This window comes from Eucyclogobius newberryi, unplaced genomic scaffold (assembly GCF_026437365.1).
Source record: "Eucyclogobius newberryi isolate DKJ021-1_F unplaced genomic scaffold, fEucNew1.0.hap1 SCAF_4, whole genome shotgun sequence".
In the NCBI taxonomy this organism is placed as follows: domain Eukaryota; kingdom Metazoa; phylum Chordata; class Actinopteri; order Gobiiformes; family Gobiidae; genus Eucyclogobius; species Eucyclogobius newberryi.
Genome location: NW_027316056.1, coordinates 41455634 through 41715633, shown reverse-complemented (window position 1 = coordinate 41715633; position 260000 = coordinate 41455634). Strand labels below are relative to the sequence as shown.

The 260000-nt window shown below is 42.7% G+C and overlaps 6 protein-coding genes and 1 long non-coding RNA gene across 10 annotated transcripts in view; all 7 read left to right on the top strand.

The window, feature by feature from the left end:
* LOC140377900 (tau-tubulin kinase 1-like) overlaps window positions 1-22199 on the top strand; it is a 45205-nt gene extending 23006 nt beyond the window's left edge. The window contains exons 12-20 of the mRNA XM_072463513.1: window positions 505-650; window positions 794-1134; window positions 1448-1626; window positions 15743-16072; window positions 17132-17629; window positions 18264-18591; window positions 19574-19754; window positions 20464-20634; window positions 21855-22199. Coding sequence (XP_072319614.1) covers window positions 505-650; window positions 794-1134; window positions 1448-1626; window positions 15743-16072; window positions 17132-17629; window positions 18264-18591; window positions 19574-19754; window positions 20464-20634; window positions 21855-22044 — 2364 coding nt within the window. The 3' untranslated portion in view covers window positions 22045-22199. The remainder of the gene's footprint in view (window positions 1-504; window positions 651-793; window positions 1135-1447; window positions 1627-15742; window positions 16073-17131; window positions 17630-18263; window positions 18592-19573; window positions 19755-20463; window positions 20635-21854) is intronic.
* A 5297-nt stretch (window positions 22200-27496) lies between these two features.
* On the top strand, window positions 27497-27882 carry LOC140377905 (uncharacterized). The gene is made up of 2 exons (XR_011930139.1): window positions 27497-27535; window positions 27729-27882. It is a non-coding gene; the product is annotated as an uncharacterized lncRNA (long non-coding RNA).
* A 41177-nt stretch (window positions 27883-69059) lies between these two features.
* Window positions 69060-88506, top strand: LOC140377876 (protein NLRC3-like). 2 transcript variants are annotated; one of them, XM_072463483.1, is made up of 12 exons: window positions 69060-69200; window positions 70058-70188; window positions 70322-70420; window positions 71895-71967; window positions 72069-72273; window positions 72360-74145; window positions 74216-74389; window positions 76327-76500; window positions 78099-78236; window positions 78344-78517; window positions 87218-87261; window positions 87829-88506. In XM_072463483.1, exons 2-12 carry the CDS (start codon window positions 70073-70075, stop codon window positions 88374-88376), a joined length of 3531 nt encoding a protein of 1176 aa, XP_072319584.1. In that variant the 5' UTR covers window positions 69060-69200; window positions 70058-70072; the 3' UTR covers window positions 88377-88506. The 2 variants fall into 2 exon arrangements, with proteins under 2 accessions (XP_072319584.1, XP_072319583.1); XM_072463482.1 differs by lacking the exons at window positions 69060-69200; window positions 70058-70188; window positions 70322-70420; window positions 71895-71967; window positions 78099-78236 and having other exon boundaries at window positions 72102-72273; window positions 87829-88501.
* A 4781-nt stretch (window positions 88507-93287) lies between these two features.
* Window positions 93288-205149, top strand: LOC140377870 (protein NLRC3-like). 3 transcript variants are annotated; one of them, XM_072463477.1, is made up of 14 exons: window positions 93288-93439; window positions 94279-94409; window positions 94543-94641; window positions 169160-169258; window positions 171529-171627; window positions 171704-171773; window positions 171875-172079; window positions 172167-173952; window positions 174023-174196; window positions 177058-177231; window positions 184461-184598; window positions 184741-184932; window positions 203834-203877; window positions 204445-205149. In XM_072463477.1, exons 2-14 carry the CDS (start codon window positions 94294-94296, stop codon window positions 204990-204992), a joined length of 3744 nt encoding a protein of 1247 aa, XP_072319578.1. In that variant the 5' UTR covers window positions 93288-93439; window positions 94279-94293; the 3' UTR covers window positions 204993-205149. The 3 variants fall into 3 exon arrangements, with proteins under 3 accessions (XP_072319578.1, XP_072319576.1, XP_072319577.1); XM_072463475.1 differs by lacking the exons at window positions 93288-93439; window positions 94279-94409; window positions 94543-94641; window positions 171529-171627; window positions 184461-184598 and adding exons at window positions 167874-168037; window positions 168896-169026 and having other exon boundaries at window positions 184759-184932; XM_072463476.1 differs by lacking the exons at window positions 93288-93439; window positions 94279-94409; window positions 94543-94641; ... (1 more) ...; window positions 174023-174196; window positions 184461-184598 and adding exons at window positions 167880-168037; window positions 168896-169026 and having other exon boundaries at window positions 184759-184932.
* On the top strand, window positions 95443-96871 carry LOC140377279 (uncharacterized). The gene is made up of 4 exons (XM_072462624.1): window positions 95443-95600; window positions 96117-96174; window positions 96276-96480; window positions 96567-96871. Exons 1-4 carry the CDS (start codon window positions 95443-95445, stop codon window positions 96869-96871), a joined length of 726 nt encoding a protein of 241 aa, XP_072318725.1.
* LOC140377896 (stonustoxin subunit beta-like) lies at window positions 105506-106941 on the top strand. The gene is made up of 2 exons (XM_072463508.1): window positions 105506-105664; window positions 106232-106941. The coding sequence occupies exons 1-2, from the start codon at window positions 105646-105648 to the stop codon at window positions 106777-106779; spliced, it is 567 nt and encodes a 188-aa protein (XP_072319609.1). The 5' UTR covers window positions 105506-105645; the 3' UTR covers window positions 106780-106941.
* A 9386-nt stretch (window positions 205150-214535) lies between the features above and the next one.
* LOC140378049 (uncharacterized) lies at window positions 214536-231463 on the top strand. Its single transcript, XM_072463680.1, has 7 exons — window positions 214536-214820; window positions 220631-220960; window positions 222020-222517; window positions 223407-223734; window positions 224724-224904; window positions 229740-229910; window positions 231131-231463. The coding sequence occupies exons 1-7, from the start codon at window positions 214536-214538 to the stop codon at window positions 231318-231320; spliced, it is 1983 nt and encodes a 660-aa protein (XP_072319781.1). The 3' UTR covers window positions 231321-231463.
* The last annotated feature ends 28537 nt before the right edge of the window (window positions 231464-260000 follow it).

The following is a 260000-nucleotide window of genomic DNA, read 5'->3' as shown; positions in this document are numbered from 1 at the left end:
AGCCAGTATTCTAATATATCCTTTATTTTCTTTTTCATGAGCCACACATAGCCACACCACAACATCTAGAGTTCTGAGTAGTGTGAACATATAGAAAAGGCTGGATAAGCATAACTTATCCCGTTGTATGTAAACATTATTGTACTCTACTATTCCTTTGTGTGCATTTCAGGGTACTAGCCAGCTACAATATAGCTGCAGTACAGTATATACTTATATCTCCACAAGAGGGAGCCACATTACAGGTTTTAGTTTCATGTCAGCCTTTAAAATGTTTATTACATTCTATAATATTCAGCATTTTCATACAGTGTGAATTTCAATGTTTTTCTTTTGACATAATATGTTCAGATATACAGTTATAGTATATTCTGGATTTCAGATTAATTTAATTTCAGATAAAATTCTCATCTATTATCCCATTAGTTCTGAACTTTTTTAGTTTAAACCTTATACTTTGAAGGCCTGACCCGTAAGTTGAACCCTGGTTGCTCTGGTCCACAGGGAGGACCGGACGAGGACCCAGGAGCTGTCCGAGCCCCCGAGTCTCCGAGTGGTCAGTGCAGGTCTCTGCGCTACCGACGAGTCAACAGCCCAGAGTCTGACCGGCTTTCTGCGGCCGAGGGGCGAGGCGACGGATACGGCCAGAGGTCAGAATAAAGATCTGGTTCAGACCGGGTTCAGACCGGGTCCTGACCGGGTCCAGACCGGGGCCAGACCGGGTTCAGATCTAGTTTCCACCTGGTTAGGACCTTGTACTCGTTTCAGACTTGGGTTTTACATCTGTCTGCAGGTCTCGCATGGACATGTTAGGTTCTCCGTCGCGGCACGTTTACTCGTCGCAGCCGGCGCAGATGCTCTCCATCGATCCCGGTTGCCGCGGGGACCGTCAGGCGAGCGGCCGCCAGGAGGTGTCCGCGGCGTCGGCGGACCAGGAGGCCCATAGTAACGCCTTTATCCGCTCGGTGCCGCTGGCCGAGGAGGAGGACTTTGACAGTAAAGAGTGGGTGATCATCGACAAAGAGACGGAGCTCAGAGACTTTCAGCCCACGACGTCCGGCACCACCGACGACGAGCCTGAAGAACTGCGCCCCCTGGAGGAGACGGAGGAGCGACGCCGGCTCCGGGCCGCAGGTACCAGGGGCCAATGGGGGAGTGAGAGTCGTACATTCATACATAACCAATAAAATAAACCTTTTCGTGTTGGTCTTTGAGGTGTAACGATTCAGAAATATAACCGTTCTGTTCGATGCACGACGTGTGACCTACGATTCAATTTATTACAATTCTATCACAATACGTAAAATAAAACAAATATTAATGTCAAAACAAACTCAGATTGGTTGACTAGACCTTAAAACTGTTAAGTTTTTGCGGTTGTACTTTCATATTTCTTGTGCTAAACCATGAGACGACGCTATAACGGCGCGTCGGTGTTTGTGCCCAGGCGAGCTGGTGGTGCGGCCCAAAACCCACGCCAGGGACGGCAGTCGCGGCATGCTAACGCTAACGGAGGAGGAAGCGTCGCGGAGGAGCGCAGGAAGTCCCGCCCAGTCGCCCTGCCACTCGCTGCCGTCGGGCCGGCCGCGGCGGAGAGAGTCCGAGCCCATTGGACCACAGCGACCGGTAAGGGACGCAGACAGCCAATCAGAGCGCAGCTTGTTGGTTTGACCCTCCTCCTGCGCAGACGGTCAAGCTAACGCGCGCAAAGGGACACATCCAGCTCTTTCCAAACCGTGATGGTAATTAAACTAAAGTAATTAAGTCATTAAATCTGTTAACGACTATGGAAGCCCTAGAGGGACATGCTGCGCTCAGGTGTAGAAAAGTCCTATAATTTAACCATTTAGTGTCTTTTCTGATGTTAAATCCTGTATCTTTTAAGATGAGGCTTGTTATAAGTATCAAAAATCTGATACTAAAAATAATATTAACACCAGATACTCATTTGAAAAAGGGATGATTATTTTTAGAAGGATTTTGATCTTTGTCAGAACTGGTAAAAGACCACATGGCAACAGAAATAAAATATATTGTAATTGTATTATAATTAGTATCACGTATCAAGCCTATTCCTAAGTGTCAAAATATAGTCTAACATTTTAGTATCTTGACAAAACTAGATCAGAGTAAAAGATTTGTCGGTGAAAGTGTCTCCCAGGACCTTAAACCTGATGTTGGTGAAGAGGCTGATGCTTCTTTGTGTCCATCTAAAACAATGACCCGTTTCAGTTTTTATGTGAATGGAGCTGGATTTGTCCTTTTGAGATGATGTCACTGGCAGCACGGCCCTGCAGCTAAGCCCCGCCCACTCCGAATATAATCACTTCCTGTAGCGCCAAAGAAGCAAGATGGCATCTGAAACACGGTCCAGGGTCAGGTCTGAAACACGGTCCAGGGTCAGGTCTGAAACACGGTCCAGGGTCAGGTCTGAAACACGGTCCAGGGTCAGGTCTGAAACACGTTCCAGGGTCAGACCTGAAAAACGGTCCAGGGTCAGGTCTGAAACACGGTCCAGGGTCAGGTCTGAAACATGGTCCAGGGTCAGGTCTGAAACATGGTCCAGGGTCAGGTCTGAAACACGGTCCAGGGTCAGGTCTGAAACACGGTCCAGGGTCAGGTCTGAAACACGGTCCAGGGTCAGGTCTGAAACACGGTCCAGGGTCAGGTCTGAAACACGGTCCAGGGTCAGGTCTGAAACACGGTCCAGGGTCAGGTCTGAAACATGAAGCAGGGTCAGGTCTGAAACACGGTCCAGGGTCAGGTCTGAAACATGGTCCAGGGTCAGGTCTGAAACACGGTCCAGGGTCAGGTCTGAAACATGGTCCAGGGTCAGGTCTGAAACATGGTCCAGGGTCAGGTCTGAAACACGGTCCAGGGTCAGGTCTGAAACACGGTCCAGGGTCAGGTCTGAAACACGGTCCAGGGTCAGGTCTGAAACACGGTCCAGGGTCAGGTCTGAAACACGGTCCAGGGTCAGGTCTGAAACACGGTCCAGGGTCAGGTCTGAAACACGGTCCAGGGTCAGGTCTGAAACACGGTCCAGGGTCAGGTCTGAAACACGGTCCAGGGTCAGGTCTGAAACACGGTCCAGGGTCAGGTCTGAAACACGGTCCAGGGTCAGGTCTGAAACATGAAGCAGGGTCAGGTCTGAAACACGGTCCAGGGTCATGTCTGAAACACGGTCCAGGGTCAGGTCTGAAACATGGTCCAGGGTCAGGTCTGAAACACGGTCCAGGGTCAGGTCTGAAACACGGTCCAGGGTCAGGTCTGAAACACGGTCCAGGGTCATGTCTGAAACACGGTCCAGGGTCAGGTCTGAAACACGGTCCAGGGTCAGGTCTGAAACACGGTCCAGGGTCAGGTCTGAAACACGGTCCAGGGTCAGGTCTGAAACACGTTCCAGGGTCAGACCTGAAAAACGGTCCAGGGTCAGGTCTGAAACACGGTCCAGGGTTAGGTCTGAAACATGGTCCAGGGTCAGGTCTGAAACATGGTCCAGGGTCAGGTCTGAAACACGGTCCAGGGTCAGGTCTGAAACACGGTCCAGGGTCAGGTCTGAAACATGGTCCAGGGTCAGGTCTGAAACACGGTCCAGGGTCAGGTCTGAAACACGGTCCAGGGTCAGGTCTGAAACACGGTCCAGGGTCAGGTCTGAAACATGAAGCAGGGTCAGGTCTGAAACACGGTCCAGGGTCAGGTCTGAAACATGGTCCAGGGTCAGGTCTGAAACACGGTCCAGGGTCAGGTCTGAAACACGGTCCAGGGTCAGGTCTGAAACATGGTCCAGGGTCAGGTCTGAAACATGGTCCAGGGTCAGGTCTGAAACATGAAGCAGGGTCAGGTCTGAAACACGGTCCAGGGTCAGGTCTGAAACATGGTCCAGGGTCAGGTCTGAAACACGGTCCAGGGTCAGGTCTGAAACATGGTCCAGGGTCAGGTCTGAAACACTGTCCGGGGTCAGGTCTGAAACACGGTCCAGGGTCAGGTCTGAAACATGGTCCAGGGTCAGGTCTGAAACACGGTCCAGGGTCAGGTCTGAAACACGGTCCAGGGTCAGGTCTGAAACATGGTCCAGGGTCAGGTCTGAAACATGGTCCAGGGTCAGGTCTGAAACACGGTCCAGGGTCAGGTCTGAAACACGGTCCAGGGTCAGGTCTGAAACACGGTCCAGGGTCAGGTCTGAAACACGGTCCAGGGTCAGGTCTGAAACACGGTCCAGGGTCAGGTCTGAAACACGGTCCAGGGTCAGGTCTGAAACACGGTCCAGGGTCAGGTCTGAAACACGGTCCAGGGTCAGGTTTGAAACACGTTCCAGGGTCTGGTCTGAAACATGGTCCAGGGTCAGGTCTGAAACATAAAGCAGGGTCAGGTCTGAAACACGGTCCAGGGTCAGGTCTGAAACAATCAATGTTTCAGTTTCAGTCTCAGGCCTTGGTGTTTCGTCAATGTTTCAGTTTCAGGCCTGCGTGTTTCAGTTTCAGGCCTGGGTGTTTCAGTTTTAGGCCTGGGTGTTTCAGTTTCAGGCCTGGGCGTTTCAGTTTCAGGCTGGGTGTTTCAGTTTCAGGCCTGGGTGTTTGTGTTTCAGGCCTGGGCCATTCAGTTTCAGGCCTGGGTATTTCAGTTTCAGGCCTGGGCGTTTCAGTTTCAGGCTGGCTATCTCAGTTTCAGGCCTGGGCGTTTCAGTTTCAGGCTGGGTATCTCAGTTTCTGGCCTGGGCGTTTCAGTTTCAGGCTGGGTGTTTCAGTTTCAGGCCTGGGCGTTTCAGTTTCAGGCTGGGTATCTCAGTTTCTGGCCTGGGCGTTTCAGTTTCAGGCTGGGTGTTTCAGTTTCAGGCCTGGGTGTTTGTGTTTCAGGCCTGGGTGTTTCAGTTTCAGGTCTGGGCGTTTCAGTTTCAGGTCTGGGTGTTTCCTCAGTGTTTCAGTTTCAGGCCTGCATGTTTCAGTTTCAGGCCTGGGTGTTTCCTCAGTGTTTCAGTTTCAGGCCTGCGTGTTTCAGTTTCAGGCCTGCGTGTTTCAGTTTCAGGCGTGCGTGTTTCAGTTTCAGGCCTGCGTGTTTCAGTTTCAGGCTTGCGTGTTTCAGTTTCAGGCCTGGGCCGTGCTGCCGGAGCTCCACATTCAGCTTCATTCCGTTTCTTCCATTGTTTGAGGATGACTGAGACTGTTTGAATCTGTCCTGATGTTTCACTGCAGCTTCGGACTAAACCACCTCACATTTGTTTATTTGATTTTTTTCAATCAATTAATTGTTTTGTTTTATTGTCCATTTTTTTGTTGGTATTATTTTAACCCCATTGCACGTTTTTACATTTTGAGTCCTAATTTTTTTATTTGAATAATTGTGATATCTTAAGTGTACAGCCAATGCTAATATGTGTTTTTATTGGCAATTAATCACATTTATGTAATATTTCGACAAACTAGCACTCGACTGATGCAATTTGAATAATTTTAAATATTTCTTGTATGAAACTTAACAGTTTAAACTCTGGGTGAGTGGAACAAACGGACATATGTCCAGAACGTTTTCCAGGGGACAATCATGACAAACTTATGTTACACGTGTTAATGTCGCGTATGAATTTAGACCATTTTAGTTGGGGACAGTATCTTTGCTGAATCGTGTTTGTCATTCTGTTTTCTCTGCTGTATTTCTCCTGCACTTATCGTGTGTTCTGCCGTTTCCCGACACGACTGTCCCGCTGTGACAATCAAGTTTAATCGATTAAAGATATAAATACGGTACATTTAGCAAAATTTGGGGTTTTGAAAATGTACATCTTGAACCTTGTGGCATTCGCTCCAGTTCAGTCAAACTAATGACGTCATCAGGATGTGATTGGTTCAATGAGACAATGTGACACAAACACAGGAAATAAGAACGGCCATATTTGGTCAGAGCAGATGTGTCCGTCAAAAGAATCCAGTGGGTGGAGACTTGGAGGCATTTAATTAAAAGTTTGGCTTTTGATGAAACCTCTGGAGCTACAACATTCAGCTCCTACATTAGAACAAGGTCAAATGATTTCAGGGGTTTCACGTGTTTTAAGGCTCTCAGACAGAAGCAAAACCACACAGTGCAGCGCCTCCTTCTGGTGGACAGAACCTGGCACTGCAGATGTGCACTAGAACTCACAAATAATTAGGGCACTAGACTGTTTGACCTCTGACCTCAGTAGTTATCTCTAAACTCAGCATTGACCTCTAAACTCAGCATTGACCTCTAAACTCAGCAGTGACCTCTAAACTCAGCATTGACCTCTAAACTCAGCATTGACTTCTAAACTCAGCAGTGACCTCTAAACTCAGCAGTGACCTGTAAACTCAGCAGTGACCTCTAAACTCAGCAGTGACCTCTGACCTCAGTAATGACCTCTGACCTGAGCAGTGACCTCTAAACTCAGCAGTGACCTCTGGCCTGAGCAGTGAGCTCTAAACTCAGCATTGACCTCTAACCTCTGCAGTGAGTTCTGACCTGAGCAGTGACCTCTGCAGTGACCTCTGACCTCTGGCTGTTTAGCGGGTTTCATCTGCTCTTTTTGTTCCTCATGTTTTGCTTCAGTTTCTTTCACTCATGACTTTTCTCGCTTGCTCAGGTTTGGTCCTCCATATTTGGTGGCTTCTTCCTCTCAAACAAAGCCTCGTTTCCTCCGAGCGTTTCACAGCTCTTTGCTCCATAAACTGAAGGTGAAGGTTAAAGGGCGCCAGGCTCAGTTTAAGAATTGACTGGACACTAAATTCAGAATCAGAATCAGAAAAGGTTTATTGCCATTATCAATGAACAGAATTCACAAACAGAGGAACTTGTCTTGGTGATTCAGTGCAACATAAAACAATGAACACTGAATAAGTCAAAAGAGAAATTGTATATTTATCTATATATAATAAATACTCTGGACTGATGCTCTTTCGAGTCCTCAGTCGGTCTCTGGTGCAGTAAAGCCGTAGCTGCCCCGGGGCTGACTGACGAAGCAAGGCTGCCATCCTGCGCCCACAGTCTCTCCGCGTTCACACCGACGCATCCGCACAGAGGCAACGACGCTTTTACGTGGACTCCAGGCCATCTAAACCACACCGTTCACTCAGAAGAACCCAGCTGGAACTCACCGCACCGTCAATAATCCGTAATTAGCTTGAGTCACAGCATTAGCGTTAGCCGCGGTGGAGAGTTTGGAGGAAACAAGGCTGGTTCTGATCCGCAGCGTGCACCTCCTGGATAAAGCCTGTGTAGCGGCGTTCCGAGTATTCTGTATTTTCATTTTTGTCACCGCCGCCAACCATCGAGGACTGTTCCCACCCCTTCCTCCACATACGGCGAAGCCCCTCCTCTCGTTTAAACGTACTATGTCGAGCTTGCCTCAGGAGGACCAGCGCTGCAGAAGAGAAAAGTGATGCTCGGGGTAAGCACAGTTTAGGCCTCGTCCTGTGTCCTCACTCACGCTGTCTTCTGTTCCTTTGGGCCATCTTGGTTCCCCTCCTTGTTTCTCCTGCGTTGTGTGTGTTGTGTGCTTGACATCTCGTTTGTGTTGGTCCTTTTCGCTTTAAGCATCTCTAACGCTCATTCCTCCTCAGCTCAGACTCTGCTGGTTCTGTCCGTGTCCGTGCGGCGAAGGTCCAGGCCCAGTTCTGCAGCTCCGGCCTCAGTTCCGGGACTCTAGACTCTTGGCTCTTGTCCACAGTCTGATCCTCTCAAAGAATGTCAATAATTGCACACGATCACGAGGAATAACTGGCCCAAACTTTCAAACTACTTCTGATTCTCCCTGGAAACAAACGACCTTCTTTCCTTTACCCTGACCTCCTCGATGAAGCAGGAATCCTCCTCCTCTGAACTCTCTTAAATGAGTGAATGTGGCCGTGTGCTGCGTGAACTGGGATGGGCCTTCGCTTCAGACAGTTTTGCATCCAATGTTAGCCGGTGCTAATGTGAGCCGCTAACGTCGCTAGTCTTTCAGTGACACGATGACCTGTGTCCAGTCAGAGTCTGCTTCCAACAGTCGGACCAGGACTTTGAGATGTTAGGATAGTGATAACGGCTCTTACGATACACAACGCAAAGAAGCTAATATTTAAATGATTGCGATGCTATGCTAAAGCTAACCCTCTGTAGCCAGGACAGACATGTGCACAGTGATGAAACTTAACTGTGAGTGTATAAAAGGAACTGGAGCCGGATTTAAGTGAAAAAGGCAATCAAATTGTGTAAATAAAATTAAATACGTAATCTCACAGAATATTAGTTAAATATAATATAATTTTTTCATTTTACGGGAAAGCTGCTGTTTCAGATTCTATGAAACCGTTTGGAAAGGGGCTCCAGTTCTGCTATTACACCCCTGATGCTGTTGATTGAATGGTTGGCATCACCACACACTTCTGGGCATTAGTCAAGGAAACTCTCCCACAACAAATCTTTCACATTCATCGAGCATTCAGGCTGTAGCACCCGTTTAGTGACGCCGTTTTGTAAGTTGATGACCAGGACGGCCTGTTGCGAGAGGCAAGTCGACGGGTCTACGTTGAGACAAAGCAAGAGTGTGCGAGCGTAAACGGGGCCACTCTGTGCTGCTGGAACCAACGAGGAACCTTTTAGGCCTTAAAGGACACATACTACGCAACCTTTCCTTTTTTTTTAAACATACCTGCAGTTGTCATTTAGCTTCTTTTTGCTTGCTTCATCCTGATCCTGTTTATGAGTTCTTTATGACGCCATGGAGAGATCTGGAGGTCTTTTTTAACTCCATTAATCATCACAGACTCGCTCGGAGCATTTCTGACTCAAATCACCTTCATTTGAGCATGTCATACGCTAGCTTTTTTTTTTTTTTCCATGGTAATTCCCTCTGCTGCCGGTAGATGGAGAAAATGTGTTGTTTTCAATACATGCATTATTCAAAGTTCTAACAGATGCCAGAGAGAAGGTACTGAAAGCAAGTTTAAAGGTCAAAAACAAATACAAATAATGACTCATATGTGTCCTTTAAGAAAGGTTTAATTAAATTTTTATTTTTTTTATTTTTTTTACAGTTTAGCGCGTCACTGGACAGAAAGCCAAAAAGTGTAATCAAGTAATGGCTTGAAACATTTTCAGTGTGAGATTTCCCATTAGCTGCTTGTGGATCTTAAGCTGGACAGTGTGTGGTGATGGCTTTTGAAACAATTGTTCATGCTGTATTCATGGACATTAACCCCGCCTCTTCTCCCCTGTGATTGGTCTGTTGGCAGCTGGATGAGGAGCGACACGCAGGGCGGCCCAACCAGCTTCGGCGGCTGGCTTCCTACGTGTTTTCCTCGTCCACCCTGGAGACGGAGCAGTATCCTCACGGCGCCAGCGGCTTCATCCAGAGGAGCCGGTCCGCCGAGAGCAGCCCCGCCCACCTGGCCTCCGCCGCCTCGTCCCGCCGCCGCCACGCTGGAACGCTCCCGCCGCCCGGCAGCCCGCGCCACAGACACTCCGTGCTCAACGCCTCGCGCTCGCAGCTGCAGCAGATGTTTGCCAAACTCATGAACAAGAACAACAGCTAATGCAGGAACGGCGGACTGTGGAAGGGTCCCGGACTGTGGAAGGGTCCCGGACTGACTGTGGAAGGGTCCCGGACTGTGGAAGGGTCCCGGACTCTGGAAGGGTCCCGGACTGACTGTGGAAGGGTCCCGGACTGTGGAAGGGTCCCCGACTGTGGAAGGGTCCCAGACTGTGGAAGGGTCCCGGACTATGGAAGGGTCCCGGACTGTGGAAGGGTCCCGGGACGCAGCGGCAAACAAGCAAAGCCAAAACGCGCACAGCAAATATTCAACACGCAACTGCACCGACGTCACCCAGAGTCGTCAGCCGGCTCGTTACGACAGGAAGAGAGTTAGAGCCATAAATCTGGCTTTATGGAAATATTATATCTTATCTTCATTGCCGGTTTAAGTAACAAATGCCTCATATGGTTGTTAGTGGACATTATCTTAATACGTTAATAAGTCCTTTATAAAAGACCTAATACCGTAATTAATCATTTGCATACCAATTACCACTTGGTTAGCAATTAAAATTCGGTCCTTAAATTAAAGAGTTACCAAAGTATTTATATATCTGGCATATTTGTCAGTTTGAATTATTATCTATGTTGAAACAAAACAAACGTTGGGTTTTGAAACAATCTGGTTAAATTACATAGTTCCAATGAACAGAAAAAAATGTTGAATATTTTTTTGAATATAATATAATGTCATATAATATTCTATTTTATTTTATGTTTCAACTGTCTGTGTTTAAATCCAGTCACCTCAAAGTAAAACCTGAGATTCTTGGTCCTCAGACATTGAGCTGAATCCACAGAGATGATGGAGTTTGTTGGGACAAACCTGTTCAGTCCGGTCGGGACGAGACTCAAACCAATGATCTTCTGTAAAACTACAACACAGATTAAGTACAACGACTCAAATATAACATAATTAATAAAACTGGACTGACTTCTCCTGTCGTAATGTTCTGGCTGATGCTTTAAAGACCTGAGAGAGAGTCCGGCTCTAGTGAGGATATATTTCATCGTTTACATGTCCGTGACTGTCGACCCTGTGACGTATTCAGAGTTTCGGGGTTCAAGCACCGTCCCTACTCTTTAGCATTTTATAATTCACAAAACAACACGCACAATAATTCTATTTATTTAAAGACGTTTCCTTTTATGTCGCGATAGACGGATATATCGGGCCAATATTTACACTTTTTGGCCTTAAATATTCAGCAGAGGAATGACGTAAAGCTTCATTTTGACACTTTATTGCTTTATTGTTTTTGACCGGTTGTAAAACAGGGTTGTGAATGTACAAAAAAAATATATTGATATAATTTTTCGTTATTATGATCTGTTTTATGTAGATCAGTGCACGGCAGAGGCAGTTATTGAACTTTTAGTCATTTAAATCTCCCATTATAAAAATCTGCTTCGGTCATTGACGATCTGGACTTTTTTTTTAAGGAAATCACTTTATTTCTGACCCCACAATGTTGCATTCATGCCACAAAACCCACTAGCGTCTTGAAATTAGCTTTGCTGCGTTTTCTTTTACTCCATGCAGCTCCGTTGCCAGCAGGGGGCGCTCGTCTCCTTCTATTGTGGCCGAGTTGAAGAACAGAAATGTACATTAGACCCCGAGTTGTCCAAAGCCGCTCTGCGTCTGCGTCCCAGGACTGACCACGAGCCGAGCGTCCATCACCGCCGCTCAGTACCAAACGCCGAGGAGGAAAGTCCCCAAAAAACGAGGAACTCTTTCATGCAATAAACTCCTGAAACGGCCGCCGCGCGAAGCTTGAAGTTGCACACGCCGTAAAGTCGACGGGAGGTGAAAACGCGAGAGCGAAAACGAACTGCGACGAAGGAGGAGCGGACTTCTGCCAGACTGTTACACAAATATATAGCCTTTTTTTTTTTTTTCGTCAGATGTGAAAACGTGTCTCGAGGAATGCAGGTCGTCCTCGAAAAACTGTTTGAAGTCTGTGTTCCAACGCGAAAATCACTTGAGCAATATGTGTTTTTTTTTTTTTTTTTTTACGTCACTCGAATGCATCGCTTCTTTGACACGAGCTCGAAACACACACAAAGCGAATGTGAAAAGGGAAGTACGGTGGCCCGAAGGAGCACACACGGGGAAAAGCAAAAACAAAAAACCTGTTCTTTTGACTTTCAAACTGAACAAAACCATATTTAACGTCTGATACGAACATTTTATTGCTAAATATATGACGTAGTGTAGAGACATGTATCTAAAGTGGTGGCCGTAGTTCAGATGGTAGAATTGTTGGAGAAGGCGTGGCACACTGTTGTTGTGTCCTTGGGCGGGGCGCTTCACTTTGCTGATGAATGGCTGAATGAGCAGGTGATCGTTGGAGGTCAAAAACGATGCAATTCTCCGTCAGTCTGCCCCAGGACAGCTGTGACTGTAACGAACGAGTGAATGAATTACACACTTTTTTATTACATTTAACATTTACATTTAAATATGGACAAAATATTATATACACAAATGTTTAATGGGATAAATATTAATGGATGGTGCTAAGAAAATAACAAAAATCACCTGTTATTTATGAGTTCAGAGGTGAATTCTACAGCCATATTGGTTTTCAGGCTTATATTTTGGAATCCGTAGTGAAACAATTCAACTTTTATGATTTGTCGACAGATATTTAGCTGTGTCCGTTTTTCTAGAGGTCAAAAAGGGAAACAAAAACTGAAACACTAGAATGGAATACAAAAGAGTTAACTGTGAATCCAAAATGCGTTCTCATATTATAGAGCCATTTGCCGGTTTTATGAATAGAATCTAAACTATGGCGTATACATATTGTAAATTGTAAAAAAAGAAAAGAATCGTCTTCCAAAATATTGAGTTGTTTTGGCAAAAGTCCACGCTTTTTTTTGCACTTTATCACTTTATTTGTAAGTCGCAGGTTGCAACGTCTGTAAAACACATCCGTAGTTGGATATTTGCACAAGAAAATGATAATGTAAAACAAACTCGTTATGACGCATTATAATGTATTCTTTTTATTATTAGATTAGGGACAATATAAGGGAGTAAATGAGAAATATTGATATCATTTTTAATATATATTTTTTAATTTTAAATGTTTTTATTATTTTTATTTAATCTCCTTTTTGTCATTAATGTTATTTCTTTCATCATATAATTCATCTTCTTTTATTTTCTTTTATTCTATTTATGGATTGTTTGAAATATTTTAGATGTATTTTTCATTTGTTTGGAATGAATTTTTCAACACAAGCAGTTTTGATCTTTGTTTCTAAACGTTAAAGTCACTGAAAGTCTTTAGCTCTTGAGTAGAAAAGGACCGTGAACCGGAGACTGAGAAGCGCTTAAACTTATCTCTTTATTTTTTGAATCAAGGGCTTTTGTCTTAGACGTGAATGAAACGTTTTGTTCGTGTCCAGAACATTGGGATCAGAAAGTAATGAGTAATCCAGGCCCAAAGAACTAGTGGACTTCAGTCAAATGTGCTGTTCTTCACATGTTTTGACTCTCAAATCGCCGTTAATATTCATTATATTCATTGTATTCATACACTAAAAAGTGGAAGACAATGCAACACTAGATGCTAATTTCAATGAAAATTCACTTAAGACAAGTTACTACTGCGTGAAATATATTCCTTGTTGCTTCGGTTGTTCCTTGTTGTGGCCCGTGAACGTCAGGCTGTTAGCCCGTTAGCTTCTATCCATTAGCTGCTAGCCGTTAGCCGCCAGCTGTTAGCCGTTAGCTCAGGCGGGTGTTTGGAGCTCCTCACTGTTACTTTTTCTCAAAGGGCTACATTCAAATATGCACCGCTCGCCGCTCGTTTTGAGTCCGTCCCCATCCAACCGTCCATCCGATGCTGCTTCTGACCGAGTTCAAACCACCGCGCGAATGTACCGCGAGCTGCTAACGTTTACTTTGCACGCTTTGTTTACACGCCACGCGCTGAGGTTCAGATTGGATGGTGGAGCGTTTTCATTCAGCAGGCCGTGTCCATGATCCACAGGGGCTTTACAAGACTCTCCGGGTTCACCACAAACGGTCAAACCAGAGGATTCCCCGTCACCGCCTTTGTGTGTGTTACCAAAATAAAATGGTAAAACTGAAGTGCACGAATGAGAGATCCGTTTCTATTGGTGGAAAGGGAGAAACCAGTGACTCTTGTTTCCATACAAAACCAAATAATACTCGGATTCTATTTGGTGTTAATGATTTTGGAGTAGATTTAATCTTCTCCTCACCATTCATTGGAGGGTATTAAGATAAGATATGCCTTTATTTGTCCACACATGGGGGAATTTCAGTGTTGCAACGCAAGTAGATACAGAAGAAAAGAACTGAAAACACTCTTAATAGAGAAAAAAAACTCTTATAAACAAAACTCCTATGGACAGAACCTCTCATATTCTTAATAGGGAATAGAGAGAAAATTTAAATTTAAATTGAAAAACAAAAAGATAAATAAAATAAAAAGACAAAAATAAGCTAACATAAGACAAAAATAATACTAATCATAGACATACACTTGGTCTAACAAACATATGCACCGAAACAAAAATATTAATTCTGGAAAATTGACTTTTGAATTGAATTTTAACTGAGGATTGATTTCAATGCCTTGTCACTATTGCAAATATCAAAACGTTGGTATTGATTGTCTGTCACAACCATGAATGGACTTAGACATGTCAAAAACTAAATCATGCTACAATTTCCTTCATTATTTGTAATCATTGAGATTAAGAACCTCCTAATTAAAAGAACAGATGAAGAGTGAACATCAGGAGAGTTTGTAGCTCTCTGTAGTGTCTCAGAGCTGAGGTTCTGGACACGGCCCGTTTGACCACGATTTAAACAAAAACGCCGCGTCCGACTGGAAACGTCTGTGATTCCTTTGTAAATATTTCAAGACATATTTTTATTGTATTTGTTTTAATTATTCGAGGCAGTGTAAAGTCAGAAGACGATTGAATTTTCCTGTTCTGGAAAGTTTGTATGAATCGCCCGCTGCCCTTGACAAGGGAATGACATTGTTCCCATAATGTTATCGCCTCATTACTGACAGATTACACAATATTCCAATATTCCAACAGATTACACAATATTCCAACAGAAATCCTGGTTGCATCCGCGTGGTTCCTTCCTCTAAATGGTTCCTCTAGCGGTGATTCTGCAGCCCATAGTTCCCCTCCCCGCGCACCACGTGATTGTTCTGACCAATCAGTGCAGTGGGCTCGAGTGGACCAAAACAAAAGGATTAAAAACTGTTGGATTTCGAATTGAGAAAAGGTTGATGTAAATAGACAACAATTTCCACAAAATCCAACCTTTCAGAAAGCTGTAGGTCCCTGTCAACCTTTGCGCTATGGATTTTAATTTTTATTTCTTTGCTGTAGTACCACCACCTGGCCTATAGTCCAACTCGCGACAGGGGGTCGGAGACATACTTTTGCAATCATCTTTCTCCACTTTATATGATAATTTTTTTGCCACTTTCAGCACATTTGCGGATTCCATTCACATTTGCTGAGCTACCCACACTGCATTGTACATTATTCTTCTGTATATGAACGCCCCGTGTAAATTCAAGGCAATAAGAGCAAGGTTGGGTGTCACTTTTCACTTGTAAAATACATGTAAGCATTTCTTTTCTACCACATGTATCACTGTACAGTAACTGCTTGTATAATTTCAGGCTTAAAAAAACGCATGTATTTGAAACATTTTTGTAAACCCGGCGATAAAGCGTGTACAGAGCTGTAGAAAGCCATGTCCGGAGTGGCAGTAAGCGCTGAATCGCATGTTTGTACAGGCCGTTTGTGAATATCTCCGGAGGGAAACACTTGAACACATCGACTGCGTGCTGTCAAGAAGAAACTGCAATGCATTTTTTGTGCCTTTTATATCAATGTATGTAATCTAGACAATCTTTACGAGCTTGTGTACAACCAAACTACGATGAAATAAACAGATTTGGGGCAAATACAATGTTTGTTCATCGGTTTGTTTTATGTTGGCAGCGTGGTTCTTCTGTTTCCTGCCTCTCAGTGTGGTTTAAACTCTTGATCCTTCCAAAACCCTCATGTCTCTCTCTGTGCCATGGTGAAGGAATGTGTTGTGTGGGTGTATGAATGTATGTCAAGCTTTTGTGCGAATCCAATGTTGTTCAAAGTTCTTCACATTTCGTCCTCAGTTGTCTAATACTTCTCTCCATCACCCAGGCGGCGGTGGCGGTGTCTCCCACAGAGAAGACACCCTCTCCCACGTCGCCAGACTATCGCACCAAAGGCCTGGACGACGAGAAGCAGCACTTCCACATCCTGCCTCAGCTCCAGGCTAAACGCGCCGACTTCCTCACCGTGGTGCTCACCGGGACGTTACCGGCGCGCCGCAGCTTTGCCGCTCCGGAAAACGTCCCAGAAGCTCCGGGTCCACGCGACGACGACGTGACGAAGAGCGAGTCCAACAGCGAGGCCAGCCAGAAGAGCACGGAGAGGAGCCAGGAGGCGGCCCACTCCACGCTCATGGCAGAGGACCAGAAGGGGCCCAAGGTTTGTAAGAGGCATCTTCTGCATTTAGACAGGTATTGTGCTGTTGCGACTGAACAGTTGCCTCCGAGTTTCAGTCAAAGATCTCTGTCCAGGTTAATAGGGGGATTCTTCAGCAGGGTCAGTATATCGTGTGTCAGGGAAATGAACCTTAACCCCAATGCTTGAATTTATCAGTTCACTTTATTTTGTGAAGCGCATTGTCATAAATTCTCGCACACCTTTGATTTGAACTAAGACAGACTCCGATGCCATGCCGAGGTTGTGTTCTTCCCAAGATATGTTTTGGGCCAGTCTTGGGTGTCATTTGTTTCTTTGTCTCCTTCTTGTCCTCTTGCCATCAATTTATCCTTCCAGAACATAGGTACAGAGGTTTTGGGCCCTGGTAATATGGCCAAAGTACTGTAGTTTCCTTTTCCTTACGGTTGATATTAGCTGCTGCTCTGCCTCCATTTCCTCCAAGACTATCTCATTTGTTCTGTGAGCAGTCCATATGATCCTGTGATCCTCAGCACTGTCAGTCTATAGCATGAAGTTAGGAATGCTGCCAGTCTCTGGATGTAGTCAGCATGTTGTAGGCCGTATTGATCTCGCTGCCCTCAGTCAGGCTCTGATCTCATGAGCTCCATCTGCCGTTTGTTCAATAATCGCACACATGTATTTAAATGTTCCACTTCCTCGAGTACCACATCTTGTCATTTGAGGATATGCTGCTCTGGATCTCTGGTAGCTACGTGATTTTTGTTTTCTCTGTGCGGATTTTGAGCTGGAATTTCCTTCCCTGCCCATACCTGCCTGTCAATACCTGATCCTGGCAGATCTCAGAAGCTAAGCACATCAGGGCCTGGTTAGTGCTTGGATTGATTAAATCAATCCAACCTTTTTTAGCAAGTTCTGGAGTCCTCCTGGTGATGTCGGCAGCTCATGTGAAAACTCAAGCATGTAGACAAACAAATAAGGAAAATCTGCAAGGCCCCGTTCTCGCTCAATCAGTGAATGGAACTGTGACTGTTGGAAAACATATCGAATAGTGCTGAATCTAAATGAGGATGTTTCATTTAGGTTTCAGGTGCAGAGAACGACCAGGATTTGGAGGATGCTTCCAAAACGCTAGTGTTGTTCTCTCCGGGCGACACGCGTAAGTCTCCATCGGGCGGAGACACAGGTCTGGAGCCGGAGCTGGCCACGGCCTGTGCTCTCACGCCCCGAAACGAGCGCATGTTGGTGGGTGAGGCGCTGCTGCTCGAACCCCCTGAAACCGGACGTCTCTCCCCGGCTCTGAGGTCCGATCTGCGGCCCTCCACGCCCATCGCCCCGGCCTCTCCGCCCTTCACCAAAGTGGAGCGAACGTTCATCCACATTGCGGAGACGTCGCACCTCAACGTCATGTCTTCCAACGGACACTCGGCCAAAGACACGGAGGTCATGGCCATTCTGAACCACACGGGAGACGAGGAACAGCCCAAGCTCGACACGAGTCCAGAGCCCATTCCTGCAGAGAATGGACCAGCGTTAGAAGTCCAGTCTGTGACCTTTGTGCTGGACCCAACACAGACACAGGTAAGGAACGGATACTATGCTATGATAAACTGTAGAAGTAAGATGGACAGAAAGGCACATGTATATTGAATTAAAGCGTCCATCCACATGAAGAGATCTCAGTTATTATATTTTTTTGCGATCTGTTCCAAGCGTACTTACAGCCACTGCAAAATTTTGACAGTTTATGTTGCAAAGGCCACGAAATGACCACGAAAGGGCGCTGAAAGTCAGTATGAGAGTTGACCAGAACAGAGGAAATATACCATCTAGAAAACATACATGGAAGCACCCAAGGCAGTTTTTAGAGTTTTTAGATCACAGTCTTTTGAAATGATGTTTATTTGTTTTGCTGCTTGTTCTAGTCACTTTTTGAAATGTTGTTTGATATGGACTACATTTTTGATTATGATCTAAAAGAGACATTATGCTATTACTATATAATTGACAATTTAATTAATGCAAGAATATTTAATGGCGGTACGTATAAAATTTTTACTAATTGTTTAGGGGTATTTAAGTCATAGTTCTGCTTCCTGTCATTATTAGTGCGTTTAGCTTCTGCAGAACATCCACAGTCAGTAGATTTGGAATAATATCCCAATTTTCAACGTTTCATATTGCCCCAAACGCAAATGACAGTATTCTTTTACAGGAGTCTACAAAGTTAGAAGAGGCAGTGAGTCGCCCTTCAGAGGAGCCGAGCGCGGTGAAACAGGCGGCAGAGGACAGACCTAAACCTCGGAGCAGGATCCCGGTGCTGGTCTCGGAGGAGGACTCCGGCTCGGAGCGTTCCTCTTCGGTGTCGGCTCGGGCGCGTCTCCAGCAGAGGGCCAGGCAGATGGGGCTGGCCAGGATGGTGGTGGAGAAGCAGCAGGGCCGATGGATGGGCCGCAGGAGGGGGCTCTCGGGGACCTCGTCTTCACTTTCCTCTGGGGACGAAGAAAAGCGCAACAACGCTTCAGAGGACGACCACAGCAGAGGTAGGAGAGGCATCTTTACGGAATACAAGCTTTGGCAAAAAAAGAGTCCCTTTTTACAGCCAAAGTGGACGCAGAATTAGCCCGGGTAATTTTGGCACTCCCTGGGCATTTGTTTTTACACCAGAAACTCTTCCAACAGAGGTCAAATGCAGAGGACAAATCTGTCTACGGGGACAATAAAGTTCACCTTAGATGGACCGCTCTGTGCCCTTGTGTAGAGAGCTGAAGGTCACTATGTCCTGTGCTCACCAAACATTTACAGCTTGTCCGTCACTCGAGTTCGAACTGATTGGGGGAAGCCAGCCTGTTATGCTGCTCCCACAGCTTGGAACTCCAGTCTGAAGTGAAGTTGTGTGAGCTGGTGTCACGGAGGGGTTTTCACACCATTTGAAAAACATAGAAAGCAAATCTAATGAAAATAGACAGCGCTTGTAAATGTAGTTCTCCTTTTCAATCTTTTATACTGTTTAGTGTAGATGTGTAATGTCTTTTTTACTTCTCAACGGGTTCTTTCCCTGTTCAATAAAGGTTAATAAATAAAGCAGTTAACAATATTCTAATGTTGTTCCATCATCCACAACAACTCTAGTCCAAATGATATCTTTGTTTTATTTGTGACCTCTCAATATTTATGAGGGACCTTACAACACGTTAAGATGCTTTATTTATTTGTCAATGGACTTTTAGAAGATTTTGGTCCCTCTTCAAAAACATATCAAACCCATACTTGGAGTTGTGTTTACAGGCTGCAGTTGGCCTTTCTTATTCTACACAAACTCATGAAAACACATTAAATCAAGTGGAGTTCTTCTGCATTTCTTGCATTATCTGGTTTTGGCATGAATGAGCGCAGTGTTTAGAGTCAGTGTCTGAATGACCGCTCGGCCCATACCGTCGTCGTGTCCTTGGGCCAGACACGTCACGCACCTTACCTAAGTGTGACTGTGATGTGAGCTCATGTCTGTCTATGGCCCGCCTCCAGACTTCACCTCAGACGAGTCCAAGAGGAGCTCCAGGCTGAGGACCACCGAGGAGTCCAGGGAAGGCCGGAGCAGGATCCCACGGCCGCTCACCCCAGTCAGGAGGCCCGCGTCTGGACTGACCACTGCGGCCAACCCTCCTCAGACGCCAACGGGGGCGAATGCAACCAAAGCTACGAGCGGGTACGTGTGGATGTCGGCGTGGTCTCAGTCGTCCAGGTCGTTCCAAAAGCGAAAGACAATGGAATTCTGTCAACGGGACAAATCCTCAGGTCTAAACTCTGCAGGATGATGACCCGTGAAGGATTCTGCTCAATATGAGTCAGGTGACAGTTCACTTGAGTAGTTCAATAGACTTAACTAAGAACAAACAATCCTGACGGTAACAGCAAGTTTGTGTTAGTTCCGGTGTAGTTATGGGCGTTATCATAGTTACCAAGTCTGCTTCTTCATAGCAACTATGGATTGCAAATTTTGAGAGTTGCGGGCTGCAGTTTTTGGGCGTCATTGTGTTAAAAAAAAATTACAATTTTTTGTCTTTTTCAATTCAAATTTTCAATTAGTTCATATGTTCAAAAGAATATTTTTTTTTGTTCTCACTTTTACATGTCTTCAATTGCTTATTTTTTCTTTTCTATCTCTTGGTCTATTCCTCATTTTTTCTTGGTTTAAAATGATTCATCATTTGTGTGTTTAATCTGTTTTTATTTGACATATGACAGTTAAACTCTTGATTTGACTAGTTGTATTGTCTTAAACAAGGACCACTAGAGACATGTTTTATACCTATTTTGCCCTGTAGTTGAGAGCTGTACAGTGCAGCTCCGTTTTTGCTTCTGAAATGTTCCGGATGAATAAAGTGGACTGGATTTGAACCTGTTGATATTCCCAGGTCGCAGAGAGCGCTCATGACCACGCTCAGCTCGCAACGTAAAGCTGTTAAAGGTGCTCCCGCTCGCTCCTCGTCCGCCTCCGTCCCTCGCTGCAGCGCCGCTTTGTCCGGCAGCGCCCGGACGCCTCTGCGCCTCCTCAGCTCCGCCCACAGCCGCTTCGACAGCCCAAGGTGGAGTAGGAATTACGCGTAGTTGATAATGACACCATAATGACCTTTATTGTGTTTCATTTTTACAATTTAAGTATTATATTTTATATTTTTGGTTTTGTTTTCATATTCATGTGATTGTCTCGGTACTGAATATCCATTGGTTATTTGTTTTTTAAATGGTTAGCTCACTATTGACATCAGTACTTCCTGTCTAATTCATGTCTCTGGGTTTTCTCTAAGTCTAAAATGAATGAATTGTGATCAGGCAGTGGACAGTGAGTGGTGCTGGAAGTCTCTGACAACATGTTAAAGACTAAACAGGAGAATACTTCACCAAAGGACCAAAGTGTGTTTATAAAGGGACGTGTTTATGTCTCAATGCTAACGCTAATGCTACTCTTGAGGCATAAAGCATTTGAAAATAAACAGCCAATTGCTACTCTGCACATAGAGACATTTTGTTTTTCTATTTGTCTGTATTTTTTGTTATAGCTTAGTCTATTTGGCCAATTATGTTTAATATTTTTTTGATTGATGATGAAGAGAAAGAATTTGACTAGCTTGTTTTCATAATGCTATTAGATAAAGAACTTTGTAAATGACTAAAGTTGGATGTGAAAAATACAGTCAGAAAAAAGGTGTTTATTTAATAATGTCATTAATTTATTAATTTGATTGATAGTGCAAATTCATGTATTAATTTATCAATGTATTAATTTTATTGATAGTGCAACATTTCTGTAACTATGCCAGAATTAGCCAGCAGGTTATTTTTCCACCTGTAGTTCCAGTCCCAGCTTTAAAGTAAGTAATATACCACATTGGTCAGAAGAACTAAAGAACTTTAGACATTTGGGTTGGAGATCAAAGGCATTCTTCAGGTTCAACCTTTTTTTGAAACTAGGGTTGTCACAAAGAATGATACCCAGATATTTATTGATGCCAAAACTAGTAACTAAACTACTCAATTTTACTTTTCCTGAATAGTTTTTGTAAGTTCTACTACTATTATTTCATGACTTTGTCTTTGTTTTTTGCTTTTAATTATTGTGGTATTAACATTTGTATTGAGTCTGGAACCTTTTCCTTAGTATTGAAATTTCAATATTGTGACAACATAAAATGAAACTGACACTTTTAGGATTTAGTCAGTAAAATTAAGTACAAAAAAATAAAAAAATAATTCAAGTATTTTTTTCATAATTTTGTCATTTTTCCTCTGACCCGTCTGTCCACAGCCCTTCGCCTCACCGACCCTCCAGGCAGCCCACGATGCCCATAATCCTACCTAGAAAGCAGGCACTCAACCTGTGCATGAGACGCAGCGTTTCCCAGGACGCCTCCGCATCCCACCCACGGCCCAAAGCAGCGCCCGTCGTCCCCAAAGCCAAACCGCAGCCCAGGGAGAGGTCCACGCCTGCCAGATAATACCCACACCTGTCAGGGTTTGCACGCAGCCCGGAAAACCCGGAAGATAAACCGGGAAAAGCTACGGAAGAGCTGATGTTTAACCAAAGTTATTTATGTGTTTTATAATTGGGATGTAACGGTGCAAAAATAGCTCAACAATGTCTTTAATCACCACTAAATACTTTTTTATTATTGAAGTGTTTGTACGTGCTGGGGCTTGTCATGTCACTTACATTTGCCTCTACAGCAAAACTACCATATTATAATGTCATCATCCAATACAATACATTCTTCAAAATTATTAGCTTTTTAATGAATTGTTCGTTTTGTTTTCATTGTTTTACAGCTTTTCTGTGTTTTTAAAGTCTATACCAGGAATTTCATGGTCATAAGCATTTAAATGGCTCGTAAACAACTTTCAACTTAGCAGCGGTTGTTTTTGGCCCCATTTGAACTGACTTCCTTTCCCTTTGCACTGTTTTCCATATCTTCTGATAAGGTAAGTAATGAGTCCAAAATTTTCAAAAAGCCAAAATATTACAAGATAAAGGACCTATAAGACCACAGACCACTATATTTGTTCTGTTAACGTTACATCCCTGTATTTTTACTTTTGCATTTCGTATGAATATCTACTGTGAGAAACTCGTGAGGACCCGCTCCAAAGCTGCAGGATCGGGCCTTTGACTCTTCTGGACGGTGAATAATCAGTCTGGGGACAGAAACACTCAGACCTCTTTGTTTTTCATGGCGGCCATGTTCCCTCTTCAGTCACTAAAGGACCGCTCAGTCTGCGTCCACACAACACGTTTGCACTCAACGGCATCGCACGACGGAAACAATCTGATCATAAATGTCACTGAAAGCTGCAGATGCTTAACTGCTTTACTTTCTGTCCTTGTAGAGAGAAAAGGTCCCTCAGAACTGTAAGTGCCTCATTAGCGTTTGATTTGTGCCGGGGTTTGATGAGGCTGTTGTAGACTGAGGGGAGGTTGTATCTCAGACCGTTCCTGTTTAAAGAAGGGTTTTCTTTCTTGACCAAATGGCCTACATCACTCCTTTTGCAAACCGTCCCCGCTCCTGCTTATGTGTAATGATTATATTACAGATTATCAATGCCGCTGCTCAAACCATCTCATCAGATTGAAAATGACCTTCAGATTGAAGTCGCAATGTTTGATGACAACCTTTGAAACCTTTTCTCCCACTGACCACTGCTGCTTGTTTCCAAGAATGTTACAACCCGGCTGTGCTAGGCTAGGCCTAAGGAGAAAGGAGACAGGAAAGTAGGGATGGGCTTATCTGGATTCTTTTTTTTGACCAATACTGATCCATATCCTTTTCGCTTATGAATAAATAATAACTAATATAATAAGAAAATGTATTTATCTGCCATACAAAATAATGTTTTTCATGAATGTGTAAACATATGGCCATATGTTCTATGTCCCATTTTTACCTATTAGTCTTTAAAAAACAATGACTGAATTTGAGTTTTTTTCAAGTTTCTGGCACCTTTTGTCTTCATGGAGATGACATTGCTTTGCCTGGAATGTTCCACAGTATGCCATCAGACTTATAATTCTCAATGGAGACAAGAAAGTGAAATCACCAAATAAAGTTATAGGTCATATCTGTGGTAAGGCGACCTGCACACAGTAAAAATGTCAGCGTAAAAAATAATGTTCCAGAAATACTATTCAACATTTTTCAAAAAGGCAAGTGGGAAGAACATGTAAACTTCCCACCCCTTTCTCCAAGTTTACATTTTCTCTAAGGTTTCCACGTGTCCTGGAAAACCTGGAATTACATACTTACACATTTAATCCTTGAAAATATATTGACCCTTTTCCTCGCTTTATTTTTGAAAATTACTAGAAACTGCTCCTGCAATCGTCACAGTGACAAGAGCAGTTGAGTTTTTTGGGGAGAAGAACTCTAAAACCCACCAGAATGCAAGAAATGGCACTTCTTTAGTACAAAATGTCTTGAGGGAGGACCCCCAGACCCCCCTTCACCTCTTTACCTCTTTCTCTCATCTGCTAGACATGACCATCACATTTATACGTCCCTTATTTTCCAGTGTTAAAAGTGTAACATAGGAAGAATATGTATCAAAACTACAATAAAAAATAGTCAATATGTTTGGGTTCACAAGTGTTTTCCATCTAATTTGAGCGAACAGTGATGTTTGCCGTGTGAACTTCAGGTGATGCCTTAGACTACATATTTATGATCAAAACTATAATAACCTGGTAATTTCTTTGTAAATGCCGTAATGACAAAACTAAAAATGTCCTGGAAAGTGTGAGGGAACCTGTAATATCATCCAGCTTCCTTCAAATGTTTTGGGATGAGACAAATGTTCAAGGTCATTTCAAGCCATAAAAATCACATATTGTGGAAAAATCCTGGCAGAATGATGACGAGTGCATGGAGGAGCAGTTTTCCGTGCCCTTTTATGGTTTCTTATGCGTCCAGATAGTTCCTCGTACAATGCTGTTTCCAGTGTAAACGTGCTGCTGTGGCGTGACCTTTCCCACGGACAGTGCACTTCTCTGTGGGCTTCCTGTGCTGCGCTCTTTGCCCTGGTGCTAGCTGCTGCCTCCGACCCTGCTCAAACCAACTCTGGAAACAACAATCCAAATTCTGTTTACGGCGTCCGAGCAAAAACTGAACCGAGCGATGGACAAAGGGACGACGCTGCAAAAAAACCTGTGACGCCAAAATATAAAAACTGTAAACAACAGGGTCAAGCCGGCGCTGTCTAGCTTTCTCTCAGCTGCAGACGGGACGTACTTTTTATCTCATAGTGGTACTTTATATATGTTTTCTGCCATCTGCTGGACTCTGGGGGTCACTACACACAGTATGTTTACATCTCATGAGGGACAAAAGTCTAAACGTTTCATTCTATTTTATTCAAATGCGACTGGTTCCAAAGGTTAGGTGTGTGCTGAGGTGTGCATGTGATGAAAACTGTTCAGCTTAAAGCCGGGGTACAGGATTCTCAAACTCTGAAATGAGTATCTAATCAATTACCCACTAATCTAACTAGTTCCCAGTTCTCATGCATGGATTTTCACACGCGTGCCCAGCCTCGGAACAGCAAACCCACTCTCATCCCAAAACACAGCATAGCGACACATCGGGCAAAATGTTTCATAATTAGATGCAAACAGAGCACAGCGGACTGATTCAGTCACCAAGTGCTGCTATTACAATTTACTAGGTGAGGGCAGAAACAACATATTCACATTTTCAAAAGAAGGTCAGGTACCCCAGCTTTAACATCCGTCTAAATTAACTATCCCACCAAAAACTGAAAAAAGACACATTCAACCCATCTTTAGGAGTTGCTATTGGTGTAACCTGGGCAGGATTTTGGTCAAAATAGTCAACCTAAATGGAGAATTAACCTATTATACATGGTAATATTATTTGTGCTGACAATCTAACGTTCCTTGAGTAATGTCAAACTTGTACACCTATTTCATAAAATTATTTGAGCTTCATTTAAAAAACATAATACTCTTCTAGAGTGGAGTACTAACCTTGTACATGTTTTAAAGGACACACATTTTGCATTAGATTCATTCTTTTAAACTTGCTCTTGTTCTTTTGCTTTGGCATGTCATGTTTTGGAAGGATAAAATAATGTACTGTTCGCATGCATTACTTTATATCTGCAATGTGACCCCTCTTCAGGATTTATGTTATAGCTCCAGCTTCGGGCAGCAGAGCAAATTACCATGGGAAAATAAACCAAAGCTAGCTTGCCCTGAAATTTTTGATGAAGGAACAAAGTTTGAACAAGGTTAAATGCTCGATAGCACCATATGTGTCCTCACTTAAAGCATGTACAAACACAGGGAAAAGAGACATGTCTTTGTCTGCTTTAGTCTATTTTTGGGGTAGAAAGTTACGTACTGTGCCTTTAAAAAAGTGGTGATAACATTTTTGCCATTTTCGAATAAGGACAATACAGACAGTCAAGCTAGCAACTAGCATGGTTGACGCACATCGGGCAAATGACACGCTCCATTGTATGAAGATAATCCTTGGATTTTGTTTTGTATAATTTTGGTTATAAGGATCTTGTTTGGTTTTAAAAGGTGCCAGTGAGGAGAGCGCCCCCTACTTGAGCCTCCTGCCTGGCCCATGTGCATGAAGAAGAGTCCCACATGTTGTTTATCTCCAGAGCTACAGCTGTGCAAAGGCTGTGCGGCTGCTGCGATGCCCCCTAGTGGACACAGCGGATCTATGCCTGAACATAAATATTCTACTGTGCTTCTGATGGAAACCTCTCCTCATAGTGACTCTGGGCATGCGGTAACCATGGTAACTGTGTTTAAATTGTATATACTGTACACATTTATCTTAAGGACCTGTGTGAATGAAAGACTCTGAGCTGTGGAATAAAGTCATTGTAATGTCCATCGATCTGTTTACGCACTTGTTTATTCACTTCCTATCACGATGAGAGAAAACGATCACTTACAATGCAGAGGTTAAAACGATCAAACTGAGCCATGATTATTAGGATTTGTTATATTTTGTCAGGACAATGGATATTATGAAATGGCCTAAATTGCATCTGTTGTCCCACATTCACTCATTCATACACCTGCATACATGGAAACTGGAGGAAAGGTGGATGAAGTGTCTTGCCCAAGGACACAATGACCACCCCCCTGTGGCACCACGTGTTACAGCAGTCTCCCATTCAAGTACTGACCCATACCTGTTTGACCGAAGATCGGACGAGATCGGGCATTGACACGGAATGGCCAAATGGCTGTGATACAAGATAAGATTAAAAGTCAGAAAGAATTTAGAATGACAGAATATATGAAAAGAACATTGGTTTTAGTCCAATAGAGCAGTGGTTCCAACCATTTTCTTCTTCCCGATTTGATCCAAGGTTACGCTGGCTCCTACCCGAGAAGCTATGGTCATATAAGTAAAATAAATACAAAATATTCCGGTCCCTGTATGACCGGAGCAGGAGCTGTGTTCACATTGCTGGCAGTAAGTCAGACCTGTTCCCAGTGCATGTTGGACTCTGCCAGGGCTACCCTTTGTCACCAGGGTGTCCGGCTTGGGGACCACAGGATCTCATCTCTGCTGTTTGTAGACGATGTTGTCCTGATGGCTCCATCAGGACATCACTCGGTTGTGTGAAGCGGCTGGAATGAGAATCAGCACCTCCAAATCCCAGGTTATGGTTCTCAATCGGAAAAAAGTTGCTTGCCCTCTCCGGGTGGGTGAGGAGTCCTTGACCCAAGTGGAGGAGTTCAAGTATCTCGGGGTCTTGTTCAAGATTGAGTGAAGGATGGAACGGGAGATTGACAGTTGGATCGGTGCACCGCAGCCGCTGCATCGACTGTTGTGGTAAAGAAGGAGCTGAGTCCAAAGACAAAGCTCTCAATTTACCAGTCAATCTACGCTCCTACCCTCGCCATGAGCTTTGGGTAATGACCGAAAGGACAAGATTGCAGATACAAGAGTTTCCTCCGCCGGGTGGCTGGGCGCTCCCTTAGAGATGGGGTGAGGAGCTCATTCACACAAGAGGATCTCGGAGCATAGCCGCTGCTCCTCCACCTCGAGAGGAGCCAGCTGAGGTGGCTCGGGCATCTGTTCCGGATGCCTCCTGGGCGCCTCCCTCGGGAGGTGTTTCAGACATGTCCCACCGGGAAGAGACCCCGGGGAAGACCCAGGACACGCTGGAGAGACTATGTCTCTCGGCTGGCCTGGGAACGCCTCGGGATCCCCCCGGAGGAGTTGGAGGAAGTGTCTGGGGAGAGGAAGTCTGGGAGTCCCTGCTCAGACTGCTGCCCCCGCGACCCGGCCCCGGATAAAACGGCAGAAAATTGATGGATGAATGGAGCTGACTGAACATCATGGCAGATGTTTATTCAATTTTAACACTTAAGACGATATTTGTGATCTTGTGAAACACTTTAGATGTAACAAATCGCAATAATATGTTTATTGCTCATAACGCTGTTGGCTTTGATAACCACTTACTGTTGGAATATCTCACCACACAGAGTTAAATTCCTCTGCTTACAGTTAAAGGTAGTATTGTTGTAAATGTATGACAAAAAATCAAACAATGCTGGTCTGATTCCTTCAGTCTTCAGAGTTAATGACCTCAAATAAGGACTTTTCCACCAATTATACTTTAACACTGACTTACGACTGGTATTATATTAGACAGAATAAATGTTTCTTGAATTAATCAATGAAGTTGTTGGATTATGTAGCATATTCTGAAAACCATGTCATTCAACATGCACTCTGGGGCGGTGAGCATCAACTTGGAAAATGGCTTTGATTTATCATCAAACACTTATGAGTTTATGGGTTGTTTCCATCATGAAGATGTGTCTCGAAAAAAAAGTCTTATGTAAGCTTTACCACAAGTTTATCTTTAAGATACATGAGCTGACTGAACAGGAATGATAAATGCTGTCGGACAGAATTGGTACACCAAAGGTTTTACAATTTATGCCCAAAAGTTTTGTCAATCTTGTGCTATTTGTCTAACTAATAATCCAGGATGATCAAAACAAATCCCACAGGCGGCACACCCACCACCTGACAGGCCTTTTGGTCATCTTCAGATGGACTTCATTGAGCTGAATCCATGTGAAGGAAAGAAATACTGTCTGGTGTTTGTTGACGTATGGTCGCGTCATCTCGAGGCATTTCCATGCAAACATGCCTCCAGCAATGCAGTGGTTAAAGCTCTGATCACAGAGATCGTACCACGCTGGGGCATTCCTGAAAAAAATTCAAGTGACAATGGCAGCCACTTTGTAGCCAAGGTGGTAGAGGAGGTGGGTCAATTTCTGGGTATAGATCTCCGTAAACATACTTCCTACCATCCGGAATCGTCCGGGGTGGTCGAGAGATGTAACGGGACGATTTAAACAAAACTGACCAAAATATGTGAGCAAACTGGACTCTCCTGGATTAAGGCCCTGCCACTGATGTACATGAGAATGCGGGTACAGGTAAGATGTAACATGAGTCCATTTGAAATCTTGTTTGCTCGCCCGCCTAACATAGGCCTAGACCCACCTCCTCCACGAGATCTGCCCGATTCCTCTCTGTGCGACGACTCAATGTTAGCTTATTGTAAAGAATTGGATAACCTGTTGTCCTCCATTTCTGTGCAGGTGAAAACGGCTCTCCCAAAGGCAGCTGAAGCTGTCCTCCACAACTTCAAACCAGGTGACTGGATCCTGGTCCGAGAGCCGAGGCGCAAGCATTGGAGATCTAAGCGTTGGATTGGGCCTCTACAAGTTCTTCTCATCACCGACACTGCAGTGAAAGTTGCAGAACGGGGCACCTGGATTCACGCATCACACTGCAGAGCCATCTTCAGCTCACCTGTGGAGATCAACGACAACGCGGCTGTCTGTCCACCTGTGGGTCAGACACACGGGCCGACCACTGAGGACATCGTGGGACCTTTGAATTGCAACAATCTCAAGTGCGAGAGAGCGGGGGGCAGAGCAGGTCGTAAGGCTCGACCCGCACAACCAGAGCGGTCTGATCGGGTGCTCCGTGCACGTGGCACTTTGCCAAACCACAGCGCAGTTTAAAGCTCCACTTTCCTCTGCAGCGTTTGGTAATCACATCTACACAGACACTCTCCACTTTCCCACTTTCCTCATGGCTCCTGAGCCACACCTGGAGCCCAAGAGCTCCAACAAGATCGACAGGAGCACTGGCAGGTCTTTGATCTGTAGAATCATGTTTCTTGTCCCGTTGTTGTTGTTGTTGTTTGCAGCTTTAACATGGTTGATACTTCATATTGCTCTGCTTAATTTGATATGTCCAAAAGAACAAAGTTTAGACCGTAACACTCGCACTCTGCAGAATCATGACTCACCTAAAGCCAAGACACACCTTACATACACTAGCAATCATTCCACTGTCTACACACTAAATTTCTGGTATCGATATGCTAAATATATAGCCGAGAGCCACAAACGTAAAGATTGCTATGTGTGTACACACATGCCCATAGCAACCACGTCCCCACATGTGCTGCCTCTTCCTGTGCCTGACCTAGCCAACAGATTACCGGCCACTCTGATGTCTCTAGATTATGCTAAACTTCTGAGTAAGATAGTTTGGTCTGTGTGGAGAGCGATAACCCCTCCTATATCACGCAAGACTAAAGTTCGACCTAGAATCAAACCTCCTGAAAACTTAGCATTGGGACCACTCTTCGGACCAGTCCACATTAAACCTGGCTCTAAATTCACATGCTTTGCACAGAACATTACATCCGTAGACCTAGTATTTGAACTTCAACCAACACGCGTGGGAAAAATCCCTAATATATACTGTTTTATAGTATATGTCCCGTGCACTTATCTAGAGGACGGCACACACCTGAACACATCCCAGTCGAGTCCTGGAACCACATGTGCCCCATACTTCACTGTACCAGACATTTTAGGGACCATTCCAATAGAGGATTACATGTTTCTTTGTGGATATTACATGTATGAATGTCTTCCGGCGGGATGGGTGGGCCGATGCGCCGCTGTGGTCCCTTCAGATCATTCATACATAATATCCAGCACACCACATGTCACACACAGGGCACAAAGGGATCTGCTGCCTCATGACTCTGGTTGGAGTTCTGATGTGCCAGACGACCACAAAATTTGGACAACAGGGGAAAAAGTATTATTGGCATTGTTCCCAAATCTAGGTGTGGGTAAACTGATGTTGCGTGTAGAGACTCTTAGCTATAGATTTACTTCCTTTATCAACACAACACTGGCTACTATTGAATTACAGTGCAGTGGCACTTCAGAGTCGCATCGTCCTCGATCTGATAACAGCCTCAAAGGGTGGAGTCTGCATTTTACTGCGCCAAGCTTGTTGTACATACATTCCCTCTAACGATGAGGATGGAGGAGCAATCCAACAGGGACTCGCAAATTTGACTAAGTTCCGTGATCTCATGGAGTCAGAGACTCTGTCCCACACTCACTCTTCGTCGGTGTTCGACTGGTCTCTGTCCTCCTGGCATAACAGACTTATAAATTTTGCTATAATTATGGTAGTGATCTTAATCCTATTCTCCTGTGTGATCCCATGCTTACACAGGATGATTAGTAAGACGGTTTCTGCCCAATTTGTGTCCATTCAAATGACAGGACCTGACACAATCACTCCACCTGGTGATCCTGATTATGTGAGTGACTCAGATGATGACTCCTTGTAGATTAGTTTCAGATATAACCAAAAAAAATTAGATTGGAACCACTTGGTTTTATTTTTTTTATCTATTCTTAATCATATACTTAACCTAATCACCGGAGATGAACTAATCATTGTTTGCGTTTTAAATACATGTGCTCATTTTGCGGTAATGTGAGGATTGAGACACTGGTTTAAAGTCCCAGGACAAAAGGTTTTACTCTGAACATGTGTTAAGTGTTTCTCCTTTGACAGTTTTGCTTCTGCTAAATTTTGATGACGTGCTTAACATTCTTTTGATTTTAAGGTTGTTGATTTACTTATATTGATTGATACATTGTTGACATTTTTTTGCTAATGATTAATAATAAACCAGGGGTTTGATTCTAATCATAAGGGGGGAATTGTGGTGTAAAAATGTAATGTCTTTGCCTGATGCCATAGAACTTAGGTCAGCATATGTTTAACATCTGGGTCACACTTATTATGACTCTGTATGCAGACATCCCTGGGTAAACAGACTGACGAGCTGCGGATCCAAGGATGTCTCGCATGCGGTAGAACATTGAGTGTGTTTTTCTGCAATATGTTTAGACTGGTTTTGTGCATACGTGGCACCTGTTGTGCCTTAATAAGCTGAACTCAATGTTTGCTCTGGTCAGATCAGGGAGGGACAGAACGGCAAATGTCAGGGAGAGCTTTTTTGGCTGTGCACGGCTAAAATAAAGAACCACTTTTGAACAAGACAACTTGGTTATATTTTGCCTCATTTTCTCTGTCATTTGTTATAGAATAGTTTCCGCAACAACGTCATGGCAGATGTTTATTCAATTTTAACACTTAAGACGATATTTGTGATCTTATGAAACACTTTAGACGCAACAAATCGCGGTTATATGGTTATTGCTCATAACGCTGCTGGCTTTGGTAACCACTTACTGTTGGAATATCTCACCACACAGAGTTAAATTCCTCTGCTTACAGTTAAAGGTAGTATTGTTGTACACGTATGACAAAAAATCAAGCAATGCTGGTCTGATTCTTTCAGTCTTCAGAGGTAATGACCTCAAAAAAGGACTTTTCCACCAATTATTCTTTAGCACTGACTTAAGACTGGTATTATATTAGACTGAATAAATGTTTCTTGAATTAATAAATTAAGTTGTTGGATTATGTAGCATATTCTGAAAACCATGTCATTCAACATGCACTCTGGGGCGGTGAGCATCAACTTGGAAATTGGCTTTTATTCATCATCAAACACTTGATATGAGTTTATGGGCTGTATCCTTCATGGACATGCATTATCCCACCACAAAGGTCAAAAAATGTTGTCTGGAAAAAGTCTTATGTTAGCTTTTCCACAAGTATATGGTTAGGATCCATGAGCTCAACAATCATCATGGATTTATGTATTAAATTTTAACACTGAAGAATGAATTTGTGATCTTGTGAAAAGCTTAATACGTAATGGCGAATATAAGTTTAGTGCTCATAACGCCGCTTGATTTGATAACTACTTTCTATCGGAATATCTCTCCAGAGATTTTAATCCCTCCGCTTACAGTTAAAGGTAATAGGGTTGTACATGTATGACAAAAAAATCAAACAATGCTGGTCTGATTCCTTCAGTCTTCAGAGGTAATGACCTCAAAAAAGGACTTTTCCACCAACTATACTTTAGCACTGACTTATGACTGGTATTATATGTGACTCGCCACGAGAATTGTCGGACCATGTCGGCCTCGGTGAAACTGAGAAAAACAGCATTTTACTTTTTTTTCCCCAAATTTGTGATTTTCGTTTTTTTGCAGAATGTGCTAGTTGAAGTTATAAATAAACCCCTGTGTGCTTCAGATAACACTATTGGTTGTCTTAAACGTATACATTAAGCTGTTAAAAATGTGGAGTTTTCGGGTCTTTTTCCTGCTCTCCTGGGGGGCGTCACCTTTTTCTAGCCAACGTGTTGTTTACATTTTCCACCAATCAGCTGTGATCCGCATGGCTACAGCTGCGTGCTCTGCGTGCTCCGTGTTTTTTTTCTCATTACTCCAGACCGTCTGCACTACATTGGACTACATTGCAACGGAACTGTTTACTCAGGTACACTTTTACTTTACTACTAAATTATTGCTTTAACGCTGTGTTTTAAGGCGGTCTCGTGATCACTTTAGAATCTTACTTGTCTGCTCCGGTGGAGCTAATGCTAAGCTAACATGTTGCTTCAGTGCACTCTGCAATACGGGCTTAATGTGACTACTTGCTGTTATCACCATGTTATCGGGGTTGGCCCGCGGGTTGTGTGGGTCGTGCTTTGTGTCTATTTTATGGTGCTAAACCGGCTGTTACCCCCGCAGCCCGGAGCTAAACGCAGCTATTCGGAGCTAAGTTGTAAGCTAAACTTTGCTATGTTATCGGGTTATTTTTCGGCGTTTTGTCTGTACAAATTATATACTTATGTAGTATTTCTTGACCCGTGGGTCGTGCTTTGTGTCTGTTTCGGCGTGGGAAGAGAAAAAAACTACAACTCCCGATACCACTTCTGGTCACGTGGCTTACGTACGTTGCACGTCACGCACGCACTGCGTCACTCGAACCAATCACGCGCTTGCCTGGCCATTATCAGCTTCCTGTGTGTCTCTCTGCACGGTGTTGGAAGAGACAACAGGATGGCTGAACCAGGTAAGCTTTGCGACTAAAACACCCGCTTTTAATCACTTTAATGTGCGCCGGTTTTAAACTTGAGTGTATGTTTATGTTTTGGTGTGCTGTTCTGCAAGTGTTTTGCTTTTACGAGCAGTGTTATCTCAAGTGAGCTAGCTAGCATCGCTAGCCGAGGGCAGATGTCCCAATATCTCCGCGTTTTGCATCTAAAATACACCGTTAACGTCACAATGTGAACTGTTATCTGTGAAGCGTGTTATTCCCATATTACTGTTAACCCTAATCCTTTTTTTCCCCTTTTCAGAATTGGCAAAGACACCCTGACTGACATGACCTGTCTCTACGTGAAGTCTGCTAAGGAGCGTGGTAAGTGTAAAACATTATTTTGGTGATTTTCGTGTTTTAATGATTAGAGTATAATTAACCATAAGCAACATCTGTTTTTCAGGTGAGCCTGCAGTTTGTACATCAAGCTTCAGATCACTGTGGAAACAGCTTCTCCCACACATCAGAAGCTGCAGGCCACGCACAGATCTCTACAACAGAATCTAATGTGCTGTCTTTCGGACCCTCACCGCCAGCAAGCAAAGACATCAGTATGCATTACAGCTTTGACTTTGCACAGCAGGTACTAATGATAGTGCAAATGCAGAATAGCAATTATAGAGACATATACGTCTTAATCAAATGTCATATGTATTAATCTTATCTCCTTTCTCTCTCTGTCTACTACAGATACACTTTCCGTCCAACCCTCTGCAGCCGGGGCCAAGCTTCACCACACAATGGACATCCACTTCCTCATTGCTGGCCACACCAAATTCTCCCCTGATTGCGGCTTTGGACTTATCAAGCGAGCATACATGAAGACCAGGGTTGACACTTTGGAAGACATCGCTGAGGTTAGTTTATATTATTTGACTACTGTAATGTGTAAACATTAGCCTGGCAAAACTTCAGTGCTGCTCTCTGCTTAAGATATGTTTCTTCTGTTCTCATTTTTTTACAGTGTCGCCCTTGTCATCAGGTAGTGGAAAACGGCTCTCCTGAGTCTCACCTCAATATCCCACTTCTTCAGACGGCTTCCAAAGATCAAGAGTTATCAGCACTTCAGGTATTTATATTGAAACTCTCACGTTGTGTTAAAAAAAATAGTTAATGAGTGTTTTATGTGAAATAGTTAGCCATTTCTTAAATGTCCTGTTATTTGTTTACAGCTTTGATGCCAAGAGCCGAGAGTCACAGCACAGAAGAGTGCACAGACGAAGAAGAGGATGAGGATGTGATCTCTGATGTAATTGGACTCTGGTGGTGTACATATCATATCTATTATCTCATATCTCATATATTCAAAGCCATGGACCCGTTGTAGTTCGTATACCTGGCCCTGGCATCTGTTTATAAGAGTTCTTCTATTAAGAGTGTTTTTTAAACTTCCTATAAGTTACTGTCCTTTCCCCCTGTATCTACTGCGTTGTAACATTAAAGGCTATTTTATTTTATCTTATCTTTTTGTTGTTTGTGTTGAATCATTCAGTGCACCATTGATGGTGCACTGAATCACCTGTGAATTATGTTTATCGACAAATGCAATGAACCCTATTCTCATTCTGATTCTTTGATTCTATTCAGGGCCTTTTGTAATCCAAGTATTTCCATTTTAATATAGTAACTTCTAATTCTGATTCAAGTCCAGTTACCATCAATAACAACACTCCTCTTGAGTCTTGAGTGACAGCTGTAGGGGGAAGGTGGTGTCAGTGTGACAGGGGGGAGGGCTTATCTCAATGAGATGCAAATGAGCCCCCCTGTGACTCTGGGCTCACTCCGGTGAGAAACTTTGGAAGCCGTTTTCTCAGTGAAAGGTTTTGAGAGTTGTATACATTCAAATGACCACAACTTACTCAAATATTATCAGATCTACATGAGTGAGACATCATTGGAAAGCTTTGAATTCACACTTTCAGAATCTGTGAATAACTCAAAATGTCTCCGGGTAGACATGTAACTGGGTTTCATATGGCCGGTCACATATTTGACTGAATAAATGTTTCTTGAATTAATCAATGAGGTTGTTGGATCATGTAGCATATTCTGAAAACCATGTCATTCAACATGCACTCTGGGGCGGTGAGCATCAACTTGGAAAATGGCTTTGATTTATCATCATCAAACACTTATGAGTTTATGGGTTGTTTCCATCATGAATATGCATTATCCCACCACATAGGTGAAAAAAATTGAGTCTCAAAAAAAAAATCTTTTGTAAGCTTTACCACAAGTTTATCTTCAAGATACATGAGCTGACTGAACGTCATGGCAGATGTTTATTCAATTTTAACACTTAAGACGATATTTGTGATCTTGTGAAACACTTTAGACGTAACAAATCGCGATTATCTGTTTATTGCTCATAACGCTGCTGGCTTTGATAACCACTTACTGTTGGAATATCTCACCACACAGAGTTAAATTCCTCTGCTTACTGTTAAAGGTAGTATTGTTGTACACGTATGACAAAATATCTAAATATGCTGGTCTGATTCCTTCAGTCTTCAGAGTTAATGACCTCAAAAAAGGACTTTTCCACCAATTATACTTTAGCACTGACTTACGACTGGTATTATAATAGACAGAATAAATGTTTCTTGAATTAATTAATGAAGTTGTTGGATTATGTAGCATATTCTGAAAACCATGTCATTCAACATGCACTCTGGGGCGGTGAGCATCAACTTGGAAAATGGCTTTGATTTATCATCAAACACTTATGAGTTTATGGGTTGTTTCCATCATGAATATGCAATATCCCACCACAAAGGTGAAAAAAATTGTGTCTCGAAAAAAAGTCTTATGTAAGCTTTACCACAAGTTTATCTTTAATATACATGAGCTGACTGAACGTCATGGCAGATGTTTATTCAATTTTAACACTTAAGACGATATTTGTGATCTTGTGAAACACTTCAGATGTAACAAATCGCGGTTATTTGTTTGTTGCTCATAACACCGCTGGATTTGATAACCATTTACTTTTGGAATTACTCACCACACAGAGTTAAATTCCTCTGCTTACAGTTAAAGGTAGTATTGTTGTACAAGTATGACAAAAAATCAAACAATGCTGGTCTGATTCCTTCAGTCTTCAGAGTTAATGACCTGAAAAAAGGACTTTTCCACCGATTATACTTTAGCACTGACTTATGACTGGTATTATATTAGACTGAATAAATGTTTCTTGAATTAATCAATGAAGTTGTTGGATTATGTAGTATTCTGAAAACCATGTCATTCAACATGCACTCTGGGGCGGTGAGCATCAACTTGGAAAATGGCTTTGATTTATCATCATCAAACACTTATGAGTTTATGGGTTGTTTCCATCATTAATATGCTTTATCCCACCACAAAGGGTAAAAAAATTGTGTCTCGAAAAAAAGTCTTATGTAAGCTTCACCACTAGTTTATCTTTAAGATACATGAGCTGACTGAACGTCATGGCATTTGTTTATTCAATTTTTAACATTTAAGACAATATTTGTGATCTTGTGAAACACTTTAGATGTAACAAATCGCGTTTGTTTGTTGCTCATAACGCCGCTGGCTTTGATAACCACTTACTTATGGAATATCTTACCATACAGAGTTAAATTCCTCTGCTTACAGTTAAAGGTAGTATTGTTGTACACGTATGACAAAAAATCAAACAATGCTGGTCTGATTCCTTCAGTCTTCAGAGTTAATTACCTGAAAAAAGGACTTTTCCACCAATTATACTTTAGCACTGACTTATGACTGGTATTATATTAGACTGAATAAATGTTTCTTGAATCAATCAATAAAAATCTTGGATTATGTAGCATATTCTTAAAACCAGGTCATTCAACATGCACTCTGGGGCCGTGAGCATCAACTTGGAAAATGGCTTTTATTCATCATCAAACACTTGATATGAGTTTATGGGCTGTATCCTTCATGGACATGCATTATCCCACCACAAAGGTCAAAAAATGTTGCCTGGAAAAAGTCTTATGTTAGCTTTTCCACAAGTATATGGTTAGGATCCATGAGCTCAACAATCATCATGGATTTATGTATTCAATTTTAACACTGAAGACTGAATTTGTGATCCTGTGAAAAGCTTAATACGTAATGGCGAATATAAGTTTAGTGCTCATAACGCTGCTAGATTTGATAACTACTTTCTATCGGAATATCTCTCCAGTGATTTTAATCCCTCCGCTTACAGTTAAAGGTAATAGGGTTGTACATGTATGACAAAAAAAATCAAACAATGCTGGTCTGATTCCTTCAGTCTTCAGAGTTAATGACCTCAAAAAAGGACTTTTCCACCAATTATACTTTAGCACTGACTTATGACTGGTATTATATTAGACTGAATAAATGTTTCTTGAATTAATCAATAAAGTTGTTGGATTATGTAGCATATTCTTAAAACCATGTCATTCAACATGCACTCTGGGGCGGTGAGCATCAACTTGGAAAATGGCTTTGATTTATCATCAAACACTTTTGAGTTTATGGGTTGTTTCCATCATGAATATGTGTCTTGAAAAAAAAGTCTTATGTAAGCTTTACCACAAGTTTATCTTTAAGATACATGAGCTGACTGAACGTCATGGCAGATGTTTATTCAATTTTAACACTTAAGACTATATTTGTGATCTTGTGAAACACTTTAGATGTAACAAATCGCGATTATATGTTTATTGCTCATAACGCCGCTGGCTTTGGTAACCACTTACTGTTGGAATATCTCACCACACAGAGTTAAATTCCTCTGCTTACAGTTAAAGGTAGTATTGTTGTACAAGTATGACAAAAAATCAAACAATGCTGGTCTGATTCCTTCAGTCTTCAGAGGTAATCACCTCAAAAAAGGACTTTTCCACCAATTATTCTTTAGCACTGACTTACGACTGGTATTATATTAGACAGAATATATGTTTCTTGAATGAATCAATGAAGTTGTTGGATTATGTAGCATATTCTGAAAACCATGTCATTCAACATGCACTCTGGGGCGGTGAGCATCAACTTGGAAAATGGCTTTGATTTATCATCATCAAACACTTTTGAGTTTATGGGTTGTTTCCATCATGAATATGTGTCTCGAAAAAAAAGTCTTATGTAAGCTTTACCACATGTTTATCTTTAAGATACATGAGCTGACTGAACGTCATGGCATTTGTTTATTCAATTTTAACACTTAAGACAATATTTGTGATCTTGTGAAACACTTTAGATGTAACAAATCGCGGTTATTTGTTTGTTGCTCTTAACGCTGCTGGCTTTAATAACCACTTACTGTTGGAATATCTCACCACACAGAGTTAAATTCCTCTGCTTACAGTTAAAAGTAGTATTGTTGTACACGTATGACAAAAAATCAAACAATGCTGGTCTGATTCCTTCAGTCTTCAGAGTTAATTACCTGAAAAAAGGACTTTTCCACCAATTATACTTTAGCACTGACTTATGACTGGTATTATATTAGACTGAATAAATGTTTCTTGAATCAATCAATAAAAATCTTGGATTATGTAGCATATTCTTAAAACCAGGTCATTCAACATGCACTCTGGGGCCGTGAGCATCAACTTGGAAAATGGCTTTTATTCATCATCAAACACTTGATATGAGTTTATGGGCTGTATCCTTCATGGACATGCATTATCCCACCACAAAGGTCAAAAAATGTTGCCTGGAAAAAGTCTTATGTTAGCTTTTCCACAAGTATATGGTTAGGATCCATGAGCTCAACAATCATCATGGATTTATGTATTCAATTTTAACACTGAAGACTGAATTTGTGATCCTGTGAAAAGCTTAATACGTAATGGCGAATATAAGTTTAGTGCTCATAACGCTGCTAGATTTGATAACTACTTTCTATCGGAATATCTCTCCAGTGATTTTAATCCCTCCGCTTACAGTTAAAGGTAATAGGGTTGTACATGTATGACAAAAAAAATCAAACAATGCTGGTCTGATTCCTTCAGTCTTCAGAGTTAATGACCTCAAAAAAGGACTTTTCCACCAATTATACTTTAGCACTGACTTATGACTGGTATTATATTAGACTGAATAAATGTTTCTTGAATTAATCAATAAAGTTGTTGGATTATGTAGCATATTCTTAAAACCATGTCATTCAACATGCACTCTGGGGCGGTGAGCATCAACTTGGAAAATGGCTTTGATTTATCATCAAACACTTTTGAGTTTATGGGTTGTTTCCATCATGAATATGTGTCTTGAAAAAAAAGTCTTATGTAAGCTTTACCACAAGTTTATCTTTAAGATACATGAGCTGACTGAACGTCATGGCAGATGTTTATTCAATTTTAACACTTAAGACTATATTTGTGATCTTGTGAAACACTTTAGATGTAACAAATCGCGATTATATGTTTATTGCTCATAACGCCGCTGGCTTTGGTAACCACTTACTGTTGGAATATCTCACCACACAGAGTTAAATTCCTCTGCTTACAGTTAAAGGTAGTATTGTTGTACAAGTATGACAAAAAATCAAACAATGCTGGTCTGATTCCTTCAGTCTTCAGAGGTAATCACCTCAAAAAAGGACTTTTCCACCAATTATTCTTTAGCACTGACTTACGACTGGTATTATATTAGACAGAATATATGTTTCTTGAATGAATCAATGAAGTTGTTGGATTATGTAGCATATTCTGAAAACCATGTCATTCAACATGCACTCTGGGGCGGTGAGCATCAACTTGGAAAATGGCTTTGATTTATCATCATCAAACACTTTTGAGTTTATGGGTTGTTTCCATCATGAATATGTGTCTCGAAAAAAAAGTCTTATGTAAGCTTTACCACATGTTTATCTTTAAGATACATGAGCTGACTGAACGTCATGGCATTTGTTTATTCAATTTTAACACTTAAGACAATATTTGTGATCTTGTGAAACACTTTAGATGTAACAAATCGCGGTTATTTGTTTGTTGCTCTTAACGCTGCTGGCTTTAATAACCACTTACTGTTGGAATATCTCACCACACAGAGTTAAATTCCTCTGCTTACAGTTAAAAGTAGTATTGTTCAGGAATCCACTCGACCGTCCAAGAGAAGGCACGGAAATTGGGATCAAGCCTCTTACCCGGCGCCAAGCCGAAGCTGGGACTCCAGCACCGCACTATACATATACACATACACACATACATACCTACGCACCTACACCTCTACACCCTTACACCCTTACACACCCCCTAAAAAGAGAGGAGAGGAGAAAGGGGGGGAAAAAAATATATATATAATAATAATTAAAAATAATAATAAAAATAATAAAATACAATCATAATCATCATAATAATAAATAATAAATAAATACAAATAATAATAGTAAGTACTCTATTTTACATCTATAAGAGGTTTTGGAGCTGCACCAATTATGTTATTTACCTTGAGTTCCATATCTACAGTAATATCTGCTCACCATGATCCCTTCAATTTACCAAGTTATAGCATATCTACTTTAATGATTAATAAGTTGATCCCGTAAATTTAGTGATCGTTTTTGTTAATCTGAAAAGCCCATGGTAATCACCTTATTCCATTCCTCTCCAAAAAAGGAGGCTAGTGGGGACCAGTTTTTAACAAAGGGTCCTACAGAGCCTTTCAGGACGTGTGAGAGCCTCTCCAGTGGCATTAAGGACATGATCTTCTCCCTCCACATACGAAGATCTGGAGGTTCATCGTCTAGCCATCTTTGAAGGATTGTTAGGCGGGCTGCAAATAATAAAATTCTCAAAACATATTTTTGTTTCTTCTCGGAATATGTGTCTAGTCCTAAAACAAAACAATAAGGATCTGCTGGAATATTTATGAGTAGGAGGCGTTTAATTTCTGTTCGGACACTGTTCTGTTTGAACTTGGGGACAAAACCATATTAGATGAGAGTATGTGCCCAAACTGGCTTTACATTTTCGACACTGTGGAGAGCTTGTAGAATCATATTTACTGTGAATAACTGGTGTCACATGAAGCCTATGGATTATTTTGTATTGGGTTTCATAAGATCTATTAGAACATGTAATTTTCTTTGCATTTAATAATACTTGTTTCCATTTTGACTGGTCCAAATGGGTCATCGGTCCAAAGATTTTTACTTTTTATCAAAATGGGTTTGACAAACATACGTTTATACAAATAGCCCAAGCTTTTCTTTTTTAATTGAGCTGCCTGTTACCACCCACCTGTCCGCCGGCGAACATTTTCTATACCTCAAATATTCTCTTACATCATCACTTTTATTTCCGTGGTCAATACCAGCAAGTTATACATCATTTTAAAGCTTATTTTCTCAACAAAACGAATATGTCATTGATTTACATTGAAAAATATGCCCCAAGAAGCAACTGCCAATAGTTTGTGAGAAAGTTTCAACTTTTACAAACGCATGTCCTACCTGTTTGCTGTTTATGATGGACGAAACGGCTTTAATTCTGTACATCCTTGTACTCAGTCTGTCCGTAAGGAATCATTGAAAAACAATATCCACTTGTATTTTTCCTCAAGTTATCCGATTTCGAGATATTGTCAAGTAAACAAACTTTTCTTCGTTTCTCACCGGACGAGAATGCGCTTGTCCGCCGCATTTCTCCGTCCATAACAAATTACCTGTTTGATTTATAAGATAGTGTTTGACATCGATCTCATCCTTAGACTGTTACCTACAGAATGAGACCATCCACGATTTTTTCTATCACCGGGTTTGTTTGCTACAGCCTCCGGAGGAAAAAAATTCTGCGCTTCCGAAGCGCGCGTCCATCTTTGTTTTTAGCCCTTAGCTTCTGCTAACAGGCACGCAGGAGGCTTTGAGTGACATATTATTCTAGCCAATGAGAATAGCTTTCTCCTGGTAGGCGGGACAAAGGCCTTATTGACACAGAATTCTCCCTGTTCTCGTGCGTAAGGCTGTCAGAGCCTAGATTTTTCTGCATTTTGCGACTAGATTTTACGCATCACGTTTTCTGATTTTATTAGCCTTTGGGACGCGTATTTTGTTAGATATATGTATTATTATATCAATACAAAAATAAAATAAAAATGTTATAATTTTTTTTTTTTTTTTCATCTTTATATGGGAAATTCATGGGTAAACTCATAAATACACATTTTCACATACATTGTTTTTAGCAGTTGTAATATGTATTAGTGGCCTACAAAACATCAAAATGTATGTTTTATGATCATAGAGGAGCTAAAATTGTAATAAAGCAGTTTGGCACAGTTGGCACATATTTGGATCACTTGTTCCGAATATACTTTTTGATACAAAAAGGTCAACAGCACCAAAAAGCCTGTTCCTAGAGATCTGAAACTTTACACAGTTGTTGTCAACAAGATAAACATCATGTACAGTGAACAGCATATGCACACAATGAAGTATGTCATGCTCAGGACCATTACAAATTGACAATATTCAGGCGAGACTAAAAAAGGATGTTTTGTTTATGTTTGGGCTTCTGTAGTGTAGGTTCTGAAGCCCTGACAGTGTGACATCTGCACATCTGCAGAAACTAGAAGGCCTAAGCTTTCTAATGATGCATCACACTTGCATGTGGAACATAAGATCCTCTTTTAATAAGCAATGCCATTTGGGTATGTCCAACAATTGTGCACAGGGCGAAAATAGGTGGGTGGTAACAGGTTAAGTAGAATAGTTTCAAGTTCATTATTATAAGGGCCATTTTTATAGAATGGAATCGAAAAGATATAGCTTCTTATCTGTAAATATCGATAGAAATGTGTCTGTGGGAGATTATATTCTAACTTAAGTTGAGAAAAAGATTTTAGGTTTCCACCAGAGAAGAGGTCTTGGATCTTATATATACCGGCGTCTCTCCACATTTTAAAGCCTGCATCTGTGTATGATCCTGGAAAATCGGGATTATCATAAATGGGTGCTAAAAATGAATATTGCTCCACTATTCTGAAGTGTCTGCGCACATTTTGCCAAGTTTTGAGGGCATTTTTCACAACAACATTATCATTTAGCCCTTTTATCAAGGAATTATTATTAATAAATGGTACGGCTGAGAGTGCTGTATTTAGTCCCAGCGCTTCAAGATCCAAATATGAAGAGTCAGTATCATTTCTAATCCATTCTAGTATATATTTAATTTGGGCAGCCCAGAAGTAGGCAAGGCAAGGCAAGGCAAGTTTATTTGTAGAGCACATTTCATACACAAGGCAATTCAAAGTGCTTCACAGCAGGAAAAATGCATTCAAATCACAAAGAAATTACAGAAACAGAAATACAATAAAATTAACTAAATTAAAAATTATCAATCCAACTGATTTTCTAAACTAATAAAATCACAAACAAAAGAGAAGAGTGCAAAGAAAAAATCCTTTCAGTCATATGCGCAGCTAAACAAAACTGTTTTTAGCTTAGATTTGAACATTGTCAGAGTAGAAGCCTGTCTCACATCTTCAGGAAGACTGTTCCAGATTTTAGCTGCATAAAACTGAAACGCAGATTCCCCATGTTTTGTCCTGACTCTGGGCACCAGCAAGAGGCCGGTCCCTGAGGTCCTCAGAGTCCGAGATGGTTCATATGGCACTAACATATCCAAGATGTACTTTGGTGCTAGGCCATGGAGAGACTTGTACACAAGCAGAGCTGCTTTAAAGTCTATTCTCTGAGCCACAGGAGCCAGTGCAGAGACCTGAGAACAGGACTAATGTGATCATACTTCCTGGTTCTAGTCAGGACCCGAGCAGCAGCGTTCTGGATGTACTGCAGCTGTTTTACAACTCGTTTGGAGAGGCCAGTGAGCAGGCCGTTACAGTCTAATCTACTGGAGACAAACGCATGGATAAGTCTCTCTAAATCTGGTTTTGACACTATATTTTTGATTTTGGCAATGTTTTTTAGATGGTAAAAAGCTGCTGATGTTATTGATTTGACGTGGCTATTAAAGTTCAAGTCTGAGTCCATTACTACCCCCAGATTTCTAATTTGGTTTGTAGGTTTTAGAGCGAGACTCTGGAGGTGACCGCTAACACTTTCTCTTTGTTTCTGTGGGCCAAAAACGATTATTTCAGTCTTGTCTGAGTTCAGCTGGAGAAAGTTGTTTTGCATCCACAAACTGATCTGTTGGATGCAGTGACAGAGTGAATCCACTGGTCCATAGTCACCTGCCGATAGTGAAACATAGATCTGAGTGTCGTCTGCATAATTGTGATAGGACACATTTTCACTGCGTATCAACTGACCTAACGGCAGCATGTAGAGGTTGAACAGAAGGGGACCCAGGACTGACCCTTGGGGCACTCCACAGGTCAGGGTCATGTGGTCTGAGACACAGCTACCAATTTCAACAAAGTACTTCCTGTCTTCCAGATAGGACCTTAACCAGTTTAGGGCAGTGCCAGTGATGCCCACCCAGTCCTCTAGTTGCTGTAAGAGGATCCCATGATCGACAGTGTCAAAAGCAGCACTCAGATCTAACAGAATTAAGACTGAGGCTTTGCCCGTGTCAGTGTTCAGGCGGATGTCATTTGTCACCTTGACAAGAGCAGTCTCAGTGCTGTGATGAGGTCTAAAACCTGACTGAAAAACATCAAATGAGTTGTTTATTAAGAGGAAATCTGTGAGCTGTTGGTAAACAACCTTTTCAAGGACTTTGCCCAAAAATGGCAGATTAGAGATGGGCCGGTAATGACTCAGTACTGCGGCATCAAGACTGCTCTTCTTTAGGAGAGGCTTTATGACCGCAGTTTTCAAAGACATTGGGAATGTTCCAGATTGAAGCGACATGTTAACTATGTGAGTGAATGGTGCTAACAAACTGTTCAGCACAGACTTTAGAAATCTGGTGGGTAACACATCAAGGCAGCATGTAGATGAACTCAGATTGGTGATGATCTCATGGACAGTTTTGTCAGTTACTGGTGCAAAGTGAGTTAGCTCTTGGTGGTTTTAGGGTAATTTTTTGCATTGTGGGATTTATAGCATTTTTAATGCCCTGAACTTTGTCATTAAAGAATAATGCAAACTCATTACACTTGGATGTGGAAATGAGTTCTAACGGTAGCTGAGCTGGAGGGTTTGTTAATCTGTTTACTGTGGCAAACAGGACACGCGAGTTGTTACTGCAGCTTCCAATTATTTCAGAAAAATATCTTTCCCTAGTTCTACATAAGATTAGGTTGTACATGTTCAGCTTTTCTTTGTAAATCTCTTTTTGAACCTGGAGCTTTGACTTGCGCCATTTCCGTTCGGCCCTTCGGCACTCCCTTTTCTGTGCCCTGACCGAATCATCATTTCTCCATGGCGCCTTCTGCTTATTTTTAACCATTTTAGCCTTTATAGGGGCGATGGTGTCCAGAACATTCAAAACACTAGATGTAACAGAGTTCAACAAATCATTTACATTAGAACATGAGACATTTTCAAAGTTTATCATTTCCATAAACAGTGCACCTGTGCCATCACTTATGTGTCTCCTCTGAACAACTGCAGGACCAACCGGAGGTTGGGGAGAAACAGACAGGTCAAAGAAGACACAGAAATGATCAGACAGAGCAACATCGATCACATTAACATTTGAAATATTTACTCCCTTTGTAATTATGAGATCTAGAGTGTGTCCTTTGCTGTGGGTGGGGCCTCTCACATGCTGAGTAAGACTGAAGGTTTCAAGGACAGCATCAAGCTTTTTAGCGTTTCTGTCACAAATATTATCAACATGCACGTTGAAATCACCTGTAATGACCAAACCATCAAAGTCTGTGCATATGACTGAAAGCATCTCAGTAAAATCATCAATAAAACTTTGGCAGTGCTGGGGAGGCTTGTATAAAACAATGAAGAGAATGGATGGAGACCGTTTTAGCTCCATTTTAAAGGATATATACTCAAATGATGAAAACACCCCAAAAGACAACCTGCGGGTAATTATTTCATCTCTAAAGACAGCACAGACTCCACCCCCTTTTTTGTTTTCTCGTGTTTCAGATTCAAACTTAAAGTCTGGTGGAGCAGATTCTATCAGAACTACATTTCCTGTGTTTTTGTCAAGCCATGTTTCAGTTAAAAACATAAAATCAAGATTATAAGAAGAAATAAAATTATTAATTAAGAGAGATTTGTTACATAAGGATCTGACATTTAGCACAGCAAGTTTCAGACTAGTTTCAGTGGGACTGGGCTTTATCTTTTCACAGGGAATATGAATCACATTTCTCAGATTGGGCCTGACTCGCATTTTGTTTTTCCATCTGTGTGATGATGTGACTACAGAAATAGCACTAGGGGGGGCTCTTTTTACATAGGGCCCCGGGTTGGTTTGATTTTTTTTTTTTTTTGTAGTAAGTAGTATTTTATATTTGGTAATGCTAAGCCTCCTTTGTCAACTGGTAATTGTAGTTTTTCTAATTTCAGTCTCGGGCGTTTCCCTTTCCAAAGAAATTTCCTGATTAGTTGGTGAATTGACTTAAAAAATATTTCAGGAACATGATTAGGTAAAAGCTGCATTGGATATAGCAATCTTGGCAAGATGTTCATTTTAATGACGGCAACTCTCCCGGTCAATGATAATGGAAGAGGAGTCCATCTTTGTAAGTCTTTCTTAATTTTAGTCATGGCTTGATTTAGATTTAACTCTGCTATATCATTGATTTTGGGGGAGATATTTAGACCAAGATATTTAAAGCCTTCAGATGATAATTTAAAGGGTAAATATTTAGTTAGTTCGGAATAATTATACTTTCCCAAGGGTAGTGCAGTAGATTTCTCGTAGTTAACCTTATAGCCTGATAACTCTCCAAATGTGTTTATAATGTTGATTAGTGGAGGAACAGAGCCTATAGGATCATTTAAGAATAAAAGGACATCATCTGCATAGAGCGAGATCTTGTGTGTTTTGACTTCAGTTTGAATTCCTTTCACGAATGAGGAGATTCTTATAATTTCGGCCAAAGGTTCCACTGCTAAGACGAAAAGTAATGGTGACAGAGGGCAGCCTTGTTTACTGCCTTTACTTATTGAAAATGGAGATGATGTCACTCCGTTAATACATATTGAGGCTTGAGGTTTGGAGGAGGTGTGGAGGAGGTGTGGAGGAGGAGGAGGTGTGGAGGACAGAAGTCTCACCCAATCAGTAAACACTTCTCCAAATGAGAATTCTTTTAAAGTGTAAAATAAATAAGGCCATTCAATATTGTCAAATGCCTTTTCCACGTCCAATGTTACTATCATAGCATCTGATTGTTTCATCTTAATATATTGTAATATGTTAATTAGGCGCCTTATGTTGGTATATGAATTCCTATTTGCCACAAATCCTGTCTGGTCATTATTAATAATTTTAGGTACTATATTGTTAATTCTGGCTGCAAGCAGTTAGGCCAATATTTTACAGTCTATATTTTGAATGCTAATGGGTCGATACGAGGCAGGGTTGTTGGGGTCTTTATTTTCCTTTAAAATCACTTTTATAGTCGCCTGTTGCAGAGAAGGAGGAAGTGTTTTAATCAAAAAGGAGTGAATATACATTTTAGTTAATAAAGGGGCAGAAATATCTTTAAATATTTTATAAATTTCAGATGGTAGGCCATCTGGCCCACATGCCTTCCCTGATGGAAGGTTGTCTATCATCTTCTCAACTTCCTCACAAGTTATGTCCTTCTCACTCTGTTTGTCCACCTCTGAGATTTTAGTTAACTTTATTTGTTGAAAAAAATTGTGCATTTTTAATTGTGTGCCTGAAAATTTAGATGAATACAGTATAGAATAATATTCACTAAATACTTTTGCAATTTCCATATTTGCATAACAGATCTTTGGATCTTTAATTTGGGTAATTGCTTTGTTGAGAACAGTGTTATTAATGAGATTAGAAAGATACTCTCCAGATCTATTAGCTTGTTCATATACTTTATGTTTTTTGTTTAAATAAGGCTTTTTCTGCATTTTGAGTTATTAGGACATTCAAAGCTGTCCTTATTCTTCATAATTTAGCCCAATTTGCTTCGTTAACATTGTGTTTATGGTCAAGCTCTGCTTGTTTTAGTTCCTCTTCGAGGCGAGTTTGTTCATTCAGTTTCTTTTTCTTTTTAGCTGAGCAATAAGCAATTATTAATCCTCTTAAATAGGCCTTAGTTGTTTCCCACAAGTTTGAAGGGTTTGTATATTCATTGTCATTCTCTTGTATAAAAAAATGTACTTCTTTACGAATCATAGAGCAAAACTCAGAGTCCGATAGAATGGATTGATTACAATTCCATGTACATCGACCTGAAAAGTTGTGGGACATATTCATATACAAAAAAATGGGAGCATGGTCTGAGATGTGAATAGAACCGATAGTACATTTGTCAATCTTTTCAATTAGGTTTTGTGGAACTAGAAAATAGTCAATACGTGAATAGGTCTTATGAGGGCTTGAATAAAATGTGAAATTCTTATCAAGTGGGTTTTGTCTACGCCAGATATCAATTATGCCCGTTTCCTGAAGCATTTGACGCATAGATTTCTGTCTGGGGTTTAAAGGGGTTTTACAGCTGGAGAGTTTATCTACTTTACCATCTAAGAAACAATTCCAATCACCCCCTATAATAGTATTTGTAGTTCCAAATTCCACAATCAATGATGTCAATGTAGAAAAAATATTCAATTCAATTTTTGGAGCTGCATAGACATTCAGGATGGTCACAGTTTGGCCTCATAATGAACCGTGTACTAAAACAAAACATCCCCCTGGATCTGATTCAATGTGTTCAACTTTAAGTGGAAGATTTTTGTGGATCAAAATTGCAACTCCTCTGCTTTTGCTATTATAAGAGGAAAAATATATTTGGCCTACCCAGTCTCTTTTCAGTTTGAAATGCTCCGATTTTGTCAAATGTCTCTCTTGTAGCAGTCTAATGGCTTCCCTTTCCTTTTTCATAAATGTTAATATTTTATTCCTTTTTGTCAAGTTATTGCACCCTTTAATATTCCAAGAACATGTTATGACTGTTTTGACATTTACCATGAAGTTATTCTAAAACATGTGAGCTTGTTCCATCTTTTCAGAAGCCACAAATTGCTCAGTAGATCATTGGATGCCGCTTTACAAATAAAGGTCAAAATAATCCAAATATATTTAAAAAAAAGAGTAAACACAAAATTTGAAAAAAATAAATAAAATGAAAAGTGAACACCTACACCAACCCATCCCGTTCCCTCCCTCCCTTCCCCCCAAGCACCAAATACAGCACAAACTGACTCCATGCTGTTGTGCTAAACTATTCCCTAACATTTAGAAGAGGCTCTTGTCGACCTTTTATATTTTAAGAGTATTAGTCCAAGAACGTTTCCATTTGTTTTATTAGTATAGGCATAAGTATAAGGCCTGGATGGTCAATAAGCCTACGGTAGTTGGTATTTAATATCCTTTAGGTTTGTTCAGTGTCAGTGGAGAACGAAAATCCCAGCCCCGACCTCGACACACAGGAAGAGGCCCGATGTCCGGGACCAGCACTTCCCTGGACAGCAGAGTGAAACCCTCGACACTAAACAGCAGAAGCCCCACTCACACCGCTCTGAGGTATATAGAAGCTCCAACAAGTATCAGGAAAACCCCAAAGCCACCAGTAAAGATCAGATCCTGTCCAACCCATGCGCCACCCCTGGCACCAATACCCATCCAGGTGAGCACTCAGTCATGACACCTGTCTCCAAGCTCGAAGTCTGGGACGCAATATCCCAGCAACTCATTCTATGTATACATCGTGACACACCGCCTTTTCTGTTGTGCACAGATATATTTTACAATATGTTATAAGTTCACATGAGGAAAAGGCTGGTCGTCCATGGTCCAATACAAACAGGAGTTGAGGGATAGGACCAAGTTGACGTTGTAGATAGTTTTTTTTAATGTTTATATATTATCGTAGGTGTGATTGTTCCATAGGTGATGGTTCACTAACCTGGGTCTGAAGGCCGATACACTGTTCTGCCTCTGCAGGTGAATGAAATCGTTGATACTTGCCCCTGTATGTAAAGGACAATATGTAAAGGACAATATAGCTGGAAAATGCATAGTGTATCTTATGCCCAGTGTTTTGAGTTTCTTTTTCACCGGGAGAAAAGCTTTGCGTTTTCCTTGAACCGCTTCACTGAAATCTGGGAATACGTGGATCCGCTTGTGTTGGAACATTAAATCCCCTTTGGTGCGTGCCAGGTGAAGGATCTTCACTTTGTCCTGATGGCTGAGAAGCTTCATAATGAGCGGGTGGGGATGTTTTGTAGCCTCGGCTCGTTCACGGTCCCCGACACGGTGGCACAGCTCCACGCGCAGCGTCTCCGAGAAGTTTTCTTTTCCGAATAAATCCGGAATAAAGCGCTGAACAAAAGCGGTGCAGTCCGTTCCCTCAGATCTTTCTGGGAGTCCCACCATTAGCACATTAGACATCCTGCTTTTGTTCTCCAAATAGTCCATATTTGACTGTAGTAAGGTTACAGTATTCTCCAGGACTTTGACGTGTTTTTGCGTGTCATAGATGTCATCCTCCGTTTTGCTCACGCGTTGCTGGATTTCCGTAAACTGCTCGGCCAAACTACTCATTGAATTGTCCAGATGGTTCACAGATTGTTCAATGGTTCGTAGTCGACCAAGAACCTCTTGTTTGCTGTCCTGTATCGCCTGGAACAGAGACTCCAAAGTGCGTTCACCTGCCATTGATTGCGAGGACGCCACCGCAAACACGCAGTGTAATGTTTCACCAATCAGACTGCAATAGGCTATAATATGAGGAGAATATAGTGTTGTCCATTCAATGCCTCATACTTAGCTTGTAGTCTTGTTCAAACGTTCATTTGATACAACATTTTAGGCGAGCCAAGGTGCGGAGCTCAGTCACGCACGTCCTTCACCTCCGCCATTTTAGTTAATCCGAGTGGATTCCTGGACACGGGATGAAGGCGGCCTTGTGAGCTCCGCATTTTGGATCAGTACTGGCTCCGGCATGGGTCGGGGCCACCCTGAAGTTAATTGGGGGGGGTCCGGTGTTGGCTTGCCCGTGCGTTTGCCCTCGACACTGGTTCCAGTTGGGGTGGGCCTCAGTCTGGGATGCTAGGTTCCTCGGTCAAGTGGTGGGTACCAATGTTACAGCACCTGATGTGTATATACATGTACATGTACCGGTATATGTGTATATAGATAAGTATAAGTTTATGTAACTTATGATTATACTTACTTTGATGTTTTGAGTGCACTATGGGGTGTCTTTTAAATGCAAAATCAATAAAAAAAATAAAATAAAAAAGTAATATTGTTGTACACGTATGACAAAAAAATCAAACAATGCTGGTCTGATTCCTTCAGTTTTCAGAGTTAATGACCTCAAAAAAGGAATTTTCCACCAATTATACTTTAGCACTGACTTATGACTGGTATTATATTAGACTGAATAAATGTTTCTTGAATTAATCAATGAAGTTGTTGGATTATGTAGCATATTCTGAAAACCACGTCATTCAACATGCACTCTGGGGCGGTGAGCATCAACTTGGAAAATGGCTTTTATTCATCATCAAACCACTTGATATGAGTTTATGGGTTGTTTCCTTCATGGACATGCATTATCCCACCACAAAGCTAAAAAAATATTGTCTGGAAAAAGTCTTATGTTAGCTTTACCACAAATATATGGTTAGGATCCATGAGCTCAACAATCATCAATCATGGATTTATGTATTAAATTTTAACACTGAAGACTGAATTTGAGATCTTGTGAAAAGCTTTATACGTTATGGCGGTTATAAGTTTATTGCTCATAACGCTGCTGGATTTTATAACTACTTACTATTGGAATATCTCGCCACAGAGATTTTAATCCCTCCGCTTACAGTTCTCTGAGGCAGTTCCAAAGTTCATGTTATCCTTTATTTATTACGATATTCTCAAAATCAATCCAAACAGTGCATCACTTCATATCAAAGATAAAATCCATAGTCACAATATCGCATATCACATATCACAGTTCGCCGTAGGCGGTCGACAAACTCTGCTTGCCCGTCTAGCAACTCCCACCCAGCACCAAAGTTCCTACTTAAATACACATTTCGCTTCTAACCGACAGCTACACCCTGTGGCCTCTCCCAACGCTGCACCATTATCAGAGATTTTGGCTCCTACTCATCGTTCCCATAATTGTTCACAGCTTTGAACAATTCTCCAAACTATCATTCAGAGGAGCCACAATTCAAATAGAATCAATAAGCACACAGAGCTTTGTGATTGGTCTCTCAATGGCTAAACATACCGATCGCACCAGCACATCTTTATCAAGAAAGACATCCAACACTCATCCCAATGTCTCCTGCTTTGAGATTCTGCTTCCTATCATTCCAGCGTTGCCTGCAAGGGCAAAACTTACACAACTTTGAGATGACTTCTTTCTGGGATGATATACGGCATGGTGGAGAATGTACCATATTTTGTCCTCCCTTTCATCCTCCTGTAGTTATCTGCTCAGCATAGCCTTCACTAATCATTTAATTAAGCTTGGCCTTATAGTAGGTGTAGAACTGCGCGTTTCTAAGAAACCCTTTTCTTGAGGCTAATTAGTCTTTGTCTCGCCACCATCACCTTATTTAGCAGAGAGATAAACTCCTCTTTAAAAGGCAGTTTTAAGCTGTAATGGCCCCCATCAAGAACTGCAGACTTCTCCGTGAATCTTACATCTTTTCTTGATGGCCCCCTTTCCTTTGTGGTTCTTTCATTAAAGTCATGATCATACCGTTTCTGCAACAACTCTTCTAGCTTGTACACAGAGATTTGGTTGACCACTGCTGCAGGAATCTCATTCCCTAGACCATGACCACCTTGGAGAGGGCCATTAAATACCCAGCCCAAAACAGTCTTTATTACATAAGGCCCATTTTCTTGACTGTTTATTATTTCCCATGGTTCCAATACCTTCAGAGCGTTGCTGCCAATCTATAGGTCCACATTCGCTTGTATGCTTGGAATTTGAATTTTTGAGCGGTATGTCCATTTTTCCAAATCCTTTTCTGACACAATACAGTCATTGTTCACAGGCATTCTCTTCTGTATCAGGACGTCTGGCAGCTGGAAAAAAATGACTGCTATCCAATCCTGACACTTCTAATCCCTTTAATGAGAAAGCAGGAACAACTCGTTCCTGCCCCATGGTCTGTAATAAGAACTGTGTTTTCATCTCAGTGATCTTGAGCTTGTGCATGAGTTCTTCTGAACAAAAACTTGCAGTACTGCCAGGGTCCAACAGATCATAAGTGTTTATTAAGAGTATAAGATTGTAAAGCTTTCACGTCTTCTGATTTAACCTGTTACCATCCACCTATTTTCGCCCTGTGCACAATGGTCCAAATGGCATTGCTTATTAAAAGAGGATCTTACAGCCCACATGTGAGTGTAATGCATCATTAGAAAGCTTAAGCCTTCTTGTTTCTGCAGATGTTCATATGACACTGTCAGGGCTTCAGAACTCACACTACAGAGGCCCAAACATACAAAATGCATCCTTTTTTTAGTCTCGCCTGAATATTGTCTGTTTGTAAAGGTCCTGAGTAAGACATACTTAATTGTGTGCTTATGCTGTTCACTGTACATGATGTTTATCTTGTTGACAACAACTGTGTAAAGTTTCAGATCTCTGGGAACAGGCATTTTGGTGCTGTTGACCTTTTTGTATCAAAAAGTATATTCGGAAGAAGTGATCCAAATATGTGCCAACTGTTTTATTACAATTTTAGCTCCTCTATGATCATAAAACATACATTTTGATGTTTTTTAGGCCACTAATACCTATTATAACTGCTAAAAACAATGTATGTGAAAATGTGTAAATTTGAGTTTACCCTTGAATTTCCCATACAGAGGTGAAAAAAAAATATATGTTATATATATATATATATATATATATATATATATATATATATATATATATATATATATATATTATTGGTATAATAATACATATATCTAACAAAATGCGCGTCCAAAAGGCTAACAAAATCAGAAAACGTGATGCGTAAAATCTAGTTGCCTCCTGCCAAAAAATCTGGCTCATTACTGCCTTTACGCATGTGAATAGAGACAATTCTGTGTCAGGAATCCCTAAGTCCCACCCATCTTTCGAAAGCTATGCTATTTAGCTAAAATAATATGTCAATCGAAGTGGTCTACGTCATCTTAAGCACGCGCAATGTCGATGTCAACAAAGAAGACCGCGTGCGTTGGAAGCGGCACATTTTTTTTTGCTGAGGCTGTAAAAACAAACCCGTGGACAAAAAACTTCGTGGATGGTCTCAAAAGATTGATGCCAAACACCATCTTATAAGTCAAACAGGTCATTTGTAAAGGACGGAGAAATGCGCCGGACGAGCGTTCGTCGTGAATATTTTCACCAAAGAAAACATTGTTTATTTGACAATATCTCGAAATTGGAACATTTCAGGAAAAATACAAGTGGATATTGTTTTTCTGTGGATTATTACAGACAGAACGAGTCCACTTACTGAAGGATTGAATGTTGATGAGGCCGTCATAATTTGCAAAGCAGGTAAGAAATTTTGATGAAAAGTTGAGACTTTATGACAAATTATTGGTAATTGCTTCTTGGGGCGTATTATTCAATGCAAATCAATGACATATTCGTTTTCTAGAGAAAATTATCTTTAAAATGATGTATAACTTGCTGGTATTGACCACGAAAATAAAAGTGATGATGTAATAGAACTTTTGAAATACGGTAATTGCCCGCAGGCGAGCGGGTGGATGTGAACAGGTTAAAGTATACAAACTGGTACCTGTTGTCGAGATAACTTTATAACCAAGAATAAGCAGCTCCTCTAAAGCCAGACTTCTTTTTTTATTAAGTAGTAGAAAAAGCTTCAGTTGTAGTCATCTGGACTCAGTTTGAAAAAAATAGACGTTTCGACTCTCATCCAAGAGTCATTGTCAATAAAAGAATTTAGATCGAGAACTCCGATATTAATACTGTTCTGTGGTAAGACCCGCCCATTGGCGAAAACGTCTATTTTTTTCAAACTGAGTCCAGATGACTACAACTGAAGCTTTTTCTACTATGGAACACGCCTGGACGAATGAGGGATTACACCGACATATTTTTTATTAAGTAATATTTTATGATCAATTGTGTCAAAAGCTTTTTTTTTAAGTCAATAAATACACACACTGTGTATTTATTTTATCTACTGCATATGTAATATTATCTGTTCATTGCATTTGTGCCATTTATATTGTTGCTCATGTAAGAATTTCTATTTTTCTAAATGATCCATGATGAGTGGCTGCAGTGCCGCGGCGCGCGGCCGAAGCTGCCATGTTATTTTTGTGCTGGCCGCGCGCCGCGGCTCCTGAAACTGCATCGCTATTTGACCGCGTTTTAGCGCCGTTTTAAACCGCGCCGGGTTAAGGTTAGGGTTAGGGTTAGGGTTAAGGTTAAGGTTAGGGTTAGGGTTACGGTTAGGGTTAAGGTTAGGGTTACGGTTAGGGTTAAGGTTAAGGTTAAGGTTAAGGTTAGGGTTAGGGTTAGGGTTAAGGTTAAGGTTAAGGTTAGGGTTAGGGTTAGGGTTAGGGTTAGGGTTAGGGTTAAGGTTAAGTTTAGGGTTAGGGTTAGGGTTAGGGTTAGGGTTAGGGTTAAGGTTAAGGTTAAGGTTAAGGTTAAGGTTAAGGTTAGGGTTAGGGTTAGGGTTAAGGTTAAGGTTAGGGTTAGGGTTAGGGTTAGGGTTAGGGTTAAGGTTAAGTTTAGGGTTAGGGTTAGGGTTAGGGTTAGGGTTAGGGTTAAGGTTAGGGTTGAGGTTAGGGTTAAGTTTAGGGTTAGGGTTAAGGTTAAGGTTAGGGTTAAGGTTAAGGTTAAGGTTAAGGTTAAGTTTAGGGTTAGGGTTAGGGTTAGGGTTAGGGTTAAGGTTAAGGTTAGGGTTAAGGTTAGGGTTAGGGTTAGGGTTAAGGTTAAGGTTAAGGTTAGGGTTAGGGTTAGGGTTAGGGTTAAGGTTAAGTTTAGGGTTAGGGTTAGGGTTAGGGTTAAGGTTAGGGTTGAGGTTAAGGTTAGGGTTAAGGTTAGGGTTAGGGTTAAGGTTAAGGTTAGTGTTAAGGTTAAGGTTAAGGTTAAGGTTAAGGTTAAGTTTAGGGTTAGGGTTAGGGTTAGGGTTAAGGTTAAGGTTAGGGTTAAGTAGGGTTAGGGTTAAGGTTAAGGTTAGGGTTAAGGTTAAGGTTAAGGTTAAGTTTAGGGTTAGGGTTAAGGTTAAGGTTAGGGTTAGGGTTAGGGTTAAGGTTAAGGTTAGGGTTAGGGTTAGGGTAAGGGTTAGGGTTAAGGTTAAGGTTAGGGTTAGGGTTAGGGTTAGGGTTAGGGTTAAGGTTAAGTTTAGGGTTAGGGTTAGGGTTAGGGTTAGGGTTAAGGTTAAGGTTAAGGTTAAGGTTAGGGTTAGGGTTAGGGTTAAGGTTAAGGTTAGGGTTAGGGTTAGGGTTAGGGTTAGGGTTAAGGTTAAGTTTAGGGTTAGGGTTAGGGTTAGGGTTAGGGTTAGGGTTAGGGTTAAGGTTAAGGTTAGGGTTGAGGTTAGGGTTAGGGTTAAGTTTAGGGTTAGGGTTAAGGTTAAGGTTAAGGTTAGGGTTAAGGTTAGGGTTAGGGTTAAGGTTAAGGTTAGGGTTAAGGTTAAGGTTAAGGTTAAGGTTAAGGTTAAGGTTAAGGTTAAGGTTAAGTTTAGGGTTAGGGTTAGGGTTAGGGTTAGGGTTAAGGTTAAGGTTAGGGTTAAGGTTAGGGTTAGGGTTAAGGTTAAGGTTAGGGTTAAGGTTAAGGTTAAGGTTAAGTTTAGGGTTAGGGTTAAGGTTAAGGTTAGGGTTAGGGTTAGGGTTAGGGTTAGGGTTAAGGTTAAGGTTAGGGTTAGGGTTAGGGTTAGGGTTAGGGTAAGGGTTAAGGTTAAGGTTAAGGTTAAGGTTAAGGTTAAGGTTAGGGTTAGGGTTAAGGTTAGGGTTAAGGTTAGGGTTAAGGTTAGGGTTAAGGTTAGGGTTAGGGTTAGGGTTAGGGTTAGGGTTAGGGTTAAGGTTAGGGTTAGGGTTAAGGTTAGGGTTAGGGTTAAGGTTAAGGTTAGGGTTAAGGTTAAGGTTAAGGTTAAGGTTAAGTTTAGGGTTAGGGTTAGGGTTAGGGTTAAGGTTAAGGTTAAGGTTAGGGTTAAGGTTAGGGTTAGGGTTAGGGTTAAGGTTAAGGTTAGGGTTAGGGTTAGGGTTAAGGTTAAGGTTAGGGTTAAGGTTAGGGTTAGGGTTAAGGTTAAGGTTAGGGTTAAGGTTAAGGTTAAGGTTAAGTTTAGGGTTAAGGTTAAGGTTAGGGTTAGGGTTAGGGTTAGGGTTAAGGTTAAGGTTAGGGTTAAGGTTAAGGTTAAGGTTAAGGTTAAGGTTAAGTTTAGGGTTAGGGTTAGGGTTAGGGTTAAGGTTAAGGTTAGGGTTAAGGTTAGGGTTAGGGTTAAGGTTAAGGTTAGGGTTAAGGTTAAGGTTAAGGTTAAGTTTAGGGTTAGGGTTAAGGTTAAGGTTAGGGTTAGGGTTAGGGTTAAGGTTAAGGTTAGGGTTAGGGTTAGGGTAAGGGTTAGGGTTAAGGTTAAGGTTAGGGTTAGGGTTAGGGTTAGGGTTAGGGTTAGGGTTAGGGTTAAGGTTAAGTTTAGGGTTAGGGTTAGGGTTAGGGTTAGGGTTAAGGTTAAGGTTAAGGTTAAGGTTAAGGTTAGGGTTAGGGTTAGGGTTAAGGTTAAGGTTAGGGTTAGGGTTAGGGTTAGGGTTAGGGTTAGGGTTAAGGTTAAGTTTAGGGTTAGGGTTAGGGTTAGGGTTAGGGTTAGGGTTAGGGTTAAGGTTAAGGTTAGGGTTGAGGTTAGGGTTAAGTTTAGGGTTAGGGTTAAGGTTAAGGTTAGGGTTAAGGTTAGGGTTAGGGTTAGGGTTAAGGTTAAGGTTAGGGTTAAGGTTAAGGTTAAGGTTAAGGTTAAGGTTAAGGTTAAGTTTAGGGTTAGGGTTAGGGTTAGGGTTAGGGTTAAGGTTAAGGTTAGGGTTAAGGTTAGGGTTAGGGTTAAGGTTAAGGTTAGGGTTAAGGTTAAGGTTAAGGTTAAGTTTAGGGTTAGGGTTAAGGTTAAGGTTAGGGTTAGGGTTAGGGTTAGGGTTAGGGTTAAGGTTAAGGTTAGGGTTAGGGTTAGGGTTAGGGTTAGGGTAAGGGTTAAGGTTAAGGTTAAGGTTAAGGTTAAGGTTAAGGTTAAGGTTAAGGTTAGGGTTAGGGTTAGCCATGGGTTAGGGTTAAGGTTAGGGTTAAGGTTAGGGTTAAGGTTAGGGTTAAGGTTAGGGTTAGGGTTAGGGTTAGGGTTAGGGTTAGGGTTAAGGTTAGGGTTAGGGTTAGGGTTAGCCATGACGCTATAAGAGAAGTCCCGCGGTTCCTGAAACTGCGCGGCCATTTGACCTTTGTTAAAATGAACAAATTCTAATAAAAAATTTAAAATTTAAAATTGGGATAACAATGACTTTGGTCTAAACTTAAAAGGAGATCTCCTCTCTTGAAAATTGGTATAATTTTTACCATTTTCATATTATTTGGGAAAACACCCATTTTAAATAAATAAGTTAATATTTCAGCAGTAAACTCAGTTGAATTTTTAACCAATAACATGTCAATATCCGTCCAATCTTTAGAGTTTTTGTTCTAAAACCTCTTTCACAATGTCCTGTATTTATTTTTTGTTCATATCTGATACAAACATTGAAAAAACATTTGTATTGATCCTATTACTCATGTTGAATTTTTATTACCCACATTTGCTGTATCTTTTGAGTTTCTGATCAGTATGAGATCAATGAAAAAAAAACTTTGACAATCTTGTTTGTTTGATGTTTTTATTAAATGATTTATCACTTTCCATGTCTTTTCCATATTGTGTCTCTGTTGTTCAAGTCACTTATGATAATATTCATTCTCACTGTTTCTAATTATACTTATTAGTTTAGTTTTGTCTTTTTTACATCTATTTTCTGCCTCTTTTGTTCTCTGCGTTACAAGTTCTTTATATAGTACTTTTTCTTCTTTTTACATGTGTTTTCTATTGCTTTGGTTTTCCATGGCTTTGTTTTATAAATCTCCTTTATCTTGATTTGTTGCAGGACAGTTGTTATGATGCAGCTCAATAAATCTGTGCAGGAAAGCATCATGTGCCACATCCACGTCTGTAGTTGAGTCACTTTCACTCCATCTTTGAGCACAAAGATCCTTCTGGAATGTTTCCATGTTTTCTGCCTTCTAAGTTTAGAGTGAGTCTGTGTCTGATTTCTCTTCCTAAAGACATTTTGAAACACTGTAAATACGGGCAGGTGGTCACTTCTATCACAAATGAACAGAGCCCTCCAAATGTTTCCTTCTGTTCTGTCAGTAAAAGTATGATCTATCAGTGTTGGCGTTTGCCTTGTTATCGGGCTTCTCTTATTGACATGGAATTGATCAAATCTGAGCTTGTTTTCAGTTGAAGTGGATTTACCAAGTCTAGATTAAAGTCTCCACCTGCTATTTGGACTTTGTCTGTGCCCGTCTTGTTCAACATTTCTTCCATTTTCTCTTTAAAGGTGGTCACATTTGTTCCCGGTGGTCGACACACACAACTAAGCATTACATGTTTTAAACTTCACTTTCCACCGTGACACTTTCCAAAACATGATCAATAATGTGTGACGTCTGTTTTGCAGTCGTACTTCTTAATGTTTGATCCGTACACGAGGCCACTATTGTTCCTATTTGTTGTCTAAAAGTCAGAACTTGGAGATTGACTTGTGCCACTTTGTGCTTCTGAAGCCACGTCTGTGATACGGCGTCACATTCAGTTTGTTCAAAGACTTCAGAACATGTTTTATAGAGGAGAGTTTTTCCAGAGGCTTCTGCTGTTAAAGTGTGTGATTGACAAAGGCCCTTGAGGATCGACTCTGGTGTTCAATGGTTCCTCCCAGTAATATTCACATTTCATTTACAGATTGTTCTAGCAGTTTGTTTCAGGCTCAATGTCATTCTCAGTATCAGACGTCCTGTGTTCAGTCTGTGAAGAGACATGGACATTAGTCCCATTTATCATTTGATGCATGTTGTTTTCTTCTGTCTTTAGTCCATTGTCCTCTGTGTCTCTGTCCTCTGTGTCTCTGTCCTCAGTGTCTCTGTCCTCTGTGTCTCTGTCCTCTGTGTCTCTTTCCTCTGTATCTCTGTCCTCAGTGTCTCTGTCCTCAGTGTCTCTGTCCTCAGTGTCTTTGTCCTCAGTGTCTCTGTCCTCTGTGTCTCTGTCCTCAGTGTCTCTGTCCTCTGTGTCTCTGTCCTCAGTGTCTCTGTCCTCAGTGTCTCTGTCCTCAGTGTCTTTGTCCTCAGTGTCTCTGTCCTCTGTGTCTCTGTCCTCAGTGTCTCTGTCCTCTGTGTCTTTGCCCTCAGTGTCTCTGTCCTCAGTGTCTTTGTCCTCAGTGTCTCTGTCCTCTGTGTCTCTGTCCTCATTGTCTCTGTCCTCTGTATCTCTGTCTTCAGTGTCTCTGTCCTCTGTGTCTCTGTTCTCAGTGTCTCTGTCCTCTGTGCCTCTGTCCTCAGTGTCTCTGTCCTCAGTGTCTCCGTCCTCAGTGTCTTTGTCCTCAGTGTCTCTGTCCTCAGTATCTATGTCCTCAGTGTTTCTGCCCTCTGTGTCTCTGTCCTCAGTGTCTCTGTCCTCAGTGTCTCTGTCCTCTGTGTCTCTGTCCTCAGTGTCTCTGTCCTCAGTGTCTCTGTCCTCTGTGTCTCTGTCCTCAGTGTCTCTGTCCTCAGTGTCTCTGTCCTCCATCAGGCTTATTGTTTTTTTCTACAGAAATATAAAACATTGATTGATGTAAAGAGTCAAATTCATGTAGCCGTGTTTCAGACAGAGCCAGCAACGACAAATCATGATCTCAAGTCAATAAGTGCAGTATTAACAAATCACAATTATTTGCTAAACTACATACATTTAAGTGAAAGTGGAAAACACATTTTTTTCCTTGATTTGTTGGCATTTTAAACAAGGCATTAAAGTCGGCTTCATTCTCCTATTTATATGTCCCTTTTGATATTCAATTTCGGCCATTTGTGTGTGAATGGATCATGAAGTAAGGTCTAAATCACTTACTGAGGGAATATGTGAGAGTGACATCAACAGTTCTAAACTAAATGGAAGAGTAGAATCGCTGAAACTTGCAAAGGCATTTGAATTGGATGGTGGAGGGAGCACAAGCAGTTTCCTCACTCTTCTCTCACTTTTGAGAGGAGTTCTTTGTGTTTCATGTGAACCTCGTCAGAGAAATCTTCATTTATAAAGATGTTTGTGCCTTTGAGGGACATTGCTCTCTTCAGTATTTCTTGTTTGTCCTTGAACTGAAGAAGTTCAATCAAAATAGATCTTGGTCGTCCAGTGGCTTTAGGTTTCCCGATCCCATGTCCTCAAATTCACTTAGCTTTGGATCTATTTTCAGATCTTCGACAGAAAGTTTCCTCACTTTGACTCTGTTTCAGTCCATATCTCAGACTATGTATCTGGAACTCCATCGATGATAATCTTCTCTTTTCTTGAGATGTTATCCATATAATCCAGTTTAGCTGTCAAGTTGTTTCAATACTCTTGGTAATCTCTAAGACTTCCAGAGATGACTTGATCTAGATCAGCTGGAGAAAACTGGAGGCTTGTTTTTAACTCCTGAATGTCTTTGGTCAGACTTGGGAGCAAACATGGAGTCCACAATCACTTGAACACATGAGCTAAAGCTTTTTCTCTTGTTGATAAAGAAGTTCTTTGAGTTGTTCCAGCAGCTCCTGAACCATAGGCAACGTAACAGAGTCGTCCTAAGTCTTTTGAGGAAAATCCAGCTCAGATATCAAAAAGCTGGAGTAGGCCTGATTCTCAATCTGCCTAATATAGCATTCATCACTGGCCATCCACTCTTCTTTTATCCAAGGTCCAGAAATATAAAGGATAAAGTCTGTACAAGTGTCAAAGTTGATGTTCAAAAGTGACTGAAATCATACAATTAATACATAAATAATAAAATGCATGTTCAGAATCTTGTTTTTTTCCAAACGAGGTCAAGGTGGAAAAAAAATCCAACTCATTTTCTAAAAAACAGTTTGAATTTTGGGTTTTAGTGCTGTTGTTTTTCTGAGCTCATTCATTGGTCACTGCAGCTCAGAAGCCTCAGTCCTGCTCTCAGGGACCAAAACTCTCACTGAGAAGATGAGCTCTGGAGAGGTGCTGATGGGGCGGAGGAGGGCTGCACCAGCTGAGAGCAAACTGGAGAGTCAGAGCGTCCAAACGTTAGGATCAACTCTCATCTGAAAATGTGTCTTAATAACTGACGTACGAGGAGGAGGAGAGACAGAGGAGGAAACCACAACTATGGAGACTTTTGCTCTTTCTTCAACCTTTCTTCAGTTTGGAGAAGCTTTCGGAGCAACACCAAAGAAACTAAACCATGAACTAACGTGAAAATGTTCTAAAATATGAGTCTTAACGTGTTTTCAACCAAAAGTGAAAACAAATACTCTGGAGTGGTTAAGGCGGCAGCACATATGCCACAGTGTTGTGAGTTTGAATCCCGGCTACGACAATTTGCTGCATGTCCTCCCTCCTCTCTCGTCCCCATTTCACCTGTCTAATAAAGCCTACAGGTCCTGTCATATTTGTGTCCTCAGCAGCAGCGTCCTGTCACTCACCTGTGTGAAGCCCCGCCCACCTGGACCACAGCCAATAGAGGAGCGGCTCTGAGTCACTCCAGGAAGAACACACAAACAGGTTTCTTCCTTCAGCCGCACACTTTTCTCTGGGACACTTTGGACTCTTTGGATCCGCTCAGGTTTGACTAGTTTGATTAGATTCAACACTGGCTTTAGTCCTGGTTTAGTCCTGGTTTAGTCCTGGTTTAGTCCTGGTTTAGTCCTGGTTTAGTCCTGGTTTAGTCCTGGTTTAGTCCTGGTTTAGTCCTGGTTTAGTCCTGGTTTAGTCCTGGTTTAATCCTGTGTTTCGTCCAGATTTTAGACGTAGTTTAGTCCTGATTTGGTACAGATTTAGTTTAGGCCTTGGTTTATTTCCTGGTTATAGGCCTTGTTATGTCATGAGTTTAATCATAATTTAAGATTGATTTTTACTAACAATTAATACATGTATTCTGAATTATTTATTCTTTCACATTTGTTAGTCGTAGTTCTGTTTAGATTATTGACCTTTTTGTAGATTTTGCCTCACTCATAATTGTCTGATTTCAGTTGTTGTTGTTTATCATTTCCCTGTAGAACTTGACTTGTGTCTGTAGGGGGCAGTGTAGGACTGATGATGTCACTTCCTCTAAACCCAAATAAATGCAGCTCAAATAAATGTTCCTGTTTTGGTCCTTTTGGTTCCCACTGAATTTGTGACTGGTTTTAGTTCAGTTTGAATCTCATATATTACAGTTTGATGTGAATGTGTTTTCTTGAGGCTCCATGAGATGAAACACTTGACTAAAGTGCAGACTGCACAGAACAGGCTGATGGATCAAACTGTCCTGCACAAAACACTGACCTTTGTCATAATGGCACGTCTTTTACTGAAGTGCGTCTTCTTCTGTGTCTCAGGATCAAACATCTTCGGTCTGAACCTGGTCCCAGCTGTGAGTCCCTCAGGAGTCACTGGTCTATGGGAGAACGAGGACACTTCAGGAGAAAGCTGTGAGTGATCTGTGTGTAATGGGAAAGTGTCATTACATTGTCGAAGTGGAACTACTGCAGGATCTTACAAGGATCTGAACGTGAGCAGAACTTACCACATATTGACCTCCCATGAATATGAGGAGTATTTCACTTGTTTCTCTAGAGTAAATCATCTCAAACTATTTGCAAAATGTCATGTTTAGAGAAAGGTAAGACAAGTTTATTTGTCGAGCACATTTCCTACACAAGGCAATTCAAAGTGCTTCACAAAACAGGAAAAAATCAAGCATTAAAATCACAAAAACTTGACAGAAATCACAAAACAGTGTAAGACGAGTGCAAAGAAAATCCTTTCAGTCTGAATAAAACTGAAACACAGATTCCCCATGTTTAGTCCTGACTCTGGCACCAGCAGGAGGCCGGTCCATGTTTAGTCCTGACTCTGGCACCAGCAGGAGGCCGGTCCATGTTTAGTCCTGACTCTGGCACCAGCAGGAGGCCGGTCCATGTTTAGTCCTGACTCTGGCACCAGCAGGAGGCCGGTCCATGTTTAGTCCTGACTCTGGCACCAGCAGGAGGCCGGTCCATGTTTAGTCCTGACTCTGGCACCAGCAGGAGGCCGGTCCATGTTTAGTCCTGACTCTGGCACCAGCAGGAGGCCGGTCCATGTTTAGTCCGACTCTGGCACCAGCAGGAGGCCGGTCCATGTTTAGTCCTGACACTGGCACCAGCAGGAGGCCGGTCCATGTTTAGACCTGACTCTGGCACCAGCAGGAGGCCGGTCCATGTTTAGTCCTGACTCTGGCACCAGCAGGAGGCCGGTCCATGTTTAGTCCTGACACTGGCACCAGCAGGAGGCCGGTCCGTGTTTAGTCCTGACTCTGGCACCAGCAGGAGGCCAGTCCATGTTTAGTCATGACACTGGCACCAGCAGGAGGCCGGTCCATGTTTAGTCCTGACTCTGGCACCAGCAGGAGGCCGGTCCATGTTTAGTCCTGACTCTGGCACCAGCAGGAGGCCGGTCCATGTTTAGTCCTGACTCTGGCACCAGCAGGAGGCCGGTCCATGTTTAGTCCTGACTCTGGCACCAGCAGGAGTTCAGTCCATGTTTAGTCCTGACTCTGGCACCAGCAGGAGGCCGGTCCATGTTTAGTCCTGACACTGGCACCAGCAGGAGGCCGGTCCATGTTTAGTCCTGACTCTGGCACCAGCAGGAGGCCGGTCCATGTTTAGTCCTGACTCTGGCACCAGCAGGAGGCCGGTCCATGTTTAGTCCTGACTCTGGCACCAGCAGGAGGCCGGTCCATGTTTAGTCCTGACTCTGGCACCAGCAGGAGGCCGGTCCATGTTTAGTCCTGACTCTGGCACCAGCAGGAGGCCGGTCCATGTTTAGTCCTGACTCTGGCACCAGCAGGAGGCCGGTCCATGTTTAGTCCTGACTCTGGCACCAGCAGGAGGCCGGTCCCTGAGGTCCTCAGAGTCCGAGATGGTTCATATGGCACTAACATGTCCGTGATGTACTTTGGTGCTAGGCCATGGAGACTTGTAAGGACTGGGCCTTATCTTTTCACAGGGAATATGAATCAAATTTCTCATATTGGGCCTGACTCGCATTTTGTTATCCCATCTGTGTGATGTGACTACAGAAATAGCACTAGGGGGGGCTCTTTTTACACATGGTTTGGTATGATTTTTAATGACTATAAGTCCTGGCAACGCTGAGACCCATTGAATCCTATCTATGGGAGATACTAGGTGAAAGGGGAGGGGGGAGGGGTGGTGGGGCTTTTGTTGGTGTAGTCGGCTTGTGCGGGGAAGAGTTGTTTGGGGCAGCAGTAGCTCAGTGAGTGGATCAGAAGAGTGCTTGTCTTCTGATCCAAAGGTTGGCGGTTTGACTCCCCGCTCGGTCAGAGCGGTCAGATCCACTGGCCCGCAGGTTGGCGGTGCGATCGCAGCTGCCTCATGTGAATACTGCCGTTGTGTCCTTGGGCAAGACACTTAACCCAACTCGCCCCCCAGTGTCTGCGTACATCTGGGGTGTGAATGGGTGACTGGTTCCTTGATGTGAAGCGCTTTGAGTACCTTGACGGTAGAAAAGCGCTATATAAATGTGACCATTTATAAGTGCTGAAATAACTCTTGGTCTTGCCATATTGGGTGTGAGTGGAGCCATCTTATGGCCTGATTTGTTCACACATTCAAGATGGTTGGGAAGGCCCCTGGGTGAGGGTGGAGATGGGAAGGAGAGTGAGGAAGTGGGAGTAGGTGTTTCAGGGGGGACCCAAGGATGCTGTCGGGCCCTTCAGAGATGGGTCCACGGCCTTTGATGAGGACCCTATGGGGAATAATTTGAATGACTCCTGTGCTGGCCGTGGTGAAGATTGTTGTCCTTCACTGGAGGCGTTGGAGGTGATTGTGGAGCAGCTGGAGCTGAATCCTTTGCTGGTGGTGGTGGAGCGGCTGAATGAGATCTCTGAAGTGTTTCCAGCTGTGAGTCCTTCAGGAGTGACCGGTCGATGGGTCATACACTTGATTTTGAAACAGAGCTGTGAGTTTCCATAAGTGTTGGATAAAAGTTGAATCAGTGTCTTTGACAGAGTGGAGCAGCCGGGTCCAGAGGTCTCCAGTGGTCAGCACCATCAGAAGTGGTCAGCACCATCAGAAGTGGTCAGCACCATCAGAAGTGATCAGCACCATCAGACACAGCTGGACTCCATATTTAAGGTCTGTCAATCACTAAAGTTTGGAAATGTTCAGAAGGAGAACTTGTTTCACACAGATCTGACTCTGACTAAACCAGGACTAAACCAAGACTAAACAAGGGCAAAACCAGGACTAAACCAGGATTAAACCAGGATTAAACTGGATCTAAACTGGATCTAAACTGTGTCTAAACCAGGACTAAACCGGGGATAAGGGTCTGGACTTCATCAGGTCTAAACCAGGAACGAGGTCTAAACCAGGAACGAGATCTAAACCAGGTCTAAACCGGGACCAAACCCCAGGACTAAACCAGGACTAGACCCCAGGATTAAACCAGGTCCAAACCAGGTCTAAACCAGGTCTAAACCAGGTCTAAAGCAAATCTAAACCAGGACTAAACCCCAAAACTAAACCAGGACTAAACCAGATCTAAACCAGCTCTAAACCAGGACTAAACCAGCTCTAAACCAGGACTAAACCAGGACTAAATCAGGACTAAACCAGGACTAAAGCCAGTGTTGAATCTAATCAAACTAGTCAAACCTGAAGAGTCACAAGTCCCAGAGAAAAGGGTGCGGCTGAAGGAAGAGGCTTTTTGTCTTTGACTTTTATTTTGCGTCACTTTGACAAACTTCTCCTTTCCAGATTGACATCAGCAAAAATGATCCCACAAAATCCTAAACACGGTTTCACTTTTTTTAAAAAGAACTCAACAATATGTCATTTTACAAAACTCATCAGAATCAGAATCATGAAGAGTCCGATTAGGTTCATTAGATCTTCTGATATAATTACATAACAGTTTTTGATGAACAAAGTCAATGTGGGAAAAAAAGTCAAAAGTCATTTTCTAAAAAACAGTTTGAACTTTGAGTTTTAGTGCTGTTGTTTTTCTGAGCTCATTCATTGGTCACTGCAGCTCAGAAGCCTCAGTCCTGCTCTCAGGGACCAAAACTCTCACTGGTTTAGTTCACTTTGTGTTTGGTTCACACTTTACACTAAAGAATCTGGGACTGAAGAGCTGTGGATGTTCTAAAACCACTCTATATATTTAAACGTGACGACGTCTTCAACATGTCAGAAAAGCAAATCCATCAACACGTTTGTGGACTGTCCTGCTGGCTCTCTGTCTGTCAATCAAATCTGTTGTTTGCAGAATAATAAACAGGCCACAATCTGCAGTAGCTCTAGACACTGGTGAAGGAAGAGAAGGTCCAAATATGAGAAGATGAGCTCTGGAGAGGTGCTGATGGGGCGGAGGAGGGCTGCACCAGCTGAGAGCAAACTGGAGAGTCAGAGCGTCCAAACGTTAGGATCAACTCTCATCTGAAAATGTGTCTTAATAACTGACGTACGAGGAGGAGGAGAGACAGAGGAGGAAACCACAACTATGGAGACTTTTGCTCTTTCTTCAACCTTTCTTCAGTTTGGAGAAGCTTTCGGAGCAACACCAAAGAAACTAAACCATGAACTGATGTGAAAATGTTCTAAAATATGAGTCTTAACATGTTTTCAGCCAAAAGTGAAAACAAATACTCTGGAGTGGGTTAGGCGGCAGCACATATGCCACAGTGTTGTGAGTTTGAATCCCGGCTACGACAATTTGCTGCATGTCCTCCCTCCTCTCTCGTCCCCATTTCACCTGTCTAATAAAGCCTACAGGTCCTGTCATATTTGTGTCCTCAGCAGCAGCCTCCTGTCACTCACCTGTGTGAAGCCCCGCCCACCTGGACCACAGCCAATAGAGGAGCGGCTCTGACTCACTCCAGGAAGAACACACAAACAGGTTTCTTCCTTCAGCCGCACACTTTTCTCTGGGACACTTTGGACTCTTTGGATCCGCTCAGGTTTGACTAGTTTGATTAGATTCAACACTGGCTTTAGTCCTGGTTTAGTCCTGGTTTAGTCCTGGTTTAGTCCTGGTTTAGTCCTGGTTTAGTCCTGGTTTAGTCCTGGTTTAGACCTGGTTTAGTCCTGGTTTAGACCTGGTTTAGTCCTGGTTTAATCCTGTGTTTCGTCCATATTTTAGACGTAGTTTAGTTCTGATTTGGGACAGATTTAGTTTAGGTCTTGGTTTATTTCCTGGTTATTGGCCTTGTTATGTCATGAGTTTAATTATAACTTAAGATTGATTTTTACTAACAATTAATACATGTATTCTGAATTATTTATTCTTTCACATTTGTTAGTCATAGTTCTGTTTAGATTATTGACCTTTTTGTAGATTTTTCCTCCCTCATAATTGTCTGATTTCAGTTGTTTATCATTTCTCTGTAGAACTTGACTTGTGTCTGTAGGGGGGAGTGTAGGACTGATGATGTCACTTCCTCTAAACCCAAATAAATGCAGCTCAAATAAATGTTCCTGTTTTGGTCCTTTTGGTTCCCACTGAATTTCTGACTGGTTTTAGTTCAGTTTGAATCTCATATGTTACAGTTTGATGTGAATGTGTTTTCTTGAGGCTCCATGAGATGAAACACTTGACTAAAGTGCAGACTGCACAGAACAGGCTGATGGCTCATGTAGTGTGTGTTTATTTCAATATAAGGACAAGTAAACAACCTGTTCATTTGTTTGTCCTTTAGTTTGATGTGACAGATCAGCACACATGTACAACCAGAACAACAGAAATGTACACACTTATTTTAGACTTTAAACCATGTGATTAGTGGGCGGGGTTAAGCAGTGTGATGTCATTCTGTAGGACTCTGGACTGAGCATGGATCAGAGAGAGCACAGAGAGGACGCAGTACCTCCCACCACCAGCAGGGGAGAAGGGACAAGTGAAACCTCCATTGGACGAGATATGAACTTATTAAAGAAACATGATCCACAGTAAGTCAGACAAAATCATTAGATCTGATTATTGATGTGTGTTTATAGGACTGTTTTAGGAGTAACTGGAGTTAAGTCAAAGTCAAATGCTTTTAATCTTTTACATTTGATCTGTAATGTTTGTTTTTACCAGGATCCACCAGAAACATCCTCGGTCTGAACCTGGTCCCAGCTGTGAGTCCCTCAGGAGTCACATGTCTAAGAATGCACCAATGACCTTCAGGACAGAGCCGTGAGTCACATCTGTGTGTTATGGGATATAATAATGACATTATAGGTATTAAAGCACTGCTTGATATTATAAGATCTGGAAGTGAGCTGCAACTACCACATAATCACCTCCGAGACACTAAACATCTTTAGTAAATGTGAGTTAAGAGACGCTGCAGGTGAAGAGGACAGAAAAGAAGACTTTACACATCTCAGTTTGAAACTTCTTTTGTAGTTTACTTCCATAAATGTAAAAAAATTTAAATGTTTTTTATAAGGCATTTATGATTAAAAAGTGTCACATTTGAAACATTTTGATCTGGAAAAATGGTCAGAACCAAATTATTTGCTTCATTTTGTTTTTGTAAACATACAGAGGGAATTTTGGATTTCTGATTTACTGGATCTGTCTTAAAATGTGGTGTAAAAATTCAAATTTACTTAAATTCCTGGAGTCAAAACTTCAAAAAAAAAATCAAGCTTGGAATTAGATATCAACAAATCCTTGTGTACGATTCGTCAAAATCATGTTAAGTCCAAGTTTGTAAAGTTTGGTGTGTGTAGGTGCTACTTTAGGCTGATCTTTGTGTCTCTGTGGGAGAAAACATTTACAGAAAAGGTCTTTGAAGTTACAATGTTCCAGAGAAATCTATGAACTTGATTTAATGAAATAATAAAACATCTTTAGGTGCAGAGTGGGCAATGTTGTTATTGATCTTCTGTTGAGAGAGAAAAATGACCAAAAAAAACAATTTAAAGTCTGTAGTGAATTTTTTTGTAGTGTTTGGTTGAATATTTCAGAATATTTCAAGGACATAGAGTCAGACAAGTGGAGTTCCATGGTTATTGTGTTGGTGGGTGTGGTCAATGTCCAGAGAGGGGAGGAGCCACTGTGCAGCAGCCTCACAGCAGGAGGATACAGGCTGTTGCTCAGTCTGGTGCTTCTGGTCTGTTTGGACCTGTACCTTCTCCCTGAGGGCAGCAGGTGGAGCAGGTGTGGAGCTGGTGGTGTGGCTCATGCAGGAGGTTGTGCTCTCTCTTTAGACAGCGGCTGGTGTAGATGGGACTGATCTCTGGGAGAGAAGTCCAAGCTGTTTTTACCACACGTTGGAAAACCAAACTAAAAATCCATAGGTCAGATCAGAACTGATGGCACAGTTGTAAAAGTTCACCATCAGCGTTCTGGGGATGTTGGCGATCCTCAGTTTCTCTGGCTGTTCTAGTGTTTACTTCAACTATTTCAGTTTAGAGAGTAAATGTGTGATTCATCTAAATTGTCTTCTAAATCAGTGTTTTTAGTCAATAATTATTTTTCCACTGTTTATTAAATCCACCAGACTCGAGCACAAACCAGAATCTTCTGCAGAATTCCCCAGCTGTGAGTCCTTCAGGAGTGACCGGTCTATGGAACTTCCAATTGTTTTTGGATCAGAGATGTGAGTTTGTGGTGGTGGAAAAACAAATTAGATTGAAAAAAAATATAAATGTTAAATTAGTCTCTTTGACTCCAGAGGTCCAGAGGTCTCCAGTGGTCAGCACCATCAGACACAGTTGGACTCCATATTTAAGGTCTGTCATTCACTAAAGTTTGTAAATGTTCAGATGAATGATAACTTGTTTCACACAGATCTGACTCTGACTGCATTTGTGTTTATAATGTGTCTGTTCAGTTTCTGGAGAAGGACATCTTCACTTTTGTCCAGAAGGAGCTGAAGAAGCTCCATAAGGTTCTAAGTACGGATTACCCAGAATGCTTAGAGCCTCTGAAGGATGAGGATGAAGAGCAGAGGAGCAGCAGTGAGGCTGTTCTGAAGATCACACTGAACTTCCTGAGGAGGATGAAGCAGAAGGAGCTGGCTGAGTGTCTGTGGAGCAGTAGGACCATTTAACACATTTAACAAGGTGTTCACCTCATTTTATATTCTCTGAGACTCAGGGCTGTGTCTTTTGTCTTCATTCAGGGACTTATTCTGGAGTTTGTGGGCGTAAACTGAAGTGTAACCTGCAGCAGAAGTTTGAGTGTGTGTTTGAGGGCATCGCTAAAGCAGGAAACCCCACCCTTCTGAAGCAGATCTACACAGAGCTCTACATCACAGAGGGAGGGTCTTCAGAGGTCAACCAGGAACATGAGGTCAGACACATGGAAACAGCCTCCAGGAAACCAGGCCCAGCAGAGACAGCCATCACATGTGAAGACATCTTTAAAGGCCCAGCTGACACAGATGGACCAATCAGAACAGTGCTGACAAAGGGCGTGGCTGGCATCGGGAAAACAGTGCTCACTCAGAAGTTCAGTCTGGACTGGGCTGAAGGCAAAGCCAACCAGGACATACAGCTGCTGTTCCCGTTCACTTTCAGAGCACTCAATGTGCTGAAGGAGAGAAGCTTCAGCTTGGTGACACTTGTTCATCACTTCTTTAGTCAAACACAAGCAGAACTCTGCAGCTTTGAAGACCTCCAGGTGCTCTTCATCTTTGATGGTCTGGACGAGTGCAGACTTCCTCTGGACTTCACCAAAACCAAGGCCCTGACTGACCCCTCAGAGTCTGTCTCAGTGGACGTGCTGCTGGTAAACCTCATCAGGGGGAGCCTGCTTCCCTCCGCTCGCCTCTGGATAACCACACGACCCGCGGCAGCCAATCAGATCCCTGCTGAGTGTGTCTCCATGGTAACAGAGGTCAGAGGGTTCACTGACCCACAGAAGGAGCTGTACTTCAGGAAGAGGTTCAGCGACCAGGCCGACACAATCATCTCCCACATCAAGACGTCCAGAAGCCTCCACATCATGTGCCACATGCCAGTCTTCTGCTGGATCACTGCCACAGTCCTGGAGCATGTGTTGAAAAGCAGAGAGAGAGAAGAGCTGCCCAAGACCCTGACTCAGATGTATGTCCACTTCCTGGTGGTTCAGGCCAAAGTCAAGAACATCAAGTATGAAGGAGGATCAGAGACAGACCCACACTGGACTCCAGAGACCAGGAAGATGGTGGAGTCTCTGGGAAAACTGGCCTTTGAGCAGCTGCAGAAAGGAAACCTGATCTTCTACGAGAGTGACCTGAGCGAGTGTGGGCTGGACACTGCAGCGGCCTCAGTGTACTCTGGAGTGTTCACACAGGTCTTCAGAGAGGAGCCAGGCCTGTACCAGGACAAGGTCTACTGCTTCATCCATCTGAGTGTGCAGGAGTTTCTGGCTGCTCTTCACGTCCATCTGACCTTCATCAAAACTGGGATCAACCTGTTCTCAGAGAAAACACAGAAGTCCACAATATTCATTGTGAAAAGAAAACTAAAGCATCTTCACCAGACGGCTGTGGACCAGGCCTTACAGAGTCCAAATGGACACCTGGACTTGCTCCTTCGCTTCCTATTGGGTCTTTCACTGTCGACCAATCAGGGCCTTCTACAAGGTCTAGTGGCACAGACAGGAAGTAGCTCCCAGACCAATCAGAATACAGCTGAGTACATCAAGACGAAGCTGAGTGAGGATGTGTCTGCAGAGAGGAGCATCAACCTGCTCCACTGTCTGAATGAACTGAATGAGCGTTCTCTGGTGGAGCAGATCCAACAGTACCTGAGTTCAGGACGTCTTTCTGAAGGTGGACTGTCTCCTGCTCAGTGGTCAGCTCTGGCCTTCATCTTATTATCATCTGAAGAAGATCTGGACCAGTTTGAGCTGAAGAAATACTCTGCTTCAGAGGAGGCTCTCATGAGGCTGCTGCCAGTGGTCAAAGCCTCCAACAAAGCTCTGTGAGTAACCTTTGTTTAACAGAGAATGCTTTGATTCAACTTGAACATGAATAATGTTTTTTCTCTCCAGACTGAGCAGCTGTAACCTGTCAGAGAGAAGCTGTGAAGCTCTGTCCTCAGTCCTCAGCTCCCAGTCCTCTAGTCTGAGAGTCCTGGACCTCAGTCACAATAACTTGAAGGACTCAGGGCTGAAGATGTTGTCTGCTGGACTGAAGAGCCCTCACTGTAAACTGGAACAGCTCAGGTCAGAAACAAATACACTGGTTTTGGTTTTACTATGTATTTATATTATTGTAATATTATTTACTCTGTAGTAATATAATCTGGATTACTGTTTCATTTTTGAACCCAAAATAACCATTGATATCGACACACAAAATTTAAAGGAATAATATAGGATTTTTTGCCGATTTGAGAACTCAAGCGACTTTTAGTCCCTTTTTGAAAAGGAACACAACAGCCTCACTGCTACATGTGCGTTTGTTTATTAGTGCAACGGATCGCATCATCTCTCGTCTCAGCAGATTTGCGTCTCTTCTGAACTCGAACACAGTCTTCCTCTGCCGTCCTTCAGCCTGTACTCTGAAGGATCTCACTAAACACACACCGGCATATCAACCACACATGCACAGCCAGGGAAACATGCTGCTATGCTGGGAAGAGGCTGCAGGTGTGCGTTAGGATGAAAGGGATGATTGATATGTGGAAGGACTAATCGACCGTCCTCGCCACGAGCAAATGAGACTCAGATTTGGGGCCAAAAAAGCCTCCATAATTCCTTTAAGTAATGATAAATAGCCTTTTTTTATATTTAATGTTAATGTTATGGACATTTGCAAGAATGAATACATTTTGTAGGTTAACACAGGAATCTACATTTACAACTGTATTTGAAGATTTTCAAATCTTGTTTAAGACTAATGCATGAATTAAAAATATTTCCTTTTTCTCTGCATCATCTCGATTCTCCTGAAATCATTCCTCTTTTCTCTCAAGCTGCAGGTTTAGTACGACTGTGATCTTTACAACATTGACAAACAGATTTATCTTAAAATATAACACGCTTTCACAAACCTCTCTTCCACGTAACATGCAGAAGCTATTTTTAAATGGAGATGTTCATCACAAATTCACTCTAAGAGGAACTCATAAACTATATGAACCACAGTAAGAAACACTTTAAAATCCATGTGTGTTTCAGTCTCGGGGGGTTTACTTTGTGGAATGGGTTAACTGAGGAAATTAAAAAAGGTTTAAATTGAATACTGCTTAATGGACTTTTTCAAGAAGAGGCAATAAAAAAAGTACTGGGAGGAGAGCGAGTGATGCCTTCTACAGTGAGTGTGTAGATGAGGAGAGGAGGAGAGGAGGAGGTAAGAGGAGGGGAGGAGGAGGAGAGGTTATTGAGAGTTCAGGCCTGTCCTTGTCTTGTGTCATTGTATGTTGTTGTATGTTGTTGTAAATTGTAGGTATTGTACAATACTATTGCTGTAATAATCTGTGAGTGGATTTGTGAGAGTTGGACTTCTAAAAAGTGAAAGCTTCCACCATCCCCCTTTTCAAACCAGACAGTTTCTCTGTATGTGTAAGTGCTGGAAGAATGTGTTGTAAACTATGTCATATGCAGGTTTGAAATAACTCAAACTAACTAAAGGCCAACGCACACCAGGACGCTCTGCTGTGTGGCAAAATGGGCACCTCCATTACTTACCATGAGCGTGCACACACTGGGCACACCCCGTGCTAAGATTGGAAGTTGTTGAATTCCGATGTCTTCAATAAATACAGATAGATCTTTAATCTGAGACTGACTGAAGCAATGCTAATAACGTGGAAGAGAAGGACGAGAGCCACAGCAGCTGCAGAGAGAGCTCCAGCTCCTCTCCTGCTCTCTCCGTGCACAGAAAACTCTCATCTCTCACTAAAGTTATAACTAACCTGCTCAATCCACCGTCTTCCTCAACTTCTTTTTCATTGTACATTAAACTCATATTCAATGAGCCCCAGAGTTGTTTAAAGTCTTTTTAAGAGCTGTGACGCGGGCGAACTGTGTGTGTTGACATGTGTGCTTTAATGCACCAGACATGGGTGTGCGGTGGCCTTAAGAGATTGTACTCTCAATGGGACTTTCCTCGTTAAATAAAAGTTAAATCAATAAAGTGAACATGTGTCCTCTTCCAGACTGAGCAGCTGTGACCTGTCAGAGAGAAGCTGTGAAGCTCTGTCTTCAGTCCTCAGCTCCCAGTCCTCTAGTCTGATAGTCCTGGACCTCAGTGACAATGACTTGAAGGACTCAGGCCTGAAGATGTTGTCTTCTGGACTGAAGAGTCCTCACTGTAAACTGGAACAGCTCAGGTCAGAAACACATACACTGGTTTGTACAATGTACTTATATTATTTTAATACTATTTACTATGTACTAATATATTCTGGATTACTGTTTCTAGACATTTTTCAACCCAAAATAACAAAAAATGGGTTAGGGTTGGTAATAATTATATATATATTTTTTAATGTTTAATGTTTCATTTGCGAGAATGAATACATATTGTATCTACATTTACAACTGTATTTGAAGATTTTAAAATCTTCTTTAAAACTAATGCATGAATTCTAAATATTTTCTCTGCATCATCTCGATTCTCTCTGAAATCATTCCTCTTTTCTTTCGAGCTGCAGGTTTAGAATCGTGTAGAAAAACAAAGTCATGTTTAATCGCAGGGCGTTCCACGCGTGGAATGTTGGACTTTTTATTTATTTATTCTGTTTTGTCCACATTTATAAAAGGGACTCAAGCTGCTTGATATGCTGTTTTTAAAAATAAAGCTGTAATTCACTTATTTTCAGTCAAATCAATCATTCTGAGAAGAATCAGGCTCAGTTTTTACAAAGTAAAAAATTACCTTAAAATTAAATGAAAAATTAATTGGACTTTTATATGGATTCTGCCTGGATATTTTTGCTTTAGTACGAGTCCCTTAAACACATTTTTAGTGAAAGTATCTTCAGCTTTTATAAGAGAGATGCTCATTTTAGAGTGAATCAGCCGATCCTCCAGAAACCAGCTTTACTCATTTATATACAAAGAAAATCTAGGCGGAATTAAAAATTAGAATTCCTCTGTCCAGAGCTTGTTTCTACTTATAATTAGAGTAAAACAGACATCAGTCTAAAACAAGAATGAGCTTTTTCCCGTGAGGGTACGCTGGTGACTGAAGCCTGTCCCAGTGACTTTAAACTCATATTTACACATTTTCACATACATTGTTTTTAGCAGTTATAATAGATATTAGTGGTCTACAAATCATCAAAATGTTTTATGATCATAGAGGAACAAAATTTGTAATAAAACAGTTTGGCACAGTTGGCACATATTTGGATCACTTGTTCTGAATATACTTTTTGATACAAAAAGGTCAACAGCACCAAAATGCCTGAAACTTGACACAAAATGTACAGTGAACAGCATACGCACACATACGTATGTCCTGCTCAGGACCATTACAAATTGACAATATTCAGGAGAGACTAAAACAATGATGTGTTTTGTATGTTTGGGCTTCTGTAGTGTAAGTTCTGAAGTCCTGACCGTGTTTACATGCACTGTATGCACATCTGCAGAAACTAGAAGGCCTAAGCTTTCTAATGATGCATCACACTCACATGTGGGCTGTAAGATCCTCTTTTAATAAGCAATGCCATTTGGGTCCAACCATTGTCCACAGGGAGAAATAGGCGGATGGTAACAGGTCATACTCATATTCAATTTGCCCCAAAGTTTTTTAAAGCCTTTTTAAAAGCTGTGACGCGGGCGAACTGTGTGTGTTGACTCGTGTGCTCTAAAGCACCAGACATGGGTGTGCGGTGGCCTTAAGAGATTGTACTCTCAATGGGACTTTCCTGGTTAAATAAAGGTTACATGAAATAAAAAGTGCCCATGTGTCCTCTTCCAGGCTGAGCAGCTGTAACCTGTCAGAGAGAAGCTGTGAAGCTCTGTCCTCAGTCCTCAGCTCCCAGTCCTCTAGTCTGAGAGTCCTGGACCTCAGTCACAACGACTTGAAGGACTCAGGGCTGAAGATGTTGCAGCTCAGGTGAGTAACAACCTGAAAGTGACATAAAGATAGAGGATTTGTTAAACGTGTCATTTGGGTTTAATGTTACTAATTCATTGACTGATTAGAACAACATGTGTCCTCAGACTGTCAGGTTGTCTGGTCTCAGAGGAAGGCTGTTCTTCTCTGACCTCAGCTCTGAGGTCCAACCCCTCCCATCTGAGGGAACTGGATCTGGGCTACAACCATCCAGGAGACACAGGAGTAAAGCTCCTGTCTGCTCTACAGGAGGACCCCCACTGCACACTGGACACTCTCAGGTATGGACCTGTTCTCACTGAGATTTATAACACCTGAGAGTGCTTTTTACAGGTTGATATCAGGTAAAAGTGTGTTCACTATGGTATCCTAGATAGCAAAAAGACGTTGAATTAACGTTGATGTTACATCAGGGTTTCGGTTGAATCCACGTTGATATCTGACATTGAATCAGCCACATTTTGCTCGTGTTGATCAGCATTGAAATAGCGTAGATATTAACACATATCTGTACATTGAAACAACGTCAGATAAACTATAATTTTCAACGTTCAATCAAAGTTGAATGAACGTTAAAAAAAATTACATAGAATTATTATTTTCTTATCCATCGAATCTAGTGAAATATTTTTCATTCGATGTAAAAAAATATATGTAAAAAACAAATTAAATTTGATGTAAAAATAAATATCTTGTCAAAAATATAATTTAATTTGATGTAAAAAAATAATAATTCAATGTGACATTTTTTAAAATTCGATTTAAAAAAAGGTCCATGCTTGGTTAGGCTGCAGGTTGTCTTCATATGAGGTCCATGCTTGGTTAGGCTGCACGTTGTCATCATATGAGGTCCATGCTTTGTTAGGCTGCATGTTGTCTTCATATGAGGTCCATGCTTGGTTAGGCTGCACGTTGTCTTCATATGAGGTCCATGCTTGGTTAGGCTGCACGTTGTCTTCATATGAGGTCCATGCTTGGTTAGGCTGCACGTTGTCTTCATATGAGGTCCATGCTTGGTTAGGCTGCACGTTGTCATCATATGAGGTCCATGCTTGGTTGGGCTGCACGTTGTCTTCATATGAGGTCCATGCTTGGTTAGGCTGTCCGTTGTCTTCATATGAGGTCCATGCTTGGTTAGGCTGCACGTTGTCTTCATATGAGGTCCATGCTTGGTTAGGCTGCACGTTGTCATCGTATGAGGTCCATGCTTGGTTAGGCTGCACGTTGTCTTCATATGAGGTCAATGCTTGGTTAGGCTGCACGTTGTCTTCATATGAGGTCCATGCTTGGTTAGGCTGCAGGTTGTCATCATATGAGGTCCATGCTTGGTTAGGCTGCATGTTGTCTTCATATGAGGTCCATGCTTGGTTAGGCTGCACGTTGTCTTCAAATGAGGTCCATGCTTGGTTAGGCTGCACGTTGTCTTCATATGAGGTCCATGCTTGGTTAGGCTGCACGTTGTCTTCATATGAGGTCCATGCTTGGTTAGGCTGCACGTTGTCTTCATATGAGGTCCATGCTTGGTTAGCTTGCATGTTGTCTTCATATGAGGTCCATGCTTGGTTAGGCTGCACGTTGTCTTCATATGAGGTCCATGCTTGGTTAGGCTGCATGTTGTCTTCATATGAGGTCCATGCTTGGTTAGGCTGCATGTTGTCTTCATATGAGGTCCATGCTTGGTTAGGCAGCACGTTGTCTTCATATGAGGTCCATGCTTGGTTAGGCTGCACGTTGTCTTCATATGAGGTCCATGCTTGGTTAGGCTGCACGTTGTCATCATATGAGGTCCATGCTTGGTTAGGCTGCACGTTGTCTTCATATGAGGTCCATGCTTGGTTAGGCTGCACGTTGTCATCATATGAGGTCCATGCTTGGTTAGGCTGCACGTTGTCTTCATATGAGGTCCATGCTTGCTTAGGCTGCACGTTGTCTTCATATGAGGTCCATGCTTGGTTAGGCTGCACGTTCTCTTCATATGAGGTCCATGCTTGGTTAGGTTGCAGGTTGTCTTCATATGAGGTCCATGTTAGGTTAGGCTGCATGTTGTCCTCATATGAGGTCCATGCTTGGTTAGGCTGCATGTTGTCTTCATATGAGGTCCATGCTTGGTTAGGCTGCACGTTGTCTTCATATGAGGTCCATGCTTGTTTAGGGTGCACGTTGTCTTCATATGAGGTCCATGCTTGGTTAGGCTGTCCGTTGTCTTCATATGAGGTCCATGCTTGGTTAGGGTGCACGTTGTCTTCATATGAGGTCCATGCTTGGTTAGGCTGCACATTGTCTTCATATGAGGTCCATGCTTGGTTAGGCTGCATGTTGTCTTCATATGAGGTCCATGCTTGGTTAGGCTGCACGTTCTCTTCATATGAGGTCCATGCTTGGTTAGGCTGCACGTTGTCATCATATGAGGTCCATGCTTGGTTAGGCTGCACGTTGTCTTCATATGAGGTCCATGCTTGGTTAGGCTGCACGTTGTCTTCATATGAGGTCCATGCTTGGTTAGGCTGCACGTTGTCTTCATATGAGGTCCATGCTTGGTTAGGCTGCATGTTGTCATCATATGAGGTCCATGCTTGGTTAGGCTGCACGTTGTCTTCATATGAGGTCCATTCTTGGTTAGGCTGCACATTGTCTTCATATGAGGTCCATGCTTGGTTAGGCTGCACGTTCTCTTCATATGAGGTCCATGCTTGGTTAGGCTGCATGTTGTCTTCATATGAGGTCCATGCTTGGTTAGGCTGCACGTTGTCTTCATATGAGGTCCATGCTTGGTTAGGCTGCACGTTCTCTTCATATGAGGTCCATGCTTGGTTAGGCTGCACGTTGTCTTCATATGAGGTCCATGCTTGGTTAGGCTGCACGTTGTCTTCATATGAGGTCCATGCTTGGTTAGGCTGCACGTTGTCTTCATATGAGGTCCATGCTTGGTTAGGCTGCACGTTGTCTTCATATGAGGTCCATGCTTGGTTAGGCTGCACGTTGTCTTCATATGAGGTCCATGCTTGGTTAGGCTGCACGTTGTCTTCATATGAGGTCCATGCCACATCACTGTTTTCTGACCTTACGTCTTTTACTCCAATCGGACATGATAAAGTGGAGGCTGAGGTTGTCATGGTAACTGTACAGTAATTCTTTGATTGTCTTTAGTTTGGTGAATGGTCTTTGTCCAAATCAGTTGTAGCCCGGCCTGAAAGTGGAAGAAAGTTAAATTAGTAATATAACAAAATGTATTTAATTGACCATAAAACATAATTACCCACTAAATAAACTAAAAAAACAGAAGCATCATAAGTTTGGCAGAATAATGAGAAAACATAAAATAAATAATACAAAGCAGAAGTTGAACAGCTGCAGAGCTCAAGAAACAAGCAACACAAAAGTTTGACCTTGTAACTTGCAGGTCGTTTGTTTGCTGTTGTATGAATGGATTTAAGTGAGAACAGCATAAAAGTGAATCATATTGATGAGAAAAATAACATGTTTGTTTTAAAGCCACATTAAGCAATCGTTACATTTCCATTATTTGGTCTTCACTTTAGGCAGTTCATACATTTTCAAAAGGAAACATTTTGCCAAATCAACTAGAGAACTTCCAATAATAACATATAAATGGCAAAATACATCACAGGATTGTTTTTTCTATCTGTTATTCATTTTATTTCATTTCATTTAATTTCACTTCATTTATTTATACAGGGAAACCCAATGAGAAAAGTTGTTAAAACACAACACAAAATACACAACACACATAGAATACTAAAACACAAATAAACCAATCAATACAATTAATCAATAAATGAAAACACATTTAAACATAGAATCTGAGACACAGTTACATAAAACAAGTGCATTGACCCTGAGGATAGTCCTTGACCAGAGCTTTATAAATCATTAAAAGGCATAAAATGATTTAATTAAAAAAGTCTCAGTGTTTTGTTGATGAAAGCCTTTTTTCCTGTCTCTGTGTTGACACGATGTGATTGTGAGATAAACATGTCCTGAACCTTAAACAGTGAAAACTTGAACTAATGTGCAACAAACTGGATAAATAATCAGGCAAAATGCCAAAAAGAGCCTAAAACACAAACAAAAGACAGAACTGTTCTCGTCTGTAATGAACCTCAGAGCTGAACCTTAGAGCTGAACCTCAGAGCTGAACCTCAGAGCTGAACCTCAGAGCTGAACCTCAGAGCTGAACCTCAGAGCTGAACCTCAGAGCTGAACCTTAGAGCTGAACCTCAGAGCTGAACCTCAGAGCTGAACCTCAGAACTGAACCTTAGAGCTGAACCTTAGAGCTGAACCTCAGAGCTGAACCTCAGAGCTGAACCTCAGAGCTGAACCTTAGAGCTGAACTTCAGAGCTGAACCTTAGAGCTGAACCTTAGAGCTGAACCTCAGAGCTGAACCTTAGAGCTGAACCTCAGAGCTGAACCTCAGAGCTGAACCTCAGAGCTGAACCTCAGAGCTGAACCTTAGAGCTGAACTTCAGAGCTGAACCTTAGAGCTGAACCTCAGAGCTGAACCTCAGAGCTGAACCTCAGAGCTGAACCTCAGAGCTGAACCTCAGAGCTGAACCTCAGAGCGGAACCTCAGAGCTGAACCTCAGAGCTGAACCTCAGAGCGGAACCTTAGAGCTGAACCTCAGAGCTGAACCTCAGAGCTGAACCTCAGAGCTGAACCTCAGAGCTGAACCTCAGAGCTGAACCTCAGAGCTGAACCTCAGAGCTGAACCTCAGAGTTGAGAGGTTTTAACACTGCTGCTGTAGAATGCATATATATAATATCACTATAATCTAGAAGTGAAAGAAATGTTTCCTGGATTCACTGTTTTCTACCAGCATCTGGTACTCGTACTTTCAGAAAACAATCAAGTTATGGAAAATCATGAAAACCATATTTGTTTGGAGTATTTGTAGATTGTATGGATCTGGAAAGTACACAGGAGCGCGGTGCTTCACCTGCCACACGCCTCAGGTCCTAAAGGACACGTGATGTTTCAAATAAGATTGTTTTCTGCAGATTGCAGACAAAAAGAGTGAGTTCTGAGTTTACAAGATCCAAGTGTTTTATGTCCCAAAGAGCAAGTTTCCTCTCTGACTGCTGTTCTTCTCGTCCTTCTCCAAGTGTTCATTCGTGCTCGTCGGCCACAGAGCAGAGATCTGTCTATTCTCACGGGAAAAGTGCAAAAAGCCTGTGTTTTCAGCCGCGCCGGATCTGTGCCTCACAGCCTCATGTTCTGGGTCACAGCGGAAGCCGGAGTTTTAAACCAGCTCGAGGCTCGCGCAGTGAAGCGGTTTTCAGTCAAAACACATACATTTGGACGTTTGGAGTGACACTACACGCCTGTCACTCATTATGAAACATCAGAAGGAAGACCAGCTCTGACTTGAATTAACACATTTTTCTATTTCAAAGTCAAAGCGTCAAAGCAGAAACAGTGAAGCTGATTCAGACGTCTGCTTAAGTAAAGGTTCTATGAGCTGTTCTCTGTGCCAGACGTTACCATGGACACCGCTCCCCGTGAGGCCCCTGAGGGTCATCACACCGCTCCCCGTGAGGCCCCTGAGGGTCATTACACTGCTCCTCGTGAGGCAGGTCGGCCCCTGAGGGTCATCACACTGCTCCCCGTGAGGCCCCTGAGGGTCATCACACCGCTCCCCGTGAGGCCCCTGAGGGTCATCACACCGCTCCCCGTGAGGCCCCTGAGGGTCATCACACTGCTCCTCGTGAGGCAGGTCGGCCCCTGAGGGTCATCACACCGCTCCTCATGAGGCAGGTCGGCCCCTGAGGGTCATCACACCGCTCCTCATGAGGCAGGTCGGCCCCTGAGGGTCATCACACCGCTCCCCGTGAGGCCCCTGAGGGTCATCACACCGCTCCCCGTGAGGCCCCTGAGGGTCATCACACTGCTCCCCATGAGGCAGGTCGGCCCCTGAGGGTCATCACACCGCTCCTCATGAGGCAGGTCGGCCCCTGAGGGTAATCACACCGCTCCCCGTGAGGCCCCTGAGGGTCATCACACCGCTCCCCGTGAGGCCCCTGAGGGTCAACACACTGCTCCCCGTGAGGCAGGTCGGCCCCTGAGGGTCATCACACCGCTCCCCGTGAGGCAGGTCGGCCCCTGAGGGTCATCACACCGCTCCTCGTGAGGCAAGTCGGCCCCTGAGGGTCATCACACTGCTCCTCGTGAGGCAGGTCGGCCCCTGAGGGTCACCACACTGCTCCCTGTGAGGCAGGTCGGCCCCTGAGGGTCATCACACTGCTCCCCGTGAGGCAGGTTGGCCCCTGAGGGTCATCACACTGCTCCTCATGAGGCAGGTCGGCCCCTGAGGGTCATCATACAGCTCCCCGTGAGGCAGGTCGGCCCCTGAGGGTCATCACACCGCTCCCCGTGAGGCAGGTCGGCCCCTGAGGGTCATCACACCGCTCCTCGTGAGGCAAGTCGGCCCCTGAGGGTCATCACACTGCTCCTCGTGAGGCAGGTCGGCCCCTGAGGGTCACCACACTGCTCCCTGTGAGGCAGGTCGGCCCCTGAGGGTCATCACACTGCTCCCCGTGAGGCAGGTTGGCCCCTGAGGGTCATCACACTGCTCCTCATGAGGCAGGTCGGCCCCTGAGGGTCATCATACAGCTCCCCGTGAGGCAGGTCGGCCCCTGAGGGTCACCACACTGCTCCCCGTGAGGCAGGTCGGCCCCTGAGGGTCACCACACCTCTCCCCGTGAGGCCCCAGTGCTCCATGATATAATGAGGTGGTCAACACCTCCTTAACTGGAGGCAGGTGTGACGGGGCCAATGCGTGAAAAGTTTAATATGAAATGTGGGGACCAGAGAGGATCTACTTTAAGTAAAGGATGAACCAGACGCTGCTGTGATCTGGCCTTGGTCCGTGGTGAGGATTAAGTTCTGAGAAGAAGTGCCACTTGAAAACCTGTCGCAAGATCCAGGAAGATTACAAAGAGGCTCAGAATAGATTTAGCTTGAACAAGTCAAACGTGTTTGAACTACAACTGTGAACTTGCTTCTTTTAGGGGAAGACTAAGCGTCACTGCGGGCCCCGTGGGTCACTGTGGGCCCCGTGTGTCACTGTGGGCCCCGTGGGTCATTGTGGGCCCCATGGGTCACTCTGGGCCCCGTGAGTCACTGTGGGTCCCGTGGGTCACTGTGGGTCCCGTGGGTCACTGTGGGCCCCGTGGGTCACTGTGGGCCCCGTGGGTCAATGTGGGCCCCGTGGGTCAATGTGGGCCCCGTGGGTCACTGTGGGTCACTAGGTCACTGCGGGCCTTTTGGGTCACTGCGGGCCTTTTGGGTCACTGTGGGCCCCGTGGGTCACTGTGGGCCCCGTGGGTCACTGTGGGCCCCGTGGGTCAATGTGGGCCCCGTGGGTCACTGTGGGTCCCATGGGTCACTGTGGGCCCCGTGGGTCACTGTGGGCCCCGTGGGTCACTGTGGGTCCCGTGGGTCACTGGGTCAGGTGGGCCCCATGGGTCACTGTGGGCCCTGTGGGTCAATATGGGCCCCGTGGCTCACTGGGTCACTGTGGGCCCTGTGGGTCACTGTAGGTCCCGAAGGTCACTATGAGCCCCATGGGTCACTGTGGGCCCCGTAGATAACTGTGGGTCACTAGGTCACTGCGGGCTTTTTGGATCACTGTGGGCCCCGTGGGTCAATCTGGGCCCAGTGTGTCTCTGTGGGCCCAGAAGGGTCACTGTGGGTCAATGTGGGTCATTGCGTCACTTTGGGGCCTCTGGATCACTGTGGGCCCCAAGGGTCTCTTTGGGCTCCTCGGGACACTGTGGGTCTTTGGGTCATATGGGCTCCGCTGGTCACTGTGGGTCCCGTGGGTCACTGGGTAATGTGGGTCTTGTGGGCCCCGTGGGTCAATATGGTCCCCTTGGTTCACTGGGTCACTGCTGGCCCTGTGGGTCTATGCAGGTCCAAAGGGTCACTATGGGCCCCATGGGTCACACTGGGTCACTGTGAGCCCCGTGGGTCAATCTGGGCCCAGTGTGTCTCTGTGGGCCCAGAAGGGTCACTGTGGGTCAATGTGGGTCATTGCGTCACTTTGGGGCCTCTGGGTCACTGTGGGCCCAAAGGGTCTCTCTGGGCTCCTTGGGACACTATGTGTCATTTGGGCTCCGTTGGTCACTGTGGGTCACTGTGGGTCCCGTGGGTCACAGGGTAATGTGGGTCACTGTGGGCCCCGTGGGTCAATATGGTCCCCGTGGTTCACTGGGTCACTGCTGGCCCTGTGGGTCTATGTAGGTCCCAAGGGTCACTATGGGCCCCATGGGTCACTGTGGGTCACTGTGGGCCCCGTGGATAACCGTGGGTCATTGGGTCACTGCAGGCCTTGTGGGTCACTGTGGGCCCCGTTGGTCAACCTGGGCCCAGTGGGTCTCTGTAGGCCCAGAAGGGTCACTGTGGGTCAATGTGGGCCCCGTGGGTCACTCTGGGCCCTCTGGGTCACTGTGGCCCCCGTAAGTCACTGTGGGTCCCGTGTGTCGCTCTGGTCCTTGTGGGTCATCCTGGGTCCCGTGGGTCACTGTGGGCCCCATGGAGCACTGTGGGCCCCATGGTTCACTGCGTCACTCTGGGCCCTCTGGGTCACTCTGGGCCCTGTTGGTCACTCTGGGTCCCGTGGGTCATTGTGGGTCCCGTCGGTCACTGTGTCATGTGGGCCCTGTGGCTCACTCTGGGCCCCATGGGTCACTGTGGGTCACTGTAATAAAAAGAGACTGAATATGTATTTGTTTTTTCCTCTGTTAAAAGTGATTTGCAGATGATTTGCCTCTTTGTTTGAAACAGGACATTTGTCAGACTAAAACATCAAAGTCACACTTACAGATCTAAATGATGTCTCCACATTGAAGGGCGTGTACCACAGGTTGAGAACCTCTGTCAGCTTCTACAGAACAAACCTTTCATCTCACATGAAGTGAAAATCCTCTGTGAAAAACACTGATGTGTGTGTTTCTTTCAGACTGAGGCCCAAAGGAGAACGATGGATGAATCCCATCTGGAGATGTAAGTCTGACTTAAGTCATTTCACACTGGTTAGTTTTAGGATGTTATTTCTGACACAAACAGCACTTTAATACTACACATGATTCTTATGATTGAACAGACTTTACTGTTGTTTTCTCATTGGCTCTCTCTCTTCTGTGGGCGTGGCCTCAGACTGTGTCCATCACTGAACACAGAGTTATTAAGACACTGACACAGACACAGCTGTTTGACTCAGCACAGGACTGTCTACACACAAGCACAAGTGACTGTGGATTCATATAGAGACATTTGAAAGGAGAAAGTGTGTGTCATGAAGCACTGAGGAGTGAAGCAATGTGTGTAGTGACCTCACACTGAGCTTTACTTTGTCCACTGCACCAACAAACTACTGACAATTCAACTCTTACACTCGACATGTCATGAAACACACTGGATTGGTGCAACTAATAAATATAGAAATGAGAATCATAATTAAATCCTGTACATTTGAAGAGTAAATAGAGTCAAATCCTGATAAAGTGTGTGTCCACATGTTGAGACGCACAGGGGACTAACTGCTGCTGTGTTGTGTCTTCTCTCCATCAGATTTCTGTGATCTCACTCTGGATCCAAACACAGCTCACAGAGAACTCAAACTGTCTGACAACAACAAGAAGGTGACACATGTGAGAGAGGAGCAGCTGTATCCACATCATCAGGACAGATTTGATGACTGTCCTCAGCTTCTGTGTGACACTGGTCTGACTGGTCGCTGTTACTGGGAGGTCCAGTGGAGTGGAAGTGTTTCTACATCAGTGTCTTACAGAGGAATCAGAAGGAAAGGAAACAGTTATGACAGTTTGTTTGGATGGAATGATCAGTCCTGGAGTCTGTTCTGTTCTAAAAATGGTTTCTCTGTTCATCATAATAAAGAACTCACCTCCGTCCCTCAGTCCTGGTCCTCCTCTTGTGGGACAGTAGCAGTGTTTGTGGACTGTCCTGCTGGCTCTCTGTCCTTCTACACAGTCTCCTCTGAGCGACTGATCCTCCTCCACACCTTCAACACCACATTCACTCACTCTCTGGTCCCTGGGTTTAGGGTCTGCTCTTGTGACTCCTCAGTGTCTCTGTGCGCTCCGACAGACTCGCTCTAATGTGTGTGAAATAAAACAAATCTGTACAAACTTCAGACATTTATTTGAGAAGAAAACAAACTTCAGACATCGGCCTCACACAAGTGTCTGTTTTGAACAAATCACTGTTTGAATCAAATATGATCTTTACAAAATAATAAAGCACAATATTCTGTGAGTGAAGAGTTTTTTTTGTTCACATCTGATACAAACATTGAAAACACATTTGTATTGATCCTATTATTCATTTCCTCATGTTTGTTTTTAGACTCTTTTATGTCATTTGTTCATTATTACCCACATTAGCAAAGTATTTGTTGAATTCATTTGCTGTGTCTTTTGAGTTTCTGATCACTATGAGATCCTTCTAAAATAACTTTGAATATCTTGTTTGTTGATGTTTATATTAAATGATTTATCACTTTCCATGTCTTTTGCATATTGTGTCTCTGTTGTTCAAGTCACTTATGATAATATTCATTCTCACTGTTTCTAATTATACTTATTAGTTGAGTTTTGTGTTTTTTACATCTATTTTCTGCCTCTTTTGTTCTCTGCGTTACAAGTTCTTTATATAGTACTTTTTCTTCTTTTCACATGTGTTTTCTATTCCTTTGGTTTTCCAGGGCTTTGTTTTATAAATCTCCTTTATCTTGATTTGTTGCAGGACAGTTGTTATGATGCAGCTCAATAAATCTGTGCAGGAAAGCATCATGTGCCACATCCACGTCTGTAGTTGAGTCACTTTCACTCCATCTTTGAGCACAAAGATCCTTCTGGAATGTTTCCATGTTTTCTGCCTTCTAAGTTTAGAGTGAGTCTATGTCTGATTTCTCTTCCTAAAGACATTTTGAAACACTGTAAATACGGGCAGGTGGTCACTTCTATCACAAATGAACAGAGCCCTCCAAATGTTTCCTTCTGTTCTGTCAGTAAAAGTATGATCTATCAGTGTTGGCGTTTGCCTTGTTATCGGGCTTCTCTTATTGACATGGAATTGATCAAATCTGAGCTTGTTTTCAGTTGAAGTGGATTTACCAAGTCTAGATTAAAGTCTCCACCTGCTATTTGGACTTTGTCTGTTCCCGTCTTATTCAACATTTCTTCCATTTTCTCTTTAAAGGTGGTCACATTTGTTCCCGGTGGTCGACACACACAACTAAGCATTACATGTTTTAAACTTCACTTTCCACCGTGACACTTTCCAAAACATGATCAATAATGTGTGACGTCTGTTTTGCAGTCGTACTTCTTAATGTTTGATCCGTACACGAGGCCACTATTGTTCCTATTTGTTGTCTAAAAGTCAGAACTTGGAGATTGACTTGTGCCACTTTGTGCTTCTGAAGCCACGTCTGTGATACGGCGTCACATTCAGTTTGTTCAAAGACTTCAGAACATGTTTTATAGAGGAGAGTTTTTCCAGAGGCTTCTGCTGTTAAAGTGTGTGACTGACAAAGGCCCTTGAGGATCGACTCTGGTGTTCAATGGTTCCTCCCAGTAATATTCACATTTCATTTACAGATTGTTCTAGCAGTTTGTTTCAGGCTCAATGTCATTCTCAGTATCAGACGTCCTGTGTTCAGTCTGTGAAGAGACATGGACATTAGTCCCATTTATCATTTGATGCATGTTGTTTTCTTCTGTCTTTAGTCCATTGTCCTCAGTGTCTCTGTCCTCAGTGTCTCTGTCCTCTGTGTCTCTGTCCTCAGTGTCTGTCCTCTGTGTCTTTGCCCTCAGTGTCTCTGTCCTCAGTGTCTTTGTCCTCAGTGTCTCTGTCCTCTGTGTCTCTGTCCTCATTGTCTCTGTCCTCTGTGTCTCTGTCCTCAGTGTCTCTGTCCTCTGTGTCTCTGTCCTCATTGTCTCTGTCCTCTGTATCTCTGTCTTCAGTGTCTCTGTCCTCAGTGTCTCTGTCCTCTGTGTCTCTGTCCTCTGTGTCTCTGTTCTCAGTGTCTCTGTCCTCTGTGCCTCTGTCCTCAGTGTCTCTGTCCTCAGTGTCTCTGTCCTCTGTGTCTATGTGTCTTTGTTCTCTGTGTCTCTGCCCTCTGTGTCTCTGTCCTCAGTGTCTCTGTCCTCAGTGTCTCTGCCCTCTGTGTCTCTGTCCTCAGTGTCTCTGTCCTCAGTGTCTCTGCCCTCTGTGTCTCTGTCCTCAGTGTCTCTGTCCTCAGTGTCTCTGCCCTCTGTGTCTCTGTCCTCAGTGTCTCTGTCCTCAGTGTCTCTGTCCTCAGTGTCTCTGCCCTCTGTGTCTCTGTCCTCAGTGTCTCTGTCCTCTGTGTCTCTGTCCTCAGTGTCTCTGTCCTCAGTGTCTCTGCCCTCTGTGTCTCTGTCCTCGGTGTCTCTGTTCTCAGTGTCTCTGTCCTCTGTGCCTCTGTCCTCAGTGTCTCTGTCCTCAGTGTCTCTGTCCTCTGTGTCTATGTGTCTTTGTTCTCTGTGTCTCTGTCCTCTGTGTCTCTGTCCTCAGTGTCTCTGTCCTCAGTGTCTCTGCCCTCTGTGTCTCTGTCCTCAGTGTCTCTGTCCTCTGTGTCTCTGCCCTCTGTGTCTCTGTCCTCAGTGTCTCTGTTCTCTGTGTCTCTGTCCTCAGTGTCTCTGTCCTCAGTGTCTCTGTCCTCAGTGTCTCTGTCCTCAGTGTCTCTGTCCTCAGTCTCTCTGTCCTCTGTGTCTCTGTCCTCTGTGTCTCTGTTCTCAGTGTCTCTGTCCTCTGTGCCTCTGTCCTCTGTGTCTCTGTCCTCAGTGTCTCTGTCCTCTGTGTCTCTGCCCTCGGTGTCTCTGTCCTCAGTGTCTCTGTCCTCTGTGTCTCTGTCCTCAGTGTTTCTGTCCTCAGTCTCTCTGTCCTCTGTGTCTCTGTCCTCTGTGTCTCTGTTCTCAGTGTCTCTGTCCTCTGTGCCTCTGTCCTCTGTGTCTCTGTCCTCAGTGTCTCTGTCCTCTGTGTCTCTGCCCTCGGTGTCTCTGTCCTCAGTGTCTCTGTCCTCTGTGTCTCTGTCCTCAGTGTTTCTGTCCTCTGTGTCTCTGTCCTCAGTGTCTCTGTCCTCAGTGTCTCTGTCCTCCATCAGGCTTATTGTTTTTTTCTACAGAAATATAAAACATTGATTGATGTAAAGAGTCAAATTCATGTAGCCGTGTTTCAGACAGAGCCAGCAACGACAAATCATGATCTCAAGTCAATAAGTGCAGTATTAACAAATCACAATTATTTGCTAAACTACATACATTTAAGTGAAAGTGGAAAACACATTTTTTCCATGATTTGTTGGCATTTTAAACAAGGCATTAAAGTCGGCTTCATTCTCCTATTTATATGTCCCTTTTGATATTCAATTTCTGCAATTTGTGTGTGAATGGATCATGAAGTAAGGTCTAAATCACTTACTGAGGGAATATGTGAGAGTGACATCAAAAGTTCTAAACTAAATGGAAGAGTAGAATCGCTGAAACTTGCAAAGGCATTTGAATTGGATGGTGGAGGGAGCACAAGCAGTTTCCTCACTCTTCTCTCACTTTTGAGAGGAGTTCTTTGTGTTTCATGTGAACCTCGTCAGAGAAATCTTCATTTATAAAGATGTTTGTGCCTTTGAGGGACATTGCTCTCTTCAGTATTTCTTGTTTGTCCTTGAACTGAAGAAGTTCAATCAAAATAGATCTTGGTCGTCCAGTGGCTTTAGGTTTCCCGATCCCATGTCCTCAAATTCACTGAGCTTTGGATCTATTTTCAGATCTTCGACAGAAAGTTTCCTCACTTTGACTCTGTTTCAGTCCATATCTCAGACTATGTATCTGGAACTCCATCGATGATAATCTTCTCTTTTCTTGAGATGTTATCCATATAATCCAGTTTAGCTGTCAAGTTGTTTCAATACTCTTGGTAATCTCTAAGACTTCCAGAGATGACTTGATCTAGATCAGCTGGAGAAAACTGGAGGCTTGTTTTTAACTCCTGAATGTCTTTGGTCAGACTTGGGAGCAAACATGGAGTCCACAATCACTTGAACACATGAGCTAAAGCTTTTTCTCTTGTTGATAAAGAAGTTCTTTGAGTTGTTCCAGCAGCTCCTGAACCATAGGCAACGTAACAGAGTCGTCCTAAGTCTTTTGAGGAAAATCCAGCTCAGATATCAAAAAGCTGGAGTAGGCCTGATTCTCAATCTGCCTAATATAGCATTCATCACTGGCCATCCACTCTTCTTTTATCCAAGGTCCAGAAATATAAAGGATAAAGTCTGTACAAGTGTCAAAGTTGATGTTCAAAAGTGACTGAAATCATACAATTAATACATAAATAATAAAATGCATGTTCAGAATCTTGTTTTTTTCTAAACAAGGTCAAGGTGGAAATAAAATCAAACTCATTTTCTAAAAAACAGTTTGAACTTTGGGTTTTAGTGCTGTTGTTTTTCTGAGCTCATTCATTGGTCACTGCAGCTCAGAAGCCTCAGTCCTGCTCTCAGGGACCAAAACTCTCACTGAGAAGATGAGCTCTGGAGAGGTGCTGATGGGGCGGAGGAGGGCTGCACCAGCTGAGAGCAAACTGGAGAGTCAGAGCGTCCAAACGTTAGGATCAACTCTCATCTGAAAATGTGTCTTAATAACTGACGTACGAGGAGGAGGAGAGACAGAGGAGGAAACCACAACTATGGAGACTTTTGCTCTTTCTTCAACCTTTCTTCAGTTTGGAGAAGCTTTCGGAGCAACACCAAAGAAACTAAACCATGAACTGATGTGAAAATGTTCTAAAATATGAGTCTTAACGTGTTTTCAACCAAAAGTGAAAACAAATACTCTCGAGTGGGTTAGGCGGCAGCACATATGCCGCAGTGTTGTGAGTTTGAATCCCGGCTACAACAATTTGCTGTATGTCCTCCCTCCTCTCTCGTCCCCATTTCACCTGTCTAATAAAGCCTACAGGTCCTGTCATATTTGTGTCCTCAGCAGCAGCCTCCTGTCACTCACCTGTGTGAAGCCCCGCCCACCTGGACCACAGCCAATAGAGGAGCGGCTCTGAGTCACTCCAGGAAGAACACACAAACAGGTTTCTTCCTTCAGCCGCACACTTTTCTCTGGGACACTTTGGACTCTTTGGATCCGCTCAGGTTTGACTAGTTTGATTAGATTCAACACTGGCTTTAGTCCTGGTTTAGTCCTGGTTTAGTCCTGGTTTAGTCCTGGTTTAGTCCTGGTTTAGTCCTGGTTTAGTCCTGGTTTAGTCCTGGTTTAGACCTGGTTTAGTCCTGGTTTAGACCTGTGTTTCGTCCATATTTTAGACGTAGTTTAGTTCTGATTTGGGACAGATTTAGTTTAGGTCTTGGTTTATTTCCTGGTTATTGGCCTTGTTATGTCATGAGTTTAATTATAACTTAAGATTGATTTTTACTAACAATTAATACATGTATTCTGAATTATTTATTATTTCACATTTGTTAGTCATAGTTCTGTTTAGATTATTGACCTTTTTGTAGATTTTATCTCAATCATAATTGTCTGATTTCAGTCATTTCCCTGTAGAACTTGACTTGTGTCTGTAGGGGGCAGTGTAGGACTGATGATGTCACTTCCTCTAAACCCAAATAAATGCAGCTCAAATAAATGTTCCTGTTTTGGTCCTTTTGGTTCCCACTGAATTTGTGACTGGTTTTAGTTCAGTTTGAATCTCATATATTACAGTTTGATGTGAATGTGTTTTCTTGAGGCTCCATGAGATGAAACACTTGACTAAAGTGCAGACTGCACAGAACAGGCTGATGGCTCATGTAGTGTGTGTTTATTTCAATATAAGGACAAGTAAACAACCTGTTCATTTGTTTGTCCTTTAGTTTGATGTGACAGATCAGCACACATGTACAACCAGAACAACAGAAATGTACACACTCATTTTAGACTTTAAACCATGTGATGAGTGGGCGGGGTTAAACAGTGTGATGTCATTCTGTAGGACTCTGGACTGAGCATGGATCAGAGAGAGCACAGAGAGGACGCAGTACCTCCCACCACCAGCAGGGGAGAAGCAACAAGTGAAACCTCCATTGGACGAGATATGAACTTTAAAAAGAAACATGATCCACAGTAAGTCAGACACAATAATTAGATCTGATTATTGATGTGTGTTTATAGGACTGTTTTAGGAGTAACTGGAGTTAAGTCAAAGTCAAATGCTTTTAATCTTTTACATTTGATCTGTAATGTTTGTCTTTACCAGGATCCACCAGAAACATCCTCGGTCTGAACCTGGTCCCAGCTGTGAGTCCCTCAGGAGTCACATGTCTAAGGACGCACCAATGAACTTCAGGACAGAGCCGTGAGTCACATCTGTGTGTTATGGGATATAATAATGACATTATAGGTATTAAAGCACTGCTTGATATTATAAGATCTGGAAGTGAGCTGCAACTACCACATAATCACCTCCGAGACACCAAACATCTTTAGTAAATGTGAGTTAAGAGACGCTGCAGGTGAAGAGGACAGAAAAGAAGACTTTACACATCTCAGTTTGAAACTTCTTTTGTAGTTTACTTCCATAAATGTAAAAAAATTTAAATGTTTTTATAAGGCATTTATGATTAAAAAGTGTCACATTTGAAACATTTTGATCTGGAAAAATGGTCAGAACCAAATGATTTGCTTCATTTTGTTTTTGTAAACATACAGAGGGAATTTTGGATTTCTGATTTACTGGATCTGTCTTAAAATGTGGTGTAAAAATTCAAATTTACTTAAATTCCTGGAGTCAAAACTTCAAAAAAAAAATCAAGCTTGGAATTAGATATCAACAAATCCTTGTGTACGATTCGTCAAAATCATGTTAAGTCCAAGTTTTGTAAAGTTTGGTGTGTGTAGGTGCTACTTTAGGCTGATCTTTGTGTCTCTGTGGGAGAAAACATTTACAGAAAAGGTCTTTGAAGTTACAATGTTCCAGAGAAATCTATGAACTTGATTTAATGAAATAATAAAACATCTTTAGGTGCAGATTGGGCAATGTTGTTATTGATTTTCTGTTGAGAGAGAAAAATGACAAGTCTTTAGTGAATTTTTTTGTAGTGTTTGGTTGAATATTTCAGAATATTTCAAGGACATAGAGTCAGACAAGTGGAGTTCCATGATTGTTATTGTGTTGGTGGGTGTGGTCAATGTCCAGAGAGGGGAGGAGCCACTGTGCAGCAGCCTCACAGCAGGAGGATACAGGCTGTTGCTCAGTCTGGTGCTTCTGGTCTGTTTGGACCTGTACCTTCTCCCTGAGGGCAGCAGGTGGAGCAGGTGTGGAGCTGGTGGTGTGGCTCATGCAGGAGGTTGTGCTCTCTCTTCAGACAGCGGCTGGTGTAGATGGGACTGATCTCTGGGAGAGAAGTCCAAGCTGTTTTTACCTCACTTTGGAAAACCAAACTAAAAATCCATAGGTCAGATCAGAACTGATGGCACAGTTGTAGAAGTTCACCATCAGTGTTCTGGGGATGTTGGTGCTCCTCAGTTTCTCTGGCTGTTCTAGTGTTTACTTCAACTATTTCAGTTTAGAGAGTAAATGTGTGATTCATCTAAATTGTCTTCTAAATCAGTGTTTTTAGTCAATAATTATTTTTCCACTGTTTATTAAATCCACCAGACTCGAGCACAAACCAGAATCTTCTGCAGAATTCCCCAGCTGTGAGTCCTTCAGGAGTGACCGGTCTATGGAACTTCCAATTGTTTTTGGATCAGAGATGTGAGTTTGTGGTGGTGGAAAAACAAATTAGATTGAAAAAAATATAAATGTTAAATTAGTCTCTTTGACTCCAGAGGTCCAGAGGTCTCCAGTGGTCAGCACCATCAGACACAGCTGGACTCCATATTTAAGGTCTGTCATTCACTAAAGTTTGTAAATGTTCAGATGAATGATAACTTGTTTCACACAGATCTGACTCTGACTGCATTTGTGTTTATAATGTGTCTGTTCAGTTTCTGGAGAAGGACATCTTCACTTTTGTCCAGAAGGAGCTGAAGAAGCTCCATAAGGTTCTGAGTACGGATTACCCAGAATGCTTAGAGCCTCTGAAGGATGAGGATGAAGAGCAGAGGAGCAGCAGTGAGGCTGTTCTGAAGATCACACTGAACTTCCTGAGGAGGATGAAGCAGAAGGAGCTGGCTGAGTGTCTGTGGAGCAGTAGGACCATTTAACACATTTAACAAGGTGTTCACCTCATTTTATATTCTCTGAGACTCAGGGCTGTGTCTTTTGTCTTCATTCAGGGACTTATTCTGGAGTTTGTGGGCGTAAACTGAAGTGTAACCTGCAGCAGAAGTTTGAGTGTGTGTTTGAGGGCATCGCTAAAGCAGGAAACCCCACCCTTCTGAAGCAGATCTACACAGAGCTCTACATCACAGAGGGAGGGTCTTCAGAGGTCAACCAGGAACATGAGGTCAGACACATGGAAACAGCCTCCAGGAAACCAGGCCCAGCAGAGACAGCCATCACATGTGAAGACATCTTTAAAGGCCCAGCTGACACAGATGGTTGCGAGGCTAGCCTCTCCCGGTTTGTACAACAGGTGTAGGGGGAGGGTCAGTGCTCGGTGGAGCGGCTTGGAAGGTTGGAACTGGCAGTAGACCAGGCATCCCTGTATGTACTCTTGTACATCATTTCTCGTGTGTGGCCAGTAGGCCACTTGTCGCAGAGCTTTGTATGTGGCGTTGACCCCCCGGAGGCCAGCTGTTGGCGCGTCGTGTGCGTGCGTCAGCATAACCCCCCGGAGGCTCTGAGGTACCACAAATGCGGGTGCAGTGAGGATCTCAGAGGCAAACACCAGCAGTCCATGACGCAAGGTGAAGTTCTCTCTTGTGCGCCACAGCGCGGCGAGAGATGCGTCGGCAGCAAATGCATCAGGAGGGATGGCACTTGGCGCAGGAAGGAAACCGATGATGCGGCTTATGGCCCCATCGGCTGCTTGTAGAGACACAAGGTCAGAGGAAGCGAAGGTCGGAGACACTTCAAGAAGGGCGCGATCGGGCTGGGGCCGTCCGGTGACAGCACGGGGCCGTGTGATCGCGGCCACCGAAAGGGTGGGCTGGGTGGGCATCAACTCACTGTCCAGTGAGTCAGCCTGTAAGTTACAGGGAGCCCCTTCAAGGGCTCCTTGTTTTGCCAGGGAGTCGGCTAGGTCGTTGAGGTCTTTGTCTGGCGGCACGTCAACCTTGGGAGGGGCCACGATGGCACAGCACTGAACTGGCGGAGTTGATTGGGGCATGGGCAGAGGTCGACGGACTTGTGCCCAGATTTTGAGTCGTTTAAAATCAACTAGTGGCTCGAAGCGACTGAGCAGCTCTTGACCTAAAAGAAGGGGAATAGAATTCAAAGGTGAAACGTAAACAGGATGCATCAGTTTCATGGGGCCGATCGTTATCTGGATCAGGGCCACCTCGTCAAGGGTGGTGTTGACCTGAGAGTAAGGTCGGATTTCCAAGCAGCAGGGCTGTGACTTCAGTTCTCGTTGAGAGTGCTGGGCCACTTTTTGTAAGGTTCTGAAAAGTTCGCGAGAGATCAAGCTGATGTCGGCGGCTGTATCAAGGAGTGCGTCATGCACGAAGTTGTCCTCCAAGAGGACTGAAAGATAGAGCTTGCGTGCAGCTCCCTTTTCGGAAAGGTTACCAAGAAACTGGGTAAAGGGGGGCTCGCATTGGATGGTCGACGGCTCGTAATCCTGTGGGCTGGAGATAGAACTTACCTGGACCACAAAGACGTCGTTGGCCTCCGGTGGCATTTGATCGTCGCTGTCAAGTTCCTGGTCTTCAGGGGGTTGGTCCCCAGTGACAGGTGTTTCCGACAGAGGGTCCAGGTCCACAGGGCTCCGATAGAAGTTTTCTAACTCGTCTTCCGATTGGCTGAGCGCTGAGTTATCACTTGTTTCAGGTCCGAGGGAGGTTACGGCGAGGACCTCCGCTTTATTTTTCTGGTTCCATTTCATGTCTTGGATCATTTTCAGCACCTTACTCAGCTGTTCTTTACTGAGGTTCGAAGCGTCGAGACTTACCTGCGGAGTCTCCTTGGGTTTCTTCCTTCGTTGAGCCGTTAGGCCGGGAGTCCCTTTTGAACGGTCTGGCATCCCTTCGGTTGTTATACCTACCTGAGGCGTTCTCCCTGTCCCTAAACGGTCTTTGCGGTCCTCGGGTGTCTCCCGAGCGATGGTTTTCCAAGGTGCCCTCTAGCTCGAGAGGTCTTTCGACGCTCAGGACGGAAGAGTGGCCTTGGGTTCTGATTGTTGTTCCTGCCTGTTTGGTGTAGCTCCTTACCGCTAAATCTCGCAGCTGGCGGCTGCTTTGAGTTATTGGGCAGGCTGCCACGCCCAGGTGGTAGCTGGTTGCGGGGTGGAGGTTCTGTAGGAACAAAGATTTGAAATGTTTGTCCTCCTCCATCCCTGCTTCATTTTGTGATCCAAAATACGCTTTCCTCAATCGGTCGTAGTAGGCTTGAGGAGCCTTGTGTCTGTCTTGCTTGAACATCAGGGCAGCAGGCAACCCTATTGAGGTGCCTGTATCTGAGTACTCTTCGAGGAGAGCATGACACAAGAGCTCATAGTCCTTCAGGACGTAAGGAGGTTGGCGTTCCATGAAGCTGCTAACGTCTCGGCTGGACGTTAGTTTGATCAAGAAGATCTTGTCTTTGATTGACGGATCCGACAGGCGTCTAGCATAGAAGTCGATGTCTCTCAGGTACGCGCTGGTGTCGTTAGCGACGCCTGGCTTGGGCTCAAACCGAGAGATATGCCTGGCTATTTTGTCGAAGTCATGGTCGGTCGGGCCTCGATGGCGTCTATCGGGGTCTCTGCCCTCGCGATAGTCTTCACGAGTGTCCCTGAAGTCGTCGGGGTACCTACGAGTGTCCCTGAAGTCGTCGGGGTACCTGCGAGTGTCCCCACGGTCATCTCGTCGCGCGTCCCTGTGGTCATCGTAGTTTCTCACACGGGGCACCAAATATGTAGGGTCTCAAACTACATGTATTCAGTTTATAATTAAGGGAGATTTCTTAGCAGAAACGAGACAAGACGGGGCACCAGGGTTAAACCCAAAGAGCTAAGATACGGTCCTTAATCGCGCTCGTTAAAAAGGTCTGAAGGGTGTTTCACGATTCAGGGACTTACACATAGTCTATTCAAACAAACAATAGTCAATAACTCTTTCGTGTAGTTTATTTATCAAAAGGGTAATCAATAACACCGAAGCAGAAATGCGCACAGGTAAATCACAGGTGATGTTATATCAGATTTAACAGCAAATTTCGTGCAGATAATGTTAAACCAGGGTTTTGCCTTTGATAATCAAACGTGTCTATGCTAATCTATATCAAAAAGAGGGAAAGTGAGAAGCTAAAGGGAGGAGGAACAGCTGAGCTCTACCCAAATCACGCCACAAAAGAAACCGCACTCTGAATTCGGCTTACGGTTCTGTAGAGACTCGGTCCGACTTGTCCTTGTCCGCGGACAAGGTCCGTAGCGAGGCGTCGCGTGGAGCGGTGTGGCGGCGAAGGTTCGTGAAGCGGGCGGCGGCCGTGGAGCTGTGTGCTGGCCTTGGAGCGGTGTGCTGGCCTTGGAGCGGTGTGCTGGCCTTGGAGCGGGGCGTCGCGTGGAGCGGTGGGCTGCGACGTGCTGTGAGGTCCTTGGCGCCGGTGGCAACGGAGGCGATGTCCGGGAGTTCCTTAGCGGTAGAACGCTTTCGCGGCGTGTTAGCTCCTCACGCGGCCTTTACTCAGATGAGGACGTAGCGCTGATCCACGTAAACGGCGTAGATTACTTCAAAAAGAAAAGAAACGAAGTAGCAAAGAAAGTCTCTGTCCGGTTTAGCGCTTAAGCTTAGTTCCAGGTAGTTCCAGGTAGTTCCAGGTGGTTTCAGGTGGTTTCAGAGTCCAGGGCTGGCATGGCCTTGTCGACCACGTGACGGACGGATTTTGTTGAGACAAAGGAAAAGTGAAAAAGCTCGTCCGTGGAGACGGCTTCCAAGAGAGAAGACAAAAGGGATGAGAAGAGCAAGAGCAAGAGAACAAGAGAGCGTTTCTAGCTTGGAGCGTCCTTTTGATACCTGGCCCGCAGGGCATGCTGGGAGCGAAAGGGGCGGGCGCTACTGCGCAGACTTCCCGTTTAACATTTCCTGGTCGAGAAAATAAAGCTAGAGTAACGTAAATAATGGCAAAACATTTAAACCCTGTTTTAACATTTACACGTTAAACACTTTTGGGCAGTTTGTACACATTATTTCTTGAGGTAGATACATTTTACATCTTCTTTCACCTGTGATGTGCACTCGAGTTAAAGCATTGGGAATACAAAACCTTAAACAGTGGAAAAATACGTAACACAAGGTGAAACATGCGGTGTACGGAGTTGATTCGGACAAACATTCATGGCATAATCACATAAAACATAGTTCATCGGGGCGTCCTCCTGTAAGACTGTGGGGAGAAGATCTGTTATCACACAAGTCACAGCGGCTCCCCTGCGGTGGGGGACAGAGGGAGAACGAAAAACCCCCAATGTTCAAAGAGAGATTTTCTGTTATCTGGCCGTGGAATGTCCATCTCCATTCGCCTACAATGTGATTGTGAGATAAACATGTCCTGAACCTTAAACAGTGAAAACTTGAACTAATGTGCAACAAACTGGATAAATAATCAGGCAAAAGCCAAAAAGAGCCTAAAACACAAACAAAAGACAGAACCTTTCTCGTCTGTAATGAACCTCAGAGCTGAACCTCAGAGCTGAACTTCAGAGCTGAACCTCGGAGCTGAACCTCAGAGCTGAACCTCAGACCTTAACCTCAGAGCTGAACCTCAGAGCTGAACCTCAGAGCTGAACCTTAGAGCTGAACCTCAGAACTGAACCTCAGAGTTGAACCTCAGAACTGAACCTTAGAGTTGAACCTCAGAGTTGAACCTTAGAGTTGAGTGATAATCAGAGTTCAGAGGTTTTAACACTGCTGCTGTAGAATGCATATATATAATATCACTATAATCTAGAAGTGAAAGAAATGTTTCCTGGATTCACTGTTTTCTACCAGCATCTGGTACTCGTACTTTCAGAAAACAATCAAGTTATGGAAAATCATGAAAACCATATTTGTTTGGAGTATTTGTAGATTGTATGGATCTGGAAAGTACACAGGAGCGCGGTGCTTCACCTGCCACACGCCTCAGGTCCTAAAGGACACGTGATGTTTCAAATAAGATTGTTTTCTGCAGATTGCAGACAAAAAGAGTGAGTTCTGAGTTTACAAGATCCAAGTGTTTTATGTCCCAAAGAGCAAGTTTCCTCTCTGACTGCTGTTCTTCTCGTCCTTCTCCAAGTGTTCATTCGTGCTCGTCGGCCACAGAGCAGAGATCTGTCTATTCTCACGGGAAAAGTGCAAAAAGCCTGTGTTTTCAGCCGCGCCGGATCTGTGCCTCACAGCCTCATGTTCTGGGTCACAGCGGAAGCCGGAGTTTTAAACCAGCTCGAGGCTCGCGCAGTGAAGCGGTTTTCAGTCAAAACACATACATTTGGACGTTTGGAGTGACACTACACGCCTGTCACTCATTATGAAACATCAGAAGGAAGACCAGCTCTGACTTGAATTAACACATTTTTCTATTTCAAAGTCAAAGCGTCAAAGCAGAAACAGTGAAGCTGATTCAGACGTCTGCTTAAGTAAAGGTTCTATGAGCTGTTCTCTGTGCCAGACTTTACCATGGACACCGCTCCCCGTGAGGCCCCTGAGGGTCATTACACTGCTCCTCGTGAGGCAGGTCGGCCCCTGAGGGTCATCACACTGCTCCCCGTGAGGCAGGTCGGCCCCTGAGGGTCATCACACTCCTCCCCATGAGGCAGGTCGGCCCCTGAGGGTAATCACACTGCTCCCCATGAGGCAGGTCGGCCCCTGAGGGTCATCACACCGCTCCCCATGAGGCAGGTCGGCCCCTGAGGGTCATCACACCGCTCCTCATGAGGCAGGTCGGCCCCTGAGGGTCATCACACTGCTCCTCGTGAAGCAGGTCGGCCCCTGAGGGTCACCACACTGATCCCCGTGAGGCAGGTCGGCCCCTGAGGGTCAACACACTGCTCCTCATGAGGCAGGTCGGCCCCTGAGGGTCATCATACAGCTCCCCGTGAGGCAGGTCGGCCCCTGAGGGTCATCATACAGCTCCTCGTGAGGGAGGTCGCCCCTGAGGGTCATCACACTGCTCCCCGTGAGGCAGGTCGGCCCCTGAATGTCACCACACCGCTCCCCGTGAGGCAGGTCGGCCCCTGAGGGTCATCACACTGCTCCTCGTGAGGCAGGTCGGCCCCTGAGGGTCATCACACTGCTCCTCGTGAGGCAGGTCGGCCCCTGAGGGTCATCACACTGCTCCCCGTGAGGCAGGTCAGCCCCTGAGGGTCACCACACTGCTCCTCGTGAGGCAGGTCGGCCCCCCTGAGGGTCATCACACTGCTCCCCGTGAAGCAGGTCGGACCCTGAGGGTCATCACACCGCTCCTCGTGAGGCAGGTCGGCCCCTGAGGGTCATCACACTGCTCCTCATGAGGCAGGTCGGCCCCTGAGGGTCACCAAACCGCTCCTCATGAAGCAGGTCGGCCCCTGAGGGTCACCACACCTCTCCCCGTGAGGCAGGTCGGCCCCAGAGGGTCATCACACCGCTCCCCGTGAGGCAGGTCGGCCCCTGAGGGTCATCACACCGCTCCTCATGAGGCAGGTCGGCCCCTGAGGGTCATCACATTGCCCCATGTGAGGCAGGTCGGCCCCTGAGGGTCATCACACTGCTCCTCGTGAGGCAGGTCGGCCCCTGAGGGTCATCACACTGCTCCTCGTGAGGCAGGTCGGCCCCTGAGGGTCATCACACTGCTCCCCGTGAGGCAGGTCGGCCCCTGAAGGTCACCACACCGCTCCCCGTGAGGCAGGTCGGCCCCTGAGGGTCATCACACTGCTCCTCGTGAGGCAGGTCGGCCCCTGAGGGTCATCACACTGCTCCTCGTGAGGCAGGTCGGCCCCTGAGGGTCATCACACTGCTCCCCGTGAGGCAGGTCAGCCCCTGAGGGTCACCACACTGCTCCTCGTGAGGCAGGTCGGCCCCCCTGAGGGTCATCACACTGCTCCCCGTGAAGCAGGTCGGACAATGAGGGTCATCACACCGCTCCTCGTGAGGCAGGTCGGCCCCTGAGGGTCATCACACTGCTCCTCATGAGGCAGGTCGGCCCCTGAGGGTCACCAAACCGCTCCTCATGAAGCAGGTCGGCCCCTGAGGGTCACCACACCTCTCCCCGTGAGGCAGGTCGGCCCCAGAGGGTCATCACACCGCTCCCCGTGAGGCAGGTCGGCCCCTGAGGGTCATCACACCGCTCCTCATGAGGCAGGTCGGCCCCTGAGGGTCATCACATTGCCCCATGTGAGGCAGGTCGGCCCCTGAGGGTCATCACACTGCTCCTCGTGAGGCAGGTCGGCCCCTGAGGGTCATCACACTGCTCCTCGTGAGGCAGGTCGGCCCCTGAGGGTCATCACACTGCTCCCCGTGAGGCAGGTCAGCCCCTGAGGGTCACCACACTGCTCCTCGTGAGGCAGGTCGGCCCCCCTGAGGGTCATCACACTGCTCCCCGTGAAGCAGGTCGGACCCTGAGGGTCATCACACCGCTCCTCGTGAGGCAGGTCGGCCCCTGAGGGTCATCACACTGCTCCTCATGAGGCAGGTCGGCCCCTGAGGGTCACCAAACCGCTCCTCATGAAGCAGGTCGGCCCCTGAGGGTCACCACACCTCTCCCCGTGAGGCAGGTCGGCCCCAGAGGGTCATCACACCGCTCCCCGTGAGGCAGGTCGGCCCCTGAGGGTCATCACACCGCTCCTCATGAGGCAGGTCGGCCCCTGAGGGTCATCACATTGCCCCATGTGAGGCAGGTCGGCCCCTGAGGGTCATCACACTGCTCCTCATGAGGCAGGTCGGCCCCTGAGGGTCATCACACTGCTCCTCATGAGGCAGGTCGGCCCCTGAGGGTCATCATACAGCTCCTCGTGAGGCAGGTCGGCCCCTGAGGTTCATCATACAGCTCCTCGTGAGGGAGGTCGGCCCCTGAGGGTCACCATACCTCTCCCCGTGAGGCCCCAGTGCTCCATGATATAATGAGGTGGTCAACACCTCCTTAACTGGAGGCAGGTGTGACGGGGCCAATGCGGGAAAAGTTTAATATGAAATGTGGGGACCAGAGAGGATCTACTTTAAGTAAAGGATGAACCAGACGCTGCTGTGATCTGGCCCACGGGACCCACAATGACCCTGTGGGTCATTGTGGGTCCCGTGGGTCACTATGTCATGTGGGCCCAGTGGGTCACTGTGGGTCATTGTGAGTCACTGGGTCATTTTGGGCCCCGTAGGTTAATGTGGGTCCCTTGGGTCGCTTTGTTTCTAGTGGGTCACTCTAGGCCCTGTGGTTCACTGCGTCACTCTGGGCCCTCTGGGTCACTGTGGGCCTTGTGGGTCACTGTGGGTCCTGTGGGTCCTGTGGGTCCTGTGGGTCCTGTGGGTCCTGTGGGTCACTGTGTCATGTGGGCCCTGTGGGTCACTGTGGATCCCGTGGGTCAATCTGGGAACTTTGGTTCACTGGGTCACTGCGGGTCCCGTGGGTCATGTGGGCCCCATGGGTCATTGTGGGCCCCTTTTGTCACTTTGGGCCCCGTGGGTCAATGTGGGCCACATGGGTAACTTTGGGTCAATGTGGGCCCCATGGGTCACTGTGGGCCCCTTGGGTCACTGTGAGCCCCGTGGGTCACTCTGGGCCCCGTAGTTCACTGCGTCACTGTGGGCCCTGTGGGTCACCGTGGGTGATTGTGGGTCCCGTGGGTCACAGTGGGCAGTGTGGGTCACTGTGGTTCTGGTGGGTCTCTAGGCCCCATGGTTCACTGCGTCACTCTGGGCCCTCTTGGTCACTCTGGGCCCTGTTGGTCACTCTGGGTCCGGTGGGTCATTGTGGGTCCCGTCGGTCACTGTGTCATGTGGGCCCTGTGGCTCACTCTGGGCCCCATGGGTCACTGTGGGTCACTGTAATAAAAAGAGACTAAATATGTATTTGTTTTTTCCTCTGATAAAAGTGAGTTTCAGATGATTTGCCTCTTTGTTTGAAACAGGACATTTGTCAGACTAAAACATCAAAGTCACACTTACAGATCTAAATGATGTCTCCACATTGAAGGGCGTGTACCACAGGTTGAGAACCTCTGTCAGCTTCTACAGAACAAACCTTTCATCTCACATGAAGTGAAAATCCTCTGTGAAAAACACTGATGTGTGTGTTTCTTTCAGACTGAGGCCCAAAGGAGAACGATGGATGAATCCCATCTGGAGATGTAAGTCTGACTTAAGTCATTTCACACTGGTTAGTTTTAGGATGTTATTTCTGACACAAACAGCACTTTAATACTACACATGATTCTTATGATTGAACAGACTTTACTGTTGTTTTCTCATTGGCTCTCTCTCTTCTGTGGGCGTGGCCTCAGACTGTGTCCATCACTGAACACAGAGTTATTAAGACACTGACACAGACACAGCTGTTTGACTCAGCACAGGACTGTCTACACACAAGCACAAGTGACTGTGGATTCATATAGAGACATTTGAAAGGAGAAAGTGTGTGTCATGAAGCACTGAGGAGTGAAGCAATGTGTGTAGTGACGTCACACTGAGCTTTACTTTGTCCACTGCACCAACAAACTACTGACAATTCAACTCTTACACTCGACATGTCATGAAACACACTGGATTGGTGCAACTAAGAAATATAGAAATGAGAACCATAATTAAATCCTGTACATTTGAAGACTAAATAGAGTCAAATCCTGATAAAGTGTGTGTCCACATGTTGAGACGCACAGGGGACTAACTGCTGCTGTGTTGTGTCTTCTCTCCATCAGATTTCTGTGATCTCACTCTGGATCCAAACACAGCTCACAGAAAACTCAAACTGTCTGACAACAACAAGAAGGTGACAATTGTGACAGAGGAGCAGCTGTATCCACATCATCAGGACAGATTTGATGACTGTCCTCAGCTTGTGTGTGACACTGGTCTGACTGGTCGCTGTTACTGGGAGGTCCAGTGGAGTGGAAGTGTTTCTATATCAGTGTCTTACAGAGGAATCAGAAGGAAAGGAAACAGTAATGACAGTTGGTTTGGATGGAATGATCAGTCCTGGAGTCTGTTCTGTTCTAAAGATGGTTTCTCTGTTCTTCATAATAAAGAACACACCTCCGTCCCTCAGTCCTTGTCCTCCTCTTGTGGGACAGTAGCAGTGTTTGTGGACTGTCCTGCTGGCTCTCTGTCCTTCTACACAGTCTCCTCTGAGCGACTGATCCTCCTCCACATCTTCAACACCACATTCACTCACTCTCTGGTCCCTGGGTTTGGGGTCTGCTCTTATGGCTCCTCAGTGTCTCTGTGCGCTCCGACAGACTCGCTCTAATGTGTGTGAAATAAAACAAATCTGTACAAACTTCAGACATTTATTTGAGAAGAAAACAAACTTCAGACATCGGCCTCACACAAGTGTCTGTTTTGAACAAATCACTGTTTGAATCAAATATGATCTTTACAAAATAATAAAGCACAATATTCAGTGAGTGAAGAGTTTTTTTTGTTCACATCTGATACAAACATTGAAAACACATTTGTATTGATCCTATTATTCATTTCCTCATGTTTGTTTTTAGACTCTTTTATGTCATTTGTTCATTATTACCCACATTAGCAAAGTATTTGTTGAATTCATTTGCTGTGTCTTTTGAGTTTCTGATCACTATGAGATCCTTCTAAAATAACTTTGAATATCTTGTTTGTTTGATGTTTTTATTAAATGATTTATCACTTTCCATGTCTTTTGCATATTGTGTCTCTGTTGTTCAAGTCACTTATGATAATATTCCTTCTAACTGTTTCTAATTATACTTATTAGTTTAGTTTTGTGTTTTTTACATCTATTTTCTGCCTCTTTTGTTCTCTGCGTTACAAGTTCTTTATATCGTACTTTTTCTTCTTTTTACATGTGTTTTCTATTGCTTTGGTTTTCCATGGCTTTGTTTTATAAATCTCCTTTATCTTGATTTGTTGCAGGACAGTTGTTATGATCCAGCTCAATAAATCTGTGCAGGAAAGCATCATGTGCCACATCCACGTCTGTAGTTGAGTCACTTTCACTCCATCTTTAAGCACAAAGATCCTTCTGGAATGTTTCCATGTTTTCTGCCTTATACGTTTAGAGTGAGTCTGTGTCTGATTTCTCTTCCTAAAGACATTTTGAAACACTGTAAATACGGGCAGGTGGTCACTTCTATCACAAATGAACAGAGCCCTCCAAATGTTTCCTTCTGTTCTGTCAGTAAAAGTATGATCTATCAGTGTTGGCGTTTGCCTTGTTATCGGGCTTCTCTTATTGACATGGAATTGATCAAATCTGAGCTTGTTTTCAGTTGAAGTGGATTTACCAAGTCTAGATTAAAGTCTCCACCTGCTATTTGGACTTTGTCTGTGCCCGTCTTATTCAACATTTCTTCCATTTTTTCTTTAAAGGTGGTCACATTTGTTCCCGGTGGTCGACACACACAACTAAGCATTACATGTTTTAAACTTCACTTTCCACCGTGACACTTTCCAAAACATGATCAATAATGTGTGACGTCTGTTTTGCAGTCGTACTTCTTAATGTTTGATCCGTACACGAGGCCACTATTGTTCCTATTTGTTGTCTAAAAGTCAGAACTTGGAGATTGACTTGTGCCACTTTGTGCTTCTGAAGCCACGTCTGTGATACGGCGTCACATTCAGTTTGTTCAAAGACTTCAGAACATGTTTTATAGAGGAGAGTTTTTCCAGAGGCTTCTGCTGTTAAAGTGTGTGACTGACAAAGGCCCTTGAGGATCGACTCTGGTGTTCAATGGTTCCTCCCAGTAATATTCACATTTCATTTACAGATTGTTCTAGCAGTTTGTTTCAGGCTCAATGTCATTCTCAGTATCAGACGTCCTGTGTTCAGTCTGTGAAGAGACATGGACATTAGTCCCATTTATCATTTGATGCATGTTGTTTTCTTCTGTCTTTAGTCCATTGTCCTCAGTGTCTCTGTCCTCAGTGTCTCTGTCCTCAGTGTCTATGTCCTCAGTGTCTCTGTCCTCTGTGCTCTGTGTCTCTGTCCTCAGTGTCTCTGTGTCTCTGTCCTCAGTGTCTCTGTTCTGTTGTGTGTTCACAAGTTTCACTTTTATTTTTTGAATGAACTCTACAAATCTAAGATAAGTTTCTGTAATTCCTCAAGAGGAGCTTCACAATGAACTCAACAAAATGCCACTTTACAAAACTCATAAAGAGTCAGATTAGGTTAATTTTATCTTCTGATATATTTATAAACTAGTTTATTATGAACAAGGTCAAGATGGGGAAAAAAAAGTCAAAACTCATTTTCTAAAAAACAGTTTGAACTTTGAGTTTTAATGGTGTTGTTTATCTGAGCTCATTCATTGGTCACTGCAGCTCAGCCTCAGTCCTGCTCTCAGTGACCAAAACTCTCACTGGTTTAGTTCACTTTGTGTTTGGGTCCACAATCTGGGACTGAAGAGCTGTGGATGTTCTAAAACCACTCTATATATTTAAACACGACAACGTCCTCAACATGACAGAAAAGCAAATACATCAACACGTTTGTGGACTGTCCTACTTAGTGTTGGAATATCTCACCACACAGAGTTTAATCGCTCTGCTTACAGTTAAAGGTAATAGGGTTATACATGTATGACAAAAATGCTGGTCTGATTCCTGCAGCTTTCTATCCATGTATCAGTCAAAGACACCTGATGCTCTTAGCTTTAATTACCTCAAAAAATGACTTTTCCACCAATTATACTTTAGCACTGACTTACGACTGGTATTATATTAGACGGAATAAATGTTTCTTGAATTAATCAATGAAGTTGTTGGATTATGTAGCATATTCTGAAAACCATGTCATTCAACATGCACTCTGGGGCGATGGGCATCAACTTCTCTCTTTACCACAAGTTTATCTTTAAGATACATGAGCTGACTGAACGTCATGGCACCTATTTATTCAATTTTAACACTTAAGACTATATTTGTGATCTTGTGAAACACTTTAGATGTAACAAATCGCGATTATAAGTTTATTGCTCATAACGCAGCTGGCTTTGATAACCACTTACTGTTGGAATATTTCACCACACAGAGTTTAATTCCTCTGCTTACAGTTAAAGGTAGTATTGTTGTACATGCAAAACAAAACAAAATTCAAACAATGCTGGTCTGATTGTTATACCTCAGGCTGGCGGCGAGACGAGACCTCTTAGCGAGCACCGCGCACAATATGTCTGAATGAAGGATAATAAGCTTAAGATTTACGCCCGGGAGTGTTAGCTGCAGGTGAGGGCGGTGAGGTGGCGTCTATGCCCCATTTACTAAGAGGCGGACTCCGGACCGGAGACGAGCGCCGTCTCGTCCAGAACCTCTGACATGAGACTTTGGAGTGAACAGTGTGCGGCGTTCAGTCACACAGAACAAGCAGTGCAGCCTCAGTTAGAGATGAGCAGGTTTGAAGCTCTCTCTCCCTCTCCAAACACATGCAGCCCGTGCATCACCATGTATGAGATCAATCGTGACTCGTGATGTCTGTTTTACTTTGACTTCTTAAAGGTGGTATGGACGATTTTTTTCAGCAAATTTTTTATCATATTTCCTCGTGGCGTGGATAAATCATTTGTCCTGCCACGTATCAATCATAGAACGCACCTACCGCTCACCTGCAGCCACGTCAGGCTCGTCCCCACGTTTCCGCGTGCCTAAGCGCATGGATCTATCATAATATAGTTCCCTCAGTGTACGGGGCAAAATGAAGACGGAGAAAGACAGTTCGAGCTGACGCCGAAGTGGACAGAAATCTACGGGAGACGAGCGATGCAATGCGCTCCGTTGCGCTAATAAACAAATGCACGTGTGTGTTGTATCGGTCCGCACGGGGAAGTGCGCATGCGCACTTCCGCCTGCGTTCTCAAATCGCCGAAAAATCGTCCATACCGCCTTTAACGTGCAATGAGAGGAACGTAAAGGTTTATGCATGTAAGGTCCATCAGCCAATCACATCGCAGCATTGTTTCATGCAGGAGTCCAGTGTGTGATGTTCTGTTTGTGACGTCATTTCCGGTGAGTGTGTCGCGTTTTCAGAGCTGTTCGTTCTTAGAGCCTTTTACCGATTAATCCACGAATTATACACACTATTTACGCATCATATACACGAAAGTGAACGTTTGATTTCCCCGCAAACAATCCGGAGCCTCAACCCACTCACTTTTCAGTATTTCGTGGATTAAAAAGCCCTCCTCACTCTCTAGCCCCAGCCTGAACTAGCCTAGCGTAGCCTAGCCGCTAGCGTCATGGCTGGATCTACCTTTACCTGTTTGAGCTGTCATATGTCGAGTCAGAACCCTGGCTCCTTCTCTGACGACAGGTGCGTGAAGTGCAGTGTAGTGGTAGTTTTGGAGGCCAGGGTTACGGAGTTAGAAGCGCGGATCCGCTGTTTAGAGGAGCTTAAGTCCAGTTATAGTTCGGTTTTAGCGTGAGGGCTACCGGACCGCGCTGCAGGGCGTAGCATTAGCATTAGCAGTAGCAGTAAGGCCGAGCTCAGCCCCTCAGCGTCTCCCGTGCAGCCGGGACTAGACCAGGAACAGAATAGGGACCAATTTGTGACAGTTCGGAGGGGACAAGGCGCTAAACGCCGAACCTCAGAGCGCCGTGAGCTTCACGTCTATAATAGGTTTTCTCCCCTCAGCGATCACACGCCCGCTGAACACACTAGAGAAACTCTTGTAATCTGGAGTTCTATTGTTAGAGACGTGAAGCTGCCAGCTGCTAGCGTTAGGTGTTACCCGGGGGCCAGAATGGGTGACATCGAAGGAAACCTTAGGATCTTAAAGCAGAGTTGGACCCGTTTCCGGCGAGTCGTGATTCACGCAGGCGGTAACGACGCCCGTCGGAGACAATCAGAGGTGCTCAAAGTTCAAGTAGCCGCGGTGTGTGACCTAGCGAAGTCGATGTCAGACACTGTAATATTTTCTGGTCCCCTGCCCAATCGGATCAATGCTGAATTGTACAGCCGTCTCTCAGCATTCAACAACTGGTTATCCAGATGGTGCCCTCAAAACAACGTTGTCTTTATTGATAACTGGAGTGCGTTTTGGGGAAAGCCCGGGCTCATACGCAGAGATGGCATCCATCCGACTTCGGAGGGTACATCCCTATTATTTCGGAATTTGACCGATAGTCTTAGTCGTGTTAAGTGACCATCTAGGGATGAGCCCCAGGTGCAGAGCAGCAGTTCAAGACGCTCCTCTGTCGCTGAACTCTCGCCCGTTCTGTTACATGTGAAGTGTTCAGATTCGAGACAGATAGAGACTGTGTGTGTCCCTCGTGTTCCTCATACAAATAATGCCAAAAAGTCACATCTCAGAAAAAATATTTCAGGCGTCAGACCAAATAACTTAAGGAAAATAACAATCACAAATGACACAAATACACAAATGAATAAACACGTAAAATGTGGACTGCTAAACATTAGAGCAATTTCCTCCAAATCGCTCTTAGTTAATGAATTAATTAGTGACTATAACATAGATCTTCAGCTCCAACTGAAACGTGGCTTCAACAAGACGACTACGTCAGACTAAATGAGTCCACCCCACCCACCCATGTTAACCCCACCCACCCATGTTAACTCCACCCACCCATGTTAACCCCACCCACCCATGTTAACCCCACCCACCCATGTTAACTCCACCCACCCATGTTAACCCCACCCACCCATGTTAACTTTCAGACTGCCAGGAGCACAGGCCGAGGTGGTGGTGTGGCAGTGATCTCACACTCAAGCCTACTCATGAGCCCTAAAACTAACAATGCATTTCACTCATTTAAAGCCTTATGCTGTCGATCACATGTCCAAATATGAAAAACCAAAAAGGAGTTTTGTTCATAGTTATCTACCGACCTCCTGGTCCCTATTCAGAGTTTTTAACAGAGTTTTCTGACTTTATATCAAACTTAGTGTTAGCCTGGGATAAAATAGTTATAGTTGGAGACTTTAATATCCACGTGAACATGAGTGATGACGCTCTCAGTGATGCCTTCAGCGCCTTGTTAGACAGCATTGGTTTCACTCAGAATGTAAATAAACCGACTCACACTCACAAGAACACTCTGGATCTTATCCTAACGTATGGAACAGAGATTAGTGACCTCATTGTCCTCCCTCAAAACCCAATATTGTCAGATCATTTCCTGATTACCTTTCAGTTTATTCTTAAAGATCATCCAGTCCCACAAAATAAAGTTATAATGAAAAGGACAATATCTGAAAAATCTATCTCAAAACTCAAAGAAATAATAGAGCCAATATTCAGTGACATGTCATGTGATCATGTCATGTGATCATGTCATGTGATCATGTCATGTGATCACGTCATGTGATCATGTCATGTGATCACGTCATGTGATCCTGCTGAGAACAGCTTTAGTCCCAGTTTAAGTGATCAATTTGTCGACTTGACCATGAATTCTCTGAAGTCTGCTCTTGACGTTGTCGCGCCGTTAAAACAGAAGGTCATTAGGTCAAAGCGCCTCCTCCTGGTACAACCAAGAACTGCGTTCACATAAACAAAGAGTTAGAAAGCTAGAGGGATTATTTCGTCGCTCTCACACCGAAGAATCCCTAAAAGCAGGAAAAGTTGCCTGCTGTCCTATGAGCAGGCTCTGCGTAAGGTCCAAACCAGATATTATTCAAATCTAATAGAAGTCAACAAAAGTAACACTAAATTCCTTTTCTGCACTGTAGCTAGGCTAACAAACTGTCACAGCAGTAGAGCCCTCAATCCCAGCTACACTTAGCTCTGATGATTTCCTCCTATTTTTTAACAATAAAATAAAAACAATCAGAGATAAATTAGATGAAATTACCCCCACTATTAGCCCTGAACTAGCCCAAGCTGTAAATCTAACGTCCCATATAAATCCACCTGTAAACTTAGAAAGGTTCACAGCTGTTGATCAAGCACAGAGAACTTCAGCCATTATGTCCTCTAAAAGCTCAACTTGTGTCCTGGACCCCATTCCAAGCTCCTCAAAGACATTCTCCCCCTAATTATAGACTCTATTCTTAATATAATAAATACTTCACTCCAAAGTGGCTATGTTCCACAGTCCTTCAAACATGCAGTCATTAAACCTCTTCTGAAAAAGCCTAATCTAGATCCCGACCTATTGTTAAACTACAGACCTATTTATAATCTTCCCTTTGTCTCTAAAATCCTTGAAAAAGTTGTAGTAAAACAGCTTTGTCGCCACCTGCAGGACACTAACTTATTTGAAGTTTTTCAGTCAGGGTTCAGAGCCCACCACAGCAGGGTTCAGAGCCCACCACAGCAGGTTCAGAGCCCACCACAGCAGGGTTCAGAGCCCACCACAGCAGGGTTCAGAGCCCACCACAGCACTGAAACTGCACTAGTTAAAGTCACAAATGATTTGTTATTAGCCGCTGACGATGGACTGGTCTCAGTCCTGGTTCTGTTGGACCTCAGCGCAGCGTTTGACACCATCGACCACAACATTCTACTGCAGAGGTTAGAATGTGATGTAGGTGTTGGAGGCTCCGCCCTCAGCTGGTTTAAATCCTATATATCTGATAGGTTCCAATTTGTTAATGTAAACCAGAGCTCCTCACCAAGCTCTAAAGTAATTTACGGTGTGCCACAGGGTTCGGTACTCGGTCCAATTCTGTTTACTCTTTATATGCTGCCGTTAGGCAACATTATCAGGTCACATGACATTAACTTCCACTGCTCTGCAGACGACACTCAGCTGTATTTATCAATGAAACCTGATCAGAGCGATCAAGTAGACAGACTTAGTACTTGTGTGAAGGAGATAAAAACCTAGATGACACTAAACTACCTGCTTCTTAACCCTGAAAAAACCAAGGTCATTGTGCTTGGCCCTAAGCATCTACGAGACGCTCTATCTGAGCAGATAGTCACACTGGACAATGTCAGTGTAGCCTCCAGTTCTACTGTAAGAAACCTCAGAGTCTTATTTGACCAGGAGCTCTCATTTAAAGCTCATATAAATCAAGCTTGTAAAACAGCCTATTTCCATTTGCGCAACAAGAGCCAAAATCAGAAAAATCCGGCCTAAAAGTGATGCCGAAAAACTTATCCATGCATTTGTAACGACTAGATTAGACTACTGTAACTCCTGCTTGCAGCGTGTCCTAAAAGCTCCATAAAAAGCTTTCAACTGGTTCAAAATGCAGCAGCAAGATTACTAACAGGAACAAAAAGAAGAGAGCACATTACGCCAGTGCTGAAGTCTCTTCACTGGCTCCCGTCGAGTCTAGAATCAAATTCAAAATTCTACTCTTGACCTACAAAGCCATAAATGACATGGCCCTGTCCTACCTCAAAGATGCTATAGAACCATATCATCCAAACAGAGCTCTTCGCTCTCAGAATGCCGGCCTTCTGGTGGTGCCAAGAGTCTCTAAAAGTACTGTAGGAGTTAGAGCGTTTAGCTCCCAAGCTCCTGTGTTATGGAATCAGCTCCCGACCCATGTTAAATCTGCTGACACAGTCTCTTCATTTAAGTCCAGGCTTAAAACGTTCCTCTTTAAATCGCTTATGGTCAGACTAGTTAGGAACAGAAACATAAACCCACAGCTTCAGCTACGCTGCCCTAGGAGTAACTGTGCTGGGGGAAGTATGACAGCTTGAGCACTATCCTCTTCTTCTGACTACTTATGCTATCAAACAAGATTTATTTTTTGATTCCACTTGCAAACTGTTCACCGCCTTCTTTTTCTTTCTCTCACTCTCTCACACCTGTGGACCCAGATGTCCCTCTCCTGGTGAAGTGTCCCTGCCCTGTGTGGACGGTCCCTCATCTGCCTGAAGAGTGGGTTCCAGTCTCCCTCGTGTCCGTCTGTCCGTCTGTGAGAGTGGGATCTCTCCTTCACTGGAACTCCTCCAGGTTTCTACGCTTTTTTCCCAAAGAGGTTTTTTTTTTTGTAGTTTTTCCTGGCCGAGAAGGAGAGTCTAAGGACAGAGGACCCTGGGACATCGTCCCTCGCCACCACAGACATTGTCTGACTCCATCGCCACCACAGACATTGTTGATTCATTTCTCCCTGTGGCCCTCAGAGGCAACTGTTGTGATTTTGGGCCTTACAAAAATAAATTGATTTGATTTGATTTGATTTGATCAGAACAAACATTTACATTCTAATTCACTTTTGATAGAGCAATAAAACATTTCAATTTATTTAAAAAGCACCATTAGACTATTTGTTATAAATTATAATAAATTGATTGTAAAAAATAACCAGACATATTATAATTAGGTCTGTTATACAATAATATTATATATTTTTATATCAAAGTGGCAAAGTTGCAGAAACGCAGTCTCTTCACTACAGCTGGGTTTGGATCTTCACTTCGTTCTGTTCATTCTCTGGGAATTACATTTTTGTACTGTGCAGTTTTATGAGTGTTATCAAGCAATGCTTATGCTATTTGTTTAATTTAATATAACTTGTTTTGTCACTTTGGCAAGAAGGAACAGTTGGGAGCAGTAAAAGATAAATTAGTAAGGAAAACTATTACTTATACATTTTCAGTTAAATAGAGAATGTACATTTTAACTTATATCAATTATGTCTAATAAGAACATTAGTTATTAATGTTAATTAGTATTAACAAATACACTGTGGCCCTCCAGTGGTTCATAGTTCTGTATGATATTTAACTTGGTATTCAACAAATAGATGTTCAACAAATGTATGTTTTAGGTACATTTATTTTGCTATGAAAACAATTTGACCCTAATGTTTTTTCATAGCCAGAATTGTATTGAGTATTTAAGTACACTAATGTATTAATAACTGGCTTTAGTCATTTTAGTCATCTGGCACAGTTTCATCTCATCATCATTTTATAGCATCACAACCTCAACATTTTACATTTACATTTTACTTTAGCCGGCTGGACCAGATTAAAATGCACCAGAATACACCAAAAAGGTCTGAAAATCTGACTGTCGACCCTTAAAGCCCACAAATACGCCCAAAAACATATCTGGGAGGTGTGTTATTTGTAGAGGGAGTAGAGATGATGTCAGCGGAATACCAAGTTGCATTGTGGGATTTAAGTTATCAATATTTGAGCTTGTGAGGTGCTGAGAATAAACCTAGATGGCAAACGGATGCCCTGGCGTTTTATTGCACTTTGTTTGCGTTGAAGAAAGTTCCCATATGTGAATTGTTCAGTGACAATGGCAATAAAACTGATTCTGATGACATGGTGAGCGGCCCCCAAAAATGTTTTCGCTTAGGGCCCCCTGAAGACTTGGGCCGGCCCTGCCTCCGCCGCCTCGCCGCCACGCCGGAACGCTCCCGCCGCCCGGCAGCCCGCGCCACAGACACTCCGTGCTCAACGCCTCGCGCTCGCAGCTGCAGCAGATGTTTGCCAAACTCATGAACAAGAACAACAGTGAATGCAGGAACAGCGGACTGTGGAAGGGTCCCGGACTGTGGAAGGGTCCCGGACTGACTGTGGAAGGGTCCCGGACTGTGGAAGGGTCCCGGACTGTGGAAGGGTCCCGGACTGTGGAAGGGTCCCGGACTGTGGAAGGGTCCCGGACTGTGGAAGGGTCCCGGACTGTGGAAGGGTCCCGGACTGTGGAAGGGTCCCAGACTCTGGAAGGGTCCCGGGACGCAGCGGCAAACAAGCAAAGCCAAAACGCGCACAGCAAATATTCAACACGCAACTGCACCGACGTCACCCAGAGTCGTCAGCCGGCTCGTTACGACAGGAAGAGAGTTAGAGCCATAAATCTGGCTTTATGGAAATATTATATTATATCTTATCTTCATTGCCAGTTTAAGTAACAAATGCCTCATATGGTTGTTAGTGGACATTATCTTAATACTTTAGTAAGTGCTTTATAAAAGACCTAATACCGTAATTAATAACTTGCATACCAATTACCACTTGGTTAGCAATTAAAATTTGGTCCTTAAATTAAAGAGTTACCAAAGTATTTATATATCTGGCATATTTTTCGGTTTTAATTATTATCTATGTTGAAACAAAACAAATGTTGGGTTTTGAAACAATCTGGTTAAATTACATAGTTCCAATGAACAGAAAAAAATGTTGAATATTTTTTTGAATATAATATAATGTCATTTAATATTCTATTTTATTTTATGTTTCAACTGTCTGTGTTTAAATCCAGTCACCTCAAAGTAAAACCTGAGATTCTTGGTCCTCAGACATTGAGCTGAATCCACAGAGATGATGGAGTTTGTTGGGACAAACCTGTTCAGTCCGGTCGGGCCGAGACTCAAACCAATGATCTTCTGTAAAACTACAACACAGATTAAGTACAACGACTCAAATATAACATAATTAATAAAACTGGACTGACTTCTCCTGTCGTAATGTTCTGGCTGATGCTTTAAAGACCTGAGAGAGAGTCCGGCTCTAGTGAGGATATATTTCATCGTTTACATGTCCGTGACTGTCGACCCTGTGACGTATTCAGAGTTTCGGGGTTCAAGCACCGTCCCTACTCTTTAGCATTTTATAATTCACAAAACAACACGCACAATAATTCTATTTATTTAAAGACGTTTCCTTTTTCTGTCGCGATAGACGGATATTTCAGGCCAATATTTACACTTTTTGGCCTTAAATATTCAGCAGAGGAATGACGTAAAGCTTCATTTTGACACTTTATTGCTTTATTGTTATTGACCGGTTGTAAAACAGGGTTGTGAATGTACAAAAAAAATTCTATTGATATAATTTTTCGTTATTATAATCTGTTTTATGTAGATCAGTGCACGGCAGAGGCAGTTATTGAGCTTTTAGTCATTTAAATCTCACATCATAAAAATCAGCATCGGCCATTGACGATCTGGACTTTTTTTTTTAAGGGACATCACTTTATTTCTGACCCCACGACGTTGCATTCACGCCACAAAACCCACTAGCGTCTTGAAATTAGCTTTGCTGCGTTTTCTTTTACTCCATGCAGCTCCGTTGCCAGCAGGGGGCGCTTGTCTCCTTCTATTGTGGCCGAGTTGAAGAACAGAAATGTACATTAGACCCCGAGTTGTCCAAAGCCGCTCTGCGTCTGCGTCCCAGGACTGACCACGAGCCGAGCGTCCATCACCGCCGCTCAGTACCAAACGCCGAGGAGGAAAGTCCCAAAAAACGAGGAACTCTTTCATGCAATAAACTCCTGAAACGGCCGCCGCGCGAAGCTTGAAGTTGCACACGCCGTAAAGTCGACGGGAGGTGAAAACGCGAGAGCGAAAACGAACTGCGACGAAGGAGGAGCGGACTTCTGCCAGACTGTTACACAAATATATAGCCTTTTTTTTTTTTTTCGTCAGATGTGAAAACGTGTCTCGAGGAATGCAGGTCGTCCTCGAAAAACTGTTTGAAGTCTGTGTTCCAACGCGAAAATCACTCGAGCAATATGTGTTTTTTTTCTTTTTTTTACGTCACTCGAATGCATCGCTTCTTTGACACGAGCTCGAAACACACACAAAGCGAATGTGAAAAGGGAAGTACGGTGGCCCGAAGGAGCACACACGGGGAAAAGCAAAAACAAAAAACCTGTTCTTTTGACTTTCAAACTGAACAAAACCATATTTAACATCTGATACGAACATTTTATTGCTAAATATATGACGTAGTGTAGAGACATGTATCTAAAGTGGTGGCCGTAGTTCAGATGGTAGAATTGTTGGAGAAGGCGTGGCACACTGTTGTTGTGTCCTTGGGCGGGGCGCTTCACTTTGCTGATGAATGGCTGAATGAGCAGGTGATCGTTGGAGGTCAAAAAAGATGCAATTCTCCGTCAGTCTGCCCCAGGACAGCTGTGACTGTAACGAACGAGTGAATGAATTACACACTTTTTTATTACATTTAACATTTACATTTAAATATGGACAAAATATTATATACACAATGTTAAATGGGATAAATATTAATGAATGGTGCTAAGAAAATAACAAAAATCACCTGTTATTTATGAGTTCAGAGGTGAATTCTACAGCCATATTGGTTTTCAGGCTTATATTTTGGAATCCATAGTGAAACAGTTCAACTTTTATGATTTGTCGACAGATATTTAGCTGTGTCCGTTTTTCTAGAGGTCAAAAAGGGAAACAAAAACTGAAACACTAGAATGGAATACAAAAGAGTTAACTGTGAATCCAAAATGCGTTCTCATATTATAGAGCCATTTGCCGGTTTTATGAATAGAATCTAAACTATGGCGTATACATATTGTAAATTGTAAAAAAAGAAAAGAATCGTCTTCCAAAATATTGAGTTGTTTTGGCAAAAGTCCACGCTTTTTTTTGAACTTTATCACTTTATTTGTAAGTCGCAGGTTGCAACGTCTGTAAAACACATCCGTAGTAGGATATTTGCACAAGAAAATGATAATGTAAAACAAACTCGTTATGACGCATTATAATGTATTATTTTTATTATTAGATTAGGGACAATATAAGGGAGTAAATGAGAAATATTGATATCATTTTTAATATATATTTTTTAATTGTAAATGTTTTTATTATTTTTATTTAATCTCCATTTTTGTCATTAATGTTATTTCTTTCATCATATAATTCATCTTCTTTTATTTTCTTTTATTCTATTTATGGATTGTTTGAAATTTTTTAGGTGTATTTTTCATTTGTTTGGAATATTTTTTTCAACACAAGCAGTTTTGATCTTTGTTTCTAAAAGTTAAAGTCACTGAAAGTCTTTAGCTCTTGAGTAGAAAAGGACCGTGAACCGGAGACTGAGAAGCGCTTAAACTTATTTCTTTATTTTTTGAATCAAGGGCTTTTGTCTTAAACGTGAATGAAACGTTTTGTTCTTGTCCAGAACATTGGGATCAGAAAGTAATGAGTAATCCAGGCCCAAAGAACTAGTGGACTTCAGTCAAATGTGCTGTTCTTCAGATGTTTTTACTCTCAAATCGCCGTTAATATTCATTATATTCATCGTATTCATACACTACATCTAAAAAGTGGAAGACAATGCAACACTAGATGCTAATTTCAATGAAAATTCACTTAAGACAAGTTACTACTGCGTGAAATATATTCCTTGTTGCTTCGGTTGTTCCTTGTTGTGGCCCGTGAACGTCAGGCTGTTAGCCCGTTAGCTTCTAGCCATTAGCTGCTAGCCGTTAGCCGCCAGCTGTTAGCCGTTAGCTCAGGCGGGTGTTTGGAGCTCCTCACTGTTACTTTTTCTCAAAGGGCTACATTCAAATATGCACCGCTCGCCGCTCGCTTTGAGTCCGTCCCCATCCAACCGTCCATCCGATGCTGCTTCTGACCGAGTTCAAACCACCGCGCGAATGTACCGCGAGCTGCTAACGTTTACTTTGCACGCTTTGTTTACACGCCACGCGCTGAGGTTCAGATTGGATGGTGGAGCGTTTTCAGTCAGCAGGCCGTGTCCATGATCCACAGGGGCTTTACAAGACTCTCCGGGTTCACAACAAACGGTCAAACCAGAGGATTCCCCGTCACCGCCTTTGTGTGTGTTACCAAAATAAAATGGTAAAACTGAAGTGCACGAATGAGAGATACGTTTCTATTGGTGGAAAGGGAGAAACCAGTGACTCTTGTTTCCATACAAAACCAAATAATACTCGGATTCTATTTGGTGTTAATGATTTTGGAGTAGATTTAATCTTCTCCTCACCATTCATTGGAGGGTATTAAGATAAGATATGCCTTTATCTGTCCACACATGGGGGAATTTCAGTGTTGCAACGCAAGTAGATACAGAAGAAAAGAACTGAAAACACTCTTAATAGAGAAAAAAAACTCTTATAAACAAAACTCCTATCGACAGAACCTCTCATATTCTTAATAGGGAAAAGAGAGAAAATTTAAATTTAAATTGAAAAACAAAAAGATAAATAAAATAAAAAGACAAAAATAAGTTAACATAAGACAAAAATAATACTAATCATAGACATACACTTGGTCTAACAAACATATGCACCGAAACAAAAATATTAATTCTGGAAAATTGACTTTTGAATTGAATTTTAACTGAGGATTGATTTCAATGTCTTGTCACTATTGCAAATATCAAAACGTTGGTATTGATTGTCTGTCACAACCATGAATGGACTTAGACATGTCAAAAACTAAATCATGCTACAATTTCCTTCATTATTTGTAATCATTGAGATTAAGAACCTCCTAATTAATAGAACAGATGAAGAGTGAACTTCAGGAGAGTTTGTAGCTCTCTGTAGTGTCTCAGATCTGAGGTTCTGGACACGGCCCGTTTGACCACGATTTAAACAAAAACGCCGCGTCCGACTGGAAACGTCTGTGATTCCTTTGTAAATATTTCAAGACATATTTTTATTGTATTTGTTTTAATTATTCGAGGCAGTGTAAAGTCAGAAGACGATTGAATTTTCCTGTTCTGGAAAGTTTGTATGAATCGCCCGCTGCCCTTGACAAGTGAATGACATTGTTCCCATAATGTTATCGCCTCATTACTGACAGATTACACAATATTCCAACAGAAATCCTGGTTGCATCCGCGTGGTTCCTTCCTCTAAATGGTTCCTCTAGCGGTGATTCTGCAGCCCATAGTTCCCCTCCCCGCGCACCACGTGATTGTTCTGACCAATCAGTGCAGTGGGCTTGAGTGGACCAAAACAAAAGGATTAAAAACTGTTGGATTTCGAATTGAGAAAAGGTTGATGTAAATAGACAACAATTTCCACAAAATCCAACCTTTCAGAAAGCTGTAGGTCCCGGTCAACCTTTGCGCTGTGGATTTAAATTTTTATTTCTTTGCTGTAGTACCACCACCTGGCCTATAGTCCAACTCGCGACAGGGGGTTGGAGACATACTTTTGCAATCATCTTTCTCCACTTTATATGATCATTTTTTGCCACTTTCAGCACATTTGCGGATTCCATTCACATTTGCTGAGCTACCCACACTGCATTGTACATTATTCTTCTGTATATGAACGCCCCGTGTAAATTCAAGGCAATAAGAGCAAGGTCACTTTTCACTTGTAAAATACATGTAAGCATTTCTTTTCTACCACATGTATCACTGTACAGTAACTGCTTGTATAATTTCAGGCTTAAAAAAACGCATGTATTTGAAACATTTTTGTAAACCCGGCGATAAAGCGTGTACAGAGCTGTAGAAAGCCATGTCCGGAGTGGCAGTAAGCGCTGAATCGCATGTTTGTACAGGCCGTTTGTGAATATCTCCGGAGGGAAACACTTGAACACATCGACTGCGTGCTGTCAAGAAGAAACTGCAATGCATTTTTTGTGCCTTTTATATCAATGTATGTAATCTAGACAATCTTTACGAGCTTGTGTACAACCAAACTACGATGAAATAAACAGATTTGGGGCAAATACAATGTTTGTGCATCGGTTTGTTTTAACGTTGGCAGCGTGGTTCTTCTGTTTCCTGCCTCTCAGTGTGGTTTAAACTCTTGATCCTTCCAAAACCCTCATGTCTCTCTCTGTGCCATGGTGAAGGAATGTGTTGTGTGGGTGTATGAATGTATGTCAAGCTTTTGTGCAATCCGAATCCAATGTTGTTCAAAGTTCTTCATATTTCGTCCTCAGTTGTCTAATACTTCTCTCTATCACCCAGGCGGCGGTGGCGGTGTCTCCCACAGAGAAGATACCCTCTCCCACGTCGCCAGACTATCGCACCAAAGGCCTGGACGACGAGAAGCAGCACTTCCACATCCTGCCTCAGCTCCAGGCTAAACGCGCCGACTTCCTCACCGTGGTGCTCACCGGGACGTTACCGGCGCGCCGCAGCTTTGCCGCTCCGGAAAACGTCCCAGAAGCTCCGGGTCCACGCGACGACGACGTGACGGAGAGCGAGTCCAACAGCGAGGCCAGCCAGAAGAGCACGGAGAGGAGCCAGGAGGCGGCCCACTCCACGCTCATGGCAGAGGACCAGAAGGGGCCCAAGGTTTGTAAGAGGCATCTTCTGCATTTAGACAGGTATTGTGCTGTTGCGACTGAACAGTTGCCTCCGAGTTTCAGTCAAAGATCTCTGTCCAGGTTAATAGGGGGATTCGTCAGCAGGGTCAGTATATCGTGTGTCAGGGAAATGAACCTTAACCCCAATGCTTGAATTTATCAGTTCACTTTATTTTGTGAAGCGCATTGTCATAAATTCTCGCACACCTTTGATTTGAACTAAGACAGACTCCGATGCCATGCCGAGGTTGTGTTCTTCCCAAGATATGTTTTGGTCCAGTCTTGGGTGTCATTTGTTTCTTTGTCTCCTTCTTGTCCTCTTGCCATCAATTTATCCTTCCAGAACATAGGTACAGAGGTTTTGGGCCCTGGTAATATGGCCAAAGTACTGTAGTTTCCTTTTCCTTACGGTTGATATTAGCTGCTGCTCTGCCCCCATTTCCTCCAAGACTATCTCATTTGTTCTGTGAGCAGTCCATATGATCCTGTGATCCTCAGCACTGTCAGTCTATAGCATGAAGTTAGGAATGCTGCCAGTCTCTGGATGTAGTCAGCATGTTGTAGGCCGTATTGATCTCGCTGCCCTCAGTCAGGCTCTGATCTCATGAGCTCCATCTGCCGTTTGTTCAATAATCGCACACATGTATTTAAATGTTCCACTTCCTCGAGTACCACATCTTGTCATTTGAGGATATGCTGCTCTGGATCTCTGGTAGCTACGTGATTTTTGTTTTCTCTGTGCGGATTTTGAGCTGGAATTTCCTTCCCTGCCCATACCTGCCTGTCAATACCTGATCCTGGCAGATCTCAGAAGCTAAGCACATCAGGGCCTGGTTAGTGCTTGGATTGATTAAATCAATCCAACCTTTTTTAGCAAGTTCTGGAGTCCTCCTGGTGATGTCGGCAGCTCATGTGAAAACTCAAGCATGTAGACAAACAAATAAGGAAAATCTGCAAGGCCCCGTTCTCGCTCAATCAGTGAATGGAACTGTGACTGTTGGAAAACATATCGAATAGTGCTGAATCTAAATGAGGATGTTTCATTTAGGTTTCAGGTGCAGAGAACGACCAGGATTTGGAGGATGCTTCCAAAACGCTAGTGTTGTTCTCTCCGGGCGACACGCGTAAGTCTCCATCGGGCGGAGACACAGGTCTGGAGCCGGAGCTGGCCACGGCCTGTGCTCTCACGCCCCGAAACGAGCGCATGTTGGTGGGTGAGGCGCTGCTGCTCGAACCCCCTGAAACCGGACGTCTCTCCCCGGCTCTGAGGTCCGATCTGCGGCCCTCCACGCCCATCGCCCCGGCCTCTCCGCCCTTCACCAAAGTGGAGCGAACGTTCATCCACATTGCGGAGACGTCGCACCTCAACGTCATGTCTTCCAACGGACACTCGGCCAAAGACACGGAGGTCATGGCCATTCTGAACCACACGGGAGACGAGGAACAGCCCAAGCTCGACACGAGTCCAGAGCCCATTCCTGCAGAGAATGGACCAGCGTTAGAAGTCCAGTCTGTGACCTTTGTGCTGGACCCAACACAGACACAGGTAAGGAACGGATACTATGCTATGATAAACTGTAGAAGTAAGATGGACAGAAAGGCACATGTATATTGAATTAAAGCGTCCATCCACATGAAGAGATCTCAGTTATTATATTTTTTTGCGATCTGTTCCAAGCGTACTTACAGCCACTGCAAAATTTTGACAGTTTATGTTGCAAAGGCCACGAAATGACCACGAAAGGGCGCTGAAAGTCAGTATGAGAGTTGACCAGAACAGAGGAAATATACCATCTAGAAAACATACATGGAAGCACCCAAGGCAGTTTTTAGAGTTTTTAGATCACAGTCTTTTGAAATGATGTTTATTTGTTTTGCTGCTTGTTCTAGTCACTTTTTGAAATGTTGTTTGATATGGACTACATTTTTGATTATGATCTAAAAGAGACATTATGCTATTACTATATAATTGACAATTTAATTAATGCAAGAATATTTAATGGCGGTACGTATAAAATTTTTACTAATTGTTTAGGGGTATTTAAGTCATAGTTCTGCTTCCTGTCATTATTAGTGCGTTTAGCTTCTGCAGAACATCCACAGTCAGTAGATTTGGAATAATATCCCAATTTTCAACGTTTCATATTGCCCCAAACGCAAATGACAGTATTCTTTTACAGGAGTCTACAAAGTTAGAAGAGGCAGTGAGTCGCCCTTCAGAGGAGCCGAGCGCGGTGAAACAGGCGGCAGAGGACAGACCTAAACCTCGGAGCAGGATCCCGGTGCTGGTCTCGGAGGAGGACTCCGGCTCGGAGCGTTCCTCTTCGGTGTCGGCTCGGGCGCGTCTCCAGCAGAGGGCCAGGCAGATGGGGCTGGCCAGGATGGTGGTGGAGAAGCAGCAGGGCCGATGGATGGGCCGCAGGAGGGGGCTCTCGGGGACCTCGTCTTCACTTTCCTCTGGGGACGAAGAAAAGCGCAACAACGCTTCAGAGGACGACCACAGCAGAGGTAGGAGAGGCATCTTTACGGAATACAAGCTTTGGCAAAAAAAGAGTCCCTTTTTACAGCCAAAGTGGACGCAGAATTAGCCCGGGTAATTTTGGCACTCCCTGGGCATTTGTTTTTACACCAGAAACTCTTCCAACAGAGGTCAAATGCAGAGGACAAATCTGTCTACGGGGACAATAAAGTTCACCTTAGATGGACCGCTCTGTGCCCTTGTGTAGAGAGCTGAAGGTCACTATGTCCTGTGCTCACCAAACATTTACAGCTTGTCCGTCACTCGAGTTCGAACTGATTGGGGGAAGCCAGCCTGTTATGCTGCTCCCACAGCTTGGAACTCCAGTCTGAAGTGAAGTTGTGTGAGCTGGTGTCACGGAGGGGTTTTCACACCATTTGAAAAACATAGAAAGCAAATCTAATGAAAATAGACAGCGCTTGTAAATGTAGTTCTCCTTTTCAATCTTTTATACTGTTTAGTGTAGATGTGTAATGTCTTTTTTACTTCTCAACGGGTTCTTTCCCTGTTCAATAAAGGTTAATAAATAAAGCAGTTAACAATATTCTAATGTTGTTCCATCATCCACAACAACTCTAGTCCAAATGATATCTTTGTTTTATTTGTGACCTCTCAATATTTATGAGGGACCTTACAACACGTTAAGATGCTTTATTTATTTGTCAATGGACTTTTAGAAGATTTTGGTCCCTCTTCAGAAACATATCAAACCCATACTTGGAGTTGTGTTTACAGGCTGCAGTTGAACTCATTGTTTTGGCCTTTCTTATTCTACACAAACTCATGAAAACACATTAAATCAAGTGGAGTTCTTCTGCATTTCTTGCATTATCTGGTTTTGGCATGAATGAGCGCAGTGTTTAGAGTCAGTGTCTGAATGACCGCTCGGCCCATACCGTCGTCGTGTCCTTGGGCCAGACACGTCACGCACCTTACCTAAGTGTGACTGTGATGTGAGCTCATGTCTGTCTATGGCCCAGACTTCACCTCAGACGAGTCCAAGAGGAGCTCCAGGCTGAGGACCACCGAGGAGTCCAGGGAAGGTCGGAGCAGGATCCCACGGCCGCTCACCCCAGTCAGGAGGCCCGCGTCTGGACTGACCACTGCGGCCAACCCTCCTCAGACGCCAACGGGGGCGAATGCAACCAAAGCTACGAGCGGGTACGTGTGGATGTCGGCGTGGTCTCAGTCGTCCAGGTCGTTCCAAAAGCGAAAGACAATGGAATTCTGTCAACGGGACAAATCCTCAGGTCTAAACTCTGCAGGATGATGACCCGTGAACGATTCTGCTCAATATGAGTCAGGTGACAGTTCACTTGAGTAGTTCAATAGACTTAACTAAGAACAAACAATCCTGACGGTAACAGCAAGTTTGTGTTAGTTCCGGTGTAGTTATGGGCGTTATCATAGTTACCAAGTCTGCTTCTTCATAGCAACTATGGATTGCAAATTTTGAGAGTTGCGGGCTGCAGTTTTTGGGCGTCATTGTGTTAAAAAAATTTTACAATTTTTTGTCTTTTTCAATTCAAATTTTCAATTAGTTCATATGTTCAAAAGAATATTTTTGTCTTCAATTGCTTATTTTTTCTTTTCTATCTCTTGGTCTATTCCTCATTTTTTCTTGGTTTAAAATGATTCATCATTTGTGTGTTTAATCTGTTTTTATTTGACATATGACAGTTAAACTCTTGATTTGACTAGTTGTATTGTCTTAAACAAGGACCACTAGAGACATGTTTTATACCTATTTTGCCCTGTAGTTGAGAGCTGTACAGTGCAGCTCCGTTTTTGCTTCTGAAATGTTCCGGATGAATAAAGTGGACTGGATTTGAACCTGTTGATATTCCCAGGTCGCAGAGAGCGCTCATGACCACGCTCAGCTCGCAACGTAAAGCTGTTAAAGGTGCTCCCGCTCGCTCCTCGTCCGCCTCCGTCCCTCGCTGCAGCGCCGCTTTGTCCGGCAGCGCCCGGACGCCTCTGCGCCTCCTCAGCTCCGCCCACAGCCGCTTTGACAGCCCAAGGTGGAGTAGGAATTACGCGTAGTTGATCATGACACCATAATGACCTTTATTGTGTTTCATTTTTACAATTTAAGTATTATATTTTATATTTTTGGTTTTGTTTTCATATTCATGTGATTGTCTCGGTACTGAATATCCATTGGTTATTTGTTTTTTAAATGGTTAGCTCACTATTGACATCAGTACTTCCTGTCTAATTCATGTCTCTGGGTTTTCTCTAAGTCTAAAATGAATGAATTGTGATCAGGCAGTGGACAGTGAGTGGTGCTGGAAGTCTCTGACAACATGTTAAAGACTAAACAGGAGAATACTTCACCAAAGGACCAAAGTGTGTTTATAAAGGGACGTGTTTATGTCTCAATGCTAACGCTAATGCTACGCTTGAGGCATAAAGCATTTGAAAATAAACAGCCAATTGCTACTCTGCACATAGAGACATTTTGTTTTTCTATTTGTCTGTATTTTTTGTTATAGCTTAGTCTATTTGGCCAATTATGTTTAATATTTTTTTGATTGATGATGAAGAGAAAGAATTTGACTAGCTTGTTTTCATAATGCTATTAGATAAATAACTTTGTAAATGACTAAAGTTGGATGTGAAAAATACAGTCAGAAAAAAAGGTGTTTATTTAATAATGTCATTAATTTATTAATTTGATTGATAGTGCAAATTCATGTATTAATTTATCAATGTATTAATTTTATTGATAGTGCAACATTTCTGTAACTATGCCAGAATTAGCCAGCAGGTTATTTTTCCACCTGTAGTTCCAGTCCCAGCTTTAAAGTAAGTAATATACCACATTGGTCAGAAGAACTAAAGAACTTTAGACATTTGGGTTGGAGATCAAAGGCATTCTTCAGGTTCAACCTTTTTTTGAAACTAGGGTTGTCACAAAGAATGATACCCAGATATTTATTGATGCCAAAACTAGTAACTAAACTACTCAATTTTACTTTTCCTGAATAGTTTTTGTAAGTTCTACTACTATTATTTCATGACTTTGTCTTTGTTTTTTGCTTTTAATTATTGTGGTATTAACATTTGTATTGAGTCTGGAACCTTTTCCTTAGTATTGAAATTTCAATATTGTGACAACATAAAATGAAACTGACACTTTTAGGATTTAGTCAGTAAAATTAAGTACAAAAAAATAAAAAAATAATTCAAGTATTTTTTTCATCATTTTGTCATTTTTCCTCTGACCCGTCTGTCCACAGCCCTTCGCCTCACCGACCCTCCAGGCAGCCCACGATGCCCATAATCCTACCCAGAAAGCAGGCACTCAACCTGTGCATGAGACGCAGCGTTTCCCAGGACGCCTCCGCATCCCACCCACGGCCCAAAGCAGCGCCCGTCGTCCCCAAAGCCAAACCGCAGCCCAGGGAGAGGTCCACGCCTGCCAGATAATACCCACACCTGTCAGGGTTTGCACGCAGCCCGGAAAACCCGGAAGATAAACCGGGAAAAGCTACGGAAGAGCTGATGTTTAACCAAAGTTATTTATGTGTTTTATAATTGGGATGTAACGGTGCAAAAATAGCTCAACAATGTCTTTAATCACCACTAAATACTTTTTTATTATTTAAGTGTTTGTACGTGCTGGGGCTTGTCATGTCACTTACATTTGCCTCTACAGCAAAACTACCATATTATAATGTCATCATCCAATACAATACATTCTTCAAAATTATTAGCTTTTTAATGAATTGTTCGTTTTGTTTTCATTGTTTTACAGCTTTTCTGTGTTTTTAAAGTCTATACCAGGAATTTCATGGTCATAAGCATTTAAATGGCTCGTAAACAACTTTCAACTTAGCAGCGGTTGTTTTTGGCCCCATTTGAACTGACTTCCTTTCCCTTTGCACTGTTTTCCATATCTTCTGATAAGGTAAGTAATGAGTCCAAAATTTTCAAAAAGCCAAAATATTACAAGATAAAGGACCTATAAGACCACAGACCACTATATTTGTTCTGTTAACGTTACATCCCTGTATTTTTACTTTTGCATTTCGTATGAATATCTACTGTGAGAAACTCGTGAGGACCCGCTCCAAAGCTGCAGGATCGGGCCTTTGACTCTTCTGGACGGTGAATAATCAGTCTGGGGACAGAAACACTCAGACCTCTTTGTTTTTCATGGCGGCCATGTTCCCTCTTCAGTCACTAAAGGACCGCTCAGTCTGCGTCCACACAACACGTTTGCACTCAACGGCATCGCACGACGGAAACAATCTGATCATAAATGTCACTGAAAGCTGCAGATGCTTAACTGCTTTACTTTCTGTCCTTGTAGAGAGAAAAGGTCCCTCAGAACTGTAAGTGCCTCATTAGCGTTTGATTTGTGCCGGGGTTTGATGAGGCTGTTGTAGACTGAGGGGAGGTTGTATCTCAGACCGTTCCTGTTTAAAGAAGGGTTTTCTTTCTTGACCAAATGGCCTACATCACTCCTTTTGCAAACCGTCCCCGCTCCTGCTTATGTGTAATGATTATATTACAGATTATCAATGCCGCTGCTCAAACCATCTCATCAGATTGAAAATGACCTTCAGATTGAAGTCGCAATGTTTGATGACAACCTTTGAAACCTTTTCTCCCACTGACCACTGCTGCTTGTTTCCAAGAATGTTACAACCCGGCTGTGCTAGGCTAGGCCTAAGGAGAAAGGAGACAGGAAAGTAGGGATGGGCTTATCTGGATTCTTTTTTTTGACCAATACTGATCCATATCCTTTTCGCTTATGAATAAATAATAACTAATATAATAAGAAAATGTATTTATCTGCCATACAAAATAATGTTTTTCATGAATGTGTAAACATATGGCCATATGTTCTATGTCCCATTTTTACCTATTAGTCTTTAAAAAACAATGACTGAATTTGATTTTTTTTCAAGTTTTTGGCACCTTTTGTCTTCATGGAGATGACATTGCTTTGCCTGGAATGTTCCACAGTATGCCATCAGACTTATAATTCTCAATGGAGACAAGAAAGTGAAATCACCAAATAAAGTTATAGGTCATATCTGTGGTAAGGCGACCTGCACACAGTAAAAATGTCAGCGTAAAAAGTAATGTTCCAGAAATACTATTCAACATTTTTCAAAAAGGCAAGTGGGAAGAACATGTAAACTTCCCACCCCTTTCTCCAAGTTTACATTTTCTCTAAGGTTTCCACGTGTCCTGGAAAACCTGGAATTACATACTTACACATTTAATCCTTGAAAATATATTGACCCTTTTCCTCGCTTTATTTTTGAAAATTACTAGAAACTGCTCCTGCAATCGTCACAGTGACAAGAGCAGTTGAGTTTTTTGGGGAGAAGAACTCTAAAACCCACCAGAATGCAAGAAATGGCACTTCTTTAGTACAAAATGTCTTGAGGGAGGACCCCCAGACCCCCCTTCACCTCTTTACCTCTTTCTCTCATCTGCTAGACATGACCATCACATTTATACGTCCCTTATTTTCCAGTGTTAAAAGTGTAACATAGGAAGAATATGTATCAAAACTACAATAAAAAATAGTCAATATGTTTGGGTTCACAAGTGTTTTCCATCTAATTTGAGCGAACAGTGATGTTTGCCATGTGAACTTCAGGTGATGCCTTAGACTACATATTTATGATCAAAACTATAATAACCTGGTAATTTCTTTGTAAATGCCGTAATGACAAAACTAAAAATGTCCTGGAAAGTGTGAGGGAACCTGTAATATCATCCAGCTTCCTTCAAATGTTTTGGGATGAGACAAATGTTCAAGGTCATTTCAAGCCATAAAAATCACATATTGTGGAAAAATCCTGGCAGAATGATGACGAGTGCATGGAGGAGCAGTTTTCCGTGCCCTTTTATGGTTTCTTATGCGTCCAGATAGTTCCTCGTACAATGCTGTTTCCAGTGTAAACGTGCTGCTGTGGCGTGACCTTTCCCACGGACAGTGCACTTCTCTGTGGGCTTCCTGTGCTGCGCTCTTTGCCCTGGTGCTAGCTGCTGCCTCCGACCCTGCTCAAACCAACTCTGGAAACAACAATCCAAATTCTGTTTACGGCGTCCGAGCAAAAACTGAACCGAGCGATGGACAAAGGGACGACGCTGCAAAAAAACCTGTGACGCCAAAATATAAAAACTGTAAACAACAGGGTCAAGCCGGCGCTGTCTAGCTTTCTCTCAGCTGCAGACGGGACGTACTTTTTATCTCATAGTGGTACTTTATATATGTTTTCTGCCATCTGCTGGACTCTGGGGGTCACTACACACAGTATGTTTACATCTCATGAGGGACAAAAGTCTAAACGTTTCATTCTATTTTATTCAAATGCGACTGGTTCCAAAGGTTAGGTGTGTGCTGAGGTGTGCATGTGATGAAAACTGTTCAGCTTAAAGCCGGGGTACAGGATTCTCAAACTCTGAAATGAGTATCTAATCAATTACCCACTAATCTAACTAGTTCCCAGTTCTCATGCATGGATTTTCACGCGCGTGCCCAGCCTCGGAACAGCAAACCCACTCTCATCCCAAAACACAGCATAGCGACACATCGGGCAAAATGTTTCATAATTAGATGCAAACAGAGCACAGCGGACTGATTTAGTCACAAAGTGCTGCTATTACAATTTACTAGGTGAGGGCAGAAACAACATATTCACATTTTCAAAAGAAGGTCAGGTACCCCAGCTTTAACATCCGTCTAAATTAACTATCCCACCAAAAACTGAAAAAAGACACATTCAACCCTTAGGAGCTGCTATTGGTGTAACCTGGGCAGGATTTTGGTCAAAATAGTCAACCTAAATGGAGAATTAACCTATTATACATGGTAATATTATTTGTGCTGACAATCTAACGTTCCTTGAGTAATGTCAAACTTGTACACCTATTTCATAAAATTATTTGAGCTTCATTTAAAAAACATAATACTCTTCTAGAGTGGAGTACTAACCTTGTACATGTTTTAAAGGACACACATTTTGCATTAGATTCATTCATTTAAACTTGCTCTTGTTCTTTTGCTTTGGCATGTCATGTTTTGGAAGGATAAAATAATGTACTGTTCGCATGCATTACTTTATATCTGCAATGTGACCCCTCTTCAGGATTTATGTTATAGCTCCAGCTTCGGGCAGCAGAGCAAATTACCATGGGAAAATAAACCAAAGCTAGCTTGCCCTGAAATTTTTGATGAAGGAACAAAGTTTGAACAAGGTTAAATGCTCGATAGCACCATATGTGTCCTCACTTAAAGCATGTACAAACACAGGGAAAAGAGACATGTCTTTGTCTGCTTTAGTCTATTTTTGGGGTAGAAAGTTACGTACTGTGCCTTTAAAAAAGTGGTGATAACATTTTTGCCATTTTCGAATAAGGACAATACAGACAGTCAAGCTAGCAACTAGCATGGTTGACGCACATCGGGCAAATGACACGCTCCATTGTATGAAGATAATCCTTGGATTTTGTTTTGTATAATTTTGGTTATAAGGATCTTGTTTGGTTTTAAAAGGTGCCAGTGAGGAGAGCGCCCCCTACTTGAGCCTCCTGCCTGGCCCATGTGCATGAAGAAGAGTCCCACATGTTGTTTATCTCCAGAGCTACAGCTGTGCAAAGGCTGTGCGGCTGCTGCGATGCCCCCTAGTGGACACAGCGGATCTATGCCTGAACATAAATATTCTACTGTGCTTCTGATGGAAACCTCTCCTCATAGTGACTCTGGGCATGCGGTAACCATGGTAACTGTGTTTAAATTGTATATACTGTACACATTTATCTTAAGGACCTGTGTGAATGAAAGACTCTGAGCTGTGGAATAAAGTCATTGTAATGTCCATCGATCTGTTTACGCACTTGTTTATTCACTTCCTATCACGATGAGAGAAAACGATCACTTACAATGCAGAGGTTAAAACGATCAAACTGAGCCATGATTATTAGGATTTGTTATATTTTGTCAGGACAATGGATATTATGAAATGGCCTAAATTGCATCTGTTGTCCCACATTCACTCATTCATACACCTGCATACATGGAAACTGGAGGAAAGGTGGATGAAGTGTCTTGCCCAAGGACACAATGACCACCCCCCTGTGGCACCACGTGTTACAGCAGTCTCCCATTCAAGTACTGACCCATACCTGTTTGACCGAAGATCGGACGAGATCGGGCATTGACACGGAATGGCCAAATGGCTGTGATACAAGATAAGATTAAAAGTCAGAAAGAATTAAGACTGACAGAATATATGAAAAGAACATTGGTTTTAGTCCAATAGAGCAGTGGTTCCAACAATTTTCTTCTGGGATCCCGATTTTATCCAAGGTTACGCTGGCTCCTACCTGAGAAGCTATGGTCATATAAGTAAAATAAATACAAAATATTCCGGTCCCTGTATGACCGGAGCAGGAGCTGTGTTCGTATTGCTGGCAGTAAGTCAGACCTGTTCCCAGTGCATGTTGGACTCTGCCAGGGCTACCCTTTGTCACCAGGGTGTCCGGCTTGGGGACCACAGGATCTCATCTCTGCTGTTTGTAGACGATGTTGTCCTGATGGCTCCATCAGGACATCACTCGGTTGTGTGAAGCGGCTGGAATGAGAATCAGCACCTCCAAATCCCAGGTTATGGTTCTCAATCGGAAAAAAGTTGCTTGCCCTCTCCGGGTGGGTGAGGAGTCCTTGACCCAAGTGGAGGAGTTCAAGTATCTCGGGGTCTTGTTCAAGATTGAGTGAAGGATGGAACGGGAGATTGACAGTTGGATCGGTGCACCGCAGCCGCTGCATCGACTGTTGTGGTAAAGAAGGAGCTGAGTCCAAAGACAAAGCTCTCAATTTACCAGTCAATCTACGCTCCTACCCTCGCCATGAGCTTTGGGTAATGACCGAAAGGACAAGATTGCAGATACAAGAGTTTCCTCCGCCGGGTGGCTGGGCGCTCCCTTAGAGATGGGGTGAGGAGCTCATTCACACAAGAGGATCTCGGAGCATAGCCGCTGCTCCTCCACCTCGAGAGGAGCCAGCTGAGGTGGCTCGGGCATCTGTTCCGGATGCCTCCTGGGCGCCTCCCTCGGGAGGTGTTTCAGACATGTCCCACCGGGAAGAGACCCCGGGGAAGACCCAGGACACGCTGGAGAGACTATGTCTCTCGGCTGGCCTGGGAACGCCTCGGGATCCCCCCGGAGGAGTTGGAGGAAGTGTCTGGGGAGGGGAAGTCTGGGAGTCCCTGCTCAGACTGCTGCCCCCGCGACCCGGCCCCGGATAAAACGGCAGAAAATTGATGGATGAATGGAGCTGACTGAACATCATGGCAGATGTTTATTCAATTTTAACACTTAAGACGATATTTGTGATCTTGTGAAACACTTTAGATGTAACAAATCGCAATTATATGTTTATTGCTCATAACGCTGTTGGCTTTGATAACCACTTACTGTTGGAATATCTCACCACACAGAGTTAAATTCCTCTGCTTACAGTTAAAGGTAGTATTGTTGTAAATGTATGACAAAAAATCAAACAATGCTGGTCTGATTCCTTCAGTCTTCAGAGTTAATGACCTCAAAAAAGGACTTTTCCACCAATTATACTTTAACACTGACTTACGACTGGTATTATATTAGACAGAATAAATGTTTCTTGAATTAATCAATGAAGTTGTTGGATTATGTAGCATATTCTGAAAACCATGTCATTCAACATGCACTCTGGGGCGGTGAGCATCAACTTGGAAAATGGCTTTGATTTATCATCAAACACTTATGAGTTTATGGGTTGTTTCCATCATGAAGATGTGTCTCGAAAAAAAAGTCTTATGTAAGCTTTACCACAAGTTTATCTTTAAGATACATGAGCTGACTGAACAGGAATGATAAATGCTGTCGGACAGAATTGGTACACCAAAGGTTTTACAATTTATGCCCAAAAGTTTTGTCAATCTTGTGCTATTTGTCTAACTAATAATCCAGGATGATCAAAACAAATCCCACAGGCGGCACACCCACCACCTGACAGGCCTTTTGGTCATCTTCAGATGGACTTCATTGAGCTGAATCCATGTGAAGGAAAGAAATACTGTCTGGTGTTTGTTGACGTATGGTCGCGTCATCTCGAGGCATTTCCATGCAAACATGCCTCCAGCAATGCAGTGGTTAAAGCTCTGATCACAGAGATCGTACCACGCTGGGGCATTCCTGAAAAAAATTCAAGTGACAATGGCAGCCACTTTGTAGCCAAGGTGGTAGAGGAGGTGGGTAAATTTCTGGGTATAGATCTCCGTAAACATACTTCCTACCATCCGGAATCGTCCGGGGTGGTCGAGAGATGTAACGGGACGATTAAAACAAAACTGACCAAAATATGTGAGCAAACTGGACTCTCCTGGATTAAGGCCCTGCCACTGATGTACATGAGAATGCGGGTACAGGTAAGATGTAACATGAGTCCATTTGAAATCCTGTTTGCTCGCCCGCCTAACATAGGCCTAGACCCACCTCCTCCACGAGATCTGCCCGATTCCTCTCTGTGCGACGACTCAATGTTAGCTTATTGTAAAGAATTGGATAACCTGTTGTCCTCCATTTCTGTGCAGGTGAAAACGGCTCTCCCAAAGGCAGCTGAAGCTGTCCTCCACAACTTCAAACCAGGTGACTGGATCCTGGTCCGAGAGCCGAGGCGCAAGCATTGGAGATCTAAGCGTTGGATTGGGCCTCTACAAGTTCTTCTCATCACCGACACTGCAGTGAAAGTTGCAGAACGGGGCACCTGGATTCACGCATCACACTGCAGAGCCATCTTCAGCTCACCTGTGGAGATCAACGACAACGCGGCTGTCTGTCCACCTGTGGGTCAGACACACGGGCCGACCACTGAGGACATCGTGGGACCTTTGAATTGCAACAATCTCAAGTGCGAGAGAGCGGGGGGCAGAGCAGGTCGTAAGGCTCGACCCGCACAACCAGAGCGGTCTGATCGGGTGCTCCGTGCACGTGGCACTTTGCCAAACCACAGCGCAGTTTAAAGCTCCACTTTCCTCTGCAGCGTTTGGTAATCACATCTACACAGACACTCTCCACTTTCCCACTTTCCTCATGGCTCCTGAGCCACACCTGGAGCCCAAGAGCTCCAACAAGATCGACAGGAGCACTGGCAGGTCTTTGATCTGTAGAATCATGTTTCTTGTCCCGTTGTTGTTGTTGTTGTTTGCAGCTTTAACATGGTTGATACTTCATATTGCTCTGCTTAATTTGATATGTCCAAAAGAACAAAGTTTAGACCGTAACACTCGCACTCTGCAGAATCATGACTCACCTAAAGCCAAGACACACCTTACATACACTAGCAATCATTCCACTGTCTACACACTAAATTTCTGGTATCGATATGCTAAATATATAGCCGAGAGCCACAAACGTAAAGATTGCTATGTGTGTACACACATGCCCATAGCAACCACGTCCCCACATGTGCTGCCTCTTCCTGTGCCTGACCTAGCCAACAGATTACCGGCCACTCTGATGTCTCTAGATTATGCTAAACTTCTGAGTAAGATAGTTTGGTCTGTGTGGAGAGCGATAACCCCTCCTATATCACGCAAGACTAAAGTTCGACCTAGAATCAAACCTCCTGAAAACTTAGCATTGGGACCACTCTTCGGACCAGTCCACATTAAACCTGGCTCTAAATTCACATGCTTTGCACAGAACATTACATCCGTAGACCTAGTATTTGAACTTCAACCAACACGCGTGGGAAAAATCCCTAATATATACTGTTCTATAGTATATGTCCCGTGCACTTATCTAGAGGACGGCACACACCTGAACACATCCCAGTCGAGTCCTGGAACCACATGTGCCCCATACTTCACTGTACCAGACATTTTAGGGACCATTCCAATAGAGGATTACATGTTTCTTTGTGGATATTACATGTATGAATGTCTTCCGGCGGGATGGGTGGGCCGATGCGCCGCTGTGGTCCCTTCAGATCATTCATACATAATATCCAGCACACCACATGTCACACACAGGGCACAAAGGGATCTGCTGCCTCATGACTCTGGTTGAAGTTCTGATGTGCCAGACGACCACAAAATTTGGACAACAGGGGAAAAAGTATTATTGGCATTGTTCCCAAATCTAGGTGTGGGTAAACTGATGTTGCGTGTAGAGACTCTTAGCTATAGATTTACTTCCTTTATCAACACAACACTGGCTACTATTGAATTACAGTGCAGTGGCACTTCAGAGTCGCATCGTCCTCGATCTGATAACAGCCTCAAAGGGTGGAGTCTGCATTTTACTGCGCCAAGCTTGTTGTACATACATTCCCTCTAACGATGAGGATGGAGGAGCAATCCAACAGGGACTCGCAAATTTGACTAAGTTCCGTGATCTCATGGAGTCAGAGACTCTGTCCCACACTCACTCTTCGTCGGTGTTCGACTGGTCTCTGTCCTCCTGGCATAACAGACTTATCAATTTTGCTATAATTATGGTAGTGATCTTAATCCTATTCTCCTGTGTGATCCCATGCTTACACAGGATGATTAGTAAGACGGTTTCTGCCCAATTTGTGTCCATTCAAATGACAGGACCTGACACAATCACTCCACCTGGTGATCCTGATTATGTGAGTGACTCAGATGATGACTCCTTGTAGATTAGTTTCAGATATAACCAAAAAAAATTTGATTGGAACCACTTGGTTTTATTTTTTTTATCTATTCTTAATCATATACTTAACCTAATCACCGGAGATGAACTAATCATTGTTTGCGTTTTAAATACATGTGCTCATTTTGCGGTAATGTGAGGATTGAGACACTGGTTTAAAGTCCCAGGACAAAAGGTTTTACTCTGAACATGTGTTAAGTGTTTCTCCTTTGACAGTTTTGCTTCTGCTGAATTTTGATGACGTGCTTAACATTCTTTTGATTTTAAGGTTGTTGATTTACTTATATTGATTGATACATTGTTGACATTTTTTTGCTAATGATTAATAATAAACCAGGGGTTTGATTCTAATCATAAGGGGGGAATTGTGGTGTAAAAATGTAATGTCTTTGCCTGATGCCATAGAACTTAGGTCAGCATATGTTTAACATCTGGGTCACACTTATTATGACTCTGTATGCAGACATCCCTGGGTAAACAGACTGACAGCTGCGGATCCAAGGATGTCTCGCATGCGGTAGAACATTGAGTGTGTTTTTCTGCAATATGTTTAGACTGGTTTTGTGCATACGTGGCACCTGTTGTGCCTTAATAAGCTGAACTCAATGTTTGCTCTGGTCAGATCAGGGAGGGACAGAACGGCAAATGTCAGGGAGAGCTTTTTTGGCTGTGCACGGCTAAAATAAAGAACCACTTTTGAACAAGACAACTTGGTTATATTTTGCCTCATTTTCTCTGTCATTTGTTATAGAATAGTTTCCGCAACAACGTCATGGCAGATGTTTATTCAATTTTAACACTTAAGACGATATTTGTGATCTTATGAAACACTTTAGATGTAACAAATCGCGATTATATGGTTATTGCTCATAACGCTGCTGGCTTTGGTAACCACTTACTGTTGGAATATCTCACCACACAGAGTTAAATTCCTCTGCTTACAGTTAAAGGTAGTATTGTTGTACACGTATGACAAAAAATCAAGCAATGCTGGTCTGATTCTTTCAGTCTTCAGAGGTAATGACCTCAAAAAAGGACTTTTCCACCAATTATTCTTTAGCACTGACTTACGACTGGTATTATATTAGACTGAATAAATGTTTCTTGAATTAATAAATTAAGTTGTTGGATTATGTAGCATATTCTGAAAACCATGTCATTCAACATGCACTCTGGGGCGGTGAGCATCAACTTGGAAATTGGCTTTTATTCATCATCAAACACTTGATATGAGTTTATGGGCTGTATCCTTCATGGACATGCATTATCCCACCACAAAGGTCAAAAAATGTTGTCTGGAAAAAGTCTTATGTTAGCTTTTCCACAAGTATATGGTTAGGATCCATGAGCTCAACAATCATCATGGATTTATGTATTAAATTTTAACACTGAAGACTGAATTTGTGATCTTGTGAAAAGCTTAATACGTAATGGCGAATATAAGTTTAGTGCTCATAACGCCGCTTGATTTGATAACTACTTTCTATCGGAATATCTCTCCAGAGATTTTAATCCCTCCGCTTACAGTTAAAGGTAATAGGGTTGTACATGTATGACAAAAAAATCAAACAATGCTGGTCTGATTCCTTCAGTCTTCAGAGGTAATGACCTCAAAAAAGGACTTTTCCACCAACTATACTTTAGCACTGACTTATGACTGGTATTATATGTGACTCGCCACGAGAATTGTCGGACCATGTCGGCCTCGGTGAAACTGAGAAAAACAGCATTTTACTTTTTTTTCCCCAAATTTGTGATTTTCGTTTTTTTGCAGAATGTGCTAGTTGAAGTTATAAATAAACCCCTGTGTGCTTCAGATAACACTATTGGTTGTCTTAAACGTATACATTAAGCTGTTAAAAATGTGGAGTTTTCGGGTCTTTTTCCTGCTCTCCTGGGGGGCGTCACCTTTTTCTAGCCAACGTGTTGTTTACATTTTCCACCAATCAGCTGTGATCCGCATGGCTACAGCTGCGTGCTCTGCGTGCTCCGTGTTTTTTTTCTCATTACTCCAGACCGTCTGCACTACATTGGACTACATTGCAACGGAACTGTTTACTCAGGTACACTTTTACTTTACTACTAAATTATTGCTTTAACGCTGTGTTTTAAGGCGGTCTCGTGATCACTTTAGAATCTTACTTGTCTGCTCCGGTGGAGCTAATGCTAAGCTAACATGTTGCTTCAGTGCACTCTGCAATACGGGCTTAATGTGACTACTTGCTGTTATCACCATGTTATCGGGTTATTTTTCAGCGTGGGTTGGCCCGCGGGTTGTGTGGGTCGTGCTTTGTGTCTATTTTATGGTGCTAAACCGGCTGTTACCCCCGCAGCCCGGAGCTAAACGCAGCTATTCGGAGCTAAGTTGTAAGCTAAACTTTGCTATGTTATCGGGTTATTTTTCGGCGTTTTGTCTGTACAAATTATATACTTATGTAGTATTTCTTGACCCGTGGGTCGTGCTTTGTGTCTGTTTCGGCGTGGGAAGAGAAAAAAACTACAACTCCCGATACCACTTCTGGTCACGTGGCTTACGTACGTTGCACGTCACGCACGCACTGCGTCACTCGAACCAATCACGCGCTTGCCTGGCCATTATCAGCTTCCTGTGTGTCTCTCTGCACGGTGTTGGAAGAGACAACAGGATGGCTGAACCAGGTAAGCTTTGCGACTAAAACACCCGCTTTTAATCACTTTAATGTGCGCCGGTTTTAAACTTGAGTGTATGTTTATGTTTTGGTGTGCTGTTCTGCAAGTGTTTTGCTTTTACGAGCAGTGTTATCTCAAGTGAGCTAGCTAGCATCGCTAGCCGAGGGCAGATGTCCCAATATCTCCGCGTTTTGCATCTAAAATACACCGTTAACGTCACAATGTGAACTGTTATCTGTGAAGCGTGTTATTCCCATATTACTGTTAACCCTAATCCTTTTTTTCCCCTTTTCAGAATTGGCAAAGACACCCTGACTGACACAATCAAACACTATGATGAAAATGGAGCAACACCACGGTTGAGGAAGAAGCTTGCACAGCCACAGCCACATTCACGCAGGTTCATCAGCCAGGAAGTGATTCACACCGTTGTGGATTTTATCAAAAACTATGCAGAAGTCCATTCCATAATGCTACCTGGTCGACATCCTGGCCATAGGGACTGGCATGTGAAGTTGCTCCCAACCCATGTGACTAAGGTCTCTACGTGAAGTCTGCTAAGGAGCGTGATAAGTGTAAAACATTATTTTGGTGATTTTCGTGTTTTAATGATTAGAGTTTAATTAACCATAAGCAACATCTGTTTTTCAGGTGAGCCTGCAGTTTGTACATCAAGCTTCAGATCACTGTGGAAACAGCTTCTCCCACACATCAGAAGCTGCAGGCCACGCACAGATCTCTACAACAGAATCTAATGTGCTGTCTTTCGGACCCTCACCGCCAGCAAGCAAAGACATCAGGATGCATTACAGCTTTGACTTTGCACAGCAGGTACTAATGATAGTGCAAATGCAGAATAGCAATTATAGAGACATATACGTCTTAATCAAATGTCATATGTATTAATCTAATCTCCTTTTCTCTCTCTGTCTACTACCCTCTGCAGACGGGGCCAAGCTTCACTACACAATGGACATCCACTTCCTCATTGCTGGCCACACCAAATTCTCCCCTGATTGCGGCTTTGGACTTATCAAGCGAGCATACATGAAGACCAGGGTTGACACTTTGGAAGACATCGCTGAGGTTAGTTTATATTATTTGACTACTGTAATGTGTAAACATTAGCCTGGCAAAACTTCAGTGCTGCTCTCTGCTTAAGATATGTTTCTTCTGTTCTCATTTTTTTACAGTGTCGCCCTTGTCATCAGGTAGTGGAAAACGGCTCTCCTGAGTCTCACCTCAATATCCCACTTCTTCAGACTGCTTCCAAAGATCAAGAGTTATCAGCACTTCAGGTATTTATATTGAAACTCTCACGTTGTGTTAAAAAAAATAGTTAATGAGTGTTTTATGTGAAATAGTTAGCCATTTCTTAAATGTCCTGTTATTTGTTTACAGCTTTGATGCCAAGAGCCGAGAGTCACAGCACAGAAGAGTGCACAGACGAAGAAGAGGATGAGGATGTGATCTCTGATGTAATTGGACTCTGGTGGTGTACATATCATATCTATTATCTCATATCTCATATATTCAAAGCCATGGACCCGTTGCAGTTCGTATACCTGGCCCTGGCATCTGTTTATAAGAGTTCTTCTATTAAGAGTGTTTTTTAAACTTCCTATAAGTTACTGTCCTTTCCCCCTGTATCTACTGCGTTGTAACATTAAAGGCTATTTTATTTTATCTTATCTTTTTGTTGTTTGTGTTGAATCATTCAGTGCACCATTGATGGTGCACTGAATCACCTGTGAATTATGTTTATCGACAAATGCAATGAACCCTATTCTCATTCTGATTCTTTGATTCTATTCAGGGCCTTTTGTAATCCAAGTATTTCCATTTTAATATAGTAACTTCTAATTCTGATTCAAGTCCAGTTACCATCAATAACAACACTCCTCTTGAGTCTTGAGTGACAGCTGTAGGGGGAAGGTGGTGTCAGTGTGACAGGGGGGAGGGCTTATCTCAATGAGATGCAAATGAGCCCCCCTGTGACTCTGGGCTCACTCCGGTGAGAAACTTTGGAAGCCGTTTTCTCAGTGAAAGGTTTTGAGAGTTGTATACATTCAAATGACCACAACTTACTCAAATATTATCAGATCTACATGAGTGAGACATCATTGGAAAGCTTTGAATTCACACTTTCAGAATCTGTGAATAACTCAAAATGTCTCCGGGTAGACATGTAACTGGGTTTCATATGGCCGGTCACATATTTGACTGAATAAATGTTTCTTGAATTAATTAATGAAGTTGTTGGATTATGTAGCATATTCTGAAAACCATGTCATTCAACATGCACTCTGGGGCGGTGAGCATCAACTTGGAAAATGGCTTTGATTTATCATCAAACACTTATGAGTTTATGGGTTGTTTCCATCATGAATATGCAATATCCCACCACAAAGGTGAAAAAAATTGTGTCTCGAAAAAAAGTCTTATGTAAGCTTTACCACAAGTTTATCTTTAAGATACATGAGCTGACTGAACGTCATGGCAGATGTTTATTCAATTTTAACACTTAAGACGATATTTGTGATCTTGTGAAACACTTCAGATGTAACAAATCGCGGTTATTTGTTTGTTGCTCATAACACCGCTGGATTTGATAACCATTTACTTTTGGAATTACTCACCACACAGAGTTAAATTCCTCTGCTTACAGTTAAAGGTAGTATTGTTGTACAAGTATGACAAAAAATCAAACAATGCTGGTCTGATTCCTTCAGTCTTCAGAGTTAATGACCTGAAAAAAGGACTTTTCCACCGATTATACTTTAGCACTGATTTATGACTGGTATTATATTAGACTGAATAAATGTTTCTTGAATTAATCAATGAAGTTGTTGTATTATGTAGTATTCTGAAAACCATGTCATTCAACATGCACTCTGGGGCGGTGAGCATCAACTTGGAAAATGGCTTTGATTTATCATCATCAAACACTTATGAGTTTATGCGTTGTTTCCATCATTAATATGCTTTATCCCACCACAAAGGGTAAAAAAATTGTGTCTCGAAAAAAAGTCTTATGTAAGCTTCACCACTAGTTTATCTTTAAGATACATGAGCTGACTGAACGTCATGGCATTTGTTTATTCAATTTTTAACATTTAAGACAATATTTGTGATCTTGTGAAACTAGATGTAACAAATCGCGTTTGTTTGTTGCTCATAACGCCGCTGGCTTTGATAACCACTTACTTATGGAATATCTTACCATACAGAGTTAAATTCCTCTGCTTACATTTAAAGGTAGTATTGTTGTACACGTATGACAAAAAATCAAACAATGCTGGTCTGATTCCTTCAGTCTTCAGAGTTAATTACCTGAAAAAAGGACTTTTCCACCAATTATACTTTAGCACTGACTTATGACTGGTATTATATTAGACTGAATAAATGTTTCTTGAATCAATCAATAAAGTTCTTGGATTATGTAGCATATTCTTAAAACCAGGTCATTCAACATGCACTCTGGGGCCGTGAGCATCAACTTGGAAAATGGCTTTTATTCATCATCAAACACTTGATATGAGTTTATGGGCTGTATCCTTCATGGACATGCATTATCCCACCACAAAGGTCAAAAAATGTTGCCTGGAAAAAGTCTTATGTTAGCTTTTCCACAAGTATATGGTTAGGATCCATGAGCTCAACAATCATCATGGATTTATGTATTCAATTTTAACACTGAAGACTGAATTTGTGATCCTGTGAAAAGCTTAATACGTAATGGCGAATATAAGTTTAGTGCTCATAACGCTGCTAGATTTGATAACTACTTTCTATCGGAATATCTCTCCAGTGATTTTAATCCCTCCGCTTACAGTTAAAGGTAATAGGGTTGTACATGTATGACAAAAAAAAATCAAACAATGCTGGTCTGATTCCTTCAGTCTTCAGAGTTAATGACCTCAAAAAAGGACTTTTCCACCAATTATACTTTAGCACTGACTTATGACTGGTATTATATTAGACTGAATAAATGTTTCTTGAATTAATCAATAAAGTTGTTGGATTATGTAGCATATTCTTAAAACCATGTCATTTAACATGCACTCTGGGGCGGTGAGCATCAACTTGGAAAATGGCTTTGATTTATCATCAAACACTTATGAATTTATGGGTTGTTTCCATCATGAATATGTGTCTTGAAAAAAAAGTCTTATGTAAGCTTTACCACAAGTTTATCTTTAAGATACATGAGCTGACTGAACGTCATGGCAGATGTTTATTCAATTTTAACACTTAAGACTATATTTGTGATCTTGTGAAACACTTTAGATGTAACAAATCGCGATTATATGTTTATTGCTCATAACGCTGCTGGCTTTGGTAACCACTTACTGTTGGAATATCTCACCACACAGAGTTAAATTCCTCTGCTTACAGTTAAAGGTAGTATTGTTGTACAAGTATGACAAAAAATCAAACAATGCTGGTCTGATTCCTTCAGTCTTCAGAGGTAATCACCTCAAAAAAGGACTTTTCCACCAATTATTCTTTAGCACTGACTTACGACTGGTATTATATTAGACAGAATATATGTTTCTTGAATGAATCAATGAAGTTGTTGGATTATGTAGCATATTCTGAAAACCATGTCATTCAACATGCACTCTGGGGCGGTGAGCATCAACTTGGAAAATGGCTTTGATTTATCATCATCAAACACTTTTGAGTTTATGGGTTGTTTCCATCATGAATATGTGTCTCGAAAAAAAAGTCTTATGTAAGCTTTACCACATGTTTATCTTTAAGATACATGAGCTGACTGAACGTCATGGCATTTGTTTATTCAATTTTAACACTTAAGACAATATTTGTGATCTTGTGAAACACTTTAGATGTAACAAATCGCGGTTATTTGTTTGTTGCTCTTAACGCTGCTGGCTTTAATAACCACTTACTGTTGGAATATCTCACCACACAGAGTTAAATTCCTCTGCTTACAGTTAAAAGTAGTATTGTTCAGGAATCCACTCGACCGTCCAAGAGAAGGCACGGAAATTGGGATCAAGCCTCTTACCCGGCGCCAAGCCGAAGCTGGGACTCCAGCACCGCACTATACATATACACATACACACATACATACCTACGCACCTACACCTCTACACCCTTACACCCTTACATACCCCCTAAAAAGAGAGGAGAGGAGAAAGGGGGGAAAAAATATATATATAATAATAATAATAATTAAAAAATATAGCCGCAAGCGGCAATGATCGGCCCTCGCCACGCCGCCGCCACGCCGCCGCCACGCCGCAAGAGGAGCCCCAATTGTCCTTTTATTACGCCTACTGCTGAATCTGTGACGCTGTCACATCTTCTCCCCTTTGTTTTACCATCAAAAAGCTATTTTATTTTGAATTCTTGGCAAAATGTGCGGCTTTGCCGCACAGACACCGTGACTCTTTGAATGAAAATGTGGATAACTTTTGATGGTCTTGAAGATGAGTCTCACCAAATTTCAGGTTAATAGGGCTGACGCCCTGGGAGGAGTTTGTGAAAGTCTAAAGTGTAAACATGAAAGGTTTCGGTCATCGTTACGGCAACGCCATAACAATTATGACATGAGTCATTGACTTTTTTGATGGGGATGCTAAAATTGAGTTGTGTGTCAAATTTCATATAATTTCGCAAAACTAAACATTTAACCTCCATATAAAATCTGTAGGGGGCGCTGTGGCGCCAAATGAATTTATTTCACTTCAAGTAGGTTTAGGGCAAAGAGTTTAACAACTGATTCTAATTTGACGCAATTCGGACTTTATCTGCGCAAACGGCAGAAATTTTAAATATGGGAGATTTCTGAAATTCTAGCTACAGTTTGCGGCTTCGCCGCAGAGAGACCGTGAGAGGTATCAATGTAATTTGGATAACTTTTGATGTCCCACTCCTCAGTAGCATTTTCACCAAATTTCAGCTTTTTAGGGCCAACGCCCTGGGAGGAGTTCGTAAAAGTACGACGTTTGGAAAAACTCCGAAGTCATGTTTAGCCATTTTTGAAGCAATATGGCCGACATTTGGTTGGGCGGACGGCATTGCCGTAATAATATTTTTTACTTCTCTTGTCACCATCTACCTCTGCGCCAAATTTCATGATTCTACGATCAGATTTTTTTTGGGTCATTTCCCATCTCTCAATGCATTTTTGGTACATTTGGTGGCGCTGACGCGCCAATTTTTTTTATTTTAGAAAAGGGAAATAGCCAGAATGTAGAGAGGCACGATTTTTAGAGGTGTGCAAATTTTTGTGACTTTTCGTCAATGTTCACTGGGTGAAAAATAGGGGGGTTGGTCCCGAGAAGAAGAAAGAAAGAAAGAAAGAAAGAATAATATTCCGATGCGAAAACAATGTTTCCCATTTTTCAAATATCATAAACTATACATTTTCGGAAAGCGCTCGCGCTTTCCTACCTCATGGTGTGGGTCCCTGGTCACTGACGGGTACTTTCGATAATTTTGAGTGGGCTCCGCCCACTTTGTGTTTTTGGCCCTCTATACAGTAATAATGTTCAATTTTTGCATTACATGCTTATATGCACGGAACATGCAAGAGATGGGGAACGTATTCGTGAGCTACTTAGCGCAAATGAGTGCTTTATATGGGGATGACGACCGCTTCGCGGTCGTCATCCCAATGTAAAGTGCTCGTTTAGTGCGAACTTTTGCACGGGCTTCGCCCGTTTACAACGGTAATGTTCCATTTACCTACAACTAATTAGTATGCACGGGGCGTGCATGAGTGGAGGAGTGCGTTAGTGAGTGTTTGGAAGTGGGCGAGCGCTTCGCGCTCGATTTCGTGCGCACTACGTGCGCACTTTCGCAGCCGTGCTTCGCACGGCCTTACGAGATTAATAGGCCTCTCGCCAGCTTGTGGCGCTCGGGCCTAATAATAATAAAAATAATAAAATACAATCATAATCATCATAATAATAAATAATAAATAAATACAAATAATAATAGTAAGTACTCTATTTTACATCTATAAGAGGTTTTGGAGCTGCACCAATTATGTTATTTACCTTGAGTTCCATATCTACAGTAATATCTGCTCACCATGATCCCTTCAATTTACCAAGTTATAGCATATCTACTTTAATGATTAATAAGTTGATCCCGTAAATTTAGTGATCGTTTTTGTTAATCTGAAAAGCCCATGGTAATCACCTTATTCCATTCCTCTCCAAAAAAGGAGGCTAGTGGGGACCAGTTTTTAACAAAGGGTCCTACAGAGCCTTTCAGGTGGCATTAAGGACATGATCTTCTCCCTCCACATACGAAGATCTGGAGGTTCATCGTCTAGCCATCTTTGAAGGATTGTTAGGCGGGCTGCAAATAATAAAATTCTCAAAACATATTTTTGTTTCTTCTCGGAAAATGTGTCTAGTCCTAAAACAAAACAATAAGGATCTGCTGGAATATTTATGAGTAGGAGGCGTTTAATTTCTGTTCGGACACTGTTCTGTTTGAACTTGGGGACAAAACCATATTAGATGAGAGTATGTGCCCAAACTGGCTTTACATTTTCGACACTGTGGAGAGCTTGTAGAATCATATTTACTGTGAATAACTGGTGTCACATGAAGCCTATGGATTATTTTGTATTGGGTTTCATAAGATCTATTAGAACATGTAATTTTCTTTGCATTTAATAATACTTGTTTCCATTTTGACTCGTCCAAATGGGCTCCAAAGTCATCGGTCCAAAGATTTTTACTTTTTATCAAAATGGGTTTGACAAACATACGTTTATACAAATAGCCCAAGCTTTTCTTTTTTAATTGAGCTGCCTGTTACCACCCACCTGTCCGCCGGCGAACATTTTCTATACCTCAAATATTCTCTTACATCATCACTTTTATTTCCGTGGTCAATACCAGCAAGTTATACATCATTTTAAAGCTTATTTTCTCAACAAAACGAATATGTCATTGATTTACATTGAAAAATATGCCCCAAGAAGCAACTGCCAATAGTTTGTGAGAAAGTTTCAACCTTTACAAACGCATGTCCTACCTGTTTGCTGTTTATGATGGACGAAACGGCTTTAATTCTGTACATCCTTGTACTCAGTCTGTCCGTAAGGAATCATTGAAAAACAATATCCACTTGTATTTTTCCTCAAGTTATCCGATTTCGAGATATTGTCAAGTAAACAAACTTTTCTTCGTTTCTCACCGGACGAGAATGCGCTTGTCCGCCGCATTTCTCCGTCCATAACAAATTACCTGTTTGATTTATAAGATAGTGTTTGACATCGATCTCATCCTTAGACTGTTACCTACAGAATGAGACCATCCACGATTTTTTCTATCACCGGGTTTGTTTGCTACAGCCTCCGGAGGAAAAAAATTCTGCGCTTCCGAAGCGCGCGTCCATCTTTGTTTTTAGCCCTTAGCTTCTGCTAACAGGCACGCAGGAGGCTTTGAGTGACATATTATTCTAGCCAATGAGAATAGCTTTCTCCTGGTAGGCGGGACAAAGGCCTTATTGACACAGAATTCTCCCTGTTCTCGTGCGTAAGGCTGTCAGAGCCTAGATTTTTCTGCATTTTGCGACTAGATTTTACGCATCACGTTTTCTGATTTTATTAGCCTTTGGGACGCGTATTTTGTTAGATATATGTATTATTATATCAATACAAAAATAAAATAAAAATGTTATAATTTTTTTTTTTTTTTCCTTTCAGTCATATGCGCAGCTAAACAAAACTGTTTTTAGCTTAGATTTGAACATTGTCAGAGTAGAAGCCTGTCTCACATCTTCAGGAAGACTGTTCCAGATTTTAGCTGCATAAAACTGAAACGCAGATTCCCCATGTTTTGTCCTGACTCTGGGCACCAGCAAGAGGCCGGTCCCTGAGGTCCTCAGAGTCCGAGATGGTTCATATGGCACTAACATATCCAAGATGTACTTTGGTGCTAGGCCATGGAGAGACTTGTACACAAGCAGAGCTGCTTTAAAGTCTATTCTCTGAGCCACAGGAGCCAGTGCAGAGACCTGAGAACAGGACTAATGTGATCATACTTCCTGGTTCTAGTCAGGATCCGAGCAGCAGCGTTCTGGATGTACTGCAGCTGTTTTACAACTCGTTTGGAGAGGCCAGTGAGCAGGCCGTTACAGTCTAATCTACTGGAGACAAACGCATGGATAAGTCTCTCTAAATCTGGTTTTGACACTATATTTTTGATTTTGGCAATGTTTTTTAGATGGTAAAAAGCTGCTGATGTTATTGATTTGACGTGGCTATTAAAGTTCAAGTCTGAGTCCATTATTACCCCCAGATTTCTAATTTGGTTTGTAGGTTTTAGAGCGAGACTCTGGAGGTGACCGCTAACACTTTCTCTTTGTTTCTGTGGGCCAAAAACGATTATTTCAGTCTTGTCTGAGTTCAGCTGGAGAAAGTTGTTTTGCATCCACAAACTGATCTGTTGGATGCAGTGACAGAGTGAATCCACTGGTCCATAGTCACCTGCCGATAGTGAAACATAGATCTGAGTGTCGTCTGCATAATTGTGATAGGACACATTTTCACTGCGTATCAACTGACCTAACGGCAGCATGTAGAGGTTGAACAGAAGGGGACCCAGGACTGACCCTTGGGGCACTCCACAGGTCAGGGTCATGTGGTCTGAGACACAGCTACCAATTTCAACAAAGTACTTCCTGTCTTCCAGATAGGACCTTAACCAGTTTAGGGCAGTGCCAGTGATGCCCACCCAGTCCTCTAGTTGCTGTAAGAGGATCCCATGATCGACAGTGTCAAAAGCAGCACTCAGATCTAACAGAATTAAGACTGAGGCTTTGCCCGTGTCAGTGTTCAGGCGGATGTCATTTGTCACCTTGACAAGAGCAGTCTCAGTGCTGTGATGAGGTCTAAAACCTGACTGAAAAACATCAAATGAGTTGTTTATTAAGAGGAAATCTGTGAGCTGTTGGTAAACAACCTTTTCAAGGACTTTGCCCAAAAATGGCAGATTAGAGATGGGCCGGTAATGACTCAGTACTGCGGCATCAAGATTGCTCTTCTTTAGGAGAGGCTTTATGACCGCAGTTTTCAAAGACATTGGGAATGTTCCAGATTGAAGCGACATGTTAACTATGTGAGTGAATGGTGCTAACAAACTGTTCAGCACAGACTTTAGAAATCTGGTGGGTAACACATCAAGGCAGCATGTAGATGAACTCAGACTGGTGATGATCTCATGGACAGTTTTATCAGTTACTGGTGCAAAGTGAGTTAGCTCTTGGTGGTTTTAGGGTAATTTTTTGCATTGTGGGATTTATAGCATTTTTAATGCCCTGAACTTTGTCATTAAAGAATAATGCAAACTCATTACACTTGGATGTGGAAATGAGTTCTAACGGTAGCTGAGCTGGAGGGTTTGTTAATCTGTTTACTGTGGCAAACAGGACACGCGAGTTGTTACTGCAGCTTCCAATTATTTCAGAAAAATATCTTTCCCTAGTTCTACATAAGATTAGGTTGTACATGTTCAGCTTTTCTTTGTAAATCTCTTTTTGAACCTGGAGCTTTGACTTGCGCCATTTCCGTTCGGCCCTTCGGCACTCCCTTTTCTGTGCCCTGACCGAATCATCATTTCTCCACGGCGCCTTCTGCTTATTTTTAACCATTTTAGCCTTTATAGGGGCGATGGTGTCCAGAACATTCAAAACACTAGATGTAACAGAGTTCAACAAATCATTTACATTAGAACATGAGACATTTTCAAAGTTTATCATTTCCATAAACAGTGCACCTGTGCCATCACTTATGTGTCTCCTCTGAACAACTGCAGGACCAACCGGAGGTTGGGGAGAAACAGACAGGTCAAAGAAGACACAGAAATGATCAGACAGAGCAACATCGATCACATTAACATTTGAAATATTTACTCCCTTTGTAATTATGAGATCTAGAGTGTGTCCTTTGCTGTGGGTGGGGCCTCTCACATGCTGAGTAAGACTGAAGGTTTCAAGGACAGCATCAAGCTTTTTAGCGTTTCTGTCACAAATATTATCAACATGCACGTTGAAATCACCTGTAATGACCAAACCATCAAAGTCTGTGCATATGACTGAAAGCATCTCAGTAAAATCATCAATAAAACTTTGGCAGTGCTGGGGAGGCTTGTATAAAACAATGAAGAGAATGGATGGAGACCGTTTTAGCTCCATTTTAAAGGATATATACTCAAATGATGAAAACACCCCAAAAGACAACCTGCGGGTAATTATTTCATCTCTAAAGACAGCACAGACTCCACCCCCTTTTTTGTTTTCTCGTGTTTCAGATTCAAACTTAAAGTCTGGTGGAGCAGATTCTATCAGAACTACATTTCCTGTGTTTTTGTCAAGCCATGTTTCAGTTAAAAACATAAAATCAAGATTATAAGAAGAAATAAAATTATTAATTAAGAGAGATTTGTTACATAAGGATCTGACATTTAGCACAGCAAGTTTCAGACTGGTTTCAGTGGGACTGGGCTTTATCTTTTCACAGGGAATATGAATCACATTTCTCAGATTGGGCCTGACTCGCATTTTGTTTTTCCATCTGTGTGATGATGTGACTACAGAAATAGCACTAGGGGGGGCTCTTTTTACATAGGGCCCCGGGTTGGTTTGATTTTTTTTTTTTTAGTAGTAAGTAGTATTTTATATTTGGTAATGCTAAGCCTCCTTTGACAACTGGTAATTGTAGTTTTTCTAATTTCAGTCTCGGGCGTTTCCCTTTCCAAAGAAATTTCCTGATTAGTTGGTGAATTGACTTAAAAAATATTTCAGGAACATGATTAGGTAAAAGCTGCATTGGATATAGCAATCTTGGCAAGATGTTCATTTTAATGACGGCAACTCTCCCGGTCAATGATAATGGAAGAGGAGTCCATCTTTGTAAGTCTTTCTTAATTTTAGTCATGGCTTGATTTAGATTTAACTCTGCTATATCATTGATTTTGGGGGAGATATTTAGACCAAGATATTTAAAGCCTTCAGATGATAATTTAAAGGGTAAATATTTAGTTAGTTCGGAATAATTATACTTTCCCAAGGGTAGTGCAGTAGATTTCTCATAGTTAACCTTATAGCCTGATAACTCTCCAAATGTGTTTATAATGTTGATTAGTGGAGGAACAGAGCCTATAGGATCATTTAAGAATAAAAGGACATCATCTGCATAGAGCGAGATCTTGTGTGTTTTGACTTCAGTTTGAATTCCTTTCACGAATGAGGAGATTCTTATCATTTCGGCCAAAGGTTCCACTGCTAAGACGAAAAGTAATGGTGACAGAGGGCAGCCTTGTTTACTGCCTTTACTTATTGAAAATGGAGATGATGTCACTCCGTTAATACATATTGAGGCTTGAGGTTTGGAGGAGGTGTGGAGGAGGTGTGGAGGAGGAGGAGGTGTGGAGGACAGAAGTCTCACCCAATCAGTAAACACTTCTCCAAATGAGAATTCTTTTAAAGTGTAAAATAAATAAGGCCATTCAATATTGTCAAATGCCTTTTCCACGTCCAATGTTACTATCATAGCATCTGATTGTTTCATCTTAATATATTGTAATATGTTAATTAGGCGCCTTATCTTGGTATATGAATTCCTATTTGCCACAAATCCTGTCTGGTCATTATTAATAATTTTAGGTACTATATTGTTAATTCTGGCTGCAAGCAGTTAGGCCAATATTTTACAGTCTATATTTTGAATGCTAATGGGTCGATACGAGGCGGGGTTGTTGGGGTCTTTATTTTCCTTTAAAATCACTTTTATAGTCGCCTGTTGCAGAGAAGGAGGAAGTGTTTTAATCAAAAAGGAGTGAATATACATTTTAGTTAATAAAGGGGCAGAAATATCTTTAAATATTTTATAAATTTCAGATGGTAGGCCATCTGGCCCACATGCCTTCCCTGATGGAAGGTTGTCTATCATCTTCTCGTCTTCCTCACAAGTTATGTCCTTCTCACTCTGTTTGTCCACCTCTGAGATTTTAGTTAACTTTATTTGTTGAAAAAAATTGTGCATTTTTAATTGTGTGCCTGAAAATTTAGATGAATACAGTATAGAATAATATTCACTAAATACTTTTGCAATTTCCATATTTGCATAACAGATCTTTGGATCTTTAATTTGGGTAATTGCTTGGTTGAGAACAGTGTTATTAATGAGATTAGAAAGATACTCTCCAGATCTATTAGCTTGTTCATATACTTTATGTTTTTGTTTAAAAAAGGCTTTTTCTGCATTTTGAGTTATTAGGACATTCAAAGCTGTCCTTATTCTTAATAATTTAGCCCAATTTGCTTCGTTAACATTGTGTTTATGGTCAAGCTCTGCTTGTTTTAGTTCCTCTTCGAGGCGAGTTTGTTCATTCAGTTTCTTTTTCTTTTTAGCTGAGCAATAAGCAATTATTAATCCTCTTAAATAGGCCTTAGTTGTTTCCCACAAGTTTGAAGGGCTTGTATATTCATTGTCATTCTCTTGTATAAAAAAATGTACTTCTTTACGAATCATAGAGCAAAACTCAGAGTCCGATAGAATGGATTGATTACAATTCCATGTACATCGACCTGAAAAGTTGTGGGACATATTCATATACAAAAAAATGGGAGCATGGTCTGAGATGTGAATAGAACCGATAGTACATTTGTCAATCTTTTCAATTAGGTTTTGTGGAACTAGAAAATAGTCAATACGTGAATAGGTCTTATGAGGGCTTGAATAAAATGTGAAATTCTTATCAAGTGGGTTTTGTCTACGCCAGATATCAATTATGCCCGTTTCCTGAAGCATTTGACGCATAGATTTCTGTCTGGGGTTTAAAGGGGTTTTACAGCTGGAGAGTTTATCTACTTTACCATCTAAGAAACAATTCCAATCACCCCCTATAATAGTATTTGTAGTTCCAAATTCCACAATCAATGATGTCAATTTAGAAAAAATATTCAATTCAATTTTTGGAGCTGCATAGACATTCAGGATGGTCACAGTTTGGCCTCATAATGAACCGTGTACTAAAACAAAACATCCCCCTGGATCTGATTCAATGTGTTCAACTTTATGTGGAAGATTTTTGTGGATCAAAATTGCAACTCCTCTGCTTTTGCTATTATAAGAGGAAAAATATATTTGGCCGACCCAGTCTCTTTTCAGTTTGAAATGCTCCGATTTTGTCAAATGGGTCTCTTGTAGCAGTCTAATGGCTTCCCTTTCCTTTTTCATAAATGTTAATATTTTATTCCTTTTTGTCAAGTTATTGCACCCTTTAATATTCCAAGAACATGTTATGACTGTTTTGACATTTACCATGAAGTTATTCTAAAACATGTGAGCTTGTTCCATCTTTTCAGAAGCCACAAATTGCTCAGTAGATCATTGGATGCCGCTTTAATAATAAAGGTCAAAATAATCCAAATATATTTAAAAAAAGAGTAAACACAAAATTTGAAAAAAATAAATAAAATGAAAAGTGAACACCTACACCAACCCATCCCGTTCCCTCCCTCCCTTCCCCCCAAGCACCAAATACAGCACAAACTGACTCCATGCTGTTGTGCTAAACTATTCCCTAACATTTAGAAGAGGCTCTTGTCGACCTTTTATATTTTAAGAGTATTAGTCCAAGAACGTTTCCATTTGTTTTATTAGTATAGGCATAAGTATAAGGCCTGGATGGTCAATAAGCCTACGGTAGTTGGTATTTAATATCCTTTAGGTTTGTTCAGTGTCAGTGGAGAACGAAAATCCCAGCCCCGACCTCGACACACAGGAAGAGGCCCGATGTCCGGGACCAGCACTTCCCTGGACAGCAGAGTGAAACCCTCGACACTAAACAGCAGAAGCCCCACTCACACCGCTCTGAGGTATATAGAAGCTCCAACAAGTATCAGGAAAACCCCAAAGCCACCAGTAAAGATCAGATCCTGTCCAACCCATGCGCCACCCCTGGCACCAATACCCATCCAGGTGAGCACTCAGTCATGACACCCGTCTCCAAGCTCGAAGTCTGGGACGCAATATCCCAGCAACTCATTCTATGTATACATCGTGACACACCGCCTTTTCTGTTGTGCACAGATATATTTTACAATATGTTATAAGTTCACATGAGGAAAAGGCTGGTCGTCCATGGTCCAATACAAACAGGAGTTGAGGGATAGGACCAAGTTGACGTTGTAGATAGTTTTTTTTAATGTTTATATATTATCGTAGGTGTGATTGTTCCATAGGTGATGGTTCACTAACCTGGGTCTGAAGGCCGATACACTGTTCTGCCTCCGCAGGTGAATGAAATCGTTGATACTTGCCCCTGTATGTAAAGGACAATATGTAAAGGACAATATAGCTGGAAAATGCATAGTGTATCTTATGCCCAGTGTTTTGAGTTTCTTTTTCACCGGGAGAAAAGCTTTGCGTTTTCCTTGAACCGCTTCACTGAAATCTGGGAATACGTGGATCCGCTTGTGTTGGAACATTAAATCCCCTTTGGTGCGTGCCAGGTGAAGGATCTTCACTTTGTCCTGATGGCTGAGAAGCTTCATAATGAGCGGGTGGGGATGTTTTGTAGCCTCGGCTCGTTCACGGTCCCCGACACGGTGGCACAGCTCCACGCGCAGCGTCTCCGAGAAGTTTTCTTTTCCGAATAAATCCGGAATAAAGCGCTGAACAAAAGCGGTGCAGTCCGTTCCCTCAGATCTTTCTGGGAGTCCCACCATTAGCACATTAGACATCCTGCTTTTGTTCTCCAAATAGTCCATATTTGACTGTAGTAAGGTTACAGTATTCTCCAGGACTTTGACGTGTTTTTGCGTGTCATAGATGTCATCCTCCGTTTTGCTCACGCGTTGCTGGATTTCCGTAAACTGCTCGGCCAAACTACTCATTGAATTGTCCAGATGGTTCACAGATTGTTCAATGGTTCGTAGTCGACCAAGAACCTCTTGTTTGCTGTCCTGTATCGCCTGGAACAGAGACTCCAAAGTGCGTTCACCTGCCATTGATTGCGAGGACGCCACCGCAAACACGCAGTGTAATGTTTCACCAATGAGACTGCAATAGGCTATAATATGAGGAGAATATAGTGTTGTCCATTCAATGCCTCATACTTAGCTTGTAGTCTTGTTCAAACGTTCATTTGATACAACATTTTAGGTGAGCCAAGGTGCGGAGCTCAGTCACGCACGTCCTTCACCTCCGCCATTTTAGTTAATCCGAGTGGATTCCTGGACACGGGATGAAGGCGGCCTTGTGAGCTCCGCATTTTGGATCAGTACTGGCTCCGGCATGGGTCGGGGCCGCCCTGAAGTTAATTGGGGGGGGTCCGGTGTTGGCTTGCCCGTGCGTTTGCCCTCGACACTGGTTCCAGTTGGGGTGGGCCTCAGTCTGGGATGCTAGGTTCCTCGGTCAAGTGGTGGGTACCAATGTTACAGCACCTGATGTGTATATACATGTACATGTACCGGTATATGTGTATATAGATAAGTATAAGTTTATGTAACTTATGATTATACTTACTTTGATGTTTTGAGTGCACTATGGGGTGTCTTTTAAATGCAAAATCAATAAAAAAAATAAAATAAAAAAGTAATATTGTTGTACACGTATGACAAAAAAATCAAACAATGCTGGTCTGATTCCTTCAGTTTTCAGAGTTAATGACCTCAAAAAAGGAATTTTCCACCAATTATACTTTAGCACTGACTTATGACTGGTATTATATTAGACTGAATAAATGTTTCTTGAATTAATCAATGAAGTTGTTGGATTATGTAGCATATTCTGAAAACCACGTCATTCAACATGCACTCTGGGGCGGTGAGCATCAACTTGGAAAATGGCTTTTATTCATCATCAAACCACTTGATATGAGTTTATGGGTTGTTTCCTTCATGGACATGCATTATCCCACCACAAAGCTAAAAAAATATTGTCTGGAAAAAGTCTTATGTTAGCTTTACCACAAATATATGGTTAGGATCCATGAGCTCAACAATCATCAATCATGGATTTATGTATTAAATTTTAACACTGAAGACTGAATTTGAGATCTTGTGAAAAGCTTTATACGTTATGGCGGTTATAAGTTTATTGCTCATAACGCTGCTGGATTTTATAACTACTTACTATTGGAATATCTCGCCACAGAGATTTTAATCCCTCCGCTTACAGTTCTCTGAGGCAGTTCCAAAGTTCATGTTATCCTTTATTTATTACGATATTCTCAAAATCAATCCAAACAGTGCATCACTTCATATCCATAAAATCCATATTCACAATATCGCATATCACATATCACAGTTCGCCGTAGGCGGTCGACAAACTCTGCTTGCCCGTCTAGCAACTCCCACCCAGCACCAAAGTTCCTACTTAAATACACATTTCGCTTCTAACCGACAGCTACACCCTGTGGCCTCTCCCAACGCTGCACCATTATCAGAGATTTTGGCTCCTACTCATCGTTCCCATAATTGTTCACAGCTTTGAACAATTCTCCAAACTATCATTCAGAGGAGCCACAATTCAAATAGAATCAATAAGCACACAGAGCTTTGTGATTGGTCTCTCAATGGCTAAACATACCGATCGCACCAGCACATCTTTATCAAGAAAGACATCCAACACTCACCCCAATGTCTCCTGCTTTGAGATTCTGCTTCCTATCATTCCAGCGTTGCCTGCAAGGGCAAAACTTACACAACTTTGAGATGACTTCTTTCTGGGATGATATACGGCATGGTGGAGAATGTACCATATTTTGTCCTCCCTTTCATCCTCCTGTAGTTATCTGCTCAGCATTGCCTTCACTAATCATTTCATTAATCTTGGCCTTATAGTAGGTGTAGAACTGCGTGTTTCTAAGAAACCCTTTTCTTGAGGCTAATTAGTCTTTGTCTCGCCACCATCACCTTATTTAGCAGAGAGATAAACTCCTCTTTAAAAGGCAGTTTTAAGCTGTAATGGCCCCCATCAAGAACTGCAGACTTCTCCATGAATCTTACATCTTTTCTTGATGGCCCCCTTTCCTTTGTGGTTCTTTCATTAAAGTCATGATCATACCGTTTCTGCAACAACTCTTCTAGCTTGTACACAGAGATTTGGTTGACCACTGCTGCAGGAATCTCATTCCCTAGACCATGACCACCTTGGAGAGGGCCATTAAATACCCAGCCCAAAACAGTCTTTATTACATAAGGCCCATTTTCTTGACTGTTTATTATTTCCCATGGTTCCAATACCTTCAGAGCGTTGCTGCCAATCTATAGGTCCACATTCGCTTGTATGCTTGGAATTTGAATTTTTGAGCGGTATGTCCATTTTTCCAAATCCTTTTCTGACACAATACAGTCATTGTTCACAGGCATTCTCTTCTGTATCAGGACGTCTGGCAGCTGGAAAAAAATGACTGCTATCCAATCCTGACACTTCTAATCCCTTTAATGAGAAAGCAGGAACAACTCGTTCCTGCCCCATGGTCTGTAATAAGAACTGTGTTTTCATCTCAGTGATCTTGAGCTTGTGCATGAGTTCTTCTGAACAAAAACTTGCAGTACTGCCAGGGTCCAACAGATCATAAGTGTTTATTAAGAGTATAAGATTGTAAAGCTTTCACGTCTTCTGATTTAACCTGTTACCATCCACCTATTTTCGCCCTGTGCACAATGGTCCAAATGGCATTGATTATTAAAAGAGGATCTTACAGCCCACATGTGAGTGTAATGCATCATTAGAAAGCTTAAGCCTTCTAGTTTCTGCAGATGTGCATATGACACTGTCAGGGCTTCAGAACTCACACTACAGAGGCCCAAACATACAAAATGCATCCTTTTTTTAGTCTCGCCTGAATATTGTCTGTTTGTAAAGGTCCTGAGTAAGACATACTTAATTGTGTGCTTATGCTGTTCACTGCACATGCTGTTTATCTTGTTGACAACAACTGTGTAAAGTTTCAGATCTCTGGGAACAGGCATTTTGGTGCTGTTGACCTTTTTGTATCAAAAAGTATATTCGGAAGAAGTGATCCAAATATGTGCCAACTGTTTTATTACAATTTTAGCTCCTCTATGATCATAAAACATACATTTTGATGTTTTTTAGGCCACTAATACCTATTATAACTGCTAAAAACAATGTATGTGAAAATGTGTAAATTTGAGTTTACCCTTGAATTTCCCATACAGAGGTGAAAAAAAAAAATATGTTATATATATATATATATATATATATATATATATATATATATATATATATATATATATATTATTGGTATAATAATACATATATCTAACAAAATGCGCGTCCAAAAGGCTAACAAAATCAGAAAACGTGATGCGTAAAATCTAGTTGCCTCCTGCCAAAAAATCTGGCTCATTACTGCCTTTACGCATGTGAATAGAGACAATTCTGTGTCAGGAATCCCTAAGTCCCACCCATCTTTCGAAAGCTATGCTATTTAGCTAAAATAATATGTCAATCGAAGTGGTCTACGTCATCTTAAGCACGCGCAATGTCGATGTCAACAAAGAAGACCGCGTGCGTTGGAAGCGGCACATTTTTTTTGCTGAGGCTGTAAAAACAAACCCGTGGACAAAAAACTTCGTGGATGGTCTCAAAAGATTGATGCCAAACACCATCTTATAAGTCAAACAGGTCATTTGTAAAGGACGGAGAAATGCGCCGGACGAGCGTTCGTCGTGAATATTTTCACCAAAGAAAACATTGTTTATTTGACAATATCTCGAAATTGGAACATTTCAGGAAAAATACAAGTGGATATTGTTTTTCTGTGGATTATTACAGACAGAACGAGTCCACTTACTGAAGGATTGAATGTTGATGAGGTCGTCATAATTTGCAAAGCAGGTAAGAAATTTTGATGAAAAGTTGAGACTTTATGACAAATTATTGGTAATTGCTTCTTGGGGCGTATTATTCAATGCAAATCAATGACATATTCGTTTTCTAGAGAAAATTATCTTTAAAATGATGTATAACTTGCTGGTATTGACCACGAAAATAAAAGTGATGATGTAATAGAACTTTTGAAATACGGTAATTGCCCGCAGGCGAGCGGGTGGATGTGAACAGGTTAAAGTATACAAACTGGTACCTGTTGTCGAGATAACTTTATAACCAAGAATAAGCAGCTCCTCTAAAGCCAGACTTCTTTTTTTATTAAGTAGTAGAAAAAGCTTCAGTTGTAGTCATCTGGACTCAGTTTGAAAAAAATAGACGTTTCGACTGTCATCCAAGAGTCATTGTCAATAAAAGAATTTAGATCGAGAACTCCGATATTAATACTGTTCTGTGGTAAGACCCGCCCATTGGCGAAAACGTCTATTTTTTTCAAACTGAGTCCAGATGACTACAACTGAAGCTTTTTCTACTATGGAACACGCCTGGACGAATGAGGGATTACACCGACATATTTTTTATTAAGTAATATTTTATGATCAATTGTGTCAAAAGCTTTTTTTTTAAGTCAATAAATACACACACTGTGTATTTATTTTATCTACTGCATATGTAATATTATCTGTTCATTGCATTTGTGCCATTTATATTGTTGCTCATGTAAGAATTTCTATTTTTCTAAATGATCCATGATGAGTGGCTGCAGTGCCGCGGCGCGCGGCCGAAGCTGCCATGTTATTTTTGTGCCGGCCGCGCGCCGCGGCTCCTGAAACTGCATCGCTATTTGACCGCGTTTTAGCGCCGTTTTAAACCGCGCCGGGTTAAGGTTAAGGTTAGGGTTAGGGTTAAGGTTAGGGTTAGGGTTAGGGTTAAGGTTAAGGTTAAGGTTAGGGTTAGGGTTAGGGTTAGGGTTAGGGTTAGGGTTAAGGTTAAGTTTAGGGTTAGGGTTAGGGTTAGGGTTAGGGTTAGGGTTAAGGTTAGGGTTGAGGTTAGGGTTAGGGTTAAGTTTAGGGTTAGGGTTAAGGTTAAGGTTAGGGTTAAGGTTAAGGTTAAGGTTAAGGTTAAGGTTAAGTTTAGGGTTAGGGTTAGGGTTAGGGTTAGGGTTAAGGTTAAGGTTAGGGTTAAGGTTAGGGTTAGGGTTAAGGTTAAGGTTAGGGTTAGGGTTAGGGTTAAGGTTAAGTTTAGGGTTAGGGTTAGGGTTAGGGTTAGGGTTAAGGTTAGGGTTGAGGTTAAGGTTAGGGTTAAGGTTAGGGTTAGGGTTAAGGTTAAGGTTAGGGTTAAGGTTAAGGTTAAGGTTAAGGTTAAGGTTAAGGTTAAGTTTAGGGTTAGGGTTAGGGTTAGGGTTAAGGTTAAGGTTAGGGTTAAGGTTAGGGTTAGGGTTAAGGTTAAGGTTAGGGTTAAGGTTAAGGTTAAGGTTAAGGTTAAGTTTAGGGTTAGGGTTAAGGTTAAGGTTAGGGTTAGGGTTAGGGTTAAGGTTAAGGTTAGGGTTAGGGTTAGGGTTAGGGTAAGGGTTAGGGTTAAGGTTAAGGTTAGGGTTAGGGTTAGGGTTAGGGTTAGGGTTAGGGTTAAGGTTAAGTTTAGGGTTAGGGTTAGGGTTAGGGTTAGGGTTAAGGTTAAGGTTAAGGTTAAGGTTAAGGTTAGGGTTAGGGTTAGGGTTAAGGTTAAGGTTAGGGTTAGGGTTAGGGTTAGGGTTAGGGTTAAGGTTAAGTTTAGGGTTAGGGTTAGGGTTAGGGTTAGGGTTAGGGTTAAGGTTAAGGTTAGGGTTGAGGTTAGGGTTAGGGTTAAGTTTAGGGTTAGGGTTAAGGTTAAGGTTAAGGTTAGGGTTAAGGTTAAGGTTAGGGTTAGGGTTAAGGTTAAGGTTAGGGTTAAGGTTAAGGTTAAGGTTAAGGTTAAGTTTAGGGTTAGGGTTAGGGTTAGGGTTAAGGTTAAGGTTAGGGTTAAGGTTAGGGTTAGGGTTAAGGTTAAGGTTAGGGTTAAGGTTAAGGTTAAGGTTAAGTTTAGGGTTAGGGTTAAGGTTAAGGTTAGGGTTAGGGTTAGGGTTAGGGTTAGGGTTAAGGTTAAGGTTAGGGTTAGGGTTAGGGTTAGGGTAAGGGTTAAGGTTAAGGTTAAGGTTAAGGTTAAGGTTAGGGTTAGGGTTAGCCATGACGCTATAAGAGAAGTCCCGCGGTTCCTGAAACTGCGCGGCCATTTGACCTTTGTTAAAATGAACAAATTCTAATAAAAAATTGAAAATTTAAAATTGGGATAACAATGACTTTGGTCTAAACTTAAAAGGAGATCTCCTCTCTTGAAAATTGGTATAATTTTTACCATTTTCATATTATTTGGGAAAACACCCATTTTAAATAAATAAGTTAATATTTCAGCAGTAAACTCAGTTGAATTTTTAACCAATAACATGTCAATATCCGTCCAATCTTTAGAGTTTTTGTTCTAAAACCTCTTTCACAATGTCCTGTATTTATTTTTTGTTCATATCTGATACAAACATTGAAAAAACATTTGTATTGATCCAATTACTCATGTTGAATTTTTATTACCCACATTTGCTGTATCTTTTGAGTTTCTGATCAGTATGAGATCAATGAAAAAAAAACTTTGACAATCTTGTTTGTTTGATGTTTTTATTAAATGATTTATCACTTTCCATGTCTTTTCCATATTGTGTCTCTGTTGTTCAAGTCACTTATGATAATATTCATTCTCACTGTTTCTAATTATACTTATTAGTTTAGTTTTGTCTTTTTTACATCTATTTTCTGCCTCTTTTGTTCTCTGCGTTACAAGTTCTTTATATAGTACTTTTTCTTCTTTTTACATGTGTTTTCTATTCCTTTGGTTTTCCATGGCTTTGTTTTATAAATCTCCTTTATCTTTATTTGTTGCAGGACAGTTGTTATGATGCAGCTCAATAAATCTGTGCAGGAAAGCATCATGTGCCACATCCACGTCTGTAGTTGAGTCACTTTCACTCCATCTTTGAGCACAAAGATCCTTCTGGAATGTTTCCATGTTTTCTGCCTTCTAAGTTTAGAGTGAGTCTGTGTCTGATTTCTCTTCCTAAAGACATTTTGAAACACTGTAAATACGGGCAGGTGGTCACTTCTATCACAAATGAACAGAGCCCTCCAAATGTTTCCTTCTGTTCTGTCAGTAAAAGTATGATCTATCAGTGTTGGCGTTTGCCTTGTTATCGGGCTTCTCTTATTGACATGGAATTGATCAAATCTGAGCTTGTTTTCAGTTGAAGTGGATTTACCAAGTCTAGATTAAAGTCTCCACCTGCTATTTGGACTTTGTCTGTGCCCGTCTTATTCAACATTTCTTCCATTTTCTCTTTAAAGGTGGTCACATTTGTTCCCGGTGGTCGACACACACAACTAAGCATTACATGTTTTAAACTTCACTTTCCACCGTGACACTTTCCAAAACATGATCAATAATGTGTGACGTCTGTTTTGCAGTCGTACTTCTTAATGTTTGATCCGTACACGAGGCCACTATTGTTCCTATTTGTTGTCTAAAAGTCAGAACTTGGAGATTGACTTGTGCCACTTTGTGCTTCTGAAGCCACGTCTGTGATACGGCGTCACATTCAGTTTGTTCAAAGACTTCAGAACATGTTTTATAGAGGAGAGTTTTTCCAGAGGCTTCTGCTGTTAAAGTGTGTGACTGACAAAGGCCCTTGAGGATCGACTCTGGTGTTCAATGGTTCCTCCCAGTAATATTCACATTTCATTTACAGATTGTTCTAGCAGTTTGTTTCAGGCTCAATGTCATTCTCAGTATCAGACGTCCTGTGTTCAGTCTGTGAAGAGACATGGACATTAGTCCCATTTATCATTTGATGCATGTTGTTTTCTTCTGTCTTTAGTCCATTGTCCTCAGTGTCTCTGTCCTCTGTGTCTCTGTCCTCAGTGTCTCTGTCCTCAGTGTCTATGTCCTCAGTGTCTCTGTCCTCTGTGTCTCTGTCCTCTGTGTCTCTGTCCTCTGTGTCTCTGTCCTCTGTGTCTCTGTCCTCAGTGTCTCTGTCCTCAGTGTCTCTGTCCTCAGTGTCTTTGTCCTCAGTGTCTCTGTCCTCTGTGTCTCTGTCCTCAGTGTCTCTGTCCTCTGTGTCTTTGCCCTCAGTGTCTCTGTCCTCAGTGTCTTTGTCCTCAGTGTCTCTGTCCTCTGTGTCTCTGTCCTCATTGTCTCTGTCCTCTGTATCTCTGTCTTCAGTGTCTCTGTCCTCTGTGTCTCTGTTCTCAGTGTCTCTGTCCTCTGTGCCTCTGTCCTCAGTGTCTCTGTCCTCAGTGTCTCCGTCCTCAGTGTCTTTGTCCTCAGTGTCTCTGTCCTCAGTATCTATGTCCTCAGTGTTTCTGCCCTCTGTGTCTCTGTCCTCAGTGTCTCTGTCCTCAGTGTCTCTGTCCTCTGTGTCTCTGTCCTCAGTGTCTCTGTCCTCAGTGTCTCTGTCCTCTGTGTCTCTGTCCTCAGTGTCTCTGTCCTCTGTGTCTCTGTCCTCCATCAGGCTTATTGTTTTGTTCTACAGAAATATAAAACATTGATTGATGTAAAGAGTCAAATTCATGTAGCCGTGTTTCAGACAGAGCCAGCAACGACAAATCATGATCTCAAGTCAATAAGTGCAGTATTAACAAATCACAATTATTTGCTAAACTACATACATTTAAGTGAAAGTGGAAAACACATTTTTTCCATGATTTGTTGGCATTTTAAACAAGGCATTAAAGTCGGCTTCATTCTCCTATTTATATGTCCCTTTTGATATTCAATTTCGGCAATTTGTGTGTGAATGGATCATGAAGTAAGGTCTAAATCACTTACTGAGGGAATATGTGAGAGTGACATCAAAAGTTCTAAACTAAATGGAAGAGTAGAATCGCTGAAACTTGCAAAGGCATTTGAATTGGATGGTGGAGGGAGCACAAGCAGTTTCCTCACTCTTCTCTCACTTTTGAGAGGAGTTCTTTGTGTTTCATGTGAACCTCGTCAGAGAAATCTTCATTTATAAAGATGTTTGTGCCTTTGAGGGACATTGCTCTCTTCAGTATTTCTTGTTTGTCCTTGAACTGAAGAAGTTCAATCAAAATAGATCTTGGTCGTCCAGTGGCTTTAGGTTTCCCGATCCCATGTCCTCAAATTCACTGAGCTTTGGATCTATTTTCAGATCTTCGACAGAAAGTTTCCTCACTTTGACTCTGTTTCAGTCCATATCTCAGACTATGTATCTGGAACTCCATCGATGATAATCTTCTCTTTTCTTGAGATGTTATCCATATAATCCAGTTTAGCTGTCAAGTTGTTTCAATACTCTTGGTAATCTCTAAGACTTCCAGAGATGACTTGATCTAGATCAGCTGGAGAAAACTGGAGGCTTGTTTTTAACTCCTGAATGTCTTTGGTCAGACTTGGGAGCAAACATGGAGTCCACAATCACTTGAACACATGAGCTAAAGCTTTTTCTCTTGTTGATAAAGAAGTTCTTTGAGTTGTTCCAGCAGCTCCTGAACCATAGGCAACGTAACAGAGTCGTCCTAAGTCTTTTGAGGAAAATCCAGCTCAGATATCAAAAAGCTGGAGTAGGCCTGATTCTCAATCTGCCTAATATAGCATTCATCACTGGCCATCCACTCTTCTTTTATCCAAGGTCCAGAAATATAAAGGATAAAGTCTGTACAAGTGTCAAAGTTGATGTTCAAAAGTGACTGAAATCATACAATTAATACATAAATAATAAAATGCATGTTCAGAATCTTGTTTTTTTCCAAACGAGGTCAAGGTGGAAATAAAATCCAACTCATTTTCTAAAAAACAGTTTGAACTTTGGGTTTTAGTGCTGTTGTTTTTCTGAGCTCATTCATTGGTCACTGCAGCTCAGAAGCCTCAGTCCTGCTCTCAGGGACCAAAACTCTCACTGGTTTAGTTTACTTTGTGTTTGTTTCACACTTTACACTAAAGAATCTGGGACTGAAGAGCTGTGGATGTTCTAAAACCACTCTATATATTTAAACGTGACGACGTCTTCAACATGTCAGAAAAGCAAATCCATCAACACGTTTGTGGACTGTCCTGCTGGCTCTCTGTCTGTCAATCAAATCTGTTGTTTGCAGAATAATAAACAGGCCACAATCTGCAGTAGCTCTAGACACTGGTGAAGGAAGAGAAGGTCCAAACATGAGAAGATGAGCTCTGGAGAGGTGCTGATGGGGCGGAGGAGGGCTGCACCAGCTGAGAGCAAACTGGAGAGTCAGAGCGTCCAAACGTTAGGATCAACTCTCATCTGAAAATGTGTCTTAATAACTGACGTACGAGGAGGAGGAGAGACAGAGGAGGAAACCACAACTATGGAGACTTTTGCTCTTTCTTCAACCTTTCTTCAGTTTGGAGAAGCTTTCGGAGCAACACCAAAGAAACTAAACCATGAACTGATGTGAAAATGTTCTAAAATATGAGTCTTAACCTGTTTTCAGCCACGAGTCAAAAGAGAAAAGTGAAAACAAATACTCTGGAGAGGTTTAGGCAGCAGCACATATGCCACAGTGTTGTGAGTTTGAATCCCGGCTACGACAATTTGTTGCATGTCCTCCCTCCTCTCTCGTCCCCATTTCACCTGTCTAATAAAGCCTACAGGTCCTGTCATATTTGTGTCCTCAGCAGCAGCCTCCTGTCACGCACCTGTGTGAAGCCCCGCCCACCTGGACCACAGCCAATAGAGGAGCGGCTCTGACTCACTCCAGGAAGAACACACAAACAGGTTTCTTCCTTCAGCCGCACACTTTTCTCTGGGACACTTTGGACTCTTTGGATCCGCTCAGGTTTGACTAGTTTGATTAGATTCAACACTGGCTTTAGTCCTGGTTTAGTCCTGGTTTAGTCCTGGTTTAGTCCTGGTTTAGTCCTGGTTTAGTCCTGGTTTAGTCCTGGTTTAGTCCTGGTTTAGTCCTGGTTTAGACCTGGTTTAGTCCTGGTTTAGTCCTGTGTTTCGTCTAGATTTTAGACGTAGTTTAGTCCTGATTTAGTACAGATTTAGTTTAGGCCTTGGTTTATTTCCTGGTTTTTGGCCTTGTTATGTCATGAGTTTAATTATAACTTAAGATTGATTTTTACAAACAATTAATACATGTATTCTGAATTATTTATTCTTTCACATTTGTTAGTCGTAGTTCTGTTTAGATTATTGACCTTTTTTTTAGATTTATCCTAACTCATAATTGTCTGATATAAGTTGTTGTTTATCATTTCCCTGTAGAACTTGACTTGTGTCTGTAGGGGGCAGTGTAGGACTGATGATGTCACTTCCTCTAAACCCAAATAAATGCAGCTCAAATAAATGTTCCTGTTTTGGTCCTTTTGGTTCCCACTGAATTTGTGACTGGTTTTAGTTCAGTTTGAATCTCATATATTACAGTTTGATGTGAATGTGTTTTCTTGAGGCTCCATGAGATGAAACACTTGACTAAAGTGCAGACTGCACAGAACAGGCTGATGGCTCATGTAGTGTGTGTTTATTTCAATATAAGGACAAGTAAACAACCTGTTCATTTGTTTGTCCTTTAGTTTGTGACAGATCAGCACACATGTACAACCAGAACAACAGAAATGTACACACTTATTTTAGACTTTAAACCATGTGATGAGTGGGCGGGGTTAAACAGTGTGATGTCATTCTGTAGGACTCTGGACTGAGCATGGATCAGAGAGAGCACAGAGAGGACGCAGTACCTCCCACCACCAGCAGGGGAGAAGTGACAAGTGAAACCTCTTTTGGACGATTTATTAACTTTAAAAACAAACATGATCCACAGTAAGTCAGACACAATGATTAGATCTGATTATTGATGTGTGTTTATAGGACTGTTTTAGGAGTAACTGGAGTTAAGTCAAAGTCAAATGCTTTTAATCTTTTACATTTGATCTGTAATGTTTGTCTTTCCCAGGATCCACCAGAAACATCCTCGGTCTGAACCTGGTCCCAGCTGTGAGTCCCTCAGGAGTCACATGTCTAAGGAAGAACCAATGAACTTCAGGACAGAGCCGTGAGTCACATCTGTGTGTTATGGGATATAATAATGACATTATAGGTATTAAAGCACTGCTTGATATTATAAGATCTGGAAGTGAGCTGCAACTACCACATAATCACCTCCGAGACACCAAACATCTTTAGTAAATGTGAGTTAAGAGACGCTGCAGGTGAAGAGGACAGAAAAGAAGACTTTACAACTAGTGTTTGAAACTTTTTATGTAGTTACATCCACATTATTGACAATGACTCTTGGATGAGAGTCGAAACGTATATTTTTTCTAACTGAGTCCAGATGACTACAACTGAAGCTTTTTCTACTATACATCCACAGTAGTTTTTCATCATGTCATGCATTAAAATAAAAATAATAATAAAAAGCATTTATCATTAAAAAGTGTCACATTTGGGACATTTCGATCTGGAAAAATGGCCAGAACCAGATTTAAATTTCTTGCTTCATTTAGTTCATACTTCATATAGTTGACATGTTAGATTTTTTTTTTTTAAGATTCTGAGGGAATTTTGGATTTCTGATTTATTGGATCCGTCTGCCCCTCCTTGAACCGACACCTTAACGTGGTGGACGGGTTTGAGCGACCTAATTATCCCAGGAGCTATGTTGTCGAGGGATTTAAACCCCTGGTAGGTTCTCCCAAGGCAAATAGGTCCTGGGTGACGGGTCAGACAAAGAGCGGTTCAGAAGCCGGGGCCTCCTCCTGAAGCCAGGCCTGGGGTGGTTGGCTCGACGGCAAGCGCCTGGTGGCCGGGTCTTTCTCCACGGGGCCCGGCCGGGCATAGCTAGAAAAAGCGACTTGGGGCCGCCCTCCCATGGGCCCACCACCCGCAAGAGGATCCATAGGATTTAAAAAAAAAAACTTCCTATAAGTTATCTGTCCTTTCCCTCTGTATCTACTTGCGTTGTAACACCGACATTTCCCCATGTGTGGACAATAAAGGCATATCTTATCTTATCTTATAAGGGGCTGGTGCAAAAAAATAAAAATAAGGGGCTGGTGCAGAGTGATCTGAGCGGCAGTCGACGGCAGGGGCCTCGACGACCAGATCTCCGGACACATAAGCTAACTCTGGGGACATGGAATGTCACCTCGCAGGGGGGGAAGAGCCTGAGCTTGTGCTTAATTTCTTGGAGTCAAAACCTTTTTTTAAATCTAGCTTATTTTTAAATATCAACAAATCCTTGTGTACAGTTAGTCAAAATCATCAAGTCCAAGTTTGTAAAGTTTGGTGTGTATAGGTGCCACTTCAAGATCACACTGATCTTTATGTCTCTGTGGGAGAAAACATTTTGAGAAAAGGTCTTTGAAGTTACAATATTCCAGAGAAATCTATGGACTTAAATTAAATAATAAAACATTTTAAGGAGCAGACTGGGCAATGTTGTTTTTACTTTTCTGTTGAACGAACAAACTGACAAAATAACAAACAATTCAAAGTCTGTAGTGTTAAAATAATACAGTTTGACTAATTATGTTGAAATTTTCAGAATATTTCCAGGACATACAGTCAGACATGTGGAGTTTCATGATTGTCTTTGTGTTGGTGGGTGTGGTTATTGTCCAGAGAGGGGAGGGGCCACTGTTCAGCAGCCTCACAGCAGGAGGATACAGGCTGTTGCTCATTCTGGTGCTTCTGGTCTGTTTGGACCTGTACCTTCTCCCTGAGGGCAGCAGGTGGAGCAGGTGTGAAGCTGGTGGTGTGGCTCATGCAGGAGGTTGTGCTCTCTCTTCAGACAGCGGCTGGTGTAGATGGGACTGATCTCTGGGAGAGTAGTCCAAACTCTTTTTCACCACACGTTGGATAACCAAACTAAAAATCCAGATCAGAAGTCAGGAGTACACGGTGGCAAAGGCGGTTAGCGCTCTTGCCTCCCAAGAAGGAGATCATGGGCTCGATTCCCGGACCAGACCAACATCACATGATCTCTCTGGGTGGTCTGCATGTGTTACCGTGGGTTCTCTCCAGGTTCTCCGGCTTCCTCCCACCATCCAAAGACAAAAATGGCAACTCTAAATTGGCCCGGGTGGACAGGTGTCAAATTAGCATATTCTGCTACATATACTTAAAAAATTGCTTCTGGTTCGTCCAATGCTATGTCCTTAAAAAAAAAAAAGAAGAACTGATGGCTCAGTTGTAGTTCTGGTCATCAGTTTCTCTGGGTTTTCTCGTATTTACTTCAACTAATTCAGTTTAGAGATTCTGTGTTCTAAATCAGTGTTTTTATTCAATATTTGTTTTTCCAATTTTTATTAAATCCACCAGACTCGAGCACAAACCAGAATCTTTTGCAGAAATCCCCAGCTGTGACTCCTTCAGGAGTGATCGGTCTATGGGAGAGCGACACAATTTTGAATCCGAACCGTAAGTGTGTGGTGGTGTTGGGAAAAATAATTTGATTGGCACAAACAATTAAGTGATGAAGAAGTCTCTTTTACAGAGTGGAGCAGCCGGGTCCAGAGGTCTCCAGTGGTCAGCACCATCAGACACAGCTGGACTCCATATTTAAGGTCTGTCATTCACTTAAGTTTGTAAATGTTCAGATGAATGAGAACTTGTTTCACATAGATCTGACTCTGACTGCATTTGTGTTTATAATGTGTCTGTTCAGTTTCTGGAGAAGGACATCTTCACTTTTGTCCAGAAGGAGCTGAAGAAGCTCCACAAGGTTATGACTACAGAATACCCAGAATGCCTGGAGCCTCTGAAGGATGAAGATGAAGAGCAGAGGAGCAGCAATGAGGCTGTTCTGAACATCACACTAAACTTCCTGAGGAGGATGAAGCAGAAGGAGCTGGCTGAGCGTCTGTGGAGCAGTAGGACCATTTAACACATTTAACAAGTTGCTCACAGTCATTTTATATTCTCTGAGACTCAGGGCTGTGTCTGTTGTCTTCATTCAGGGACTTATTCTGGAGTTTGTGTGCGTAAACTGAAGTGTGACCTGCAGCAGAAGTGTGAGTGTGTGTTTGAGGGCATCGCTAAAGCAGGAAACCCCACCCTTCTGAAGCAGATCTACACAGAGCTCTACATCACAGAGGGAGGGTCTTCAGAGGTCAACCAGGAACATGAGGTCAGACACATGGAAACAGCCTCCAGGAAACCAGGCCCAGCAGAAACAGCCATCACATGTGAAGACATCTTTAAAGGCCCAGCTGACACAAAAGGACCAATCAGAACAGTGCTGACAAAGGGCGTGGCTGGCATCGGGAAAACAGTGCTCACTCAGAAGTTCAGTCTGGACTGGGCTGAAGGCAAAGCCAACCAGGACATACAGCTGCTGTTCCCGTTTACTTTCAGAGCACTCAATGTGCTGAAGGAGAGAAGCTTCAGCTTGATGACACTTGTTCATCACTTCTTTAGTCAAACACAAGCAGAACTCTGCAGCTTTGAAGACCTCCAGGTGCTCTTCATCTTTGATGGTCTGGACGAGTGCAGACTTCCTCTGGACTTCACCAAAACCAAGGCCCTGACTGACCCCTCAGAGTCCGCCTCAGTGGACGTGCTGCTAGTTAACCTCATCAGGGGGAGCCTGCTTCCCTCTGCTCGCCTCTGGATAACTACACGACCCGCGGCGGCCAATCAGATCCCGGCAGAGTGCGTCTCCATGGTGACAGAGGTCAGAGGGTTCACTGACCCACAGAAGCAGCAGTACTTCAAGAACAGGTTCAGAGACCAGGCCGACACCGTCATCTCCCACATCAAGACGTCCAGAAGCCTCCACATCATGTGCCACATGCCAGTCTTCTGCTGGATCACTGCCACAGTCCTGGAGCATGTGTTGAAAAGCAGAGAGAGAGGAGAGCTTCCCAAGACCCTGACTCAGATGTACATCCACTTCCTGGTAGTTCAAGCCAAAGTCAAGAACATCAAGTATGAAGGAGGATCTGAGACAGACCCAAACTGGAGTCCAGAGACCAGGAAGATGGTGGAGTCTCTGGGAAAACTGGCCTTTGAGCAGCTGCAGAAAGGAAACCTGATCTTCTATGAGAGTGACCTGAGCGAGTGTGGGCTGGACACTGCAGAGGCCTCAGTGTACTCCGGAGTGTTCACACAGGTCTTTAGAGAGGAGCCAGGCCTGTACCAGGACAAGGTCTACTGCTTCATCCATCTGAGTGTGCAGGAGTTTCTGGCTGCTCTTCACGTCCATCTGACCTTCATCAACACTGGGATCAACCTGCTCTCAGAGAAAACACGTAAGTCAACAATTTTCAATGTGAAAAGAAAACTAAAGCACCTTCACCAATCAGCTGTGGACCAGGCCTTACAGAGTCCAAATGGACACTTGGACTTGCTCCTTCGCTTCCTATTGGGTCTTTCACCGTCGACCAATCAGAGCCTTCTACAAGGTCTGCTGACACCGACAGGAAGTAACTCCCAGACCAATCAGAACACAGCTGAGTACATCAAGAAGAAGCTGAGTGAGGATGTGTCTGCAGAGAGGAGCATCAACCTGCTCCACTGTCTGAATGAACTGAATGAGTGTTCTCTGGTGGAGCAGATCCAACAGTACTTGAGTTCAGGACGTCTGTCTGAAGGTGGACTGTCTCCTGCTCAGTGGTCAGCCCTGGCCTTCATCTTACTGTCATCAGAAGAAGATCTGGACCAGTTTGAGCTGAAGAAATACTGTGCTTCAGAGGAGGCTCTCCTGAGGCTGCTGCCAGTGGTCAAAGCCTCCAACAAAGCTCTGTGAGTAACCTTTGTTTAACAGAGAATGGTTTGATTCAACATCTACATAAACAATGTTGTCTCCCTCCAGACTGAGGAGATGTAACCTGTCAGAGAGAAGCTGTGAAGCTCTGTCCTCAGTCCTCTGCTCCCAGTCCTCTAGTCTGAGAGTCCTGGTTCTCAGTCGCAATGACTTGAAGGACTCAGGGCTGAAGATGTTGTCTGTAGGACTGAAGAGTGCTCACTGTAAACTGGAACACCTCAGGTGAGACTGGTTTGTAAAATGTACTTATATTATTGTAATATTATTTACTCTGTAGAAATATAATTTGGATTACTGTTTCATTTTTGAACCCAAAATAACAGTAATAATAATTTGTTATGTTTTATTTTCAGAACATTTGCAAAAATTAATTATTTTTTTAGGTTAACATAGCAATCTACATTTACAACTGTATTTGTGACTGACCATGGATAAACCAGGCAAAAGTCTCCTCAGAGACATTTTGAGTATTCACAGATTCCGAAAGTGTACTTTCAAAGCTCTCAGTCTCAGTTGTGTACATCTGATAATATTTGAATAAGTTGTAAAAAATAACAACAACGCGCTGGCTGGAAAAAGACCCAAACTACCCATTTTTAACAGCTTAATGTATACTTTTAAGACAACCAATTGTGTTATCTGAAGCACACAGGGGCTCCTTCATAACTTCAACTTGCACATTCTGCAAAAATCCGAAAATCACAAATTAAAAAAAAAAAAAACTTTGTCTTTTTCTCAGTTTGGTTGGGGCCAACTTGTGGCGGTTTTAGCAAGTCACATTTGAATATTTTCCAAATCTTGTTTAAGACTAATTCATGAATTCAAAATATTTTCTCTGCATCATCTCGATTCTCCCTGAAATCATTCCTCTTTTCTCTCGAGCCGCAGGTTTACAATCATATAGATAAAACAAATCACCCTTAAGCATAGGGTGTCCCACACAGACATTTTCTTTAGTTATTCTATTTCATCCACGTTTGATAAAAGGTGACTCTAAAGCTGCTTGATATGCTGTACTTAAAACAAAGCTGTGGCTCACCTATTTTCAGTCAAATCCCACAGTTTTTAGGGAAAAATTACCTTTAAATAAAATAAAAATGTATAGGACTTTTATGTGGATTCTGCGTGGACATTTTTTCTTTATTCCAAGTCCCTAAAACCCATTTTTAGGGAATATATCTTCAGCTTTTATGAGAGAATTGTCAAAACCCAACAGATGCTCGGTTTAGTGTGAATCAGCTGATCCTCCAGAAACCAGCTTTACTCATATTTACACAGGGAAAATCTGGACGGGATTTAAAAATCTGAAGTCCAAAACTAGAGTCTCAGTTTCACAAAGGCTCCAGCCAACTGTTTGTCTTTCAGAGGCTTCAGGAACATCTTCAGTTTAAATGTGGCAATTCTTTTTCAGGCGTTTTTGGAAAAAAAGGAACTAGACTGAAAAACATCAAATTAGTTGTTTATTAAGTGGAAATCTGTGAGCTGTTGTAAACAACCTTTTCAAGGACTTTGGCCCAAAATGGAAGATTAGAGATGGGCCGGTAATTACTCAGTACTGCGGCATCAAGACTGCTCTTCTTTAGGAGAGGCTTTATGACCGCAGTTTTTAAAGACATTGGGAATGTTCCAGATTGAAGCGACATGTTGACTATGTGAGTGAATGGTGCTAACAAACTGTTCAGCACAGAATTTAGAAATCTGGAGGGTCACACATGGAGGCAGCATGTAGATGAACTCAGACTGGTGATGATCTCATGGACAGTTTTGTCAGTTACAGGTGCAAAGTGAGTTAGCTCTAAATGTAGAAGTGGTTTTAGGGTAATTTGTTGCATTGTGGGATTTATAGCATTTTTAATGCCCTGAACTTTGTCATTAAAGAATAATGCAAACTCATTACACTTGATGTGGAAATGAGTTCTAATAGCAGCTGGAGCAATAGCAATCAGAATAGTCTACAACGTTCTCTACAATGATCACACCAACCTTAATTAAAATGATATGATTTAATTAATTAGAAACTGCTCAAACTATGTTTAGGGCATCACAAATTTCTCTTCCGCTTAAAATTCAAAGGCTATTTTAGATAGAGATGCTCATCATAAATTCACTCAGAGGTACCCAAAAACTATTTCAACCACGGGTAAGAACCACTTTAAAATCCATGTTTATTTTGTATAGGGGTGTTAAATTGTTCAAATCTTATACAGTTTAAATGAAAAAAGAGGCAATAAAAAAGTACTGGGAGGAGTGTGAGTGATGCCTTCTACAGTGAGTGTGTAGAGGAGGAGAGGAAGAGAGGAGGGGAAGAGAGAGGGAGGAGAGGTTAGTGAGTGTTCGGGCCTGTCCTTGTCTTGTGTCATTGTATGTTGTTGTATGTTGCGGATATTGTACAATACTATTGCTGTAATAATCTGTGAGTGGATTTGTGGGGGTTGGACTTCTAAAAAGTGAAAGCTTCCACCATCCCCCTTTTCAAACCAGGCAGTTTCTCTCAAGTGCTGGAATTTTTTTTTGTAAACTATGTCATATGCAGGTTTGAAATGAATAAATAACTCAAACTAACTAAAGGCCAAAGCACACCAGGACGCTCTGCTGTGTGGCAAAATGTGCACCTCCATTACTTACCATGAGCGTGCACACACTGGGCACACCCCGTGCTAAGATTGGAAGTTGTTGAGTTCCGATGTCTTCAATAAATACAGATAGATCTCTAATCTGAGACTGACTGAAGCAATGCTAATAACGTGGAAGAGAAGGACGAGAGCCACAGCAGCTGCAGGGAGAGCTCCTGCTCCTCTCCTGCTCTCTCCGTGCACAGAAAACTCTCATCTCTCACTAAAGTTATACTAACCTGCTCAATCAACCGTCTTCCTCAACCTCTTTTTCATTGTACATTAAACTCATATTCAATGCGCTCCAGAGTTGTTTAAAGCCTTTTTAAGAGCTGTACTGTGTGTGTTGACATGTGTGCTTTAATGCACAAGACATGGGTGTGTGGTGGCCTTAAGAGATTGTACTCTCAATGGGAACTTAGTTATGAAATAAAGTTTAAATCAATAAAGTGCCCATGTGTCCTCTTCCAGACTGAGCAGCTGTAACCTGTCAGAGAGAAGCTGTGAAGCTCTGTCCTCAGTCCTCAGCTCCCAGTCCTCTAGTCTGAGAGTCCTGGACCTCAGTCACAATGACTTGAAGGACTCAGGGCTGAAGATGTTGTCTGCTGGACTGAAGAGTCCTCACTGTAAACTGGAACAGCTCAGGTCAGAAACACATACACGTTTTGGTTTTACAATGTATTTATATTATTGTAATATTATTTACTCAGTAGTAATATAATCTGGATTACTGTTTCATTTTTGAACCCAAAATAACCATTGATGTCGACACTCAAATTGTTAAGGAATAATATAGAATTTTTCGCCGATTTGAAAACTCAAGCGACTGTTTGTCCCTTTTTGAAAAGGGACTCAACAGCCTCACTGCTACATGTGCGTTTGTTTATTAGCGCAACAGATTGCATCATCTCTCGTCTCAGCAGATTTCCGTCTCTTCCGAGCTCGAACACAGTCTTCCTCTGCCGTCCTTCAGCCTGTACTCTGAAGGATCTCACTAAACACACACCGGCATATCAACCACACATGCACAGCCAGGGAAACATGCTGCTATGCTGGGAAGAGGCTGCAGGTGTGCGTTAGGAGGAAAGGGATGATTGATATGTGGAAGGACTAATCGACCGTCCTCGCCACGAGCAAATGAGACTCAGAATTTGAGCCAAAAAAGCCTCCATAATTCCTTTAAGTAATAATAAATAGCTTTTTATTATGTTTAATGTTTTATTTTCTTGACATTTGCAAGACTTAATACATGTTGTAGGTTATCACAGGAATCTACATTTACAACTGTATATTCCAAATCTTATTTAAGACTAATGCATGAATTAAAAATATTTCCTTTTTCTCTGCATCATCTCGATTCTCCTGAAATCATTCCTCTTTTCTCTCAAGCAGCAGGTTTAGAACGACTGTGATCTTTACAACATGGACAAACAGATTTATCTTTACACACTTTCACAAACATATCTTCCACGTAACATGCAGAAGTTATTTTTCGATGGAGATGTTCATCACAAATTCACTCTAAGAGGAACCAATAAACTATATCAAATCAAATCAAATCAAATCAAATCAAATCAAATCAAATCAAATCAATTTATTTTTGTAAGGCCCAAAATCACAACAACAGTTGCCTCTGAGGGCCACAGGGAGAAATGAATCAACAATGTCTGTGGTGGCGATGAAGTCAGACAATGTCTGTGGTGGCGATGAAGTCAGACAATGTCTGTGGTGGCGAGGGACGATGTCCCAGGGTCCTCTGTCCTTAGACTCTCCTTCTCGGCCAGGAAAAACTACAAAAAAAACCTCTTTGGGAAAAAAGCGTAGAAACCTGGAGGAGTTCCAGTGAAGGAGAGATCCGACTCTCACAGACGGACAGACGGACACGAGGAGACTGGAGCTGGACCCACTCTTCAGGCAGATGAGGGACCGACTGAGGCGAACTGGACCCACTCTTCAGGCAGATGAGGGACCGTCGGAGTCGAGCAGGACCCACTCTTCAGGCAGATGAGGGACCGTCGGAGGCGAACTGGACCCACTCCTCAGGCAGATGAGGGACCGTGGGAGGCGAGCTGGACCCACTCTTCAGGTAGATGAGGCACCGTCGGAGGCGAGCTGGACCCACTCTTCAGGCAGATGAGGGACCGACTGAGGCGAACTGGAGCCACTCTTCAGGCAGATGAGGGACCGTCCACATGGGGCAGGGACCACTTCACCAGGAGAGGGACATCTGGGTCCACAGGTCCTCAGGAGTGAGAGAAAGAAAAAGAAGGCGGTGAACAGTTTGCAAGTGGAATTAAAAAATAAATATTGTTTGATAGCATAAGTAGTCAGAAGAAGAGGATAGTGCTCAAGCTGTCATACTTCCCCCAGCACAGTTACTCCTAGGGCAGCGTAGCTGAAGCTGTGGGTTTATCTTTCTGTTCCTAACTACTCTGACCATAAGCGATTTCGAAGAGGAACGTTTTAAGCCTGGACTTAAATGAAGAGACTGTGTCAGCATATTTAACATGGGTCGGGAGCTGATTCCATAACACAGGAGCTTGGGAGCTAAACGCTCTACCTCCTACAGTACTTTTAGAGACTCTTGGCACCACCAGAAGGCCGGCATTCTGAGAGCGAAGAGCTCTGTTTGGATGATATGGTTCTATAGCATCTTTGAGGTAGGATGGGGCCATGTCATTTATGGCTTTGTAGGTCAAGAGTAGAATTTTGAATTTGATTCTGGACTCGACGGGGAGCCAGTGAAGAGACTTCAGCACTGGCGTAATGTGCTCTCTTCTTTTTGTTCCTGTTAGTAATCTTGCTGCTGCATTTTGAACCAGTTGAAAGCTTTTTATGGAGCTTTTAGGACACGCTGCAAGCAGGGAGTTACAGTAGTCTAATCTAGTCGTTACAAATGCATGGATAAGTTTTTCGGCATCACTTTTAGGCAGGATTCTTCTGATTTTGGCGATGTTGCGCAAATGGAAATAGGCTGTTTTACAAGCTTGATTTATATGAGCTTTAAATGAGAGCTCCTGGTCAAATAAGACTCCAAGGTTTCTTACAGTAGAACTGGAGGCTACACTGACATTGTCCAGTGTGACTATCTGCTCAGATAGAGCGTCTCGTAGATGCTTAGGGCCAAGCACAATGACCTCGGTTTTTTCAGGGTTAAGAAGCAGGTAGTTTAGTGTCATCCAGGTTTTTATCTCCTTCACACAAGTACTAAGTCTGTCTACTTGATCGCTCTGATCAGGTTTCATTGATAAATACAGCTGAGTGTCGTCTGCATAGCAGTGGAAGTTAATGTCATGCTTTCTGATAATGTTGCCTAATGGTAGCATATAAAGAGTAAACAGAATTGGACCGAGTACCGAACCCTGTGGCACACCGTAAATTACTTTAGAGCTTGGTGAGGAGCTCTGGTTTACATTAACAAATTGGAACCTATCAGATAGATAGGATTTAAACCAGCTGAGGGCGGAGCCTCCAACACCTACATCACATTCTAACCTCTGCAGTAGAATGTTGTGGTCGATGGTGTCAAACGCTGCGCTGAGGTCCAACAGAACCAGGATTGAGACCAGTCCATCGTCAGCGGCTAATAACAAATCATTTGTGACTTTAACTAGTGCAGTTTCAGTGCTGTGGTGGGCTCTGAACCCTGACTGGAAAACTTCAAATAAGTTATTGTCCTGCAGGTGGCGACAAAGCTGTTTTACTACAACTTTTTCAAGGATTTTAGAGACGAAGGGAAGATTTGAAATAGGTCTGTAGTTTACCAATAGGTCGGGATCTAGATTAGGCTTTTTCAGAAGAGGTTTAATGACTGCATGTTTGAAGGACTGTGGAACATAGCCACTTTCGAGTGAAGTATTTATTATATTAAGAATAGGGTCTATAATTAGGGGAAGAATGTCTTTGAGGAGTCTGCTTGGAATGGGGTCTAGGACACAAGTTGAGCTTTTAGAGGACATAATGGCTGAAGTTATCTCTGTTTGATCAACAGCTGTGAACCTTTCTAGGTTTACAGGTGGATTTATATGGGACGTTAGATTTACAGCTTGGGCTAGTTCAGGGCTAATAGCGGGGGTAATTTCATCTAATTTATCTCTGATTGTTTTTATTTTATTATTAAAAAATAGGAGGAAATCATCAGAGCTAAGTGTAGCTGGGATTGAGGGCTCTACTGCACTGTGACAGTTTGTTAGCCTAGCTACAGTGCTGAAAAGGAATTTAGTGTTACTTTTGTTGACTTCTATTAGATTTGAATAATATCTGGTTTGGGCCTTACGCAGAGCCTGCTTATAGGACAGCAGGCAACTTTTCCATGCTTTTAGGGATTCTTCGGTGTGAGAGCGACGAAATAATCCCTCTAACTTTCTAACTCTTTGTTTATGTGAACGCAGTTCTTGGTTGTACCATGGGGAGGCGCGCTTTGGCCTAATGACCTTCTGTTTTAACGGCGCGACAACGTCAAGAGCAGACTTCAGAGAATTCATGGTCAAGTCGACACATTGATCCCTTAAACTGGGACTAAAACTGTTCTCAGCAGGATCACATGACATGTCACTGAATATTGGCTCTATTATTTCTTTGAATTTTGAGATAGATTTTTCAGATATTGTCCTTTTCATTATAACTTTATTTTGTGGGACTGGATGATCTTTAAGAATAAACTGAAAGGTAATTAGGAAATGATCTGACAATATAGGGTTTTGAGGGAGGACAATGAGGTCACTAATCTCTGTTCCATACGTTAGGACAAGATCCAGAGTGTTCTTGTGAGTGTGAGTCGGTTTATTTACATTCTGAGTGAAACCAATGCTGTCTAACAAGGCGCTGAAGGCATTACTGAGAGCGTCATCACTCATGTTCACGTGGATATTAAAGTCTCCAACTATAACTATTTTATCCCAGGCTAACACTAAGTTTGATATAAAGTCAGAAAACTCTGTTAAAAACTCTGAGTAGGGACCAGGAGGTCGGTAGATAACTATGAACAAAACTCCTTTTTGGTTTTTCATATTTGGACATGTGATTGACAGCATAAGGCTTTCAAATGAGTGAAATGCATTGTTAGTTTTAGGGCTCATGAGTAGGCTTGAGTGTGAGATCACTGCCACACCACCACCTCGGCCTGTGCTCCTGGCAGTCTGAAAGTTAACATGGCTGGGTGGGGTGGACTCATTTAGTCTGACGTAGTCGTCTTGTTGAAGCCACGTTTCAGTTAGAGCTAGAAGATCTATGTTATAGTCACTAATTAATTCATTAACTAAGAGCGATTTGGAGGAAATTGCTCTAATGTTTAGCAGTCCACATTTTACGTGTTTATTCATTTGTGTATTTGTGATTGTTATTTTCCTTAAGTTATTTGGTCTGACGCCTGAAATATTTTTTCTGAGATGTGACTTTTTGGCATTATTTGTACGAGGGACACGAGGGACACACACAGTCTCTATCTGTCTTGAATCTGAACACTTCACAGGTAACAGAACGGGCGAGAGTTCAGCGACAGAGGAGCGTCTTGAACTGCTGCTCTGCGCCCGGGGCTCATCCCTAGATGGTCACTTAACACGACTAAGACTATCGGTCAAATTCCGAACTAATAGGGATGTACCCTCCGAAGTCGGATGGATGCCATCCCTGCGTATGAGCCCGGGCTTTCCCCAAAACGCACTCCAGTTATCAATAAAGACAACGTTGTTTTGAGGGCACCATCTGGATAACCAGTTGTTGAATGCTGAGAGACGGCTGTACAATTCAGCATTGATCCGATTGGGCAGGGGACCAGAAAATATTACAGTGTCCGACATCGACTTCGCTAGGTCACACACCGCGGCTACTTGAACTTTGAGCACCTCTGATTGTCTCCGACGGGCGTCGTTACCGCCTGCGTGAACCACGACTCGCCGGAAACGGGTCCTACTCCGCTTTAAGATCCTAAGGTTTCCTTCGATGTCACCCATTCTGGCCCCTGGGTAACACCTAACGCTAGCAGCTGGCAGCTTCACGTCTCTGACAATAGAACTCCCGATTACAAGAGTTTCTCTCGTGTGTTCAGCGGGCGTGTGATCGCTGAGGGGAGAAAACCTATTATAGACGTGAAGCTCACGGCGCTCTGAGGTTCGGCGTTTAGCGCCTTGTCCCCTCCGAACTGTCACAAAATGGTCCCTATTCTGTTCCTGGTCTAGTCCCGGCTGCACGAGAGACGCTGAGGGGCTGAGCTCGGCCTTACTGCTACTGCTAATGCTAATGCTACGCCCTGCAGCGCGGTCCGGTAGCCCTCGCGCTAAAACCGAACTATAACTGGACTTAAGCTCCTCTAAACAGCAGATCCGCGCTTCTAACTCCGTAACCCTGGCCTCCAAAACTACCACTACACTGCACTTCACGCACCTATCATCAGAGAAGGAGCCAGGGTTCTGACTCGACATATGACAGCTCAAACAGGTAAAGGTAGATCCAGCCATGACGCTAGCGGCTAGGCTACGCTAGGCTAGTTCAGGCTGGAGCTAGAGAGTGAGGAGGGCTTTTAATCCACAAAATACTGAAAAGCGAGCGGCTTGAGGCTCCGGATTGTTTGCGGAGAAATCAAACGTTCACTTTCGTGTATATGATGCGTAAATAGTGTGTATAATTCGTGGATTAATCGGTAAAAGGCTCTAAGAACGAACAGCTCTGAAAACGCGACACACTCTATAAACCACAGTTAGAACCAATTTAAAATCCATGTGTATTTCAGTACGGGGAGTTACGTTGTGGAATGGGTGAACTGAGGAAATTAAAAAAGGTTTAAATTGAATACAGTTTAAACAAATGTTTAAAAAAGAGGCAAAAAAAAAGTACTGGGAGGAGTGCGAGTGATGCCTTCTACAGTGAGTGTGTAGATGAGGAGAGAAGGGGAGGAGGAGAGAGAGAAGAGAGGAGGGGAGGGGGAGGAGGAGAGCGACTGATGCCTTCTACAGTGAGCGTGTAGATGGGGAAATGGAGAGGAGAGGTTAGTGAGTGTTCAGGCCTGTCCTTGTCTTGTGTCATTGTATGTTGTTGTAAGTTGTTGTAAGTTGTAGGTATTGTACAATACTATTGCTGCAACTATCTAAGTGGGTTTGTGAGAGTTGGACTTCTAAAAAGTGAAGCTTCCATCATCCCCCTTTTCAAACCAGGCAGTTTCTCTGTATGTATAAGTGCTGGAAGAATTTGTTGTAAACTATTTAATATCTTGGTTTGAAGCACACCAGGACGCTCTGTTGTGTGGCAAAATGGGCACCTCCATTACTTACCATGAGCGTGCACACACTGGGCACACCCTGTGCTTGAAAGATTGGAATTTAGATTCGCTAAAGTCTCTAAATTCTCTAAACTGTAAATAGTTCTTCTATTAGGAGTGTTTTTTCAAACTTCCTATAAGTTATCTGTCCTTCCCTCTGTATCTACTGCGTTGTAACACCGAAATTTCTCCATGTGTAGAAATATAGAATTGTCTTATTTTATCTTATCTTAATCTGAGACTGACTGAAGCAATGCTAATAACGTGGAAGAGAAGGACGAGATCCACAGAAGCTGCAGAGAGAGCTCCTGCTCCTCTCCTGCTCTCTCTGTACACAGAAAACTCTCATCGCTCACTAAAGTTATAACTAACCTGCACCGTCTTCCTCAACCTCGCACTATGTCTTTCTTTTTCATTACACATTAAACTCATATTCAATGAGCCCCAGAGTTGTTTAAAGCCTTTTTAAGAGCTGTGACGCGGGCGAACTGTGTGTGTTGACATGTGTGCTCTAATGTACCAGGCATGGGTGTGTGGTGGCCTTAAGAGATTGTACTCTCAATGGGAGATTCCTTAATAAATAAAAGTTAACTCAATAAAGTGCCCATGTGTCCTCTTCCAGACTGAGCAGCTGTAACCTGTCAGAGAGAAGCTGTGAAGCTCTGTCCTCAGTCCTCAGCTCCCAGTCCTCTAGTCTGAGAGTCCTGGACCTCAGTCACAACGACTTGAAGGACTCAGGGCTGAAGATGTTGCAGCTCAGGTCAGAGGGTTTAATATTCATCATCATTACATAACCTGATGATTGTGACAGTGGGAAATGACAACATGAAAGTGACATAAATATAGAGGATTTGTTAAATGTGTCATTTGGGTTTAATGTTACTAATTCATTGACTGATTAGAATAATATGTGTCCTCAGACTGTCAGGTTGTCTGGTCTCAGAGGAAGGCTGTTCTTCTCTGACCTCAGCTCTGAGGTCAAACCCCTCCCATCTGAGAGAACTGGACCTGAGCTACAACCATCCAGGAGACACAGGAGTAAAGCTCCTGTCTGCTCTACAGGAGGACCCCCACTGCACACTGGACACTCTCAGGTATGGACCTGTTCTCACTGACATTTGTAACACCTGAGAGTGGGTTTCGGTTGAATCCACGTTGATATCTGACATTGAATCAGCCACATTTTGCTCTTGTTGATCAGCATTGAAATAGCGTTGATATTAACGCCTATCCGTACATTGAAACAACGTCAGATAAACTATAATTTTCAATGTTGAATCAACGTTGAATAGACGTTGAATTGACGTTGAATCAACGTTGATGCATATTGAAATTTCAACATTGAACATTTAAACGGCAGTAGCTCAGTGGTAGAGTGCTCGTCTTCTGATCCAAGGGTCGGCGGTTCGACTCACCGCTCGATCAGAGCGGTCAGATCCACTGGCCCGCAGGTTGGCGGTGCGATCGCAGCTGCCTCATGTGAATACTGCCGTTGTGTCCTTGGGGAAGACACTTAACCCAACTCGCCCCCCAGTGTCTGCGAACATCTGGGGTGTGAATGTGTGTGTGAATGGGTGACTGGTTCCTTGATGTAAAGCGCTTTGAGTACCTTGACGGTAGAAAAGCGCTATATAAATGTGACCATTTACCATTTAAACAACGTTGAAATTTTAATTTAAAGTTATTTCAAAAGTGATTGAACTGATTCTATAATGAATGTTTAAATTTAAAATGTCTTTAAAACACTTTAAACAAAAATGAACAAAGATCTTAAATTACTGTTGGTTGTCCAATAAAACAAATTACTGACCATTATTTACCTTCTGAGGAATTTTATTGCAAGGTACAATGTAGGAGCCATATTTGTGTTTTGTGCATGCGCCTAACTACGAGCAAGACGCTGCGGTGTTGGGGGCGGTGTTGGGGGCGGTGCTAGGGTGTGTGCGTAAGGTTAATTGGGGAGAGCGCTCACCTGCGTTAGTGGCTTGGTTATTTGTCTGCGTTTTTGATTGTTTACTTCGTTTTTTGACCGTTTATTTTGTTACCTTTACGTTTGTATTACCGTTTCTTGTTTTGTTATTCATTCACGTTTTTGCCTGGTTTAGTTATCGTTTTCATCACCCCAGACTATGCAGGTATCATTGTTGTGTACCATATCCTTTGTCATCATCAAAGTAAGTGCCGACTTTAAGGTTTTCTGCGGTTTGGTACAATAAATTACCTGGCATCACAGGATATGATATACCCGTGTCTTAGCCGTGGCTTTGGTCTGGTTTTGGATATTTGGATGCCATCGTTGCAATATACAATATCAATGTAACAACAATACAAAACAGAAAAAATACATACGGGTTAGCATTGAAACTTAAACACATTCCTTAATAAACTCACAATTATTTTGTACCTGTTTTGTACCTGTTTTCCAGCTCTAGTCCTTTTTAAAGTTTTTCCCTTTTAACCATCCTTGCACTCTAGCTCATAGTGCAACCACCCCTTGCGTTCAAACTGACGTGCAGCCTGTCAAGGTTATTTTGTGTTTTTATTACAACGATTTTTTTTTTACTTTTTACTTTTTTTACATTGAATTTTATTGTTTTTTTTAATTTTTGATTCGGTGTAAAAAAAGATATGTGTAAGAATTTTTTTTTTATTTGATATAAAAAAAAATACAATGTCAAAAAAATAATAATTTGATGTCTTTTTTTTTTTTTTTTAATTCAATGTCAAAAAATTCAATGTAAAAAAAATAAAATCGTAGACGTTAGTTTTGTGTTTTTATCACGACCAGACTGAAGTAATCGAGTTGACCATTCCCATTATTCCCCATAAGCATTTTTTCCTAATCTGTTCCGTATGCTTTGATTTTTAAGAAAGAAAATATACTTTTAAATGAATGGTTTAAGTGTGCGGGTTATAATATGTATATATATTTACATTTAGAAATATATGTGGCACAAAACACAAAGCCAACAGTACTCGATCCATATATATCTCAACTGTGAGGCACTGCAGCTCCACAAGCCCGTAGTGCTCTGATGTCAAAAACAATAGCAATCATGGAGAGGTGACACCATCACATCTCCAACACTGCAGCACTGAACTCTACAAATCAAATCAAATCAAATCAATTTATTTTTGTAAGGCCCAAAATCACAGTTGCCTCTGAGGGCTACACTATTGTGTTCAGTTTATGTTCTGCATAGAAATAAAACCATTTACCATTATTTATTATATGATATCTCAATAATTTATAGAATATTGTTGTATTATTATATTGGAAAGAAAACACAAAAAAACATATACTTTTAAGAATATTTATTGACAGGGGAAATACCAGAAATATTTAGTTTAAATTATTAGCATTAATTATACCTGACAGTAGTATTTACATTCAAAATACAGATATATATATACAGTCCGGGGAAGTATTTGTGGATGTGAGGACTGTGAGAGCCTGCTTCAGCTCCAGTTTGCAGAACCTGCACGTTCTACCTGAGACAGGTGACTCCTCTCTCTTCCTCTTCTGCTGCTTCCTTTCCTCCTCTCTGTCTCGTGGCCTCCAGCTCCCTCTGGATGAACTCTGTGTCCACAAAGTCCTTAAAGGTGAGCTTTATTCAGGGCTGCTGCTGCTGCTGCTGCTGCTGCTGCTGCTGCAGCTGCTGCTGCTGCTGCTGCTGCTGCTGCTGCTGCTGCTGCTGTTTCTTATTCTTCTTCACAATTGGGTGGGACAGAGGAGGACGGGATAAAGGAGGACGGGACAGAGGAGGGCATGACAGAGGAGGACGGGACAGAAGAGGAAAGGACAGAGGACAACAGGACAGCACACCTTTAAATGCAATGCAGTTTGACTTAACAGGGGTGAATATCACCCAAAACTTACAAAAAAGTCATGTTAGTTATTCAACAAAGACATCGGAAGTAGCAGTTTCAAAAGTGTTATTTTTTATTTTTTTAATCCAATTTTTTTTACCATGAAAACATTTGCATACATTTTTTTTTACATAAATTTTTGTTTACGTATATTTTTTTTTACATCGAATAGAAAAAGAAAAAAAATGTATTTATATATGATGAATATTTTTTCTAGATTCAATGTAAAAAAAAAAACTGCAAAGCAAAACACTGATCAGATCTGCACTTCTGTGTATCTATGCCTGTCCAGCTCTCTCCTCCTGCAATAGATGAGACCAAAACCAGGACTAAACCAGCCCAAAAGCAGGACTTAAGCAGATCCAAACCATATTAATATGAGGTCCATGCTTGGTTAGGCTGCACGTTGTCTTCATATGAGGTCCATGCTTGGTTAGGCTGCAGGTTGTCTTCATATGAGGTCCATGCTTGGTTAGGCTGCACGTTGTCTTCATATGAGGTCCATGCTTGGTTAGGCTGCACGTTGTCTTCATATGAGGTCCATGCTTGGTTAGGCTGCAGGTAGTCTTCATATGAGGTCCATGCTTGGTTAGGCTGCACGTTGTCTTCATATGAGGTCCATGCTTGGTTAGGCTGCACGTTGTCTTCATATGAGGTCCATGCTTGGTTAGGCTGCACGTTGTCTTCATATGAGGTCCATGCTTGGTTAGGCTGCATGTTGTCTTCATATGAGGTCCATGCTTGGTTAGGCTGCACGTTGTCTTCATATGAGGTCCATGCTTGGTTAGGTTGCTTGTTGTCTTCATATGAGGTCCATGCTTGGTTAGGCTGCATGTTGTCTTCATATGAGGTCCATGCTTGGTTAGGCTGCACGTTGTCTTCATATGAGGTACATGCTTGGTTAGGCTGCATGTTGTCTTCATATGAGGTCCATGCTTGGTTAGGCTGCACGTTGTCTTCATATGAGGTCCATGCTTGGTTAGGCTGCACGTTGTCTTCATATGAGGTCCATGCTTGGTTAGGCTGCACGTTGTCTTCATATGAGGTCCATGCTTGGTTAGGCTGCACGTTGTCTTCATATGAGGTCCATGCTTGGTTTGGCTGCATGTTGTCCTCATATGAGGTCCTTGCTTGGTTAGGCTGCATGTTGTCCTCATATGAGGTCCATGCTTGGTTAGGCTGCACGTTGTCTTCATATGAGGTCCATGCTTGGTTAGGCTGCACGTTGTCTTCATATGAGGTCCATGCTTGGTTAGGCTGCACGTTGTCTTCATATGAGGTCCATGCTTGGTTAGGCTGCACGTTGTCTTCATATGAGGTCCATGCTTTGTTAGGCTGCACGTTGTCTTCATATGAGGTCCATGCTTGGTTTGGCTGCACGTTGTCTTCATATGAGGTCCATGCTTGGTTAGGCTGCACGTTGTCTTCATATGAGGTCCATGCTTGGTTAGGCTGCACGTTGTCTTCATATGAGGTCCATGCTTGGTTAGGCTGCACGTTGTCTTCATATGAGGTCCATGCTTGGTTAGGCTGCACGTTGTCTTCATATGAGGTCCATGCTTGGTTAGGCTGCACGTTGTCTTCATATGAGGTCCATGCTTGGTTAGGCTGCACGTTGTCTTCATATGAGGTCCATGCTTGGTTAGGCTGCACGTTGTCTTCATATGAGGTCCATGCTTGGTTAGGCTGCACGTTGTCTTCATATGAGGTCCATGCTTGGTTAGGCTGCACGTTGTCTTCATATGAGGTCCATGCTTGGTTAGGCTGCACGTTGTCTTCATATGAGGTCCATGCTTGGTTTGGCTGCATGTTGTCCTCATATGAGGTCCTTGCTTGGTTAGGCTGCATGTTGTCCTCATATGAGGTCCATGCTTGGTTAGGCTGCATGTTGTCCTCATATGAGGTCCATGCTTGGTTAGGCTGCACGTTGTCTTCATATGAGGTCCATGCTTGGTTAGGCTGCACGTTGTCTTCATATGAGGTCCATGCTTGGTTAGGCTGCACGTTGTCTTCATATGAGGTCCATGCTTGGTTAGGCTGCACGTTGTCTTCATATGAGGTCCATGCTTTGTTAGGCTGCACGTTGTCTTCATATGAGGTCCATGCTTGGTTTGGCTGCACGTTGTCTTCATATGAGGTCCATGCTTGGTTAGGCTGCACGTTGTCTTCATATGAGGTCCATGCTTGGTTAGGCTGCACGTTGTCTTCATATGAGGTCCATGCTTGGTTAGGCTGCACGTTGTCTTCATATGAGGTCCATGCTTGGTTAGGCTGCACGTTGTCTTCATATGAGGTCCATGCTTGGTTAGGCTGCACGTTGTCTTCATATGAGGTCCATGCTTGGTTAGGCTGCACGTTGTCTTCATATGAGGTCCATGCTTGGTTGGGCTGCACGTTGTCTTCATATGAGGTCCATGCTTGGTTAGGCTGCACGTTGTCTTCATATGAGGTCCATGCTTGGTTAGGCTGCACGTTGTCTTCATATGAGGTCCATGCTTGGTTAGGCTGCACGTTGTCTTCATATGAGGTCCATGCTTGGTTAGGCTGCACGTTGTCTTCATATGAGGTCCATGCTTGGTTAGGCTGCACGTTGTCTTCATATGAGGTCCATGCTTGGTTAGGCTGCACGTTGTCTTCATATGAGGTCCATGCTTGGTTAGGCTGCACGTTGTCTTCATATGAGGTCCATGCTTGGTTAGGCTGCACGTTGTCTTCATATGAGGTCCATGCTTGGTTAGGCTGCTTGTTGTCTTCATATGAGGTCCATGCTTGGTTAGGCTGCACGTTGTCTTCATATGAGGTCCATGCTTGGTTAGGCTGCATGTTGTCTTCATATGAGGTCCATGCTTGGTTAGGCTGCACGTTGTCTTCATATGAGGTCCATGCTTGGTTAGGCTGCACGTTGTCTTCATATGAGGTCCATGCTTGGTTAGGCTGCACGTTGTCTTCATATGAGGTCCATGGCCACATCACTGTTTTCTGACCTTACGTCTTTTACTCCAATCGGACATGATAAAATGGAGGCTGAGGTTGTCATGGTAACTGTACAGTAATTCTTTGATTGTCTTTAGTTTGGTGAATGGTCTTTGTCCAAATCAGTTGCAGCTCGGCCTGAAAGTGGAAGAAAGTTAAATTAGTAATATAACAAAGGCAAGGCAAGTTTATTTGTAGAGCACATTTCATACACAAGGCAATTCAAAGTGCTTCACAAAACAGGAAAAATGCATTCAAATTACAAAGAAATTACAGAAACAGAAATACAATAAAATTAACTAAATTAAAAATTAAATAAAGAACACCTAGCCACAAAGGGTAACGTGTTTTCGGAGTCCAACTCCTTTTTAAATCCTTTTTAAATCAGTCTTACTGATTGTACGTACTTTTACACGTCTAACGTGTTTTCGGAGTCCAACTCCCTTTTAAATCAATCCAACTGATTGTCTAAACTAATGAAATCACAAACAAAAGAGAAGAGTGCAAATAAAAATCCTTTCAGTCACATGCGCAGCTAAACAAAACTGTTTATAGCTTAGATTTGAACATTGTCAGAGTAGAACCTGTCTCACATCTTCAGGAAGAATGTTCCAGATTTTAGCTGCATAAAACTGAAAATGCAGATTCCCCATGTTTAGTCCTGACTCTGGCACCAGCAGGAGGCCGGTCCATGTTTAGTCCTGACTCTGGCACCAGCAGGAGGCCGGTCCATGTTTAGTCCTGACTCTGGCACCAGCAGGAGGCCGGTCCATGTTTAGTCCTGACTCTGGCACCAGCAGGAGGCCGGTCCATGTTTAGTCCTGACTCTGGCACCAGCAGGAGGCCGGTCCCTGAGAACAGGACTAATGTGATGTACTTCCTAGTTCTAGTCAGGACCCGAGCAGCAGCGTTCTGGATGAACTGCAGCTGTTTTACAGCTCGTTTGGAGAGACCAGTGAGCGGCCGTTACAGTCTAATCTACTGGAGACAAACACATGGATAAGTCAAAATGTAACTAAATGTATTTAATTGACCATAAAACATAATTACCCACTAAATAAACTAAGAAACACAGAACCATCATAAGTTTGGCAGAGTAATGAGAAAGCATAAAATAAATTAAAGCCGCGGAGCAGCGATGATGGCTCTCGCCTCATGCATGACCGCCGTCCCGCGCGACCGCCTTCCCACGTGTCCATATTTTCTGCTGCGTTTTGCGGCATACCAAACGAAGCTTGAAGTAATTTCGTTTACAACGGTAATGTTCCATTTTCCTACTACTAATTAGTATGCACGGGGCGTGCGTGAGTGAAGGAGTGCGTTAGTGAGTGTTTGGAAGTGGGCTTTGCACGGCCTTACGGAACTAATAGGCATCTCGCCAGCTTGTGGCGCTCGGGCCTAATAAGAACCATTGCAAGAACAAAGACTCATTCCATTCAATGGAATGGCTTGAGCCAAAAATACAAAGCACAAGTTTAACAGCTGCAGAGCTCAAGAAACAAGCAACACAGACGTTTGACCTTGTAGGTCGTTTGTTTGCTGTTGTATGAATGGATTTAAGTGAGAATAGCATAAAAGTAAATCATATTGATGAGAAAAATAACATGTTTGTTTTAAAGCCACATTCAGCAATCGTTACATTTCCATTATTTGGTCTTCACTTTAGGCAGTTCATACATTTTCAAAAGGAAACAATTTGCCAAATCAACTAGAGAACATCAAATAATAACATATAAATGGCAAAATACATCACAGGACTGTTTTTTCTATCCCTGTTTTATTTAATTTAATTTAATTTTATTGTATTGTATTGTATTGTATTTTATTTTATTTTATTTTTTTTTATTTTATTTTATTTTATTTATTTATTTATTTATTTATTTTTTTTCTTTTCTTTTATTTTTTTTTATTTATTTTTTTTTAATTTTATTTCATTTCATTTCTTTATACAGGGAAACCCAATGAGAAAAGTTGATAAAACACACCACAAAATACACAACACACATAGAATACTAAAACACAAATAAAACAATCAATACAATTAATCAATAAATGAAAACACATTTAAACATAGAATCTGAGATACAATTACATAAAACAAGTGCATTGACCCTGAGGATAGTCCTTGACCAGAGCTTTATAAATCATTAAAAGAAATAAAATGATTTAATTAAAAAAAGTCTCAGTGTTTTGTTGATGAAAGCCTTTTTTCCTGTCTCTGTGTCGACACGATGTTGTAGGGTCTCAAACTACATGTATTCAGTTTATGATTAAGGGAGATTTCTTAGCAGAAACAAGACAAGACGGGGCACCAGGGTTAAACCCAAAGAGCTAAGATACGGTCCTTAATCGCGCTCGTTAAAAAGGTCTGAATGGTGTTTCACGATTCAGGGACTTACACATAGTCTATTCAAACAAACAATAGTCAATAACTCTTTCGTGTAGTTTATTTATCAAAAGGGTAATCAAAAACACCGGAGCAGAAATGCGCACAGGTAAATCACAGGTGATGTTATATCAGATTTAACAGCAAATTTCGTGCAGATAATGTTAAACCAGGGTTTTGCCTTTGATAATCAAACATGTCTATGCTAATCTATATCAAAAAGAGGGAAAGTGAGAAGCTAAAGGGAGGAGGAACAGCTGAGCTCTACCCAAATCACGCCACAAAAGAAACCGCACTCTGAATTCGGCTTACGGTTCTGTAGAGACTCGGTCCGACTGGTCCTTGTCCGCGGACGAGGTCCGTAGCGAGGCGTCGCGTGGAGCGGTGTGGCGGCGAAGGTTCGTGAAGCGGGCGGCGGCCGTGGAGCTGTGTGCTGGCCTTGGAGCGGTGTGCTGGCCTTGGAGCGGTGTGCTGGCCTTGGAGCGGGGCGTCGCGTGGAGCGGTGGGCTGCGACGTGCTGTGAGGTCCTTGGCGCCGGTGGCAACGGAGTCCGGGAGTTCCTTAGCGGTAGAACGCTTTAGCGGCGTGTTAGCTCCTCACGCGGCCTTTACTCAGATGAGGACGTAGCGCTGATCCACGTAAACGGCGTAGATTACTTCAAAAAGAAAAGAAACGAAGTAGCAAAGAAAGTCTCTGTCCGGTTTAGCGCTTAAGCTTAGTTCCAGGTAGTTCCAGGTAGTTCCAGGTAGTTCCAGGTGGTTTCAGGTGGTTTCAGAGTCCAGGGCTGGCATGGCCTTGTCGACCACGTGACGGACGGATTTTGTTGAGACAAAGGAAAAGTGAAAAAGCTCGTCCGTGGAGACGGCTTCCAAGAGAGAAGACAAAAGGGATGAGAAGAGCAAGAGCAAGAGAACAAGAGAGCGTTTCTAGCTTGGAGCGTCCTTTTGATACCTGGCCCGCAGGGCATGCTGGGAGCGAAAGGGGCGGGCGCTACTGCGCAGACTTCCCGTTTAACATTTCCTGGTCGAGAAAATAAAGCTAGAGTAACGTAAATAATGGCAAAACATTTAAACCCTGTTTTAACATTTACACGTTAAACACTTTTGGGCAGTTTGTACACATTATTTCTTGAGGTAGATACATTTTACATCTTCTTTCACCTGTGATGTGCACTCGAGTTAAAGCATTGGGAATATAAAACCTTAAACAGTGGAAAAATACGTAACACAAGGTGAAACATGCGGTGTACGGAGTTGATTCGGACAAACATTCATGGCATAATCACATAAAACATAGTTCATCGGGGCGTCCTCCTGTAAGACTGTGGGGAGAAGATCTGTTATCACACAAGTCACAGCGGCTCCCCTGCGGTGGGGGACAGAGGGAGAACGAAAAACCCTCAATGTTCAAAGAGAGATTTTCTGTTATCTGGCCGTGGAATGTCCATCTCCATTCCCCTACAACCCCCCGATTGGCCGTTGGTTCTCCGATGAAGAAGCATCGGGCAAATGTCAAAGGGAATGTCCTTACCGAGTCAGCGAGCGGCACAGAGTGGCATGATTTGGGTAAACCTCTGAACCTGGACTGGTCGCTTTATCCTATTTGGGCTGAGGGGCAGGTGCTAGTGGGTGTTACACTATCCCTAGGCTACTAACTCTCAGCACATCATCCTCAGAGGGAGTGGTAAACCATGCAAGAGCTCTTGACTCCTAGTGCAAGAATTTGGGCGTAGAAACAAGATTCTAAGACACCGAGGTAGCTTATCAAAGTGGATGTCTATGGTGGAAAAAAAAAAAAAAAGTGGTTAACAAGGTTCTTGACATACGTTTCACCCTAGCGAAGGGGCAACTTCTAGGTTGGACCGCTTCTGTTCGAAACAGGTGACAGGATATTCTACTCTATGGTTTGCATGCAGGGGAGATTAACATACGAGGCTAGTGGTAGGGACTTTGCGGGCTTAAGACCAGCTGTAAGTCGGGGATTTGGCTAAAATTTTTCAAGCTCCAGTAGGTGGCGCCTGCGTTAGATGTCGTCGGGGCAGAACAACTCGTGCTGCTGTGTCATGCTTGTCATAGTGGAGGATCGCCTCTCGGAGGGAAGTGTTCACGAGTCGACGGCCCCCCAACTATTTTAGCCCGGGTCTCTGTCACCTGGTCTCGCACCGCCACAAAGGTTGGGCACGCGCTGCCTGCTGTCACAGGTTTTTAACCGCAAACGCCGCCGGTACTGTCATGTATTGCTATCACGATACGCAATAACGTCTGGGGTCTGTAAGTGTCACATGCCATCAGGAGGAGGCGTTGTGACCACATGCTTCTGTCAACATACATCTGGGGATGTTTTTAGAGACACTAACACGTAATTCTTTGATGATTAGGTTTTAGTGGTTAGGGTTAGTAGACTTTACAATCCGTGCAAAACAGTTGTTAGTACAGTCCCTAACGGGCGTGTGTTTGTCAGAGTTGTGTTCTAGTTGGAACTATCGGCATCCCTGACATGTCCCATGGGGTTTTGGTGCGCTTTGATTTGGTTGCGATGAACCCACCTCAGAGTAGGTTCTCTGCGTCCTTTGGTGATCTTCACGTGGTACACCACCGGAGATCGTTTGTTGACAATCTTGTAGGGTCCCGACCAACGTGGGAGGGGCTTTCGGGTTAGCTTGGTTAGCCAGTCTCTTGTCTGTCCGATCGGGTGCGCTGAGATGTAATACCATACCTTGTCCCCGATCTGGAGCTCGTCGTTTGGGGCTTTCTGATCGTAGTAAGCCTTGCAATCCTTTGCACTTTTCTCAAGCTTCTTCTGAGCGAAAGAGAAGGTCGCTTTCAGGTGCTCCTGTAAGTCCGACATGTATTGGTGGGTGGTGTAGGCGGTTGCGAGGCTAGCCTCTCCCGGTTTGTACAACAGGTGTAGGGGGAGGGTCAGTGCTCGGTGGAGCGGCTTGGAAGGTTGGAACTGGCAGTAGACCAGGCATCCCTGTATGTACTCTTGTACATCATTTCTCGTGTGTGGCCAGTAGGCCACTTGTCGCAGAGCTTTGTATGTGGCGTTGACCCCCCGGAGGCCAGCTGTTGGCGCGTCGTGTGCGTGCGTCAGCATAACCCCCCGGAGGCTCTGAGGTACCACAAATGCGGGTGCAGTGAGGATCTCAGAGGCAAACACCAGCAGTCCATGACGCAAGGTGAAGTTCTCTCTTGTGCGCCACAGCGCGGCGAGAGATGCGTCGGCAGCAAATGCATCAGGAGGGATGGCACTTGGCGCAGGAAGGAAACCGATGATGCGGCTTATGGCCCCATCGGCTGCTTGTAGAGACACAAGGTCAGAGGAAGCGAAGGTCGGAGACACTTCAAGAAGGGCGCGATCGGGCTGGGGCCGTCCGGTGACAGCACGGGGCCGTGTGATCGCGGCCACCGAAAGGGTGGGCTGGGTGGGCATCAACTCACTGTCCAGTGAGTCAGCCTGTAAGTTACAGGGAGCCCCTTCAAGGGCTCCTTGTTTTGCCAGGGAGTCGGCTAGGTCGTTGAGGTCTTTGTCTGGCGGCACGTCAACCTTGGGAGGGGCCACGATGGCACAGCACTGAACTGGCGGAGTTGATTGGGGCATGGGCAGAGGTCGACGGACTTGTGCCCGGATTTTGAGTCGTTTAAAATCAACTAGTGGCTCGAAGCGACTGAGCAGCTCTTGACCTAAAAGAAGGGGAATAGAATTCAAAGGTGAAACGTAAACAGGATGCATCAGTTTCATGGGGCCGATCGTTATCTGGATCAGGGCCACCTCGTCAAGGGTGGTGTTGACCTGAGAGTAAGGTCGGATTTCCAAGCAGCAGGGCTGTGACTTCAGTTCTCGTTGAGAGTGCTGGGCCACTTTTTGTAAGGTTCTGAAAAGTTCGCGAGAGATCAAGCTGATGTCGGCGGCTGTATCAAGGAGTGCGTCATGCACGAAGTTGTCCTCCAAGAGGACTGAAAGATAGAGCTTGCGTGCAGCTCCCTTTTCGGAAAGGTTACCAAGAAACTGGGTAAAGGGGGGCTCGCATTGGATGGTCGACGGCTCGTAATCCTGTGGGCTGGAGATAGAACTTACCTGGACCACAAAGACGTCGTTGGCCTCCGGTGGCATTTGATCGTCGCTGTCAAGTTCCTGGTCTTCAGGGGGTTGGTCCCCAGTGACAGGTGTTTCCGACAGAGGGTCCAGGTCCACAGGGCTCCGATAGAAGTTTTCTAACTCGTCTTCCGATTGGCTGAGCGCTGAGTTATCACTTGTTTCAGGTCCGAGGGAGGTTACGGCGAGGACCTCCGCTTTATTTTTCTGGTTCCATTTCATGTCTTTGATCATTTTCAGCACCTTACTCAGCTGTTCTTTACTGAGGTTCGAAGCGTCGAGACTTACCTGCAGAGTCTCCTTGGGTTTCTTCCTTCGTTGAGCCGTTAGGCCGGGAGTCCCTTTTGAACGGTCTGGCATCCCTTCGGTTGTTATACCTACCTGAGGCGTTCTCCCTGTCCCTAAACGGTCTTTGCGGTCCTCGGGTGTCTCCCGAGCGATGGTTTTCCAAGGTGCCCTCTAGCTCGAGAGGTCTTTCGACGCTCAGGACGGAAGAGTGGCCTTGGGTTCTGATTGTTGTTCCTGCCTGTTTGGTGTAGCTCCTTACCGCTAAATCTCGCAGCTGGCGGCTGCTTTGAGTTATTGGGCAGGCTGCCACGCCCAGGTGGTAGCTGGTTGCGGGGTGGAGGTTCTGTAGGAACAAAGATTTGAAATGTTTGTCCTCCTCCATCCCTGCTTCATTTTGTGATCCAAAATACGCTTTCCTCAATCGGTCGTAGTAGGCTTGAGGAGCCTTGTGTCTGTCTTGCTTGAACATCAGGGCAGCAGGCAACCCTATTGAGGTGCCTGTATCTGAGTACTCTTCGAGGAGAGCATGACACAAGAGCTCATAGTCCTTCAGGACGTAAGGAGGTTGGCGTTCCATGAAGCTGCTAACGTCTCGGCTGGACGTTAGTTTGATCAAGAAGATCTTGTCTTTGATTGACGGATCCGACAGGCGTCTAGCATAGAAGTCGATGTCTCTCAGGTACGCGCTGGTGTCGTTAGCGACGCCTGGCTTGGGCTCAAACCGAGAGATATGCCTGGCTATTTTGTCGAAGTCATGGTCGGTCGGGCCTCGATGGCGTCTATCGGGGTCTCTGCCCTCGCGATAGTCTTCACGAGTGTCCCTGAAGTCGTCGGGGTACCTACGAGTGTCCCTGAAGTCGTCGGGGTACCTGCGAGTGTCCCCACGGTCATCTCGTCGCGCGTCCCTGTGGTCATCGTAGTGCCTCACACGGGGCACCAAATATGTAGGGTCTCAAACTACATGTATTCAGTTTATAATTAAGGGAGATTTCTTAGCAGAAACGAGACAAGACGGGGCACCAGGGTTAAACCCAAAGAGCTAAGATACGGTCCTTAATCGCGCTCGTTAAAAAGGTCTGAAGGGTGTTTCACGATTCAGGGACTTACACATAGTCTATTCAAACAAACAATAGTCAATAACTCTTTCGTGTAGTTTATTTATCAAAAGGGTAATCAATAACACCGGAGCAGAAATGCGCACAGGTAAATCACAGGTGATGTTATATCAGATTTAACAGCAAATTTCGTGCAGATAATGTTAAACCAGGGTTTTGCCTTTGATAATCAAACGTGTCTATGCTAATCTATATCAAAAAGAGGGAAAGTGAGAAGCTAAAGGGAGGAGGAACAGCTGAGCTCTACCCAAATCACGCCACAAAAGAAACCGCACTCTGAATTCGGCTTACGGTTCTGTAGAGACTCGGTCCGACTTGTCCTTGTCCGCGGACGAGGTCCGTAGCGAGGCGTCGCGTGGAGCGGTGTGGCGGCGAAGGTTCGTGAAGCGGGCGGCGGCCGTGGAGCTGTGTGCTGGCCTTGGAGCGGTGTGCTGGCCTTGGAGCGGTGTGCTGGCCTTGGAGCGGGGCGTCGCGTGGAGCGGTGGGCTGCGACGTGCTGTGAGGTCCTTGGCGCCGGTGGCAACGGAGGCGATGTCCGGGAGTTCCTTAGCGGTAGAACGCTTTCGCGGCGTGTTAGCTCCTCACGCGGCCTTTACTCAGATGAGGACGTAGCGCTGATCCACGTAAACGGCGTAGATTACTTCAAAAAGAAAAGAAACGAAGTAGCAAAGAAAGTCTCTGTCCGGTTTAGCGCTTAAGCTTAGTTCCAGGTAGTTCCAGGTAGTTCCAGGTGGTTTCAGGTGGTTTCAGAGTCCAGGGCTGGCATGGCCTTGTCGACCACGTGACGGACGGATTTTGTTGAGACAAAGGAAAAGTGAAAAAGCTCGTCCGTGGAGACGGCTTCCAAGAGAGAAGACAAAAGGGATGAGAAGAGCAAGAGCAAGAGAACAAGAGAGCGTTTCTAGCTTGGAGCGTCCTTTTGATACCTGGCCCGCAGGGCATGCTGGGAGCGAAAGGGGCGGGCGCTACTGCGCAGACTTCCCGTTTAACATTTCCTGGTCGAGAAAATAAAGCTAGAGTAACGTAAATAATGGCAAAACATTTAAACCCTGTTTTAACATTTACACGTTAAACACTTTTGGGCAGTTTGTACACATTATTTCTTGAGGTAGATACATTTTACATCTTCTTTCACCTGGGATGTGCACTCGAGTTAAAGCATTGGGAATATAAAACCTTAAACAGTGGAAAAATACGTAACACAAGGTGAAACATGCGGTGTACGGAGTTGATTCGGACAAACATTCATAGCATAATCACATAAAACATAGTTCATCGGGGCGTCCTCCTGTAAGACTGTGGGGAGAAGATCTGTTATCACACAAGTCACAGCGGCTCCCCTGCGGTGGGGGACAGAGGGAGAACGAAAAACCCCCAATGTTCAAAGAGAGATTTTCTGTTATCTGGCCGTGGAATGTCCATCTCCATTCGCCTACAATGTGATTGTGAGATAAACATGTCCTGAACCTTAAACAGTGAAAACTTGAACTAATGTGCAACAAACTGGATAAATAATCAGGCAAAAGCCAAAAAGAGCCTAAAACACAAACAAAAGACAGAACCTTTCTCGTCTGTAATGAACCTCAGAGCTGAACCTCAGAGCTGAACTTCAGAGCTGAACCTTAGAGCTTAACCTCAGAGCTGAACCTCAGAGCTGAACCTCAGAGCTGAACCTCAGAGCTGAACCTCAGAGTTGAACCTCAGAGTTGAACCTTAGAGCTGGACCTCAGAGCTGAACTTTAGAGTTGAACCTCAGAGTTGAGCCTCAGAGCTGAACCTCAGAGCTGAACCTCAGAGTTGAACCTCAGAGCTGAACCTTAGAGCTGAACCTCAGAGCTGAACCTCGGAGCTGAACCTCAGAGCTGAACCTCAGACCTTAACCTCAGAGCTGAACCTCAGAGCTGAACCTCAGAGCTGAACCTTAGAGCTGAACCTCAGAACTGAACCTCAGAGTTGAACCTCAGAACTGAACCTCAGAGTTGAACCTCAGAGCTGAACCTCAGAGTTGAACCTCAGAGCTGAACCTCAGAGCTGAACCTCAGAGCTGAACCTCAGAGTTGAACCTTAGAGTTGAGTGATAATCAGAGTTCAGAGGTTTTAACACTGCTGCTGTAGAATGCATATATATAATATCACTATAATCTAGAAGTGAAAGAAATGTTTCCTGGATTCACTGTTTTCTACCAGCATCTGGTACTCGTACTTTCAGAAAACAATCAAGTTATGGAAAATCATGAAAACCATATTTGTTTGGAGTATTTGTAGATTGTATGGATCTGGAAAGTACACAGGAGCGCGGTGCTTCACCTGCCACACGCCTCAGGTCCTAAAGGACACGTGATGTTTCAAATAAGATTGTTTTCTGCAGATTGCAGACAAAAAGAGTGAGTTCTGAGTTTACAAGATCCAAGTGTTTTATGTCCCAAAGAGCAAGTTTCCTCTCTGACTGCTGTTCTTCTCGTCCTTCTCCAAGTGTTCATTCGTGCTCGTCGGCCACAGAGCAGAGATCTGTCTATTCTCACGGGAAAAGTGCAAAAAGCCTGTGTTTTCAGCCGCGCCGGATCTGTGCCTCACAGCCTCATGTTCTGGGTCACAGCGGAAGCCGGAGTTTTAAACCAGCTCGAGGCTCGCGCAGTGAAGCGGTTTTCAGTCAAAACACATACATTTGGACGTTTGGAGTGACACTACACGCCTGTCACTCATTATGAAACATCAGAAGGAAGACCAGCTCTGACTTGAATTAACACATTTTTCTATTTCAAAGTCAAAGCGTCAAAGCAGAAACAGTGAAGCTGATTCAGACGTCTGCTTAAGTAAAGGTTCTATGAGCTGTTCTCTGTGCCAGACTTTACCATGGACACCGCTCCCCGTGAGGCCCCTGAGGGTCATTACACTGCTCCTCGTGAGGCAGGTCGGCCCCTGAGGGTCATCACACTGCTCCCCGTGAGGCAGGTCGGCCCCTGAGGGTCATCACACTCCTCCCCATGAGGCAGGTCGGCCCCTGAGGGTCATCACACTGCTCCCCATGAGGCAGGTCGGCCCCTGAGGGTCATCACACCGCTCCCCATGAGGCAGGTCGGCCCCTGAGGGTCATCACACCGCTCCTCATGAGGCAGGTCGGCCCCTGAGGGTCATCACACTGCTCCTCGTGAAGCAGGTCGGCCCCTGAGGGTCACCACACTGATCCCCGTGAGGCAGGTCGGCCCCTGAGGGTCAACACACTGCTCCTCATGAGGCAGGTCGGCCCCTGAGGGTCATCATACAGCTCCCCGTGAGGCAGGTCGGCCCCTGAGGGTCATCATACAGCTCCTCGTGAGGGAGGTCGCCCCTGAGGGTCATCACACTGCTCCCCGTGAGGCAGGTCGGCCCCTGAAGGTCACCACACCGCTCCCCGTGAGGCAGGTCGGCCCCTGAGGGTCATCACACTGCTCCTCGTGAGGCAGGTCGGCCCCTGAGGGTCATCACACTGCTCCTCGTGAGGCAGGTCGGCCCCTGAGGGTCATCACAATGCTCCCCGTGAGGCAGGTCAGCCCCTGAGGGTCACCACACTGCTCCTCGTGAGGCAGGTCGGCCCCCCTGAGGGTCATCACACTGCTCCCCGTGAAGCAGGTCGGACCCTGAGGGTCATCACACCGCTCCTCGTGAGGCAGGTCGGCCCCTGAGGGTCATCACACTGCTCCTCATGAGGCAGGTCGGCCCCTGAGGGTCACCAAACCGCTCCTCATGAAGCAGGTCGGCCCCTGAGGGTCACCACACCTCTCCCCGTGAGGCAGGTCGGCCCCAGAGGGTCATCACACCGCTCCCCGTGAGGCAGGTCGGCCCCTGAGGGTCATCACACCGCTCCTCATGAGGCAGGTCGGCCCCTGAGGGTCATCACATTGCCCCATGTGAGGCAGGTCGGCCCCTGAGGGTCATCACACTGCTCCTCATGAGGCAGGTCGGCCCCTGAGGGTCATCACACTGCTCCTCATGAGGCAGGTCGGCCCCTGAGGGTCATCATACAGCTCCTCGTGAGGCAGGTCGGCCGCTGAGGTTCATCATACAGCTCCTCGTGAGGGAGGTCGGCCCCTGAGGGTCACCATACCTCTCCCCGTGAGGCCCCAGTGCTCCATGATATAATGAGGTGGTCAACACCTCCTTAACTGGAGGCAGGTGTGACGGGGCCAATGCGGGAAAAGTTTAATATGAAATGTGGGGACCAGAGAGGATCTACTTTAAGTAAAGGATGAACCAGACGCTGCTGTGATCTGGCCCACGGGACCCACAATGACCCTGTGGGTCATTGTGGGTCCCGTGGGTCACTATGTCATGTGGGCCCAGTGGGTCACTGTGGGTCATTGTGAGTCACTGGGTCATTTTGGGCCCCGTAGGTTAATGTGGGTCCCTTGGGTCGCTTTGGTTCTAGTGGGTCACTCTAGGCCCTGTGGTTCACTGCGTCACTCTGGGCCCTCTGGGTCACTGTGGGCCTTGTGGGTCACTGTGGGTCCTGTGGGTCCTGTGGGTCACTGTGTCATGTGGGCCCTGTGGGTCACTGTGGATCCCGTGGGTCAATCTGGGAACTTTGGTTCACTGGGTCACTGCGGGTCCCGTGGGTCATGTGGGCCCCATGGGTCATTGTGGGCCCCTTTTGTCACTTTGGGCCCCGTGGGTCAATGTGGGCCACATGGGTAACTTTGGGTCAATGTGGGCCCCATGGGTCACTGTGGGCCCCTTGGGTCACTGTGAGCCCCGTGGGTCACTCTGGGCCCCGTAGTTCACTGCGTCACTGTGGGCCCTGTGGGTCACCGTGGGTGATTGTGGGTCCCGTGGGTCACAGTGGGCAGTGTGGGTCACTGTGGTTCTGGTGGGTCTCTAGGCCCCATGGTTCACTGCGTCACTCTGGGCCCTCTGGGTCACTCTGGGCCCTGTTGGTCACTCTGGGTCCGGTGGGTCATTGTGGGTCCCGTCGGTCACTGTGTCATGTGGGCCCTGTGGCTCACTCTGGGCCCCATGGGTCACTGTGGGTCACTGTAATAAAAAGAGACTAAATATGTATTTGTTTTTTCCTCTGATAAAAGTGAGTTTCAGATGATTTGCCTCTTTGTTTGAAACAGGACATTTGTCAGACTAAAACATCAAAGTCACACTTACAGATCTAAATGATGTCTCCACATTGAAGGGCGTGTACCACAGGTTGAGAACCTCTGTCAGCTTCTACAGAACAAACCTTTCATCTCACATGAAGTGAAAATCCTCTGTGAAAAACACTGATGTGTGTGTTTCTTTCAGACTGAGGCCCAAAGGAGAACGATGGATGAATCCCATCTGGAGATGTAAGTCTGACTTAAGTCATTTCACACTGGTTAGTTTTAGGATGTTATTTCTGACACAAACAGCACTTTAATACTACACATGATTCTTATGATTGAACAGACTTTACTGTTGTTTTCTCATTGGCTCTCTCTCTTCTGTGGGCGTGGCCTCAGACTGTGTCCATCACTGAACACAGAGTTATTAAGACACTGACACAGACACAGCTGTTTGACTCAGCACAGGACTGTCTACACACAAGCACAAGTGACTGTGGATTCATATAGAGACATTTGGAAGGAGAAAGTGTGTGTCATGAAGCACTGAGGAGTGAAGCAATGTGTGTAGTGACGTCACACTGAGCTTTACTTTGTCCACTGCACCAACAAACTACTGACAATTCAACTCTTACACTCGACATGTCATGAAACACACTGGATTGGTGCAACTAAGAAATATAGAAATGAGAACCATAATTAAATCCTGTACATTTGAAGACTAAATAGAGTCAAATCCTGATAAAGTGTGTGTCCACATGTTGAGACGCACAGGGGACTAACTGCTGCTGTGTTGTGTCTTCTCTCCATCAGATTTCTGTGATCTCACTCTGGATCCAAACACAGCTCACAGAAAACTCAAACTGTCTGACAACAACAAGAAGGTGACACATGTGACAGAGGAGCAGCTGTATCCAGATCATCAGGACAGATTTGATGACTGTCCTCAGCTTGTGTGTGACACTGGTCTGACTGGTCGCTGTTACTGGGAGGTCCAGTGGAGTGGAAGGGTTTATATATCAGTGTCTTACAGAGGAATCAGAAGGAAAGGAAACAGTAATGACAGTTGGTTTGGATGGAATGATCAGTCCTGGAGTCTGGTCTGTTCTAAAGATGGTTTCTTTGTTCATCATAATGACAAACTCACCTCCCTCCCTCATTCCTGGTCCTCCTCTTGTGGGACAGTAGCAGTGTTTGTGGACTGTCCTGCTGGCTCTCTGTCCTTCTACACAGTCTCCTCTGAGCGACTGATCCTCCTCCACACCTTCAACACCACATTCACTCACTCTCTGGTCCCTGGGTTTAGGGTCTGCTCTTGTGACTCCTCAGTGTCTCTGTGCGCTCCGACAGACTCGCTCTAATGTGTGTGAAATAAAACAAATCTGTACAAACTTCAGACATTTATTTGAGAAGAAAACAAACTTCAGACATCGGCCTCACACAAGTGTCTGTTTTGAACAAATCACTGTTTGAATCAAATATGATCTTTACAAAATAATAAAGCACAATATTCAGTGAGTGAAGAGTTTTTTTTGTTCACATCTGATACAAACATTGAAAACACATTTGTATTGATCTTATTATTCATTTCCTCATGTTTGTTTTTAGACTCTTTTATGTCATTTGTTCATTATTACCCACATTAGCAAAGTATTTGTTGAATTCATTTGCTGTGTCTTTTGAGTTTCTGATCACTATGAGATCCTTCTGAAATAACTTTGAATATCTTGTTTGTTTGATGTTTTTATTAAATGATTTATCACTTTCCATGTCTTTTGCATATTGTGTCTCTGTTGTTCAAGTCACTTATGATAATATTCCTTCTAACTGTTTCTAATTATACTTATTAGTTTAGTTTTGTGTTTTTTACATCTATTTTCTGCCTCTTTTGTTCTCTGCGTTACAAGTTCTTTATATAGTACTTTTTCTTCTTTTTACATGTGTTTTCTATTGCTTTGGTTTTCCATGGCTTTGTTTTATAAATCTCCTTTATCTTGATTTGTTTCAGGACAGTTGTTATGATCCAGCTCAATAAATCTGTGCAGGAAAGCATCATGTGCCACATCCACGTCTGTAGTTGAGTCACTTTCACTCCATCTTTGAGCACAAAGATCCTTCTGGAATGTTTCCATGTTTTCTGCCTTCTAAGTTTAGAGTGAGTCTGTGTCTGATTTCTCTTCCTAAAGACATTTTGAAACACTGTAAATACGGGCAGGTGGTCACTTCTATCACAAATGAACAGAGCCCTCCAAATGTTTCCTTCTGTTCTGTCAGTAAAAGTATGATCTATCAGTGTTGGCGTTTGCCTTGTTATCGGGCTTCTCTTATTGACATGGAATTGATCAAATCTGAGCTTGTTTTCAGTTGAAGTGGATTTACCAAGTCTAGATTAAAGTCTCCACCTGCTATTTGGACTTTGTCTGTGCCCGTCTTATTCAACATTTCTTCCATTTTCTCTTTAAAGGTGGTCACATTTGTTCCCGGTGGTCGACACACACAAATAAGCATTACATGTTTTAAACTTCACTTTCCACCGTGACACTTTCCAAAACATGATCAATAATGTGTGACGTCTGTTTTGCAGTCGTAATTCTTAATGTTTGATCCGTACACGAGGCCACTATTGTTCCTATTTGTTGTCTAAAAGTCAGAACTTGGAGATTGACTTGTGCCACTTTGTGCTTCTGAAGCCACGTCTGTGATACGGCGTCACATTCAGTTTGTTCAAAGACTTCAGAACATGTTTTATAGAGGAGAGTTTTTCCAGAGGCTTCTGCTGTTAAAGTGTGTGACTGACAAAGGCCCTTGAGGATCGACTCTGGTGTTCAATGGTTCCTCCCAGTAATATTCACATTTCATTTACAGATTGTTCTAGCAGTTTGTTTCAGGCTCAATGTCATTCTCAGTATCAGACGTCCTGTGTTCAGTCTGTGAAGAGACATGGACATTAGTCCCATTTATCATTTGATGCATGTTGTTTTCTTCTGTCTTTAGTCCATTGTCCTCAGTGTCTCTGTCCTCAGTGTCTCTGTCCTCAGTGTCTATGTCCTCAGTGTCTCTGTCCTCTGTGCTCTGTGTCTCTGTCCTCAGTGTCTCTGTGTCTCTGTCCTCAGTGTCTCTGTTCTGTTGTGTGTTCACAAGTTTCACTTTTATTTTTTGAATGAACTCTACAAATCTAAGATAAGTTTCTGTAATTCCTCAAGAGGAGCTTCACAATGAACTCAACAAAATGCCACTTTACAAAACTCATAAAGAGTCAGATTAGGTTAATTTTATCTTCTGATATATTTATAAACTAGTTTATTATGAACAAGGTCAAGATGGGAAAAAAAAGTCAAAACTCATTTTCTAAAAAACAGTTTGAACTTTGAGTTTTAATGGTGTTGTTTATCTGAGCTCATTCATTGGTCACTGCAGCTCAGCCTCAGTCCTGCTCTCAGTGACCAAAACTCTCACTGGTTTAGTTCACTTTGTGTTTGGGTCCACAATCTGGGACTGAAGAGCTGTGGATGTTCTAAAACCACTCTATATATTTAAACACGACAACGTCCTCAACATGACAGAAAAGCAAATACATCAACACGTTTGTGGACTGTCCTACTTAGTGTTGGAATATCTCACCACACAGAGTTTAATCGCTCTGCTTACAGTTAAAGGTAATAGGGTTATACATGTATGACAAAAATGCTGGTCTGATTCCTGCAGCTTTCTATCCATGTATCAGTCAAAGACACCTGATGCTCTTAGCTTTAATTACCTCAAAAAATGACTTTTCCACCAATTATACTTTAGCACTGACTTACGACTGGTATTATATTAGACGGAATAAATGTTTCTTGAATTAATCAATGAAGTTGTTGGATTATGTAGCATATTCTGAAAACCATGTCATTCAACATGCACTCTGGGGCGATGGGCATCAACTTCTCTCTTTACCACAAGTTTATCTTTAAGATACATGAGCTGACTGAACGTCATGGCACCTATTTATTCAATTTTAACACTTAAGACTATATTTGTGATCTTGTGAAACACTTTAGATGTAACAAATCGCGATTATAAGTTTATTGCTCATAACGTAGCTGGCTTTGATAACCACTTACTGTTGGAATATTTCACCACACAGAGTTTAATTCCTCTGCTTACAGTTAAAGGTAGTATTGTTGTACATGCAAAACAAAACAAAATTCAAACAATGCTGGTCTGATTGTTATACCTCAGGCTGGCGGCGAGACGAGACCTCTTAGCGAGCACCGCGCACAATATGTCTGAATGAAGGATAATAAGCTTAAGATTTACGCCCGGGAGTGTTAGCTGCAGGTGAGGGCGGTGAGGTGGCGTCTATGCCCCATTTACTAAGAGGCGGACTCCGGACCGGAGACGAGCGCCGTCTCGTCCAGAACCTCTGACATGAGACTTTGGAGTGAACAGTGTGCGGCGTTCTGTCACACAGAACAAGCAGTGCAGCCTCAGTTAGAGATGAGCAGGTTTGAAGCTCTCTCTCCCTCTCCAAACACATGCAGCCCGTGCATCACCATGTGTGAGATCAATCGTGACTCGTGATGTCTGTTTTACTTTGACTTCTTAAAGGTGGTATGGACGATTTTTTTCAGCAAATTTTTTATCATATTTCCTCGTGGCGTGGATAAATCATTTGTCCTGCCACGTATCAATCATAGAACGCACCTACCGCTCACCTGCAGCCACGTCAGGCTCGTCCCCACGTTTCCGCGTGCCTAAGCGCATGGATCTATCATAATATAGTTCCCTCAGTGTACGGGGCAAAATGAAGACGGAGAAAGACAGTTCGAGCTGACGCCGAAGTGGACAGAAATCTACGGGAGACGAGCGATGCAATGCGCTCCGTTGCGCTAATAAACAAATGCACGTGTGTGTTGTATCGGTCCGCATGGGGAAGTGCGCATGCGCACTTCCGCCTGCGTTCTCAAATCGCCGAAAAATCGTCCATACCGCCTTTAACGTGCAATGAGAGGAACGTAAAGGTTTATGCATGTAAGGTCCATCAGCCAATCACATCGCAGCATTGTTTCATGCAGGAGTCCAGTGTGTGATGTTCTGTTTGTGACGTCATTTCCGGTGAGTGTGTCGCGTTTTCAGAGCTGTTCGTTCTTAGAGCCTTTTACCGATTAATCCACGAATTATACACACTATTTACGCATCATATACACGAAAGTGAACGTTTGATTTCCCCGCAAACAATCCGGAGCCTCAACCCACTCACTTTTCAGTATTTCGTGGATTAAAAAGCCCTCCTCACTCTCTAGCCCCAGCCTGAACTAGCCTAGCGTAGCCTAGCCGCTAGCGTCATGGCTGGATCTACCTTTACCTGTTTGAGCTGTCATATGTCGAGTCAGAACCCTGGCTCCTTCTCTGACGACAGGTGCGTGAAGTGCAGTGTAGTGGTAGTTTTGGAGGCCAGGGTTACGGAGTTAGAAGCGCGGATCCGCTGTTTAGAGGAGCTTAAGTCCAGTTATAGTTCGGTTTTAGCGCGAGGGCTACCGGACCGCGCTGCAGGGCGTAGCATTAGCATTAGCAGTAGCAGTAAGGCCGAGCTCAGCCCCTCAGCGTCTCCCGTGCAGCCGGGACTAGACCAGGAACAGAATAGGGACCAATTTGTGACAGTTCGGAGGGGACAAGGCGCTAAACGCCGAACCTCAGAGCGCCGTGAGCTTCACGTCTATAATAGGTTTTCTCCCCTCAGCGATCACACGCCCGCTGAACACACTAGAGAAACTCTTGTAATCTGGAGTTCTATTGTTAGAGACGTGAAGCTGCCAGCTGCTAGCGTTAGGTGTTACCCGGGGGCCAGAATGGGTGACATCGAAGGAAACCTTAGGCTCTTAAAGCAGAGTAGGACCCGTTTCCGGCGAGTCGTGATTCACGCAGGCGGTAACGACGCCCGTCGGAGACAATCAGAGGTGCTCAAAGTTCAAGTAGCCGCGGTGTGTGACCTAGCGAAGTCGATGTCAGACACTGTAATATTTTCTGGTCCCCTGCCCAATCGGATCAATGCTGAATTGTACAGCCGTCTCTCAGCATTCAACAACTGGTTATCCAGATGGTGCCCTCAAAAAAACATTGTCTTTATTGATAACTGGAGTGCGTTTTGGGGAAAGCCCGGGCTCATACGCAGAGATGGCATCCATCCGACTTCGGAGGGTACATCCCTATTATTTCGGAATTTGACCGATAGTCTTAGTCGTGTTAAGTGACCATCTAGGGATGAGCCCCAGGTGCAGAGCAGCAGTTCAAGACGCTCCTCTGTCGCTGAACTCTCGCCCGTTCTGTTACATGTGAAGTGTTCAGATTCGAGACAGATAGAGACTGTGTGTGTCCCTCGTGTTCCTCGTACAAATAATGCCAAAAAGTCACATCTCAGAAAAAATATTTCAGGCGTCAGACCAAATAACTTAAGGAAAATAACAATCACAAATGACACAAATACACAAATGAATAAACACGTAAAATGTGGACTGCTAAACATTAGAGCAATTTCCTCCAAATCGCTCTTAGTTAATGAATTAATTAGTGACTATAACATAGATCTTCAGCTCCAACTGAAACGTGGCTTCAACAAGACGACTACGTCAGACTAAATGAGTCCACCCCACCCACCCATGTTAACCCCACCCACCCATGTTAACTCCACCCACCCATGTTAACCCCACCCACCCATGTTAACCCCACCCACCCATGTTAACTCCACCCACCCATGTTAACCCCACCCACCCATGTTAACTTTCAGACTGCCAGGAGCACAGGCCGAGGTGGTGGTGTGGCAGTGATCTCACACTCAAGCCTACTCATGAGCCCTAAAACTAACAATGCATTTCACTCATTTAAAGCCTTATGCTGTCGATCACATGTCCAAATATGAAAAACCAAAAAGGAGTTTTGTTCATAGTTATCTACCGACCTCCTGGTCCCTATTCAGAGTTTTTAACAGAGTTTTCTGACTTTATATCAAACTTAGTGTTAGCCTGGGATAAAATAGTTATAGTTGGAGACTTTAATATCCACGTGAACATGAGTGATGACGCTCTCAGTGATGCCTTCAGCGCCTTGTTAGACAGCATTGGTTTCACTCAGAATGTAAATAAACCGACTCACACTCACAAGAACACTCTGGATCTTATCCTAACGTATGGAACAGAGATTAGTGACCTCATTGTCCTCCCTCAAAACCCAATATTGTCAGATCATTTCCTGATTACCTTTCAGTTTATTCTTAAAGATCATCCAGTCCCACAAAATAAAGTTATAATGAAAAGGAAAATATCTGAAAAATCTATCTCAAAACTCAAAGAAATAATAGAGCCAATATTCAGTGACATGTCATGTGATCATGTCATGTGATCATGTCATGTGATCATGTCATGTGATCACGTCATGTGATCCTGCTGAGAACAGCTTTAGTCCCAGTTTAAGTGATCAATTTGTCGACTTGACCATGAATTCTCTGAAGTCTGCTCTTGACGTTGTCGCGCCGTTAAAACAGAAGGTCATTAGGTCAAAGCGCCTCCTCCTGGTACAACCAAGAACTGCGTTCACATAAACAAAGAGTTAGAAAGCTAGAGGGATTATTTCGTCGCTCTCACACCGAAGAATCCCTAAAAGCAGGAAAAGTTGCCTGCTGTCCTATGAGCAGGCTCTGCGTAAGGTCCAAACCAGATATTATTCAAATCTAATAGAAGTCAACAAAAGTAACACTAAATTCCTTTTCTGCACTGTAGCTAGGCTAACAAACTGTCACAGCAGTAGAGCCCTCAATCCCAGCTACACTTAGCTCTGATGATTTCCTCCTATTTTTTAACAATAAAATAAAAACAATCAGAGATAAATTAGATGAAATTACCCCCACTATTAGCCCTGAACTAGCCCAAGCTGTAAATCTAACGTCCCATATAAATCCACCTGTAAACTTAGAAAGGTTCACAGCTGTTGATCAAGCAGAGAGAACTTCAGCCATTATGTCCTCTAAAAGCTCAACTTGTGTCCTGGACCCCATTCCAAGCTCCTCAAAGACATTCTCCCCCTAATTATAGACCCTATTCTTAATATAATAAATACTTCACTCCAAAGTGGCTATGTTCCACAGTCCTTCAAACATGCAGTCATTAAACCTCTTCTGAAAAAGCCTAATCTAGATCCCGACCTATTGTTAAACTACAGACCTATTTATAATCTTCCCTTTGTCTCTAAAATCCTTGAAAAAGTTGTAGTAAAACAGCTTTGTCGCCACCTGCAGGACACTAACTTATTTGAAGTTTTTCAGTCAGGGTTCAGAGCCCACCACAGCAGGGTTCAGAGCCCACCACAGCAGGGTTCAGAGCCCACCACAGCAGGGTTCAGAGCCCACCACAGCAGGGTTCAGAGCCCACCACAGCAGGGTTCAGAGCCCACCACAGCAGGTTCAGAGCCCACCACAGCAGGGTTCAGAGCCCACCACAGCAGGGTTCAGAGCCCACCACAGCACTGAAACTGCACTAGTTAAAGTCACAAATGATTTGTTATTAGCCGCTGACGATGGACTGGTCTCAGTCCTGGTTCTGTTGGACCTCAGCGCAGCGTTTGACACCATCGACCACAACATTCTACTGCAGAGGTTAGAATGTGATGTAGGTGTTGGAGGCTCCGCCCTCAGCTGGTTTAAATCCTATATATCTGATAGGTTCCAATTTGTTAATGTAAACCAGAGCTCCTCACCAAGCTCTAAAGTAATTTACGGTGTGCCACAGGGTTCGGTACTCGGTCCAATTCTGTTTACTCTTTATATGCTGCCATTAGGCAACATGATCAGGTCACATGACATTAACTTCCACTGCTCTGCAGACGACACTCAGCTGTATTTATCAATGAAACCTGATCAGAGCGATCAAGTAGACAGACTTAGTACTTGTGTGAAGGAGATAAAAACCTGGATGACACTAAACTACCTGCTTCTTAACCCTGAAAAAACCAAGGTCATTGTGCTTGGCCCTAAGCATCTACGAGATGCTCTATCTGAGCAGATAGTCACACTGGACAATGTCAGTGTAGCCTCCAGTTCTACTGTAAGAAACCTCAGAGTCTTATTTGACCAGGAGCTCTCATTTAAAGCTCATATAAATCAAGCTTGTAAAACAGCCTATTTCCATTTGCGCAACAAGAGCCAAAATCAGAAAAATCCGGCCTAAAAGTGATGCCGAAAAACTTATCCATGCATTTGTAACGACTAGATTAGACTACTGTAACTCCTGCTTGCAGCGTGTCCTAAAAGCTCCATAAAAAGCTTTCAACTGGTTCAAAATGCAGCAGCAAGATTACTAACAGGAACAAAAAGAAGAGAGCACATTACGCCAGTGCTGAAGTCTCTTCACTGGCTCCCCGTCGAGTCTAGAATCAAATTCAAAATTCGTAGTTTTTCCTGGCCGAGAAGGAGAGTCTAAGGACAGAGGACCCTGGGACATCGTCCCTCGCCACCACAAACATTGTCTGACTTCATCGCCACCACAGACATTGTTGATTCATTTCTCCCTGTGGCCCTCAGAGGCAACTGTTGTTGTGATTTTGGGCCTTACAAAAATAAATTGATTTGATTTGATTTGATTTGATCAGAACAAACATTTACATTCTAATTCACTTTTGATAGAGCAATAAAACATTTCAATTTATTTAAAAAGCACCATTAGACTATTTGTTATCAATTATAATAAATTGATTGTAAAAAATAACCAGACATATTATAATTAGGTCTGTTATACAATAATATTATATATTTTTATATCAAAGTGGCAAAGTTGCAGAAACGCAGTCTCTTCACTACAGCTGGGTTTGGACCTTCACTTCGTTCTGTTCATTCTCTGGGAATTACATTTTTGTACTGTGCAGTTTTATGAGCGTTATCAAGCAATGCTTATGCTATTTGTTTAATTTAATATAACTTGTTTTGTCACTTTGGCAAGAAGGAACAGTTGGGAGCAGTAAAAGATAAATTAGTAAGGAAAACTATTACTTATACATTTTCAGTTAAATAGAGAATGTACATTTTAACTTATATCAATTATGTCTAATAAGAACATTAGTTATTAATGTTAATTAGTATTAACAAATACACTGTGGCCCTCCAGTGGTTCATAGTTCTGTATGATATTTAACTTGGTATTCAACAAATAGATGTTCAACAAATGTATGTTTTAGGTACATTTATTTTGCTATGAAAACAATTTGACCCTAATGTTTTTTCATAGCCAGAATTGTATTGAGTATTTAAGTACACTAATGTATTAATAACTGGCTTTAGTCATTTTAGTCATCTGGCACAGTTTCATCTCATCATCATTTTATAGCATCACAACCTCAACATTTTACATTTACATTTTACTTTAGCCGGCTGGACCAGATTAAAATGCACCAGAATACACCAAAAAGGTCTGAAAATCTGACTGCCGACCCTTAAAGCCCACAAATACGCCCAAAAACATATCTGGGAGGTGTGTTATTTGTACAGGGAGTAGAGATGATGTCAGCGGAATACCAAGTTGCATTGTGGGATTTAAGTTATCAATATTTGAGCTTGTGAGGTGCTGAGAATAAACCTAGATGGCAAACGGATGCCCTGGCGTTTTATTGCACTTTGTTTGCGTTGAAGAAAGTTCCCATATGTGAATTGTTCAGTGACAATGGCAATAAAACTGATTCTGATGACATGGTGAGCGGCCCCCAAAAATGTTTTCGCTTAGGGCCCCCTGAAGACTTTGGCCGGCCCTGCCTCCGCCGCCTCGCCGCCACGCCGGAACGCTCCCGCCGCCCGGCAGCCCACGCCACAGACACTCCGTGCTCAACGCCTCGCGCTCGCAGCTGCAGCAGATGTTTGCCAAACTCATGAACAAGAACAACAGCTAATGCAGGAACGGCGGACTGTGGAAGGGTCCCGGACTGTGGAAGGGTCCCGGACTGTGGAAGGGTCCCGGACTGTGGAAGGGTCCCGGACTGTGGAAGGGTCCCGGACTGTGGAAGGGTCCCGGACTGTGGAAGGGTCCCGGACTGTGGAAGGGTCCCAGACTCTGGAAGGGTCCCGGGACGCAGCGGCAAACAAGCAAAGCCAAAACGCGCACAGCAAATATTCAACACGCAACTGCACCGACGTCACCCAGAGTCGTCAGCCGGCTCGTTACGACAGGAAGAGAGTTAGAGCCATAAATCTGGCTTTATGGAAATATTATATTATATCTTATCTTCATTGCCAGTTTAAGTAACAAATGCCTCATATGGTTGTTAGTGGACATTATCTTAATACTTTAGTAAGTGTTTTATGAAAGACCTAATACCGTAATTAATAACTTGCATACCAATTACCACTTGGTTAGCAATTAAAATTTGGTCCTTAAATTAAAGAGTTACCAAAGTATTTATATATCTGGCATATTTTTCGGTTTTAATTATTATCTATGTTGAAACAAAACAAATGTTGGGTTTTGAAACAATCTGGTTAAATTACATAGTTCCAATGAACAGAAAAAAATGTTGAATATTTTTTTGAATATAATATAATGTCATTTAATATTCTATTTTATTTTATGTTTCAACTGTCTGTGTTTAAATCCAGTCACCTCAAAGTAAAACCTGAGATTCTTGGTCCTCAGACATTGAGCTGAATCCACAGAGATGATGGAGTTTGTTGGGACAAACCTGTTCAGTCCGGTCGGGCCGAGACTCAAACCAATGATCTTCTGTAAAACTACAACACAGATTAAATATAACATAATTAATAAAACTGGACTGACTTCTCCTGTCGTAATGTTCTGGCTGATGCTTTAAAGACCTGAGAGAGAGTCCGGCTCTAGTGAGGATATATTTCATCGTTTACATGTCCGTGACTGTCGACCCTGTGACGTATTCAGAGTTTCGGGGTTCAAGCACCGTCCCTACTCTTTAGCATTTTATAATTCACAAAACAACACGCACAATAATTCTATTTATTTAAAGACGTTTCCTTTTATGTCGCGATAGACGGATATATCGGGCCAATATTTACACTTTTTGGCCTTAAATATTCAGCAGAGGAATGACGTAAAGCTTCATTTTGACACTTTATTGCTTTATTGTTATTGACCGGTTGTAAAAAAGGGTTGTGAATGTACAAAAAAAATTCTATTGATATAATTTTTCGTTATTATAATCTGTTTTATGTAGATCAGTGCACGGCAGAGGCAGTTATTGAGCTTTTAGTCATTTAAATCTCACATTATAAAAATCAGCATCGGTCATTGACGATCTGGACTTTTTTTTTTAAGGGACATCACTTTATTTCTGACCCCACGACGTTGCATTCATGCCACAAAACCCGCTAGCGTCTTGAAATTAGCTTTGCTGCGTTTTCTTTTACTCCATGCAGCTCCGTTGCCAGCAGGGGGCGCTTGTCTCCTTCTATTGTGGCCGAGTTGAAGAACAGAAATGTACATTAGACCCCGAGTTGTCCAAGGCCGCTCTGCGTCTGCGTCCCAGGACTGACCACGAGCCGAGCGTCCATCACCGCCGCTCAGTACCAAACGCCGAGGAGGAAAGTCCCAAAAAACGAGGAACTCTTTCATGCAATAAACTCCTGAAACGGCCGCCGCGCGAAGCTTGAAGTTGCACACGCCGTAAAGTCGACGGGAGGTGAAAACGCGAGAGCGAAAACGAACTGCGACGAAGGAGGAGCGGACTTCTGCCAGACTGTTACACAAATATATAGCCTTTTTTTTTTTTTTCGTCAGATGTGAAAACGTGTCTCGAGGAATGCAGGTCGTCCTCGAAAAACTGTTTGAAGTCTGTGTTCCAACGCGAAAATCACTCGAGCAATATGTGTTTTTTTTCTTTTTTTTTACGTCACTCGAATGCATCGCTTCTTTGACACGAGCTCGAAACACACACAAAGCGAATGTGAAAAGGGAAGTACGGTGGCCCGAAGGAGCACACACGGGGAAAAGCAAAAACAAAAAACCTGTTCTTTTGACTTTCAAACTGAACAAAACCATATTTAACATCTGATACGAACATTTTATTGCTAAATATATGACGTAGTGTAGAGACATGTATCTAAAGTGGTGGCCGTAGTTCAGATGGTAGAATTGTTGGAGAAGGCGTGGCACACTGTTGTTGTGTCCTTGGGCGGGGCGCTTCACTTTGCTGATGAATGGCTGAATGAGCAGGTGATCGTTGGAGGTCACAAAAGATGCAATTCTCCGTCAGTCTGCCCCAGGACAGCTGTGACTGTAACGAACGAGTGAATGAATTACACACTTTTTTATTACATTTAACATTTACATTTAAATATGGACAAAATATTATATACACAATGTTAAATGGGATAAATATTAATGAATGGTGCTAAGAAAATAACAAAAATCACCTGTTATTTATGAGTTCAGAGGTGAATTCTACAGCCATATTGGTTTCAGGCTTATATTTTGGAATCCATAGTGAAACAGTTCAACTTTTATGATTTGTCGACAGATATTTAGCTGTGTCCGTTTTTCTAGAGGTCAAAAAGGGAAACAAAAACTGAAACACTAGAATGGAATACAAAAGAGTTAACTGTGAATCCAAAATGCGTTCTCATATTATAGAGCCATTTGCCGGTTTTATGAATAGAATCTAAACTATGGCGTATACATATTGTAAATTGTAAAAAAAGAAAAGAATCGTCTTCCAAAATATTGAGTTGTTTTGGCAAAAGTCCACGCTTTTTTTTGAACTTCATCACTTTATTTGTAAGTCGCAGGTTGCAACGTCTGTAAAACACATCCGTAGTAGGATATTTGCACAAGAAAATGATAATGTAAAACAAACTCGTTATGACGCATTATAATGTATTATTTTTATTATTAGATTAGGGACAATATAAGGGAGTAAATGAGAAATATTGATATCATTTTTAATATATATTTTTTAATTGTAAATGTTTTTATTATTTTTATTTAATCTCCATTTTTGTCATTAATGTTATTTCTTTCATCATATAATTCATCTTCTTTTATTTTCTTTTATTCTATTTATGGATTGTTTGAAATTTTTTAGGTGTATTTTTCATTTGTTTGGAATATTTTTTTCAACACAAGCAGTTTTGATCTTTGTTTCTAAAAGTTAAAGTCACTGAAAGTCTTTAGCTCTTGAGTAGAAAAGGACCGTGAACCGGAGACTGAGAAGCGCTTAAACTTATTTCTTTATTTTTTGAATCAAGGGCTTTTGTCTTGAACGTGAATGAAACGTTTTGTCCGTGTCCAGAACATTGGGATCAGAAAGTAATGAGTAATCCAGGCCCAAAGAACTAGTGGACTTCAGTCAAATGTGCTGTTCTTCACATGTTTTTACTCTCAAATCGCTGTTAATATTCATTATATTCATCGTATTCATACACTACGTCTAAAAAGTGGAAGACAATGCAACACTAGATGCTAATTTCAATGAAAATTCACTTAAGACAAGTTACTACTGCGTGAAATATATTCCTTGTTGCTTCGGTTGTTCCTTGTTGTGGCCCGTGAACGTCAGGCTGTTAGCCCGTTAGCTTCTAGCCATTAGCTGCTAGCCGTTAGCCGCCAGCTGTTAGCCGTTAGCTCAGGCGGGTGTTTGGAGCTCCTCACTGTTACTTTTTCTCAAAGGGCTACATTCAAATATGCACCGCTCGTCCATCCAACCGTCCATCCGATGCTGCTTCTGACCGAGTTCAAACCACCGCGCGAATGTACCGCGAGCTGCTAACGTTTACTTTGCACGCTTTGTTTACACGCCACGCGCTGAGGTTCAGATTGGATGGTGGAGCGTTTTCAGTCAGCAGGCCGTGTCCATGATCCACAGGGGCTTTACAAGACTCTCCGGGTTCACCACAAACGGTCAAACCAGAGGATTCCCCGTCACCGCCTTTGTGTGTGTTACCAAAATAAAATGGTAAAACTGAAGTGCACGAATGAGAGATACGTTTCTATTGGTGGAAAGGGAGAAACCAGTGACTCTTGTTTCCATACAAAACCAAATAATACTCGGATTCTATTTGGTGTTAATGATTTTGGAGTAGATTGGGGGAATGGGGGACTTTCAGTGTTGCAACGCAAGTAGATACAGAAGAAAAGAACTGAAAACACTCTTAATAGAGAAAAAAAACTCTTATAAACAAAACTCCTATGGACAGAACCTCTCATATTCTTAATAGGGAATAGAGAGAAAATTTAAATTTAAATTGAAAAACAAAAAGATAAATAAAATAAAAAGACAAAAATAAGCTAACATAAGACAAAAATAATACTAATCATAGACATACACTTGGTCTAACAAACATATGCACCGAAACAAAAATATTAATTCTGGAAAATTGACTTTTGAATTGAATTTTAACTGAGGATTGATTTCAATGCCTTGTCACTATTGCAAATATCAAAACGTTGGTATTGATTGTCTGTCACAACCATGAATGGACTTAGACATGTCAAAAACTAAATCATGCTACAATTTCCTTCATTATTTGTAATCATTGAGATTAAGAACCTCCTAATTAAAAGAACAGATGAAGAGTGAACATCAGGAGAGTTTGTAGCTCTCTGTAGTGTCTCAGAGCTGAGGTTCTGGACACGGCCCGTTTGACCACGATTTAAACAAAAACGCCGCGTCCGACTGGAAACGTCTGTGATTCCTTTGTAAATATTTCAAGACATATTTTTATTGTATTTGTTTTAATTATTCGAGGCAGTGTAAAGTCAGAAGACGATTGAATTTTCCTGTTCTGGAAAGTTTGTATGAATCGCCCGCTGCCCTTGACAAGGGAATGACATTGTTCCCATAATGTTATCGCCTCATTACTGACAGATTACACAATATTCCAATATTCCAACAGATTACACAATATTCCAACAGAAATCCTGGTTGCATCCGCGTGGTTCCTTCCTCTAAATGGTTCCTCTAGCGGTGATTCTGCAGCCCATAGTTCCCCTCCCCGCGCACCACGTGATTGTTCTGACCAATCAGTGCAGTGGGCTCGAGTGGACCAAAACAAAAGGATTAAAAACTGTTGGATTTCGAATTGAGAAAAGGTTGATGTAAATAGACAACAATTTCCACAAAATCCAACCTTTCAGAAAGCTGTAGGTCCCTGTCAACCTTTGCGCTATGGATTTTAATTTTTATTTCTTTGCTGTAGTACCACCACCTGGCCTATAGTCCAACTCGCGACAGGGGGTCGGAGACATACTTTTGCAATCATCTTTCTCCACTTTATATGATAATTTTTTTGCCACTTTCAGCACATTTGCGGATTCCATTCACATTTGCTGAGCTACCCACACTGCATTGTACATTATTCTTCTGTATATGAACGCCCCGTGTAAATTCAAGGCAATAAGAGCAAGGTTGGGTGTCACTTTTCACTTGTAAAATACATGTAAGCATTTCTTTTCTACCACATGTATCACTGTACAGTAACTGCTTGTATAATTTCAGGCTTAAAAAAACGCATGTATTTGAAACATTTTTGTAAACCCGGCGATAAAGCGTGTACAGAGCTGTAGAAAGCCATGTCCGGAGTGGCAGTAAGCGCTGAATCGCATGTTTGTACAGGCCGTTTGTGAATATCTCCGGAGGGAAACACTTGAACACATCGACTGCGTGCTGTCAAGAAGAAACTGCAATGCATTTTTTGTGCCTTTTATATCAATGTATGTAATCTAGACAATCTTTACGAGCTCGTGTACAACCAAACTACGATGAAATAAACAGATTTGGGGCAAATACAATGTTTGTTCATCGGTTTGTTTTATGTTGGCAGCGTGGTTCTTCTGTTTCCTGCCTCTCAGTGTGGTTTAAACTCTTGATCCTTCCAAAACCCTCATGTCTCTCTCTGTGCCATGGTGAAGGAATGTGTTGTGTGGGTGTATGAATGTATGTCAAGCTTTTGTGCGAATCCAATGTTGTTCAAAGTTCTTCACATTTCGTCCTCAGTTGTCTAATACTTCTCTCCATCACCCAGGCGGCGGTGGCGGTGTCTCCCACAGAGAAGACACCCTCTCCCACGTCGCCAGACTATCGCACCAAAGGCCTGGACGACGAGAAGCAGCACTTCCACATCCTGCCTCAGCTCCAGGCTAAACGCGCCGACTTCCTCACCGTGGTGCTCACCGGGACGTTACCGGCGCGCCGCAGCTTTGCCGCTCCGGAAGACGTCCCAGAAGCTCCGGGTCCACGCGACGACGACGTGACGAAGAGCGAGTCCAACAGCGAGGCCAGCCAGAAGAGCACGGAGAGGAGCCAGGAGGCGGCCCACTCCACGCTCATGGCAGAGGACCAGAAGGGGCCCAAGGTTTGTAAGAGGCATCTTCTGCATTTAGACAGGTATTGTGCTGTTGCGACTGAACAGTTGCCTCCGAGTTTCAGTCAAAGATCTCTGTCCAGGTTAATAGGGGGATTCGTCAGCAGGGTCAGTATATCGTGTGTCAGGGAAATGAACCTTAACCCCAATGCTTGAATTTATCAGTTCACTTTATTTTGTGAAGCGCATTGTCATAAATTCTCGCACACCTTTGATTTGAACTAAGATAGACTCCGATGCCTTGCCGAGGTTGTGTTCTTCCCAAGATATGTTTTGGTCCAGTCTTGGGTGTCATTTGTTTCTTTGTCTCCTTCTTGTCCTCTTGCCATCAATTTATCCTTCCAGAACATAGGTACAGAGGTTTTGGGCCCTGGTAATATGGCCAAAGTACTGTAGTTTCCTTTTCCTTACGGTTGATATTAGCTCCTGCTCTGCCCCCATTTCCTTCAAGACTATCTCATTTGTTCTGTGGGCAGTCCATATGATCCTGTGATCCTCAGCACTGTCAGTCTATAGCATGAAGTTAGGAATGCTGCCAGTCTCTGGATGTAGTCAGCATGTTGTAGGCCGTATTGATCTCGCTGCCCTCAGTCAGGCTCTGATCTCATGAGCTCCATCTGCCGTTTGTTCAATAATCGCACACATGTATTTAAATGTTCCACTTCCTCGAGTACCACATCTTGTCATTTGAGGATAAGCTGCTCTGGATCTCTGGTAGCTACGTGATTTTTGTTTTCTCTGTGCGGATTTTGAGCTGGAATTTCCTTCCCTGCCCATACCTGCCTGTCAATACCTGATCCTGGCAGATCTCAGAAGCTAAGCACATCAGGGCCTGGTTAGTGCTTGGATTGATTAAATCAATCCAACCTTTTTTAGCAAGTTCTGGAGTCCTTCTGGTGATGTCGGCAGCTCATGTGAAAACTCAAGCATGTAGACAAACAAATAAGGAAAATCTGCAAGGCCCCGTTCTCGCTCAATCAGTGAATGGAACTGTGACTGTTGGAAAACATATTGAATAGTGCTGAATCTAAATGAGGATGTTTCATTTAGGTTTCAGGTGCAGAGAACGACCAGGATTTGGAGGATGCTTCCAAAACGCTAGTGTTGTTCTCTCCGGGCGACACGCGTAAGTCTCCATCGGGCGGAGACACAGGTCTGGAGCCGGAGCTGGCCACGGCCTGTGCTCTCACGCCCCGAAACGAGCGCATGTTGGTGGGTGAGGCGCTGCTGCTCGAACCCCCTGAAACCGGACGTCTCTCCCCGGCTCTGAGGTCCGATCTGCGGCCCTCCACGCCCATCGCCCCGGCCTCTCCGCCCTTCACCAAAGTGGAGCGAACGTTCATCCACATTGCGGAGACGTCGCACCTCAACGTCATGTCTTCCAACGGACACTCGGCCAAAGACACGGAGGTCATGGCCATTCTGAACCACACGGGAGACGAGGAACAGCCCAAGCTCGACACGAGTCCAGAGCCCATTCCTGCAGAGAATGGACCAGCGTTAGAAGTCCAGTCTGTGACCTTTGTGCTGGACCCAACACAGACACAGGTAAGGAACGAATACTATGCTATGATAAACTGTAGAAGTAAGATGGACAGAAAGGCACATGTATATTGAATTAAAGCGTCCGTCCACATGAAGAGATCTCAGTTATTATATTTTTTTGCGATCTGTTCCAAGCGTACTTACAGCCACTGCAAAATTTTGACAGTTTATGTTGCAAAGGCCACGAAATGACCACGAAAGGGCGCTGAAAGTCAGTATGAGAGTTGACCAGAACAGAGGAAATATACCATCTAGAAAAAATACATCGAAGCACCCAAGGCAGTTTTTAGAGTTTTTAGATCACAGTCTTTTGAAATGATGTTTATTTGTTTTGCTGCTTGTTCTAGTCACTTTTTGAAATGTTGCGCTTCCACTGTTGACCTGCGTTCACTACTGTCCACAACCTCTGAGGAGATGGACCAAATCATGGACAGAACAACGCAGTGGATTCTTCCATGTGGATTAGTTTACACCTTGAATATATAAAGCATAAACTTACCATTTTCTTTGATGACATTATAATCAAATCCATGATGCCCTCGTATCACATACAACAATTATTTAAAAAAAGCGTGGTTCAAAACCTTGGGACAGGATGACATCCGTCTCTAAAACGTTAGTTTGATATGGACTACATTTTTGATTATGATCTAAAAGAGACATTATGCTATTACTATATAATTGACAATTTAATTAATGCAAGAATATTTAATGGCGGTACGTATAAAATTTGTACTAATTGTTTTGGGGTATTTAAGTCATAGTTCTGCTTCCTGTCATTATTAGTGCGTTTAGCTTCTGCAGAACATCAACAGTCAGTAGATTTGGAATAATATCCCAATTTTCAACGTTTCATATTGCCCCAAACGCAAATGACAGTATTCTTTTACAGGAGTCTACAAAGTTAGAAGAGGCAGTGAGTCGCCCTTCAGAGGAGCCGAGCGCGGTGAAACAGGCGGCGGAGGACAGACCTAAACCTCGGAGCAGGATCCCGGTGCTGGTCTCGGAGGAGGACTCCGGCTCGGAGCGTTCCTCTTCGGTGTCGGCCCGGGCGCGTCTCCAGCGGAGGGCCAGGCAGATGGGGCTGGCCAGGATGGTGGTGGAGAAGCAGCAGGGCCGATGGATGGGCCGCAGGAGGGGGCTCTCGGGGACCTCGTCTTCACTTTCCTCTGGGGACGAAGAAAAGCGCAACAACGCTTCAGAGGACGACCACAGCAGAGGTAGGAGAGGCATCTTTATGGAATACAAGCTTTGGCAAAAAGAGAGTCCCTTTTACAGCCAAAGTGGACGCAGAATTAGCCCGGGTAATTTTGGCACTCCCTGGGCATTTGTTTTTACACCAGAAACTCTTCCAACAGAGGTCAAATGCAGAGGACAAATCTGTCTACGGGGACAATAAAGTTCACCTTAGATGGAACGCTCTGTGCCCTTGTGTAGAGAGCTGAAGGTCACTATGTCCTGTGCTCACTAAACATTTACAGCTCGTCCGTCACTCGAATTCAAACTGATTGGGGGAAGCCAGCCTGTTATGCTGCTCCCACAGCTTGGAACTCCAGTCTGAAGTGAAGTTGTGTGAGCTGGTGTCACGGAGGGGTTTTCACTCCATTTGAAAAACATAGAAAGCAAATCTAATGAAAATAGACAGCGCTTGTAAATGTAGTTCTCCTTTTCAATCTTTTATACTGTTTAGTGTAGATGTGTAATGTCTTTTCTACTTCTCAACGGGTTCTTTCCCTGTTCAATAAAGGTTAATAAATAAAGCAGTTAACAATATTCTAATGTTGTTCCACCATCCATAACAACTCTAGTCCAAATGATATCTTTATTTTATTTGTGACATCTCAATATTTATGAGGGACCTTACAACACGTTAAGATGCTTTATTTATTTGTCAATGAACTTTTAGAAGATTTTGGTCCCTCTTCAAAAACATATCAAACCCATACTTGGAGTTGTGTTTACAGGCTGCAGTTGAACTCATTGTTTTGGCCTTTCTTATTCTACACAAACTCATGAAAACACATTAAATCAAGTGGAGTTCTTCTGCATTTCTTGCATCATCTGGTTTTGGCATGAATGAGCGCAGTGTTTAGAGTCAGTGTCTGAATGACCGCTCGGCCCATACCGTGGTCGTGTCCTTGGGCCAGACACGTCACGCACCTTACCTAAGTGTGACTGTGATGTGAGCTCATGTCTGTCTATGGCCCAGACTTCACCTCAGACGAGTCCAAGAGGAGCTCCAGGCTGAGGACCACCGAGGAGTCCAGGGAAGGTCGGAGCAGGATCCCACGGCCGCTCACCCCAGTCAGGAGGCCCGCGTCTGGACTGACCACTGCGGCCAACCCTCCTCAGACGCCAACGGGGGCGAATGCAACCAAAGCTACGAGCGGGTACGTGTGGATGTCGGCGTGGTCTCAGTCGTCCAGGTCGTTCCAAAAGCGAAAGACAATGGAATTCTGTCAACGGGACAAATCCTCAGGTCTAAACTCTGCAGGATGATGACCCGTGAAGGATTCTGCTCAATATGAGTCAGGTGACAGTTCACTTGAGTAGTTCAATAGACTTAACTAAGAACAAACAATCCTGACGGTAACAGCGAGTGTGTTAGTTCCGGTGTAGTTATGGGCGTTATCATAGTTACCAAGTCTGCTTCTTCATAGCAACTATGGATTGCAAATTTTGAGAGTTGCGGGCTGCAGTTTTTGGGCGTCATTGTGTTAAAAAAAATTGACAATTTTTTGTCTTTTTCAATTCAAATTTTCAATTAGTTCATATGTTCAAAAGAATATTTAGGCCCGAGCCCCAGCAGGGCGGAGGGCCTATTGCTCCCGCAACGCTGCCGAAGTACAGTGAACTAGCCCATGCCGAAGGCATGGATCATGCATACTTACTCCTGCTATGACAGAAATAGTCAACAATTAGTGAATGGGCGTAGCCCATTCACTAATTGTTGACAACAGCAGCGCGAAGCGCTGCATTCCTCCAAAAACCCTCTTGGCATCGTCCCGTATGCGAGAATCCATGCCGCAGGCATGGGCCATGCTTGTATCTGCTCAAATCAATGGAAGTCTATGGGGAGTGGGCGGGGCATCCCGACGGAATAGGGAGTGACGAGCGCGTAAGCGCTCGTAATGATGATTCCACCCCATGGCGGCATCGGGAAGGCTTAGAGCTTTCAAACGATGTATCATTTGTTGTTATAGTAAAAACGGCTATATTGTTTTTGCTAAAAATATTATTATTATTTTTCTTGTTCTTCTTCAGCGCTTTGATCTCTAATTTGACCCCCTGAACATGCTCAAAAACTCACCAAACTTTGCCCAAAATTCAGAATCGGCGAAAAATTTTATTTTTTCTGGGCCATTTTTTTTTTCGTTAAAAAATGGCGCGACAGCGCCACCGACAAAAGTCAAAATACATTGCGCCTATGGGAGACGCCCCGAGGTCAACTTTGGCGTAAAGCTACGAAATTCGGGACACGCATTCCTCTCGTGAGGATAAACAAAAAAAATCATTGTGGCCACGCCCCCAAACTTACCCTATGGCCGCCATCTTCCTTTGAAAATGAAAACAAGCTGAGTTAGCCATTTTGTTTACGTCAAACTTTGACGAACTCCTCCTAGGGCGTTTTGCCCACCGACTTCAAAATCGGCGTACGTCCTCTGGACAAGTGGGGCATCTAAAGTTATTCAATTTTTTGAGATACCTTTTACGGTCTGTGTGCGGCGCAGCCGCAAAGTTGGACAACTTATTTTGGAATATTGCAGGTCTAAAAATTGCTCCCATTTGATCAAAACCAGTCCGATTAGGACCAAATTTGAATCAGTTGTTAAACTTTCTAGTTTGGACCAGTTTAGGCTGACAAAATTGAAATGGCAGTGATAGCGCCCCCTACAGAGTGACCTTTAAATTAAAATTGAAGGTCAAAAATTAGTTTTACCAAAATTGTCTAAACTTTACCCAAAATTCTATTTTGCCGTCCCGATCACAAAAGCCAATCACAAAAATGCCTACATTTTTACGCCGTAGTCGTAGCGATGACAGAAACCTCCCATGTTATCCCTATGGGAAAACCACAAAATCTCTCAAATTACCACATTTTTATGTTTTACACTTTAACGAAGTCCTCCTAGTGCGTTTTGCCCACCAACCTCAAAATCGGTGTACGTCCTCTAGACAAGTGGTGTATCTAAAGTTATCCAAATTTTAAGGATAACTTTTACGGTCTTTGTGCGACAGAGCCGCAAACGTTTCCCAGAATTCTGACTATTTGGCCTTCAGAGTGGCCTATAAACAATAGAGTTTTTCCAAATGACATGATATTTTGAACAAAATTCTAATTTGCCATCCTGATCATAAAAGTATGAGAGCCAAAGTCATATTTTGTACGGCGTAACTGTAGCGTTGACAGAAACATCCCATGTTATCCTTATGGGAAAATCGTAGAATCGCTCAAATCACCACATTTTTACGCTTCACACTTTAACAAACTCCTCCTAGGGCGATTGCCCGATCAAGCTCATATTTGGGGAAAATCATCTACACAAACGGGGCATCAAAAGTTATCCATATTTTGATTTTAAGTGGTACGGTCTCTGTGCCGTGGAGCTGCAAATATACTGTCACAAATGGGAAAAACGCCAAATCCTTGAAATGTTCACATTTACGCTTCACACTTTAACAAACTCCTCCGTGGGCAATAGCTCGATCAAGCTTTACTTTGGGAAAAATCATCTACACAAGCGGGGCATCAAAAATTATCCATATTTTTATTCCAAGTGCTACGGTCTCTGTGCGGCGGAGCAGCAAATTTGACTGACACTTGTGTTCATTTGCACTGGATTGGCCATGTCCAATGTGTCGCCGTCTGTCAAGTTCTTTTTTTATTCAACACACAATAAGGGCGCCATCTTTATCAAGTCAAAAGCGCAGAGTCGGAAGGCCGGCGGCCCGCGAGGGCCGTTGGATGCCGCTTGCGGCTTTAATTTTTATTATTTTTCTTGTTCTTCTGCTTTTTGAGCTCTAATTTGACCCCCTGAACAAGCTCAAAAACTCACCAAACTTTACCCAAAATTCAAAATCGGCGAAAAATGTTGTTTTTTCTGGGCCATTTTTTTTTTCGTTAAAAAATGGCGCGACAGCGCCACCGACAAAAGTCAAAATACATTGCGCCTATGGGAGACGCCCCGAGGTCAACTTTGGCGTAAAGCTACGAAATTCGGGACACGCATTCCTCTCGTGAGGACGAACAAAAAAAATCATTGTGGCCACGCCCCCAGACTTACCCTATGGCCGCCATCTTCCTTTGAAAATGAAAATACGCTGTGTTAGTCATTTTGTTCACGTCAAACTTTGACGAACTCCTCCTAGGGCGTTTTGCCCACCAACTTCAAAATCGGCGTACGTCCTCTGGACAAGTGGGGCATCTAAAGTTATTCAATTTTTTGAGATACCTTTAACGGTCTGTGTGCGGCGCAGCCGCAAAGTTGTACAACTTATTTTGGAATATTGCAGATCTAAAAATTGCTCCCATTTGATCAAAACCAGTCCGATTAGTACCAAATTTGAATCAGTTGTTAAACTTTCTAGTTTGGACCAGTTTAGGCTGACAAAATTGAAATGGCCGCGATAGCGCCCCCTACAGAGTGACCTTTAAATTAACATTGAAGGTCAAAAATTAGTTTTACTAAAATTGTCTAAACTTTACCCAAAATTCTATTTTGCCGTCCCGATCACAAAAGCCAATCACAAAAATGCCTAAATTTTTACGGCGTAGTCGTAGCGATGACAGAAACCTCCCATGTTATCCCTATGGGAAAACCGCTAAATCTCTCAAATTACCACATTTTTATGTTTTACACTTCAACGAACTCCTCCTAGTGCGTTTTGCCCACCAACCTCAAAATCGGTGTACATCCTCTAGACAAGTGGTGCATCTAAAGTTATCCAAATTTTAAGGATAACTTTTACGGTCTCTGTGCGACGGAGCCGCAAACGTTTCCCAGAATTCTGACTATTTGGCCTTCAGAGTGGCCTATAAACAATAGAGTTTTTCCAAATGACATGACATTTTGCACTAAATTCTAATTTGCCATCCTGATCATACAAGTATGAGAGCCAAAGTCATATTTTGTACGGCGTAACCGTAGCTTTGACAGAAACATCCCATGTTATCCTTATGGGAAAATCATAGAATCGCTCAAATCACCACATTTTTACACTTCACACTTTAACAAACTCCTCCTAGGGCGATTGTCCGATCAAGCTCATATTTGGGGAAAATCATCTACACAAGCGGGCCATCAAAAGGTATCCATATTTTGATTCTAAGTGCTACGGTCTCTGTGTGGCGGACCCGCAAATATATGTCAGAAATGGGAAAACAGCGAAATCTCTAAAATGACCACATTTTCACGCTTCACACTTTCACCAACTCCTCCTAGGCCGATTGCCCGATCAAGCTCATATTTGGGGAAAATCATCTACACAAATGGGGCATCAAAAGTTATCCATATTTTGATTTTAAGTGCTACGGTCTCTGTGCCGTGGAGCTGCAAATATACTGTCACAAATGGGAAAAACGCCAAATCCTTGAAATGTTCACATTTATGCTTCACACTTTAATGAACTCCTCTGTGGGCAATAGCTCGATCAAGCTCATATTTGGGAAAAATAATCTACACAAGCGGAGCATCAAAAGTTATCCATATTTTTATTCCAAGTGTCACGGTCTCTGTGCGCTGGAGCTGCACATTTGACCGACATTTGTGTTCATTTGCACTAGTTGTCCACATGTCCAATGTGTCGCTGTCTTAGTTCTTAGACAATTGCGTTAGCGCCATCTCTGTAAAATGCAGAGAGCAGAGTCGGAAGGCCGGCGGCCCGCGAGGGCCGTTGGATGCCGCTTGCGGCTTTAATTTTTTTTGTTCTCACTTTTACATGTCTTCAATTGCTTATTTTTTCTTTTCTATTTCTTGGTCTATTCCTCATTTTTTCTTGGTTTAAAATGATTCATCATTTGTGTGTTTAATCTGTTTTTATTTGACATATGACAGTTAAACTCTTGATTTGACTAGTTGTATTGTCTTAAACAAGGACCAGTAGAGACATGTTTTGTACCTGTTTGGCCCTGTAGTTGAGAGCTGTACAGTGCAGCTCCGTTTTTGCTTCTGAAATGTTCCGGATGAATAAAGTGGACTGTATTTGAACCTGTTGATATTCCCAGGTCGCAGAGAGCGCTCATGACCACGCTCAGCTCGCAGCGTAAAGCCGTTAAAGGTGCTCCCGCTCGCTCCTCGTCCGCCTCCGTCCCTCGCTGCAGCGCCGCTTTGTCCGGCAGCGCCCGGACGCCTCTGCGCCTCCTCAGCTCCGCCCACAGCCGCTTCGACAGCCCAAGGTGGAGTAGGAATTACGCGTAGTTGATAATGACGCCATAATGACCGTTATTGTGTTTCATTTTTACAATTTAAGTATTATATTTTATATTTTTGGTTTTGTTTTCATATTCATGTGATTGTCTCGGTACTGAATATCCATTGGTTATTTGTTTTTTAAATGGTTAGCTCACTATTGACATCAGTACTTCCTGTCTAATTCATGTCTCTGGGTTTTCTCTAAGTCTAAAATGAATGAATTGTGATCAGGCAGTGGACAGTGAGTGGTGCTGGAAGTCTCTGACAACATGTTAAAGACTAAACAGGAGAATACTTCACCAAAGGACCAAAGTGTGTTTATAAAGGGACGTGTTTATGTCTCAATGCTAACGCTAATGCTACTCTTGAGGCATAAAGCATTTGAAAATAAACAGCCAATTGCTACTCTGCACATAGAGACATTTTGTTTTTCTATTTGTCTGTATTTTTTGTTATAGCTTAGTCTATTTGGCCAATTATGTTTAATATTTTTTTGATTGATGATGAAGAGAAAGAATTTGACTAGCTTGTTTTCATAATGCTATTAGATAAAGAACTTTGTAAATGACTAAAGTTGGATGTGAAAAATACAGTCAGAAAAAAGGTGTTTATTTAATAATGTCATTAATTTATTAATTTGATTGATAGTGCAAATTCATGTATTAATTTATCAATGTATTAATTTTATTGATAGTGCAACATTTCTGTAACTATGCCAGAATTAGCCAGCAGGTTATTTTTCCACCTGTAGTTCCAGTCCCAGCTTTAAAGTAAGTAATATACCACATTGGTCAGAAGAACTAAAGAACTTTAGACATTTGGGTTGGAGATCAAAGGCATTCTTCAGGTTCAACCTTTTTTTGAAACTAGGGTTGTCACAAAGAATGATACCCAGATATTTATTGATGCCAAAACTAGTAACTAAACTACTCAATTTTACTTTTCCTGAATAGTTTTTGTAAGTTCTACTACTATTATTTCATGACTTTGTCTTTGTTTTTTGCTTTTAATTATTGTGGTATTAACATTTGTATTGAGTCTGGAACCTTTTCCTTAGTATTGAAATTTCAATATTGTGACAACATAAAATGAAACTGACACTTTTAGGATTTAGTCAGTAAAATTAAGTACAAAAAAATAAAAAAATAATTCAAGTATTTTTTTCATCATTTTGTCATTTTTCCTCTGACCCGTCTGTCCACAGCCCTTCGCCTCACCGACCCTCCAGGCAGCCCACGATGCCCATAATCCTACCCAGAAAGCAGGCACTCAACCTGTGCATGAGACGCAGCGTTTCCCAGGACGCCTCCGCATCCCACCCACGGCCCAAAGCAGCGCCCGTCGTCCCCAAAGCCAAACCGCAGCCCAGGGAGAGGTCCACGCCTGCCAGATAATACCCACACCTGTCAGGGTTCGCACGCAGCCCGGAAAACCCGGACGATAAACCGGGAAAAGCTGCGGAAGAGCTGATGTTTAACCAAAGTTATTTATGTGTTTTATAATTGGGATGTAACGGTGCAAAAATAGCTCAACAATGTCTTTAATCACCACTAAATACTTTTTTATTATTGAAGTGTTTGTACGTGCTGGGGCTTGTCATGTCACTCACATTTGCCTCTACAGCAAAACTACCATATTATAATGTCATCATCCAATACAATACATTCTTCAAAATTATTAGCTTTTTAATGAATTGTTCGTTTTGTTTTCATTGTTTTACAGCTTTTCTGTGTTTTTAAAGTCTATACCAGGAATTTCATGGTCATAAGCATTTAAATGGCTCGTAAACAACTTTCAACTTAGCAGCGGTTGTTTTTGGCCCCATTTGAACTGACTTCCTTTCCCTTTGCACTGTTTTCTATATCTTCTGATAAGGTAAGTAATGAGTCCAAAATTTTCAAAAAGCCAAAATATTACAAGATAAAGGACCTATAAGACCACAGACCACTATATTTGTTCTGTTAGCACAACGTTACATCCCTGTATTTTTACTTTTGCGTTTTGTATGAATATCTACTGTGAGAAACTCGTGAGGACCCGCTCCAAAGCTGCAGGATCGGGCCTTTGACTCTTCTGGACGGTGAATAATCAGTCTGGGGACAGAAACACTCAGACCTCTTTGTTTTTCATGGCGGCCATGTTCCCTCTTCAGTCACTTAAGGCTCAATCTGCGTCCACACAACACGTTTGCACTCAATGACATCGCACGACGGAAACAATCTGATCATAAATGTCACTGAAAGCTGCAGATGCTTAACTGCTTTACTTTCTGTCCTTGTAGAGAGAAAAGGTCCCTCAGAACTGTAAGTGCCTCATTAGCGTTTGATTTGTGCCGGGGTTTGATGAGGCTGTTGTAGACTGAAGGGAGGTTGTATCTCAGACCATTCCTGTTTAAAGAAGGGTTTTCTTTTTTGACCAAATGGCCTACATCACTCCTTTTGCAAACCGTCCCCGCTCCTGCTTATGTGTAATGATTATATTACAGATTATCAATGCCGCTGCTCAAACCATCTCATCAGATTGAAAATGACCTTCAGATTGAAGTCGCAATGTTTGATGACACCTTTGAAACCTTTTCTCCCACTGACCACTGCTGCTTGTTTCCAAGAATGTTACAACCCGGCTGTGCTAGGCTAGGCCTAAGGAGAAAGGAGACAGGAAAGTAGGGATGGGCTTATCTGGATTATTTTTTTTGACCAATACTGATCCATATCCTTTTCGCTTATGAATAAATAATAACTAATATAATAAGAAAATGTATTTATCTGCCATACGAAATAATGTTTTTCATAAATGTGTAAACATATGGCCATATGTTCTATTCCCATTTTTACCTATTAGTCTTTAAAAAACAATGACTGAATTTGAGTTTTTTTCAAGTTTCTGGCACCCTCTTGTCTCCATGGAGATGACGTTGCTTTGCCTGGAATGTTCCACAGCATGCCATCAGACTTTCTCCATGGAGACAAGAAAGTGAAATCACCAAATAAAGTTACAGGTCAGATCTGTGGTAAGGCGACCTGCACACAGTAAAAATGTCAGCGTAAAAAATAATGTTCCAGAAATACTATTCAACATTTTTCAAAAAGGCAAGTGGGAAGAACATGTAAACTTCCCACCCCTTTCTCCAAGTTTACATTTTCTCTAAGGTTTCCACGTGTCCTGGAAAACCTGGAATTACATACTTACACATTTAATCCTTGAAAATATATTGACCCTTTTCCTCGCTTTATTTTTGAAAATGACTAGAAACTGCTCCTGCAATCGTCACAGTAACAAGAGCAGTTGAGTTTTTTGGGGAGAAGAACTCTAAAACCCACCAGAATGCAAGAAATGGCACTTCTTTAGTACAAAATGTCTTGAGGGAGGACCCCCGGACCCCCCTACACCTCTTTACCTCTTTCTCTCATCTGCTAGACATGACCATCACATTTATACGTCCCTTATTTTCCAGTGTTAAAAGTGTAACATAGGAAGAATATGTATCAAAACTACAATAAAAAATAGTCAATATGTTTGGGTTCACAAGTGTTTTCCATCTAATTTGAGCGAACAGTGATGTTTGCCGTGTGAACTTCAGGTGATGCCTTAGACTACATATTTATGATCAAAACTATAATAACCTGGTAATTTCTTTGTAAATGCCGTAATGACAAAACTAAAAATGTCCTGGAAAGTGTGAGGGAACCTGTAATATCATCCAGCTTCCTTCAAATGTTTTGGGATGAGACAAATGTTCAAGGTCATTTCAAGCCATAAAAATCACATATTGTGGAAAAATCCTGGCAGAATGATGACGAGTGCATGGAGGAGCAGTTTTCCGTGCCCTTTTATGGTTTCTTATGCGTCCAGATAGTTCCTCGTACAATGCTGTTTCCAGTGTAAACGTGCTGCTGTGGGCGTGACCTTTCCCACGGACAGTGCACTTCTCTGTGGGCTTCCTGTGCTGCGCTCTTTGCCCTGGTGCTAGCTGCTGCCTCCGACCCTGCTCAAACCAACTCTGGAAACAACAATCCAAATTCTGTTTACGGCGTCCGAGCAAAAACTGAACCGAGCGATGGACAAAGGGACGACGCTGCAAAAAAACCTGTGACGCCAAAATATAAAAACTGTAAACAACAGGGTCAAGCCGGCGCTGTCTAGCTTTCTCTCAGCTGCAGACGGGACGTACTTTTTATCTCATAGTGGTACTTTATATATGTTTTCTGCCATCTGCTGGACTCTGGGGGTCACTACACACAGTATGTTTACATCTCATGAGGGACAAAAGTCTAAACGTTTCATTCTATTTTATTCAAATGTGGCTGGTTCCAAAGGTTAGGTGTGTGCTGAGGTGTGCATGTGATGAAAACTGTTCAGCTTAAAGCCGGGGTACAGGATTCTCAAACTCTGAAATGAGTATCTAATCAATTACCCACTAATCTAACTAGTTCCCAGTTCTCATGCATGGATTTTCACACGCGTGCCCAGCCTCGGAACAGCAAACCCACTCTCATCCCAAAACACAGCATAGCGACACATCAGGCAAAATGTTTCATAATTAGATGCAAACAGAGCACAGCGGACTGATTCAGTCACCAAGTGCTGCTTTTACAATTTACTAGGTGAGGGCAGAAACAACATATTCACATTTTCAAAAGAAGGTCAGGTACCCCAGCTTTAACCTCCGTCTAAGTTAACTATCCCACCAAAAACTGAAAAAAGACACATTCAACCCATCTTTAGGAGTTGCTATTTGTGTAACCTGGGCAGGATTTTGGTCAAAATAGTCAACCTAAATGGAGAATTAACCTATTATACATGGTAATATTATTTGTGCTGACAATCTAACGTTCCTTGAGTAATGTCAAACTTGTACACCTATTTCATAAAATGATTTGAGCTTCATTTAAAAAACATAATACTCTTCTAGAGTGGAGTACTAACCTTGTACATGTTTTAAAGGACACATTTTGCATTAGATTCATTCATTTAAACTTGCTCTTGTTCTTTTGCTTTGGCATGTCATGTTTTGGAAGGATAAAATAATGTACTGTTCGCATGCATTACTTTATATCTGCAAGGTGACCCCTCTTCAGGATTTATGTTATAGCTCCAGCTTCTGGCAGCAGAGCAAATTACCATGGGAAAATAAACCAAAGCTAGCTTTCCCTGAAATTTTTGATGAAGGAACAAAGTTTGAACAAGGTTAAATGCTAGATTGCACCATATGTGTCCTCACTTAAAGCATGTACAAACACAGGGAAAAGAGACATGTCTTTGTCTGCTTTAGTCTATTTTTGGGGTAGAAAGTTACGTACTGTGCCTTTAAGTGGTGATAACATTTTTGCCATTTTCGAATAAGGACAATACAGACAGTCAAGCTAGCAACTAGCATGGTTGACGCACATCGGGCAAATGACACGCTCCATTGTATGAAGATAATCCTTGGATTTTGTTTTGTATAATTTTGGTTATAAGGATCTTGTTTGGTTTTAAAAGGTGCCAGTGAGGAGAGCGCCCCCTACTTGAGCCTCCTGCCTGGCCCATGTGCATGAAGAAGAGTCCCACATGTTGTTTATCTCCAGAGCTACAGCTGTGCAAAGGCTGTGCGGCTGCTGCGATGCCCCCTAGTGGACACAGCGAATCTATGCCTGAACATAAATATTCTACTGTGCTTCTGATGGAAACCTCTCCTCATAGTGACTCTGGGCATGCGGTAACCATGGTAACTGTGTTTAAATTGTATATACTGTACACATTTATCTTAAGGACCTGTGTGAATGAAAGACACTGAGCTGTGGAATAAAGTCATTGTAATGTCCATCGATCTGTTTACGCACTTGTTTATTCACTTCCTATCACGATGAGAGAAAACGATCACTTACAATGTAGAGGTTAAAACGATCAAACTGAGCCATGATTATTAGGATTTGTTATATTTTGTCAGTGGATATTAATGAAATGGCCTAAATTGCATCTGTTGTCCCACATTCACTCATTCATACACCTGCATACATGGAAACTGGAGGAAAGGTGGATGAAGTGTCTTGCCCAAGGACACAATGACGGTGTGCATTACCACCCCCCTGTGGCACCATGTGTTACAGCAGTCTCCCATTCAAGTACTAACCCATACCTGTTTGACCGAAGATCGGACGAGATCGGGCATTGACACGGAATGGCCAAATGGCTGTTATACAAGATAAGATTAAAAGTCAGAAAGAATTTAGACTGACAGAATATATGAAAAGAACATTGGTTTTAGTCCAATAGAGCAGTGGTTCCAACCATTTTCTTCTTCCCGATTTGATCCAAGGTTACGCTGGCTCCTACTTGAGAAGCTATGGTCATATAAGTAAAATAAATACAAAATATTCCGGTCCCTGTATGACCGGAGCAGGAGCTGTGTTCGCATTGCTGGCAGTAAGTCAGACCTGTTCCCAGTGCATGTTGGACTCTGCCAGGGCTGCCCTTTGTCACCAGGGTGTCCGGCTTGGGGACCACAGGATCTCATCTCTGCTGTTTGTAGACGATGTTGTCCTGATGGCTCCATCAGGACATCACTCGGTTGTGTGAAGCGGCTGGAATGAGAATCAGCACCTCCAAATCCCAGGTTATGGTTCTCAATCGGAAAAAAGTTGCTTGCCCTCTCCGGGTGGGTGAGGAGTCCTTGACCCAAGTGGAGGAGTTCAAGTATCTCGGGGTCTTGTTCAAGATTGAGTGAAGGATGGAACGGGAGATTGACAGTTGGATCGGTGCACTGCAGCCGCTGCATCGACTGTTGTGGTAAAGAAGGAGCTGAGTCCAAAGACAAAGCTCTCAATTTACCAGTCAATCTACGCTCCAACCCTCACCATGAGCTTTGGGTAATGACCGAAAGGACAAGATTGCAGATACAAGAGTTTCCTCCGCCGGGTGGCTGGGCGCTCCCTTAGAGATGGGCCGAGGAGCTCATTCACACAAGAGGATCTCGGAGCATAGCCGCTGCTCCTCCACCTCGAGAGGAGTCAGCTGAGGTGGCTCGGGCATCTGTTCCGGATGCCTCCTGGGCGCCTCCCTCGGGAAGTGTTTCAGACATGTCCCACCGGGAAGAGACCCCGGGGAAGACCCAGGACACGCTGGAGAGACTATGTCTCTCGGCTGGCCTGGGAACGCCTCGGGATCCCCCCGGAGGAGTTGGAGGAAGTGTCTGGGGAGAAGGAAGTCTGGGAGTCCCTGCTCAGACTGCTGCCCCCGCGACCCGGCCCCGGATAAAACGTCAGAAAATTGATGGATGAATGGAGCTGACTGAACATCATGGCATTTATTTATTAAATTTTAACACTTAAGACGGTATTTGTGATCTTGTGAAACACTTTAGATGTTACAAATCGCGATTATATGTTCATTGCTCAGAACGCCGCTGGCTTTGATAACCACTTACTGTTGGAATATCTCACTACACAGAGTTAATTCCTCTGCTTACAGTTAACGGTAGTATTGCTGTACATGTAAAACAAAACAAAAATCTAACAATGCTGGTCCGATTGTTTCACCTTTAATGACCTCAAAAAAGGATTTTTCCACCAATTATACTTTAGCACTGACGTACAGTTTATGGGTTGTTTCCATCATGAATATGTGTCTCGAAAAAAAAGTCTTATGTAAGCTTTACCACAAGTTTATCTTTAAGATACATGAGCTGACTGAACGTCATGGCAGATGTTTATTCAATTTTTACACTTAAGACGATATTTGTGATCTTGTGAAACACTTTAGATGTAACAAATCGCAATTATATGTTTATTGCTCATAACGCTGTTGGCTTTGATAACCACTTACTGTTGGAATATCTCACCACACAGAGTTAAATTCCTCTGCTTACAGTTAAAGGTAGTATTGTTGTACATGTATGACAAAAAATCAAACAATGCTGGTCTGATTCCTTCAGTCTTCAGAGTTAAAGACCTCAAAAAAGGACTTTTCCACCAATTATACTTTAACACTGACTTACGACTGGTATTATATTAGACAGAATAAATGTTTCTTGAATTAATCAATGAAGTTGTTGGATTATGTAGCATATTCTGAAAACCATGTCATTCAACATGCACTCTGGGGCGGTGAGCATCAACTTGGAAAATGGCTTTGATTTATCATCATCAAACACTTATGAGTTTATGGGTTGTTTCCATCATTAATATGCATTATCCCACCACAAAGGTGAAAAAAATTGTGTCTCGAAAAAAAGTCTTATGTAAGCTTTACCACAAGTTTATCTTTAAGATACATGAGCTGACTGAACGTCATGGCAGATGATTATTCAATTTTAACACTTAAGACGATATTTGTGATCTTGTGAAACACTTTAGATGTAACAAATCGCGATTATATGTTTATTGCTCATAACGCCGCTAGCTTTGATAACCACTTACTGTTGGAAAATATCACCACACAGAGTTAAATTCTTCTGCTTACAGTTAAAGGTAGTATTGTTGTACACGTATGAGAAAAAATCAAACAATGCTGGTCTGATTCCTTCAGTCTTCAGAGTTAATGACCTCAAAAAAGGACTTTTCCACCAATTATTCTTTAGCACTGACTTACGACTGGTATTATATTAGACAGAATAAATGTTTCTTGAACTAATCAATGAAGTTGTTGGATTATGTAGCATATTCTGAAAACCATGTCATTCAACATGCACTCTGGGGCGGTGAGCATCAACTTGGAAATTGGCTTTTATTCATCATCAAACACTTGATATGAGTTTATGGGTTGTTTCCTTTTTTGACATGCATTATCCCACCACAAAGGTCAAAAAATGTTGTCTGGAAAAAGTCTTATGTTAGCTTTTCCACAAGTACATGGTTAGGATCCATGAGCTCAACAATCATCATGGATTTATGTATTAAATTTTAACACTGAAGACTGAATTTGTGATCTTGTGAAAAGCTAAATACGTAATGGCGAATATAGGTTTAGTGCTCATAACGCTGCTAGATTTGATAACTAATTACTATCGGAATATCTCTCCAGTGATTTTAATCCCTCCGCTTACAGTTAAAGGTAATAGGGTGTGTAATGTAGCTGTATGTACCATTACATAGGCTTAGGAAGAGTACAAGGAAACAAGTAGATGTTTAAAAGGATTTATTGAGAAGGTTGTGGTGTAAGTTGACCTGCAACAGAAAAGAGAATGTAACTGTTGGTTAATCAAAATTAAATTATACCTTACCTGATGTGTCAGCCATTTTAGGTGCGCCAGACAAAAGAGTCCCCAGGGAGACGGAGCACCTTAAGTAGGTTCCGGGGCAGAACATTGGGGGAAAATAGGAGGGGTGTTTTAGGGAATTGACTGTTTTAGAATATATGTTGAGATTGAAATTGTGCACAGTAAATTAAATAAAGAATATATTTTGTATTTAATTGAAGTATGTATAGTGACACTGTTTTTCTACAGTTAGCTTTTATCTGTGCGGTTTTAGGAAGATTGAAACTTACCTGGTCCTCGGAGTAGGAGGGTCCAGTTAACCCAGTGGCCTATAAAAGGCGCCTGGCGGCAGTTGCTTGTGTCTTGCTGCTGTGTGAACATGTTGCTGTATTTTAAACCCGTTCCTTGTTTGTAAATCACTGTAAAATAAATGCGCGTGGATCTGCATCATCTAAACCGTCTCAGCTCTGCTCTGTCCTCGTCAATGCCGCTGAGGTTGCTATCCGGGCGTAACAATTGGTGTCAGAAGCTGGGGCCCAGGCAGCAGAGTAACTGAAGATGAGTACAAGAAGAAGAGTGCAGATTGATCAACACAATGATCCAGATGTGGGGACAAGTGAAGCTGCTGACCAGGGGACTGAAGCAACTTGTAACCCTGTGGACAAGTTTGAAGAGTTGACTGCGCTGGTAAGGACACTCGCACAGTCGCAGGCAGCCAGAGATCAGCGTCTTGAAAGAGAAGCAGCACAACAAGAAACAAAATGGAAAAACCTACAGCACCAAATGAGAGAAATGCAGTCTTTGGTGACTTGCGTCAGCCAAAGACGAGACCAGGAGCGGGAAATGGCTCCCTCTACAGATGAGACTGTTGATGAAGATGAAGGCCCCAGTCACTGTGAGCAGAACCGATTTTACAGAGAGATGGTGATCCACAGAGAGCCAAAGCTGTTGCCTCTGTCTCCAGACGATGACATTGAACATTTCCTCACCACTTTTGAGAGAATGGCTCAAGTCTGCAGATGGCCAAGAGATGAGTGGGCTCTCCGCCTAGTGGCTCTTCTCACAGGCAAGGCTCGCAGTGCATATGTACAAATGGACATTACTGATGCTGAAAATTATGCAAAAGTGAAAGCTGCAATATTGTCAAAATATGAAATCACATCAGAGACTTATCGTAAAAGATTCCGATCTACAGAGATCCTCCCGGATGAAACCCCAAAGGAACTGTATGTGCGACTGAAGGACCTGTTCTTAAAATGGGTCAAACCAGAAAAAAATACAAAACAGGAGATTACAGAGACATTAATTTTGGAGCAGTTCCTGCAAATGGTTCACCCAGAGCTCCAAGTTTGGATCCGCGAACGGGACCCAAAGACTGCAGAACAAGCAGCAGAGCTAGCAGAGGTTTTCCAAGCAGCAAGGAAGGGATTCAACACCACCTATGGCCACAACTCTAACCAGGCGCAGAGAAGCAAAGACCGAGAATATGGACACAGAGCTCAAGCCCAAAGTAAGTCCAATGGGGGTGAAAGGGCTTTTGGTCAGAACAGGGCTTTGTCAAGACCTAGACACTTTACATCCAGCAATATTCAAAGGGCACACCCTGGTAACTATGTACATAGGTCCGATAGAGAAGTCAGGTGTTACGTGTGTAATGGGCTAGGTCATACCCAGTACTCTTGCCCTCTAGCCAATGAATCAAAGCCATCTCTTTACTGTGCAGTGCCTAGACCTGTTTTGCCCGGCCGTTTTGTAATAACCCAGAAAGCACATACCTCCCCAGTACTGATAAATGGTTACCGTACTACAGCTCTGTTAGATACGGGTGGGTTTCAGTCCGTGGTTTTGTCCAGTCTGGTGTCAAGGGAGAAATGGAGTGAGGATAAAACTAGCATTAGCTGCATTCATGGAGATGAACACCAGTATCCTACAGCAGAAGTCTACTTGACAGTTGGAGGTCAGACTTTTCTGATGCCAGTAGCTTTAGCTCCAAACCTACCCTTTGATGTGATTCTTGGTAATGATGTTCCAATCTTGCTGGACTTGGTGCAAGAATCAGAATCTGTCCCTGAGAACCTAAAAATACCTGAGAATTTACCAGAAAAAGCAAAGTCATCTAAAACTTTTAATATGGTTACTACAAGGGCTCAGAGTGCAAAAGAGTCCTTACAAGAGTTACCATTCTGGGGGGAAGACTTTGAGCCTGTGGGGGGAAAACCTGTTAAATCCAAGGCACAAAAAAGGCGTGAAAAGTTCAAAGTAACTGCTAGCAAACTCACAGAAATTCCAGTCAAACCCTCTCATCACATAGAGCTGGAACTTCCACCTGATGTATCCACTCTGCAAAAAGAGGATGCAACCCTAAAACCTTGGTTTCAAAAAGTGTCAGAAATTGAAGGGGTGAAACAGGGCAGCCCAGGGTGTGTAGAGGAGGCAACATACATCATTAAAGCGGGCATTTTATATCAATGCAAAGGTAATGTGCAAGCCTTAGCAGTACCAAAACCATTCAGATTCCAAATTATGGAGCTCGGACATTCAGTACCATGGGCGGGACACATGGCGTTCCAAAAAACTTTATGCAGAATTACAAGCAGATTTGTTTGGCCGGGCATATACAGTGACCTGTCAAAATTCTGTAATTCATGTGAAATATGTCAACTTGCTTCATCCCGCAAAGCCCCTAGAGCTATGTTGCAGCCTCTACCTATCATTGAAACTCCATTTGAAAGAATAGGAATGGACATTGTTGGGCCCTTAGAACGCAGCAGTACAGGGAACAAGTTCATTTTAGTAATCTGTGATTATGCAACTCGGTATCCGGAGGCTTTCCCTTTAAAAACAATTAAAGCCAGAAATGTTGCTAATTGTTTGTTACAGCACTTTTCCAGGGTGGGAATACCAAAAGAGGTTTTGACGGACTGTGGGACAAACTTTATGTCTAAATTATTACAGCAGGTTTATAAGCTCCTTGGGATTAAGGGTATTAGGACCACCCCATACCACCCCCAGACGGACGGGCTAGTTGAGCGGTACAACCAAACATTAAAAAATATGCTGCGCAAGTTTGTCTCTCACACAGGAGCGGACTGGGACCAATGGTTGCCGTATCTGCTGTTTGCATATCGTGAAGTGCCACAGGCTTCAACGGGGTTCTCACCATTCGAGTTGCTCTATGGACGTCAAGTAAGGGGGCCACTGGACCTCCTCAAGGACTACTGGGAGAACCCAACCCCCTCAGAAGAGAACGTGGTGGCTTACGTGATAAAAATGAGGCAACGTCTGGAAGATATGTCTGCATTGGCACAAGAGACTATGAAGACTTCTCAACAAAATCAGAAGACCTGGTATGACCGCAAAGCTAGAGAAAGAAGCTTTGAAGCTGGCCAGAAGGTGCTACTTCTACTCCCCACCTCCGACAGTAAACTCCTCTCCAAATGGCATGGTCCCTATGAAATCAGCAGAAGAGTGGGTAAGGTCACATATGAACTATTTATGCCTGACAGAAAAAAAAAACACCAAACGTTTCATGTGAACTTGTTAAAAGAGTTTCAGTCTCGCCAGGAATCTGTCCCTCAGCTGCTGATTTGTGGGGTGCAGGATGAAGAAATACCAGAGAAGTTTATGCCTGGAAGTCTGGTTGAATCAGCAGGCATAGAGATGTCACATTTGTCTGTCTCCCAGCAGGAACAAGTGACTCCTCTCATTGACCCAGAACTGTTCAAAGACTCTCCTGGTTACACAGACCTAGTCCAGCACAACATCCGGCTAAAGAGAGAGGCTCCTCCATGTCGAAAGAGCTACAGAATTCCAGAGCGGTTGGTGCAAACATTGAAAAAGGAAATAAAATTGATGCTGGAACTAGGCATAATTGAAGTTTCAAATAGTGAATGGTGCAGTCCAGTGGTTCTGGTGCCCAAAAAGGACGGCTCTCTAAGATTTTGCATTGATTTTCGCTACTTAAATTCTGTTTCATTGTGTGATCTTTACCCAATGCCTAGAATTGACGAGCTGATGGAGCGAGTGGGGCAGGCAAAGTTCATTTCCACCTTAGACCTGAGCAAAGGCTATTGGCAGGTGGCATTGGCTCCAGAAGTCAAAGAACTGACAGGATTTAAAACTCCGTTTGGTATGTACCAATTTCGAGTGATGCCTTTTGGACTGCAGGGTGCACCAGCTACGTTTCAAAGACTAATGGACTATGTTCTGAGAGATGTTTCAGAGTTTTCAGCTGCATACTTGGATGATGTGGTTATCTACAGCCAAACCTGGGAAGAACACATGGCTCATCTGGAACAAGTCCTGCTATGCATAAAATCCGCTGGCTTAACTATCAACCCTAAGAAATGCTGTCTGGCTCAGAGAGAGGTGGAGTACCTGGGTTTTGTCATTGGACATGGCAAACTTAGGCCCCAGGTGGGGAAAATGGAGGCCATCTATTCCTTCCCCATTCCAGCCACTAAGAAGAAGGTGAAAAGTTTCCTAGGTCTGGTCGGCTGGTACAGGAAATTCATTCCCCACTTTGCAGACCGCTCAGCTGTTCTAAATGACCTCACCAAATCGGCAGCACCAAGAAAGGTAAAATGGACTGACCAATGTGAGTGTGCTTTTAGGGACCTCAAGGAAGCCCTGGACAAATGCACCGTTCTGCAAACTCCGGATTTTGACAAATCCTTTATCTTACAAACTGATGCATCAGGAGTGGGCCTAGGTGGAGTTCTGTTGCAGGAGGTGGATGGAGAGAGGAGACCAGTTGTGTTTCTGAGCAGGAAGCTGTTGGACAGAGAGACCAGATATTCGACCGTGGAAAAGGAGTGCTTGGCCATGAAGTGGGCGATTGAGTCGCTGAGATACTACCTGTTGGGCCGACATTTCAGTTTGGAAACGGATCATCGTGCTCTCCAGTGGCTCCACAAAATGAAGGACTCGAATACGAGAATTGCTGGTTGGTACCTGGCTTTGCAACCATTCAACTTCTCTGTTTTCTACAAACCTGGCAAGTCAAACATAGTTGCTGACTCACTGTCCAGAGTGTTTGAAGAGTAGATGTACTTTATCCGTAAAAGAGGGGGGAAGAAATGTAATGTAGCTGTATGTACCATTACATAGGCTTAGGAAGAGTACAAGGAAACAAGTAGATGTTTAAAAGGATTTATTGAGAAGGTTGTGGTGTAAGTTGACCTGCAACAGAAAAGAGAATGTAACTGTTGGTTAATCAAAATTAAATTATACCTTACCTGATGTGTCAGCCATTTTAGGTGCGCCAGACAAAAGAGTCCCCAGGGAGACGGAGCACCTTAAGTAGGTTCCGGGGCAGAACATTGGGGGAAAATAGGAGGGGTGTTTTAGGGAATTGACTGTTTTAGAATATATGTTGAGATTGAAATTGTGCACAGTAAATTAAATAAAGAATATATTTTGTATTTAATTGAAGTATGTATAGTGACACTGTTTTTCTACAGTTAGCTTTTATCTGTGCGGTTTTAGGAAGATTGAAACTTACCTGGTCCTCGGAGTAGGAGGGTCCAGTTAACCCAGTGGCCTATAAAAGGCGCCTGGCGGCAGTTGCTTGTGTCTTGCTGCTGTGTGAACATGTTGCTGTATTTTAAACCCGTTCCTTGTTTGTAAATCACTGTAAAATAAATGCGCGTGGATCTGCATCATCTAAACCGTCTCAGCTCTGCTCTGTCCTCGTCAATGCCGCTGAGGTTGCTATCCGGGCGTAACAGGGTGGTACATGTATGAAAAAAAAAATCGAACAATGTTGGTCTTATTCCTTCAGTTTTCAGAGTTAATGACCTCAAAAAAGGACTTTTCCACCAATTATACTTTAGCACTGACTGGTATTATATTAGACTGAATAAATGTTTCTTGAATTAATCAATGAAGTTGTTGGATTATGTAGCATATTCTGAAAACCATGTCATTCAACATGCACTCTGGGGCGGTGAGCATCAACTTGGAAATTGGCTTTGATTTATCATCAAACACTTTTGAGTTTATGGGTTGTTTCCATCATGAATATGTGTCTCGAAAAAAAAAGTCTTATGTAAGCTTTACCACAAGTTTATCTTTAAGATACATGAGCTGACTGAACGTCATGCCAGATGTTTATTCAATTTTAACACTTAAGACGATATTTGTGATCTTGTGAAACACTTTAGATGTAACAAATCGCGATTATATGTTTATTGCTCATAACGCTGATGGCTTTGGTAACCACTTACTGTTGGAATATCTCACCACACAGAGTTAAATTCCTCTGCTTACAGTTAAAGGTAGTATTGTTGTACACGTATGACAAAAAAATCAAACAATGCTGGTCTGATTCCTTCAGTCTTCAGAGTTAATGACCTGAAAAAAGGACTTTTCCACCAATTATTCTTTAGCACTGACTTACGACTGGTATTATATTAGACAGAATATATGTTTCTTGAATGAATCAATGAAGTTGTTGGATTATGTAGCATATTCTGAAAACCATGTCTTTCAACATGCACTCTGGGGCGGTGAGCATCAACTTGGAAATTGGCTTTTATTCATCATCAAACACTTGATATGAGTTTATGGGTTGTATCCTTCATGGACATGCATTATCCCACCACAAAGGTCAAAAAATGTTGTCTGGAAAAAGTCTTATGTTAGCTTTTCCACAAGTACATGGTTAGGATCCATGAGCTCAACAATCATCATGGATTTATGTATTCAATTTTAACACTGAAGACTGAATTTGTGATCTTGTGAAAAGCTAAATACGTAATGGCGAATATAGGTTTAGTGCTCATAACGCTGCTAGATTTGATAACTAATTACTATCGGAATATCTCTCCAGTGATTTTAATCCCTCCGCTTACAGTTAAAGGTAATAGGGTTGTACATGTATGACAAAAAAATCAAACAATGCTGGTCTGATTCCTTCAGTCTTCAGAGGTAATGACCTCAAAAAAGGACTTTTCCACCAACTATACTTTAGCACTGACTTATGACTGGTATTATATTAGACTGAATAAATGTTTCTTGAATTAATCAATGAAGTTGTTGGATCATGTAGCATATTCTGAAAACCATGTCATTCAACATGCACTCTGGGGCGGTGAGCATCAACTTGGAAAATGGCTTTGATTTATCATCATCAAACACTTATGAGTTTATGGGTTGTTTCCATCATGAATATGCATTATCCCACCACAAAGGTGAAAAAAATTGTGTCTCAAAAAAAAAAATCTTTTGTAACCTTTACCACAAGTTTATCTTCAAGATACATGAGCTGACTGAACGTCATGCCAGATGTTTATTCAATTTTAACACTTAAGACGATATTTGTGATCTTGTGAAACACTTTAGACGTAACAAATCGCGATTATATGTTTATTGCTCATAACGCTGCTGGCTTTGATAACCACTTACTGTTGGAATATCTCACCACACAGAGTTAAATTCCTCTGCTTACTGTTAAAGGTAGTATTGTTGTACACGTATGACAAAAAATAAAAAAATGCTGGTCTGATTCCTTCAGTCTTCAGAGTTAATGACCTCAAAAAAGGACTTTTCCACCAATTATACTTTAGCATTGACTTACGACTGGTATTATAATAGACGGAATAAATGTTTCTTGAATTAATTAATGAAGTTGTTGGATTATGTAGCATATTCTGAAAACCATGTCATTCAACATGCACTCTGGGGCGGTGAGCATCAACTTGGAAAATGGCTTTGATTTATCATCAAACACTTATAAGTTTCTGGGTTGTTTCCATCATGAATATGTGTCTCGAAAAAAAAGTCTTATGTAAGCTTTACCACAAGTTTATCTTTAAGATACATGAGCTGACTGAACGTCATGGCATTTGTTTATTCAATTTTAACACTTAAGACGATAATTGTGATCTTATGAAACACTTTGGATGTAACAAATCGCGGTTATTTGTTTGTTGCTCATAACACTGCTGGCTTTAATAACCACTTACTATATTAGACTGAATAAATGTTTCTTGAATTAATCAATGAAGTTGTTGGATTATGTAGCATATTCTGAAAACCATGTCATTCAACATGCACTCTGGGGCGGTGAGCATCAACTTGGAAAATGGCTTTTATTCATCATCAAACACTTATGAGTTTATGGGTTGTTTTCATCATGAATATGTGTCTCGAAAAAAAAGTCTTATGTAAGCTTTACCACAAGTTTATATTTAAGATACATGAGCTGACTGAACGTCATGGCATTTGTTTATTCAATTTTTAACACTTAAGACGATATTTGTGATCTTGTGAAACACTTTAGATGTAACAAATCACGGTTAATTGTTTGTTGCTCATAACGGTACTGGCTTTGATAACCACTTACTGTTGGAAAATATCACCACACAGAGTTAAATTCCTCTGCTTACAGTTAAAGGTAGTATTCTTGTACACGTATGACAAAAAATCAAACAATGCTGGTCTGATTCCTTCAGTCTTCAGAGTTAATGACCTCAAAAAAGGACTTTTTCACCTATTATTCTTTAGCACTGACTTACGACTGGTATTATATAAGACAGAATATTTGTTTCTTGAATTAATCAATGAAGTTGTTGGATTATGTAGCATATTCTGAAAACCATGTCATTCAACATGCACTCTGGGGCGGTGAGCATCAACTTGGAAATTGGCTTTGATTTATCATCAAACACTTTTGAGTTTATGGGTTGTTTCCATCATGAATATGTGTCTCGAAAAAAAAAGTCTTATGTAAGCTTTACCACAAGTTTATCTTTAAGATACATGAGCTGACTGAACGTCATGCCAGATGTTTATTCAATTTTAACACTTAAGACGATATTTGTGATCTTGTGAAACACTTTAGATGTAACAAATCGCGATTATATGTTTATTGCTCATAACGCTGATGGCTTTGGTAACCACTTACTGTTGGAATATCTCACCACACAGAGTTAAATTCCTCTGCTTACAGTTAAAGGTAGTATTGTTGTACACGTATGACAAAAAAATCAAACAATGCTGGTCTGATTCCTTCAGTCTTCAGAGTTAATGACCTGAAAAAAGGACTTTTCCACCAATTATTCTTTAGCACTGACTTACGACTGGTATTATATTAGACAGAATATATGTTTCTTGAATGAATCAATGAAGTTGTTGGATTATGTAGCATATTCTGAAAACCATGTCTTTCAACATGCACTCTGGGGCGGTGAGCATCAACTTGGAAATTGGCTTTTATTCATCATCAAACACTTGATATGAGTTTATGGGTTGTATCTTTCATGGACATGCATTATCCCACCACAAAGGTCAAAAAATGTTGTCTGGAAAAAGTCTTATGTTAGCTTTTCCACAAGTACATGGTTAGGATCCATGAGCTCAACAATCATCATGGATTTATGTATTCAATTTTAACACTGAAGACTGAATTTGTGATCTTGTGAAAAGCTAAATACGTAATGGCGAATATAGGTTTAGTGCTCATAACGCTGCTAGATTTGATAACTAATTACTATCGGAATATCTCTCCAGTGATTTTAATCCCTCCGCTTACAGTTAAAGGTAATAGGGTTGTACATGTATGACAAAAAAATCAAACAATGCTGGTCTGATTCCTTCAGTCTTCAGAGTTAATGACCTCAAAAAAGGACTTTTCCACCAACTATACTTTAGCACTGACTTACGACTGGTATTATAATAGACGGAATAAATGTTTCTTGAATTAATTAATGAAGTTGTTGGATTATGTAGCATATTCTGAAAACCATGTCATTCAACATGCACTCTGGGGCGGTGAGCATCAACTTGGAAAATGGCTTTGATTTATCATCATCAAACACTTATGAGTTTATGGGTTGTTTCCATCATTAATATGCTTTATCCCACCACAAAGGGTAAAAAAATTGTGTCTCGAAAAAAAGTCTTATGTAAGCTTCACCACTAGTTTATCTTTAAGATACATAAGCTGACTGAACGTCATGGCATTTGTTTATTCAATTTTTAACATTTAAGACAATATTTGTGATCTTGTGAAACACTTTAGATGTAACAAATTGCGGTTATTTGTTTGTTGCTCATAACGCCGCTGGCTTTGATAACCACTTAGTTATGGAATATCTTACCATACAGAGTTAAATTCCTCTGCTTACAGTTAAAAGTAGTATTGTTGTACACGTATGACAAAAAATCCAACAATGCTGGTCTGATTCCTTCAGTCTTCAGAGTTAATGACCTGAAAAAAGGACTTTTCCACCAATTATACTTTAGCACTGACTTACGACTGGTATTATATTAGACAGAATATATGTTTCTTGAATTAATCAATGAAGTTGTTGGATTATGTAGCATATTCTGAAAACCATGTCATTCAACATGCACTCTGGGGCGGTGAGCATCAACTTGGAAAATGGCTTTTATTCATCATCAAACACTTGATATGAGTTTATGGGTTGTATCCTTCATGGACATGCATTATCCCACCACAAAGGTAAAAAAAATGTTGTCTGGAAAAAGTCTTATATTAGCTTTTCCACAAGTATATGGTTAGGGTCCATGAGCTCAACAATCATCATGGATTTATGTATTCAATTTGAAATCAAATCAAATCAAATCAATTTATTTTTGTAAGGCCCAAAATCACAACAACAGTTGCCTCTGAGGGCCACAGGGAGAAATGAATCAACAATGTCTGTGGTGGAGATGAAGTCAGACAATGTCTGTGGTGGCGAGGGAGTCAGACAATGTCTGTGGTGGCGAGGGACGATGTCCCAGGGTCCTCTGTCCTTAGACTCTCCTTCTCGGCCAGGAAAAACTACAAAAAAAACCTCTTTGGGAAAAAAGTGTAGAAACCTGGAGGAGTTCCAGTGAAGGAGAGATCCGACTCTCACAGACGGACAGACGGACACGAGGGAGACTGGAGCTGGACCCACTCTTCAGGCAGATGAGGGACCGACTGAGGCGAACTGGACCCACTCTTCAGGCAGATGAGGGACCGTCGGAGGCGAACTGGAGCCACTCTTCAGGCTGATGAGGGACCGTCGGAGTCGAGCTGGACCCACTCTTCAGGCAGATGAGGGACCGTCTGAGGCGAACTGGACCCACTCCTCAGGCAGATGAGGGACCGTGGGAGGCGAGCTGGAGCCACTCTTCAGGCAGATGAGGGACCGTCGGAGGCGAGCTGGACCCACTCCTCAGGCAGATGAGGGACCGTCCACACAGGGCAGGGACCACTTCACCAGGAGAGGGACATCTGTGTCCACAGGTCCTCAGGAGTGAGAGAAAGAAAAAGAAGGCGGTGAACAGTTTGCAAGTGGAATCAAAAAATAAATATTGTTTGATAGCATAAGTAGTCAGAAGAAGAGGATAGTGCTCAAGCTGTCATACTTCCCCCAGCATAGTTACTCCTAGGGCAGCGTAGCTAAAGCTGTGGGTTTATGTTTCTGTTCCTAACTAGTCTGACCATAAGCGATTTCGAAGAGGAACGTTTTAAGCCTGGACTTAAATGAAGAGACTGTGTCAGCATATTTAACATGGGTCGGGAGCTGATTCATAACACAGGAGCTTGGTAGCTAAACGCTCTACCTCCTACAGTACTTTTAGAGACTCTTGGCACCACCAGAAGGCCGGCATTCTGAGAGCGAAGAGCTCTGTTTGGATGATATGGTTCTATAGCATCTTTGAGGTAGGATGGGGCCATGTCATTTATGGCTTTGTAGGTCAAGAGTAGAATTTTAAATTTGATTCTAGACTCGACAGGAGCCAGTGAAGAGACTCCAGCACTGGCGTAATGTGCTCTCTTCTTTTTGTTCCTGTTAGTAATCTTGCTGCTGCATTTTGAACCAGTTGAAATTTTTTTATGGAGCTTTTAGGACCTGCTGTGAGCAGGAGTTACAGTCTAATCTAGTCGTTACAAATGCATGGATAAGTTTTTCAGCATCGCTTTTAGGCTGGATTCTTCAGATTTTGGCTCTTGTTGCGCAAATGGAAATAGGCTGTTTTACAAGCTTGATTTATATGAGCTTTAAATGAGAGCTCCTGGTCAAATAAGACTCCAAGATTTCTTACAGTAGAACAAGAGGCTACACTAACATTGTCCAGTGTGACTATCCGCTCAGATAGACCGTCTCGTAGATGCTTAGGGCCAAGCACAATGACCTCAGTTTTTTAACACTGAGGACTGAATTTGTGATCTTGTGAAAAGCTTAATACGTAATGGCGAATATAAGTTTAGTGCTTATAATGCCGCTGGATTTGATAACTACTTACTATCGGAATATCTCTCCAGAGATTTTAATCCCTCTGCTTACAGTTAAAGGTAAGAGGGTTGTACATGTATGACAGAAAAATCAAACAATGTTGGTCTGATTCCTTCAGTCTTCAGAGTTAATGACCTCAAAAAAGGACTTTTCCACCAATTATACTTTGGCACTGACTTATGACTGGTATTATATTTGACTGAATAAATGTTTCTTGAATTAATCAATGAAGTTGTTGGATTATGTAGCATATTCTGAAAACCATGTCATTCAACATGCACTCTGGGGCGGTGAGCATCAACTTGGAAAATGGCTTTGATTTATCATCATCAAACACCTTTGAGTTTATGGGTTGTTTCCATCATGAATATGTGTCTCGAAAAAAAAGTCTTATGTAAGCTTTACCACATGTTTATCTTTAAGATACATGAGCTGACTGAACGTCATGGCATTTGTTTATTCAATTTTAACACTTCAGACAATATTTGTGATCTTGTGAAACACTTTAGATGTAACAAATCGCGGTTATTTGTTTGTTGCTCATAACGCTGCTGGCTTTAATAACCACTTACTGTTGGAATATCTCACCACACAGAGTTAAATTCCTCTGCTTACAGTTAAAAGTAGTATTGTTCAGGAATCCACTCGACCGTCCAAGAGAAGGCACGGAAATTGGGATCAAGCCTCTTACCCGGCGCCAAGCCGAAGCTGGGACTCCAGCACCGCACTATACATATACACATACACACATACATACCTACGCACCTACACCTCTACACCCTTACACCCTTACACACCCCCTAAAAAGAGAGGAGAGGAGAAAGGGGGGGAAAAAATATATATATAATAATAATAATAATTCAAAATAATAATAAAAATAATAAAATACAATCATAATCATCATAATAATAAATAATAAATAAATACAAATAATAATAGTAAGTACTGTATTTTACATCTATAAGAGGTTTTGGAGCGGCACCAATTATGTTCTTTACCTTGAGTTCCATATCTACAGTAATATCTGCTCACCATGATCCCTTCAATTTATAAAGTTATAGCATATCTACTTTAATGATTAGTAAGTTTATCCCGTAAATTTAGTGATCGTTTTTGTTAATCTGAAAAGCCCATGGTAATCACCATATTCCATTCCTCTCCAAAAAAGGAGCCTAGTGGGGACCAGTTTTTAACGAAGGGTCCTACAGAGCCTTTCAGGACATGTGAGAGCCTCTCCAGTGGCATTAAGGACATGATCTTCTCCCTCCACATACGAAGATCTGGAGGTTCATCGTTTAGCCATCTTTGTAGGATTGTTAGGCGGGCTGCAAATAATAAAATTCTCAAAATATATTTATGTTTCTTCTCGGAATATGTGTCTAGTCCTAAAACAAAACAATAAGGATCTGCTGGAATATTTATGAGTAGGAGGCGTTTAATTTCTGTTCGGACACATTGCCAAAAATTTTGAACTTGGGGACAAAACTATATTAGATGAGAGTATGTGCCCAAACTGGCTTTACATTTTCCACACTGTGGAGAGCTTGTAGAATCATATTTACTGTGAATAACTGGTGTCACATGAAGCCTATGGATTATTTTGTATTGGGTTTCATAAGATCTATTAGAACATGTAATTTTCTTTGCATTTAATAATACTTGTTTCCATTTTGACTCGTCCAACTGGGCTCCAAAGTCATCGGTCCAAAGATTTTTACTTTTTATCAAAATGGGTTTGACAAACATACGTTTATACAAATAGCCCAAGCTTTTCTTTTTTAATTGAGCTGCCTGTTACCACCCACCTGCTCGCCGGCAAACATTTTCTATACCTCAAATATTCTCTTACATCATCACTTTTATTTCCGTGGTCAATACCAGCAAGCTATACATCATTTTAAAGCTTATTTTCTCAACAAAACGAATATGTCATTGATTTACATTGAAAAATATGCCCCAAGAAGCAATTGCCAATAGTTTGTGAGAAAGTCTCAACTTTTACAAACGCATGTCTGTTTGCTGTTTATGATGGACGAAACGGCTTTAATTCTGTTCATCCTTCTGCTCAGTCTGTCCGTAAGGAATCGTTGAAAAACAATATCCACTTGTATTTTTCCTCAAGTTATCCGATTTCGAGATATTGTCAAGTAAACAAACTTTTCTTCGTTTCTCACCGGACGAGAATGCGCTTGTCCGCCGCATTTCTCCGTCCATAACAAATGACCTGTTTGACTTTGAATTTTTCTGTCACCGGGTTTGTTTGCTACAGCCTCCGGAGGAAAAAAATTCGGCGCTTCCGAAGCGCGCGTCCATCTTTGTTTTTAGCCCTTAGCTTCTGCTAACAGGCTTTGAGTGACATATTATTCTAGCCAATGAGAATAGCTTTCTCCTGGTAGGCGGGACAAAGGCCTTATTGAAACAGAATTCTCCCTGTTCTCGTGCGTAAGGCTTGTCAGAGCCTAGATTTTTCTGCATTTTGCGACTAGATTTTACGCATCACGTTTCTTTTTTTTTTTTCATCTTTATATGGGAAATTCATGGGTAAACTCATAAATACACATTTTCACATACATTGTTTTTAACAGTTATAATAGATATTAGTGGCCTACAAAACATCAAAATGTATGTTTTATGATCATAGAGGAGCTAAAATTGTAATAAAACGTTTGGCACAGTTGGCACATATTTGGATCACTTGTTCCGAATATACTTTTTGATACAAAAAGGTCAACAGCACCAAAATGCCTGTTCTAGAGATCTGAAACTTTACACAGTTGTTGTCAACAAGATAAAAAGCATGTACAGTGAACAGCATAAGCACACAATGAAGTATGTCATGCTCAGGACCATTACAAATTGACAATATTCAGGCGAGACTAAAAAAGGATGTTTTGTTTATGTTTGGGCTTCTGTAGTGTAGGTTCTGAAGCCCTGACAGTGTTCATGTGCACATCTGCAGAAACTAGAAGGCCTAAGCTTTCTAATGATGCATCACACTTGCATGTGGGCTGTAATATCCTCTTTTAATAAGCAATGCCATTTGGGTATGTCCAACCATTGTGCACAGGGCGAAAATAGGTGGGTGGTAACAGGTTAAGTAGAATAGTTTCAAGTTCATTATTATAAGGGCCATTTTTATAGAATGGAATCGAAAAGATAAAGCTTCTTATCTGTAAATATCGATAGAAATGTGTCTGTGGGAGATTATATTCTAACTTAAGTTGAGAAAAAGATTTTAGGTTTCCACCAGAGAAGAGGTCTTGGATCTTATATATACCGGCGTCTCTCCACATTTTAAAGCCTGCATCTGTGTATGATCCTGGAAAATCGGGATTATCATAAATGGGTGCTAAAAATGAATATTGCTCCACTATTCTGAAGTGTCTGCGCACATTTTGCCAAGTTTTGAGGGTATTTTTCACAACAACATTATCATTTAGCCCTTTTATCAAGGAATTATTATTAATAAATGGTACGGCTGAGAGTGCTGTATTTAGTCCCAGCGCTTCAAGATCCAAATATGAAGAGTCAGTATCATTTCTAATCCATTCTAGTATATATTTAATTTGGGCTGCCCAGAAGTAGTATTTTATGTTTGGTAATGCTAAGCCTCCTTTGTCAACTGGTAATTGTAGTTTTTCTAATTTCAGTCTCGGGCGTTTCCCTTTCCAAAGAAATTTCCTGATTAGTTGGTGAATTGACTTAAAAAATATTTCAGGAACATGATTAGGTAAAAGCTGCATTGGATATAACAATCTTGGCAAGATTTTCATTTTAATGACGGCAACTCTCCCGGTCAATGATAATGGAAGAGGAGTCCATCTTTGTAAGTCTTTCTTAATTTTAGTCATGGCTTGATTTAGATTTAACTCTGCTATATCATTGATTTTGGGGGAGATATTTAGACCAAGATATTTAAAGCCTTCAGATGATAATTTAAAGGGTATATATTTAGTTAGTTCGGAATAATTATACTTTCCCAAGGGTAGTGCAGTAGATTTCTCGTAGTTAACCTTATAGCCTGATAACTCTCCAAATGTGTTTATAATATTGATTAGTGGAGGAACAGAGCCTATAGGATCATTTAAGAATAAAAGGACATCATCTGCATAGAGCGAGATCTTGTGTGTTTTGACTTCAGTTTGAATTCCTTTCACGAATGAGGAGATTCTTATCATTTCGGCCAAAGGTTCCACTGCTAAGACGAAAAGTAATGGTGACAGAGGGCAGCCTTGTTTACTGCCTTTACTTATTGAAAATGGAGATGATGTCACTCCGTTAATACATATTGAGGCTTGAGGTTTGGAGGAGGTGTGGAGGAGGTGTGGAGGAGGAGGAGGTGTGGAGTACAGAAGTCTTACCCAATCAGTAAACACTTCTCCAAAGGAGAATTCTTTTAAAGTGTAAAACAAATAAGGCCATTCAATATTATCAAATGCCTTTTCCACGTCCAATGTTACTATCATAGCATCTGATTGTTTCATCTTAATATATTGTAATATGTTAATTAGGCGCCTTATGTTGGTATATGAATTCCTATTTGCCACAAATCCTGTCTGGTCATTATTAATAATTTTAGGTACTATATTGTTAATTCTGGCTGCAAGCAGTTTGGCCAATATTTTACAGTCTATATTTTGAATGCTAATGGGTCGATACGAGGCAGGGTTGTTGGGGTCTTTATTTTCCTTTAAAATCACTTTTATAGTCGCCTGTTGCAGAGAAGGAGGAAGTGTTTTAATCAAAAAGGAGTGAATATACATTTTAGTTAATAAAGGGGCAAAAATATCTTTAAATATTTTATAAATTTCAGATGGTAGACCATCTGGCCCACATGCCTTCCCTGATGGAAGGTTGTCTATCATCTTCTCAACTTCCTCACAAGTTATGTCCTTCTCACAGCTCTGTTTGTCCACCTCTGAGATTTTAGTTAACTTTATTTGTTGAAAAAAATTGTGCATTTTTAATTGTGTGCCTGAAAATGTAGATGAATACAATATAGAATAATATTCACTAAATACTTTTGCAATTTCCATATTTGCATAACAGATCTTACCCTTTGGATCTTTAATTTGGGTCATTGCTTTGTTGAGAACAGTGTTATTAATGAGATTAGAAAGATACTTTCCAGATCTATTAGCTTGTTCATATACTTTATGTTTTTGATTAAATAAGTCTTTTTCTGCATTTTGAGTTATTAGGACATTCAAAGCTGTCCTTATTCTTCATAATTTAGCCCAATTTGCTTCGTTAACATTGTGTTTATGGTCAAGCGCTGCTTGTTTTAGTTCCTCTTCGAGGCGAGTTTGTTCATTCAGTTTCTTTTTCTTTTTAGCTGAGCAATAAGCAATTATTAATCCTCTTAAATAGGCCTTAGTTGTTTCCCACAAGTTTGAAGGGTTTTGTATATTCATTGTCATTCTCTTGTATAAAAAAATGTACTTCTTTACGAATCATAGAGCAAAACTCAGAGTGGGATAGAATGGATCCATTACAATTCCATGAACATGGACCTGAAGAGTTATGGGACATATTCATATACAAAAAAATGGGAGCAGGTCTGAGATGTGAATAGAACCGATAGTACATTTGTCAATCTTTTCAATTAGGTTTTGTGGAACTAGAAAATAGTCAATACGTGAATAGGTTTTATGAGGGCTTGAATAAAATGTGAAATTCTTATCAAGGGTTTTGTCGACGCCAGATCTCAATTATGCCCGTTTCCTGAAGCATTTGACGCATAAATTTCTGTCTGGGGTTTAAAGGGGTTTTACAGCTGGGGAGTTTATCTACATTACCATCTAAGAAACAATTCCAATCACCCCCTATAATAGTATTTGTATTTCCAGATTCCACAATTAATGATGTCAATTTAGAAAAAATATTCAATTCAATTTTTGGAGCTGCATAGACATTCAGGATGGTCACAGTTTGGCCATATAATGAACCGTGTACTAAAACAAAACATCCCCCTGGATCTGATTCAATGTGTTCAACTTTAAGTGGAAGATTTTTGTGGATCAAAATTGCAACTCCTCTGCTTTTGCTATTATAAGAGGAAAAATATATTTGGCCGCCCCAGTCTCTTTTCAGTTTGAAATGCTCCGATTTTGTCAAATGTCTCTCTTGTAGCAGTCCAATGGCTTCCCTTTCCTTTTTCATAAATGTTAATATTTTATTCCTTTTTGTCAAGTTATTGCACCCTTTAATATTCCAAGAACATGTTATGACTGTTTTGACATTTACCATGAAGTTATTCTAAAACATGTGAGCTTGTTCCATCTTTTCAGAAGCCACAAATTGCTCAGTAGATCATTGGATGCCGCTTTAATAATAAAGGTCAAAATAATCCAAATATATTTAAAAAAAAGAGTAAACACAAAATTTGAAAAAAATAAATAAAATGAAAAGTGAACACCTACACCAGCCCATCCCGTTCCCTCCCTCCCCCCCCCCCCAAGCACCAAATACAGCACAAACTGACTCCATGCTGTTGTGCTAAACTATCCCCTAACATTTAGAAGAGGCTCTTGTCGACCTTTTATATTTTAAGAGTATTAGTCCAAGAACGTTTCCATTTGTTTTATTAGTATAGGCATAAGTATAAGGCCTGAATGGTCAATAAGCCTACGGTAGTTGGTATTTAATATCCTTTAGGTTTGTTCTGATAGTGTCAGTGGAGAACGAAAATCCCAGCCCCGACCTCGACACACAGGAAGAGGCCCGATGTCCGGGACCAGCACTTCCCTGGACTCACAGGAAGAGGCCCGATGTCCGGGACCAGCACTTCCCTGGACAGCAGAGTGAAACCCTCGACACTAAACAGCAGAAGCCCCACTCACACCGCTCTGAGGTATATAGAAGCTCCAACAAGTATCAGGAAAACCCCAAAGCCACCAGTAAAGATCAGATCCTGTCCAACCCATGCGCCACCCCCGGCACCAATACCCATCCAGGTGAGTCACTCAGTCATGACACCCGTCTCCAAGCTCGAAGTCTGGGACGCAATATCCCAGCAACTCATTCTATGTATACATCGTGACACACGCCTTTTCTGTTGTGCACACATATATTTTACAATATGTTATAAGTTCACATGAGGAAAAGGCTGGTCGTCCATGGTCTAATACAAACAGGAGTTGAGGGATAGGACCAAGTTGACGTTGTAGATAGTTTTTTTTAATGTTTATATATTATCGTAGGTGTGATTGTTCCATAGGTGATGGTTCACTAACCTGGGTCTGAGGCCGATACACTGTTCTGCCTCCGCAGGTGAATGAAATTGTTGATACTTGCCCCTGTATGTAAAGGACAATATGTAAAGGACAATATAGCTGGAAAATGCATAGTGTATCTTATGCCCAGTGTTTTGAGTTTCTTTTTCACCGAGAGAAAAGCTTTGCGTTTTCCTTGAACCGCTTCACTGAAATCTGGGAATACGTGGATCCGCTTGTGTTGGAACATTAAATCCCCTTTGGTGCTTGTCAGGTGAAGCTTCACTTTGTCCTGATGGATGAGAAGCTTCATTATGAGCGGGCGAGGATGTTTTCTAGCCTCGGCTCGTTCACGGTCCTGACTCGGTGGCACAGCTCCACGCGCAGCGTCTCCGAGAAGTTTTCTTTTCCGAATAAATCCGGAATAAAGCGCTGAACAAAAGCGGTGCAGTCCGTTCCCTCAGATCTTTCTGGGACTCCCACGATTAGCAAATTAGACTGCCTGCTTTTGTTCTCCAAATAGTCCATCTTCGACTGTAGTAAGGTTACGGTTTTCTCCAGGACTTTGACGTGTTTTTGCGTGTCATAGATGTCATCCTCCGTTTTGCTCACGCGTTGCTGGATTTCCGTAAACTGCTCGGCCAAACTACTCATTGAATTGTCCAGATGGTTCACAGATTGTTCAATGGTTCGTAGTCGACCAAGAACCTCTTGTTTGCTCCTGTATCGCCTGGAACAGAGACTCCAAAGTGCGTTCACCTGCCATTGATTGCGAGGACGCCACCGCAAACAGGCAGTGTAATGTTTCACCAATCAGACAGCAATAGGCTATAATATGAGGAGGATATAGTGTTGTCCATTCAATGCCTCATACTTAGCTTGTAGTCTTGTTCAAACGTTCATTTGATACAACATTTTAGGCGAGCCAAGGTGCGGAGCTCAGTCACGCACGCCCTTCACCTCCGCCATTTTAGTTAATCCGAGTGGATTCCTGGACACGGGATGAAGCCGGCCTTGTGAGCTCCGCATTTTGGATCAGTACTGGCTCCGGCATGGGTCGGGGCCGCCCTGAAGTTAATTGGGGGGGGTCCGGTGTTGGCTTGCCCGTGCGTTTGCCCTCGACACTGGTTCCAGTTGGGGTGGGCCTCAGTCTGGGATGCTAGGTTCCTCGGTCAAGTGGTGGGTACCAATGTTACAGCACCTGATGTGTATATACATGTACATGTACCGGTATATGTGTATATAGATAAGTATAAGTTTATGTAACTTATGATTATACTTGCTTTGATGTTTTGAGTGCACTATGGGGTGTCTTTTAAATGCAAAATCAATAAAAAAAATAAAATAAAAAAAAGTAGTATTGTTGTACACGTATGACAAAAAAATCAAACAATGCTGGTCTGATTCCTTCAGTCTTCAGAGTTAATGACCTCAAAAAAGGACTTTTCC

Bases quoted from the DNA above. Each gene is read 5' to 3' on its own strand.
- LOC140377279 (XM_072462624.1), top strand. From the start codon at position 95,443: ATGATTGTTATTGTGTTGGTGGGTGTGGTCAATGTCCAGAGAGGGGAG. The intron at 95,601-96,116 runs GTGTGGAGCTGG...CTTTGACTCCAG, and splicing joins GAGGGCAGCAGGTGGAGCAG to AGGTCCAGAGGTCTCCAGTG. The intron at 96,481-96,566 runs GTAGGACCATTT...GTCTTCATTCAG, and splicing joins GGCTGAGTGTCTGTGGAGCA to GGACTTATTCTGGAGTTTGT.
- LOC140377870 (XM_072463477.1), top strand. From the start codon at position 94,294: ATGGATCAGAGAGAGCACAGAGAGGACGCAGTACCTCCCACCACCAGC. The intron at 177,232-184,460 runs GTCAGAAACACA...GTCCTCTTCCAG, and splicing joins TGTAAACTGGAACAGCTCAG to ACTGAGCAGCTGTAACCTGT. The intron at 184,599-184,740 runs GTCAGAGGGTTT...TTGACTGATTAG, and splicing joins CTGAAGATGTTGCAGCTCAG to AATAATATGTGTCCTCAGAC.
- LOC140378049 (XM_072463680.1), top strand. From the start codon at position 214,536: ATGCAGGAACGGCGGACTGTGGAAGGGTCCCGGACTGTGGAAGGGTCC. The intron at 214,821-220,630 runs GTTAGAGCCATA...TCCATCACCCAG, and splicing joins CTCGTTACGACAGGAAGAGA to GCGGCGGTGGCGGTGTCTCC. The intron at 223,735-224,723 runs GTAGGAGAGGCA...TCTATGGCCCAG, and splicing joins AGAGGACGACCACAGCAGAG to ACTTCACCTCAGACGAGTCC.
- LOC140377876 (XM_072463483.1), top strand. From the start codon at position 70,073: ATGGATCAGAGAGAGCACAGAGAGGACGCAGTACCTCCCACCACCAGC. The intron at 70,189-70,321 runs GTAAGTCAGACA...TGTTTTTACCAG, and splicing joins TTAAAGAAACATGATCCACA to GATCCACCAGAAACATCCTC. The intron at 72,274-72,359 runs GTAGGACCATTT...GTCTTCATTCAG, and splicing joins GGCTGAGTGTCTGTGGAGCA to GGACTTATTCTGGAGTTTGT.